This window comes from Agelaius tricolor, unplaced genomic scaffold (genome assembly GCF_023055355.1).
Source record: "Agelaius tricolor isolate 1412-34295 unplaced genomic scaffold, bAgeTri1.0.p SCAF_2, whole genome shotgun sequence".
In the NCBI taxonomy this organism is placed as follows: domain Eukaryota; kingdom Metazoa; phylum Chordata; class Aves; order Passeriformes; family Icteridae; genus Agelaius; species Agelaius tricolor.
In genome coordinates this window covers 26,169,460-26,457,817 of record NW_027269262.1, presented here as the reverse complement: position 1 = coordinate 26,457,817, position 288,358 = coordinate 26,169,460, and the positions used below count along the sequence as shown (strand labels likewise).

The 288,358-nt window shown below is 40.5% G+C and overlaps 3 protein-coding genes across 6 annotated transcripts in view; all 3 read left to right on the top strand.

The window, feature by feature from the left end:
- Positions 1 to 62,241: 62,241 nt before the first annotated feature.
- On the top strand, positions 62,242 to 207,715 carry GRB10 (growth factor receptor bound protein 10). Of its 2 annotated transcripts, XM_071454839.1 has the most exons (18): positions 62,242 to 62,428; positions 62,528 to 62,761; positions 98,418 to 98,515; positions 123,634 to 123,727; positions 151,183 to 151,399; positions 154,188 to 154,329; positions 183,449 to 183,605; positions 189,325 to 189,440; positions 191,457 to 191,531; positions 194,604 to 194,741; positions 195,269 to 195,379; positions 196,607 to 196,705; positions 198,134 to 198,211; positions 198,870 to 198,986; positions 199,861 to 199,927; positions 200,900 to 200,987; positions 203,678 to 203,771; positions 204,599 to 207,715. In XM_071454839.1, the coding sequence occupies exons 3-18, from the start codon at positions 98,465 to 98,467 to the stop codon at positions 204,743 to 204,745; spliced, it is 1,791 nt and encodes a 596-aa protein (XP_071310940.1). In that variant the 5' UTR covers positions 62,242 to 62,428; positions 62,528 to 62,761; positions 98,418 to 98,464; the 3' UTR covers positions 204,746 to 207,715. The 2 variants fall into 2 exon arrangements, with proteins under 2 accessions (XP_071310940.1, XP_071310948.1); XM_071454847.1 differs by lacking the exon at positions 62,528 to 62,761.
- A 15,144-nt stretch (positions 207,716 to 222,859) lies between these two features.
- DDC (dopa decarboxylase) lies at positions 222,860 to 285,988 on the top strand. Of its 3 annotated transcripts, XM_071454820.1 has the most exons (15): positions 222,860 to 223,115; positions 223,598 to 223,672; positions 235,738 to 235,975; positions 242,740 to 242,853; positions 243,521 to 243,640; positions 247,692 to 247,826; positions 251,573 to 251,716; positions 257,985 to 258,051; positions 260,145 to 260,239; positions 262,044 to 262,111; positions 267,280 to 267,356; positions 271,115 to 271,134; positions 271,889 to 271,987; positions 278,515 to 278,616; positions 282,092 to 285,988. In XM_071454820.1, exons 3-15 carry the CDS (start codon positions 235,775 to 235,777, stop codon positions 282,305 to 282,307), a joined length of 1,458 nt encoding a protein of 485 aa, XP_071310921.1. In that variant the 5' UTR covers positions 222,860 to 223,115; positions 223,598 to 223,672; positions 235,738 to 235,774; the 3' UTR covers positions 282,308 to 285,988. The 3 variants fall into 3 exon arrangements, with proteins under 3 accessions (XP_071310921.1, XP_071310929.1, XP_071310912.1); XM_071454828.1 differs by lacking the exon at positions 223,598 to 223,672; XM_071454811.1 differs by lacking the exons at positions 222,860 to 223,115; positions 223,598 to 223,672 and adding an exon at positions 229,643 to 230,069.
- Positions 285,989 to 287,960: 1,972 nt separating this feature from the next.
- FIGNL1 (fidgetin like 1) overlaps positions 287,961 to 288,358 on the top strand; it is a 5,257-nt gene continuing 4,859 nt past the window's right edge. The window contains exon 1 of the mRNA XM_071454791.1: positions 287,961 to 288,007. The gene's annotated coding sequence lies outside the window, so the exon portion shown is untranslated. The remainder of the gene's footprint in view (positions 288,008 to 288,358) is intronic.

The window sequence follows — 288,358 nt, the reverse complement described above, 5'->3', positions numbered from 1 at the left end:
ACTGCAGGGCTGAGCTCTGGCACAGCAAGCTTTGCTCCCGCCATCTCCCAGGCCCCATTTCCAGCTGTGGAGCTGGGGGCAACAGCAGACCTTGGCAGCTGGTATGGAGCTCATGGCATCACTGCTTGGCAAAGAGGTCAGAGATTTTCAGAATCCAGAGTCTCCTCACAGCCAGCATAGCCAGACCATAGTGGTCAACAAACCGCCAACCACGGGGCAGTCATAAACCCAAGCTGAAGATTATTCATGAGAGGAATAGATTGGTTCCCCCTTCAATTATCTTTTTACTGCTGAAAGAAAAAGAAAAAAAAAATCTTTAATTATATGGGGTTTCTTTGCAAGTCCAAGGGTTCAGGATAAACTAGCATGGTTAAGAAAGAAAATGTCCATACAGGAGAAGATGAAGAATTCTGACTATTCGAAACACATTCTCTCCTAATGATTTTCCTCTCTTCTCTAAGATGCTGAAAGAAGATGGGCTGATAGACATGTTCCTGAACAACCCCTTGTACTTGACAGGTACATGTATCTAGAAATTGAAATATATACACTGAGTTATATTGACTGCTTTGTACTAAAATTAATCAGAACCCAGATGGAATGTGGAAGATTTTACACACACACATACACTCACACACATACACACACCAGCAGGTGTCTTACCTCCTGAGCAGGTTAAAAAGGAAGCCTGTAAAGTGATGGATGAAAACATAAGAGTCCTGCCTATGTTTGTTTAAATATGCATCCTCTGCAGTGCTTATCTAAACCCAGAGCTCTTAGAGATGCTGATAAGCATGACAGACCTATTACAGCTTCATTTGAAAATCTCCAGAACAGGCACCCAGCCCCTGTTGACTGAAACTCCGCTGTCCCCAGACCCTGTTGTCCCCAGAGCCCCCAGGCTCATGCAGAAACATTAGTGATGTCTAAAAAACTAAAAAACATGGTGTGTTGCATCTCTGTGTCTCATCACTTCCAGGCATCACTGGTAAGAGCTCACAGCTCCCCTCTCTCCTCTGTAAATGCTACTCAAGCATCAATAATTATTTTGTCTTCAGGTCCTGACTCACTGCCCAACTTCATCCCTGGGTCCTGTGCCCACATTTTAAGCCAAAGACTGAGGTTTTCCTTAGAAACACCTTTCCTAGCTTCCCTTGCTCCTCCTGGCAAGCAACCAGCTCAACTGCTAGGATAACCCTGGCTCCTCCAAAAAACAACCGAATGAGCTTGGCTTCCTTCCTCCCAGAGGGCACAGGCCTTTGCAGCTGCTGAGATGGCTCAGGCTACCCAGGGGCATTTTTCTGATGCACAAGCAAATCTTATGGATGGAAGAAAAAGTCACAAAGAGGGCAGGGAGCCACCTTTCAAAAGGAGCCTGGTGCAGTGTGCCTCCCAGAGTGTGGCGGGGCCTCAGCAAATAAATTCACTGGTGATGGCCTCAAGCCGTTTTTGCACATGCAGTCCTAGACTCAGGATCTGGGCCAGTTTCTGGAGTAATTGTGGTACTATGGGGTCCTTTGACTGAAGGCAGTCAAAGGTGCACAGCAAGAACCTGCTCAGACTTGGTTTCATTTAAACACTGTTCCAGTAGATGGGCATTAGTGAAGGAATGACTGTAAGTGCTCTCCATGTCTTGGGGCCTCCCTTTTCCTACCCCACCACAGGCTATTGAGTTAAAACTCCACCATGACTGGTTTGTCTCACAAATCTGCTCCTCCAAGAGTGTAAATATTGCCCTCAGATCATGAACAAAACTTTGTCAGTGACACGCTTCAATTTTTTCTCCAGCTCTATGGGTGGCTTATGAGCTGTCACTCCCTTTTGCCAGGTCTTGTCTATGTGATTGTCATTAGCTTGTGAACTTCCTAAAGCAAAATTTCCCATGGGGATATAGAGCTGGAAGTGGTCTTTTTGCTCTGCTGCTGCAAGCCACACTTATCCCCTTGACAGATCATCACTTTTCCAGCTCTTGTGTTTGGAGCCTTAATAGCAGCTGAAAGGCAGTTGCAGTCCTTCTGTCCCTTATTTAAGCCTAGTCAACATGTGTTCCTGGGCAGTTTATAGTTCTCCTCCCCCTGGAAAAGTTGGAGAAATACTGTAAAACTTGTGAGTTGAAAAAAGGGGCTAAACATTGATTCAGCCACAGCAAGCTATTAGGTATTGCCCTACCTTTCCTCTGCAAGTTCAAACCACAACCCCATGTCAGCCATCTGCTGACAATGAGGGACCAAAAGGGTTTTTTCTCCTTTCTGCTGAGATATGAGCTTGTTTGCAGCCACAGCAGAATAGCTGGTAGCTATTGTGGCAGAATTGGGCTCTGTAGCCTGCTCAGCCTTACAGGTAAGTACCTGCCTACTTAACAAGCTGTTGTTTTGGGGCAATTTTTAGGATCATCTTGTATTACAATAGCCCAATCTTAAAAGCTTTGATGTCTCTGTGATATAAACTTCTGTTTAAGACAAGTTTGTTTTTCTCTTGTTATTATTCTAAAAGTGCACAAAGAAGTCCTAAAGTGTTTGGGGGTTTTTTTGACCTGTAAGGTAGTTTTCTGATAGCCTTGTTCCTGCCCATCAAGAGAACTAATGAAGTGGATTGTGAGACCTCTACTATTTGCTGAAGAGACAAGGTTGTATGATTTTTGAGAAATTGTCTCTCTCTACTGCTGGGAGTTCAGTGTGTAGAAGCAAAGAGCTGAGAACATTTGGGTTCACCTGGTTCACATTTGGGCATGGTTGCTTTGCTAGTGGTAGTGGTACTCCACAGGCTCTCCGGCTACAAGGAACAGATGGATGGCTTTCTCCAAGTCCTCAGGCTCACATCAAGTATGACAGCAAGAGGCACACCTGAAAGTCTGAGCTGGAAGAAGAAAAAGAGAGAGAGAAAGAACCTGAATTTCTGAGCTAAAGTTTAAAGAAAATACATAAACAGCTTTCCTGTCTTTTATGAGATGAGAGAAGTGGTCAGGCAGGTAGACTGGAGTTTTTGTTATGGTTCTCTTTAAGGCCTTAAAGGAGTTGAATAAAAGGCACCATTTCATATCTTTCTTTTCTAAAAATACTGAATATAATATGTGGTTTTATCTGATTAGAGAAGCAAAATCCTGACAGAAGGGGAAAAGATGTATCATTTTCTGAGGGAATGCTTCCTGCTGGTTTTTGTAGCCCCTGGGCCAGGCTGTAAGCCTTTGGACATGATAAACTCTGTGACCTCCTCATGGGAATGAAAGGTGGTTTGATTTTTTTCCACTTTTTTTTTTTTTTTTTCTTACTGCTCCAAGTAACATGCAGCTTGGCTGGAGACATTAAAGGACATTAAATTACTTGGTTTCCAGAGCTCACTTTCCTTCTTAGAAGGACTGCTTCTCTTTTTTTTTCGGCTTGATAATTTGATGCTGTTGTCTGGAAAAAGGTCAAGCTTGCTGTCATTGTACAGCATTTGTGGGTGTTTTCTTAGATGGGAAAAGGCTGGGTGCTGTCACCCTCCATGCTATGCAGGTCATGTCTTGCCCTGAATATTGCAAAAACATCTCACAATTTCATTAACAGAACTGAGGTGCATTTGTAGGGAAATATTACTCTGTAGGCATTTGCAAGAGTGATTTCTGTATCAAATAGAGATGACACCTTAATTGCTGGTTGAGGACAAATCCTCTCCTTCTACAGTAAAGGAGCTATGGAGCTCAGCTCCTGCTGAGTCAGCGCTCATAGCTCTCCTGTCCTGAGATTGAATACAATGGCCTGAGCTTCTCTTTCTGATATACTCCTCAATTATATGTGTGACACCAGCTAAGCTAAAGTAGGAGCTCCTTCTAGGTGGAGGGAGTGGTGGGGTCCTTTCCTTCCAACACTGAACAAGGAATTGTATCAGGAGAAAAATAACTGTGACATCCCCAAACTCACTGTTTCCCTGCAGCACTGTAGGACCAGAGCCTTCCTGGATTTTCCCTGGGTATCCTTTCCACTGCTTTATAACTCATATTTCCAAGATAGGCCTTTTAACATATATTCAGTGTGGCCCCCATCCAGTGTGGCCATGCTGGTACAGGAATGGACTTCTTGGAACCTGATGGGTTTTATCCACAAGCTCTTGGGTCCCCCCAGCAAATCCCTGGTAGCTCTCTCTCTCACCCAGCTGGTCCATGGGGTGCAGCACTGCCCATTGCTCCATGAAGCAGCTCTGCAAAGAGAGCTCAGCCTCCTGCAATGCCCCAGTGTCCATAGCTGCCTTGCTGGATGCCCTCAAAGGGATATGTTGTTGGAAGCACAGCTAGCTGTGGTTTAGAAAGGTGGGGAGAGAGGCTGTTTCTCAAGACAGATTGAGGAAGAGGCAGAAACCAGAGCCAGGTGCTCCAGTGCCCATCTCCACAGTAGTTTAGATGCACCCCAAGAGACTGCCAGCTGTTTGTTCAAGGGAGCTATAAGATGTCTGAAGGCCATCAGATGCTGCTGACAGAGCCAAACAGTGCAGGGCTGTCAGGATTGCCACGGTTTGCTGTGCCCTTTCCTGCCTGAGCCAGCACCATGGGATGACCTATCAGTCCCATGGCGCTCGGGAGATCACACAGTCCAAACAGGTATTTGCCCAACACAACTCAAATTCTCAGCTTAGGAGATGTGGCCCAGTGAAGGAAGAGCTGCAGAGCTCTGTGTCTTGTCTTGTCCTTCCAAACTGCCCTCAGATGCCACATCACTTCTTACAGTCATGTCACTCTTTGGTCTAGGGAATATTGACTCTTTCTACCACTTCCTTCAGACAGTGTCCCCCACTCTCCCATCCTTCCCATCTCAGCAATCTGTGTCTGCTTTTCTGTAAAACCTGCACCAGTCCTCCCCAGCCAGCCAAACCAACAGGGATGGCTGCCCTATGCAGCAATAAAACCTCCCTGTTTAGAGAAGCATATCAAAACCTCCTGGCTTTTTCCTGGAGTCTCTGGCAGTTAGCTGCATTAAAAGGGGCTTTTGCCATTTTTCCTTCCCTCCATAGTCAAGGAAAAATGCTTCCCCCTGTGTTTCCTCTTGCACTCAGGGGCATGTTCCCTTGCAAGGTCACAGCTCCTGCCACACACACATGCACAGGAACATGCAAACTCGCATCTTGTGCCCCTGCACAGCCACCCTCTGCTCACCGTCCTTCCCTCTCCCTATGAGTTCTGGAGCCCATTGCAGGGGTCTGCCCTTGAGTCCATCCCCATCTCCTGCCTGTGGCTGCCCTGGTGGCTGGGTCGCCTCTCATCTCCCCAGTGTGCCCTGACTCCTACTATCTCACTTTCCCCAGGACTGATGGAACAGGATTTCCAGCAATGTTGGATGAATACTCATATTTCTTGCATGATTCAGTCACATCAGGAAAATACCTGAGCTTCTGAAATGTGATTGAGATGTACACTTCATCTCACCAGCCCATGTAAGTAAAAAGCACATTTGGATTTTTTTCTACCAAATTAATAAGGTTAATTTAAACCCCTGTAAAATATGTACTTTAGATTGCCTGTTTCTTTTCCAGTTTTAGAGTCCTTTCAGTGCAACTGGGAAGACTCAGAACTACTATTTCAAAAATTTGTATCAGCCTTCAAATGATATCACTACATCCAGGCAACAGGCTGAGAACAGAAAAAAAAAAAAAAAAAAAAAAAGAAAACTAACATAATGCAAAACTTGTGATGAGATCCCGAGCTGTCAACATCAAATACTTCAAGATAATTAGAAGACCAGACATGACTTGCCCAAATGGATGTTTGATTTACTGCATGTCCCCACAAATATACACTCATGGGTCATTTAATCCCGGCTTCTGAAGCAAGGTAGAGACAGTAGCAACTGCAGGCAGAGATACTGTTGTGCTGGGGAAGGGGATGGGGTTGGGAACTCCCTCCCTTTGAGGACTTCTGAGAGAGAAACACCCGGGGAGCACAGTGCAAGTCAGGAAATCTTGTTCCATTCTCTTTCGTTGGCACTTTTGGAATCTTTGGTAACCAGATAACCATGTTTTGCAGCTAAAGCAGTTTGGGTGCATCTGGGTGCTGTTGCCTGTGCATTAGGACGAGAAATAGTGATTGCTCTGGAGTTTTGTTACATGGAGCATCTGCCCAGACTTACTCCTCGTGGCAGGACCATAAGGTTTAAAAGCAGCAATGGAAAAAGCCACCACTCCAGAAACACAGAATACAGTGATCTGTGGCAGCCCAGCTCTGCTCTACTGCCCCTTCCTCAAGACCACACAAGAAGGGAGATGCTCTGGGGTAGGTGAGGCATTTCTGCATCAGGAGGAGGTTGGAGATGTGGGCAGGGGCTGGGCAGGCAGTGTGTGAGAGGGCTTGGGGTCAGGCACAGGGGTTAAAGGGAGTAGGAAGAAGGTTTTCCACCTCCTAAGACAGTTAAGTGAGGAATCAAACTTCCATGTGAGATGAGGAAGAGCAGAGTGATTCTGGGATAGGGTAGGACTGGGAAGCTGCTGCTTGTGCCTCAGCCCTGAGTGATCCCCCACTTTCTCCTCTGGGGAAATGCATGGAGAGGGGAGGAAATGGATTGGCAGTTCTGGCACTGGGTCACTGTGACACCAGCCCTCCGGCCCTGACAATTCTGCCTTAGGGGACAGCAGACAGGAGCCCTGGCCCAAGGGGGCTGTGGGACAGTCAGAGGAGGCAGTGGGAGGAGAGAGACTCCAGCAAGGGCCATGGAAGGAGGCAAGCCCCAGCAAAGCGCTGTTTTCAGTCCATACTGTCAGGCAGGATTTGTTCAGGGACAATATATTTCCCCATTGTGACAGCTCTGGCAGACGGTGCGAGCATTGCTGGTCCAAAGCTCTGCTCAGAGGCTCACTTCCTAATTAGGAAGAGAATTTGGGAAGAGTTCCTGAATTTTTGCTGTTGTTTACCAACATCCTGGTGGTCACCTTGCTAGGGCAAAGCAATTCTGCAGCCTGGAGATAGATATTTGGTAAGACCCGACAGAGGACAGCCGATGGAGAAAGTACTCATGGTACAAATGGTCACACAGAGGTTCTGTCTGCACAGAAAGGGATGCACAGCCTTGGAGCTGACAAAGAAAACAAATAAGCAATGATTTTTGAAGGTGTATTTAAAGTAGAATAATGAACCTTATGGAGGAAGTTTTCATAGTCAGAGTGCAGGAACAGGAGAAGATCACGCAAATTAAGAGGCAAATGTAAGTAAAATACAATTTTTTTAAGGAAGGGCCTTTATACACAACCAATAATTAACTTGTGAAACTTACTGCCCCAGCTGTTATTATTGAGGTCAGCAAATAAATAAGATTTAAAGAGGCCCATGAATAATAAAAAACACCAAGCGTTGCACTCAGTAGAATAACAAATTACAAGGGATGTAAATCACCATGCTTTAGATCTTAAATAATAATAAATTTCCCAGTGATTAGAAGGCAACTTTTGCTAGGGGCAGGTTCCTTGGTAATTGCTCATTTTAGCACTTCTTGCCCTTTTTCTTCCCCTGAACGCGTGGTGCTGGCCACTGCCTCAACAAGAGAAATGAGTTTTGATGGCAAGCAGACATTTTCTCTGCCTAGTGTATTATAGTGAAGAATTTCAGCCTCTTCTCTTAAATAAGAATTACTTAAAAGGGAATTTCCCTTATATAAACAGCAAATAGCAGCAGAAAACCTGCAGTATGCCATTGTATTCTGCAGTGCTGGGAAAAGAGATTAAAATAAATAAATTTTAAATTATTTTAGCATTTTTAGCTTTCATAGACTAGTTCTTAGCTTTTATCATAGTTTTATTGTCTTATTTGTTTCGGGCTTTTACCAAGGTCATAAAATTTCAAGATAAACATATTGCTTAGACTATTGTATTTTTGTGGCACCTACTTTTGGCTGGTCTGCCAGACAAACTGATTTATAGATTGGATAAATGCATGTTGCTTCAGTTGACACACCAGAAAACCTAGGTTCGAGCTACTTAGACTCCAGCTCCTTCCTAATAGAGATTAATATATTTCTCTGAGTTAACATTTAATTTCTGGGCTGCCAAAAAGAAAGTAAATTGAAGCAGCTAAGAGACAGTCGTGGAGCTGAGCTGGGTACAAATTGAATCAAGGCTTTCAGAGTGCCTCTCACTGAGGCAATGCTCCCTGGCTTGCTTCCTAGCAGGATGCAGGGCAGTGTTACTGGCACAGGCTCTCTACAAAGACATTTTGTGCTGCTTCCCCATCCTGACGTTTTCCATATGTTTTCTCCTTACTCAGTAATTAAGCAGGGCTCAGGCAGCACCACCTCACTGCCCTTGGGATGAGGAACATGTGCTTGGGTAAGAGGTTTTGTAGCTTAGGTCTGTCTGTACAGACCAGTGATTATTCTGGTACCACTCAGCTCTGCTGGACATCTCTGTGGGCTTTCAACAGGCATAGTCCTTTATAATGATTGGGTTTTTTCCTGTGACAATTCAGGAAAATTGAATTGCCTTCATTTTTGAAGAAAAGGCTATTGCATTACTTTTCTGTTTCCCCTCACCACAGCACCCCTTGAAATGCAACACCTCACCCTTCTGGGTATTCCTAGCCCTTTTCTCATGCTCAGTTTGCCACCACAGCAGGATATGGCTGGCTGAAACCAAGTTTGGTCATCTCCTCTTCTCTGGGCAGTCACATTGTTGGTGGAGTAAAACCAGACTCCTGGATGACACCAAAGCTGCTCCTAACCCATATCTGCCCCTTCTCTCCATGGGAAAGCGTGATCAGTCCTGCCCTAGAGAGAGAGAGACTAATAATACAGTCTCCACTGTTTTGGACCAGCTGCTTCCCTAAAATTAAATGCATTGGAGTGCCTGGCGTTTCTGCTGAGGAAGTGTTTATAAATGTTAGGCAAGGACTTTACACCACCAGTTATCACTTTGCAGGATGTGCTAATAAGGCAATGCTCGATGGAGCACAGACATCACCCATGCTGCACAAGCAAAAGTGGTGGCCACATTCATCTCCTCAGAGGGAAACAAGGGAACAACCTGCTGGGCTTAGATTCAGGGCAAACAAACTAGAAAATATGTATTTGCATGAAAGGCAGCCTGCATCTTAATTCTGTACTGAGGACATGATTTTCAGGTTTTCCATAGGATTTTTCATGACTGCCATATTTTACATACACAAACACACACACACATATTTGCTGTTTGGAAAAATGGGAAAGTCTCCACAATTCTTTAACAATTTTTTGCAGTTCAGGCCAGTGTTGGATGGTGCTCCCCTAGCACAGCCCTGGCCAGGGTGAGCAGCTGGCCCCAGTGGTCTCACTGGGAAGGGACACCAAGGGGAATGGCCACACTCAGCACAGTGACCTCCTGGTGCCACCTTATGAATGGACAGCCTGTGGCCACACAATATTTACCTGTGAACACAAATGTTTAGCAAGAGCCTTTGGTTTGTTTTGCGTCATATTTCTGTCTCAGCACAGGGAACTTATCATCATTTACCTGATTATTTAGTGTCAAATGGTTCTGCTAACTTTATTCAGCTGGGTTCTTCTCAGGGAAGGACGGCTGTTCCCATTCACTGAGTCCTTGATGGAGCAGTTAAGTCAGCATGGTCCAGCCTATTTTCTGGGCCTCCAGACAGAGAGAAAGTAGATGAAAAATCACAGAGCCTTGAGACCAAAGGGACAAGACAATTATTGAGGTTAATGATGTCTTGGATTGAATCGACACAATTTTGGCTGATCTTAGAAGGAATTTATGGTACTCAGAGATGAGACTCTGCCCCCACATAGACAACTGGGCATTCCTCCCACGACTGTATTATCTGGCCTGCTGTGCATTGCACATAAATCTGCTGCTGGTATTCTATGCAAGGAATCCCAGGACCAAAACACACAGGACCAAAAGGGCTTGTGGTGGTCATTTTCCTGTTCTGCTTCTCCTCCTCTGAGGTGCTCAGCTTTTGCTGGCATTGGCAAAGCACTTGGCACCATGGTGCGCACACAGGGCTGTGTGTGTGAGCATGCACGGGCACATGGCAGAAGGAGTGCATAGAGAGGTTCTGTCCCAAATGCTTCCTCTTCCCTCCTCTGCCACTGCATTTCACTGCAGCTCAAGGAAATCTGCTTTTGCACTGTTGGCTGAAAGTTATTAGGAATATTAGCATTGACAGTTACTGTGAAAAGGAGCCCTTCCTCTACTGCTCTGCAAACTAACTTAGGGAATATATAGATACAGAAGACCCTCCACAAATCAAGTAAAGGAGATGATCCAAAACAATACAACTAAGTACTTTTTTTCACCCTGTTTTAAAATCAGTTGTTCTTCATGACAGAGTTCTGTTGGAAAAAAAAAATCGCTTCAGCTACTGATTGCAAACAATTACCCAAAAATGCTCACTTGTTTGTGTAGCTTTCAGACAGAACCTCATTCTTCACTCTGGAGAACAGGTAAAATAGCAAACTGCTCACCATGGCTATAGGCTCATCCTCATTTAAGGCCTGTAATTGATACACTAAATGATGTGATATGTTTCTATTCCCTTGGTGCTGTGATTAGATGAGTGGATCTCTTAAACAGAATAGTGAAATAATGACTAGTGAATAATAGATCTTTGTTTGCATGCTAATACTCTGTGGAATACCAGGTGTGGTAAAAAAAGTGGCTATCCCCCAAACAATTTGCTCAAACAAAACCCTTGTTCTGAATTCAAACGCTGTTTCTGCCATATCCAGTCATCTGTAGCCAGAGGCTTTGCAGAGAAAGTGTTTCAAGGAATGATTTAAATGAAAATGGGCGGCTGCTTGGATCATAAAAGAGGGAAAGAGTTCCAAGAGTTCGAGACTGCAGAAAAAGGGCCAAAATCATAAAATGTAAATTTGTGCGTCAAGGAATTGTTCACTGCTTTTCAGACAAAGGGAACTGCTTTCCCTCCTCTCCCTGAGAAGCTTGTCTCTGGCTCTGGGAGAAGGGGAGGTTCTGAGTTTGATGGGAAAGCGATGGATGGCATAAAGGAGCAGCTCCAAGCCCAGCATGTGGTGCCTTGCCATTGCTGAGCTCCGGCTGAGCCCCAGGCCCCGTGATGCTGACAGGATAGGCTCCAGTGCAAGGCCAAGGGTTTTACTTCTTGAGGAGAAGGGCACAAATCCTGCACCAGCATGGCCTGCAAGGATTTCACTGCTGACCTTATCAGGGAGATCAAGGAAGAGCAGCACGGCTTTCAAGCAGCATTACAGAATATGTACACATGCACAAGCACCGTGCATGCAGGTAGCAGATGTGATGGAATGCCCATGGAATGTGGGTGCGTGTGTGTGCACATGGGTGCATAAAGCATCAGATTGACAATTGAAGTTGGTTTCTAAGAAACAGTTTGTTTCTAACACAGTTTGGGGACGTGATAAGCCTGGCTGCTTGTGAGGCTGAAGAGTTAAAATTGCTGCATACTGTGAAAAGGATTTTTATATTGTTATATTAATCTTAAATTAATTTTAATAGTTTTATTGAATTTACTTAGGTATCCGCTTTGTTTGCTTCATTGGATTACCCATTATGAGGGCTAGATTTCCCTCAAATGTGGCTATATTCATGTTGCTATAGCTACCCCAGTTCTGGCTATTTTTTTCCATAAAGCCAGAGTTCTGAACAGCCTTCCTGTTCTAGCATCTGAAACAGTTCTTCCATAGGTTTTGTATTCATGTGTATCTTGCATTTAAGATCACAGAAGCTTCTGTATCATTCTCCTCTTATGAAACAGTAAGGATCCTTATCTGAAGACAATTAAGCTTCACTTAGGTACAGGAGGGAAAAAAGTCTTTGAAGAACACCTTGGAAGAATTAAGAATTTACAAAAGGCACAGTGAGGAAAGCTTGGAGAAGGAGAGATAAAAGCCCTCCTCTGCAAGAATTAACTATCAGGAAACTAAAGAGGAAAGGCCAAAAAACTATAATGCATCCCAGAGATGGAGAAAACATGTGCAGTTTTCTCACGTGTCCTCTTCTGCTGATGGAGGACATCACTGGAACTTACTTGCTACGAGGGCCAGGGGAGAAATCTGGCCTGAGACTCAATTTCTCCATACAAAGTCCCACAGGAAAGAATACTCTTGAAAGCAAATACCATCCAGGGGCACAGTGTAGTCCACATTCACAAACAACCCTCTGACATTTGTGTTCAGGTGAGACTCAAAGGATGAATGGAGGGACATGCAGGCATGTGGGTGAATTCAGATGTGAGACAGATGTTTTGTTGGGTAGACAGGATAGATGAAATCTTACTGCCTTGGTAACTACTATATATCCTATCTGACAAAAATTACATCTAAGCAATCCTTCTTACATGGCTCCTGAGGTTGCTTCACCTACAAGCAAACCCAATTTATAGCTCAGAGTTTCTTATGCAATGTTCATACCAACAGGCTGACTGAGAAATAGTATAGAGTTGGTGGCACAAATGCAGAGCATGGGGTCAGGGGGTGCACCAGAGTTTCCCTATTTGTGCTTGACAAGCTGTGTAGACATAGCCTAGAATTATCACCATCCTCTACTCCATCGACATCTCTGGTATTTCCTCCAGGCCCTGCAACTGGCAGCACTGGATTCTTATTTTACCTGGCATCTGTTGTTTCCTTCAGACCAAATGGTAGCCAGTGTGTCTCATACACTTTAATATCATATTAGCAAAGTCCCAAAATATGTTTGAACACTGGGAATGTGATTTCCTAAGATTACACATTGTCAACTATTTAAAAGTGCAATTCAAGGTTTTTGAATGGGGTAAACAAAATAGGGGAGAGAAGTTTCTACCCAAGTAGGAGTTTTTAGCTTTCAGTTTGCCTGAAAATCCTTGAAGTTGGTTCAAAAAATAAGGTAGAAATAGTTGGTTCTGTGAGGCATCCGTATGTCCTTGCAGTGACTGATTGCCTCACCTCAACCAGCCCCAAGTGCTTGGACTGAAAAACTGGCATTTAACCTCGATTTCACATTTCATTGGATGCCAAGTCCAAAGGCTTTTATTATCCAACAGTTCATCGAAGCAGAAGGGCGTGACTCCTTGCAGAAATTGAGATTTCAGATTTGATGAGTACCAAGCTACTCCCTTATCACATATTGAATTCCTTTATGATTTCTAACAGCGCAGGATGAACTGTCCAGGATGTACAGTGAAATCTTGCCATTGATCAGCAAATACTGTAAATGTGACCTTATGTTCCTCGACTGAGCTGTAGATGCAGTTCACATTTCTCTGACCCCAGCTGTCGCCTATCTCGCCTCTCCTGAGACCTCTCCCAGCTCCCTAAGGGCACCCTTTCCAAGAAGTAGTCAGGGCCCTTCACTTCTTTCTTGGTGTAGTGAACTAATGTCTCCTTACTCCAATCTGCAGGATATACCCTCACGGCAGCAGAGCACCGTGCCCTTTACATGCTGTGGGAACTCCCTCTGAAATTAAATTCATGCTCTAGGGGTACATAACTCAACTGGTGAACTGAGTCCTGGTTACACTTTGGGCAGAGCTCCTCTGCATGCCAGTTTTTGCAAGTGAGAATTTCCTCTCCTCCCTGTTCCAGGAATCAGGCCCTGAGCCGATTGCTGTCTTTCAATTGCTCCCCTCTAAACTTTGGCAAACAATCCTGTCGCTGGGCTGAGGAGCACAGACTGAGGAGTCACCTTGAGACTGTAAATGTGTTCAAGGGGATGCTGCTTAATTAGGGCACTGTTTTGATCTTTCCTGCACCTTTTTTTAGCCACCACTTATGATCAAATGTTAATCATTTAGATAAGGGTAGTCTGCAACACAGTCTCATGGAGGTTATATGATAGGCAGCTAAGCAATACATATTAAAGCTCAAACTTTGTGCTAAGAAGCTAATGATCGAGTTATCTATGCCAAGGACACCTTGACCTGGTAACCTGAACAGAGACAGCTTCCCTTTTACTGTGGGCAGATGCAGAGGGCTCTGCTCATGTGATGGTGACTAATAATATTAAAGCAGTGTTTTGCTCAGAGATTTCTATTTTTCTTTCACCTCCTGCAGCACAATCTTGGTCATCACCCACCGCTGTATTAGTCAAATGCCTTCTGGGTATCAAGATTCAAAGTATCCAGAATGTACATAAAAAGTCAATGTCCTGACAAAATGTAGCAGAGACTAACCTCTGTAATCTCTTCTATATAGAGGCATCAACGTGTTTGAAAATCAAAGATAAGAAGGAAGTGGTGCCTTTCCAACCACCGATGGCCTTTTGTCATGAGAGCCTTCCCTTCTTTACCTGTGATGATTTCGTGTTCACTGCTTTCCCACTTTCATCCTTCACTGATATATTTTTCTTTGAAACCAGTTGATCTTGCTGTTACCCTCCTTGTTGTTTTTTTTTTTTTTTAATTTTTTCGGGGGTTTTAGGATTGGGTTTTTTTTTTATTTTTCTTGTACACACAGTCTTCTACTCCAGAGAAACCTACCTCTCTTTTATTTTCAGGAGACAATCCTTGACTAAGAAAGGATTAAAAAGCTTGACCTTCCATTTCTCTAGCTCCATGGATTTTAATCTGTTTATACTCATGGTGTCCAGCACCACATATCTGTTATCTGCTGACTTTGCTCATCTGGGTCTTTGCTTTGTAATCTGTATTTTGAGAACTAGCACTTTGCCATTATCAAGAAACTATGCTCAAGCAGGGAAATATGACTTATTTTGAACTTCAACAGAATGAGATATTCATCACTAAACCATGTAGGAGTAAATTTGTTGACCTTAAGTTTTAGAAACAAAGAAAGATATTCTTCATATTTTCTTGAAGTCGCCCATTCTGCAATTCAGTTAACTGCACCAAAATAGCAGAGTAAAAACATTAAATCATACTGGGATATCCTAAACTCCCAGCACATTTGTTTAATCAAAAGTAAATGTTGTATCTACAGAAAATTTTTAACAATGTGTTATGACTACAGCACGTCTCATAATATGTTATTGAACACAATAAAGAAAGTAATATAAAAACATCTGTTTGGAGGAACAATGCTATTTTAATGCAAATATCTGTCTATATTACCAGGCTGCTGCAGATAATAAAAACTATATTAAATATGACTGAATTATCTAACATTTTATCTCCTTATTTTCAGGTTTGGCTTGGGCATCTTTCAGTTTTCAACTACTGACTGCTCAGCATGATATTTAAGTTACCCAAAGATATTTTATATAATTTATTTATATAATTGGTTCCAGCAATATGCTGAGTGTTGTTTGAAGCACAGTGATAAAAACAGCTCTCACTGCAAATTATTTACAGTCTAGAGAGAGAGGCATGGTCCAACTCCCTCACAGTTTAAATGTTCAGGACACAAATGTCCTTTTAAAATGCTAAGGATCACAATAGTTTCCAGAAATTTCTCTCAACAGTAGCAAGCTGACTTGCTCAAAGTGCTCTCGGTTGTGGTTGGCAGTGCTACATGGGGTTACCTACCACTCTGTCTGGAATCTTCAGGCACCCTCAGCCTGTTGCTGATGGGCCCCAGATCTGGACAAAAGGGATTTTGGTTGTGATTTGCCTGGTCTCCAGCGCTCACACATAGGAGTGCTGGAGTTTGCTGGCTCAGGAACAAGACAAGGAACTTTCTCTGCTCCTCACAGCACTGAGGAAAAACCTGTTAAATCATAAAGGGAAGGGATGGTCCTTGCCTTGGAAAAGACATCTTCTGTTAAGCTCTATGAATCATATTAAATGCATTAACATGATGGTTGTTAATTAAACCATCAAATAAAAAGGGGCTGCTTTAGCAATTTACTTGCATCAGGCATTTCCAAAATATATGCTGTCCCACCCAGATTTTTCATGAGCTGCGATCTGAGGACATGGCTCTATTCCCAGCTGTGCAGGGGAGATAGCATTTGTCATGTAGAGAATCAGGGCCAGATGGGGCAGAGCTGATTCCTGCAAGGCAGCTTAGACAGGTTGCAGCACCTCACACTGCGCCATGAGCAAGCCTAACCACGAGAAGAGCTTTGCACCAAGCAAAGCTTCAGGATTGCTGCTGCTTTATTTTTACATGAACCAGGTATCAGCCAGCACTCACCAACTCTCTCTCTCTCCAAACCATGTTTAATTTATTGAATAATTTCATTTATAACAACCACAAAGGTGCTTTAAAGCTTGGAATGTATTATGTCACTAAGAAATGCATGCTCAGAGAGGGTGAACTGTCCTGCCATTACTGTCATTACTATGGTCATTAAGAAGAAGTTGTTAAGAGTTGTAATTGTTCTCCTAATCATTACATCATATCTTGTTTGTGTTAGGGCAAAATGTTTTACAGGCTGGTCACAGTGCCAAAAAGTGACAGAAATTAATCACCTGCTGTCTCATTGTGGTCTGGGGATGCTGACTCAAAGCAAACAAAGCTCCAAATCACCTCTCCATCAACACACTTGGCTGCTGAGCAGTGCAGCTCTGATCCCCCATGTGCTGGTAGGAGAGGTGGGCTTGGCACCCTGGCATAAGCAAAGACATACACATAACAGACACACACAAAAGATAAACACACAATCCCAGCAAATGCCCATTGTCCTCTGCCCACCAGGGACTGGTGTGGTAGCAGAGAGAGGAACCAAAGAGAAGGCTGGTTTTCTTGAGGGCACTGCCCTAGAGCTGCAGATGAGACCATATTGTTTTTAGATGGTAGCTTTCCAGGGGGAGTCAGCATGGGTTTTATCTGGCCAACTGCCTCAAAATGAGTTGCTCTAAATCAGTCCCCTGGAATCCAGGCAATGTAAACCTTTCCTGTCCCCAGCACATGCCAACATTCACAGCTGCTGAGATGTGGGCATAGTCCTACATCCCAAAAATAAATCATGACCATAGCTGATATACCCAGCCCTGCGCCCAAGGCTGCAACTGTCTTAGAGGCCAGCTGTGGAAAATGCAAGGCACTTGGATGCTTAGGAAGTGCTGGCTATAGAAGGGAAGAGAACACAACAAAACCCTTTTCATGACTTATGAGAACCTAGAGAGACAATAGATGAAAAGCTAAGGCAGGGCAAAGTCTGAGGTGGACAGAATGAAGTGGTTTTGGAGGGCAGAAAGCACTGATGCACTGATTTCTCTCCAAGCCATTGCCCCTGTCTTCTCTGGGTGTCTTTGATGGGACTGTGCTGAAGTACACCATCCAGAGGCTCTGACCCATGGGGTCAGATGGACTGAGAATTTTTGTGTGATAATTTCTTAGTCTTTATAAGAGCCAAGAGAAGAATGGGAGAGTGGCAACCTGCTGAAGCCAGGCAAAGTGCCAGATAATGTAAAATGCCCCCTGGAGGGTCCCATCACCTCTAATATGGTGGACTTTGATTGCTGAGTCACTGGATCTTAGGAAAACTTGAGAACAGAAGAATAACAACTTCACATTGACACCACTCAAACTATGAACTGCTTTGTAACTTGATGAATACTTCAACTGCAGGAAAAGAAATCGTGCCCAAAGCTCAGCATTCAGCCTTTCCTGTCCTTTGATCCCAAGAGATGAGATGATTGCCAGACTCCCACTTTATACTGTTAAGGGCTGAGGATGCTCATCACCTTGCAGAGGCAGATCCTGGAGCTATTTATGAGGAACATTTGCATGCAGCGATGATTTTAACCATTAGCTGAAAGAACACTGCAGTCTGCCAAAGTCCCAAATGCATCAGCTAAAAGTGGTATTAGAAGGATATTGTTTGCTGCTACTGACTGTGTTTAAATACTCGCTTCTCCAACAGAAAATAAATCTGGGAAAAAAAAAACCTTATAAAAATATTATATCCTACTAGAATAGGGTAGACACCTTTTGTGAAAGACAAATGGTTTAATTATAAACTGATGCTGCTCAGAATACATTCTTCTATCATTGCTACTGTAGTTTTTGGAGCTGCAGTTTGTGGTTATTCTTTCTAATTTTCATTTTGGGTGGAAGACAGCTCTGTTTTGAGAGGAAACAGGAAAGAAATGAGGCCAGGAAATTTAAGAGAAGACATCACACAGCAACTTCACAGCAACTCTTCCTATCAGTCATGAAATAATTAAGTAATAACTCCACAACATCCAGCATTCACCTTTCAGAGCTGGGAGAGTTACACAGACAAGACCACAGGAAACTCCATCTCTCTATAAAGTAAAGAAAGTGACAGGACAGACTTCAAAATGCTGACACAGACAGTAACTAGCTGCTCATTAAAAAAAGACATGGTCAAAATGTGTTGGATAGAGAACACTGACGAAGTAATTTGTGAGATTATGAACTACCTGAAATCTAAAGGCAGTGTCTGATGATGGGTCCCCTTTCACATGTCCTTTTGACTGCCTTCTCCCAGGCCCATTATCTAACCACATATAGTATGTGGTTGTTTTTTTCCCCCACACCTAGCCTGAATAATGGGCAATCAGTAAAAACTTTCTGAGAAGATAACCCAAAACTTCATTTTCAAATGGCATAAAAACAATTAAGCATAACTGAGGATCCTGAGAGAAGAATTTAATTTCACTGCATATATTTGATCCCATAGTCAGTTTAAAACATGACTTTTAACCGCAGAAATAAAGTTTAAAATGGGGAAGTTTAAGTGGGAATCCACACATCCTAGTATTCTATGTACCAAAGGCCTGTGTCACTTAGAATGTGATGCTCAGATTTACTTATGCATTTGGAAATGAAATTTAGATCAGGAAAAATGAACCTATTCAAAATAAGAGCAGCAGGTGCTCAGACCTGCCTGCCTTCTCCACTGATGCAATCACCTTCAAGGATTCCTCAAAATCATAAGAAAATTACCCTGTGAAGGAAAATTCTGGCAGATCCATTGCCATTTTACTATGCCCTGTAAAGGGACTGTTTGGTGCTCAGCCATGTTGCCTGTCCCAGTGTGACTAAATCAGTCTCCACATTCCTAGTTTGTCTCTTTATTCAGGCCCCATTTTGGATAGAACCAGGTGAACTTGCTGAAGTCTGGCTATTCATTCAGATTTTTGTTAGAATGTTAAGAGTCTTGGACTTGTCACAACCGTCATCATAGCAGGAAGATAGGAACCAACTCAGTGAAAGTAAAGCTGACCAGAAAAAAGGCTGGCATCTTGCACCCCTGGGTTTGCTTGGAGCATGCACAGCTTCTCCAGGCTCCTGCTGACCTGACAAAGAGGGCTTGTAATGACATTCCCCCTCGAGGGACTCATTCACTGAAACATCTTAGCACCTGAGGGAAACAAGTGAGGCTGAGCAGCTCGGTCGGACATGGAGAGAGGAACAAGAGGGTCCCATCACACGAGCACAAGCATGACATACTGTCTGGGCTGAAATGCACTCAGCAGGAGGGAGTGCTCTGAGTCTTATGTTCACATGTGACATGGGATTATATCACCATAAAGTATGATAGCTTTGGTTTTTTATAGGTCTGACAGATATAGATATGAGTACTCAGGACAACAAGGGTCATTGAGTTTCTCTGCATTTGTACGTTGTAGGTATTCAGCTCCAAAATGTCCAAAGATTATTCATTTTCTGTTAGACCATCTGCAAAATCCTAGAACAAATGCAAAAGCCTTTGGGTTAAAACCTAAAATGAAAGCTCATATTCTGCAAGAGGCAGAACAAAGAAGACCCTGATCATGGGGTTGAATTTCTAGCACAGATGCTCATTTTGGCTTCATTTCAGGAGGCTTTGAGTGCACCATGCAATTAAGCAAACTCTTACCCAACATATCCCAGCACTAGAGTTCTACTGACTTGTGTCAGATGCAGATTATGCTCTGACCCTGCAGCGCAGCAGCCTCCTTCACACTGAACAAAAGTGCACACAACTTTTTTTTGTTCTCCTTGCTGTAGTTTCAGGAAAGATAAATTTTGATGTGGGAAAGAGTAAATAACACTATTTCATTCTCACTCTAGATCTGGTAGTCACTTTTTGCTTATTTGCTAAGCAGCTGAAGTCCCATAGGATGGTTTCTGAGACATGGAAGATGGTAGGTGGTCACAGCAAACTGGATTGGCAGGCAGCCTGGGTGATGTTGTTGTCCTTTCCTAAACTAAGACAACACTGGAGAATAGGAGAATACAGTAGACATCATATTTCTCTTAGCAATAATCTCTATCCCATGTAGGGCAAAACTATTCAGTCTTCAGCATGCATAGTTTATCCAGTCAGGAAACATATTATTGCCTCATAAAATGGGGCACCTGTCTCATTTTCCATTAAATATTAACAGCAGCACCATAGAAATGAACTGTAGTAGTGTTATTATAGTAATATTCTGGGTAAATCTTATTAAAGTGTACCATTGATGTCAAGAAACAGAAAGAAAGTAGGAAATGAAATACATGAAAAATTGCAGACTGGTGTGGTTTGGACATCACAGTATCCTTTTTGCACAGGTAACAAGTACTTCTTCATCCTTCAGTGCTGTGCTAGAGAACTGGTAATGCTTATCACTTCTGGAGCATCTTTGTTATCAGTAGATAGCAAAGCCCTTGCTTAGGACTGCAAAGGGCCTTTGCAGAGTGCTTGTAGCAGAGTCTGAAAGCCAGGTACAACCACCTGAAGCCAGTTGCTGAGCTGCAAGAAAAGCACTGAAGAAATAGGGCCGGCACCCTGCCGCTGCTCCCTGGCACCCTCTCTTATCCACTTAGCGGCGCTTGCTATATAAGGGACAGTCTGCCATGTCCACCAGCCACTTACATCCCACACAATCTCCTTAGCTCTGCTGCCTGGCCCCTGACCTTTGTGGGCAGAGCACGCTGAACCAGGGCTCTGAGAACCTCGCTTAAAACAGTCACGTACTTCACTCCTGCCTGCCTCAGCCCAGGCAGGAAGTGGCAGTACAGAAATACCGCACCGAAGGCTGTTCCTGCTGCTTCCCAAGCCTGACCTTCCCGTTCCTGTTCCCTGTGGACAAGTCTCCTGAAACCTCCGCATTCTGCTGGGAGTCTCCAGGCTTTCTCAGGGCTTTCCAGTTCGTCCCGGGTTTAGCTGAGCTGGGAAATCTGCAAGAATAGCTTTTGTCCTGCCCCTGCTGTATTCCTGTTTCCCAGCCTTGCTGAAACAAAAGCGGCACAGGGAACATTTTCGGTGTTGCAGATGAATAAGATTTTCCTGGAACGAATAAAAAGGTCAAATTTGATTCCCATCACAACTCCTGCGCATTTCTAGCTTGTGGGCTCTCTCTGAGACTCGGCCACTTTATGCTCAAAAGCCAGCCACTGCCTTTCACCCAGCTTCAGTCCTTTGTACAGCAATTTATTTAAAACACTCAAGCAAATAAATGGTTTATCCTACTTTTGTGGACCCAAATTGGTAACTAATGCTGTAGATATGAAAGACAAAACCAATGAAGACTCAATTTCGATGTTTCTTTGTGTTTTTCAAAATTCCCAAAAGCAAAGCTTTTCAGATTAAACCATTCTTAATGTGCTCTGTTCCCACCAGTGGCATCCAAATGGTGTGGCCTGAAACACAATAAAGACTGAGCTGAGAAACTGAGATTTAATTGAAATATGTAAGGTCATAAGCCAGAAAATAATTACAAATTAGCCCAATAATTAGCAATAGAATCTTAGCTATACAGTACATTCATACATTCTCTGTGGGTTATTTCCAGAAAGAAAGAAAGAAAGAAAGAAAGAAAGAAAGAAAGAAAGAAAGAAAGAAAGAAAGAAAGAAAGAAAGAAAGAAAAGGTGCTACTTTTAGAAATAATTCAGAAATGTCTATTTTATATAAATTCTATTTGTCATGTGAATCAGTCTGTGATAAATTCAGACTTTTGTCATACTATGCATCTACCATACACACCTTGAGGGGGCAAAGAAAAATTTTGGTGGGTAAGTTCTGAATAGACAAAAGCTGCAGTAGGTTTTCCATACCTTCTAACAATCCCCAAAGGGAAAGAATATGTACCTGTCTAGTCTCTAATCTTTGCCTTGATAGAGTTTATACCTGGGTACAGACCCAGACTAAGCAGTTTGTGGGAATAAAAGGGAAATAGGGACTTCCACTGTTGGAAAAATAAGTTTTGTAGAGATTTGGAGGGGGAAGTTAACAAAACTTGATGTTTGAAGCTGCTGGGGATTGTTTGGCTCAGTTCCAGGACAGACTCTCAAGGATTTTTACAATTAGAGACCTGATAAGCATTGTTTTAGGCTATCCCAGGAGTCAGCTGAATGATGAGAAGATTTACAAATGTATGTGTGAATAAATGATCTCATAGCTGCTTGTAGGGCAACAGCTTTTGTTATTTGAGCTGTTTGTAGCATCACAGTATTTGTCCCCTTGAAATATTTATCTGATCTGAAATTGCAAGAGGTGGTTGGTTTGCTGGCTTTTGTTTCCTTTTTTTTTTTCCTAATTGCTCTTCAACGTTATCCTGTTAAACATTTTCAGCCATCTAGTCCAGGTGTTACAATTATGCAGAATAGCACAGCCTGATAAAAAACCAGAGCAAACAACTTGCAGAATAACTACAAGTAGACATACCACCTACCCAAACCAATCAGAAAATGTTTTCAACAAATGATATTTATGGGCAAAAGTAGGAAAGATTTCATGACTGGTGCATAGTCCAGTGAAAAAACAGGATGTCACAGAAATTTATGCAATGCTGGCTTCAATGATCTTCAATGATACTTTTCTTCTAATATATGTTATTCATACAGTATTTATTGAACTTGGCACTAAAGTAGAACAAGAACCCATCAAGTACATTCTTTACCTTATAGAATTTATATTCTGTCACTGCAAAATAATATGAATGGGTACAGCAGTGTTTTAGATCATAAAGTTCAATTCTGGATTAATGAGGAGCATGTATCAATGTTATTTTATACTTGAATAGACAAATTTTAAAGGACTTTCTTGCCACACAAGACCAGTGTTACATTTAATGCCATGTAGACCTCACACACTTGTCAAAACTGAAATTTGATTTCTGAAAATGCTATTGCTTAGAAAATTATTTATGCATAGTTAAAAAGACAAAACAAGGGGGGCTATGGAGCTGAGTTCTGTGCAACGGCTCTGAGACTGAAAAATGTAAACAAATAAAAAATAGAAGCAATAATACAGTTCAGTTGTGTCTAATGGCAGATAATGTTGGTGATAAGTACTGTAATATGTTCTGCCTTCTTATCTGGAAAGACCACAAATAATGACTAACTACTGATAAAAATAACAATTCCCTTTGCAGACTCTCTTTTTCCCTTCCAACTCTATATGGACTCTGTGAACAAGAGCCCTGTGATGATGATGACTTCTGAGTAACTTATGTGTTGTCTTGGAATAAATTTTTAATTTATGACTGTGTTGATTACCCTGGCTGAAGGGGGAAAAGCTTGAAACTCCCAAACCCCCCACCTCCTCTGCTTTTTCATCCTCCGATGTTTTATTTTCCCAGCAGTCCAGCTGTACTCTCCTCATACTGTGTGTATTGTTGGGATTATCTTCAGCCATGTGAACTATAAACATGGCTCACTGCAGGCCAGCTAACAGAGTGGCAAAGGGCCAAAAAGGAAAATCATCCTCTTCATCTGAGAGGCATCTGGGAAATGGACCCAGAGAGGGTCTTTCCCTGGGTCTGCTGGAAGTTCTCTGACACAACAATGACAAAGAAAAGCCCACAAAATAACAGAGCCGTTGTTTCTAGGTGATGGAATACTCCCAGGTAATCATCATGACAACAAGCATTTTGATTCTGGTTGGATTTTTTTTTTCTTTAAGTTATGAGTGAAAGAAAGCCCATTTTCCACCAGAGGCAGGGATGTTGTCCAACAACACATTTTCAAAGAAGAAAAAGCAGAACTTGAGGCACACATTTTCCAATCATTGTGAATTTGGGGAACACAATTCCTCTGTGTCTCAGGTCCATCACATGTAAACATGGAAAATAAATCTGCACACTGATTTGTAATGTGTTCTTGTAGCTATAATGTTCAGTGTTGAGCTTACTGCTACAGAGAAGCACTTTATTTTACTGAAGTCTACCTGGAATAAGAATAACAACAGCAAAGGTTTGAAATCACTCAACACCCCTAGTGGAAAATTAATTCTCTTTAAAATTATTGTGTAGTAGAGGACAAAGTGGAAATTAAGAACATAGAGAGCTCTCTGTGTCTGTGGTGATACAGATATAACAAGGCATACCAGGGCTAGTCCCTAATTAAAAGAGAATAGTTGTCTGATTAATGGGCAGCACCAGATGGCATCAAAGGAGTTGCCTTTTTTAGCTTTACTTAGCCATTCTTCAAAAATGCTTATTTCAGTCTGTGATGAATTTTTTTTTCCATAGGGAATCACCTATAAATTTATGTTCCCTCCACAAATTCCTCAAGTGCTTGGGAAGCAGCATCCAGAATAAAGCAGCTTATCGACATTATCAGGAGCTGTTGTCCATGCTCATGCCATATTTTCACTTCCTTACATCACATGCACTTTCCATTTTGGTGAAGGAGAAATGAGGACTTCAGCCCTGGCTACTGATGTGCTGTGCAGCCATGCTGGTGCTGGAGTCAGCAGTGTCAGGGCATGTGTGGAAGCCCTGTCTCCAGCAACCCTCAGCACGAATCTAAACTTTAGATTAAAGGTCAAACTTCTGCCTTTTTCTTGACTCAGAAAGCCAATGTCCTCAGGCAGGCAAGCTATTTTTTTGTATTTCATCAGTTGGTGGAAAGCAGCTGTACTGCTTAGCATAATTAACGAGAAGGTCAGACAGTAATGCTTTGTATACAGTAGTGCTATATGCAGCACTAAGGCAAGTAATTACCCATAAAAACAGTTTCTTGTAAAAAGAGTGGGGAAAATCCCCCTCCCCTGGAAAAAAAAAAAATGGGAGCACAGTACTTCCTTTTAGACATCACTAAAAACATTTCCCCTTCAGGTTCTTCAAGGCCAGAAAATCATTTACCAAAATATTCAGGAAGTAATCCACAGCAATACTCATTACTGTTTATTGAAAATTTGCAACTGACCGTTACAAATATACATTAAAAATATCCATGTAAAAGGAAGGCAGTTGCACACCATGCTGTATTTACTACCCCTCCTGGTGTATCCAAAGGTAGTTTTAAAGATATTACAAGAGGAAATTCCCAATAGTTTCCTGTAAGTTCCTTTGCATACAACTTTTGTTCAGGTCTTTGACTACAAAACAATATAGTTCTACAAGTAGGTGGGGAAAAAGCCACTAGTATATGCTCATTCATGATAAAGTACTTCCTTCCCAACCTAGGCTCAAGCAGGAGGCACATTTTCAGAGGTACTGAACAGGCTGACTTATTCTTCAGGAAACAGAGAGTGCTGGAGAAGATGGCAGGGTGAATGGAATCCCTCTTAAGTTAAGATTTTACTGTTTAGAATAGAATAGAACAGACTATTTAGAAGGGATTTACATCACCCATCCAGTCAGGGCTGACCAAGTTAAATCTCTTTGTTAAGAGCGCTATATAAACGATTCTAAAACATTGACAGGCTTTGGACATTAACCACCTCTCTAGGAAGCCTGTTCCAGTGTATGACCACTTTCTCAGCAAAGAAATGTTTCCTGATGTCCAGACTGAATATCCCCTCGCGCAGTTTTGTGCTGTTGTCTAATTTGGGTTTGCTCTTTTTTGATAGAAATGCAGACTGGCTTCTGAAGAACCCAAAGGTGGTAAAAGGCTGAGTATTCATGAGCAGCCATCTGACTCATTCCATTGAAGGGATGATATTCAGGCCCAATTAAAGGCCTCTTGCTCTGCCCTGAGCATCTTCTCTTTTTACAACTTTTTTACAACAGATGATAACACAGAGTGTTTCTCACATGTTCCTTTACCTAAAAAAGCTCTTTCAGTCCTTGCTGTAATCATGACACCTGGAGAGTGTGCTGCCAGACTCTCATGCTGGCCAGTAACCTGCTGGTGCACAGAAGTATTCAACAGAACTGGAGGATTCCATTTCTTACCTCATTTACAAGTATCACTAATTTTTGTGAGGATATCCTCAGTGCAATACAGATCAGTGCAGTTGATCTGAAAAGATCTGTACAAAAATTTTAGACCCTTATGTGAAAAGGCAAATTAACACATGAATTCCTCTGTAATCTTCTATTTTATACATTTTGTTTGAGCTTATTGGATGGTACTGCTTGAACATTTACCATGCTGTCTAAAAGTAAGGAATCGAGTTCTATCTAGTCTGTTGGGGAAGTCACCCATGCTCATCGACCCTAGATGATGCAATTCAGGCAATAATTTTGAATTAGACATCTAACATTTGGATGGCCAAAGCTGGAAAATATATTTGTATGTATATATATATTTCATATTATATATGTATTAACTAATTTGTGTTGTACAAATCTTATACACGCGTTTCAGCATTCACTGAAATCCACATAACAAGCCATTTTCCCTGTAGCATATTACTGCAATATACCTGGCAAAACTTGTAGCATGCATTTAATGGTGTTCCACTTTTTTTTTCCTGACTCTTCTTTTGATCTATAGAAGCTATCTGGTAAGTAGAATTAAAAGAATAAATAAGATAAAGGTAAACTAGTGCTAACTGGCTTTACAAAGGTTTGCAGAGATATTAAGCATGTTTCCCAGGTGGGGCAGGCACCATCTACCACTCCCCAGTGTGGGGAAGGTGGCACTTTGTCTCTCACATCTGTTACACAGACTTCTGCTCTCCATGGCTGGGACATCAGCTCAAATGGAAAGAGCATCTGGGAGTAAACACACCTGTCATGATATATTCTGTGAATACTTTACCTCAGGAACACTTTCACATCATGGTGCTTTTGGCATGTCTTGGGGGCTGTAGAATCAAGCTGGAGCTTGGGTTGTGGGGTATTTTTGCTGCTGGAGCCTGGAATATTATGCAAAATCCTCAGGAGCGTTTTCCAGTGCACTGAAGAGACATGTTAATATTTGAGCCTAAGACACAAAAAGTTAATAATATCCTAATGGCTGGCTCTTGGACTCCCTCCTTGCAGAGACAAATGCTACCCACACATTCCTTTGCCCAGCCATAACTTGGCGATTAGCGTGGTTCCAAGGTCTGCTGAGATAAATCACAGAAAAGCACTGCATGGCTTTATATAGACTAATAACTTGAGGCAAGTTAGGAATGCAAAGAAAGCTGTAGGAAGGGATGCTTCTAATGAAAAGCTCTCTGTCAAAGATAACAGCAAGGAGCATGAGTGACGGATAGCACCAGCAAAATATGCAACATAGGAGAACCAGGGAGGGATCTGAAGCCCAAACAGTCAAAGATATAAAGGCAGTTTATAAATTCTCAGCTGATTCTGCCATCTCTGAGACATGATTAATATGGAGACAATGACAGTATATGGATGTCTCAGGGAGAAATAAAATGGTGCTGGGAAGGGAAGGAGTTGTTTTAATTTCTAAACTGAAAGCCAGTAGTGTCTGTTTCCTTTTTTTAAAATTATCATTACCATAGGGACATTGTGGATTTTAAGTAAATACTCTCCCAGGTATGGTAAAAATTGGTGTTGAATGTGTGCAGCATCCCAACAAAAAAGCACAATTACCATATAGGAGAAAAAAAAAATTGGGGCATTCATTTGTCTCCTGTAGGATATCTGAATTCATGAAAAGGACAGTTAACTGTCCTGAAGTGTAGAATAAAATAGGGTTGTATTTTGGCTTGTCTGCAATAATCCAAGGGTAACAAAAAGAGGGAAATAAAAATGTTCATTTCATACAGACGTTACATGTTTTGCATGCATCCATACTGACTTGAAGTGTTTTCTTTGAGATTTTCCCTTTTCAGAAACAAGGACACATAAAAAATATTGCCTTTAGATTTTTTCTGGTTGCTGCTTCTTTGATTGTAAAGCTGAAATAATGTACCCTCCAAACCCACTAATATTTCTATTGTGACCAGACTTGTCCAGAGTTTTACAATCCTAATTAGTTTCACAGTTGTCTTGTTGTTTTCCTGTACTCCCCCTCTGTCTGCTCATCACCATCTGCTGTTGTCCACGGTGTGATCTTAAAGGAAGTACCATCTCTTTGTTCTGCCTCTATACAGCACTTAATAGAAATAGCTCATTATGGGAATCCAGGGCTGAAATTCCTAAACACCATGGCAATAAATGTAGTGGACAGAAAGAATAATGAGTCTCAGAAACAGTAGAAAAATGCCCATCTCCTGGCTTTTGGGTAGTATCTCCTGCTTTTTGACTCTATCTTTTGTCCCTGTGCCATTTCTGCTCAGCCCATTACAAGAATTGCTGGAAGGAGTTAGATGAGCACACAGAGTTTGGTCACAATGCAGCCGTCATTTGGGAAAAAAAAGGCAGTGATGGATGTGGGAAAGGGAAAAGTGAACATCAGAACAAATCCTCTTTCAAACTCACACAAGTGCAAATAGGGAAATGTCACCTTTGTACTGTACTGTATGGTTCTCAGTGCAGGTACCTCAGTACCTGTGCTTCAGGCTGTCTGCTTGAGGCTTTTGTTCTGTTTTTATCAAGTTAGAAACATTAAAATGAAGACATATTAGGTGCCAGTGTGTCCCAATAGGGAATGGGTGTGGGTGTGGTCAGTGACAGAGTACTAAAATGCAGCATTAGCTCTAGGGATCAGCTCTCCTCAGTGTTCACCAGCTCTCTCCAAAAGCAGTCAGTAACTGGGCATAATACTCAGTGGACATTTCCTGCTTTTTTCACTTTTGTCCCCTATTTCTCACAAATTCTTTTTGTTTGTTGTTTGTACATACTAAGAACATAAGATCTGGTTTGTTCAGTAACTAAAAGAACTGATGACATAGGAACAACAAAACACAAGTATCATTTCATCTGGTAAGTTATGGGTGGCCAGAATTGGGATCTCTGCAAATGAACTGTATTATAAATTCTTGAGGTTTAGGGGTCACGGGGTTGCTTAGATTTGTGATGAAGGATATGGAAAATCTGAAAGAAATTGATATTTTTCACTATTACTTAACAGAAAAGGGTAACATTCCTGAGGCAGGTTAGTTCAAAGGCCTTACTTGGACTGAATGTGAAATGTGATCAAATTGCCTCCAAAAATCTGAGGTTTGTGGCTATTAGAAATACAGCAGTTTGGGAGGCAGTGTATTGAACCTCAATGACTGACTTTTGGCATTTGAACAAGTCAACATAAAATGATGAAACTAAATATTCAGGAGGACTGGTCTTTCAAAATTCTTAAACAGACATTCATTTTCATAACTGTTAATCTTACATTGTGGTCTGTGGTATTCAGTTGCTCATAAAAATCTTTTAAGTAAATTGCATTTTCAAATAAGGCTGAACTGGTTGTTTATGGAGGCTTATTAATACTTAATCAATTGTTACAAAGTTCATCAAGTCAGTATGTTGCTTATTCCCACAGTTAATGCCCAGTTTCAGTATTCTCTCATAAAGTACTTATACCACAAAGAATATTCATTTATAGGACTGTCATGTCAAGCCTGTAGCATTCTTTCAACCCTAAAAAAATTTATAAATGCATCATTACTAAAAAATATACCCTTGCTGGGTATTTATTTTTAATGTTTACCATATCCACTTCCTAAATGAATGTCTAAATCTGTGCTATTGTTTTAAAATTATATGACCAATTACATGAGCTACAGCCCTATTCTAAAGAGGTAGAAATCTCTGCAGCACATGCAATCTGTCTCAGCCTAGGAAATTGCTGGCTGCTGAGCAAATGCTAAGGTCATACTAGTTAGTTATTTAAGGTGACTTTAAAAGACTGAAATGACTACTCAAAAGATGACAGTATTCCCAGGGAAGCCCCTAGCAGGGGTAACACAGCAACCCATTGTGCAGGGCAGCAATTAGGAGTGCCAGTGCTGACTAGAATCCTGGGATTCATTGTTCTTCCTGATTTTCAGGTCATTCCACCCAATGGACAGATGCTGGGTAAGTCATAATAGAGATTACCAGTTTGGGGATGCCACTTCAACAGAGGACCATGGGTTATTGTGGGATTTTCACTTGTCTGGACTCTGCTCGAGGAAATAACTTCTTTTGAGAGGAAAAACTAACTACAATGAACACAAGTATTTGGTGTTGTGTTTGGGGAGATAATTGCCAGTGTGCCTCTGGCACCTTTGGGGAGCCATCTGGGCTCACATTCCTTTCCCTCCTAACACCCTGTGATCACTGGGGTAAAGACCATCATTACCTGCTCTCTGCAGAAATATTCCCAGGATGTACCAGCAGTTGCACCTAAAGCATGTGGTCACTTAAAAAACTTCAGAGCAGCACTAAAAGGCCCAGAAAATGCTTGCAAGCAGTTTGGCAAGCCAGTTTCGGGCACATTCCCGGGAGCTGAACCCTTTTGGTACCCCCTGTCTGTGCTGGCCATTCTCAAAGGTCAGCATGGGGCTCTCGGCAGGGTGTGGAAAAGGAGGAATTGGAAATGAAAGGCCTCCAAGTTCTGCCGTGGAGAGAATGGTTGGTAAAGCTGATCTTTCTCATGAAGTAGGGCCCCAGCACAAGAGAGGTCAGCATACCCTATTGACAAGCTCCTCAGGGAGCTGGTTTTGTTGAGCAGTATCAGCATGTTCAGACCATCTTCCACCACCTGGGATGTTTTGCTCTTCCCCTTCTGTCCTGGACCAGACCGAATTAGGGGCACCTGTGTGTTCTCCTTTCCTTCCTTTTTCTTACTTTTTCAGCCCATTTGAGCTGCCCTAAGGTTTTCCTGGCAGCAGCACAATGACCCGATGGGGTGAGTGCAAGGTGCATTTATGCAGGGGAACACACTGGGGGCTGCCTTAGCTTTAGCCTTGACCCTACATCAGGCTCCTCAGTGGGTAAGGCAGCCTGGAGAGCAGTGTCTGCCCCCACTGCTGAGGGATTACTCCTGTAGATCATGGGAATCAAGCAGGCAGATGGCATGGAGGCAGTGCTCCATGGCAGAGTGACCTGAGTGAAAACCAGGAGTAGCAGCACACGGCTGACCTGAGTGAGTCTCCACTCAGGTGGAGTGTGGGAGAAGGGATGTGAGAGTCCTTAAGGGGATGAACAAGCTGAGGGGCACCGAGAAGGGATATTCCTGAGGCAACACAAAGTCTGCAGCTGAAAGACGGAGGATTTACACTAAAAAAAGGGCACCAAAAATCTGGAAAAGGTCAAAAAGGAGAAACAGGAAAGGCTGGGAAGGCTTTGCCTTATAGTAAATGACATAAGGATGCTGGTCTAATAATTTAAGAGTGAATGTAAGCACTTGTTAGCACAAATTCCTGAAGAACATGGTCAAATCCAAATCACCTGAAGACTTTAAATCAAACTAGCTATGAAAAAATGCAAGACAGCTGAAAAAAGACTTGAAACCACAAAACAACAAAATGATGTCCCATGTCCTGAGTGTGGGGTAATCCAAAGATGTTCATACCGGCATCTCAGAGCCCAGACATGCTCTGCATCTTCATTATGAGCAACATCTCATTCTTAGCTAAACTAGTACCTGCGAGTTGAGCAAATTCCTTACGCTTGTAAGAAAATATCTCAAATTTCAAGCCAAAACTTATTTTTTGTGTCTGTGTTTTGCAAAATTTTTCACGTTCGGTACAATAGGTCGTGAGGAGGCAGGAAAATTTGTGATCGTGATCTTATATGGGTGTATAACTGTGCAGTGGTAAAGTATTTACTTGTAGCAGATGGAATGAATATGGGAGAACATCTAATGTGGTAATTGACGCTGAAACCTAAGGCATTAATTAAATGTGTGTTCTACTTAAGGAGCCGAATAAATGATGAGTGACAATTAAAAATGATGTCTTTATAATTATTCCAATTCCTATTTATGAAAGTGGAATGTGACTGCATATTAAAATATGATTGAAGGTTTGATGACTCGCTATTCTTCGACAGTTAAAACATTTGCAATTATTTCTCCCTCAGATTAGAGCAATGCATAGTGATGTAAAGTAAAACAGCGTAGGCTTGATTCTCCAGTCTCTTAACACAGGTTTTATATTGGCATATGGTGACTCCCTTAAGCAGAGCACTCCTCAGTTAGGGCGATTTGAATGGACAATTAAGCTCAGCATGATAAATACTGCAAATTCAATATGAACATCTGGGGATGCATTTAAGGATCAGTGATTCATTTTTAAAAATAATATTTGGTTAGGTTTGGAAAGTCTGGTGCCACTGTAAGAGTGAAGATTTCTCCTTCTGATGAAGCAGTGGGAAAAAACCCTTTCCTTCACAGGGCACAAGATTAGCCTATTCATAGAAGCCAGGGTCCTTTCCCTCGATCTGCATGTGTCTAACGTATCTCTTTGAAAATGCTTAATTAGTATAGCAGATTCAAACTTTGCCAAAGGGCTGCATACCACTGTCTTTGGATTATGTTAACTAGAAATCATAATTGGTTGCAGTACCAAGAGATGTTCTGAGCACAATTCTCCTACACTTCCACAATGAATCTCTAAGGTTTCAGATAGTGGAAAATTCCCTTCTCTCAACAAGTTTGAAGACTCCTCACAGTCGCAGCCAGAGTTGTTTGGGTTTTTTTCTTGCCTATTATGTAACCTTAATAGCCCCCATTTATATTTATTCTTCAGAAGTTGTATGGCAAATATTTTTATTCAGGAACAGAATTTTGATTTCATATTACACCCAAGAATTACAAGGTAGAGAAGATGAGTCCTTCCTTTATTTGGATTTTGTTTGTATTTATTTTAACTGTGCATATTCTTTTGCCTTTCTTTCACCTTTCTTTCACCCTCTGTAGTTGTTGTGGATATGCTGTGGAACAAGCAGTTCCTATCTTTGAGAAGGCAGTAAGCTCAAGGCTACCTGGCAATGCTGTTGATTATTTTTACTGCAACTCTGAAAAGAAAGAAAACAAAAAGTGCGTATATATGTATATATATCTACAGGTTTATTTATACATACACTCAAGATAAATATTCACTGAAGCTTTAAACCCAATGCCAAGCTGGAGAAGACGGTTTTTGCATTGGAGTCTTTCCTAGAACCCAAGGCAAAGGACTCTACCCTTGTTTGCAGAGCAGCAGCATCCTTATGGGCTCTGTACTTGCTTCTCTCAGGGGTGGAGAGGAGAGTGGCCAAAAGCCTGCTTCATCTGTCTGTTTTCTTCCTCTGGTACTATTATCAAGCCTCTCTTTTCAGCCTCCATGGCTCACTCCTCCTATTTATATTACCTCAGCATTTTTGCATTAAAAATGCTACCATCTTCCAGCTTCAGCCTTTTTGCCACTGCCCCACTCTGATGGGCACCCCTGTCTGCTCCTGAGTGCTGCTGCACAACACTCTCTCTGCCTACCCCAAGTCTTACACCCTGCACAGCTCTCCTTACTCTTTCCAGCTGCAACACAAGCATTCCTACATTTTCATTTTGTGTTTCTGTCTGGAAAACATCTTTTCTCTTTCAGTCCATTGGCAGGTCTCAGACATCTCTCCTTTGTGTTGATTCTCCCAGTCACCTGGTGCATTGTGATATTTTAGCTTCTCTGCTTACCTTGTTCAATTAGCTTTTATTCTCCTCTCAATTGGATTTTAGCCACCCATAATTTGTGAGTATTTAGAATTAGGTATATTTTGTAAGCCATTTGAAAAACAAGGCTATCAAGCTTCCAGATGGCATAAAATACTGGTTTCTGGATTTAGTACTTCTCAAGATAGAACCTGTAAAAATCATGCCTGACTGGAAGGGTGGAAAAAAAGCAAGAGGGCAGTCCAAGTACTGTGCTTCTGGGTTTTGTTTTTCCTCTTTTTGTTTTCCTTCCAAGAGGGCCCTTTACAGGTGACAATCACATGGAAATAGGCAGAGAAGCACAGGGCAGTCAGTTCCAGTGTGCATAAGATGCATCTAAGAGATGGCTAGGATGTGCCCAAAAAACTAACCAGGGGCTCAGAGACTTTCTCCTCTTCATGTTAAACACGATTAAACAAGATGGTGGAAGTGCTGACACTGTAATTAGCCATACTAGTTTTATTCATGTCATAAGAAAAAATTCACCATTATAATCTTATTAAAAATAAACAGCTCTATAATTTAGGAAATTTTTAATACAATGAATGTTAATGCTATGAATTATGCCTAAGTCACAAAATAAGGTGTTTTTTAAATTCAGCTCTCCACAGATCATTTGACCCTTAAAAAAAGCACCTTACTTTTACTAGTGCCACTACATTTTGATCTTTCTTCACTTTAGATTCCTTCTTACATTACAAAGTTACTGCTCATCACCTTATCTCCCCTGCAAAGCTCCCCAGACCTTTAATCTGTTTAGTTCACTTGTCATGGACTTTCTCCTTTTTTAATAGGTGAAATTCAAATAATTCTCACCGGCAGTCATTCTCTCTCTGGGAATATTCGACTCCCATCACAGCTTGCTCCTGATGTGAAGGATTTCCAAGTGCTGCTCCCTAAAATGTCTTTGACCCAAAGCAAAGGCCTTGGTATTGTGCCTGGTCTTCCTTCAGCAGAACACAACTAATGAAACAACCTGTGAAAGAGAAATCTAATCTGGAAGTTCCTGCCTAGGGAGGGGCAAATACTTCTGTCACAGACATCCAGAGGAAGTCAGGGCATGCTAAGAATCACAGAGAGCAGCGCTGCAGGATTTTGGACACTGCAGAGAGTAAATGCCAGAAGGCCATCCCTTGGCTGACCACAATATGACTGTGCATGGAGGAGGGACAGCCACTGACTGGCAATCCCATTGAGCAGATGTCCTACAAGAGAAAGTCTTTTATCGCATCACCTGCTGTGTCAAAACCTCCTCTGACAGCTCAGCACTGAATAACCACAGGAAGAATCTCAATTACATTACTGCCCGTGTTTCCTCCACAGTTATGCCTGCCCAGGAACTGGCATATACCAGACTACATGTCAGTCACTTCCCAAAAGTCCCACATTGTTCATGAGCCATCCACCCCAGATGCACGTGCTGCAGCACAGCTGGCAAAACAAGGCACACACAGAGCGGTCTTTCATTCAGTGATCCTATTTTACAATGTCGACAGAGGAATCTCTCCATGTTCATCTTCCAGTCTGCTGTCAGTATTGTGGTATTTATATTACAGATGCATTTACATAATATTTATGTCTTGGTGCTGCTCTCACTAACCGGCTTTCCCACCCGGCAGTTGGCAGTGAGGCTGGCACCCGGCAATTGCAGATTTAAATGATAGTGTTGTGCTCTTTGAGGCAACAGGTAGGCACAGTTTTGGTGGATGTACAGGCCAGGTAGTAAGGTAGGCATGTGGTGGTTATGCCTGGTTATCTATGCAGGCATACTAGGCTAAGGCAATCTTAAGAAGTTTAAAAATGCAAAATGCCTGGTGGCAAGTAGAGGATCACTAACGTTGAGTAGAGAATTATCCCTTCCAAAAGTTAGACATGCTGACAAATTACTGCTCTAAACTAATAGGAGTGTTGAAGACCTCTCTGCTAACACTATCAGATAAATGCATCTACAATCTCTGCTTCCCACATTTGACACCTCTTAAGGGCTTGCCTACACAATGAAGTTGTTCTTACATTGATTTTAAAAAATGTCATTTGGTTTATTAGTGATTTAGTTTAACATCATTTAAATAAATTCTTTTGAAAAACATGTGTTTATATAAAACATTTGATGCAGAGATTGGATGAGGGAATAAAAGCTCTACAGAAACCAACACCATCCAGGTTCTGACTTGGACAGAAATTGGATTGTTATACAATTTCCAGTCTTGGACTCAGATGAAACTCTCTGCTTTGTTTTGGTTTGGTTTGGTTTTTTTAAATAAATTAAAATGTCTCTAGGCATTTTAAATTAATGTTATTTTTAAAAAATTACTATATATGTGTAAATATATTTACATAGATTTCTATAGAGACATATATATAGACATATTTTACTTCTGTTGACATAGCTAATGCTTTTATTAGAAGTCTTTATCTGCTTAGAGACACTTTCACTGAATAAAATGAAGTGCTATCTGAGACACTCATATAGTCCTAGTATTTCTAGACTGAAGTGCTTTCCTCTGTGAGATACAGAATGTTTAACAACTCCTTATCATCAATATGGTTTAACTGATGTGACATATCCTTTCTCTGTTGTCCATCAACGTTCTAACACCCAAGTTAAATCAGAATTGGCAAAAGTGGGATCTCTCCTGTTCTGTGATGTAGAAAGAATAGCCAGTCATGGTTTGTATAAATTACTTCATAGTCACAGTTATATACAATACAGTTTCCTAATGAGGCCAATTCCCTAGGCAACAGCCCAAATCTGTAAATGTCTTAAGCACAGAAATACAGCCAGCAGGATGTCTAATTCAGTTAAACTCAATGGAGATTGTTTGGTACTCATATTCACCTCACCTCCATGAGCTGTAGTCCTGTTTTAAACTATGTATTGAGAAAGAAAACAGTACTCAAATACTCCTTCCTAAGGGAATTTTTTTCTAAAACCTCCTCATTTGCCCTGGATATTTTACTGCTCATGTTTTGAAAAATTGTTTCTCTCCTGAAATTCAAAACGATCTTCAAGAAAAACAACTAAGAAATTAAACTAAAGAAGCTGTAAGTATATTTAATACAATGGTGGTTTGAGTAACCAAAGAAGTCTGCTTTTGACTATTTTATTTTCCTGAAATAAAAAGAAGTTTCAGTCTTTCAGATCACATGTCATGAGATGAATTACATTTCCTTTGGCATGTCTCTCCATCATTGCACCTCTTCTCTCCCACATCTCTATTCATCTGTGTGAAAATGCTTCCATTACAAATCAGTAGGACATTTTGTCTTGTCAGTCCTTTCAGGCAGCTTCATATGCACTTTTGCATGTGCAGCAACAGATGCATGTACTGCACCTTGATCAAAAGTGAAGCCTAATTGACTTCTTACAAGAAGACCGAATGGCAATGAGATAACTACACATGGGGATGATTCAGCTTACTGTGTGTCTAGGGCACCAGAAAGTTTGGCTATGTCCTGACAATACTCATAACTCTGAAACACACCATTCGTTGGACCTGATAATTGCTGGTGTAGGTCACTACGGCATTATCCTGAAACCTCAGTGAAATGGCCCCAGGATAGAAGGAAAATAGACTTGGAAGCTGTTCCTGTACCTCTACCTCCCAGCCGTGCTGAGTGCTGCTCAGCCTGTCCCTGTCCAGGAACTGGTGCCACAGCAGCTTTGCAAGGGCAATAAAAAGAGCAATCAATTTTTACTCCTCCTGAAGGACAATGCAAAGTATACATGCCTCAATCCCGAGCTTTAAAATAGATAGTGCAAAGGTTTTACTAGGTCATAAAAGTGTGATTCATTGCAACCTGTCTGACATGATAGGACAGAGATCACCTATGTGTTGGTTGCACTTTTGTTCCAGTGAACCCACAGCACCATGTAATATTAACCTGCTAGACCCAAAAACAAAAAGAAGCTTGAGGAAGGCATGGGTACATTGCTCCCTATCTGTCAGAAAACTGCCTAGGGAAATGAGGTCAGCTATCTACCGAGAAACCACGCTTGAACACAAGGGAGCCGAGATTTGTTTCTCTAAATTGCAGAGGGTTTGGCCTTCCTCACAGGGAAAGTGAAGGAAAATTCCTTCTGCATGTCCATCAAGGTAGGGTCAGCAGCTTCACAAAGGACAAGGATACACAAAGCAATGGGACTTGCTATTTGGGCTGAATAATCAAGTTTCTTTTAAGCCTATGCAGTGTTTAGTTATGTACTGGTAAATGAAGAACTAAAGTACTCACCTGTTTGGTTTTGCCTGAACTATCCTTCCACTGCTTCTCATTTAGCTTTGACTATCCTACTGCCAAGACCATGAAGCAGTGGAGACACATTATCTGATACAAATGTATGTTATCAGGAATAAAAAGAAATTACTTTTCTTTAATTATATAGAGGGATTGTTAAGGATTTCTGCTCATAGTATGATCTTGAATCTCAAATTGTGAACATTTGCTTTGCTGCTTAAGTGGATTTGAACTGCCACTTAGTAGGGGAGGAAATTCTCCTAGATCTGAGTGGTGTCTCTGCTGTACTGTCAGTTTGCACATGAACTCCTTTTAGCTAATCATGAGCAAGGGATAAAAATAAATAGCTTTCGAAAGAAAGCCTCTACAAATATGTCTCTTTGGAACCAGAATATCCAGGACCTGCTCTCTCCTATGCAACATGTGAAAAACACCCTGTAATTTGCTCCCCTTTCTAATTCCTATAAAGATAGGAAAGAACAAAATCTGTTCTTGTGCATAAAATTAATAGGGGAAGTTAGGGAGAGTTCTCCAGCAGATACAAATGGAAGAGGCTTTTGAGGGAAAGCCCTTCCACCTTAAAGGCCTCTAGTAGGAAGTTCCTAAAAATTGCAACAGAATCTAGATGACTAACTACCGAGGTTGTTTGAGGACTTAGCCACAACACAAATATATAAAGACTGCAAGGTCTAAGAACTAATCATCATACAAGGAAGAAACAGTTTTTTGTTTTCCCTGTTTAGATTTTATGGGTCATCTGCCACTGAACTGTGAACAAGTCTGGGAAATGTGGGACTCTTCCATGTCTCATATTTAAAGTCACGTGTCCAGCTCTGAATTTGGGTGTAGAATGAAGCCTTTTATTGTGGGGCAATTCATTGATGGCTGGAAGATATTAGAGTTGTTGACATCTGTAAAGTGTTTCAGAAATTACGAGGATATATAGTGATGAGCAACACAGAGGCCACATCAGACCAGAGCTTCATAGTCACCCAGGAGTTGCGTAATTGAGGAAGAACTGTGGATTCTTTCCAGAGGATGTCAAATTAAGTCCATCTGTACTGAAGCAGGACTGAAAAATGTGCATTGTGCTCAAGTACCAATTCAAGCAAAATCTCAGTCAGAATTTCCCTTTTACAGCTCTGTCTGATGTGTAGTTCTGCCTTTACTCTGATAGGCTTCTTTACACTTCCATAGCATACATTTCTCCTTGTTATCTTTAACACGGACAGATTTAAATCCACATATTAAATTCCAATTTCCATCTGCTAATTCTTTTACTGTTGCATATGCATTCCTCCCTCATTTTTCTTTGTTGCCTTTCCTAGGGAGGCGGGAGAGCTAATTAATTAATACTCTTATTATTGGGAGGTAGGAATGTGTAGCTGAAAAGCAGGGGCATTACAAATATTTAGCAGAGGTATTGTAGGGACTGGGTGTCTACTTCATCAGGAGTCTGGGACTTCATAGGTTTTGGGCAAGAATGGTTTAATCCTCGGGTCCTGCTGCTGCATCCAGTGTAGGAATTCCCCATTGGATGTCTGGTCCCTCACAGCTGACCACAGAGTGATTCTCTGTTGTGGGTTTGCAGGAGCCTGTGCTGTTTTGCAGCATAAGGGAATGTTTTTGAATGCCAAGCTGCTGCCCTTCATACTGTATTTTGACTGCATCTCACATCTTTCCTGCCCCATTCACTGAAGTGGTGATTGCAAAGCTGCCATGGTAGCTTTCCTGGTGGCTTGCATCCATGCAAATGAGGTGTAAACTCCCAGAAAACAGGGCTGCCATGCATTAAGCCATGCCTGATGAATGCATTGATGAGCCTGGCAACCAAGACAGGGGCAAGTGGTGAAGGAGACTGACAGAGCTTACAGGGACCAGTATTGGGAAGAAGTCACTTAGGATGTGACTCAGGCTTTGTGCAGCAAATTATGATTTCTGTATTACTATAGCAAATGGTTTCCCTCTCCCACCACGGTTCTTTTATTTTTGTTAGAGGTTTTTCTTTCCCATGGATCCACTTTCTCACATATAAGCTATCAACTAGAAATTAAAATCCCTTTCCTCTTCAAAGAGAAGAGATAGTCTACCCATCCATTTTTTTAGGGAAATGGGGTTGCAATCAGATTTTGCTGTCTTTCTAAATTTTGTTTTCTTTTACACACTGTCATGCAGGACTTGCACAAACAAGGAGAACTGACTAGCTAAAGAGTAAAGACACTAAAACTTAAAATATCAAGAGAGCTGTCAAACGTATTGAGTAAGTGGGGAGGAGTAGAAATTTTCTTCTAATCTCTTTCAGCTATTGTAAACACATCTCACTTGCAGCAGCACATCTTATCAACAGATGTTGGTTGTTCTTGTCTTTAATTGCTGCTGTCACTTTAGCAGCTCTAGCTCCTACAGCTCAGTTGAACAAAAGGACACTTCTCCTCTAACCTCTTTTTGCTCTGCTATCCCGCCCCTCTCTGGGTGTGCATCCAGGGGGGGTGGATGTGGGTGCACTTTCTTTGCAGCTTCACTTTCCTGCTGCCATGCTCACACTGCAGTGTCGGTGTGTGGAGGCTGGTGGTGTAATCCCTCTGTGCTCAGTGTGTACCACTGATTCCAAGGATGAAAACTGTTTTCTCCCATCTGGCCCCAACCCTGGAAAGCTGCAGAAAAACTGTATGGCAGGTGCTACTTAAAGAAAGCTCTTCTCGTGCTCAGACAGGATACCCTTTTTATCCTGCATAAAAAGTGCCGAAGTATTTTTCTCCACATAATCCTCTCAATTCCTGTCTATTTGCTGCTCTTCTCTTCCTACCCCCAGTACTGCCTTTTCTTTCTCCCATGGGACTGGCAGAATCTCAGAGGAAATAAGTAAAGCTTTCCTAATATAGAAGCTCATCTTCTCTGAAAACACTTCTCATTCTGTTAATGGAGTTCTGGAAATGTTTCAGTTCTCTCCCTACACTAATACTTTATTCTTTTCCTCTGATAGCTGTCCAAGCACCAGTGTCATCAGTTTTCCTAACTTTATTAGCTCATTCTGCAAAGGAATGCTCAGGCAGTCTAACAAAATAATAATAAAAAATTGGCTGGAGAGTTTTATAGCTATGTACTCTCTTTAGAAAAATAAATATGCATCTGGAGACATCTTTCTGAGACCATTTCTTTACAGGGGTTTTACACTTCACAAATATTTGTGCTCTACATACAAATATCAATGGAAGATAACACAGGTTGCTTAGTAGATTTACATATGTTCCTTTCCCCTTTCTCTCTTACCCTGATATATGCCTGGCCTAGGGCTTTCTTCCCGAGTCTCTCCACCTATGATATCTGTGCTCAATATTTGCAAATCCACTCGTAAAATTTTATGTAACGAAAGCACGAAGTGCCTGCAAATCCTCTGTGTAGAAGGGAGTGCTTTTTCTGTGCCTCCCTCCCCCACAGTTACACGAGTTCTGGGGAGAAGCAAGGGAAGTGCAGAGCAGCAGACATGGAAACGCTCTCATTCTTCAATGAAAGTAGGGTTTTCCACCAGGGAGAAGCTGCAGCTTAGTACCAGGGGCGGGTGGATTTCCTGCACCCAATGCTGGTCTTACAGGCTGCAGCAGAGAGGGAGGGAAGCTCAGGTACCCTCTTGTCCCCTCAAAACCCCAACTTGAAGATGGGGGTGGGGCAGGGTGAGCAGGGAGCCTTCCATCCTCAAAATAGAAATTGTGGGGAGCAAGGACGTGCTAAGCACGAATGCACATAAGGGTGGGAAGTTGGTGGGAAGTCAGTGGGAGGAGGAAGAGTTCTTCAGAATGGTGGCATCTAAGGAGACTATGGCCAATTATGGCCCATAAGAGGAGAAATGCCTGCAGTTGCCCTGGGAGAGAAATACTTATACAGAGACTATGAAGCAGGCTCAGTAAGCACGTGCTTAAAATGCTCCACCTGCATTTTGGAGACATTCATTAGCACAGGCTGCTTTTCTTGTGCTTGCTTCACTCCAGCTGCCCAGGATGTGCTTTCTTGCCTACCCTTTTCCAGGCTAAGCTTGTGCAGAAATAGGAGCTGACTGAGATAAGCACCACACAAGACATGGACAATTGCTGCCAGGCAGAGCCCTGTCTTAATGGCTTGTCCCAAATGTGGGATAGAAGAGTTGCCTGGGATGGACTTCCATTTCACACAGCCTCTCCCAGGGAAGACTAGTGGGTGCTCCAGTCAGAGTGCCCCAGCTCAGCACAGACAGAATTTCCAGGAAGGTTGCAACCTCTGCTCTGCCTGGTACCCTTTCCATTTTTGACCCATGAGGATGCCAGCAGGGAAGTTCCTTTTCTGTGGTTCACTCAAAACTAAAAGTGAGGGCAAGAAAAAGAAACTGGATACCTGCTTGAGTAACTTGGTTGCATGAAGTGTAGTTTGAGAAGTGAACTGGTCTTGATAAAGGCTGGACATGCTGGCATCAGCATTTGGAGTGCAGATTTGGTCATAACTATGTGCACAGAGACAGGAAAAACCTGAGCCAAAAAAGTGTGTTCTCCAGCAGGAACACAGAATTAAGGTGCTACTTTTATGCTGCATTTTCATTAGTGGTATCTCAAAAATATCACTTTCAGCATGCCTTTTTCACTTCTCCCACAGAAGCATGAAAATTAACATCAGCTAACAAAATTTTCTATTGCTCTGGAGGAAATGTTGTGGAGAGCTGTTAATACATTATTTTTCTCATTTGCTTTTTTTTCTTTTTACTTTATCAAAGTCCAGTCATAATGAGATGCCTGATTATTTTCCTTTGTGTTTTTGTTTTTTAACATTATTTAATTATTTTTCCCCCTCCCAGAGTTCAAGACACACACAGACACACTTCAACAAGCAAAACACAAGACCCTTCATGCAGAGTCATTTCCCACCAAATTTCACATGGGGCATGATATGTCAGCCCAGATAGAATATAGCAGTGAAAGCCACGTGGTGCCAGCACACATCTCCCAGTCACTGGCATCAGGCTTGCCCTCTGGATGGCTGGACCACATCTTCACCAATTGGATTCTGCCATGTGCAAGAAAATAGCTGTGCTGCTCATGGAAGTGAGGTCACATTTGGGAATTGCAATTCATTATTCTCTACCCATCCTTTATTCCAAGGGAAAGGTGTTTGAGCTCACATCTTTTGGTTGCTGCTGTGACATCTGGAATTGTCAGAAAAGGCCTGTTCCCACCACCTTTCACTTCATCTCTTGGTGTCAGCACCACTCCTTCCAAACCAAGTAGGCTAAGGAGATATTGTGACTGCACATGCAGGAGCACACACTTCCACAGTGCATAGGAGGAAAAATCATAGTCAAGTCCTAAGCTTCTGCAGCCCTTTTCCTGCATACCAAAATCCCAGGGCATCACACTTACCTTCATTACCTGATCCACAGCTGCACAGGAGTGACAACTAGGTTTTTTTCCCCTAGACTGAAGTTCTACCACTTACAGGTAGCTTATGCAATCCTGTACATGAGTTAACTCTACCCCAAACAGGAACCTAAACAGGGTGAAGGTCAATTCCTGTGAAAATATACTATCTGCTGCTTGGTCTATCGTTCAAATTACTCAAGGTCAGGTTTTATTTAATCATGCTTTCTTCCACAATTTTTTCCCTCCAATATTAAAATAAAAAAAGCAATTAGATAACGAAGCATATGTAGCTTGTTTTCTTGGATTGTTTCTCAGCTTTTTCCTAAATTGTCACTGCCCCTTTGGACTTCAGCAGTGGGATGGCTGCCAGGTTTCCACAGAGATGCAAACAAATTCTATGCAATAAAATATCATCTCTACATAATTTAAGTCCCAAATGTACATGGTGACAGTTTTATGTTTGAGTAATATGAAAATCCGAGATATTGGATGTGAGTATAATTTAGGATCGAGAGCTGCAAATATTTCTGTGCCCCGGAATCCAGTTAAAATGCACCATTGCACATGCTGTGTTTCGGTGGTGAAGTATTGCTTGCCTCTGATTGCTGCAGGGTAAGAACTTTATTTTCCTAACCCATGATTTAATGCTTTCCACCCCCTGTAAATTGCAACTAACAATGCTCTCTATGTGAGCTCTGGTAGCTGAGGAGACAGGGGGAGATGCCTGCAGCAGGGGAAGGGAAAGAGGGGAGAAAAGAAGGGCAAAAGAGAGGAACATCTGCAATGGGTTAAAAAACATTCACAACTTGCCTTCTTAAAGAACTGAAGGCTGAATATTGGGCCAAAACCCCAATTAGATGGTGGCAGTAGAACTCCTCTGATTTTGAAGGAGCTGAGCCAGTCTGAGCCAGCTGAGAAGCTGATCTGCAGTTTCACATTTAGTGCCCAAAATGGTTGGAGCAGGGAGGTTTGAAACTGTACTCCTCACGTAGCACAGAGGGGCCTGCAGGAATAATGTTTGCTTTGGCATGGAGGTGGGTTAGTGTAGACCCAGCAGGTCCTGCAGTGAAAGGCTCCTTTCTGCTCTGAGTGATGGTGACTTCCATAAAGACAGCAAATTCATCCAGAGATATGCCTTAACCCACATCCTTCTTTAATGTGTAAGTCCTTGCACAGTGCAGACCTCAAGGTGAATCTATGTGGATGCTCTTGCCCTTGTTTTCATCCCTGGATGTCCCCTGTTTCTCTGCATGGCACAGATCTCGTGGTGTTTTCCCTGGATAACTATTCCAGACTCCCTCTAAAGTACAGCAGCAGTCAGTCTGTGTCAGGATCTGATAAACTCTGATGTTTTTGAAATGCCTCCTCTACTAAAAAGGAGCTGCTGCATTTCCTCCATCTTCCCTTTACCATATAGAAAGGCCCTAAGAGGAATTTTTTGCTAAGATTTACCCATTTCTGGCATAAATTCTGAAATTTTCTCTCTTCTTCCTTGCTATCCTTTTCTCTTTTCCTAGGATGCTTGCTCTGGCTCCATCTCGTTAGGAAAATTATCTGCTCACAGTGTGTAAAATTAAGAAGTAGCTGTGAGGAAAAAGTGCAGATAGATAAGAGGCTCCTCTCATGACAGGCAGCCTGGTGCAAAATGTTTCAAGCAGCACAGGAAGGCCGGAATGAGGCTGAGATATAATAAAGCTCACATCCATCCCATGAAGGCCACCTTCTCTCCAAGAGATGAGTAACAAAGCAGAGGACAGGTGGACAGGGAATATTACCTGATTTCTTTTATGATATAGTGATCAGAAGATATCAAAAAAGAACAGCAGGCAACAGGTTTAAAATAGAGATATCACATTATGCAACTTATAATAGGCAGCTCCTCAGCTTAATCACAGCATAAGTGAAGACTTAAAAATTGTATGGGTGCAAAACCTGATTGGCAAATACATTAAATTAAAAGAAGATAACTCTTATGCAGGGAATCCCTGAGGCACAAAACATCAAGAACAGGGAACTACTGAAGGAAATACCATTTTGTGTTTGATCTGCTGCTACACTCTCCCAGGAGCACCTACGTATTGGCCATCCCTCCAGGCAGGGCACCGTGCTGCTGGCCTTGGTCTGACCCAGTGCCACCTCTGGTATGTTCACAGGCCCAGCTAGTCAGGTGCTGGGTGCCACCAGACCTGCAGCACTGCTCTCTTTGAGAACTTAGAAAATAATGTGCTTGGTCAACTTTCTATGAAGACCAAATACTACCAAGAATTCCAGATATTCTGTCCAGGAGTTCTGAAGACATTTTCCTTCCATGTAGAGGAAAATGAATGCCCATGATAGATATTGACTGCACTTACCTATAAAATTCATCTAGTGATGCATATCTAGTTTTTACACCTGCCTGAGTCTATGGTAAGATGGATACCCACCAGTCCCAGAGAGATACACCAGTCATTCTTTCTTTGCATCCTCTGGGCTTCCCAAAGGCTCATCATGTGCTGATATTCCTCACCTGACTGCAGCCATGGAAAAGCATCTATGGTGAGAAAAAGAAGGCATTTTTAAAACCAGAACTGAATCTGTTTTGTGTGGCACAACTCCAGAGACAACCTTTTCCCCTTAGCAATTCAGAACGGTGATAGTGGTGTGGACAAAGAACATATACATGCCACGTGCAGGAATGGATGCCAACCTCTGAATGACTGCACTGTTTACTTTTGATGCCACATTATCTTTCTTCCAACATTGTTGCAACTAACACCAGAAATCCTGACCCAGAGCATGTGTCTGCTCCCTTGTGGGGGCATCTGCAATACCACAAGTTTGTCGCAAGCTGGTAAATGGCAGACATATATCAGCTGGGATTTGGTGGTGTATTATATGTGGCATCTTGAGCAAGATGCTGAGTTCTCAGACAGAAATGCCTTATCACAAAAGAGGTCTTAATTTGGATAAGATGTTACGTCACAGCACACCACACCACAATACTGACAGTTTGCTGCTGAGGCTTCTCAGGATCTTCAGCATGCGAGTAATATTTATGATTTATGAAATGATTTATGATCTATGATTTGAAAGCCAGGTTAGTAACATGTCCATTTTTTGATTGCTGGAAAAACCTCCACAGTTCTGCCAAGTATCTAGGATCTTTTATTTAAGGAATACAGAGAAGATGCCACAGCTTGCCAATCACAGTTTCTTCTAAATTATAGAATCTATATCATGATGTCAAGTTTCCTTGTCAGGAATTATTGGAAACCTCTCACTGCTATCTGTCTAAAATAAACATCTTATGCTCTGAGTGCCCTCGTGTCAGCTAACGAGTGTATTAATATTGAGCATGGGATCTTACTAATTCCCTGCTGATCAAGGACTTATGGCCTGAGCACATTTAGCAGCAGAACAGATCAATCATCACAACAAACTGATTATAAGCATTTCTAGGAATATATAACAGCATATGTAAATTCTAGATTCTGTCACCCTTCCTCACATCAAACCCTACCTTGCCAAACACCTCCTGCCTTCCGGAGCTATTCCAAGAGCAGAGATTCCTCAGTGAAACAGCAGTAGTGTATTTACAAATAGGGGACCAATTATGGGTTTCCTCTATCCCCCAAATTCTCTTGCTTAGCTGCCTGAACTGGATATCTAACACAAAACAGAAGACATGTTAGTCCCAGTTCAAAATCGTGTGATAACTGAACTACGAGAGTTGAGATTTAGGATTTCTGAGGGACCTACTTGATAGATCCTGAAGCAAATGAGGACAAGGAAGGAAAACTGTTTTCTTTCAATGTGATTGATTTTGGTAGGATATTCAGAGATTCTCTTCCCACTACTTGCAAATTCATGCTATTTCATGAGGAAACATCAGAAATTACCATAATTTCTCCTAAAAAAAATGTATGCCTGAATTAATGTGTTTAATTAGTTGGTCTCAGTTCAGTGTTGAAGGCTGTTTAATTTAACATCTCAATTTTACGTATTTGCTCCTCTTATCCTTTTTTTTTCCTATTTATTACCCTTTGTTGCATACCCCTTTCAAGAAGGTGATATCAGGTTCTAGGACTTCACACTCCTTGATGTGGACATCTATACAGCTTTCTAAGCTGGTATGGTGGCCATTGCTCAATCAGATCTGATATTAAACCTTCAGAAATAATCTGACCAGATGGATCTTCCTGCATATTTAATTTCTCCACTATAAATTATGTACCTAGCTGTGACAGTAACTTCTGGGCACTTTGTAACTACAGTTAACCCTCTCAGCTTTAATGTTGTATAGAAAAGAATTGGGGCTTACCTCTGAGAATGAAATACTTAAGAAGAGAGATGAAGATGTTTTAGGGATAAACTCTCAAATATCAGGAAGATGTCCTAGTGTACATTCTGTTATGCAAATTAACTTACCCTATTCTGGGATTTCAGTAATTCTTCTGATTTTGCTGAGTGTGATGTGTGAGACTTCCACTTAAAACTCTTCTGTCACAAATTCAGAATTTTGTTGTTTCTTTTTGTTTTCATTCAAGTTTTGATTGCCTGTAACTATTGGAAAAAGAAGGGCAGTAATGTGCTTTCAGCATGAGGATTCTTAGATTGGGTGGCTAGATGGCTCTAAAGGTGAAAGGCTTTGAATATTTACCTTCTTTTTGAGCAAGATCCATCTGATCTCTTTTAGTTCAGTCAATTACAGATCTAACCTCATTTCCATTTACATTAATAGGAGTCTTATCCACTGCTTCAGTTGTCAGAACCCTCTACTGCAGTAAGAAATACTGTAGCCAAGTTCATATCAGAGTTCCCTTTCCAAGTTGATTTTAAAATCTTTTATTTTTGATAGTGTCTTTTACATCATGATGTGATATACCAAAAAGCTGACTCCCTGCAGGTAACAAAAGTTTCAAGGAGTTTTATTTGGAGGGAGAAATGAGGCATGACTTGAACAGTAGCTGTCAAAGAAAACAGGAATTTAGCATTGGGATGAAGGTAGATTTAATTGGGAGACATGAGAGAAGATGGAGTGAGAAAAGGGAGATGACATCTGTTTATATTGTGAAATAAAAAACATGTTTATGGGCCAACACTGCTGTGAGAGATGGAGAATAATGAAGAAGTCAGCATTATCTTAATCCTTCTGGTCTTTTTTAAATAAATCATCATTTCATACGGCAAGTCTCACTTTCTTCATACCCATTTCCATCATACAGATTTAAGTAACAAATTGTTTGCCTTCTCAAAAAGCAATATGCCAAAACACATGCTAAATCCATGAATAAAACTACAAGAGACCAGTCTTCTGCTTACTTCAATCTATCTATCCTTTATTTTTTAAATTTTAACTTTGCTGTAGTTGCCTGCACGGTATTGGTTTCGGGAAGAGCCTGGAGTTGTGAACATCACAAGATGTCCTAAGCTAAATATTGTTTTCCTCGGATGTGTCTTGGTTCACTCAGAATTGCAGCTGTCTCAAGACAGTATCTTCAAAATGTTGAAAAGACAAGCAAAAAGCATGGATACTAGATTAATATCCTATACCTATCCTACCCTCTGAGCTTTTCTTTCCACCTGAGTTTTCATCCTTTCTCTTGTTCATTTCTTTAATAATGTGTGAAAACCCAAAAATGGGCAGCAGAAAAGTGCCTGTGGTAGTTCTGTGGCACCTGTTCTGTTTGATCTCCTCACCGTCCATCAATCACCACAACCGTTCACACTGCACCACACATCTGTCCTTCTGCCCCTTCTTGTCCCAGTCTACTGTTGCTCACAATGGCAAACTGCCTTTTCCTCCACTGATCATCTCTTCCACCTTTCCAGCTCGTTCTGGCTCCTTCCTTTCTTTCCATTCTCTTTTTAGTTTTGCGGCTTGACAAGGCACATGTTATTTCCCCTAGAAACACAAATTGATGGGTATGGTCTAGCACGTGTTTACGTTGACTTTAGAGATTTTTGGATGTAATCCTCTCCCTCAAAAATATGGACTGTAAAGCAATATGTTATATCTTCCTTGTTGGTTCTAGAGTGTTCCATGTAATACTGCAAACTCAGTCCTCGCCTTGCATACAGCATTCAGAAAGTTGCTGAATGTTGCTTCTGTGCTGTACATTTATTGACTGAAACATTTGAGTTGTTGCTTTTCACACTGGTAATTTTAGAGCACAGATGCCTAGCATGTTTACTCACATACCAGGGCTCACATTTAATGAGCAAAATGTCAAGTATATTGTTATCCACCATAAAAACTGTGAAAAATATCCTTGCCATCTGCAGTGTGCCTTCTGCTTCAGCCTAAAGACTTTTACAAGCAACTACATGAAATTAGCATTAAAGTCAATATTTATAAATGGAACCACCTCTAATGGGCCGGATCTTCTCCCCTCCCACACCCCCTATTCCTCTGGGATCTAATGAGCTGGAGAGGCTGAGTGCAGGAAGGGAGTTGAGTTGTGCCTGGCTCCTGGCTGCAGTCAGGCAGAATAATCTCCCTGCACTGAGGAAGAATGGGGAAGAGAAGAGTGGTACTAAATGGCATTGACAGCATCTGAGGGCCAGATCCTGAGCTGGTGTCAGTTGGTGTAATGTCATTGTCCTCGCTGAAGTGACACAGCCAGCATAAATCAGCAAGTTCGGGTGACTGACACAGCACTGTGTTTGATCTGTGCTACCTGAGGATGGAGTCCGTAGTAACACTCATGGAATAGATGGTGGATAATAGAGCTGAAACTAGGATTTGATAGACTGCCATCAGAAAAGAAAAATGTCTTCCAAGAAAATGTTTGCCAATTTTCCACCAAGTGTGGAAAAAATTGGCCATTTGTTCTTGCTTTTAACGGTGCTGAGGACAATGAAGACTGTCACTGAAGTCTCTAGATTTTACTGCAAGAATAATAAAATGCACAATTACCAGGAATGGATAACAGCTTCTGAGCCTTCTCCAAGCAGCTTATATGAACTTTTAATTTTGTTTTTGCAAAACCTTTAATCCAACCATGATTAGTGTGTTGCAGAACTGAGATCTAAGCACATTTTGAAAACTGTTGCTGTCCACTGCTTTTATCCCAACATCCCTAAGCAGCTGAAATTCCAGCCAGATCTTCATGGGGCAGAGATGATGAACCAAAGTCAGAACATGCTCCCTCAGATGGGTGACCAAGATAACTTTTACCATTTGTTCCAGCTGTTCTGCCAAGTCACCCACATTGGCTCCACCAAACTCACATGAACCACAGCCTAGCACAGACATCATGAAAGCTGGTGACTCCCACTGCTGGAGGCTAATGAAACAGAGAAAGGTAGCATCATCATATAATCCACACCACCTCGCCTTTTTCTTTGTACACATGTTGAACAAGAGGATCAGGATGAAAATTGCTGTGGTGATTAGCAAACACAGCATAAATATTTATCCAGAAAATTACAGATCAAATAAATTTTAAAATTTTTATTTATGGCTGTTTAGATGGAAATATATTCATTAATTGGACTTTAAGAAGAGCACTTACATGTTCCCTTAGAGTATTTCTAATATAGTCATTGCTTGGGCAATTAGGCCACTCACTAAGCCACAAATCTTATCTTTCACACCGGTGAGTCATAAATAAGGACTGAGTCACAAATAGACCAGACAGACAAATGGTGTCAGGAAGGAAATAAGATTGGCTGTGAATATATTTAGGCTGAAAATTAGAAGATGGCTGCAGACTACCTGAGGAATGTAATTCTGATACAGTTTTCTAACTGGGAGGAACTGAGCTAAGAGAAGTACCTTAAATTTCTTTATCATTTAGCTTCACAAGCTCATGAAAGGGATTGTACACCAAGTAGGAGAATTTCTTAAGACTGAATTCGATGGTAGAAATCCTCAAGGATTCAGAGTCTTTGCCTGCCATGACTACCTGCAATTAGTGGCCTGCTTACCCAAGTTGTCCCAGCCAGTCCTGTTGTTATCAGTAGTCCTTAGGACTCATATACAGCAGGGACAGATTGGACAGATACAGCAATGCCAGTGTCGTCATAGAGTCAAGGTTCTGTGCAATGCAGACTCCAGTGTCCACACTGTGAAGCTGTGCTGCTGTGGCTGTTACAAAACCCTCCTGTCAGAGAAACTGAGAACACCTTGACTTCCTAGGATTGCATTCAAGGGCAAGTTTAATTATGGGGTATTCTATGATGGGGTGCACATAGTAAAATGGAGATCAACTAATAGCTCTATTAGCTAATTAAATGTTTTCCAGTGTTAGACCAATGCAATGACTTTCTGTCATGCAACAGAGTTCCTGGGAACTCTTGTAATACAAATAATGGGATTTACCATGTTGGCTTACCTTTACTGGCTTCTGTATTTCTCAAGGAGAAAGGGAGTGTGGGATTTTTGCTCTTCATAGAAGACAATTTACTTATTTCCTTGGTGTAAATAATGCTGAATATGCTGATGCAATGTCTTACACAGGCTGGAAGGATGTCTGTATATGAATGCTATCTGTTAAATAAAAAGAGTCCCATGTCTGTCACAGCATGGATTTAACTGTGCCTTCCAGTTCCACATCAGCTCTGTTCTGTACCAGAAGACTTGTCTTTAAATGAGATCCTTGCTTTGCTGTGACACATTACGACTTAAAAATATTTTTCTTTTAATCAATGGATACACATTCCATAACATATTGCCCACATCAAGTATTTTTACCTTTTGTATCCAGGGTACAGTCCTCTCTTTCTTGTTCGCTTTCCTGCACGCCCTTTGGTCTCTGTCCTATCATATGATACAGGCACTAGTGTTACCCAGAGATATTCATGCTCAGTTAGGCAGCAGGAATTCACATGACATGATGATGAAATTATATAGCAATGTATAATTCTTGTGTGAAACTGGGCACCTGCATCTTGCTATAACGAGGGCCACATTCCCCAGTGCACCCGAATGAAAGGTGCTTTCTGCTGCAGATATAAGGGCTGTCTGACCACAAGATTCAGAACTGGGATTTTACAAAATCACAGAATCAGTTGGGTTGGAAAAGACCTCTGAGATCATCGAGTCCAACCTATGACCTAACATTACCATGTCAACTAGACCATGGCACCAAATGTCTCACCCAGTCTTTCCTTAAATTCCTCCAGAGACAGTGACTCCACCACCTCCCAGGGCAGTTCCTTCCAATGTCTAATCACCCTTCCTATAGAAAAATTCATCCCAGTGTCTAACCTGAACTTTAGGGTCAGTTACTGCTTGCTCTCTGAAAATTTACCATCAGGTAGTGTTTCTCTGTCCTGGAGAAATACTTCTATTTCTTGCTGTTTCTTAACACTTGGTCTGTCCACACATGACAATAGAAAGGTGCCTTACCTCATTGCCTCAATGTATGGGAAGGTTAGAAGACAAAAAAGAAAAAAAGGACCTCCACAGATCTCACTTCAGTTTTCTGGAAATAAAGAAAAATTAAAATATTAGTGTGTTAACAATCAAAAGAAAAATGACTTTTAACTATACAGCATGCTCTGCAGAGTTTAGAGATGAAGAAATCAAGCCTGACTCCAACTTGCACCTTGACCTCACTGGGACCAGAACTGGACCCTAGTTTGTAATGCAGCCTGTTTTCTTGAAAAGGAGCTGGACAGGGTGTCAGCACTGAAATACACACAGAGTAATACATTTATTAAAATCTATAAAGCAAAATATCTTTCTGTGAGGGTAATTCTCTCTTTGCAAAACTAATTTTCTGAACTGCTAGTAGAAAAATGGAATTTCACTCTTCAGAAACTTGTATTTTTTGTCTCCTATGTAGTTTGCCACTGGCTCAGCTTTCTTTTTCTCCTTTTCTAACTTACACTGTGAAGATCATTATAAAGTATTTCTGTTATGAAAGAGTTCGCTTTTGAAAACCCATGAGAAATCACCTTTCTGTAAGCATGAAATAAAGTCCTTAAGAGGAGAAACCCCACTTCAAATCATGCCGAAGTTTCCCATCTTTGGCACATCTAAGTTCTACTGCAAACTGCAAAACATGACATGTATTCCACACATATTTAACATATACCTGAAGATAATGCTTGGCTCCTACATGTCTTCCTAGCTTCACTCCTATAGAGAGTTTAGACCCAGTAAAGATCTGCTGGGGGGGATATGCACTGTAATTTATAGCAAAGTTGTTCGCTGTGTGCCAAATGCTGTTCATGCTTGAGGGTTTTGTTTTTGACCTCACTGCTTATTAGAATAAGGTCTGACAAGTATGCAAGCTTTCTCCTAGTCTCAAATTAACTTATTTATATTGTACTCCAACATTTGGGCTGAAATTCTTCCCATTTCAATATCATGACTGTATTTGTTACTATATCAGTGTAAGAAGTAGGAAATTTTTTCTGCTTATTCCATTTTAAAAATGCCTCTTTCATTACTCAGGTTTGCTCAGGCCTGACTAGGGAAACATCCTGATGCCTATTTATGGAGAGTTTCACCATCTCAGCAGGTTCCCTGGATTCATATATACCTTGTGCTGCAAGGTATAATGCCTAGCAGGTATTCATGTTCAGAAATTCAGTTCCACTTTAAACAAGTGCTTAACCAAGAGGTGCTTTTTGTGGGCAAGTTGTTTCAAGAGTAGCTGGATACTCTCCATGGGCTCACAGGCAGAGCTTACAAAGCACCAAGCAGCCCAAGACTGAGCTGCTCTGGGTCCTGGTCCAGCTACATACTTTCTTGTGGAGCTTGGGAAATTCTCTTTTTTGCCAATGGCTTTGTCTCTGCCTCTAACTGGCATCCCTTAATTTCATGTGCATGATGCCCTTAATTTCATGTGCATGATGTTTGAGTGCCATGTTTGTGGCAGAATGCAAGGAGTTTAGAAATGCTGATTTTCCTTCAGATGGAGAACAGAATCTCTTGGAAAACTGTGGGCATGGGAATGCTGTAAACCTGAATGCATCAGTTTCCCTATGTGCTAAAGCAGAGAAATCCCACTAACTCTGCTACCAGGGCACTATAAAATTATGTTCGTTATTGTTTGTAAAAGGCATCAAGTTTCTTAGATCAATACTGCTACTGAAGTACAAAGTAATAGTACTTCTCAAGGAGGAAGAGGATTGCCTTTTGAGCTGCCATCTGCTCCTGGCCTGACTCCAATTTCTTCCTAGTGAGTAATGTGAAGGCAATTTCATTTTCACAATATGACATATGTAGCGCTAGGTCTTAAAGAGGGAGGAACAATCCACCAGTAGTCTGCCTCCCACTGTAGAAGCAAATTATCTAAATTAGAGCATAGTAATTAGACAGATTCATTGATTTGCTGTAAATATCCTAGCTCTATCATCAGTCCATTGTGGTTCACAGAATGAAGTTTGCTTGGTTGTTTCTTAATATGGCATTTTCTACATTATCTCATCCCTGAGGCATGGCTGAAATAAAAGTCTGTTCAAATGCTTGCCAAACAATATTAGGATAAGAGGATCACCAAATCTTTGGGGGCAGGAGGGAGAACCTACAAAGCAATCAATGTAAGACCAGAAATGTCATCTGTCATCTTAAAACAAGGGCTCTTTGCAACAGAACCCCCACCTTGAGGCAGGCACATGATCACAGAGGAGCCACATTGCTGTTCAAGGGAGCCTCACTGCTGGAGCCTCAGTCCAGCTGAGGCCTTTCTGCCATGCAGCAGCCTGTCTTAATCTTCACAGAGTGGTTAGAGTGTGTTAAAAAGGCTCTTGGTCAAGGAGAAAGAACTGATCTTACCTGGTGGGTGTAACTGTTCTGAAAGTCTTTTCTGCAAAGATATTCTCTGTTCCCTTTCACTAAACATTTTGAGGTCCAATTAGCATATGAGATTAGACAGATGTGCACCTTTACATGACTAAGTTTAGAAAAACAGAATAAATCACAGCTAAATCTTAGGCAATCAGTGACAAGCTTGCATGTCCCAAACTTCCAGCGAGAGGTGGTGAGAGCTCCCTGAGGAGCTCCAGTGGATTTCCTCTCAACTGCTGTAGTAACTACTGCAAGGCTCCCTGAGACTTCTCACTGCCTGTGGATGTAGAATGCTGCTAAAGATAAATGTCTGAGCTACTGTGTTGTAACACAACTTTATTTTTTTATTTCTAAAGCATCAGAAGAAAACATCAGAAGAAAACACTCAAGGGCAGTTTGACCTTCGTAACTTTAATTACATTTTTTAGTAGTGAAATGAAGAATTGTCAAAAATTTACTTCTCAAGAAAGTCACAGATTGCACTAAGAATATATGCAGACTATTAGTATACATCTCACAACCATGGAAAAGAGGTTCTTTGATAAAGAACAGCCATCACAGTTTTGAGAGGAGAGGAATCACAGCATCATCAAGGTTGGAATGACCCCACACAAAATCTTCATTTTGTCAGGATAGCAACTACAGGGCAGTCCTTTCTGTTGAAAGACTGCTCTCTTATCAAAGGATGTACATCACTTTTTGTATATCATATATTTAATCCTCCAAGATTTCTCTATAATAAAGACACACTAAATACTAAATGCCTTCTTCTGACCAGACAGTATGAAGTGCAAGTCCCATCAGTCTCCTTGGATGACTATTTTTCCAAACAGAAGGAAATAATTTAAACCAGAGAATGACTTCTTATTCCTTTAGTGGAGTTGAATAAATAGACAAAACTTGTAGAAAATATAGTTTTAAATCACTGCAGATACAATTTCTATTGTAACACAAGTTCTCAAAGCTCTGTTTAAGCAACTAGCCTACTGCTTGCTATGGATGGAGCAAGGGAATCTTTTCCTGCCAGCCATTTTCTGAGAAAGTTTTGGCTTAATTGGCTAAGAAGAATTAATGAGAGACTATAACTGTATGACAAGGGATTAATTTAGATGACAATGCAGTGTACATTGGTTTTTGTTTGGCAATTTTTTGGGGTAATTCTTGCACCAGGAAAGCAAAATATGACTTCCTTTGCAAATGGCAGTTTAAATACAAAAAGTCAATTTCAGACTTGAATTGAGTATTAGACATCTGCATTTTGTTCATTTAAAGTCACAAGATGAAAATGGTCTCAAAACTTAACATTACCTGCTCTGGAGAATGGGTTTAGAATGACTTGGCTACTATGGAGAGTGGTGGTGCCTACAGCAAGTGGGGAAAACCAATCTGAAACACACCTCAGCTCTGCACCTATACCCTACAAGCCAACAAAAGGCACACTGGCTCTCTGCAAGGCTGAGTTGTACAGAGGTGCATTTTAATCTAGAGGGTGCTGGGGTCTGCATACTGACTGAGGAAAGATCTCTTTTGGGTCCAATACAGCTGGATTGCTGTGACTCTTCTCTCAGCTTAGTAATGCCTACTTCTATGTAATCTGTTTTTTGTTTACACCATTTAAATGTTTCTGTTTTTCAGATGGCAGTAGCCTAATGATCCTGCTTCAGCTGTTGTGAAAATATGCTCTAAGAGCTACAGCCTGCAGGCAAGTTATGGCATTGAAGATTTTCTCTTTGTCTTTATTATTATTTTAATTGCCCCTCCCTCAGGAACCAAGAAAATACTTGAGACAAAATCACAGTCACACTGAGATCTCTAAGAGTTTTGCCACTGACTGCAGTGTGGCTGGTTTCATTCTGAGCCACAATTTTTATTGCCTTCTCTCCTTATCTGTGGCAAAGCTGTAAATGAGCACTACATTTTGAATAAATCCTGATTTCTCATGTCATAAATGAGAATATAAAGTATAGTTGGAACTGAATTTCCTCCTATTGCAGTATGATTTTGAATTTTTCTTCTAGTGTTATTTGGTATCCTAGTTAAAAACTTATTATGCATCAGGAAAGCAGCTGACTTTGATTGGGGAAAGAAACACTTTTAAGGTGTCATTTTGTTTAACACCTTTGATGTCCAAAAGTGCCCATTTTCTTCACCACTTCATTGGAACTGAGAGAATACAGCAATTTATAATTCCTGGTGTTGAATCAGTCTATGTGTTAATTGTGGAGCTAGCGGTGGGAACAGATGTGTTTTTATAGAAGGTGGGCTGAATGTATCTGTCTTTTTAATGTCGTTTCTGTTTAAATGATCAGTATTTCTTAAAATTCCCCTCTCCTCTGTACCACCTTGTGTAACTGCTCTATTTTGTGCAGTCCAGGAAGAGCACATCTCTCTCACTAGAGCTTAGGACTCCATCTCAAATTACAAAATGTCCCTGACTATTCAGCCTTTTGAAAAAGCCGTAAATAGAGATATAACTTACCTAGCAACAAGGAGTAGATCTCCATAATGTGGTCTATGAACACAGTGAGTTTATTCAGTTATGGTCATGCTATAGCTTTTCTTTTTCTGTCACCAGTCTTTAGACATAGACTACTGAAAAAGTCTTTTCTATTAAGAAATAATAGATATTTGATATTAGAAGTCCTCTTGATAGCAACTGGGCAGAAGATAAAGTCTCTAAACTTCTAAAAGTATGTATTTGATGAAGTTCTGGCTGAATCAGTTAAGAACCGGAACTAAGCAAATACTTATTGTAAAACATGCAAAGTTTTGAAAATCTCAGTCTTTTCAGTCCTTTGGAGAAAACTGAAATTCCATTTGTATCCTTTAGCTCAGAAAGCTATATTTAGTGAGTTTTTTTGCAAACTTGTTTAGTTTTTTTTTCTTAGTGCTTTCATTTCCCCTTTCAGCTTACAATCTTCACCATATATTGAGTGATACAGTAAATACAATGGAAAAGAAGGATGTAGACAGAATGGAAGGAGAGTGTTCCCCCTGCTTCCATCTTGATGTTAAAAAGGCTTATTTTTTTCTGGACAGCTTTTAAAAATATTTTAAGCATTTGCTTCATTTATAGTAAAAGCAACAAAAATAATTTTGAGTTGGTTTTGTTTAAAGATTAAGCTTTATTAAAATTCTACTGTGTTAGAAGACTTCCTGCCTATTTAAGGTGAAAACCTTTGTCCATGACAAAAGAAACTTATTATCATTTCAAAGGTTGGTCAGCACTTTTGCCTATATACCTACCAGGCAATAATGACCAAGTTGACCCCTTTTAGATAGCTGGATTCTTTTATCAGTGCATTCTACAAGTTCAAGATCATGCTTAATGCTGACTTTCATATAATGCTTTCATGAAAGTTCCTTTGAGAGGGAAAGCAGTGGTCAGATTCTGATCTCTCCTCTTCAGATCTTCTGCTATTGGATTTTCATTTCCTAAATCAACGTAATAGAAAAGAAAATTATGCCTGTTCTCAGTATATATATGAAATATAATAATGTTTCTAAAGAAAACTTCATATCTACTAGACAGTTTTCATTACTCTATTTAATAAAACATGAAAATGACCTTTTTCTCTGCTGGAACTAACTGAATTGTGAGCTTAGTGTCCTTTGGCTAAGTTCCAAAATGAAAAGTCACCCTGCAGAGTTCAAGTCTTTGTGGAAAGCAAACCAAGTCCACAGTACTTGAACTCCAACAGCCATTTATTATCAGGTATTGAGTCTTAAATGTAGAGCTAAATAGAGAGAGAATGCCTATGTTCTGTTTATATTTTGGACCTGGTTTTGAACACTTAACACATGAGAAACTTGCATTAATGCAAGTTCCTGAAGAGCATAAATGGTAAAAAGACCTTTTCCTGGGCTTTCTGGATATCTTGAGGTAGAGAACAAAGAGAATAAAGTGATATCCTAAGCCAAATTGCACCACAGGCTCTGAGCTTGGAAGCTGCAGGGCAGCAAGGCTGTCTCCAGCTAGGAGGGAACTGCATGCCCCATCCTCTTCTCCCCCAGTGGCCTGGATTCCCTTGAGCACAGCCAGGGAGTCTCATTAGTTCTTCCATCTTCTTCCATCATGGGTCAGAGGAATCTGTCTTCTCTAACCCTAACCCTTAACCACTGTGGAAAGAAGAAGAAAACAGGGAGCTAGGACAAACTTCTCCTGGGTACAAAGTCCTGAGGGCATCAAGGCTTTTGCCAAGGCTGTTTGCTTTTACTTTTTAGACTGTCCTTGAGCAGGAATAATGTTTACATAGTCAGAGCACATTATTGCCAACATTATTTCTTGTGTGCTTTTTCTTGCAGAAAATGATCATCTTTTCTTCTTAGCGAAAATAATCAGCATTTTAGGCTGTTATTTTCATGATACAGCATTGTGTAGGGTGTTGCCAGAGATTCACTATTTAAGAGAAAAGATAAGCATGTCCTTCACTGCTACCGAAAAGATGCATTGCTACTTCTCCACTTAACCATTTTAGTGGTGCTATTTTGGATAAACAATCTTATGACAGTACAGTTTTGTCTTGAACGACACAGCTGTAGTCTAGGAAACTAAACATATCTTTCCTAGTGTTTTTATTTGTCAGATGAGTATTTTCAATATTCATGTGTATCTATTTTTTTAACCCACTACTTACAAGATGAAAAAATAGTATAATATTTTTCATCACAAGATGAAAAATATTATACTAATAAGACTTGAGCAATTGCTTATTTTTGTATTAGAAAGAAATTTAAGTACATACACATGCTTAATAATAATTCAATTGAACATTTTATCATTGTCAAAGGCATCTTTAGAGGAATCCATCAACTCTTCTGATTTCCATACAAGTCAATTTACTGTCTTCAAAATGTAATGTTAATGGCACTCAGTGTACACACTGTAATCCTTTAAAATAATGTACACGGCAAACGGATATGTTCTCATGCATTAATAATTTAAAAGTTAATTTTAGGTACTTAATATGATTAACTGATGGATCAGCAGTCTTATATATGAGAAACAGTGAGCACACTCAAAGGAAGAGCATACTGGAAGGCAGCCAGGTGGCTGCCTGCATGATGCTTCAAAAATACCTGAGTTTTATCCCTCCAGTTTCCCTCAGTGTCAGATGCAGAGCATCACGGTCATTAAGGCGGTCTGGTTTCAAGATGGAGCGTGCACATTGCCTTAGAGGCTGAGGTAGCAGGACTTTTGGGGAAGAAGGGGATGTTTTAGAAGGTGGGAATCCCTGCAATGCAATCCTGCTGGTGGTTGGCTGGCTCTGCAGCACCAGACCAGTTATATAACTTCTCTCCTTTCACTTCTCGCTTTTTGAGGACACGCTGTAACGCAGGGCTGTAAATTGATATTCTAGGGTGGAAATACTACAGATGACAAAGTATAACCATTGCATTGCACAGCTAAGGAATGTGCCAAGGGCAAATAGCATTAAACAGTGTGTGGAAGAGGCATGTGCTGCAGCCCTTGGCCATGCCCACAGCAGCGGGTTCTGCGAAAGCAGCAACAACTGAACACCTATTGCACAAACCCTACTCAAATCATACAGGTACATGCACGGCTGCAAAAAAGATGGAGATTTTCTCTTCACTGGGAGGCACAGGGAGCAGACAAGTGGCAGCAGGTACAAGTTGCACGAGGAGAGGTTTCACCTTGATTTTGATTCACTGAAAAAGAAAATAAAATTTTTACAGCTAGAACAATCACCCACAGGAAAATCATCCCCAGGGGTGGGGGTGGAGTCTCCACAACTGGAGGCTTTCAAGATGCAATTGGACAGGGTGACAATCTCATCCCTTTCCCATAAAAAGTTGCAGCAGGTGATCTTTGGAGTTCCCTTCCAATCTGGGCTGGATCTACGTGTGCAGAAAGTTTCTTACGTAAGCACGTGGGACTGTGATGCCAGCCTACTCTGAGTAGGTGCCTTCTTGCCACTGAGTAATCTCAGGCAGAATGTGATACCACATTCACCTTTTCACTAAATAGTGAAAACCTGGACAAGAAACAGCTTCTCCTTTGGTGAGGCACCAGCACTCTGAGGCTGGACCCACAAAACACAAGATCAAGGTGAATACTGGCTCACAGGAAGGCAGGACAAACCAGCCCGGCAGTGGGAAGAGAGGGCTGAATGGGGCTGGGAAGTGACAGCCTACAGAACAAGGTCCCGATGGACTGGGTCAGTGCAGGACAGGACGGGAAGCAGTGGTGCTGACAGACTGAAGAGCAACGCTCAGCACTGCATCAAGCGGAGATGGACGAGGGGAGCGCGGTACCGAGGAGAGGCCGGAGGCTGGTGGCATGAGCAGGGTGAGCAGCGAGCAGGCAGCAGAGTGACACGTGTGTCCAAGAGGCTGAGGTGACACGCTGAAGGAAACTGGAGAGATTATTTGAGGACTTGAACAGGGAGAGCGAGTGGTGAGAGCAGAGCGAAACAGAGCGAGACCAGAGCATGGCTGGAAACACGGGGACGGGAGGGCGGGCTGATAAGAAAAGCATCACTTTAAATACAGTAAAGAAGAGCCACGGAGGAAGAAAGAGCAAGAGCAAAGAAGATATGTTACATTTCAAAATATATTCAGCTCAGGCGCTCAGCCACAATACTCCCATTAGTATACATGCATCCGTCTAGGAAGAAAAGCCCAGAGATTTCTCCCACTTCTCCTTGGGCTCAATTGCCTTTTATAGGGCTGACCACTTTCTTATGAGAGGTGTTTTTGCGTCTAGTGAAGTAAATATTCCTCTCCTCCCAGAGTGTGACGGCTCTTGCTGGAAGTCAATACATTTAAAACCAGTAGCTCTTAGGGAAGAGTGCAGATTTGCTTCCCTTAAAAGAACTTTTCCACAGTCCGAGTTATTTGCAAGGTACTTGCAAATCGGATGGCTGGGAGCTACCGTGGTGAAACAGCGAAGGTCCCAGCGCACAGAAGTTCGCAGCAGCAGTCTCTAGTAGCGCTAGCGGCAGCCTGAGGATGCCGGGAGGGCAGGGCGCTTTGCAGTACGCAGGAGCTCTGAAGAGCCCACCGTCCTGCCGGCACACGCCGGGAGCCCGCTCCGTGCTGTCTGGAGCGCAGGAAGGAGAGCTGAGATACTTGCCCTGCGCAGTTTTGCGGGGAAAAACGTGAGAACAGGACAGGACCGTCGAGGTTAATGAAAAAGTCCGAACACAAATGTCTCGCGTGTGCAGATGCTCTGCTGGTTTTAAAGCCAAACCAGCCCTTCCCAAGAAAAGCACGCGCCGGTGCTACCTGCGGGTGAGCTTTTGTTAGAGGGCAGGAGACCCGCCACAGCCCCACGATGTGCCGGCCCCAGCGCCGCTCGCCCCGGGACGAGGGAGGGCGGGCAGGGGCGCCGCCACACCGCCCGCGGCCGCCGGGGCTCCCGGCCGCCCCCTGCCCTCGGCGGGGCGCGGGCCGGGGCTGCGGCTGCGTGCGGCGGGGGCGGGAGCAGGGCGGGAGCGGGGCGGGGCCCGCCGGGAGTCAGCTGGGCGCGAGAGGAGAACGCGGCGGCGGTGGGCGCCGTTAGCACCGGAGCCGGCGGCGGCAGCAGCAGCAGCGCGGACAGGCAGGCAGAAGTTTTCTCCGCAGATCCCTCCCGCAGCCCGGGGACGCCTTGCGGAGGCGCGAACGTCCCTGTTCGCGTTGGGTGTGTTTTGCTTTTTTTTTTCCCTTCCCTCTTTTTTTTGTTTTTTTACTTAATTGCCTTTTTTTTTTTAATTGTGTGGTTTTAAATTTTTTTTTTCAGTTTTAATTTTTTCTTTTGTTACTGTTGGTTTTGAGGCGCGTGGCTCCGAGAGCTCGCTCTCCCCCGCCCGCGCCCCACTGCACCGCGCCGCCCGGAGGATCCCCCTCCCCGCCCGCGCTCCCGTCCCCGCCACCGCCGCGCACGACCCTTCCCCCGACCCGCCGCGCCCGCCCCAAACTTGGCGGGTGCGCGGCGCCCGGCGGGGACGGTGCCGGCTGCCTGCCCGCCCTGCAGGTAAGGGGCCGGGGGGCGGCGCGGGGCGCGCAGGGGGGCGGCGGCTGCTGCCCCTGGGCAGCCGCAGCGGGGTGAGGCCGGGCCGGGGTGGGTGAGGGCTCGCCGGCTTCTCGGTAGCGGAGGCCGGTGGGAGGAGGAGGAGGAGAGCAAACTTCCTTTTCCTGGGGCCGCCGGCGAGCCCCCCCCACCCCCTCCCCACAGTGCCCGCGGGGAGCGCCCCCCGCCCGGCGCGGAGCCCCCGGGGTCGGACGGGGTTCGGCCGGCGGCCGCGGGGCTCGGGGGATCGGCCCTTTTCCCCGACTCGGGGCTTCCTTGCCGCGTTTTGTTTGCTCGCCTGCTGCGCGCCTCGCCCCGGCGGTGCCGGGAGCCGGGCTTTCCCGTCGCCCCGCGCTGGAGGAGAGCGAAGACCTGCCCCGCCAACTGCTGGTGGTGCTGCTGCCGCCGAAAGTCCCCGGTATTCCCCCCGCTCCCTTCAGGGTTTGCAGGAGGGCTGGCGGATGGGCAGTTCGCAGCAATGCCACCCCGGGGTGCTGCCACCTTCCTGCTGATGTGCGGCCGTGTGCCCGCCGGAGAGCGGCCCTGCCGAGCCCCGGCCGTGCCCACAGCCAGCCCCTCGCTGGTCCGGGAGACCCTTCCCGGGGGGCGGTGCGGAGCTTCCCCTGCCCCACTCCCCGCCGGGGAGAGGCGGGCACGCATGGCTCTCATTGTATAACCCTGGTGCTGCAAGCCGGGGCTGAAACTGTGGCATCTTTATAAGAACAGTTTGCAGTTAATTGGTTTGGCAGATGAACTCCTGCACAATCCTCTTGCCCGCTTCTGTTGCTCGAGTGCCAGCGCCCCCTCCCATCCCTTTCTCCCTTTTCCCCGCTTTCCTTTGAAGCGTCGCATAACTCTGTATTGCCAGCAGGATGGAAAGTGCTGATTCAGCAGCCAGGAGCCCCACTCCATCTGAAGTGGTGGTCTGCCTGAAATGCTCCCATTTGTTGAAATGGGAACATGTGTTGCTGGTATGTCAAAGCAGCATTGATCAGGTTTTCTAAAACAGACCCAAAGAAGGTGCCTTGCTTTTCTCTCCACCAAGGCAGAATGAGTTTGGGGTTGGGGCAGGATACGAGGGATGTGGGCATCTGCCACCTTCAGTTAGGCTTCGAAGGGGCAGCTGAAATTGTTTTGCCTCTTAAAGGTGCTTATGTGTTTTAATGGAGATGTTGTGGGATGTGTAGCAAGGATGCATTAACACTCCAGCTCCATCTATTCCTGAGTTTTGATGCTAGTAGTTGTACTTACAGCTCTAGAAAGGGTACAGAGAAGGGCAACAAGGCTAATCCTAGGATTAAAAGGAGTGAGTTATGAGGACAGGTTAAAAAAAAACCCACCACAAACACATGGAGATTAGAAAACCTGCTTGGAAAAGGGGAAATATGCTTGAAACTTTAGATGAGAGCTCTGGCTGTGCTTCATGATGCTTTTGGGCTGAGGCAGGGTGCAGGAGCTAAGCAGGATGTTCTTCCCGTGCTGTTAGTCTTCCTCCAGGGCTTAACCTCTCAGAGCAGCATAAGAAGGAGAGCTGTTCCAGAGCTGTATTCCTCTGGCTACCTTTGTACAGGTATACATTAATATCAGAGCTTCTTGGGTTTTCTTTCTCTAACACCGGACTCTTTAAAATTCAGCGCAGTGTAGAGCAAACAGCAGAGCCTGAAGAGCACTGCTTGGTAGCTTTCCTGCAAACAGTAAACCAACAGAGCAGCTGACCCTGACGCTTGCCTCTGGTGCTTGTTATACCATGTTCTGGTCTGATTTATTTTCTTCACTTGGACGTTATTTGTTCTTAAAGTAGGTCTTGTTTGCCCTGGCTACATATTAAAGATCTTGTGGTACTTACATGGTTTTCCTTGGTTTTGTTAATCAAACTATCCCTTCTCTTAGCACTGTGTGAATTGGCTTTTATCCTCACATACAGCCCCACCTGGATTTCAGAAGTGTGTTCCTCTGTTTTTTAATGCATAGTCCAAAAGCTCTGCCTAAGTGCAAAATGGATTTCTGCATCTCAGTTCTGCTGAAGAGTATGGTGTGCACTCTGTAAATAAAACAAGTGTTTGCAGCCCTCTGTCTTGGGAGTGCTTAAATGACTCTAGCAAAAATCGTTGTGAAGGTTTTTTAGAAACCTTTGGTCATGTTCTCATCTGTGCTTGGGATGTAAATGGGCAAAAAGTGTCTGGATCTTTCTGGCAAAGGTATCCTTCCAAGGCAGGGAGTTCCCAGCTGGCAGAGGAGAGGCATAGCTGGGTCATGCACTGCTTCTGCCAGCAGCACCAGAGTGTTGTGCTGAGAATTTGTTTTCTGACAGCCCCAAGCGAGCAGATGTCCCTCTGGACTACCAAGCACCGTCAGCTTCCCTGGGCACAGGTAGCAGTGGCAGCAGGCAAACTGAGGGGCTCTGGGCTGGTGTCACTCTGGGTGGGACCCTACTGTTGCTCCCTTTTGCTGTGCCTCTCTGCATGTGGAGGTTGTGGAGGTGATGGTGCTAAATGAGGCCAGATTTTTAGGTATAACTTCTGCCTAGACCAGCTCAGCTCTGTCTTAGGAAGTGTGTGTATATGTTTGTGTGTGAAATGCACTCAGGTGCTTCTTCAGACCACTGAAATGTGGGGTGGGGAAATAGGTGGAGGGGTGCCTTTTGATGTCCAATGGTATGCATTTTTAGGATGCATTTAAGTATTTGCTCAGTTAAAATTTTCACTGGTTGCAGCAAACATTGTGGTGAAGACCCTTACTATTTTCTGCTGGCCTTTTTATTCTAAATCTCTGAGTGGAGTTTATTAATGGGGTCAGGGGAAAAGCTTCACTTTGTGCTAACATTTCTGTCCAAACTAAGACTAAGGAAGCCTGCTTTTCTTTGGATTTATCTCAGCTATGAGAGTATTGTTGCCAGTTCACAGTGCAGTGTTTCTTAAGCGTGCCCACCTGGCCCAGTGTTTTCATAAACAAGGAAGATAACTCCTGAGACCTCTGCCTCTGTCAGGCTTGCATGCAGCTTGCCAACTGGCTTGGCTACAGTGTGGTTGCATAAGCCTCCTTCTGTAGGAAAGCAGGCTAAGAAGTTAGGATTGTTTTTCTTGGAAACTGGACCTGCTCCTGGCTATGTCCAAAATATACCAGTTGCAACTCTTCACCCAGGGAAATCTAGGAATGGAGATCCTTTACCAAAAAAGTTGAAACCCCACAATCCTTTTTAGGAATTAAAAGGAATGAGGTTTCCAAGGAATCCCTTTATTAGCATTGAGCTTTATTTACAGGTTTGCTATCTTTACACCCTGCTGGTCAGGAGAGCATGTTGCAATCTAAACTTGGATGTGGCAAAATAGTCTTGATTCCTATTACTTTTTCTCCCAGACCAGTGGTTGTTTTGAAACATAATATTATGAAGTAAACAGATGCTACCTCACTGACTTCTCTTTCTTTATACATGTTGAACTGTGCACTTCTGAACTAGTCCTGTGCCAGGTCTTTCCTATTCTCATGCCATCTGTTGAACTGGATAGGAGTTCTCCCTTTAGCTCAATAGGGGTCCTCTGTCACATTGGGAATGTGGAGAGCACTATCCTAGAGAGCCAGATTCCACTATGAGAGCATCATTAAAGAAAACTGATCATCAGTGTGAGGCATCCTGTCTACAGACAGTCTCTTAACATCTTTAGTGATGAAACAACTAGAACAGCTTGACTTTAGAAGATTTGGTTTGATATATTTGACATTCCCTTTTCTTATATGCTTTATTCCCCTGGATACCATCTTGTCAGCAGGTATGTGTGTAGAGAGACAGACACTATGTTTTTCATACAGGTCCATTCATCTGAAAATGGAGGTCATGGTTTCTAGCAGCTTTTGGACTTCAAATGTCCGTAGGAGCACTGAATATCAGTGCCAAGGTATCCTAAAACTTTTTAATAAAGAGATCTTCACATTCACACTAATGTGCCTCCATTGACTGAAAACTTCCTTCTCTCTTTGCCTTCCTAGGATCTTCCATAAGTCATAGATGGATCAGCTTGTACAGAGCATATGGACATGGCTTTTAGGACTGAGGGCATTGAAAGTTCATCCTCTGCTTTAGAGTACTGCCCTTGTGATAGTTCTGTCTTTGCTGGTCTCTGTAAGAGGAAAGACCAGGGAATTCTGTTACTGGTGAGGAGTCACTCACAGAAATGTGAGATTATGAGCACTGGGTGAGTTACTTTCCCTTAGAAGGTGGCAGCAGCTTTATGGATGCTGCTTGGGTTTTTACAGGCAAACAACCTGTAGTGGCACTGACCAGAGACTCAGGTGTGGATTGAACAAAAATATAGTCAGGATGAATAAGGATGGGTTCTTCAAAGCCCAGCACTAATGCTCATTTACAAGTCAAGAGAGCTTTTAATGAAACCTGCTAACTGCATCCCAATTAGTTAACCCATGGGGAATGCAGATTACCCCTCCTGAATGGTTACAGTAAAAGCTGTCATGAAGATCAGTTGTTTTAAAGTGGATGATCTTTTTAGCAGAGTAGGACACCTTCTCCCATATCATGGATAATACAACATGTAACTATTGCTGTAAATTAGTGGGAGGGACCTTCTTCCTGAATCCTTTCAGAAACCTTTGGTAAGTCATTATATCCCTGGGTCTCAAATGATAACTTTGGAGTGAGTAAAATGTTAGAGGAAAATGAGTAGTTCTCTGACATGTGATATGAAGTGAAATTACAGGTTATATCAAGCTTGTAGATTGCCAGACTAGATCTGGAATAATCTAGGCACATGGCATGAAAGTCTACCTCATTGATGCTGGGAGAGGTGAGATGTGTCTCTTGGAATTCTGCAGCTTTCATGACTGCTGTCTTTGAGATTTTGCTGTTTCAGGTGCAATATTTACTAGAATGGTTTGAACTCTTCTTGGAGAAAGGATCAGCAGTGATAAATTCCCCCTTTACCACATGATGATGGAACAGACTCTGTTTATTCTTTCCTAAAGTGAGAACTGGGAGGAGGGTGAGGGGGGTTGAAAGTCTTGATTATATTATGCGGTGTATTTCTGAAAAGAGCTTTGGGACAATGGTTGATAGTCATGGTCCTTGGATGCAGAGGTGATGAGTGCCCTAGACAAGTTTCCTGGGAACATTATGGCTATCTCTGCATTCTCTTCTTGTGGGCAGATGCTGTAGAATATCTGAGAAAGAAACACAGTGCCCTGTTTCTGTTGTATTCTTTTGTTGGACTCCAGGGGAAGACTGCAAGAGCTTTTCCCATTATCTTACCCTCCTGCTGTTGAGCTGTCATCCTTAGGCCGAAAGCAGCAAGTTGAGCAGCTATGTTGATCTTAATGCCCAACAATTGTGTTAATGGTTGCAATATTAACCATTGGACAGTTTTGTTGCTCTAGCTGTAATATTCAATGTATTTCTCAGCAAGTCTGTTTCAGCGTTTTTGGAGGCCAAATCCAAGGACCATGGGGACGTTCCAAAAAAGACTGTTTTGCACAGACAGGGATGAATGGGGTAATTGTAAACACATGTTTGGTTAAACCACTAGCAAACCAACCTCTCATTCTTCCCAGCCTCCATCAATGCCAGCTTCTACTAGCTCATAACAGGACAAAAATAGGAAATGACTTTCCTGGCAGACAAACCATAGAGGAAATACCATACCATCCTGTTGGAATAAACCTATAGCCCAGTGGGAAGGAGCTCTCTTGCTGAGCAGCAGTGGGGATTTCTGCATTTGTTCACACAGTAAACATCAGAGCGTGGTCCATCCACTCCCTTCACGCTCTTGCTACAGAATTTGTGTCAGCAGAGAAATCTGAGAAACTGAGTGTCTGCATCCAAGCTGAGCCTGTGGTTGCTGAAGGCAGCTAAGTAAGGGTGGATAGTACTCCACGAGACCAGTATCATTCTTCCATTATGAATCCCTGGTGAGAAAATCAATAAGCAGGGAGAATGTGTCAGTCTCTAGAGTCTTTTCATGGTGGAGATTAGCACTTGATGAACACTTAGAGACTTCTTTCAGTGCCCAGCATCTAAATTCTCCCTTTTGATGACTTGATCTAGTGGCTGCAGCTCTGTCCAAACTCATGTTGTTGGTTTGAAGCATAGACTAAGCTTTCAGAAGTTACTTTTATACTTTGCTTAACTTTATTTCTAGCTCTTCTTCAGGTATTAATTTAAATTTTGAAACTGTGAGGAAGGGAATCCATTAAATGTCATCCAGATCTCTTTCAAGGCTGATGTTGCTGTTAGTGAACTATCTGTGGTTCTGTGATTCTGATTTAACACTTAAGCATATTTTTGGCGAGGGAGTTGCAAATGGGCTTTGTATCTGTGCATGCTTCATATATTTGTGGATGTCAAAACTAACTGCCAGCAAGGATTTGAATCCTTTACTAGAGAAAAAATTACTAGAAAAATTTTCCCAGATACTGACTTTATTGGAGGATGGTAGGACAAGGTAGTTGTATATTAGAAAGGATTGGAGCAGAAGTTTTCAAGGCTGAAATAAAAATGGGGAGGTGATTTTTTTTCCTCCCTGCTTTCTTCTTTCCTTCTTTTCTGTGATGTTCATGTCTGCCAAACTACTAGGTACGGATTCAGATAGGAGAACATTCTCTCCTTAAATGGGAATTGAGAGAGGGGGTGAGAAGGACTGGGGGAAGGTAAAATCTGTAGGTTGGTCTTGCTTAGTGTACTGTTAAAGCTCTGAGCATCCTTGGAAAGGAATGAGGAGCTTTTATTATATCAAAGCACAAGTGTGGAATTAAACTTCAGGGAGTTGGAAAAGCTGAGAATTCAGAAGGCTTTGGCACAAGACAAAAATATCACAAGCTTTCTTAAAAGGCCTGCTTTCCCTTCTGGCTCAAATGTATTAAAGTCCATTTAGCAGAATGTTAAGGGAGAAATATGTATTGTGAGACCATCGATTATTTCTGACTTAATGTCTTGTGGGGGATCATTCTTCATTCTAATAGCTGCTCGTGCTGACATCACCCGAGATATCAGGGGATTATGTCAGAATTCAGGCCTTGATATTGTGCAGAACAATGGCTCAAGTGCTGGCAGATGTTTTCTTGGTGGGTCAGGTTGCTTTTGTTTATCCTGTCCATCTCTAACTGTGATGTTCCAGTTACTGTACATGGTCACAGCAAGAGATGTAGTAAACAATTTCCAAGAGAAGCTTATCTCTGCAGTGCGATGGTGAGGACAAAGTACTTCTTGCCTCTGCATCTTATGCTAGAGGCAGATTTACCATCATCTAGATGCACAATACATGCATTTTTAATGGTTTATGAAAAAGCTCACTAGCTGTAACATTGGTTTCTTTTGTTTTGTTCTGTTGTTTGTTGTATTATGTTTGTCATTCCAGGAATTCTGAACTGAAGTTAAAAAGTTGAGTCCAAAAGCAGGTGGGTTTGGTGGTGAAGGTTTTTTTTCCCTGTTCTGTTGGTTGGTTTGTTGTTGTTTTTTCTTTTGCTTTTTCCCCCTCCCTGGCTGTTGGGCACCTAGCTTTATTATGAAGGCCCTTGTGGTTTAACCTGTCAGGCAGCTAAGCACCACACACTTGTTCACTCATTTTACCCCCACATCAGTGGGATGAAGAAGAGAATTGGAAAGAAGGCAAAACTCCTGGGTTGAAATAAAGACAGTGTAGGAGAACTGAAAAGGAAGGTAAAATAGCAACAGCAACTGAAGAAGGGTATACAAACAAGTGATGGATGATTATTGTTGTTGCTCACCACCTGCTGATTGATGCCCACCCAGTCTCCCAGCAGCAGGCCACTCCCTCTCCCCAGTTTTTTTGGTCAGTAGGATGCCATGAAGTATGGAATATTCCTTTGGACAGTTGGGGTCAGCTGTCCTGGCTGTATCCCTTCCCAGCCTGTTGTTCACCCCAAGCCTCCTCACTGGTGGGGTGAGAAACTGAATAGCTGTTGACTTGTGTGGGCATACTTAACAATAACTACAACACTGGTGTGTTATCAGTATTATTCTCATCCTAAATCTGAAACACAGCTCTATACCAGCTTCTAGAAAGAAAATAATTCTACCCCAGCTGAAACCAGGACAGCCCTGTGATGGGAAAGAAATTGAAATAGCCCTTTGTGATGCTCTAGAAATGAGTAGACTAGAATGTTACAGTCCATGTGTGATCTTCATGAGCTGATTATTTTGATATACTTTACAGGTAGGCTGTTAGAACATTACAGGTAGTCATCACATTTAGCAGTTGAAAAGTTTTCGAAGAGGCATTGTGTTAATTTTCCAAAAGGCTTCAAGAGAATTGATCAGCAAGACTATGAGATTAGCTGTAGGAATGGAGAGCAAATGCTGTTCGAGTTGCTGACATCTCTAATGTGTACTCAGACTTATTTCACATTTGGCGTGCATTTTTTTGTTCTAGAGCTGATGCTGATAAAGGTCAGGAAAAATCTCTGTGGCGTTCCTTGCTAGCAAAGGTGGATTACACTCTTAACACATGGGAAGTCAGAGGAGCATTGCAAAGGCTGTTGCAGCTGATGCAGTTAAGGTGTGTGGTAACACTTGTAATGCCCGGTTGAGTTGCTGGATAATTTTCTTCCCCAGTGTGCTTTGAAAAGCAGTGTTGGTACAGCCTTCAGTAGGAGAATGGCATTGCAAGGTGTCTTGCTAGTCTAAGCCTTAGGTAATTTTGGTAAATGTGTAATTGATCCTCATTTACTTGGAAATTATTCCACTTTTCTTCCCAGGAGCAGGAGAAGTTCTCACAGGTGTTTGGAAAATGGATGATTTTGAAAAATTCAGTGAAGGAGTCCTGTGCTGTAACAGCCTTTGTTTTGCTTGTATGCATCTCTCAGAACTTCTTGGGTCCTTCATGTCCAACAGTCCAGCTCTTCCTTAGCAAGATTTATTCCCCAGGGGTCTCATTTAAAATTCACATAAGCTAAGGTGACATATCTGTAGGTGATGTGAAGTTGCCTTTCAGGTCAATTTGACAGTGCTTGGTAGAGTTTCAGGAAGATACAACATGTGCAGCTGTCAGAGAGGCAGGTCACTTTTACCTCTTTGAGTATTTAAATACTAATTTTTTTGTGTGTGTGAAAGCTCTACAATTTGAAGAGGTGAAAAAACCTTTCCCTGAGAAGAGAGGCACATTTTCATTTCTCAAAGGACGTGGGCTATGCTAAGAGCTGACTGCTACCGAAAGCTGACAATGTTTTGTTGGAGTGTTTGGGTGTCTTCCTGTGGGCCAGCTTGGTGGCTCACTATGTGTGTGCATGGCTGACTCTCTAACTGGGTAGGAAAGCTATCCTGTGTACTTGTTTTTTCTGGAATTGGTTTTCTTCTGGGTTAAAGGATGGGATCAGTTCTTGGAAGCATGGGGTGGGGCAGCTGAGGTGAGGTGCTCTTCCAGGGAAAGGAAGAGAAATGAGAAAGAGAAGAATAGATCCCATCTATCCCAATAGATCTTTTCAGTGGCAGCAAACTGCTGGGCCAGCTTGCAAGCCATCAACTTATTTTTTTCTTTGTGAATTTCAACAAATCTTATGGAGCTTCACAAACAACCAAGCTAAAGACTAAACCTGGCTTTGTAGAGGGTCTCCAGAGCCTGTCAGTATTTGTAAGGTCTACCTGTGAAAGGGAGTTTTCTGCAATATGTGGGGGTTAACCTTGTGTTTGATCTCTTTGCTGCCCTGGAATGTGGATCAAATAGATGTTGTGTTTATTCATGTCTTTTTAATTTTGCTTCTTTTTCTAATAAAATGGATCTGTGGTGCTGGGTTGTTTTCTTAAAATGAATATGAAACGTGTCAGGGCTAGGTGGCGTTTTTTATTGAGCAACTCAGCCATAACAAAAATGTTACTCTTGCTCTTGTACATTTAAAGAAGATAAAAATAGCACCTTCACAGTTTCAGGAGATTATGTAAGGTGTGTGTAGCTGTATCTTATTATATGATCATCATGAAACAGAGCAACTAAGGAAGTAACTGGTAATAAATCCATCATTCTTCATATTATGAAAAATAGTAAGCATGATAGCTGTTCAAACACCAGAGATTTGGTTGACTTACTCTGAAACGTAGTGGTAAAACATATTTGTTTCAGACCAGTTACCAGCTGAAATGTTTTTTTTTCCTGGAATGTCTCATCTGTTCCCAGTCTCAGAATCCCAGAACTGCCTGTGAGCTGGTTCAGCCGTTCTGCTCTGATCAGGAAGGGTTTCTGTAGCCAAAGTCAAATAAAGGCATTTGAGGTGACTGCTCTGGTATCTGCTGGGAAATGGCCTTGATGGCTGTGGGGCAGATCCTGCCCTTGAACACCTGGGATTCTTGAGGGGCTGCCTTAGAGCTGCAGTTTCTCAGCCATGCTAAAGCTAGTCTGCTTTGGCCTGGAAAAATCTCAACCAAACAACAATTCTGCAGACTGAAAACCAGAATGAGTTCTTCTGTAATTTCAGTTATTATTCTTGGCTGTGGTAAATGGGAAAAGATTTTGGGGGCAAGATGACATGTCATGGATTTTCTTCGTTTTACCAAACAGAGTTTTGGAAGACTTGGAGTTCAGGTTCTTGGGTTCAGGATTGCACAGCAGTGACTGGGGTTTCTCTTCAGAAACATTTCTGAATAGTTTTTTCCATAATTTTAGCACAAAAATGGTTGAGTTTTGACTAGCTCAGTCCTTCTGGCTGAATACCAGTTCCATTGTGTGTTGACTCTTGGATGGATGGAAGAGTTTTCTCAGCCTTTGTTGCAGGGACTTGCCTCCATCTAGAAACAGTTTCTGTCTTTTGCAGGGTCCTTTGGGAGTGACAACATGTGTATTAAATATTCTTCCCATACCCTGTGTTTTACTTTGAGCACTCTTCAGCTGCTGACTGAAGTTCAGGTTTTATAGCAGATGCTACTTATGATGCTTCAGTTGCTTGGCATAGCTGTGTCAGGTTTTGGGGCTCTTGAGGTGAAGGAAGTAATGAATGAGCAGTAATTTCATGGGCACACTAATGCTGTTATGTACAAATAGCAAGTTTCTTCCTCTTTTTGGGATGTCTGGCCAACTTGTATGCTTGCCTTCAGCCATGTCATATCTGTACTGACCTTGGCAGTGGTTCAGAGAAGATTCATAAAGCCAGAGAAGCATTCATGGGACAAGTACTTTTAAAAATTAATTGTTTTATTTATTTTTCTAAAGTGTGTGGGTACTGAAGCTTTCTTCCTGTGTGCAACTGTGGCTCGTCTAAAGTCAATGTTTGACTACAGACCAAGTGGTGTGGTCAGAGTGAATTTTTTGCCTAAGCCTATGTTAGAGCCATAAATTGTTGCATTGTGTGGGTAATGATGCTTTCATCCAGTACTTGGTCTTAGTCACCTCTTCTTGCCAATATCCTCTAATTCTGCAGTTGTGACTCTGTGAAACCAAGCAAGGAAGTGTGTGAGGAGCTCGAGAACTCTTTAAATCCTGACTTAGTGTCTTGAAAACCTGGAGATTTCCAAAGTGGAATATATATGTACACTGGATCTATTACTATATTATGTAGCCCTTTTATGGTGTCTGAGGGAGGTGTATCTCCTCTGCAGTTCAATGCATGCTGCATCCAGCACTTCTTTGGAAGCCCTGGGACCCTAGGATGAAGCCTTTCAGCAATGGAGTGTATGCAGGGCTGATTTGTGCTGAAGTTCTGAATGGGGCTTGGGTGGTGTGGGAGCTTTTTAGGGCTGTGGCTGTGTGTGGATCTGAGAGGCTTGGAGGAGGGAGCTTCAGGTTAAGTCTTCCTAGAGTCTTCTGGGATCCTTTTAAAAGTAGTGCTGTAATGGGGTGACTCAGGATACCTGACACCTTAGCCATGTCAAATGAGGTCCCTAGAAAATCAAGAGACTGAAAGGCTTTATTAAAAGTGATTTTCACCTGAGATGCTGTCTCTGAAATCCATTAGAGTTTAAAATTAACCAAATAGTCTAGGTAGCTTAAATGAATTTTAATGAATTTCTGCCACTTTTATAAGAAGACTCTTATTTACAACCTTGTTGCTTTAAGTGCAGCCTGGATTACAAGTGTTTTATTTTATCAATGGAGATGATTTTGTAGCATGGCAGTAATCTTCCTAAAGGTTTGCCTGGTCAATGAAGAACTAACAGGATTTGTATAAAGCAAAGCAGAGCAATCTAAAGTAGCTGTATCCTAAAGCTGACCTAACCTATAAAGCTTTGAATTTTCATATCCTCTTCCACTGGGATACACCACAAAGTCTCCTGCTCTTTTGCATCCCGTAAGAAAGAATTGAGCCATCCCATTATTAGGGAGGAAAAACTGAATACAGGCAAAAGATCTAAAATTTATCTAAGAGTGTAAATGAAGGCCAACTAAAATGGTTGGATGTTTGTTAATTGCGATACATACTGAAAAAGACATATCAGAAGCTATTTCAGTCTGCTTTTGAGCATTTGATTGAGCAGTTTCTAAGTGACCTCTCTGCTCATATGTGTGTTTTGTAGCACTGGGGAGGAAGAGGGGAAGCTGCTTTAAAGGGGCCATGCTGAGAACCTAGAAGAGAAGGTGCAAAGAAGGGCAATATTGATACAGCTCAACTTTTTCATCCCCATGATCTTTTGGAGTTCTTTCCCCTCCTCGTAGTGCACCCACTTCTCAGCAGTGTGAGATGAGAAGGAATCAAATTGACTTCCATTGCCACATGTGGCTTTCTAGTGTGATGTAGAGAAAAGGCAAAGTAGGCTGCACCCCCACCCTTCTCTGGTGAAGATGATGTGATGGGTGGGGGAATGTCCTAACTCACAGCATGGCTAAATCATGGCTCTGAAAATCATTACTGATATGATTATCTCTTTGGAGTAATGCTAACACTTTTCTTGGAGCTGCTGTGAGGCATCTGTATGAGAAAAGCCTGCAGTTTTTGGTGGATGTTTTGCCTGTGTGATGGTTTTATCACTCTGTGTTTGCTCCCACGTCCCAGCTCATGGAAGTTAAATTCTCTCAGAGATGATGGTTTCTTCAAAGGTGGAGGAAGTGTTATGAAAAAAATGGGGAGAGAAGGAGTATTTATACCACAGTGCATAGTAAACATCCTGCTGGTGATACAGGTAGCTAAGTTGTGTCTAAAACTTGACCTGGCTTTGGTCCTGATATAAACCCCAAGTGTTCCTTTGGAGTGGATGTTTATGTGCCATGTCCTGTGGCCTGGTGGCCATTTGGACAGTCAGGGATTCCAAGGATAACCACATGGTGAGGCACTAAACAAAAATGCTTCTGCTGAATGCAAACAGTGGTGCAGTTGAACTCCATGAAATGGCAATGTGTGCTTACCTTTCTTAACTTCAAGCGTCTACACCTATGGATTTTATTTTTTAAAACCATTTTATTTTTCCTTCTTCTGTTTTCCAGCCCTGTTAGTATTTAGGAGTGATGAGTGCTTTGCCTTTGGGGACTGTCAGCCTCATGGTCCAAGATCCCAGTATCTGCAGTTGTAAATCTGCAAAGTGGAGAGCAGAGAGTCATTCCTGATAGAGAGGGATGGGCACTGCCACTAATCCTGTAAATCCACTGTGGGTCCCTCCCATGCACAGAAACCTGATCTTAACTCCTGCATCTTAACATCTACATCTCCTTCCTTTGCTGTGATATTTACATATAATTCCTACTTCTTTAAACAAGAGGGAGTTGGATCTAGTCAGATTTGAGGAAAGCTGCATGAGATAGCCTTATGAATATTTATCTTTGCATCAGCATCTTACTCAGGGATACTCAAGAAAAGATGACAAATGACTGTCTTTTTGACATGCACAATATAAAGCAAATGCAATTTCAAAGCTTCCCTTAAGCCTCTGTGGCATGCTTAAATATCTTCCAGTTGCACAGTTAAAGGCTGAAATAATTCTTGTACCCTGGATTTGTGAGATTTGTGAAATGCCTATCCCCAGCTACTTCCATTGATGCAAATGGTGGAGGTCAAACTGGTGTGTGGGGAGAGGGGCTGAAGAGAGAAAATTGTCTGAATATGATAGTGATTGCAGTTGTGTCTAATCAGAGTTCATTTCCTGTAGATATTCCCAGAGTTTTGCATAGTGAGAACAAATGCAAATGCAGTTTGGAATACACTGGTGGTAACAGTCCATGAGCTAAAAAAAATTGAAGAGATTAAGGTTTTGTTGGTTACCCCTGCCCCCCCTCCCCCTGCCCAGCTTCCAGAGATGCTTGCTACTGAGTAAGTGTAGTGCCAAGCTTCAGAATGATAGGATTGCACCTTGCAGTACCTTCAGAATGATCGGATTGCACCAGTTAGTTTGTGCTGGTTATCTTCCACCCTCTTCTGCAAGAAGAAATTTCTCTATTCCTTGTATCCTTCAAACACCTGGCAGGCAGTGGAACCATGAGATTTTGATCTACAGCTTGTAGATTGAAGCAAAACATTAAAAAATACACATGGCATTACAGTAAAAGTGGCGTTTCTGCTATTTGTCCTCCAGAATGAGACTGAAGAGCAAAATTCATAGGGCTGAGGGTGTGGCCCATGTGTCTCTCTGTTGTCAGATTCTGGTTTATTTGTGATGTTAGGATATAGCTGGATCCGTGTATCAAGAGAGGCAAGTGTCAGTGTTATGCTTCTTGAAAAGGTATTTTGACACCTGAGATTTTTAGTTGGTTGGGGGTTTTCTTGTTTTTTAGGACTGAGTCCTTTCAGCCCTGAAGGTTAGAATTGATATGCAGCTTGTTGGTATTCTCATTTTGCTTTGAGAAAAGAGAGGAGACAATGATCTGTCAAGCTTATTTTTCTTGTAGCGCAGTGCTAGATCTGGAGAGGAGACTTGCTGCAGGTAAACAAGTCAGTGAAAAGCTGGAGTGTAGCTGTGTTTCTGATGGCAACTTGGTGGCAGTGGTTGGGGGAAACTGCTTATTCCTCACAGTCTTGGGTATTGACTCACTGTTTTTTTTCCCCTTAAGCAGTTTTAACTTGATGCTTCTCTTTTATCTCTTCCCTATGCCCTCACTCCACCCAGTACAGTAATATTTTCCTAAATCTTTGCTTTTTAAACCTTTCTGTTTCTTCTGAAAGTTGTGGGCATGGAGAAGATATTATTCCCCCTTTCTTTGCAGGAAGCTTTCATAGATTTGAAAGATTTCATCATGACCCTTACTTTTGCTTCTTTAGGCTGAGCTCCAGTTAATGCTGTTTTTTCTTTTTTCCTTCCAGATGTCATGTTTTTCTAATTCTGTGATGTTCCTATGGCTTTTGCTTGGATTCTTTCCAGTTGATCTTTTCTGAAATTTGCTGAAGATTGGGTACAGCTTCATGCTGAAAGCTTTATCAGCCACAAGTAGAGCAGAACTGTTGCTTCATGATTCTCACATATGTTCCTCTATACATTCCTCTATGGCATTTGCCGCTTTCTCAACAAAGAATTTTCCAGTTTCTAAAACTTGCTTTGAATTAAGTCTTCCAGCAAGCTGACAGCTTTAAGTTAGCAGCTTCCCCAAGTTTAATAAGTATCATTTTTTCCTTCATTATCTAGATCATTAGTGTTAGAATAGTGTGGGACCAGGGCAGGTATCTGCAGAGGTTATTCAGTATGTCACGCTATTATGTGAGCATTTCAGGTTTTTTTTGACATTCCAAGCAAATATAAGTCAGTGCAGTTGCTCAGTCACTTTCAAATCTGCCATAAGATGACTGTTTGCATTGATAACAGTGAGACAAAGCTTTCTTATCTTTTTGTGAGAATGCAATTTGAAACTTTTGATGTGGTTTTACTAATGTCAGGATTCAGTGTCTATTGCTTCTGTGTTCCTAAAATACATTATTCTGACATAGTAGGATGTTGAGTTGGTTTGACTTCGCTTATACGTGTTTTTGTTGAGTTCAATTTCTTATTTTCTTCTTGGTGCTAGCAGATGGTTTAATGGCAAATGTGCAAATTAATCAACAAGTATCATTCTTAATGTTTTTCTTTCCACTCTTTCCCCCTCCCAGTTCTGTAGGAAATCACTGTTTGCCATTCTCCAGCCTTTGCTACCTTGTCAATCCGCTATGGACTTTCAAGAATAACTGCTAATGATTTGAAGCTTAAAAAAAAAAAAAGTTTGTCCTTTTTTTAATCTCCTTTCTCCTATCATCAGCAGTAGTTTGGGTTTATTTGTTTGGGTTTTTTTTGTTTGTTTGTTTGTGGGGGTTTTTTTGTGTGTGTGTTTTTGGGTGGGTTTTTTTTGTTTGTTGGTTTTTGTTTGGTTTTGTTACCTTGTAGCTTTTCTGAGAAAGTGGTGAGTTGACTGACCATTCCTTTAATCGTTATTTTTTTGCTGTAGAATTACAGAATCAGTTTTTTATGTCTTGTTTCGCTTTCTCTTACTTTGCTATTGCAATAATTGTCTGCAGGCTATTGCTCTTTTAGGGGAGTACAACTTTTGCTTAACCTCTTTACCTAGCAAGACAGACAGACAAACTGTTGCTTGCTTTTTGTCATGTATGGGCAACAGCAAAGCTTAAATATCTTGTGTCTAAATATCTGAAGATGAGAGAGAATGAGCACTCAGTGGCAGAAGGCTCTCTTCAAACACAGAGCAAGTTCTTTCATCCAGAATCAATATACTGAAATGGTTAAAGGGCAAATGCCAGAAGGCTGAATTTTTGCCTCAGCTCTTTTGTCAGTCTTGAGTTTGAGAACATTTAGCTGATGCCCCTGATCAGCTCAGCCGTAACTCAGAAGCCATGAAAGGTTTACATATATTGCTTCTGCTACTGTCTGAGGTTAGAATTATTGAAAATGGAAAGTACTGATATATACTGATGAACCCAAAATGCCTAGATAATGATATGATAAACTAAAGGCTTAGTCTTGTGTCACCACCAGATCTAGAAGTGTGTTGGATAAGGGGATGTTGACAGAGTGGAGAGAGTGAACAATGCTGATGCTGTTCACAAAATAAAACCCTTCTGAAAAGGAACGTACAGTTTCAAGAACAGATGGTCTAGTGGTAATAGAGACTAACAAATTTTTGTTGGCTGGCAGCCGTCTTTCAGGTTAGGATTTTGTCTTTAAAGCTCTTTCATAGAGTTGACTTCCTTGCTGCAAAGTACTTGGTAAAAGGACAGAGTAAATTCCTCCCGGGACCTTGTTCTTCCTGATTGAACAAAAACGAGTTTACAGTGGAAGCACAAGGTGAGGGGCAGTCAGCTCACAGTGACAGGTAAGGCTTTGTTGGAGCAGCCTATGGATGTATTGGATTTTATTCTGCTCCCTGCACTCCAGAATTAGCATGCTGCAGGACGGTTGTCACCCCTGTGATGGAAGGTGGGAAGACTGACTTGGAAATATGCACAAGTCTTGCTTTGATCATCTCATTTCTTCTGCAGAAGAAGCATATTGTTTGTGAGACAGAGCTTACATAATCCTCCTTCTGTGGTGTGTGTAAACATATTTAACACAGGCCTTTTGTTTCTTGACTAGTTTAAATTTAATCCATAGTTTATGTGCAGTGTGGAAGGGGACAGAAGAGGGGTGAGTTAGAGTGCATTTTAGATTTATCCTCTCCTTAAGTGCCCCAGAACTTGTGTGGATGCAAACCAAGCAAAATGGAGATAAAATAATCCCATTCTTATCTTCTATCTGTGCCCTAAAGACAAAGTGACTGTCTCTAACTAATGAGTGGTATTGCAACCCTCAGTCTTTCCTTGCCGGGTTGGTTCTCTTGTTGCACAGTAGCTGGGAGAGAGGCTTTAAATGCAGAATTAGCATATAAGCCTGTGCCATTTTTGGCTGGCTGTTAATGTTTAAAGTCTTTAAAGTCACCCACCAAAGACAAGGCAGAAGAACAAACGTTGGCCTGGGTATGTGGCATGTGTGTTCTTGTTTAACATTGGAATTTCTGGTATGGCCAGGGATGCGTGCCAGCTTTGGCAGCACAGGGCACAGTTCAGATACTTAAGTACTGTACTAAAAATAACAGGACTATTTTAGACTGGGACCCAATTAGGGAGAGAATGACTTGTTGCTCTGCAATAAGTAATCTGAAGTAGCAGGCAGGCTGCAATGAGCACGTAAACTTGGCTGTTTTGCTTGCAGAGCTGCCAGTTTTGACACTGCTTCCTCACTGTTTTTGTTAGATGCTTTTCCAGAGGTTAAATAAAAAAAAAGCAAACTAAAAAAACCTCAAAATGCTCCTCTTCTGAATGAAGGCAGGCTTTATGTGCTTTAGTTCACATTTTGATATTGCAGTGTTTAATAGCATGACAGCTCCTAATCCTCCAGTGCTGGCTTGGGAAATTCCTAGAAGGCAGGGAGCGGGAGGTGAGGAGCAATGCTCTCCCTGACACACTGAGTAAGCTTCTCTCTGCCACACAGAAGGGCAGCAAGTGTGAATTTGGGCAGTCAAGGAGCAGAGGTGCTGTTTGAAAACAAGTGCTTTTCCCTTGGTTTGCCTCCTGGGCATGGAGGAGAAGGGGAGTATGGTTCCTGAAACTTGCTGCTGCTGTTGTGCTTTTCTGTGTCAAGAAGTACAGTGAAAATAACTTGCACGTTTAACCTCCTGAAACAAAGCATTACTTTACACTTCACTGGTTTCTCTCTGATGGTTTTATTTTTGGTGATGCTGCTGGCTGCCACCTTCTATTAGGTTGCTTGGATTTCAGTGAAGCAAGTTAGAGGAATCTGCATTTCTCAGTGCACAGTGTGTATGGGGTGCTGGGGAAGGGACAAGCATTCTCCAGCATCCAAATCCTCTGGTCCTGGAGTGCTTTCAAGTGATTGGCTGCATCTGATCACAATTTTCTGCCACTGATCAGAGTAGGGTTGTGTATGAGGGAGTGCTTTATGGAGCCTAACGCAAATACTGCGTTGGATAAACTTGAGCTGATGCTTGAGATGAAAGCAAAATGCACCTAAAATTTCTATTTTTGTAGACATCGTTCTTACATGCTATTTTGAGAGCATGAAAAAGCCAGAATCTTTGTGGTGTTGTGACTCTCATGCTGTTTTGAAAGTAGCTCTACATTTTTTTTCAAAATAAAAAGCTGATAAGAGGTGTTCAAGGCTTTGTTCAGCTGTGGTCTCATAGCAGCTTTCAGTATGGTGTTAGCCTTCAGTTGTGATTTTGGGAAGACTTAATCATGTTTCCTTAATCATGCAGGAATCATATTCTTTAAAACCTTAGATTTCAATCTGCTCTTGTCTGGCCTGAAATGCAAAGGAGGGGTCTTTGTAGATGCCAATTATGAAAACTGCAGCTTTTGTACTCACTGGTAAAATGTATTGCATCATGGACATGGTAAACTCCCAGGGAAACAGTGGGATGGGCACTTTGGCTGAGTAGATCATGTTGTGTGTTGTGGAGAGCCAGCATTTCAGTGTGTACTTGTCAACTTGTGGGCTACATGTATTCTTCCTTCTGCCTGCTGCTGCAGCCTGCCGGACTTGCTGTTAAAAGTAAATGTTACATGGAGGATGCCTAGCAACTGTAGTTTTTAGGTCTGTGCCTAATTGTTAAAGGTGCAAATCTGTAAGATTGGTGCGGTGTTTCTGGAGGATGCGGTGTGGCATGGTGATGTGGCTGTGCCTCCAGCTCTTCATCACCATCCCCATTAGGTTAATGTCTAGCACCCACAATTCTCAGCCAGGAAGATTAACTTAAAAAGAAAAAATGTTGATTTGAATTGCAGTTGCTTAGGTGGAAAGCCTGCAAGGAGTTTTTCTCTGCTTTTAGACCCTTCTGCTTCCTGGTGAGCTGTGCTGCAGTTATCTGGAGTGTGCACATCTATTGCTATCAATGCCATCCCTTATGAGCTTTCCCCAGCACTTGCCTAAATTACTGTTATTATTTTAACACATTCAAAAATCCAGTCACCCCATGGGAAAGGTTTTCATGTTTCCTATAGATTTCAGATTGTCTGAATTTTTCTTTTGAGAGGGAATGCTTATTCTCTGGGCCCTTTTTCCATGTCCTCTATAACTGACTTGATGTCTGCCTTCTTTTCTTTCAGCTGTCTCTTTTCTGTGCCAAATGATCCAGGACTGTTCTCTTCTGCTTTAGGAATTCCTCTTCTCTGTACTCTTTCTAATTCTGTTTTACCCTTTCAATGTCATAACAGCCCACAGTTTTCAATGAGTGGGTGTGCCCTGGGTTTAATGACTTGTCATGATTCTGCTTTGCTTGTGGCAGTTCGTTGATTCTTAATTTCCTTGTGAGGTATTTTCTGCTTTTTTTTCCTCCCCTCCTTCTTTCCTCTAAGATGATACTTCAAACAAGACTTCAGACTCCTGACACTTAATTCAGTGGTACACACAGGCAGGGTTATTCTTCTAGCACATTGGCTTGAGTTTGTGGAAATTAAATCAGAGTTGCCCTTTTTGGCTACCCATTTGCCTGTGATTATGAGATCCTTCTGCTGTGCTTTGCATGAAGCTCCATCTCTGACTGAACACATTATACTGCTGTGGCAAACTTTGTGTCACCTCTCTGGTTGTACATTTCTGAGAGCTTAAGGATATGAAGAAAAGAATGGCCACTGTGGTAATTCTGAAGACTTCTTGTATGAAAAAAAGTCTCTGTGTTTTCCTACCTTTAACTGTTGTTGTTTGGCTGGGTGTTAAGGGGGGAACCACTCCTGCAAGCTACAGCAGCTCAGGTCCTTCTAAGAGTCCCTAGGATAATGCCCACTTGTGTCTCGTTCATGCAGGGTCATAAACTTTGGGTGGATTTGTGTCATAACTTCTGCAGAAGCTGTAGTAACATTTGCTTATGCCATCTTATTAATAATGTCTGTGTTATCTAGTTCTAGCTAGTTCTTTCAGAAAATAAGTTTCTTCCTGATTTTTAAGTTCACTGGATTTACCTTGAAATAATTTCTAAAAGCATATAACTTGGCATCTTTCTTGCTATGTCCAGATCCCTTTAGGGTATATACAGCAATTAACAGCTTGGTAGTTTGATGTTTTCCTTTTAGAAATCTTTACAGAATGATTTCCGTTGTGCAATTTATAACAATCTTTTAATGCTGCTCTTAAGATGTAATGTGTGAGCAGTTATTTGGTATACATGGTGCCTGGTTGGCTTATCTATTTTGACTTTTTTTTAATGAACAAATGCAACATCCCTTAAGGAACTAAAACCAAAGCAGTACTTATCTTTTCCTTCTGTCAAGAATCCTTGAAGTTTTGCAATCCTTGAATCCTTGCAGTTGAGTTTTGATGTGAGAGGCGGGGGAAAGACTTGATTTCCTGTATTTTGCAGCAGAGCTGGTAGCTGATGCCATTCTGATCTGGTCTTTGGTTTAAGTCTTGTGCCCCGAGTTCACTCTGGGCATTTGCTTGAAGGCACCATAAACAGGAAATTGATCTTCACTATCCTGACTTCTAGGGCTCCTGCCTTAGATTATAGGGCATGCCTGCATCAGTACATCCAGGGTTTAATTTCTGAACTTGTGTCCCTCCTCTGCGTTGCTTGGTCTCAAATTACTGGGACACCAAGTTAACATCTTTGAGTACACTTGGCAGAACAAAGTCAGAGGAATGTCCTTCTTGGTTAGAAAACCTAAATCATCAAGTTCTGCAGCAAAAAGATGGATATAAAATTTCCATACCTGAGTAAGAAGTCAGGCAGACTTCCCACTAGCAAAGGAAAAGACTTGGGAAGCTCTCGTGTATCTTTTGCAATGTTTCTAGCACATAATTAAATGCTACTTTCTTGTCCAGTCTGAGAACTTGTTTATGAAACCTAATACTGCCCTGTGAAACTCGACACTTTGCTGCTTAATACTACAGCTTTAGTGATACTCAGTGAGGTGGACAGGGTGCCTTGTATATTGGCTGTTTGAGGCGTCGTGAAGGCTGAATTCAGCACTTCCTTTGCTGGCACTTGGAGGCTTCACCCATTCCTGGGGAGGGGCAAGAAATTTCGATCTCAAGGGTCAGCCCTGTAGCAGATGCATCCTTAAAAAAAACAAATAAAACAGCTGAGTCACTTGTTCATTCTTTTTCTTCCATGCTGCTGGCCAATCCCAATACCCTTGTCTTTCACGCAGGAGGGAGAAGGCAGACAATACTGTCTTTTATTATTCATACCCTGCAGCTCACTATCTTCTTCACAAAATACGGGTGACGTCTGTCTGTCTCCACTTCATGGGAAAGATTAACAACAATTAAGGTTGTGAAAACCTTTGAATAACTGCAACATCTGTTCTTATACTAGAATAAATAAAACAAAGCTGAAACTCTAATTGCCAACAGAGCACTTGCTCATATCTGTTTTGTAATTGTGGGCTTGTGAAATTCGTATTGTTAACTGGTCCCTTGCTGGCCAGCATCACTGGTCAACAGTCAGTGCAAGCTTCCACGCTTTTCCCCAGAGCCACATGCTGGAAGTGAGGGTGTTGGATGAGAAGTGTTGTAAAGTGGGGGACTCTGGCAGCGGGGCTCAGGTAGTTCCTGAGATGGCTGTGGGATGTTGTCAGCCCCTTACCTTGGACATAGCAGTTCATCCTCTGAGCTTTCCAGTCCATTTCAATGTCAAATAAAGCCATTTTTCCTGCTCTTGACTCTGACTGTTTTTACTCTTACTTTGAGACAGAACAGGGTTGTTGATGGGAAGTTTACTTTTTCTCAGTTGACTGTTGTTTTCTCCATAAGCTCAAATTTGATGGCAAGAGGGCACCTGAGTGGTCTGAGATGGACATTTTTAGAAGCAGTTATTTCCAGTGCTGCCTCAATGCCTGACTTGTAACAGGAAAAGAAAAAAAAGAACAAATTAAAGAGAATGTCTTGAACTTCATTTAAGACCATCACGTAAGGCAATTTTGGTATAAAAGAATGTTCCTTGAATGGAACATTGAATGTCTGATGGATCGAGTAGAACATTCCAATTAGAAGGTGCCTATAGTGATCATTCAGTCCAACTGTCTGACCACTTCAGGACTGACCAAAGGTCAAAGCATGTTGTTAAGGGCATTGTCCAAGTTCCTCTTAAATACTGTCAGGCTTGGGACATTGACCATTCCTCTAGGAAGCCAGTTCCAGTGCTTGACTACCCTCTTGGTAAAGGAAGTGTTTGTGTGTATCTAGTCTGAACCTCCCCTGACTCAGCTGTGAGCCATTCCCACACATCCTGTCACTGGATATCAGGGAGAAGCTTTCCGGTAATGAATGACACACTTGCTTAATTTTGTCTGACTATACGGGGTGATTTCTTAACTTGTCTGCAGTGCAAATGGTCAGCAGTGTTGTACTTTCCATCCAGAGAATGAAAACTTCACTGCTGCTCAAGTGCCAGGAGCTGAAGCCTAGTCCTTCTTGGCACATGTGGCCTCCACAGAAGGAGTTGTTTGTGTTCTGACTTGGCACAAAAGCAGAGTCATTCTGTGCTTTCCAGTTGTCTTTTTTGGTGTGTTTTACAGTGGATCTCATTAGGCATTTAAACCTTAAAAGGTTTAACCTGCCTGAGACAGATCGTGTTTAAGACTTAGGGATCCATCATCAAAGTCTGGTAGAAAATCAGCCATGTCTTTCTGTCCCATAGGCCATGGGAGCGACTCAGGTGCTTGTTTTCTCGTGTGCTCAATATTTGTCCCTCCCCATGCATTGGTAGTGATTTTCTATAATCCTGCATTTCTTGAGCTGCAAAGTGTTTTCTAATCAAGTGCCACTACTTGCTGTCATGGAAAAAATTATATATGTGTAATTCCTGCTTCTTGCTTGTCCCACTGAGTCTGACTGGAGTGCTGCGTTAGGCAATGTGTTGTTGCATTTCTGCAGGAGCAGAGTATGAGGGTATGCCTGCAGCTTAAGAGACAAGACTAGGAAGTTCTGCAACTCAGAACTTCTCTGGGAACAGTGGCTATCATCACCTGCCACAGAGAGAAGAGCACTTCTGTATGGAGTAGCCTTCTTAAACCTGACTCCTGAGAGGCATCCAGTTGGAGAGAAACATTTTGGGTTTGTATAATGAGGAGGTTGTCATTTAGTTTAATGGGAGTGTCCTCATGAAAATTGTGCTGCTCATTTTAGGCTGTTGACTTATACAAGTTCCTGGACTGGAAAAGATGCATAGGCAAAGATGTTGCAGGAAACAAATGTGATCATTTCCAAGACATAGTGCAATTTATCTAAGACCAGTGATGCAATAAAGAGGAGAGAATGTCGGGCATTGGTAGCAAATTCTGTGGTACTGCTGTCAGTTTGAAGGAGATGGGGAGTATTACAAGCTAGTGATTGCTGAGATCTGTATGCATCAGAGCATTAGGTAAAGGGAATATTCTCCCTCTTCCAGTGACAGAAAGTAGCATGAAAGCCTGTGGGAGGTATTTGTGTAAAACAGGCAGTTGTGTGAAGCCATCTCTTCATGCAGAGCTGGTTTTTAATAAAATAGTTGCTAATTAGCAAGGCTGAAATGAAAATCGAGACTTTTCTGATGGATCTGTCAAATTGATTGTATTAATGATGAGTGAATGCTTTTATAGATCAAAATACAAAGTAGCAAAAAAAATTTGGAATTGTTATTTTATCAATTAACAGCAGCAATTAGAAATTCAAATTTGTGATATTCACAGAAGCTTTTGCAAGAGAGCTCATCTGCTCCTTTGATAAACATTTTGTTTTATTATACTGCAGTGTATTTTGGGAGAGGGAGAACTTTTTGGAAGAGCGAAGTGTGAACAAAATCTCTGCATCAAACAGTGAAAGAAACTCAGGGAAGGGAACTGAGATTTTTTTTATTTTTCATGAGGTCGACTGAGTTCTGCCATGCCATCTTGCATTCTGTGCTGCTGCTAAAGGACCTCTTCATCTAGAGTTCATTGAGTTCACAGGCACATGTAAGTGTATGTGTGTAATATGCGTGTATAATATATGTATTATACACACAGACACACTGAGTGAAATTAAACCCCAAACGATGATGGGAGAAACTGAAGCTTTGTCAGGATTTACTTCTGCAGTACAGAGACCAAAAGTCTGGGGATATAGTGCATGGCTTGTCTGGCATAATTGTCAGTCTTGTCCAGAGGTGCTGAGAATTTGAAGTTTCAGGGCTGTACATTGGGGAGGGATTCCTTTGGCTGTTTTTTTTTGTCTCCAGATCATGGATGGCTATGTCTGGACCAGTTTTTAAAATTCATGTTTTTGTTACTGGAAAGAACCGGGTGCTCCAGTGGTGTGCTTCATTGAATTGTGGGGATTGTAAGTGGCTTCTTGACCTCATCTCATGCAAGCCCCAGCTTTCTCCGAGATCCAGACAGCTGCTGTGGAATGAGATGGACTGCACATAAGGAGAGCCTGTTTCTCCTCCCTGACTGATGTGGCAGTGCAGGCGTGTACATTTCTCCTGTATGCATACCACCACCACCACCTAGGGTACATGACTGCCTTCATATCCTGTAGTAGTGTTGTGGTCAGCTCCATGTGCAGCCTGGATGTCGATTTACTTCTGTGGGCAAAGTACTACAGGCCTGTGAAATGATGTTGTGTGTGGGGGACACTTACTTGCTGTCTTCTCCCTGCTTTCCAAAACTGCTGCCAGTACCAGTTGGATAACCTTGGAAGTGGGAGAATGCAGTTGGGACCAATGTGTGGGTTCCAGGCTTGGAGTACAGGTGTTTTGTGGGTTGCAGTATGTTGGCATAGAGGGAAGGCACTTTGGCTACATCTGGAGCCTACACCCTTGGAGAACAAATGTTCCTCTCTGGCAGCTCTGGAGTCTGAAGGTTAACTAGGGATGTTCCTTGTTTAATGCATATCTAGTAAACCTTTAGTGCTGGGGATATTCAACATTTCATACCTCTGTTAAACAGCCTCATAAGGCCTGAAACAAGGCCTGATTTCCTCTATGGCACCCTGAAAGTACAGTAGGGAAAAAGCTGTTAATGTAGGTGGCTTGGTGAAATATTCTAGTCAAGTTATTTGGCCTGCTACTCAGCCTTCGATATGTAATCTCTCAGTACTGCCAAAATGCCATTCTAATTAAGCTGACATAGTCTATGAAGCCTGGGTGGTATTACTTCAGTTTTCTTCCCTGTCTTTCCAACATTGCATTTTGAAAGGGTTGGTGGAAGCTGTGACACTTGCAACCTCACCACAGTCTTCATTAAGCTGGGATTTTGGTCACCTCCTGACCTTCAGAATCAAAGGAAGAATATCTTCTTTCTTCCTCTCTGCAGGTACAAGTTAATAGCAGTAAATAAATGTTCAGTAATGCACATGAAACATGTGACCAGCTGGCCAGATTTCAGCTTTTTGTTGAACATTAGCTCTTGTACAAAATATTAACCTATTCTGTAGGTTTATTTTCTGTTTTGTTTACACTTACTTGAAAAAGCTATGCCCTGTTTGTCCCAGGGTGGTATTATATTTGCAAGTAGGTCAGCATACTCGCTTTTGAGATGTCAGCTTGAAATTGTTTTTCAAGGGCTAAAAAATGTAAGAGGGTAAGAAAGACTTTTGCATTGCAGATATCCTTTATTTATTTATTTATAGAAATTCTTAGCCTGTATTCAAGAATAGAGCACCAGTAACATTTTAGTTGTGTTCTGAAAGTCGGCACTGATTGCCTGCTGCTAACCGTAAGCCACCCGTGGATTTGAAGCTTGTGTGTTGCATAATGCCAGCAAATGCATTTGAGATTACAAAATGGTCTCTTTGCTCTAAGAAGAGATTGCTGTGATTTGTTAGTGAGGCAGTGTTAAAGTACACATGGGGTACGTGTGACATCAGTATCTTAAAACTACAAGCAGTTTTTTTGCAGTTGAGCGAGCTCTGGCACTGCTGGTGCTTCATTGCATAGGAGTGAATGAGTGCAGTCTCCAAATTGGGTACAGTTTTTTATGTTCCAGTCAGTCAAGGTGTACGTATTCCTTTAATTTCTGCATCTTATCTCCTGCACTTCTTGCACTTCTTTACTATAGCCCTCTTGAATAGACAGGATTTTTTGTTCATCTCAAGAGCAGCACAGTATCTGTTGGAGTTGCCTCCTTGCACTCTTTGCAACTAGAAGCAGAGTTGGTTGTTGCTTGGGGTTGATGTAGTCCAGAGCTCTCCTGGCTCTGTTGCATTATCACTTACAAGCCCTTCTGTGGTAACCCTTACCCTGCTATACATGAGAGGTAAAAGGGGTTTGCTTGTTTATTTTTGCTACTTGCTGCTGTTACTTACTATGGTGTCCTTGTCAGAATTGTTTCAACAGCTGAATTCTTTGGAATAAATAATGTTTGGGAGTCGTTACCACAAAACTACTTGGAGGGTGAATTAGCATACAGTTGATGCTGGGGAATGTGTCTCTGCTCACAGAATGTGATTTTTTTTTTCAGAGGCTAAGCAGAAAGTCTTTCTTTTGAGTGCTCTCACTGTATAAATGAGGTGTACTGAGAGTAACCTTCTCACTTAAGTGCGCTTTTTATGGTATCTCAAAAAGATACCATCTTAGTGAGTAGCTGGCAGTTTGAATTGAAATGTCTAAACTTGCCTTCTAGCCTCAACCATCTGTATGCGATGGGACTATGTAAATAAACCAGTGCTTATTCATGAACATAAATCACAGATAACTGTAAAAGCCTCTTTCATTTGGTTTTCTTAAAAAACACAAAGCTTGATGTCTATAGAAAAGCTTCTGATAATCCTAGTTAATAACTCTTCCCAAAAAAAATCTTGAATGAAGAGAGCAATGGGTGATACATGTACAATTACTGTGTTAACTATCAGCATTAAAACCTGTAAATTGTCAACGTAGAAACCCTAATGTCTGATGTCATTGGTCCCCAATAATGAAGTTTTAAATCCAGGAAAAGTATTTTAACCTGCCTGAAAATTCTGGGGAGCAGGAGAGACCCTAAGGAGGGTTGTGAATGGTATTGATAGATATCTGCCTGTGGCTTTCTGTGCACAAGTGTGAGTGTTGGTTTTGAAGTCAGCCTGATGGTCAGCCCACTGTAGCTGGCATGGTCTTAACAAAAACCTGGCAAGTTGTTTGAGAAGCTTCTGTGCCCTCTGCATAAAGATCCAAGGAAAGCAAAATAGGCTGTGGATAATTATGGTGATTGATGAATGCATAATTTGGATGAAACAGGCTTAAAATGCTTGAAAAACTGATCAGTAGATCATGTGATAGGAGATTCTTTTATTGTTTCTCTTTTTTTTATATCTTTGTCCTTTGCATCAGCCAGGAGGGGAAAAAAGGTTTCTGCATGCTTTGGAAGATTCTCCTCCAAAGTGAAGGAATGTTGTAGAGAAATAAGGGAGCAGAAGCTGGGAGCAGGACATCCTTACTGCAGATTGCTACTCTATGAATTGAAAAGTCTCTCTATCAAACCTTTGTAAATATATTTCAACTATTATTATGCACTCCTCAGCTGTTAGTTTTACAGCCTCCTAGCTTCTGTCTGGAGGCTGTAAAAGTAACAGCTGAGGAGTGCATGCTACTATCTTGTCACCTTAGTAAAGGCAAGTTGAGTCTGGTAGATCTGTCCAATGGATGTTTATGGACAGGCATGTAGATTAAGATAGGGTTTCAAACAGAATCTGTAATGATCTGACTTTCTTAAAAAAAAAAACAACCAAAAAAAAACCCAAAAAAGCAACACTGTGCATAGGCTGATGAACTTTAATTGTTTAGAAAAATGTCTTGTGTGTAGTTTAGTCTCTGGGCTGGGAGGTCTAGAGCCCTTGGCTTCCAAATCCCACCACAGAGCAGAGGGAAGGACCATTCACACCAGTTGCCTATTGTAAGCATAAAAGCTCAGTAGTGTGTTATGCAAAAAGCAATGTTTTGGTAAGTATGCAACAAAGGCAGACTTTAGTTGAGCTGCTACCAGAAGGTGAAAGTTAAGTGCCTTTGAGAAGAACTTTGTATTTTATTTGGAGATCTGTCCGAATGTTTAACTTCTGTGAGATGCCTGGAAAGCATTAATTCTCACGGATGTGCAGTAGGAAAGGTTTGCCAGCTCTTAATAGCAGTAAACAAAGAAGATGAAAGTTCACAGGTTGCCTTGGCCAATGTAATAGTTAGCTGCCACTGGAGAGGGGGTGATGCTGTTCCCTTCCCCTCTTGCTCGAGGTCTCCTGCGTGCACATTGTGCCAACTGAACTGCCTGTCAGATCTAAGTTTATTGCATTTGCTTCCTTAGCAGAGCACTAACCCAGCAAAACAAATGCGTTAATTAACACAAGCTGAACTCATTAAGGACCATACATGACACAAAAGGGGGAGAAGGAGGGAGTGCCATGAAGCTGCTGGGAGGAAGTGGAGGAATAAAGCAGAGCAGGGGCTGATGAAGAGAGTGGGATGTCTGTCCTGTTTTTGGCAGTAACAAGCTATTAAATCATCTTGACTGTTGTATAACTTCACTCTAAGTCTTCAGGTTGGATAATAAAAGCTTAAAATAACATAAGGAAATAATTATTTAGACTGCTTCCCAAAATTATAAAATTTTGGATTCTGTTTTACGAGAAATGTGACTAGATTGGAGTGGGCAGGCGAGGCAAGACAGTGACAACACAGAGAGAATGGAGGCAGCATTTTTTTTATTCTCTGGAGGCAAAGGATGTAGTGAGAAACCATATGTGCAGAATTGGAGGCCACTAGTCATGGCATTGTCAGATGAAGTTCACCTTGGGCTGCCTCAGTCGTGTACCTCTCATGTCCCAGTCATGCATCCTTGCACCTTCCCTACCTCTGCATATGGCTTGCTGGTGGGGTTGTCTGCTGAATGCTACATGGGTTTTTATTTCAGTTTCTGTCTAATTAGCATTTCATTTAGACTTTGGTACAAGTCTCTGTTTAGTTGCCAAAGTTCCTGCTTCAAAGCTATGGGTTTGAAGCTATTTTGAAGCTATTAGGAGACAGAAGAGGATTTTCAGTGATCAAGGAAGACAGTGAAACTGCAGAGTTTTGTCAATATTTCCAAAGTTCATTATAGGTTTGGGATTTGTTGTTTGGTTTTTTGATTTTGTTTGGTTTGTTGGGTTTGTGGGGTTTTTTTCTGGTTATTTTTCTTGGTTGCTTTTTTTTTCTTGGTTGGTTTTTTTGGTGGTGTTGTCCAATGTTGTTGGGCTAAATACTGTTTTTTTTCTCAGGACCTTATCTTTGCTGTCAGTGAAGGTGTTCTATCAGGAGATGAACATGAATTCACAGTCTTGAGCCCTTTCAAAATTTTAGGCAGATTCAGGAAACCAAAAACTGCTGAACTGCATATATGTTATTTAATTTTATTTGGCAAGGCTCGAAGTGGGATGGCATCAGCTCTTCTGTGCTTCTTCTGAAGTATGTATCTGTTTTGGCTTTCAAAAGCCTGAATTGCCGTTGCCAAGATTCTTCACTTTCTGGCAAAAGTACAATGGCAAATGGCTTCCTTTACAAGGTGTAATATTTAGACTAACAGCTTTGCAATTAAGAATGGCAAAAGAGAATTATATTCCCTTTTTTTATAAGACCAGATTTTTTAGTATGGTTTCGTGGGAGTGTTTGGACGTAACTGAAGTGCTTTTGATTGATGATTTATATTTTGAACAGTGCTTTTCATTTTAGTGCGCAACACTTGCCTGAAATTTCAGCTAGAACAATGCTTTGTTTTCAAAGATGTGCAAAGTATTGCTCTAGTTAGGCAGTTGCTCCATATCATAGACTTGCAAATGCCTTTTGGGTATATAGTGTAACAAAATGGGTGTGAAGATACCAGTTCCTACAAGGAAAATGGGGAGAAATTGGGAAAGCTGCAGGTATTCTTAAATATTACCTGCTGCTAATCTCAGTAGGCCATCAGGGTGTTGACGACCATGTCATTGCAGCTTGTGGTTGGAGAGTGATTCCATTCTGGAGTGTTTGGGGACGTGTTTTAGAGGAAAAAAAAAACTTGTTTGAAGGGAAACTAGCCAGGTATTGTTTTTCAGCATGGGCAGACTGGAGACTTTGGGTGTGAGGAGGAACATAAATCAGCTGGGGAGAGTAGCAAGTGTGTGTTTGGACTGAGTAAGTGAGAAACTTGACCACTTGAGAAAGTCGTCAGTAAAATGTTTGAGGGGATGAATTCAGTCCTGCTGGCCAAGTGATCCCTTAAGAAGGGTGAGGAGTATTCTCAGTGTTGTAAATTGACACAGTCTCCACCTGAAGCTATCACTAAAAGAGGGGAAGATGCTGAAGCCATGGTGAAATCTGATGGCAAACTTGTGTACTGCCAAGGGCGTTTTAGTCTCCTTGGTCCAGCCAGCTCAGGAATCTGATGGCACTTTCTTTTCAGCCCACATAGTCATTCAGACTTCATTTTTGTGAGAAATTGTCTGGATCTTGCATGAAAAAGCACATCTGGATCTTGGAGTATCAGTGCAGCTGGGGACATTGCTAGCTGTCAGGTCTTTCAACTAGGGAAAATTCGCTGGCATGCCTCATGCTGCTTGTATCCAATTTTATTTCCATTGTAACTATGGCAATAGGAGTAGACTGGTAAGAAAGTGTCAGGGTATGGGTACTCATGCCTGTGTTGCAGAGGGTTGCTCGGTGTATCCATAGAACTGCCTCGCCTCATCTTGTAAACCTGTTTGTTTTGGTGATGCAGATAAACACCTGGACATGTGTGTCTATACATATATATATCTATGTGTATGTATATATATATATATATAATGTATATATGTACAGACATGTCTGAAATAAAAAACAGAATGCTTTCCTAGATGGTATGAAGTAGTGGGCAGCCTACAGCCAGGAGAACAGCCAGATAAAGTCTTGGAGATTGCTGCTTGTGTAGACCAAGAAGAGAGGATCTTTTTCTCCCTGGGTCTTTAAGGTGTTACATGCAGTCCAGTAGTCTTAATTCAGACAGTTCTGAAGGTAAGTTAAAGAAGAATATTTTTAAGACCTTTTTCTGGTTTCTTAGGAAGATCCAGGTTTGGTCTGCAAAACGTCATTCAGTATTGTGGGGAGTAATGAATAGTGATACTTAATGGCTGAGAGAATGAAAGATATACATTAAACAGAGGGAAAGATTTTTAACTTGTATGTAAAACCTGAGATCTTAGATAAAGGACTTCAGGTCAAAATTAAGGCTATGCTGAAGCTTTTTCCCCTTCCCTCTTTCACAATAGTTCAGCTATGGAAAGCAGAACGTTATAGAAGAAGAATGATGAAATACTTAAGAGGGTATAACATAGAACAAATTTGTTAAGTTACCTTTTATAAAAGAGCATAAATCCAGTTTTCAAGAGCTCTGGAGCTTGTCTTGCAACTCTGCCAGGTTAAAATCCTTTTCTTTTTTTTTTCCTCCTCCTCCTCCTGTTCCTAACTAATCTGCAAGCAATTGCGTTTTAAAAATTATTTTTCTCTTGAATTTAAAGACTTTGACAGATGGCACATGTAGAACCTGGAAAACTTCCTGAATTGGCAAAGTGACCATACCCCTGCCATTTTCCTACCACAGTATCCGTAGGTGCGTAGGCTGTGTCTGCTTCCAGAGTGCTGGGCGAGATACCATTTCCTCTGCTGGGAATGTGCAGATAACAAGTGATAAATCAGAAAAACATACCTGGTGATGGGCTTAATTTGCAGTTAAGAGACAAGTTAATCTGCTGGTTAGCTGAGTAATTTGATTGTGACATAAACAACCCATTCAGAGCAGTGACAATCTCCAGGGTGCATACCTGCAGTGTTTTCCATGCAGGATTAATATCAATCTTTTAGGTCGTGTGAGTTTGTTTAACACTTTTGAGAGGCTGAGATATCAAAGCTTTGCCTCACAATAGTCTGTTCTTTATTCTGGAGAATGTTATACCAAAAATTAGTCTCGTGACCTTTGAAATGTGGTTTATCTTGATTGTCCTTCTTTCAGGGCCTCTGTCCAAGGCAGAGCTCTGAAGCCAATAAAAGCACATGAAATCTCCTGGTTCTGAATGTGCACAGGCTGCATCGCTCAATGCTGCATGACAGTTGTTCTCACCACTGAATGTCCTGAGTTTTCTAACAGTGATTGACTACATAGCTTGTTTCCTATTTACAATCCTTTGGAATTTCCCTCCCTCATCTAAGGCATTTTAGGAAAAGGGCAGTAACTTGCCACTTGAATACCTCTTTGTGATTTGTGCTGTGTAAATTGTATGGAAAGAACATGTATGTCTGTGTGCAGCTACAGTCTCTGATGAGAAGTGACATGCTAAATACCATGTATAAAGACAACAGCACAGGAAAAATTGATTTGTTTCTCTTTTTAAGGTCATAAACACATGAATTGGTGTAGAGTTCTGTCCCTATGAAATTTATTACTTGTTGATGTGGTATAAAGGACTTAGGTCTTAAAGGTGAGCAAAGGGTTTTTTGTATTCCTGGGGTAGGACTAGGTTGATAAACTGTTTTTAGACAGATCAAAAGAGATGAGATCTTAAATCAGTGTTAATGTGTGACTGACCAGGAATGATACCATCTAGAGATTATTGCTTTCCTCTGTTTCTGCAGTGTTAACAAATGAATCCTCAAGAATGTATCAGCAAAGCAAATGGTTCTTGATGAATTATGCAGTCTTGACTCCAACTATTGTTTGAGGTAATTTATGATCTTCCACTGGTGTAATGGAGCTGTGGCATAAACTGCAGCACGCCCTAGAGTAGACAAATTGGTCTGGTATTGTTTTGGAGCATATTTAATCTGTCTTGCTGTAAGTGAATTGGAGCCTTTTGCTGAAATGTCAAAGGACCAGTATTTTGATATTCAGTCCTAAATAACCTACCATTAAATTTGCAGATGTTGTGCCTTTTCCTGATGTCTAAATACTGAAGTGATAATAAACATAAAACTGTTGAAGTGCAGAGCTCAATTCTTTTCCCTTCCCCCTTTATGTTAACTTTCTTTAGTCTTGGTGGGTTTAGAGGCTAGTAATACAGATTTCTTTATTGATGCATTTTACCAACTTCATAACAGCTATTTCAGTGGTTTGCCTAATTTCTCTGTAGATGTGCTTATGAGAAAGAAAAAACAATAGTACTCCCCCAAGTGAAAAGGCTTTTAAGAGCTTTTGTTAAATCTGTGCTTAATTCTCCCAGAACAAACTGGGTGATTAAAGTGAAATCTTCAGATCAATCTTTAAAACTGACTGCAAACTTTTAGGTGTGGAGAAGTAGTTAGAAGGCTGTAGACCACTCTTTATATGTTCAAAGACAAGCAATAGTGCAAGTTTAGTAACGTGTCTACAGAGTTAGATGCTTGATGTGGCCTCCCCCTGACTTTGAGTCCTGTAAGATTTTGGGTTTAATTTTTTTTTTCCACAGTATTTACTTACCTAGAATAAATAACCGGATTTGTGCATATTTGGTTAAATGAATTTTCAGACTTGCTATTGCCAAAACCAGTTTCCTCCTGGGGTACTTGGCTGTATGAATTGATCACTGCAGAAACCCAGTAACTACTTCCTGGAAAGAAATTCCCAGGAGTTTGCCTGCCTTACTGATAGAGGAGGAGGCTACCATACCTCAGCCAAACTCATCCTGGACCTAAGTGAAATAAAGCTTCCTTGATGAGTGCACGGTTTGTGGGCCTTAGGCAGGAAGTCATCCAGGAACAGTTTGTCCAAGATGTTTTTTTACCCTTGTCCCTCACTTAGCTGTCCCATAAATTTTGCTGACAGCTTTGGTTTGGTGACAGGTCGTGCTTACCAGAGAGCAGTGAGTAGACTGTTTAAAACTTGGGCTTTTGTTTTGAGCACATACTTGATAATTAACAACATACCAGACAGGAGCTTGCTTTCATGGTAGAAGTAAAAGTTGTGACTGTGCTTTGCAGCCTGCTTTCTCTTCCCCAGTAATACCTTTTTCATCTACTTGGAGGTGGCATCACTTGTCTTACACTACAGGGGTGTGTCCACCCCTGCAGGTAGGAAGAAATGCTGGAGCAGGAAATAGTGCTTTATTTATTTACTTATTTATTTAGATTTATTTTTGTTTCCTTTTTATGAGGTAGTTATAATAACTGTCTTGACATTGTCTTACCCTCTTATTTTTAGTTCTTCAGCCATATGTACCTCTAAATGTTTGCAGATTTCTTTTCAAGCTCTACTTGATCACAAAGTGGTGCTTTAAAGGATACACAACTCACCTTGCAAAGCTGCTGCTAATAATCACTCAGAAGAACAAGTGCAAGACCTGAATGAATTTGTATGTGACAGTCTGTTTGATATATTGTGTGAGAATAAAACCACGGGGGAAAAGGCAGGCAGGAAAGGGTAAAGGTTAGGAGCTGTGTAGCCAGGCTTTGAAGGCTGATGCTGCATAATGATCTTGGTGATCTTATGGGTTTTTTCAACTTAAATGATTCTGTGATAAGTGACTGTCATCTTAATTAACTCAGAGATTTCAGTTTTCTTTCCACAATTGAAAACATAGCCTCAGGTGGTGAGAGCCAGTTTTCAAATGACTGGGGTTTTGCTGTGAAGGGAGGCCTTCATTTTTGCCTAAACAGTGGAAATAAAGCAGGAGCCACACAGCCTGAGAAGTTATGTTGGGTTTTTAAATGAAATATCAAATTGAATGTGTTTGCTAGGCTACAGGCAGCAAATGTGCACATTTTCTACTTCAAGTTGATGCAAATCCTCATCACCTCATCTTGATCTTCTTGGTCTCCCTCCTCCAACTGTTTTCAATAATAAGTTGATGAAATGTCTTCAGTATGGTTTCTGACAGTTTGTTTGTACTCTGCAGGTCCTGGGAAGCAGTAGATGTAATTTGAAGAAAATTTGAAGGAACAAATGGCTTTAGCTGGCTGCCCAGACTCCTTTTTACATCTTCCTTATCGGATAGTAAGTTGTGAAATTGCATGTTCGTGTCGGCTTGTAGCATCATATTGCTCTGTGCTGGTGATTGATTGTGCATTCAAACTTTTCATCAAACTGCTAATAGCTGTCTGGCAATTCTCTGGGTTTTGCTAACATTTTGGAAACAGAGCCTCTGTTACCATCCTGTGTTCAAGTTCTGCTGCTGAAAAGACTGTCATTAATATATACGGATTTCGTATTTGTCTTCAAAATAGCCATTTCCTAATTGGGAGAGGGCACTTGTTTCCAAAGAAAAGGTGGCAAGCTACAATCCCAATGAAATGCCTTGCATCAAAATGTATCAGCTTGCAGAATGCTATATTTGTAGGAACAAAGGCAGAGATTTTTATACTTGGTTAGATCCTATGTTTTTGAGTCATTGTGCTGTATCTAAGCAGCCAATATGGCATATTACAAAGAGTATATTTTAAAAACCCTCAGCTATATTCAAAGGTACTTGACAAAAATGCATGTAAAACTTCCCTTTTTTCCCCTGGGCAGTTTCAGTTGGCATAATGCTTGCTGTGTATTTTTTATGAAACTGTAAATTGCTAGTTTGGATGTGATCTTTTCTTTGCACTTTTTATCTTCTGTTTTCATATGATTACTGCCCTGACGATTCAGTTACGATTTTGGACCCTGCAGATACAGAAATAATTAAACAGTGTCATGTGACATTAAAACCTTTTCCTTTTGTCCCAAGAGAAACATTGCTAGTAGTGATTACTACAGTCAAGCTACACATTGGGAAGAAAAGGAAAAAAACAGATAAAAACAACAACATTTCCAAAAAATCTCTTTAAGATTAGTATTCATGCATGTTGTGTAATATGTCAACTTACAATTTTTTTCTCCAACAGGAAACCTCTAATTAGTTAAAAGTCTAATGTTAGTACATGCTGAGTTGTCAGCTGAATGTACCTGAATGCTTTTCCCGATAGCAGGAAAAACTTAACAGTTCTTTTATAGCTTCTTTTGCAGCTATAAAAATAGACTGGACTTTGAGAAATTGGATGTCCTGAAAATCTGTTACTCTACTTGGATCTATGAGTTTAAAAGAATATGTGAATAGATGTGCCTGGACTTCATAATTTTGATGCACTGTGAAATTATGCTTCCACTTCATTTAAAGCATCATCTGAGTCATGATGTGAAGCTGAGGGAAAGGAGAGCTATGTAAGAGAAACTTGACATTCTAGGCAGTCATTTTTGAGCTGCAAATTCTTCAACTGAGTGTCAATCTCTCTTGTGAAAACAGTGTCTTTAGTGGTTCATAGGAAGTAAAAATGTGAATTTTCATTGGTACTCCCCTTTCTCTGACAAGCCCTGTAGATAATCTGCTTTAGTCTGGGGCTGTCAGCAGACTGGAAGTGTCAGAGCAACATGGAGTGACTTAAGATGGTGGGAAAGTGACTCAGTTATTTTTGGTCAAAGCTTACTGTGTATTAACTACCCTAAGTGCTTATAACCAGTTTGAAGACTAGCTCTGGAAGCCCATTCACAACTACTGTGCCTTCTGTCAGAACTGAAGTTTGCATTAAAAAAATCCTGAACATCTGTTTTTCCACCCCTACTAAATCTGACTTAGGAGCTTTCATCAACTTGTCTTTCAAATTTGGCTGCAGTGAAAGCATTTTGTTGGTAAAGGGCTGAAAGAAGGTTAAACTAAATATGCTCAAGATTAGAGTGTAAAGAAGTATTCTATTTTTTCAGCACATTTTCTTACTTAATGTGAATGAGAAACTATGAAGGACAGCTCCAGAGATCCCAAGGTTGGGACCTTAATGCTGTAAATTCAGTATTAGAATAAATTGACAAATTGGAGGTTGGGATTATATTCAAGGCAAGAAAAATGAGAACCTGGGGAAGTAAGTATGCCCTACAGAATATCCTTTAGAATGTCTTGCTGCCAATCCACCTTTTCTTCTTTTTTAAAATATTTTTGGAGAGATGGGCAAAGTATAGATCTCTGGCTTTCTTACTGGGCTCTTTGTTTGCAAGGCTTGCTGCTTTCAGAACCTCTCAGGTCTTGTTTAAGAGCTTTTTTTTTCTTCTTTTTCTTTTAACTTTCTCAGGAGTTTGCACATAAACCAGTCACACTGAGTGCATTCTCCTAGAAACAATCTCCAGCTCTGTTTAAAAAAAAAAAAAAATCAATACTATCTTTCAGTGGCTTTCAAGAGTCCTTTCCAGATTCTTGAACTCTTCAATAAAAATCCAGCAGTGAGAATTGGCAGTATTTGTCTTCTATTCCTGGAAATTCAGAACATAGTCCCAGAATTTCTCAGAAAAAATGGGATGATTTACTGTGTTTCCGTTCTTTTGCAATCTGTAGTCACAACAGTATTTATGTGCAGTGACTTGAACTCTTGGGGAATATTTAGTTCCTTAACCCTTTGCTTTAATTGTACAAGTCTCAGTGACATAAATAACAAAAAAAACCCAGGTTTTTTTTTTTTTCTCAGTTTATGAAGATAAAATTTTGGGCATACAGGAATGTTCTGTTTTTCTTCCACCTTCTGCCTTCTGTTTGTTTTCTCATGACCAAGATGCAGGTATGACTTCAGTAATAATTAATGTAGTTTGGTTTTACTGAGCTGAATTCTTATTTGAGAAAGAACTTGTAACTTGGTATAAAATGGACTACAAGCACTTAGCCACAAAGTAGGGAGAAAATGGGAATTGCTTTCTCTTGTGTGTACAGAGCTGTGGATTTCAGGATTGCTAATAATCCTCTTGATCAGATAAGAGTGCAAAATAGTGCACATCATACTTGAAAAGCTTTGTGCACTTCAAGAGTAGGAATTAAATACATAAGAGAATTAATCAGAGACTAGCTACTGTAATGAAAGCCTCTTTCAGTGATGTCAGATTTGTGGATGGGGAGATGATTTGCTGCCAATACTAGAACTACAATAGCAACATTGCTCTGCCTTTCTCTGGAGGAGCAGTTAGGCAGAGGTCCTCCAGGTTTTAGTATGGCAGCTTTGATCCTTGTTTTCAATAAAATGATACAGCAAGTTATAAGACACCTTTGGAGGTCATCTGATCAAAGTCCATGGCATATTGTTTTTCTGGAGTGCTTCATCTTACTGAGTGTGGTTTTTTGGGTAACTTGCTTTTTTTATTTTCGGGGATGGCTTGCTTAGATTGGGCAGTTAGAGAAGAGAGGGTTTGTCTTTTAGTGAAAGGGGAGGAAAAAAACCCCTTTTGATTTGAACAAATCTCTAATTTAATTAGAGAATTACCTTGATGGATGCAATAATCCTCACCCTTTTGACATCCAGATGCCTTCTATATGACTCAGTCATCTCTGCCACTTTGGTATTGAACAGTCTGTAATTTGGTGTTAATTTAGGTATACATGCTGCAGTCCATGTTTGTGTGCATAAAATCTTTTGTATTGTTAAAAAACTTGCATGAAAAACATTTGTTTGCAGAATTTGTATCCAAGTGGGCTTGGAGAGGGCTGTTGAAACCTATGTTTTGGCCCTTATTGTCTGCCTGACACTGTTAGACTATCTTGACAATTGTGGATCGATTCTTTGGAGATGTCGCTTGCCATTTGTGGTAAGAAAGGCACCAGGCCAAAACGGTTCTGGTCATTCCTCTCCTCAGCTGGGCAGGGAGAAGAAAACATAATCAAAGGCTTATGGGATGAGGTAAAGGCAGGGAGAAATCACTCACTGGGTACCATCACAGGCAAAACAGATTGTCTGGGGGAAATTAGTTTAATGTATTACCAATCACATCAGAGTAAAGTAATGAGAAATAGAGATAAATTTTAAAAACACATTTCCCCTACCCTGTCCTTCTTCCCAGTTCTACTTCACTCCCAATTTGCTCTCTCCTCCCCTCCAGTGATGCAGTGGGATGGGGAATGGGGTTTACAGTCAGTTCATTACACATTGTCTCTGACAATCTTTCCTCCTCAGGGGGAGGACTACTCATACTCTTCCCCTTGCTCCAGTATGGGGCCCTTCCTAGGGAGAGAGATTTCCATGAACTTCTCCACTGTGGATCCTTCCCACATGAGCATAAGTCCCTTCCATGGGGCGCAGTCCTTCCAGAACAGGCTGCTGTGCCTTGCGGGGTCACAGGGCATAACCTGCTCTAGTGTGAGCTTTTCTCTCTCTCCATGGGTGCACAGGTGAGCAGCAGCCTGCTCCAGTGTGGGCTTCCCACAGTGTCACAGCCTCATTTGAGCATCTACATGCTCCAGCACAGAGCCCTGGATGGGCTGTAGGTGCATCTCTGGCTCCCCTGTGGGACTCCATGGGCTGCAGGGACCCAGCTGCTTCACCATGGTCTGCACCATGGGCTGCAGGGAAACCTCAGCTCCAGTTCCTGGAGCACTTCCTCCCCCTCCTTCTTCACTGACCCTGGTTTCTGCAGAGCTGTTTCTCTCCATATTCCACTCTTCTCTTCATCTGTAACTTGTCATGGTTTAGGAATGGTACTCCTTGATTTAGTTCTCCCACTGAGGCTCTCCAAATCACACTGTTGCTGGGCTGCTCCCCCAGCCCTACCACTGGGGGTGGCCAGAGAGGAGAATTGGAGGCACAGAAGGCAAAGATGACAGGTTAAGATGAGAACAGTTTACTGGGAACAGCCATGACATAAGAAAAGGAACAGTAACAGCAACAATATTGACAACAAAAGTGTTTATTAGAGTGATTTCACATGCAGGACGCTCAGGGAACCTGACCCAGTGCCAGGCTTGCTCATCAGGAAGGAACCCCTTCTCAGAATGCCCCTTTTCTGACCCCAGGGAATGAGGTGAGGTGGTGTAGAATAACCTCTCTGTCTTAGCAATGCCACCTCCCAGCAACTCCAAACATTAACCCTGTCTTGGTCAGAACCAGGACACAATTGAGCAGATGGTTTTTTTTTTTGTTTTTTTTTCTTCACAGAAGCTAACCTGGTCCTTCCCCCCACTCCCAAAGCCTTCTCTTGCAAACCCAATACATGATTTTCAAGATTCAAAACATACGGTGGCTTAATTTACTCTTATTAGGCTTAAACATACAAGGATTCTGCTTCCATAAAATTTAAAATTAATCCTGGAGTTTGGTTTTTTCACCCTAAGAGGGCAATATGGAAGGACCAGAGTGCACAAGCAGGCTTTCAAAGTCCTTGGGCATAGCTGAGTGAAAAAACACCAGATGCATTATTACATTGCATCATTCTTCTACATATTGCATAAAGAAAAGCTGAAATGTTGCTACTGCCAATGCAGAAAGTCATCAGATTTGTGAAATATGGTGTCAGTCAACAGATCTTTTATTGACGATACTCTTGTTTTAACAGTTTACATGGATGTGGTGTAGAGGGTTGACGGACTGGAGCAGACAAAGTACAAAGCAGCGCGAACATTAGTGAATGTTTTTACAAGACATGTTGCCTCCAATATGAAGTTATGAAATCTGTCTCCCTGAGTGCAGACTGCAAATGTTTTTACAGATAGAGTTGATGCTGCTTGTTAGTTTTCATTGAAGACCAACTGAAGCTAGATTTCTAGCTTTTATTTTTCTTGGAAAGAAGTCTGTTTAAAAAATTGTCCTGAAACCAGTTGTTTTCACTAACATCGAAATAGTAGTGTGGTGCTTACCACACTCCACTTAAAGAGGAGTGGAAGTGTACTTGCCACTATTATGGTGTATCATCAGAATACTTTATTATGAAACAAAATAACATCAAAGAAATTTGTATCTTGCACTAAGCTTCTATACAATTGATTGCAGTTTCCCTTCTGACAAGAAATAGTAATCAATCTTTTTTTTTTGTTTTTTGATGTATTAGGTATTAGTTTACCTTTCTACATTTCCAGTCACAAGTATGTACCTTACTGTTTGCACTTCTGCTTTTGTATTCTAATTTACAGAAGTTGGTTGGCAAAACATGAAGTCTTTTTTGAAGGTGAATGCAAGCAAGAAATTTCAAGTGGCTCAGTCCACATTGTCCAGTTATATGAATTTTTTCAACCCATCAAGAGAAAAGACTCAGAACATTCTAGTGGTCAATCATACCATTTGCTGCTTGCATTACTACTACCATTGGTCAGGATAGACCAATTTGCAACACAGATGTTGCAAATCAAGCGAGGAAATAAAGTAAAGAAGTTTAATTTTGCATCTTCCTGTTAATGATTTCATGCTTAAACACTAGATTGACCCTGTCGTTAAATGCAAGCAGTCTCTTGATTTAGCTCTGGTTTTCATTCATGTTTAAACCTACGATTTGTTACTTTTATACTTGAGAGAAAGTTGAGGGGGGATCTTAGGAATGTATATAAATACCTGAAATGTTGTAAAGAGAATGGAGCCAGGCTTCTTTTCCTGACCAGAGCCAGTGGACACGATCGGAAGCACAGGAGGTTCCCCCTTGATAATGGACATTGTTCTTTCACTGTGAGAGTGACTGAGCACTGGCAGAGGTGGTGAAATCTCCACTCTTGGAGATTGTCCAAAGCCACCCAGGCATGATCTCAGGCAGCCAGCTGTAGGTGGCCCTGCCTGAGATTGGACCAGGTGACACCCAGAGGTCTCTTCCAACCCCAGTCAATTGGTGACAGCATGAAAATCAAAAGCAGTGGGTCTCTTTAGGTTCTGACTTCTATGCAGCTTTTGAGAGGATACTTCAAGACTGAAAACATATCCATACCCACATTGATAAGAACAGACTATTTTCTGCTATTGTCTCACAAAACTTCATGAGAACATTCTGAAGCAATAGTAACAATCAGTTTAGCAGACTATAGCACCAAACAAAATCCTGCATATTTTTTCATGAGTTGGATCTTTTCCAAATGAGTAAATATTTAACAAGCTGTTTACCAACTGGTTATTTTGGAGAAGTACCAGTATGAGTTTTTTCATGTTAATAACAACTCTGATTTAACAGAAGAGAATTGATGTACCAGTCCTAAGACAGCTTCACACTTCAAATGCCTGCATAAATATAAAAAGATAGAAACCTGAAATACAAAGGAATGGAAAAGGAATGGAAGCTTTTTTTTTTTTTTTAAGTGCATTGAATATAACCAACTGGAATTACTTTACTGATAGTTGAGAGGATCTGCTTTTAATGAACCTTCTTCACACAGATGTTCTGTGTTCTAAATATGAGTAAACAGTAACCAGTGGAGAAGGTTATTTTGTTTTTTAAGCGGAAGATAATATTGCTATGTACTTGGAGCTGTCACTTTTCAAGAAAGCACTGTGGCTCGGATAGTTCTTAGTGTTGTTGTCCATGCCAGTTGGCTCAAAGAGATCTCCTCTATCCTTGGAAAAGACCAGTGATATAATGTTGCCTTATATTTAAGTATTTCCAAGAAATATATCTAGATACAGAACTTGCATAAAGTTGTGCCCAGGACATTTTCTTGTGTTACATAGTTTAAAGAGAATCTGTTTGTTTAAAGAAAGGACAATATTTCATAAGCACTTACTTATTTAATTTTTTAAGTTAAAAAGAAGGGAGGAAAAAACTTCTCCAAACTACCACCCCAAATCCTGTGATTCTGAATGAAGCTGTTTCTGTGAACAAATCTGAGAAGAGAATTTTCCTGTTTCTAGAGAGAAACTGTGGGTACAGTTTCCAGACTTTTTTGTTCATGTGATGCCTCATGGCAGAGACATCCTTGTTTCTATACTTGCAGACTTTCTACTCCAAACTGAAGCTGCTGATTCAAAGAAGAAAGGAGGGCCTGAACTCACTGTGGCCTTGGTGTGGTGAAGGTGCCATTTACTTTGTAAAGCTAGGAATAAATATATCAGGTCAAGCTAGTACTAGCTATGACTGAAAACAGTCTTTACCTGCTCTTTTTGCAACCCCTAAGAACTTTCTTTTCCATTCCTAATATAACGTAATCTGGAGTGGTCTTTTTAAAAAGTTATTCGTAGGTTCCCACAAAACCCTGCCACTTTTTGAGGGCTTTAATTTCTAGTGTTGTAGGTATGTTCCCTTTGTGGAGAGGTGGGATGGAAAGTGCTGCACAGAGCAAGGACTTGTACGGCTGACTTTGTTTTTTCAGGATGGAATTTTACCAAATTGATCAGCTTTCAGGAATCCTTCATGAACAAGGGGCCAGATTATTGGTATTAATGGCCTTTTATGCTAGATAGTATTGATATTTTAATCCGAGGCATTAAGATACAGCGTTTTTATTTCTGGTTTTGAAAGAACAGTGAGCAATCAAAGGTAGAACACAAATGCCCAGCAAAGCTCTCAGGCTTTACTGCTATTTTAAAATAGCTTTGGCCTGTGTGCTGGTACGACCAGTGTGCATATTTGAAATTCTAGCCTCTACAATCAAAAGACAAGCCCTCGGAAACAGCCAGTGGTTTTGGAGCATGCTGGTCCTTTGTGAGCTGAATGTTAAACAATGACTTAAGACTCTACTACACACTGGCTGTAGCTCTTGATGTCTTACATGTTGGCTCCATTTTTTGACATAATTTTGGCAAGTGGGGGAGCCTGGCAATCCTTCATGCTAGAGGCCCTAGCTCTAATAAGGCGCTTCAGTTATTAGCACAAGTAAATAGTTGTCCATTTGTGCTTCATTAATGCATATTAGTCATACAGTAAATACTGTCATGCTGGCAAGTTCCCCAGAAGAGTGAATACTTCTGTACAGTTCAGGAGGGGGTTTCTGACAAAGTGGTGCTGGCACCTTTCTTGAAGAAGTTCTTGAAGCTAGTAGGAGAGTGGCAGGCCATTATTTCAGCTCACATGAGATTTGTAGGATTGATACTTCAGTGGAGGCAAAGAGGTATTTTTGATCAATTTTATGCTGTTGCAGTAGGTTCTTCTCAGGTGTTCAGTTGACTTTTCTACAGCCTTCAGCTATATTGGGGCAGGTTGCTTTCGGCTGTGGGGAGTACAGATGAAGTGCCTCCTCTTCTGATGAAAATAGATGTTCCAGAAATCCCATATGATTGTCCAGTATTGTAAAATTTTAACTATGTATTTGAAGAAACCTAGTATGTTTCTTCAAATACAGCTAGATGAAATCAGAAGGCAGCACAATGACCCATGATCTGTGTAAGTGTTCTGGTTTCTTGAGAGATAAGACCCTTAGTACAAATGCTATAAAATTGCAAATGAATATGACTTGTTCTTTGGAACAACCAGTGTAGGTCCTTTGAGTTCCAGGCAGTGACTTCTGGAAGGACTTGCTCCATACTCCTGCCAACTTGTCAAGGCTGACCAGCTTCTGGTGCTTCATATTGTCATCCTCACCTGTTTTGAAGAGGAGTGTGTTCTCTGCCTCTGCACTCACCAGGATCATCCTCTGATTAGTTACTTACTCTTTTGAAGATAACGGAGAGTAGCCTTGCTAGCGTAGTGTTGGTTAGCATCCTTAGCATCTTCTAATGAGTCCTATCTGCTCCTAGTTAGCTTGTCTGATCCTTAACTTTCCTTTGCTCTCAGTAATGGTTCAGTCCTCCAGATGCTGGCACTGTGCTCAAAGAACTGGGAGACATGAGGGGGAACTAAGAAAAACTGAGGGAGAAAAATCATTGCTCTTTTGTGTCCTTAGCTGCTGGATCCTGTGCACAACTGAGAGCTAACTAAACCAGTAGCAGCCATCCTTTTGTCGTTACTTGCCTATATAACAATTCCTTGTTTTTTTCTTGGCATCCTTTGCTTGCTCCAGCTTTTCTGCATGTGCACAATCTCCATGTTCTTTCTGTGTAACCTCTTCCTCTTTAATGCTCTTTGTGTTTCAGCATTTTAGCTGAGGCAGGAGATGCCTGTCCATTCAGCTGGCTTTCTGCCATTCCCCTGTGACTTTCTGCATGCCACAGTGCACCTTTCTTGGGGTTTGAGTAGGCTGTCCTGCCAGATCAGATTGTTGCCCTGGGTACCTTGGTTCTTCAGAGAAGTCTGCCATGGGAACCTTGCACCCAGATCCTTGAACAGGCCAAAAAATCTGTTTTCTCATAGTCCAAGACTGTTGATTCTGCTGGTAGTCTTGCTCTCTTTGCTTACTCATTACTGTCATCTCTGCATCATCTCCGCTGCCATCAACCTCTTCCTCCCCAAATGGCTCTTCTTTGTCTATCAGTTGGCTTTGCCAGCTTGTTGGTCAAGCAGGAAAATGCTTCCCCAGCTGGCTCACTGATCACTTGTGAAGTTGTCTTCAACTCACTCCAGAAATCTTTGTATAGTCCAGTGCTGGCTGCAGCTGTAACGGCACTGTTTGCTTATGAGTGGGTCAGAAATGTGATTTAGCCAATTTGTGTCAAGTTTCTCCCCATCCCATGCACCTGGCTGCAAAGAGGGACTTCTTTGAGCAAGACAGGTATTCTGAACATTAATCTTCTTAAAGATGGTGAGTGCTTCTTTTGGGAAGAAGTATTGAAGTGGAAAATGAGGGACTTGGCAGTGTGACAGAAGCAAAGGAGAACCTAGAGGTGCTGGCCAATTGTCCAGGTGTTTCCTGTCCCAGCACTGTCCCTTGTGGCTTCCCAGCCAGGCTGTTGGCTCTCATTCTCCTGTCATGGTGTTCTCCTGGCTTCCCTGATGTTTACTCTCTCTCATAAGGCTTACATCCAAGCGGACTGTCTGCCATGCTGCCTTCTCCAAGGACCCACTGCCAGCCATATCTCCCCAGGACTGCCCTTGGGGTGCTGTAGGGAAGCTCCCCCTTGCTGAGTGGCTTGTGAGGGTCCACCCTCAGATGTGACTGATGCTGCCGTCCTTTGGTCATGACTGCCTCTGGCTCCGAGTTACTTGGTGGGGAGGCACTAGGGGAGTTCTGGCCAGATGTTCCCCTTTCCTCTCCACTGTGGGTTCATTGCAGAAGTGATGCCATCTGCATGCCTGGAGGGCTTGGAGGCAGTGCAGGTCAGGGAGCAAGGGCTGACAAAAGCCTTCCAATGCATGAACTGTTTTATTGATTGTAAAGGGTTCGTGCCTAGCCTGGCAAGCCTAACATCTCCCTTTCCTGCCTCTGGGTTTTCTACCTCTTCCATCTCTGGCAAAGACCTGACCTCCCAGGTTTTCCTTGAGGTTTCCTTCCTCCAGGTTATGTTCAGGCTGATGGAGAGGAATGGGTGGGGGAGCTTGGGAGAAGATGTTCTAGCTCTCCTGGAAGGAGATCATGGGCTCTTTCAGGAAGACATCTTGGCAATGATGATGTCAGGAGACTGTTTATGGGTAGTCCACTTCCATGGGCTGTCTTTCCTCATCACCCTCTGTGGGACTCTGGGTCTCCTGCCACCTGGTTGGGTGAAGCCCTTTTATCCTGCACGGTCTTTCTGTGCTTGTACCCTGTTCGTCCTCTGCATATCCTGCTTCTTCCAGAGCTCTTTCTTGGGCTCATTCTTTGTGGCCGCACCAACATGACCTCTCGTCATGACCTCTTGGGAAGATTTCTGCAGAAGGTAACTCCAGGACCATATGTAACATACATGTTACATACATACATAAATAGTCAATTTATGAAAGCAACTTGTTTACTCACTCACACATGCCCTCTCAAGTTATTTTTTTTTTTCCTTTTTGAATTCAGGACAGAACTAAGAGTTTGTCAACCCGAATATAAATGCCAATATTTGAGGTAGTCACCTTAAGTGTTCTGTAGCTGCAAGTATTTGTAGAACCTGTTTCATAAGGTAAAAAGACTTCAGAGGGCTTGTTTCTCTACTTCTGACTATATAGAAGTATATAAGGCAGTGGGTTGCAAAATTGATGGAAAATACTTCCTGTGTATTTGCTGGGGAGATTTCTGCATGACATACATTATTTTTTGCCATGATGTGAGCAGAAGGGTTCACTGAAGTTTGCTGAAGATATTCTGAAAAAGGCATCTCTTGCAATCTTGTTTTTTCTGGAGTCCTTTATGTCCTTGGAATTATGACAAGCTGCTGGCTGTTGAACATGAACTGTCTGTATGGTTAAGTCACAAACCATAACCGCTATGCTGGATGAGAGCAAGTTGGAAAAATAGTTTTTTGACAGTGTATCTTTTGAGTATGACTTGCCCTGAAGATTAAAATAAACCCAAACCCACAAGACCAGAAACTTCTCATCCGTAGCATCTTCTGAAACAGGGATATTGACACAATAATGTGTATTATTATGTAAGATTACATACATGCTGTCAGTATTGTGGTGTGATAATGAGCTTCTAGGTAACCTGTCACAGTTAATTTTCCTGGTTTAGCTAAATAAATAGTCTTCTGTTTATCTGTGTCCAGAAGGTGGCCCATTCCTCTCACCCACAGTTTGATTCTGAAGCCTAGTTCAATGTTTTTGCTCATCTCTTCCTTATCCTGTGATTCTTTTTTTTTTTTTTTTTAAATCTCTGATTTGACTTTAATCTCAGCAGGAATGTTTTCCACTGCCTTTTATGTCATAGACCTGCATTTTTGGGTTAGAAAGAATAGCTCAAAACTAGAGGAAGCAGTACAATAAATACTGGTTGTACTGTAAAAGGTACCACCCTGAATTAATCACCATTCAGCTCAAGTGTGGTGGCTGCTCATGTTCAAGCTGCCAGCCCCTTGAACTGCAAGGTAAACAAGTTACTTCCCCTCCCTAGTCTTCAGCAGTGGTTTCACAGAAGAGAAAGAAAAGCCACTTCAATACTAATTGAACAGCAGCTCATCCGATTGCATCCCATCTTGGAGCAAACAGTAGAAATCCATTTGCAGAGATGTTCTTGTGGTTGGTAGGAGTAGTGTTTCGGTGTTGCTGAAGCCAGCATGATCAAACATTGCATATGTGGATTTATTACAACTGTGGGATTTCTTGAACTTTTCTTCTGGCTGACCAGGTTTGCAATCTCTGTTCAAATCTCCTTGTCTGGAGACCCTTTACCTGGGCAGGTCTTGTTTTGAGGTGGTTTGCTCGTTCTGTTTCATGTGCTGCCTTGGCAATGTTTGGCACAGCAGACCTTCCTCCAGTAGCATACTGGTAGTTACAAAACCCTTTTGATCTGTTGGGGCTTTAATGTAGCCTCAGAGACTTTGTGTAAAATTAAAGCAGCTGCTGCTAACTGTGTAGGAGTGCCTCAGTGTATGTTCTGATGTACTGTGGATAACTTCCTTGGATGTGTCCAGTAGGTGTTAAAAGAAGTGGTGAGGAGCTGTATAAAAATAAGTGGTCACTTGACACACTTACACTGTGAACAACTTTAAAACAGAACAAAACAAAAAGAAAGCCTTCCAAGTATGAAGAGATGATTGACGTGCTTGCTTTTAGTGTGCCAGCTTCTGCAAAAACTGAAGATTTATACTTTGTATTGTGTTTTCTGGGACAGCGTGCAATTTTACATGTAATTTGTTACTATTTAAATGCAAATTGCTGATCTTTTGTAAATTTTCTTCCTTCAGAGAATGTTAAGTCAATAAAGATTTTCTGATAAAGCCATCTTCTTAATGCAGGATAACTGGTAGAGCTACTTGCAATTAACTCCCTTTCCTCAAGGAAAGGAAAACATGGCAGCCACTACCTTGAGATGGATAGATAGAAGTATATATTTTTATCGATACTGGAACAAGTGTAACAATGATGCATATTTCATATAGTACCTAGATTTTTGAAAGTTAGACAGAGATAGTTAAACTAGGCAGAGCATTGAGAGTTCTCAGGCTAAAAAGTACCTTTGAGGTGCTTGGATTTTACCATAGTCAAACCTAAATATTTGTTTTTCGAAGGACAATGAAGATGAGGAAAATCAGAATCCTTTAGGTTGGAAAAGACCTCTAAGATCATCGAGTCCAACCTTTGACAGATAACCACCCTGTAAGCTAGACTACGGACTAAGCTCCATGTCCAGTCATGAACACCTCCAGGGATGGTGACTCCATCCCTTCTTGGGCAGTTTGTCCCAGTCTTTAAGAGCCCTTTTCATGAAGAATTCCTCTCACTGTCCAACCTCAACCTTCTCTGGTTCAGCTTGAGGCTGTGTCCTCCCATCCCGTCGCTGGTTGCCTGAGAGAAAATGCTGACACCCACCTGGCTACAGCCACCTCTCAGGCAGTTGTAGAGAGCAATAAGGTCCCCCCAAACCTCCTTTTTGCAGGCTAAACACCCCCAGCTCCCTCAGCCACTTGTTGTAGGACTCATTCTCTAGACCCTTCACCAGTGCCGTTGCCCTTCTCTGGACTTGCTCCAGCACCTCTCTGTATTTCTTGTAGTAAGGAGCCCAGAACTGGACACAGAGACTCAAAGTGTGGCTGAGTACAGGGTCATGATCACTGCCCTGGGACTGCTGGCCTATTTTTGATACAAGCCAGGATCGCATCAGCCTTGGCCACCTGGGCACGTGTTGGCTCATGTTTGGCTGCTGTTGACCAGCTCCCCCAGGTTCTTTTTCACTGGGCAGCTTTCCAGCCACTCTTCCCCAGCCTTGAGAGTTGTGTAGGGTTATTGTGACCCAAGTTCAGGAGCTGGCACTTAGACTTGTTTAACCTCATATAATTGTCCCTTTGATCCAGATCCCTCTGGAGACCCTTCCTGCCCTTCAGCAGATCAGCTCTCCCACCCAGCTTAGTGTTGCCCATAAACTTACTGAGGGTACACTTGATACACTCATCCAGATCATCAGTAATAAAGATACTGAAGAGAACTGGGCCCTGTATTAAGCCCTGTAAGTTTCTTTCATTTTGAGAAATTGAAGTAAGACAGTGATGCACTGGAGTAGTCAGGATGGTTCCTGTTGTTAGTCTTATCTTAATTTTTGTTTTCATTCCAGCTGTTATGAATTGACAATTTCTATGTTGGTATTTATGTAATGCAGGCTGCAGCATAATTTCTATTAGAAATTTTGTCCAGCCATTGTGTGCTAACACTTGGGGGTGGCAACTTAGTGAAGTCTGATACAGCATCGCTGTGAGGATTTTTTTTTTTTTCAGGAATACTGTTTTGAACATCACAGTGAAAAGTGCAGTTATGTGTGTGACTTTCTTAGAGCTGCACAGGTTAAATGAGATTCATACATGATTAAGGAAAGAAATTCAGACATTCAGGCATGTTGTTCTGTTGGTAATGATGAGGGTTTTTTGGTTTGTTTTTTTCCCTATTCTGAAGGCTTGCAAAGTAACCCATTACTGCTAAATATGCAGTACAAAACAACTATTTTAAGTACCCATATCTTGCAGACTGCTTCTTAGACTCCAGTGGTTTTTTTGCATAAACTACATTACTGATTTGCTCTGACTGTATCCCTGATATTTGGCATGGGGAGAACACAGCAGTCTGTTCCAGTACAAGATCTGATGCTAGGTTAATAATCATGAATAATTACTGTGCCTTAGACTGGTAGACTGTGATTTATGTGGGGTTTAAGTAGGGTATAGAGGAGTCAACTGAAGTGTATAAACATTTGCCCCATATCTGAGATTCTGAAATATCTTTTGTTTGTTTTTGGTAAGCCTTGCTGTTTTAGAGATGTGTAAAGAGTTAATTCTGTATTGAATTGAGAGCAAGTCACCGGAACTACAAATGCCCTTGTCTGAAGTGAGCAGTGAGTTCTGGGGCAGATGGCTCCATGTAACAGGAGAATGGATCTTTTTCTGAGCAGAAAGGTGTGTGGTCCAAGTAATTAGGATCATAGGTTTGATCTGATGGGACAGGCACTTCTAGACCTGTTAATTATGTATCAAGCACCAAGGATCACTGTTGGGAAGGAGGGGAGGGGTACCAAGCACACCCTAAATTTCAGCAATTGAAAAATTGACTAGAAAGTAGAGTGATGAGGTCCATGTTGCTAATAGTTGAAGCAAGGAAGGATAGCAAAGTAGTCTTGTATGAATTTGTTCAACATGACACTTGAAATTGGTCAGATTATCAGTTTGAAGACCTGAAGAGCAATTTCATTAGAAGGTGAGAGTTTGTTCACTGACATCCAGTAAATTTTAATGGTACATGTGGGCACAGTGGCTTCTTCCCCACAGGAGGTTTATAATTTTATCACTTCTGTCAAGGGCTGGAGAACCATGTTTACTTGTTGGCCCATTCAGATTCTCAGTTTGAACCTGAACCATCACAAAGACAAAAGGAGGATAGCACTATTGCTAAGTTAGAAAGCAGACCCACATTCAGATGGTATAAATGCCCTTGTGTTTCATACTACTTGCATTCCTTTGTTGAGTTTCATCTGTCTTGATGTCTAGGGCTTCCTAGCTATAAGTTTGCATACTCTTTAATGTAGTTTAGGTTGTCTTGCTGTGGTTGCCACTTCCCAAAGCATAGAGATTTGAATATAAATTCCTGAAGAGAATGCGCTTGTATAGAAACAGTGGTTCTTTCAACCCAGGTGGTGTCTTCCCTTCTCTGCTCCCTCCCCTGGTCTGAGAACACAAATGTGTTGCTGCAGTGCCAGATCCAGAGTCCACCAGCTCATTCTTTCAAGCACTGAGCTTTCCAAGGTTAATTCAGGGCATCATTAGCCTGTGCTAGGACAGACTGTCCAAGGCATTTTGCGGAACGTCTCTTGCCCGTGTGGTAGAAGGATGCTGTCAAAACCTGACTCCCAAAGCCAGTGTTCTTGGAAGCAGCTGGCCAGCAGTGCTGCTATAACCAAAGCTGTAGTAGATTTGATGCCAAGTAGAACAGATGAGCTACCTTGTATTTCACAGGTCTGAGCATGGGGAGGCCAGTGTGTTGGAAAGGATCAAATATCCCGTACTTTCTTTCTGTGTCACAGCTTCCCCCAAAATAATAGATGAGATTTTTTTTTGTTTGTTTTTTGTTTGTGTGGGGTTTTTTGTTGTTTTTTTTTGGTTGGTTGGTTGGTTGGTTGGTTGGTTGGTTTTTTTGGGGTTTTTTTGGGGGGTTTTTTGGGTTTTTTTTTTAATACAAACTTAAAGGACTTAAAGGAAATAATTTTGAAGATGTTTTTTCAGATTGGACAGGTGTGTTAGCAAGTGTGTGATGCTGAAATTTTCCATTGCACCAGAGTACAAATATTCATTCCCATTATATTTTTTTTGTCCTTCTGATGAAGAAGGAATATAGTCTGACAGTGCACTTAAGAAGCTTGGACAAAATATGGAAAGTGACCCTGTAAGGATTCTTGAAGAGGCTAAAGGTTTTATGAGCAGCAACACATTATTGTGGGTTACATTACTCCTTAGATTGTGTGAGCACCATCCAGTATAGCAGTTAACACGTATGAACTTGTGCTTTTGGCTCAATTTAAGTACTGTAGTCTGTAATGTGTCAGTTCTTTGATACAAGATCTAACTGAAAAGCCTCTTAAAAAAAAAAAGAGGAATATGACATACTGCTTTAGGTTATACTTTCTCATGGTAAGAAAACTCAGTTTTTAAATTGAATTTCTATTGATAAGAATATTCTCACAAATACCAGATTTTTCAGGGACTTCAGTGTTTGAGTCAGTATTGACCAAAGGATGTAGCTTTGAACATGCAGCAAAGGATGTAGCTTTGAACATGTATCTTTTTCAGTGGCAGTCCCTTTCCAGTGAGAGTGACTTGCTTTGGAGGTAAGGCTAATTTACAATTAAGTACAAGCTAGAGATACATTATCAGGTTCTGTAGGCACCAGCAAAAGAAACAAAATTTCCATGTAAGCATGCGACTTTCCTACTGCGAAGAATTTCCTAATACAAACTTCATTTATTCAGTGGTGTTTTGTTAGAAATGAAAAAAGGCCTAGTTTGTTTAAAAAAAAAAAGAAGTTAAAGGATACTTTATCAGTCAGTTAATACTTCATTTTTCTAAGTACTTCATAAGTGAAGACACCTTTAAGGAATGATTGCTTTCATTGAGAATTTTGTGCAATTGTTTCTTTTCTGTATTTCAAGACTGTATTTTAGCTGTAAACTATGTAAACTGTCTCTAACAGCCACAGTGGTTTTAGTCTCATTAAAAATAGAACAAAGCTTTTAGCATTTCTAAGCCTGTCAGTTGGATTCCCTCATTGCTAGCTGATTAAAAGACAGCAACCATGATGCATTGAATTTTCTTCTACCATAATAAATGTCATTCTGGTCCAAGAAGTGCACACTATGGAGTATACTATCCATTTTCTCTGTGCAGAATATGGGGAGACAGGTCAATTTTTGCAGAAGTGTTGGTTCCTACTAAGAGAGGACTGCATCTAGTGAGAGAGCTCTTGCCAAATGTTGGGTTCAGGAGTGTTGAAAGCCCTGTTAATGCCAGTTTTGCAAAGATCAGCCTAGAGAAGCTGAATCTCTAGTGTTAGCCTGTATGCATGCTGTAAAAGTGCATTGCTGGAGCTGTCAGCTAACACTCACTATGCTCACTCCTGCATTGCTGGAGAAAAGCCTTTCAGGAGTAAACAGCTGCTACCAGATACTGTTGGAGGTTGCTAGCTGTGGTCCAGCTCTTGGTAGACTACATTAATTAATTAATTAATTAATTATTTAATTAATTTCCTGGATGCCAAAGAGACACTGGGAGTTGGGGCAGGGGGTGACAGAAAGAAGCTGGGTGGTGTTGCTTTTTGGCTTGCCCTGATAGCAATTGCAGTGCAGGTAGTGATAAGTCACAAACTAGACTCCTAAAAATAAATCTGAAGCACCTTCAGAAAAATAAGTTTCTGGCTCAGCTATAGCAGTGGTTTCTATAACTGTGTTGGGCTATAGCTTTTAGGAAGAAACACTTCAGTGGCTCAAGGCATGCACACTATGGGGTTTCAGTGTTGACAACAGGGTCCAAACCACAGGTTTTTTTAGACTTGAAGGTTTTCTGATCAGTGAGTTACTAAAGCCCGGGGGGGGGGGGGGGGGTCAGGAGATAAGTTCCTCCAAGGTCAGACTGACAAGCCTTTCTGCCTTCCCCTGTATCATGGGACGTAATATAATTCCTGTGATTCATTTAACAAATTCTCTGCCACTGCAGAGACATGGACCACGGACGCAGGTCTGTCTTTTCTGTCAGCCTCATTTTCCTTCTCCCTTCGCTAATTCCTGCTCTGTTGTAGCTGTCTATGTGTTGTGTGGTGGGCTGGTAATTCTGCTGGGGGCTGTAGGAATGTGTGGATCACAACAGGTCTGTGTGCCCTGCCAGGTTATCGTGTGTTTTCAGTGATTTGTGGCACAGAGGATTGGAGGTGCTGTGGTGTGTTGAGAGGAATGTGCTGCTGCCTTTGCTGCTCCTTTAATCCTGAACTGACTTGTTTGTTCTTGGTCTCCAGGGTTATTGCTCCCAGTCTTGACAGCCAGTACTGTAAAATCAGGATTCCTGCAGTTAGTGGCTTTGCTACTTCAGGAGAGAAAGCCCAACTTTTGACAAAGCTAAGTGGCTTTATTTTAAGCCCTTGTTTGTACAAGCTCTCTTAGCAATGGGAATGCTAAAATTCTAGGTTCACAGTTACTCTGTTGACTTACTGAGCCTTTCACTTGGCTCTTACCTAGTCAAATGACTATAGTTAAGAGGCAGGAAACCAGGTTACAGGTCTTTAATTATGTAATATGTGGGTTGTCTGAGAACGCACTTTAAAGTTTTTTGCCTAGTGTGCAAAGCCTGTGTTTTTTTTATTTGTATGACATGTTAAACACACTGGCAGAAGACAGTAAAATATACACATGCTGTTTGAGTAAACTTGAAATTGTTTGCAAAGCACTGACTTTGGACAAACCCAAGAACCTTGCACTTCCCTCAGGACTCTTAATTGGAACACATTTCCTCAAACTCTGGGGTGTCAGCTTGCTGAAAACACATTGTACCAAACAGCTGGCTGGTAGGGGACTGTGCTACTGTGTTTTTAAGAAAGGAACGTCATATGAATTACTAATAAACTTTTGGAGTTTGGATTAGAATTTGAACATTGGTCTGGATATTTCAGTTGGATTTATTCTTGTAATATCCTGTGTGTTTGCCTTCACAGGGCTAAGAGTAAAATTGAGTGTGCAGGAACTCTGGAAGGCTGTGGATACCAGTAAGCTATAGGAAAGTTTACTAGATGAATAGCTGGCTACTCGGCACTTAGCATAATTGAGTCTATTATCCTCTTTGTACATTTGATGCTTGAAGTGAACCAAAGCTGCAAATTCATGGTCTAAAGAATCAGCATAGCTTAAAAAGCGGTACAGGAAGTTACTTTACATAAATGCAAACAGTCTTTTGTTTGGAAAGCAAGACTCTTATGAAGCATCCTCAGAAGAAATGCTGTCTAATCTGTTCATTGCCTAAGGAAACTCCAGGGGCATGTTAAGAATGACAGTACTGAGTCAGATAAAGAAATGTTTGTCTATCTGTGTCTTTCTTCTAAGAGCAACAAGTTGTAGATACAAAGAGAGGGTGTAATTTCTCAAAGTATCCCCTTTCTGCTCCTGAAGCCTGGAGCTGTGTCCACTTTTTTACAGCCCTTGGTGTTCACCGCTTCAGTGAATTTTTGTAGTTACTTTTTTGTCTGGGAACCACTTACACTTGAGCACTCTGCAATAGCTTCCTCAGTCTCTGCTAACATAAGGTACTTAATTTTGCTTTACACAAGTTGCCTGAACAGAGTAAAGCTTGGTGGTTCAAATAATGACTTTGCTAATTTTCTCTTTACGCTCAGCTAATTTTAAGACCCTTACCTTGGTGTGATGAAGGAGCACCACCAGGTTGGCAGGGAGCTCCTGTTTGGCAGGAGTGCCCTCTCTGCAAACTGAGGCATATCTGCCTTGATAGTCTCCTAAATTGCAGTGAGACCCGTCAGCACGTCTGACTTTACTTTCTGTTGTGCTGGACGGTGTACAAACATCAGAAGTATGTCATGATCTTGATCTGTTGCTGTGGGACTGCTGGCATGAGTACGCGTGACTCTTGCTCAATTGAACCTTTTGTTCAGGGGCATGGCAGTGTGGGTTTGCAGGCAGCTACAATAAATCCAAAACCAGGGACTGTCGTCTTGGTGGTCTGGACATCCTCAGTCTGGCCATGCTCCCAGGAGCTTCCGAGAAGCTGTGCTGCCACTTGTAGCCTTTCTTCATCTTGTAAACTTGCAGAGACTGCTGAAATTAGAAGAAGCTGAACCCTTCAGGGGATTTCCAGACTTCTCCAGAAAGCTGCTCTGTCTCCTCTTATGCTAGACCCCTTTCTTCACGAAGAATGAGGGAGAAGGGAAGTATAAATGATACTTCATTATTTGTACATTCAAATCTGCCTCCTCTCTTCTCTAAGAACTATTTACGTGTAAGATTACCTTGAATGACTGACTGGATAACCTTTGCTGAAAAAACTAGGACGAGAGAAGCAGCAGTAGAGTGGTAGCAACACACTGGTCTGTCTAATAATGCTGTCTCATACTGATAAATACTCTCCTGAGCTAAACTGCAGGTGGGAACAGTGGCACTCGGAGCTAAAGAGGTGATTAAAGAGCACGTGTGCAGACAGCAGAGCTGCTGTAGTATATGTCTGGCTGATTCTCTGATTAAAAGATGAGATTTAATGTTTTCTTAGATAACTGAAATGCTTATCGTGCTAGCACAAACAGCAGCAAACATTGTATGTCATAGTTAAGGAGTGCAACTTGAAAGGCTTGGTTATAGATTGAAAAATAAATCTAGATTGTCCTGGTTACTGATACGTAGAGATAACAGTGTCTATGAGTGGACTTTGGCTCTGAAGGCGATGCAAGCACGTCACATTTTGTGTCATGCAACATAGGTTTGCAAGAGGACACTGTAATCTGACCTGTAATGATGGTGTGTTTGGCTTTATCAAATGCTAATGTTTTAAAGGACCCTGCTTCAGGTCCTTCTAGCACTCTTGCTAGTGACTAGATTAAAATTGTCCTTGGTTGCAGAGGCCGACTGACAGAGAAAACAGCACATGCAAAAAGTCAGTGAGGGCTAATGCCCAGCTAGCTTCTAAAAATACTACAATAGCTGGCTGCTACAGTAAGTTAAGTAACATGCTTTAATTTCATATTGAGAGCATTTATTGGAAGAGGAGGGAGAGCTGGGGATTAAACCATGAAGCAGACAAATGACTTGTTTGGAGGCCGCTTTCAGCTGCAGCAGGGGGATGGTGACGGACCAAAGCAGGTGCCCACCTTGCTGGGGGCCACGGCCTCAGCCCTGAGCTGGGGCCCGACAACAAGGCTGCTGGCACAGAGTAATTATATAACTTTATTTCCTGCCCCCCTCCCCTTTCTTCTTTTACCCTTGTTCCAGCATGTGCTCTCCACTGCAGCTGGCCGGGTGCCAGCGTTTGTCTGTGCACAACGGACACAAACAGATTCCGGAGGGTCATGTGAAACTACCCCTGGCTCTTTAAACCTCACCGCCCTTACCTTTCCCCCCTGCTGCCCGCATTGCTCCAACAGGTGTGGCTTTGTTTATGCACGGCCTGTCGCTCTGCTTTAGCACCTGGGTTCTGCTGGCCCGCAGTGTCCGCAGGAAACCTTTGCCCTCCCTGTTCTGCTCAAGCTGCCAGAGAACTCTCTGGATCTTGTGGGCAGGCATTTGCACCGGGCGAAACAGACAGGGGCATTAGCTTTACAAGGGCAGCACCAGCAGTCATTAGTCTCTGCAACCTCTGCTTCTGAAAACTTTGATCTACCTTTTCATGGCTTTGGCTTTACTTTGTGAGTAAGGCCTGTGGTTCTCAGCATCTTCTGGTACAAGATGTAAGGTGATTCCAGAGAGGGTGTATCCTCTTCCTATAAATTTTTGGCAATTGCTAGTTAAAAAAAAAAGAAAATTATGGTTTAATTGAAGAGTTATGTCCCTGGAGCCAGGTGAAACCTTGAAATAAGGTCTCAGTTAAGTGTAGGAATGTGTGGATCACAACAGGTCTGTGTGCCCTGTGTTACTGCTGTGGGAAACCCAAATGTAAAATCATGCCTCTCGGCCCCATTTCACCTTTATTACTACCTAGTATTTCGTGAATCTTGCCTTCCAGAAGGGACTTTTATACGTTGGGGCAACTGAAAACACATTTAGGTATGTGACAAATAGCTTACAGCTGGTTTTCTTGTTCCAACTTTTATTTCTTTTGGGGTGCCCTGGTGCTCTTCCAAGTCAAGAGGCAATCTGTCACTGCATCTGACATTGTGCCTTCTTCCTGGGAAGTGTAACTAATGCTGCTGAACTGCATCTGTGAGGTTTTAGCTACCCTATAAAAATTTGTCATGTTGTATTTCATGGAGGGAAATGCACAGAGAAAAGCTCTGGGTTGGGGAGGGATGTTCTGCTGAGTTATCCATGCCTGGGATGCTTACCTCTTAGCCTTTGTACTGAGAGCAGTCAACTTCAGCATTAAGTTTTGACTGAAACTTTTCTAGATAAGCATCTCCTCTCCACTGTTGCCCTTGGCACCTTGGAAAAATTACAACTGAACTTTCTGAGGAGCAGGTTCATAATTTTGTATGTCATTTCTGCAGTTGCCTTCTTATGCTGCAAGTCCCAAATTTCCTGCCTCAGATTTAAAATGGACATGATGTGGGTCAAGTCAGTGATGGCTGTGTGGCATTCCAAAGAAAATGAGATAAATCCAGTGAGAATGACTAGTGCTCCAAAAGTACTATTAATGTTACAATGTGATACCCCGTGGTTGCAAGGGATTTGATGAAAACAGGAGCTTGTGAGTTGCTTGTTCTCAGTAAGTGTTCAGTTAGCTCCAGTGAAAGAGCTAACAAATACCACTGTGTTTCAAGGAAGTAAGAACAAAGACAGTTGTGCTGATAGAAGGTCTGATGTGGTTTGGGTGGGTTTTTTTTGATTCCTGAGAAGCAATAACAAAAACTCACGAGGTAAGTGAGATGTGGCACATGAAACAACAGCCAGTGTTGTGAAAATCAGTGTGAAGAATGAAAAGTGCTATAAGGGGAGATAGCCATTATGGAGGCAGACGTTTGAGTGGTCCCAGTTGTATCTGGCATAGATAGATGGATGCCATTTGTATCTTATCATACAGTGTTTACTCATAAAAACCTTCCTTAGTCATACTACTGTTGTCAGTTTCTGTCTTATAAATGCCTGTGAGCTCCTGAACTGATCCCTGATGGTGATGACACTTGAGAGCAGTGTTTGAGTACTTGAATCAAAGTTCAAGCATTTGCTGAGACAGTCCCTCTGATGAAGAGATAATTTATTTCATATACTGTATAACTATATAGAGTTCTAGTCCCCAAACACTACATCCATTATGATTTTGAGCTTTAGCTGGTACTTTGTCAGTGCTGGACTGAGGGCTCCTGGTTGTGCACAGTTGAATCACTGCTCACTGTGTGCTTGTTTCTGCTCTGCCTTAATTACAATGTCATTTGCCATGAAGGTGGTTCCTCTGTTTTGACATAAAAGCAGGTCATGCCATTGTGTATTTAGCCCACACTTGGGGCACAGTGGGATCATGTGTATAGTCACGTATATCACAGCAGCAGCTTATGCTTGATGATACATCAGTGCAGACAACTTTGCTCACTTTTCCATACCCACCCTTAAGTGGTGTATGCAAAGGTATGCCAGTTTTGTAAAACCACACACCTTCTTTAAATCTCATTCTTCTAAAATGTGATTTACCTTGCTTTTCCTATTTTCTTGTTCATATTTAAATTTTCCTGATGTTTCCTAGTTGTCTTCTTTGGCAAGATCTGTAAGAAACTGTGGTATTTTAGACTTAGCCAAGTTCAGTTTGTGTTAAAACTTCATGAAACTTGATCTTGTGAGAATTCCAGTATGAAAAAACAACAGGTTGGCATCCAGAGCCATGGATGTTTATCTAAACTGAACTTCTGATTTCTCTTGAGGTTTAGTAGTTCACTACTGAATCTGTTTCAGTCCAGTTAATTAGTTACAAAGCCCTAAGCCACAGACTTGGAATTAAAGAAAACAAAGCTCCAAGCCTTTGCATAATTTGGTGCAAGAAGAAACTTTTGGTAAACTGGGAAGTGCATTTACATCACTGTTTCTCCGTTTGAAATGCAAACTGGTGTACAGATGAGCCAACAGCACAGTCATTGATTCTGGATCCATGCCACACGTATTAAAGTGACAGCCTAGTGTCCCCCTGTGATCTGTTCCCCCACCTTCTCTGACATTGGTTTCTCCTTTCAGAGCCATGGCAGGGATTTTTGTTTTGTATTGGTGGTTTGACTCCATGTAATGTAGCTTGCAGGGAGTACAGAATGCCTGTTTTTGATGAGATATTGTGCTCTTCTGTTTTTAGGACAATGTAGATCAGACTTCAGCTCATGGTCGGCGGGATCTGGTGGAACCGGGTTTCCAAGAACCATCTAACCGCATCTCCCTGAACCACCAAGGTAAGGAATAGTGCCTGGAAATCCAGGCTTTTCAGGCAAGTGCAGGCATTGTTTTGCCTCCATGGCTGCTTCTCCTCACTGGGTGGAAAAGAAAATGTTCTGGATGGTTGGAGAAGGAGAGCTGAAGAAATCGGTTTTTGTTACAACTGTCCTTTGAGCTGTGAGTGAAAGTGATGAAGGACTTGTATGCGTCTCAAACCTTGTAGCCCAAGATAGATTACTATCCTGGGGGATAGGGATATTCTCCATTCTCACATTTTTTGAGCGGGGAGAAGGAACATGCTGACATTAAATTCAACATTTGTAATGTTAAGGTTGCATTTAAAAAAAATCTTTGCCATAAGACAGGCTCTGCCTCAATGTTTGCAGTAGGAGAAGGAAAAAAACCCAACAGTTTATTTGCTTTCCATGGCAGAAGTCAGCTCATTTGTGAAAAGATAGCCCTGAACTAGATGTTGTAATGCAGGTGTAATAGTTTAGCTTCTGTAATTCAACAGGACCATTCATAAAAAGCTAAAACAAATCTTAAAACTCTGTCTTCACTGATTTCTGTCTGTTCAGAGACCTAAAAGACAACAGTTACTATTATTACAGAGACTGTACAGCTCAGCTTTATTGTTTTAGGTTTGAAATAATTGATAATAGTATTCTTTTAAGCAGTGAACCCTCTTACCCTCAGGCTTCCCGATGGTTTAATTTGAAACCAAGTCCTTGAAGGTCGTCTTCAAATGTTGTTTCATCAGAGCAACAATAGTAATGCAGACAGAACAAGACTATTGACACAAAAAAAGATTATAAGCATATTACTTAAAATATTTGCCAAACATGACATGCTTAACTTTTCCTTTAAAAATTCAGCTTTTTTTAATTTGTCAAGGGCAGCAAGACTCAAATTTCATGACTTGTAGATTATCAAGACAATTAAAGTTGCACAAACAAGTCCCAGAGTGTAATGAGGATTGTATTTTAACTTGTTCCCCTTTCCATGCTCCAGGTGTTCTGTGTTTTCTAAAGCTTTGTTTTCAATCAAAAAGAGAAGGCAACAGGTTGCAATGTAATCCCGTCTAAAACTTACAGTAGCAGAGGCAGTGTGTAGTGGCATGTTTACTTGCACAGAACACATTTTAGAAGATCAATTTTTCATGTGTTTTAGAATTAATAATGTTTGTTATATTATTTTCACCTATGTCAAGATGTCCAAATTGTGGAACAGATCTATACATGTGTCTTCTGAAGCTATTTGTGAATATCCCCCTTAGCTAAGGGATTTCTGGGTGGGGGGGAGCACATCCTGTGTGGTCTGGGTTCATGTGTTACAGTGCATGTGTTTGCAGGTCTGCTTTTGAAGTCTGAACATTTATAGAAGAAATAGGTAATACTCTGTTTGGATGGCAGAACGCCAGCTTTGCAGCCTGACATTTTCCCACTTCCTTTTCAGATCCTTCTTTTCCTCTCTCAGTATTGTTGTACTGAAAAAGGATCCTGACAGTGTCACCTGACATGTGGCTCAGCCACTTTGAGACAAATGTTCAACATAATTTAGGAAACAGCTGTCTTTAAAAAAATTGATTTGCATATGGGGTAGAGGCAGTTCAATGCCTGTTGGTCAAGCAAGATCCACTTAATATTTTTCCCTAGTACTTTTTGAAGTAAAGATTTCTTACACATCCACAATTTGTTTGGGATTTTTTTTTTATATCAGCTGACTGACAGCAAACAAATCCACTGTTTCTAAATATCTTTCTACTTTTTTTGCTGCAGTAAGTACATGGTACAGTATCAGTCTTGATGCTGTCATGTCAGTGGTCTGGATTAAGAACTGAAACCTGTATGCTCAATGGTGGCCTTTAATGCTGAGCTGGGCTGTAGGAGTTCTGCCTTTTTGCAGTGTTGGTGGGGGAAGCAAGGTCCCTGCTGCTTTGGTACCCTCTTGGAAATGGAAGTGGCCCTAAGTGTGATATTGTGTCATGTCTTGAGTGTTTGCTCTGCCCAAGTAGGAGCATCTACACTCTTTTCATAGTATATGAAATAAATATTCTTGTCCGAGAACTTGAATGTACAAGTATTTTTAGAGCTCGCATATATTCTGGAATTCCAGATTAATGAATAGAACATAGAAAAATACAACATGAAGAACTTCAGCTCAGGGAGTTCTGACATGGTCTGAACTAGCTCCCAATACAGTCATATTAGTCACACAGTAAATAGGAAGATTAGATTATTAACATGAAATGGATTTTTACGTTCTGTGGCCACTATTTGCTTTGGTTTTTGTTATTCTTAAACTGAACTTTGTTATGCATTACTTTCTATTAAAGCCTGGCTGGCACTCACACTGGTTTAAAGCTTAAAAGAGTAAACCTGTATCCAGAAGCAACTTGCAGAACCACTGCAAATTAATGAAATTAATGTTTGGTGGTATGCCTTGATTATGTTGATGATAAAGATGTTTGGAACAGACTATAGCAATTTTTTGCTTCCAGTTAGAGGCAACATTACTTGCTGACTTAAGCACATGCTTATTAGGAGACCTGAAGCTCTCTGTGATTGGCATGAGCAGAAATTGGGAAAGGCTTAGAACTGGCTAAAATAATTCCTGTTTAGGTGTTCTCTGCCTTTTTCTCTTTAGTGTATTGTGTGTTAAACACTGCAGCTGAACTTTGAGCAGCCGTAGTTGTTACGTTGTTTTATGTGTGCACTTGCAGTTCACACCTGACCACGTTGCTCAGTGAGCGCAGCAGATTTGCCAGTTTCTGTTGAACATTAACTTGTGGTCCTTTGCTTTTCTCTGGGAGAGCTTTTGGTACAAGCACCTGCAGTTCTGAACCAATACTGCTTTCCAGAGCCTATAAAAATGGTGATTAGCTTCTTCCCAGGCATCTGAATCCCTTTAACACAAACTGGAAAAAGAGCATTCAAGTGGAGACTGAGATAGCCCTGCCAACTGTCCCCGTGTGAATAAGCCCTTTCTTGTGAAGGGTATTTCAAGTACGTGTTTCCTGCTGAATCACTGTTTTTACACAAGCAGATGCTTTATAACTCTTCAGCTTCTTCTTTCAAAAGAATGTCTTGTAAAGATTGGGGAGCAGAAGATAGTTCTGTAAAGTGAGGAGTCTTTAGAATAGGAAGGTTTAATGTGAAACTAATGTGCAAAATTGAGTGCAGATGGAATAGTATTTTTCCCTATAAATAGTTTAATAACTGCTTTTGTGTAGGCATGCTAATAAACTTTCTTACTTTAACAAATAAGTATTTTATAGCTAAGCCATTATTTAGTTTATCACTTTTCAATGATTCTGCTAATTGGGCAAGTTTTGTTAAGGTACTAAATCCAAAGAGTGTGAGCTATGATGTCTTTCCTATATTCCCCATAGGATACCCCATAAATCAAATATAATAGAAAAGAACAAGCTGTCTTGCTGAACAATACTAGTATCCACTAATGTAAAGGAACAGATATGCTTCATAAACCTATTAAAAGCTACAGCCAGCCAGGATTTGGAATTTAATAACCAGCAAGTCTTAAGTATTTCTGGAACAGTCCTTCCAGAAGCTGTAGTAAAGCCTCTAGGCTTGAAGAAGAAAAATGTGTCTAAACTATGTGGCTTTTTTGGAGAGGAAAAGGTAGGAGGTGAAGAAACAAGCAAAACAATTATTTACCATCTTCAAAAACACCAAGAGGAAGCGAGAGCATGCTTACGAGGCAATGTCAGGTATTGTTATTTTCAAAACTTTTTCCTTCTCACTTTGCAAAAGATTCAGCAGTCACAAATGCTTAAAATTTTACAATGATAAGTTTTCTGCAGTGTGTAGCCTACAGTACTTGTACTCTGTCCAGTAGTGAGAGGCAGAGCTGGGGCCCCACAGTAGTGATTTTACTTCCAGTCCTTCCATTCACACAGGGATGCCATTTGGAGGCCTTCCATAGAGGTGATAGGCTCCTGCATTTGTTCTTCTTTGTCCCTTCCCAAATGGTGCTTCTGGTTCTCCTCTCTCCCTCAAGGACCCTGGCAGTGCAGCCCCTGTTCCCCTCGGCTGCTCTGTGCTGCTGCTGTGTGATGCCACCAAATTTAACCTTGAATGTGTCTCAGTAGCAGGGCAAAGCTATCATGTAGATTTCCCTGTGCTACTGTGGAAGAGCTTTGCTATATGAATTGTGATGGCAAAATGCCCTATGCTACAGAAAAGTCTAAGCCCAACAGCATCTGTTGACTCTTGGACTTCAGGGGTTTTAACCTGGTCACCATGCCACTGCTGTTTCTCTTCTTGCTCCATACTTCTGGTGTTTTCTTTGTTGATGCATATTTTGGAGCTCATTTTTTCTGTTTGTTTTTCTAGCAGGCAGCAAATACTGCCAACTTCAGTCCCAGATGTGAAGTTTATGGGCAATGCTTTTTATTGGTACTTGACATGTATTTTTTGAGATTGCCTAGCCACTTCTTATTCAGAATTTTAAAGCCAGGCATAAATAAGGTACATTCTGTCACCTTGCCTTTTAGTAGAAGTATTAGACATGCAATGCTAGCACTTTCTGTGTGTATGTACTCATGGGATGATTGTCAGTTTCCATACAAATGTGTTTTGCCATGGGTCTGTGATGAAAGATTTATCTTCCTTTTATTAGTGCATTCACACAAAGTCTTCCTTTCCCAAGGTGCTCTCAGCTCTTGCTGGACTTGGTGCTTTTTATCACTGCAGTTTGCAGACAGAGCTGAACTGAACCTTATGGTACCTCTGGCTCCACAGCCAGGTGGCTCCAGCAGCAGAAGGGAAATGGTGACAAGGTTGTTTTAGCCAATAGCTGTCCTTTCTTAAAAGCCTTTGGTCTCTCTTGGTTGGTGTTGGTAGGAAGTCTTGCCAGTAGTGAGACAATGAATATGCTTTGGTTGTGGATTGGGTGAGCATTAGATTTCCTGCCTCTATGTAAAGACCAATGGCTCCCACTGAAACTGGAGGGATCCAGGGCATCTGCCAAAATTTGCATCATACTGCAGTCGACTCTTGAGGTGGATGCTGCCCTCTACCTTGCTGGCTAGTCATTAATACATTAATTTTTAGAGTGACACTAAATGTCAGCATGGTGGAAACTTCCCTTCAAGCACACTGGAACAGTCCTGTGCCCAAAAACCATAAGCCTGTGTAAATACAGGCAGATGTTCGAATGAGCATGGATGTAGGTGAAGTATTACAATGCCTAAGATTCAGCCCAGAGAAATAATACTGTGTAGCACTTTTTTTCTCCACCACTGTTGTTATTACTTACTTTTAATATATTTTCTTCTGTATTTGCCTCAGGATAAACATGGGAGGTTGAGGTGATGTTGTTATTCATTCTTGTAGCTAAGGAGGAGTGTGTTTAGTAACAGTCGGTGCTGCTTCTGAAATGCTTCAGTTGTGGGATCTGACTGGGATGAGTTGGTTATCTGGTGTGTCAGAACTAACCCATGTTTTTGCAGAATCCAGCTGGTACTGAATTGAAAGTGTAGAATGAAAAACAAACATTGTTTGTTTCTGGAGACAATGCTGCCAGACATTCATGAATTCTGATGCTTTGTATAAATGTTGTTGTCATTGTCCAGCCTTAGGAAAAAACCACCATTAGTGCCAAAATGATTTACACTGACTAATCTTACAGGGAGAGCGGAGGCCCTGCTTCCTGCCTAGCTCATTACAGTACCTTTGTCTTCTCTTGGAGAATGCTTCCATTTATATTTGGTGATGAATCTTGTTAGCATGGCTACTAGGAGGGCACCCATAATAGCTGTGTAGAAGTTTAACTTCCCTCATTAGATTAGTTTCTAAACCTTTGGGCTGACAGAACTCTGGAAAAAAAAATTATGAAAAGAGAAGACAGTAGATTGGTGTTTAGTACAGATTGTTTCAGAGGTCTGCAGCGAGTTGCAGGAGACACGTGAACTGAACTGATTGAGTTTAACTGGAAGACTCTGTGCATAATGTAATAAAGATTGAGTGAAAACAGTGAAATGAAACAGACCAAAAGATATTTAAACTGTAGCATATTCAAAGAAAATAAATCATAGGTAACTGATGGATTTTGTTTCATTTTTATTGTAATTTTAAATTTTTTTTTATTTTTTTATGTATCAACTTTTTAGTATCAGCTTGCAAATCATCAGTTTTTGACATACTTAAAATTATTTATGTTCCTCTAAAGCCACATGATATGAATAAAAAACATTGTAATATCTCATAGTTAACAAGCATGGTATTTTAAGCCTGTTTATAATCTCAGGATTCAGTGTGTCAATCTGTTGAATTTCTCTGACAAGACAGGATTCAGCTAATTCAATGCAGGGAAGGAGCCCACTGTCTTGTTTGTATAGGGTTTGCCTTGGGGCCTTTGTTCATTGGAAGTTTTACAAGGTGAGATGTAGAAAAACTTAAGAATTTTAAGTAAGGCTAAACCAAGAAGTACTACAATATTAAAAATTAATTTAAGCCTTTTTGTTTTTCCTGGCCTATGGAAGAATGGTAAAGTTATTACCAAATTTCCAATGACCTTCTTTCTGTGCTGGAGGAAGATGGTTGTTGGGGCAGAGCAGTTGCATTGGAAGAGCAAGTGGAGCTGGACTGGGAAGCTAGGTTCCTTGCTCAAGATAGACCATTAGATGCACCATACTCATCCCTCAGGGACTGAAGCTGTATGGGTGGATGACATCTGAAATAGTGCTTTGGGATTTTTTTTTTTTTATACTGCAGATAGATGTTCCTCCAGCTTCTCTTTCAAGATTTGTATCTGCTGTTACCATGGCACAGAAGGGAGTAAATTCACAAAGCATTAATTCAGAGTAATTAGAGGCTCCTCTCTTGTTATTGTTAAATTCTTGTCTAAGGCTTTAGGAGGGGAGGTGTAAATTGAGCATCTGGATGATGAACTTCTCTTGCTTCTTTGCAGATCTGCCTCAGAAAGAGGGCATTTACTTCCGTCACCCCTTATGTGTTACCTCCTTGAAAACAGGGTAGCTTAGTACTAGCATAAGTGTACAGCAGTGACTCTTTAAGAAACTCACCACAAATCAAATAGAGAGAGTAACTGCAAAATCAATTGTAAAATCAAATATCCTTTTTAATTTGCTTTTGTCTTTAATATTAAAATATATGCATTCCCTGCTTCCATGGAAGAAGGGCAAATCAACTGTTCTTTTTGCATCCTTTGGCTGGGTAATGCAAGAGGCAGCATGGGATGTCCTCTCTCTCTCTGCTGGTGGGTGTGCACTCGGGGGCATCTGGTGGAAACTTCCTCCCTGTTCTGCAGCTATTGTGAAAACACAGCTCAGGGGAGCAGCACAATTTGGGGGTGTTCTGGTTCAGGGCAAATTTGGGAGAGAACCTCTGAAGGGGTTCCTCTAAAAAGCAGATTCAATCGGCCCCTACCCCAACTGCTTTGGGAAAAATCCTTAGAGAAAAAGTGGGAAAAACCTGTTTATTTCACAGGCAAAGCATTCACCAGCACAAAAACAAAACAACAAAAAAAATTGAACAATACTGGACAATAAAACCCCTTGCTGCTCCAAAAGAGATGACAAACTCTGAAAGCCCCCTTGGTGGGCTGCAGCTTGGCTCACTCAGTCTCTTGTCAGTCCCTCCAGCACTGGAAATGCCATGGCCCAGGCCCGGCCTGGTGGGCCACAGATGTGAGTTCCTGGTGCTCTTCTGGGTGTTCAGTCCAGAGCAGGTTTAAACAGGTCCAAAGAAAAGAAAGAAACCACAGTCCAGGGAACTTCTTTGCCTCAGCTAGCTGAAACTAACTAAAAAAAAAGCAAAGGAGAGCTCTGTTCCTCTGTCTATCCATCCATAGACAGCACAGTCCAGGAGCAGGAATGTGGAGGAGTGAGTGCAGTGTCTGAAAACTCCGCAGTTTTTCTCTCCCCGCTTCGCTCTTGGAACCAGTCTGAAAGTGCAAAACTTTTATCCAGCATAACCTGAACAGACAATTGGGCATACAAGGATCATACACCAACTTAGGAGAGGGGATTCTCCTTGAGGGGCTGGGGTGGGTGCCAGGGGTGGGTACCTAAACCCGCTGCTCTGTTGGGAGTGTCTGCAGGAGGCCGATGTTCACATCATGGATTTGCTCACATTTGGCAGCTCTCCCAGCCATGTGCCAGCTCCGTGAGGTGATGCCACCGGCGGCACAGACACTTTCTGTGCCACTGCCACCACTGCAGAGGTGTTGGCTCACCCAGCCCCTCGCTGAGCAGGCAGCTGTGGGCAGGCAGCCGGCTGCCACAGCCACAGCCTGGCTGGTGACTCCCTGGGTGACTCTCACCCTTGAACAGGCTGAGAGAGGGCTCCTGGAGGGGAGCAGCTGCAAGCCCTTCATGGGGATGATGTTGTTCCAGGCATTCCCTTTCTCGGGCTTGAGCTCACGGGTCTGATGCATCTGTTTGAAATGGTGTGCCTGGGGAAATTCAGATATCTGACGGAAACCAGTGGCTCAGTATCTACCTCATGATGAGGTGTTTCTCCCAGGTATCAGAGCTGAGCTCATTTCTTGTGTTTATCTCATGTCTTCCATGAGGGAGTAAAAGTCTGTTATCCTATGGGTGGTGCACTCCTCTGTAAGTGTATTTTCTTAGCAAATGGCACCATTCTATTGCTAAAGCAGTTAAATGTGATAGATTTCACTATTTTTAAAATAATTTTATGTAGTTATTTATACTGTCCAACAGGCATTGGGCACTTCTGGTCTTGATCTTCCTCTGGGAGGAAGAGCCTACTGGGCAGCATTTTTCTTCCATTTGAGTTAGTGGTCCAAAATTGAGCTTAGTGATCTGAAATATCCTCTTCTAATTTAATCAATGAAAGGTAACAGTAAAATCATGGGATGAGCTCTTATGTTCTCTGGCATAACTGTATTGCCTTTATGTTTTCTTTTGTAATCTGACTAAATTTCTACTGTCAACATGTTAGAACAAAAGGATGGAAATTAGTAGTATCAACACAGACTCGTTTGATAGCTTCTGGATGACATTTTTAACATGGCTGAGTTGAATTCTTGCCTGTGCTACTACACCCTCTTTCTTCACGTTCTTAGATTTTGCATATTCCCTGTTAGGGGGAATGTTTTAAGTGTATTTAGCTTGATGTAAGAAGCTTTTGAACCTTTTAGTGAAGGTGTTATAGCCAAATGTCAAAACATGGCTGTGGGCACTTAAAATAGTCCAGTACTAATGAGCTAAGAAAGTTGATTTATTATGTAGCCTGGCTTTTTATCATGCTATAACAATGACAGTTGTTCAGTGAAAACAGTGTCTCTGCAACATCAGAATATTAACTTTGAATTCTGACACCTTATCCAAAATCAAATTCTAAGTTCAAAAGGCAGTTTGATATATAAAGGGGAAGAATATATTTAGAGATAGAAACAATCCATATTCACTGCAGCTATACTGTTATATATTTTGAAAATAATCTTTTAAGGAGTATCTCTAATTTTTGAGATAAAAGTACAATGTCACTATGCAAGGTCAGCTTTAATGGAAAGAGAACTGACTTTCAGTATCTGATTACATGGAAAGCTCTAGGGCTTTAATCTGGTTTCATGACTCTGTGTTCAAATCTGAAATAAATCTATTCTGCTTATTCAGACTTTTAAGAGTATCATCTGTCAGAAACCGATTGCCATTTATCTGCAGCACATGGAATTTGAAATCACTGTGACTCTTGAGGGAAGACTATTTTATTTTATGAATCCCTCTGCTTTGGTAAAAGCAGACAGATTTCTCGAGAGAACAGTGTTAACTGTGCCTCTGTGCTTTCTGAAGATGATGGGGGAGAATGGACCCCATTTTCTATGAAACTGACTTCTAAGAGTGTGGTAGCAGTGGTGTGATCAAGTAGGAGCAGATGTAGTGTCAGAAACTACTCGCTGAATTGATATTGATTAGACTTCATCTTTGCAAGATACTTTTTAACAGCCTTACTTCACATGAACACATAACAATTTTGGAATCAGATTTTTTTTTTCTAAATGAAATCCATTTAACCAGATGAAGTTCTGATTTTCCCCTATCCCTGTTAAAAGCACACTGAACTGATTTTTGTTCTGTCTCTAACCACCCATGCACCTTTGATTTTCCTTGTGATGCAGGTGATTTTTAATAGCTGACACAGTGCAGCCCTTTTGTCTGCAAACAATTCTGAGAGATGTATATCTGAGTTTTCGATTTTTGGTTTCCTCTGACCTTCAAAGTTATATTTTCGGTCTCTGTCAAAGTACTGAGAGGGTGGAGAACAGGCAGTACAGCTCTTAGTTTCCTTCCATTGTTTGTCCTAACCTTTGGTTTCTGTCTCTTCTTTCCTGTGCCTCAGGTGAAGAAAAGTATAAGTTAATTTACTTTTTTATGAGCTTCATCTTTAAAGCAGAGCTTTTATCATCTTAAAAAATTTATACAGAAATTCACTTGCTTCTCTTTAAAAAATATAAAAATGATTAAATAAAAAAACAACCAAGAAATATCTATCTCTGTAACATTTCTAGGGGTGAGAAATAGAAGGAGGGTGAGGTAAGACTTGTTTGCAATAATGGAATTGGGCATATTTCTGATACTGCAGTTCTCCTGCAAGCTCCTGGTGCTCCTAAAGGCTTCTGGTGCTTTAGGATTCCTTCATTCAGCTACTTTGTGCTCCTCCTTTTTACTTGTTAGTTGGTATTAATTAGAGGAAGAATTACAAATGCTAAACAAAAGTTGTGCTTGTGCTTAAAGATTAAATGGATTTTAAAAGTTGGCTGACAGTACTATAGCAAATTTAGGTTAAGCAGTCTGAACAAGAATAGAATTTGTGTTTTTAGTATCCTGTTCTGCACATTAAAACAATTTTCTGGAGCTCAAGTAATAAAAAAATGGGATTGTCACATAAAGACATAACACATTGTACAGCTGAGAGGAAAATGCCCTGTTCAAGTTATAGCTTAAACATGATCTTCCTTAGAAATGTCTTTCCTAATCTGTATATAAAATAAATGTTGGTTCTGCCAGATGACTGGGAAGTCGAGGACTGCAGATTTTAAGGTTTTTCTAGCATAGGAACGTATCTCTTCTAGTTGAGGCAAACAAATTGCACTGGAATGCACTCATGGGCTATATCAGCAAGCATACCTTAACTCAGTTATGTCAAAAAGAACATATACTGTGGTGCATCAAAAAAAAAAAAAAAAAGGTGTAACTAAAAATACTTGGCTAATAAATTTTTGTGGTTTTGGGTGAATGTGAAAAGTAGGCTTTCTTAGTGGCAGAGTTATGTTTATTTAAGTATCAACATGATTTTCTATGTTTAAAAAATTCTTTAAGATTCGTGAATGAAGTCAGACTTCAGATACCAAGAAGACTGTAAAATGGTACAGGCTTTGATTACAGGAACTTTCTGGTTCTTTCTGTAAGCTCTGCATCTCTGCAGAGTATCCTGCCTGTATTTAAAGCCAGTCCTTGCTGAAAGAATGTGATTGACTGTGGGCTGGCTGGCAGGGTCCTTGTTGGGGGCATGGTTATTTCTCACTCCTTTTGGAAGTTACATGGACTAAGAAATGTCCACAGCCTGTGCTGTGGGGTTGCCTGGACTCTTAGGCACAGGTGGGAACGAGGGGTTGCAAACTGTAGCAGGTGATGATGGCAGCAGCAGACCTGGCTCCCATGTGCTGGTAGCTAACCATCAGTGACTCAGGCATCCATAAGCTGCTCACAATAACTGGACTGCAGAAATCATGGCAGGATGATGACAAGTGTGTGTGCTTCTTTACATGAGCATGCAGAAGCAGCCATGGGCTCTCCACCCCACAGCCCACAACCCCTTCTGTGGAGAAGCTGGGAAATACTCATTGGGGTTGGCCACTGTGCCTGTGTGGAGCGGGGCAAAGAGTTAGAAGCACTCATTCAGTGAACCAGCTTCTACATGGATTTGAACAAATAACTGTAGATGTCTGCCTACATTTTCCCCATCAGTAAAATGAGGATATTGCTATTGCAGAACTTCTGTCAAATAATGAGACCTGCTTAGTAGTGTGCATGGTCTTTTTGAAGACGAAGTCTCACTTCAGCGTTGTTCATGGTATTGAGAGCCAGTTCTGGAGAGATGAAGACTGAAATGAGAACATATGTGAGATTGTGTCCTAATGTGTTGGGTAAACCATAGGGTATTACTTTGATATGATGGGTAGCCTTTCTATAAATTGACTTGTTTGTGTGCAGCCTGTGACATGGAAGTGATGAGAGATGATGCAGCTTCTAAATACCATAAATGTGCTTTGATTGATGGTGCATAATTCTTGACTCACAGGAGGGAGGAGGTCAGTGAATTAAGCTGAAGGGTACTTGAAGCTTTGGGCATGTGGAGATTGAAATTAAAGTTGGGAGCAGTGACCAGACTTGCCAGATGACATTGGAACATTTACTACAAAAAAAGAAAAAAAAGAAAAAAAAGGCATTAAATGTGGGATAAAGAGATAAGTTAAAAACACTTGAGGCATAAGTGAAAAGCCATGGAGTTTCTTTAAGATGGTTTTAGTATGTAGCTGAAATGAAACTATTGAAAGAGATCTAATTTGTTTTCATTATTGTAGGAGACAAGATGTCTACTAATACAGTATTTATGTTTGTGGTAATATCTTTCTACCATTGTGTATCTCTATAAACTTTCTGTTTAAGAAAACGACTAAACAAAGCAAAACAAAAAATTGTCTCAACCTTTCCTCCCTATGGCAATAGTGCAGAGATTTTTGGGCCAGGATACATGTCTCCTGCTGTGTTATGCTGGTGAAATACAAAACAGAGAGATCCCTTTCTGAAGAGCAAGTTTAGAGATGAATCTTTCAGACTGTTGGCTCCAAGGCAAACTGAGACAATCAGAGAAATTTGCTGAAGGCATGGCTGGGGTGAATGCCTCCTTTCTTACAGCAAGGGTGTTTGAGCAAGAAGACTTGGTATCTCTGTGCTGATGACTTTTCCCTGAAAAGAGATGTTCTCATACCATTTGCATTCCCCAGGGTCTGGTGTCTCCCAGGGGTTTGGAGGTACAGCTGCGCTGGCACTCTTCCTAATGTACTTGTAATAGCAAAAAACCACTTTCTCTGAAGGAAGTTTATTCTGGTTTGACAAGTGAAATGAAATGCAGCAATAAAAGCATTCTTAGACACTTATACTGGGCTAGAAATACAGATATTTTAACAGGAAAAGTAGTAGAAATGTGGAGTCATTTCTGTTGAACTGGTCGTTCACAATCTTTCCTTGTATTTGAGGCAAATGTGCAGACCTAAACAAATGCATTTTATTGGAAGCATATGGAAGACAGTCTTCTAGTGCATCCTCAGATTCAAGGGGCCAACAGTCAGACTCACTAATGAGGGCAGAATTGGGAGATGTTGTTGACAGAGTGGACACTAGAGAGGTTAATAGGGTAGAAAAAAACACAAGTAGCTCTCAATGAAATGGTACCCTACTGTGGTGAAAGAGGAAGACAGTAAGAATCTGAAATCCATTTGAGTCAAGTATAAAAGAACATGTTGCTCTTCAGCAAGATAACTCAAAATTAGTTCATGGCAATTTGAAAGGAAGCCCATATGGAGTGTCTCCTTTGGAGAACTGTTGAAGATGGAGGAAACTTTGAAGTGGTTTCCAGTGCTTTACATGGTGCAGAAGCTCTTGGTGCAGGTCTTTCCTGTTTTGAGACCATATCTTGGTGTTTTATTCATTTTATGGTTAGAGTTAAGTGTGTTTAGGTGCTTAAACACGTCAGAAAAGAGAAATAACCTTCATTTATTTTTCACTACTCAAGATTAAAAATACTTTTAGGTAACTATACATTCTGATGCTGCAGCTGTCTTGGCTTGTGCTTTAGGTTGTAAATTTGTCAAATAAGGAAGCAAAGTCTGTGTTTGTTTGTTTGTTTGCTTTTGTAGTCAGATGGTCTTCAAGTCCATCTAAGAAAAGATTGAAGAACATCAGTGAAAATATGTTTTTGAATTTGAAAATGCTTTTGAATTTTTTAAAGGGGAGTAAAATAGCAAAAGATAATATTGTAGTCTTGCATTATTTATTATGCCTGTAGCTTTGACAAAAATCTTGTGATGTTAAGGCTGTCCCAAAATGAACTAGAACAGTACATTTCTGTAACTCTGATTTCTTACTTTGTCTATAAAGCAGATATAGCAAGCTTGAGACTTGTTTTAAGCTCACGTAATAAGAGGAGGGGATAAAACCCCTCAAATTTCATAGCTTAATCAAATAAGCAAATCCTGTAGAAAAAAACCCAACTCTGTTGTAATTTGATGTCAGTTCTGCACCAAAATCTTTTACCACAGTGCACCATTGTAACAATGAGCTTCAGTCATCACTGTCTTTCAGCTTACCTGACTGTGATAAGCAGCACAGTATTTATTTCTGCCTTTATGTAAACATTATGCTGCAACTGGTTCATGACAGCACTTCAGCAAGCTGTGTCATGTGAGGATACTTGAGAAATGCATCAAAGGAGCTGACATTCTTGCATTGAGGTTGAAAAAGGTTGCAGCACTTCTCTTAAAGCCAAGAAGCTTCAAGGGGAAGATCAATCTGAATTTGTTATGTTTTCTAAGTCTCTTTGTTCCTATTAAAAAGGACAAGATTCTGTCAAGCTAGTTGCATTTTCAGCTAAAAAAAACCCAGAATTAAATGGGGCAAACCAGCTAAACAAAAAAAAAAACCCTTTCAAAATATAGCATGAGATGTAGCTAAATTTGGAGTTCTTAACAGCAAGCAGCTGCTTAAGTAATTAAAGTATATAAGGTGCTACTGACCAAAGCAATTAGTATGTAATTTCATTAATGGCGTTAGGATTGCAGTAACAATATTTAAGTCTTTCTGTCCAAATCAAGATTGCAGGCAATTTGTGCCATGTCCAAGATGAGGCTGGGAGCAGTGTGATGTTAGGGTGTGTTACAGCACCACTGTCTGAGTGGATCTGTAACTGCGCAGGAGTGGCTGTGCCTTGGTAACCCTTCTGATTAACATACCTTGCTTGAGAATTTGCATGTGCATGCACTTCTACATTTTTACAAGCTAGGATGGCAGTAAGTTTATGTTTCAAACAAGGCTTCGTGGGGGCTGCTAATTTTTTTGTTTATCTTTGTAATTAATTTGTGAGCTTGCTGGTGTTCAAGGGCAAAAGGGAGTTACTGTTTTTGTGTATGTTTTTGTGGTTTGTCCTTAAGTGGTTGAAAAATCTTGGAGAGCTCAGGCATAGTAGAGTGTTCCAAGTCCCTCTGAAATCTGAAGTACTGCAGATGATAGGTTTTTAAGTTGCAAGGTTGGCAACTCAAAGACAATTAGGTGATGAGCCCAGTGACTACAGCTTCTAGGTTCCAGAATAACCATAAATATTCTTCAGAAAGATGACAATGAGTTTTAGAGCCTAGGCAGAAAAAATGCACATCAGAGGGAGAATGTGGAATACACTAAAGTCGAAATAAAGGTCATCTCTAAGGCTAGGGTAGCATCACTGATGAGTCACTCGGTCAGAGAACTGAGGCTGGGAAGGCTTGCCGCTGGGACACCCGTGGGTATTATTCCTATGGTGGCTAACCTGGAGGTGCTGACTTCGTTAAAAAGCCACTGAGAGAAGTCCTTCAGAGCCTTCAGGCTCTACAGCAACACTTCTGGCCTACCTTGAGCTCTGTCCTGTTGACTCATTGCCTCTTTCTAGGTCTGAGCCTTTCTAGGTCTGTAAATATGTGGGCGTGCTTTTGGCGGAGCAAACCAGTCTTCTCTGCTTTTCTGTGCTGTATTTCAGATGCGAAACAGGGCGAGGTGAGCAGGTTGTCTCACCTCTTGAGAACACTGACCCTGTGTCCACAGGTTTTTGGGGCATCTCTCCTAAGAGGGGTGGTGGAGTGAGTTAAAGCTGTGCAGTGCAGGACATTGGCTCCCTGCAAGCTCGTTTGAGTGTGCTGGTGACATCTTTGTCACGTGGGGTAAGAGAAGTGGAGACAACCTCATAAGAAGTGATGGTCTGTTAACAGAGTACCCTTAAGGGAAAATATCTTGTGTTCTGTTTCCAGCCTTGTTCTGTGGACGTGCAAGGAGGTGAGTCTAGGCAGGGGATTGGGCTCCATGAACGCCGACTAGATGGAGAAGAGCAGCAGGCTGATTTCCCAAAATCACAGGGTATGCCCTGTGTACCTGACCTGGGAATGCGCACAGCTTGGGAAATCAGGCATGTGGATCTCAGAAGGAAAATGGGCATAATGGAAAAGTTTGTTGTGACTCAGGCAGAGCTGTGATGAGTCTTCTGCATAGCACACCTGCAGATTTCCCCTCTGAGTGAGCCTGATCTTGACTGATTTTCACCAGTGCAGCTTACTGAGGGATATAAATCTTGAACAACCAGGCTTTGTCTAGCTGAAAAGAAAAGAAACTTGATTTGGTAAGTTCAGAAGAAACATTAGCACATGGTTTTCTTAGGCCTAAATAAAGTCAGGCTGATGTTACTGATTTTCAATGTAGTTTTGAATGGTAAATGTAGATTACTTGTTCTTTTGTATTGTTGCTGGTCTCGGCGTAGTTGTTGGTGGCATAATCCTTGATTGGGGTTGGGGGTTTTTTTGGTTGCTATCTTATGTTAAAAAAACCAAAACAGGTTGACTAATGGGAGTTCTTGGAATCAGTGTAGTCACAGCAGAGAGAGGCATCACAGAGCTTTTATAAATGCCTGTTTTCCTCCTGAGCGGAGTGGGGTACAGACACCTTCAGCAGTGGCTCCACACCGCCATTTGGGATGAGACTGCAGCAATATGCTTTGCCATCTGGGGATCCGTGCGTGCGGCAGGACTGGAGCGTTCCCTTCTCATGCACTGGAGGTTCACGCTTCGTTACAGCAGTAATTCCTCTCAAATCGTCCACCCTTTGCTGACAAGGCCAAGGGAGGAGATCTCCGTATTCTGCACCCCAAAGTACTGTCTGATTTTACAGAAGCAGCTGCTCGGCTTGCTTGAAAGAAGAGCCTAAAATAGACAGCTGATTTGGGGACAGCATATCTGTGTGCATATGAAATTAAATGCATGCCCCAAAACACTGCTCCTTTAGTAGGGCAAAGAAATGAAGGAAAAGCTTATATCAAGGTTCTGCCTATGCAATAAGAGGACATCTGGATGGCACCTGCCTTTGTCTCTGACACGAAGCTAAGGTAGCTAGGCTTGCTTGTCATTATTTGTTGGGTACTGGGTTTAAAAGTCAAGTCAGAGGCAATTTCTAATGTTCTGCAAGTAAGTTTCTACAAGTCCCCAACAGCCTCTTCAAGGAGGCTTTTTTAATGCAGTGTTGCAATTCCAAACAACTCTCCCCCAGTTTAGTCTCTTGTAGATATTTTACCAAAATAACAACTGCAGTTAATACTGAACTATTAAAGCAACTGATAAAAAGAAACCAAAATTACCCTGACGTTTAAGCATTTTACTTTTTTCACATGACTTTGGTTCTGTTAAGTTTGACCAGAAGTACCTTAAATATGAAATATTCCAAGTTGTCTGCTTTGTATGTCCATCGGTCCTAGCTAGGTAACTATTATATGCTGAAAACGCAATATTTAATTAACTTGGAAGAATAGCTGATTCATTAATTGCTGTGTGCAACTTTTGGAACTTATATTATGTCCTCAAACATGCTTTGTAAGCCAGCAACAAACCTGTTTGAAGCAAAATTCAAAACTCACGGTTCAACCTTGGGAGTAAAGGTTAGCTCGGGTATCAGGTGATGAGGGACACGCCTAAATAATAATAATAATAATAACAATAATAACAATAATAACAATAATAACAACAACAATAATAATAACAACAATAATAACAATAACAATAACAATAATAATAATAATAATATTGCTGCTTCAGCACCAGCTCTGCAGACCCATCACTTCCTGAAGAGAAATGCTAATGGACTTTCTGGGCTAATCCAGCCACTTTTTACTTGAAAGCTTTGTTGAAGTTGTTGTGGAGTGGATTTGAAATGAAACCCACTATGCAAGAAGGCTGGAGTTTGCTGGCTGCCAGGCAGGGACTTCCCCAAGCAGTCAGGCGATGCTCTCTTGGAGCAGCCACTGGTGCTGGTGCTGGAGCAGGCAGGGCGTTGCAGCTTTGGCTGGAGCTCCAGCAGCACGTTAGGAGGTTATGCACGATGTTTCCCGGAGCAGGGATAAAGCCTGGGCTTTCTTGGCAGGATGGGAGGGACTAATCCGTGCAGTGGTATTTATATTGATTTGTAAGGATTGTTCAGCTGGGATTACTCAGCTGGGTATTATGGTGTTTAATCAGGGAGGGAGAGCACAGGTTCCTGAAAGGAAAGCAATAGATGCTTTGACTGTCTTTAACTTTGCCTTTAATAGCTTTAGATTTGCAAGACACGTGTAGCTCTTCTCATCTATGTGAATTTTAAACTTCCTTTTGAACTGTGACTTCTGTAGTAGTGTTATTTGTCTATATTTGATTAGCATTCTCACATTTTTTCTTCTTTTTTTTGGACACAAGCAATAAGAATAAAATATCCAAGTAAAACTTTAGAGAAGCACTATGAGTAGAAATCTGTATATGGAAAATGGTAGAATAAATTGGGAAAAATAATAATTTTTTTATGTAAACATAAGAAAAATATTTAATTATTAGGTATGTCAAAGCTTTTTATTCCATTTCTGATGTAGGACTGGGTAATCTCAATAAAAATGCAACTAAACCTAACCTTTTCTGTGTCAAATTGCAGCTCTCACTGATACAAGATATCTTTTTAAAGCCATTCTCTCATAAATGTGACTGTCTGATATAATATGCAGTCAAGCATTTACCCTGTGGTCATCTGACAGTATTTCAATTCCCCTCTTCATTGCCACCCAGTGTTGTGCTTTTTCAGCTCTGACTAGCAAGTTCCTTAATGGCTCAGTAGGTTAACATGGGTTTGCCAGTTGTCTGAAAAGTTCCAGTGGATTTTCTGTTTGTTCTGTATGGGCTGCACAGGCCAGGAGCCCTTCTGCTGCTCAGGTGTTCCACACATACTTTCTTTTGAAGGGTAAGTGGCAGTCTTTGTATGATCATAATTTTGGGATATATTGGCAGGGCTTGCTTTCTCCGTTTTGCTGTTGAGTTAATGCACCAAGAGTGTGGCACCCAGTTAACCTCACCCAGAAGGTAAGACTTGAATGGAGAATCCCTGGGGTCACTTGACCTGTCTGTGTCTCATGTTCACTCTTTCTTTTCTTTTTTGTCCTGAGTTAAGGGTGGGCCACAACAAGGCTATAGGTTCATGACTGCCTCTCACAAAGTTATGACTTAAGCTTCAGCTTTCCTTCTTTTCCTGTCTCCTTTTGGGCCAGGAAAATCCATCTGTGCACTCTGATGTATTGCATCCTTCACCAATGTAACCACTCTGTCCTTGAGGGTTTTTTTGAGGATTAGTCTACTCTGACCCCAGGTTTGGCAATTGAAAGAATATCCCATTCTGCCTTCTGTGGTGCTGCTTCTATCTGGGTAACTGAGGCTGGTTTGGGTTTTCCTTGTCTTGATAAATCCAAACAAAAAAATGCTTTCTTTGTAAAGGTCTATCAATCTTTTTCTTAAATCAATGAATTAAAAGCAGGTGACACAAGAAAAAGGTACAGGAAAACCACTGAACCTCATGTTCATGGAAAAAAACCCACAGATGTTACCAGTTACTTGAAAATCAATCTTTTCACTGGATTTTGTAATCTGCTCAAGAATTATGGTTTCCCAGAGGTCTGCTTAATCTGGTGTTCTGCTCAACTGATGTGCTTAGTCAATAGTTACTATGCAGCAGTGGTTTTGCAGGCCATGGCCTGCAAAGAGGGTTTGGAAAGGCTGATTGCTGTTATCAGTGAGTGATAGCTGGACCAGGGTGTGCTCCCCCAGCAGGAGATGGGCAGTCCCAGTGTGCAGTGACACAGGATCAGCTGGTGTCCTGTTAGGCTTTGGGTTCAAACTTTGACCTGATGCTTTTTTAGGAAGGAAGGTATGCTTTCTTCTGGTGGGGTTTTTTGTTGTTGTTTTTGTTTGCTTGTTTGTTTGTTTGTTTGTTTGGCTTTTTTTCCCCCAAGGCTGCAAATTTCCTTTGAGAAAATGGGTACCAGGAATTTTGTTTTCTAAATGGTCTGTGTGAGTCTGGAAAAGGGACTGGCTGTGACTTTACATATTTTAATCTTATCTCTTATTGTTGGAACATGTGTGGTCAGAATTCTAGATGGTTTAGATGATTTCCTTAAATTTCAAGCCCCTCATACTGATGCCATTAGTGCTTCAACACTTGTGTGTGCAGTAGTCTAGCAAGAGTTCAGCAGTGGTGGTGGTGATACCAACCCACAACAATTGTCTGTCAAGGCAACCAATATCCATCCACTCCGCAAAATGACCAACCTGACTCTGCAGTCCTTGGGTTAGAAACGAGACCATGTACAGTGGGAAGTGCTTCTGAATGTTATCTGTGAATAATTGCAGCACCATCCAAGGGCAAAACCAGTAAAATCTCCATCAGAGGCATGATTTGCTGTAGTTTATCCCCATAATTAGCAAATAAACCCTCCTTGTCCATCTTCCCTTCCCCCAAATACCTAGCTTTCATCATCTTCAATTTTGGGATGCCAAACTTCGGGTGTGAACTGGACAAAAACTGAATTTTGCAGTTTTTAGCCTTCCATCTTCTTCTATCAGAATTCCTAAAACTCATTTTACCCACTAATCCAAGTGCACAACTTCATTCCTTCCTGCTGCAGGGCACCTATAGCCAGTTGTTCCTGTTACTCATTGAAGCTTCGGTTTTTTTATGAGTACCTTTCATATGTAGCTTATTCCTATAGTTGTTACCTAGCAACATTAATTTTGTTCAATTTAATTTGTCTTCTATTTCAAGAAATCTATCAGGTGTGTTTTGAGAACATATCTGGAGTCCAACCATGAACCTTTAGAAAAGAGTTGTGAAATAATAAAGAGAGTTCTCTCCAGCACCTGTAATAAAAGTATGTATACTTGGTGTTAGCCATCACAGCCATACTGGCAGAAATGGGAATAGATGTGTGTGGTGTTTAAAAGTCACCTGGAGAATACTGGAGCAGTTACAAGTTCACTGTTGATTTCTCTGTGTGGCTCTCTGGTTTCAGTGTGCTCAAAGAGCACAGATGCCTATCTCAATTTCATGCTCTTTTACCAACCAGCATCTCTGTTTCTTGCCCTTCTCTCCAAGGCATGGTCATGGTCCATTTAGCATTTTGCAAGCTGCACGTGCACTGATTTGACATTTTGTAGGCCCGCAACTGTAGTTACAGTACAAAATAGAGGATTTCACTTAAGCTGAAGAATGTTAAAATGCAGTAAAGGAAAGGAGTGCAGAGGCCCATACAGAGACTTACAAGGCATATAAAGTTTTGGGGTTCAGGCTTGTAATTTTTAATTCAGGCTGTGGCTACTCTGGGGTGAGTGATGCCTCTAGGACACAAAGTTGTGTCTTCTTTCACTTTAAATGAACAAAAAACCCTGTAAGCTTCTAATGTTCAATTGAGGCAGTCTTGATATTTTTGTAATTCTGTCTGACAGCCTTCTCTGATCTGGAGAACAGTGTGAAAGCATAGGGTTTGCAAATATTTTTTTATATTGTCTTTTTGTTTCTTGTGCTAAACTTCCCATCCATATGGAGCTTTCAAGAAACCAGGAGGGGAGAGATTGCATAGAATTGGAGCCTGATACTGGGAACAGAGGGTGTCATTCAGCTGTAGCATCACTGTAGAGGGCACTGTGGGATTTTTAAAAATTTGTAAGAGATCTGCTTATTATCATCCACCTTCTGTTGCATGCGTCTCTCAGAGGTGTACAAGCTGCCAAGTACTAAATACATGCATCCATAGGGGGCTGTGGATACCAATTGTTTGAAAATTACAGATCAACTGGTGCCTGTGGCATTAGTGAAAGCTGAAACCAGAGTATGGAGGGATATGAGACATTTGTGTAAACATTGTGAGTGTAGTAACATGGTCAGAGGGAGAAAGTAATAGAGGAGTAGGTGTGTTACCTAGAATGGACTTCTCTTTGCATCATAACAACTGTGTGTTGTCAGTAATAGTACACTTTCAAAAAATTGTAGTGATGGAGATTTCTGGAAAGTCTTTCTAAAATGGCATTTGGACACAGTACTGGAGGGACATGCTGCAGTGTTCTTGTGCAAGGGGTGCCCTTAATATGCGGGGTAGTCTTAGAAAAGGGTTTGTATACACATCTCCCTGTGGTAATCCTTATCTGCATTTTTGATCCTAAAACATGAGATTTACACAGTGCCAAAACCCTTGCAAAACTTAATTGCATCACCAGTATGAATCAGAAGAACTTACATGTGGTTTCAGAGGATTTGAAACAGGATCTTGAGATAGATACCAAGTACTTTATATGTCTCTTTTTTTTTTTTCCCTTTTCAAGCTCTGATACAATTCTTCTGTTTATTTTACTATAAATGTATTTTCCCTGTATCACCTGTGATTTACATTGTGTTTCACTGCATCATCAATGCAGGGTGGTAGGCTGTATGCAACTGTGTGTTCCTTTTCTTTCACTGTTTCCTTCTGTCTCCTTGAGGGTTAATTCATATGCGCTGGAGGGGCTGCTCACAACTTGAGCATGCTCTACTCAGCTAACTTCAGTGAAATATTACATTAGGTATATCATAGCTTTTTTGTTTTGTCAAGATGGCTCTTGAATGTGCTGCTCTGAAACTCATTTTGCTGGTGTTAGGTTGTCAGATAGGAATAGGTGATCAATCAACAGCTGCCTATCTGTATCAAACACTTGTTTATAGATGTGCTGTTAGGTTTCCTATAGTATCAGACTTAATTCCATGGTGACAGAAAAGTGCTATAGTCTTTTTATAAATCTCCTGAATTCCTAGTAGCTCTTGCATCATTTATCTCTGGGAACTGATAGAAGGGATAATGCTGGATGATTAAATTCAAAAATGAACAAACAAGAAGGAAATTATTTATTTTTTTAAATAAAATGTTTTTACAAGCCTCTTAAATCACAACTAATTTAGGTCCTGTGATGTTTTTCAAAGTGTTCCCTATGATCTGTGGACCATATGTGAAAGGGACGGGTGTTTGCTGAACATTCATTTAGATACATTAAATGCATCCTAGTCTGTAGTCCAACATGTTTATCTCTTTTTCAGTAAATAGAATTTCTGTGATGCAGTGAGCCCTCTGACAGCCATGAAAATACCTGCTTTCTTCAGGAAGCTGGCACAGCTGAAGATGAGCAGGATCATTTCAGCTTTGTGTCGCTTCAGAATAAGTGGGATCCTGCTTAGTCTTGTTAGCTGAGCTTAACATGTCAAGGCCAACAACTACCAAAATAAGTAAATAAATGAGGATCTAGGGGATAGAGAAGGGCTAGAAGCAGAAAGGCAAGTGGGACATGGTTAAGTACAGATTAAAGTTTGCTCAGGCTTAATTTAGGGTTTATCATCCCTCCTGTATTATGCTCGAAAACATTAAAAATGTATTCAAGGTGCTTTTTTTTTAAATAGAGCATGACAGCTAACCTACCTAGCTAGCTTAACTAGCTTAGCAGAGCTTTTGTAACAAAGTTTTCCTCCTTCCTTGAATGGAACTTTTAAATCTTTTCTTGTAATTGAAATAATGATTTACTTTACCAAAAATATTACTTGCAACATCCAGGAGCTGGTTTCTGAACAAAGCCAAAGTTTAACAAATTGTGGGCAAAGAAACAAAAGGAAGTTCAGACAGCTGCCAGTGTGTGCACTTTGGTTCTAGTTTGGGAAAGAACATTGTTCACAGAAGAGTCTACAAAACTGCCAGTACCCTGTCCACCACCAGAAGTGTGTCAGACCTAGGTTATGCAAGTGTTCTCATTTAAAAATGACAGTCAAAAGCAAGGGGCTGTTTGCATGTTTGTGCATGGAGGTGATAAGTAGCTTCTGTGCTGCTCACCTGAAATGGAAGAATAGACTTTGAATATCCACTTTCCTACTCCTTGATTTTATGGCAGAATTCAATACAGATTAGGGAAAATAGCATTTTTGTATCCCTGGAAGTGCATGTATGCAAGATATTTGGGGAGCTGAAAGCTCCTCAGCTACCTGTAACTCTGCCTGCTAGATTCTTCCAGGTCAGTCACAAAATCTGTATGTGCATACTTAGAGGACCAGCATGGTGCTGTGCTGGATCAAAGTCCAATAATTTGCAAATTTTGCTGTTAACTAGCAAGCCTTCTCAAAGTCAGTTTTGTCAATGTTTTGGTTTTTTTTTTTTTTTTTTTCTTCATAGGGTTGTAGGGTTGTCTTGATAGAGGCAGGATCTCACTGGTTGGTAGAGAGAGATCCTTTGAAGGATTGCACTGTATATGAAATACCCTTCTGAACAGTATGCCTGCATATGGTTGAAACAGTTAGAAATCCTGTGGAGGACTTATTTGATTTTTGTTAAGTTAAACTCTGTGGAGAGCCATCACAGTAACATACTGGATTACTTGGCAGGCTGAGACATCTGCTGGCACTTCTGAGGTGTAGGCTGCAGCAGTGAGGTTTCCTATTGCATCATGCTGAAATCTCTCCAAAACATAATGGTATTTAGTAGTAAATGCCATTGTATAGAGATGAAACTGTATGAAATTCAAGATTGCAGGCTTTGTCTTCAACAAGCTTAAGGATCTTAAGGATCTTTTGCTCCTGCAGAAGTTTTATAGCAAGACTGAGGGCTATTATTAACAGTGCTGCACCCACAGAGAAAAGGAGCTGACAGAGAAGTGAAACCAGATTCTGGACTTCAGTGCAGCGTATTATTAGGAGAACTCTATATGCGCCTTGTCAGTGTCTGTCCTGTTAGAAATTGAATTTAGGTGCGTAATTGATATACTTAAATGCCTGCTAATGGTAATTCAATGCTTTAAACTATGTACTTGTTTTGCTTAGTGTTTTGCATGGAATACCTCATTTTATGCATATTAGGCTACATAGGACAGCTTTGCAACTGTTTGCTTATTCAGGGGTAGCTTGAGATGACTCTTAATCATTCCTCCCATGTTACAATCACCTGAAAACTTAATGATCTTGCACGCTAATAGCTTTCTCTAAATTGTTAATAAATTAGCACCCTCGGGGACCAAGCCATATGGACTTCCACTGAATGAATATATGCCTCGACTTTATTCCCTTTCTGCTTTTCACCATGCTAAACAATTGCTGTTAGTTGCTGTCATTTACTCCCTGACTCTGTGGTCAGGGTCTGTCTTTTATGTCTCCTGCATCCAACCCCTAAGCTTTTACTTGACTGCCATCTGACACCCTACAGCTCGGTACTTTAGATGAATGATAAAATTTAAAAGCCTTGTAATTCGGCCTCTCCCTCTTTATATTCCTACTTCTGTGGTTCCCTTGTGATTGCTCAAGAAGTGTTTTTGATATGTCCTCTCCAAATAGGATAAGAATCTGGAGGATAGAATGAAATTTAAATTACAGCTCTGTCTCAAGATCACTAAAAATAGCCGGAAAATTATTGTAGACTTTGTCCAAGAAAAGCAAAGCTTAGATTGGTGAAAATGCATCAGCTAGCTGACATACAGAGAAGATGGTGTAACCTAGTGAAGGTGAGTCTTAGTAGGAGTGTAGTAGTTGTTAAATACAAAAATTGAGGGAAATTACCATAAAGAATTGAAAGGAAGAAACCTGTTTGTGGGGTGATGTGGCGGGTTTTTCCCTTTCAGTTTTTTTTGGGTTTGTTTGGGTTTTTTTTTTTTTTTTTTGATGTGTAAACCTTGAAATCTTCTTGAGTACATTCTAAGTGGCTGTTACTTTATAGTAAAAAGCCTACTGATTTGCAGTGAGAAACGTGGTGTTTCAGGTCACTAAATAGAGCTCAGGTGTAGGGGCATGACCAGAAACCTGTTTAATTCTGAGCAGGTCTTTTGTTCACCCAGCACTGAGAATGGAAGTCATCAGCATCCCAATACAGTTGCCATGTAAATGCCATGTTCAGCTCTCATTATGGTTATTACGGCATGTTGTTGGAGGACATAAATTGAGTGATGCTGTTTTAGATTATGTCCTCAAGAAATGTGATGTTTTTACAAAATCATTTATGGTATCTAAAAGAAAATAGTGCAGCTGGTTGCAAGCCACTTCTGATGGTTCATTTCCCGAGAAAACATGGCAAAAGAATGGTTATTAGAAAACACAGTGTGTTTAAGGTGCAAAGCAGCGTGTGTTTGCCAGCTCCATTGCTTGTCTCTACTTTCCATCCCTCTCATGAAGAGTTTTGTGAGACAGAAAGTTTGCAGGCAGCAATGGTATATTTTGCCAGGCCAGTTGATACAGCTGGAAAATAAGGGCACATTTTTGGCTGCACAAAGCTCTGTTGGGTCAGGAGTAGCTGTTCAGGCAGTGGCTGTGCTGTAACCAGAAGCAGATATCGATGTGTGTGTTCGTCAGCCTGCTGAACTCCTGATAGAGAGTGATGTAACTTGTGGCCAGGGAGTAATTACAGTGCTCTGCAAGAGGAGTTCAGAGAGTGGTTAGTGCAAAGGGCTTGCAGAGTTCTCTTGTCTTGCAGAGCAATTATGATCGTTAAGGAGGAATGATTCAGCACAAGTTACTTATTTACAGTGAGGTAAGGTGGCGTATATAGAAAGGTTGGTGGCCTTTTTAGGGACTGATGTTCCTCCAGCCAGCCACACCACATCCTTGGTTGATTTACTTTACTTTAAGGTAGAAGTCTATCTATCACACTGCAAGAGTAAGGATAGATAGATAGATAGATAGATAGATAGATAGATAGATAGATCTATCGATCAATCTTTTTATATGAAAGTTGCTGGACTGCCCTTCAAAACACCATGTCACAAAAATACGGTAGGATTTTTAACAATATGTAATAATCACTTCTATAATGATGTCTTCCAGGACTGCGGCACTGTCTTAATTTTTTTTCCTTCTAAATTATTCAATCTTTCAAAGTATTTATTACAGTGTTGGACAATCTAAACTTGATACTTTGCCAAGCCAAACTGAGGTATTTGTAAGTGATATGCTTTGGAAATATATGGCAATTTATCAGTAAGTAAAGTGGTGCTTCACATTAGCATTGTCATTATTAAAAATCCCACTAAATTCTTGTGTGATACACACACACACACATATACATATAGAGAGAGAGAGAGAGAGTAAATACTGTAATATTTATTCTGTGTCCATAGCTTTTCTCCATGGAAGACAAAACAAATCTCCATTGCTGGCTCTTACTTGTTGTGGTTTTCCACTGTAAGAGAAATACCTTATTTCTTCAATAATAATTTGCACTGTAAAAATGTAGTTAAATAATTATGTCGCAATTTTACTGAAACTTAGTCTTTGCTCTTGCCACATTTCCTTTGCCTGGGACTTCCAGATGTGTTACACTGCCTTTGTTTTGTCTTTCAGATGACGATGTGGACCTGGAAGCTTTGGTAAACGACATGAATTCCTCGTTTGAAAGTTTATACTCCACGTGCAGCATGCAGTCGGAAACCGCTCCGCTCCTGCAGAACGGCCAGCTGAGCCGCAGCCAGCTGCCATCCTCGGGGCCCAGCGCCCTGCAGCCCACGTCCCCCAGGCAGAAGGTGCAGCGCTCCCAGCCAGTGCGCATCATGGCAGTCAGGTAGGGACTAGGCACTCGCTTCCTGTTCCATAAGTTGCCATGAACTGGCTTCAAAAGAGCTATATTTTAAAAGAGGAGATCCTCTTGGGTAAGGAACTTAGTATTAGACTGGACTTCTGCATAGAAAAGTGTACTAAGTAGGTGAAGGACATACTATTTCCACGTATTATCACCCTTCTTTTAGTCAAGGTTTGATGTTTCGGCAGTAGCTGATTTGTAGAAGTGTGTCATTGGTACCAGTTGGCAGAAGCTATATCCGTATTTGGATTTTTTTCCAGACTGTTAAAACTGGTGCTCTCAAGTCTGGTGTCCACTGACAGCCTATAGGTTTTATTAAACATAAGAGATCATGTAGACAGATGAGGGTATGCTTGACTACTTTTGATGCACAGCAAATGCCTCTCTCTTTGTGGAGGTTTCCTGAATGGCTTAAGACCAACAAACAAACAAACAAAAAAAAGAACAAAAAAAAAAAAAAAAAAAAGAATGTCTTAGTTAGGTATCTGTTCTTCCCAGAGCACTTTCAGCTCACTCACTTCAGTGCACTGTGTAAGTCATTACCAATAAAGAGTATTAAAGTTGTCCCCTGTTGTAAAGCTGAGGACTGGAATTCAGGCTTCAAGTGGAAAACTCTTGATGGTGATGGGAGAGTATATAGGTGATGTACAGGTTCTTAAAATCTTTTTAGGCAGCAGGAGGAAGGGAACTCCTGTCAGCATGAGTAGGTAAACTAATTTCTTTCCTGCTAGTTAGCAGTTTGTTCTTTGAAGGAAGTGAAAAGTAATAATATAATAAAAGAAAAATACCATGTGTAGAAGGGGTGGCTTCTAACTCTTAACACTGATGTATTGCTTATAGGAATGGTATATATAAGACAGGCAACTTTTCTCTTTGAATGGATATGCAGTGCAGCTAGGTCAGCTAATCATGCCATCAGTTCTACGGGTATTTCACAGTTAACCTTGAATGGGGCTGTACTGGAAAATGTACTCTCTGGAATCCTATAGCTGTTGATACTTTGTAAATATCTCAGTCAAAACACTTAAATTATTTTTGGTGTTTAAAAACTTAGCAACTCTTATTTTGAGAGCACTATGGCCTTTTGAAATCTGTACTTCATGCACACTAGAACATACTGTATTTATCATCATCAAAGAAGGTAATGGTGAAGCTTCTGTTCAGGGTTATCTGGACCCATCTTGTTTGCCACCAGAACAGAGTGATTTGACTGTGGTCTCCTAGGAGCACAGGTTTATGTGTGTATCAGTTATGAAGTAAATGATCCACTGGCAGCAGTACAGCCACAGCAGAGCACAGCACAGAGAACTCCCAGCTTCAGGAAACCACAACTTTCTAATTGTATTGGGTCTGTGGTTCCACTTCTTACAGTGGAGGTCAGTCCAAAACTTGCAGTACAGCCCCCTGTTGCACAGATATGACATGTCTACTGGTTTGAAGAAATCTTGCACTGTCCTTTTACCCTGTACTGTAGAGAACTGCACACATGGGGAGCACAAAAAAATATATGAAGCAGGTCAAATAGTTGTTGGCATAGTTTGTACTTGCAGTTGGAACCTGCATTTATTGCAATCCCCCAGATCTGTAAGATTCGTTCATGGAATACCAAGGCAACTAAATTGCAGGACAAAGTTACTTGTGGAGCAGATTTCACAGTAGTTAAATTTTGCCATCCCCCAGGTACAATGAGAGTACCCAGAGTGGGACATGCTGCCGTGGGCAAACTCAGCAGTACTCTCCCAGGCAGCTCTGTTGAGAAGGCTTTGCTTGGTGAAGGCATGCAGAAAAATGAGAGCAAACTGAGTTTTTAATGATTTGCCTTTCAAATCCAGTAGTTAGTTGGTTTGGAAACTTTCATGATTGCCACTAGATGGTGCCTTCTGCTTAGGCATTGAAGGGCAGCATGCTGCAGTCAGCTAATGCATCTTCAGTGGTGATACCCTGGCAGCAGGGAAACCAAAAGCCATTTGCGTAGTCACGAATAGGTCTTACAGCTTTTCTGGTTTAAGTTTAGTTTTAGGTTCTTTTAGTTTTTCCTTTTAGGTTTTAGTTTTTCTTTTGTTGGTGTGGGCACTGCAAGTGTACAATAAACTGGAACCTGAAACTGTTACATGCAGACTCATGAGGTATACTTTGGGGGATGCAAACTTGTCTGAACAGTAACTGTTGGATGGGAATAAGGTGGGAGGGTACAATTCCAGCTAATTGGGTATTGCTAAAGCCATGTCTTTGCCTTTGCATTTCTCAGGAAATGCCAAGTTGCTTGGAGATAGAATCTGGTATTATAATGAGGTGACACTATTGGTTTAAGTCACAGCTTAGAGAACTCTACAGTAGGGTACATGTTTGTTTTCAAATCTACTTGGAATTTGGCTCTGAGTGACTGCCATTGTTTTCTCCTCTTTCACATTGCTTTGGAAGAGCTTTACTGACTTTCTGGCACACACAGCTTAAGCTTGTAATCTAGTGCTTACAACAGTGACTACAGATAGATATTTTTGTTTATTTTATTTGCACAGTTACCTCAGTTACTCACCCAAGTAATCAAATTATGAGCAACAAAACAAGCATGGATGCCCGACTGGTCATTTTTTACATGCAATTACCTACTTTGCACTAGGAGTTGCTGTAACTGTACAGTAGTTACCTAGAAAAAGAATGGGTTTGATTCCTTGTTTTTAGGGTCATTATCACAAACCCTGGGGCAGGAGAGCCAGGTCTAGTGGGGCCAGTTTGCTCCTCTTAATGTGTAGTGCTTCTGTGTTTACAGGCGTCTTCAAGAAGAGGAACAGCAATTCCGAACATCATCTTTGCCGGCCATCCCAAACCCCTTCCCAGAACTTTGTAGCCCTGCAAGCTCTCCAGTGCTGGCCCCTGGATCTTTACCTCAGAGTCAACCTGCTAGTAAGCATGTGAGTATGGGATGAAACTTTGGGTCATCCATTCGTGTGCAAACCAGCAGTGGACTACTTCATTTTGAAGGCAGAAAGAAAGCTTCCAGATAAGTAAAAACACTTGTGCACTTTGTCTGTGAGTAGGGCAGCACTGGCCGAGAGAGTATCTTCAAAAAGGCTTCAGACATTTTTTAGGTTTGTAAGAAAGATGTGTAAAAATTAAGTAAGCCTCTTTCAGATAAATGCATGTTGTGAATGGAGCAGTAATGCTTATTATCCTTCAGATTTTGTTATTCAGTCTAAAGATATACTAATTCTGAAGTCAAGTGAATTATCTTAGAGTTGGATGAGGATCTGTGCCTTTTATACTGCATATTCTAGGTGTCACAAAAACACTGAAAAGCTGAATTCTCTAAAGACATGGTGGGGGCTTTATTTGCTGTTTTTCATGAAGCTACTCAAAAAGCAAAGGTGTTCTTAGAGCTTGTAGCTAGGCAGGGCTCATTGTAATAGGATTTAAGGGGAAGGTTGTCCCCTGGAAAGCTGGTGGAGTAACTTTCTGGGTTCTTGGCAGTTAAGATAGCCCAGACTGAGTTCTCATGTGGTCCAGAGCAGTAACCTCGGTGACAAAGAAGTTTTTCTTCTCTGTCCTACTCCACTCTGTAAGAAACAATCATCTTGTTTTGTATCATTCCTCAAGCACACTTGAAGACTAAACCTTTATTTTGTAAACTGTGCTGACCTGCATGGGAATTAAAAAACAGGTTACTCTGACTACTGGCTTACAACAATTCTGTTCTTGAGTACCCAAAAATATGGAGAAGTTCTGTGTCACTGCTCAATTAGTTTGTAATTAGCTCCTACATGCTCTCTAAGAGATAAAGGGCTTGGGTACAGCTACAAGCAGAGGACCCAGATGTGTGCCCTTGTGTGTTCTGTGTTGTGTTACAGTGCCATAAACAGCTGCCTGAGAGACACCTGAGTGCACCTCCACTGGTTTTACTCTATTTCTTACCCATACAAGACAGACAAGTAATCAAATCATGCCCTGGGAAAAAATTGAGCCATCCCATTGGGAATTTAACACAAGGCCCTGTCAGAGACCCAGGTACTGGCTAAGCTGTTGTGCTAAGGCAGTGTTGATGTGACTCTGGGGAGATAAAACCAGGGGCAATTCTGCCTCCTGGCACTTGGCAGCAGGACAGCAGCAGAGCTGTCTTTCTGAAATAAACTTTAGTTACTGATGAACCCGTGTTTGCCTCTCCAAATATCCTCCTGGTTCAGGGTTTCTTTGCCTTTTAGCTCTATGTTTTACTAAAATTACCCAAGCCACCCTAAACTTGGCTCTGTGAAACCTTAAGGAACCCTAAATGATCTGTGAGTCAGTTTTTGATCGAATTTAGAAACTAGTGGTTTAACAGCAGATAAATATAAAAATAACCAGTCTTTTAATGTATGTGAGAAGATGGCTATAAAGGCAGAATAGAAGATCTTTTCTTTTCACAAGTTTTACCTTTTAATTTTTTTAAAATTATTCTACCTTACTTTAAAATCAAAATTTTTGACAAATGTTTTGAAAGCCTAAAATGAAATCATTTATATTGTGTAGATATGCTTGCTGCTGAATTTTTTAATCAAAGACAATCCATTATAGTGGTAAAACCCTTTAAGGTACAAGCTGAGGAGGTAAAGCGTGTTGAGCAATAATGGTTTCTTTTGTAGATGTAAATACACTGATCATTTCAGCATATCAACTCATTGCAGGCAGTTGAGAAACACTGGCTCTGGATGAGGGAAGAATAGCAAAGTGTTCTTGTCCTCTCTATCAAAGTATTTTGCTCTCTTTAATGAAGGGTTAGAGAAATAAAACTGGAAAAAACCCTTCTATTTTAAAGTATGAATGGTAAAAGAGAGTGGGTTTAGTTTCTTCATGAAGGAAGAAAACTACCTCGATTTTAAACATGGAATATCATTGAATAACAAAATAATCTCTCTCTTCAGCCTCCTCGTAATTTGTTTAACTCAGTTTTAGTTTCCTTCACGGGAGTCTGCTAAACATCATGAGTAAAAAAAAAATTAGTAACTTAAGAAATGTTATACATCTTTCCAACTTCAACACATTAAAAAATATAGACTTTGGCAATTTGAATAAATTATTTTAGGACGTGGTCTGGCTGAGATAAATGTCTGTCAATACGATACAAAGTACTGATTAATAAAACGAGTGATGAGCTTAGTTAAAGGAGTGCAATAGCAAGTTTTAGTACCTGGCAGTTAGGGAAAATAAGTTGTGCTTTAAGGAAAATACAAATACAATGTTAAATGCTAACCGAGGTATAACATCAAGACGCCTAATTCAGGTTCTCTGCTTGCAAATTATGGACACAGATTGAAATTGGAGATGGGAATGAGCCGTTCTGTTTACATGGGATGTATGAAGTGCTAGTGAATTCCTTTGGTGCTACTTGAGCATTTACAGGTAAATAAGCCAATAGCAGTTCCAGCCAGCAGTGCTGCAACTCTGATCACACAGGGCATCACGGCACACTTGTGGTGTGGAGGAAGTGTTGCCTTTGGTCAGCTCATATTTGAGGGGGTCTCAGGTTAATGTAGCCTTTGGGGATTTCAGAAAGAAGTGAGTATTTTGTTTGCTGACCATGTGAAACAGTAGAGAGATCACTGGGAAGCTGGAGGGTCTGATGACTTCATAAGAAAGGAAATGTTAGGATTGTTCCTCCTGGAATACCTCACTGTTATTTAATAATTGTAAAATACAACTCTGCAATGATAAAATCTAGTTGGGGTTATGCAAGAGGAATTTAAAGATCCAGTCTTGTTAAACCTAGAAGAGTCTCATGTCATATTACCAAGCCTTAGGCATAAAGAAAATGCCAGCTCTATTCAAGTTTTACTAAAAGTTATACTTTTTCACAGTATATTGTTCCCTATAGGAAAAGGATGCATGTGTGAATGAAAGAGTGAGTAAAGAAGCTTTTAAGTAATAAAGCTTGAATTACATTTTTGGCTGAAAAAATGGATATTGTCTTTTCTCATATTTTATTCTGTAAATTTTATTCTGTAGCTGGAGCCTGACATACAAGTTCCTTACTGATTCTGAGTCTCTTCCTTATTTTTTTCATGTAGTTGCCACTGCTTTTTTTAACAAGCAGTTCACAGCGTTGCTTTATGCACTGCTCTGCATTTGTTTCCTACTCTTGGCTCAGCAGAGAAAGATAAAAACAGTAAAGGAGTGAAAAATAACTGTAATAAACCTTTCTTACTTTTTTGTGCTAGGTTCTTTTTTCTGTCTTCTCATGGTGACAAAGCATTTTCTTTATGGTACTCAAAAGAGTGCAATAATTCCATTTTTTTGAGAATATTTTTACGAGATCTGTTGGGTAATGGTACTGATTTCACCACATCAGGAAGCAGTATGCCACCTCTAACTCTGCTGCCAGTCAGGCACTGAATACTGCTTTTAAAGCTGATGGCTGCAGCAGTGTACTGCAGCTGCCCCCAGAAGACAGACAACAGTGGGGAATAACAGGTCTTCAGTAGCAGCACAAAACTAAACACACCTGTAGGCAAATGGGATAGTCATTTAATGGGAGAAGCAATCTGGGAGGTAAAACTGGAGTGTTAGGCTTATTGAAATCATTTCAGATTTGGTTTTTAGAGAGTGCTTTTTTTAGTTCTAGATAATCTTCTTTGCTTTAGAAAAAGAACTTAATCTTGTGGATAATTTTTTTCTGAGCACACAAAGGTTGAAAAACTGGCACATAATTTAGAAGTAAAAGACTTAGAAGAGAAATAGCAGTGAACTTTCAGGTTACATTTCAAAGGCTATCCTGCACTGAACATCATCCACAATGGCAACATGTGCTAATAGGGTTGTGTGACCTAAAAAACCTGGTGATAGACATTCAGAAATTATTTGCATTAAAGAGATACATGCCTCTTTGGAGTTCAGCAGTATGATCCTTTATTTCAGGTCTGTAGGTGGAAAAAGCCCACTTTGAGCTTAGTTTTACAGTGAAAAATGTTAAAAGTTGGATTGTTGATAGTGAACAGCACATGGGTCTGTAAAAAATGGCGCAGCTGAAGTTTTAGTGATGTAGCCAGCTGGTGAGCACCTGCATGAGAAGTACCAACCGGTTGTGCTGTTGGGTCAGTAGCTACTTCAGTTTCTGGTGTGGTGAGTGAGACAGTGCAGATGTCTTGTGCTTGGAGAAACCACGATCCCTCAAGTGGTAGCTGACAAAGAGCTCATAAGTCCCTGAGTTGGGAGCAGCGTTGTCTGTGAGCTTGGACAGGAGGCTGGCAGGAGAGGAGCTCCCTGATCAGTGCATGCCCAAACATTCTCCTCTTCATCTGTGCCTCATTTTGTCCTCTAAGTATCACCCATCTGCCCATCACCACAGAGCCCAAAACTCCAGCAGACCTCTGAGAGCACTCCCACTTTACATGCATGGGAAGGGCAAGAAAAGGCAGGAGCAGGAAGGACATGCTCTGGGTGACACTAGGGGCATTGCAAGACCACTTGATATTTTTCTCTCCCTTTTCCCCACATCTTTGTATGTAAGGCTCATGCACACCTGCAAACACAAGATCACCCCATGTCTGAAGTGGGGGAAGTGACTGCAGGCCAGGAGAAGGGACAGCTGAAAATTTTTAAACCATTGTTTGCTTAACAGGATAAATATGTTTGTCTAAGAAAAATGGAAACCAGAAAATTGCACCAAACCAAGACCAAACATTTGTCCAAAAGATTGCTAAAAACATCAGATAGCTACCTTACTGCTAATTGAAGTCCATCTTTGTGTTGCTGGTATAAATGAAGAGCTAGTTGGTAACTTAGGTTATAATTTCTGGTTGTGTACAAATATTTTGGAAAAAGCATGCAATAATTACATGTAGGTCACTGCAATGCCACAGGATATTAGGCTTAAGTATCTTGTGTGAGTCAATGAAGCTTTCAACTGTAAAAATAGGGCAAATTTCTCACATCCCCCCTCTATACAGCCCAGGCAAACTTCCAAAAAGCAGTTTGATGTACCCAAATTATTTACTCTTTTCTAGCAAATTAAATTCACAAATGGGTATGAATTAATGTCATTCCTTTTTCCAGATTTAGTTACTCTTCAAGGGAGCTTGTGTAAACAGACTTCTTAGTTTTTATTGTTCTAATTACATGTTATGATGCACATTTTTTCATTTTTCTTCCCATAAAACTTTTATATTGGCTCTTTTGAAGATGTGGATGTTGATTTTCTAAAGAGAAGCTGTATAAAAATATGAACTCGTGTATAATGCAGGCATTATGAACTAAGTTGGATTTTGTGTGTGTCACAGCAAATTTTGTACTTGATCCTTCAGTGGAACAATCTTTTGCAACAAGACATTCTGAAAATAAATACTGACATCTTAGTGTGTCAACAGGGCATTACTTTCTCTAAACAGGCCAAATCTATAGCTGGATATAATCTGGTCATTTCCTTAGGTCTAAGTCTAGACATTCCCTTTGGCCCAGCTTTAAAACATGGGTTTTCAGGAGTATCTGCCATGACACATAATGTTGTTTCTCTCAAATCTTTCTTTGAAACAAGTCTCTTACACTAAGTAAATAAATCATACATAAATTGCTCTGCAGCATATTTGACTCAGATGGTTTTTTAAAGGTAGTTGCAATTGTATTTGGGAAAAAAGTAGGGAAAGAGCAGGCCTCAGGGCTGCTGCAGGGCTGTGATCTAACTTCATGAAAGCAGCCTTTGGGTGCCCTGCTCTTGTTTGGAGAAATAGCACCTTCCCAAAGTTTTAACAGAGTTAAATTTGATTGGCAGGGAAGGAAAGATGTTGCATTACTTGTCATCTTATCTCCTCTCTCATGGAAACATGTTGTCCTGAAATCAGGGTGGAGGTGAGTTCACAGCATGATCAGTTTCATCATGCTGAAAGTCGCATTTCCTCATTACTGAGGAAGAGAATGATGAATATCTGAGGTCTAACAAGCTTTCTGGACTAAGCTAAAGACCAGCAGCCCTTGTTGCTGTTGGTGCTGGTCTCCAGGTGGGTCTGCAGGCTCTCCAGCTGGAGCCCTGCATGTGGGCTGCTGAGGACTGGGATCAGCACAGAGGCAAAGCTGCTGTTTCTGCTTCCTCATGCCTCTTACAGCAAGAAGCTTTGTGTTAGAAAGAAATTAGTCTCTTTGTTCTTGCTTTTTGGAAAGTGCCAGGACAGTAGTTACAGTCCCAACATGAATTACTGGAAATATGAAGGGCATCTCATGCTCAAACCCAAGACTATGTTATTTGTTGGGATTTTTTTGTTTCAAATGACACAAACCTGGCCCAGCTCCCAGGAGCGTTTTGGCTCCCTACCTGGAAGTGATGCTCTGGCCGTGGGGGTGTGCTGGGAGGAGGGCTGTGTGCTCAGGACCAGTGGAGAATGCACTGTCCATCCAATGAATGGAACCAACCTGGCCCAAGCCTGCCTTGCTCCATGTGTCCTGGTACCCCAGTGGGTCTCCAGCCACTCAGTAATACTTGCAGTTGTTTAAAAAAGCTGTTGCACAGTAATAAACTGAGCAGTCTGTGGTATTTGCACCAGTAACTGCATTAGTGTGTCCATACTACATTTTTCTGTGGGCATCTTAGTTATGTGTGCACTTGCGCATTTTGTTGCACATTCCCCTTGCTGTATTTTATTAACAGTAGAGTAAGAGTATAACTTTGCTGTTCTATGTTTTGATCAGGAATTGACAGAACTGAGGAGCTATCAGGCTGAGAAGGCAGTGAAAAATGGGAAAGCATAATATGGGAGGAGTTCTAACTTTCTCTGGGCCTAGTGAGGCAGGCAGGAATGGGTTTTGGTGTAAACGTAAGTGAAGTAGGGAATTAAAAAACCCCAGAACTAGATTGAGTGACTGTAATTATACCATAAATGAACGGTTGAGACGAATCAGAGATGTTGTAACTTTGTGCTGATAGCCTTTAAGGAGTCATTCAGCAAGGCAGGAACAGCTACACTGAGTCTGTGTGACATCTGTGCTGTCTGGACTCGAGGTGTGAGTTCAGGTCAACTTTAGACATTTTGGATAGAAGCCTTTTTGGACCTCTGCTACCCAGAGGGCAGGTGAAAGAAAGCAGCAGCTCATCATTGAGAGCCTCTGCTGTGTGTATCCTCTGTGACCTCGTGGCACCAGTTTGTTGCCAGCAGCTAGTAGGTGATCTGACCACGAGGTCCTTCCCAAGGTGAGCTGTGGCAGCTCTTGCAGAGCTGTGCTGGCACCTGCAGCTGAGCTGCTGGTGATTCCTGGTGGATGCTGTGGACGTATGGAGTGCAGGACTGGGAAGACACCCAAGTTTTTGCTTGCTTGCTGGCATCTACTTCTAGGGATGGCAGGCAAAGCCAGTGTTTAGTTTGTTCCTTTCCAAGCCATCAGCACAGTTGTTGCTTAAGTGTGAGGAGGGATTCTGTTCATTCAGAGCAGGCAAAAGGCTTCTTTGGACTTGTTTTAATTTCCTGGACAATGACCTGTGCCCACGATTAAAGTGGAAATTTATTTGAAATGTCCATCTTCACTTAGGTGGTGTTTGTGTGTGGATGTGTGGGGAAGAAGGAACTTGGAGTTAGTTCATTGTTTTGGTAATAGGATGTTCTTGCATTGTGCCAGAGCTTGCAGATCTAGTTTTGTTCCATTTCCTAAACAGGGGGAAATGTCAGTTGGAATTTAATAGCAAGTTAATTAAATCATTGTGGGATGAGTTTCAATTCTCTGTGCTTTTGATTTATAGTCTCCTACTGCTATAAAATTCTTATTATATTATTCTTCTTCCTAATAGGAGTGCAGAATTACTGTACTAAAAAATGATTTTGTTTAATTAATGTAAGTACCTTCAATCTTTGCTTCAGCCTGGCTGTAATCTGAACATCGTTTACTAAATTTACATAAAAGTGAGTTTAATCTGGACTTGCTATAGGACAAGCCATCATTGGTCCATAGAAGCTACATCTCATGCTTTTCCACTGGCATTAGGATTGCTTGTTCTCTCCAGTGGTAAACCCTGCTGCTGCTGGGGTTACTGGAGTTGGTTTCTCCTACATTTCTCGCTACATTTCAGGAAGCAACAGAATTGGAAATACCACTGTTGTGCTTCATGCCTGCACTATTTGGGTTTTTCTGGTGCTGCTGAGGGAGAAATGAATAGCACTCCGAAACAAAACGGATTGACAATGAGCTGGAAGTTTGGATCCAAGATCCCATTCCAAGAGCATGGGATGTTTCTGGGGAATGTGAATAAAGTAGCTTTGTCACAGCAGGCTTGCTTCCAGTGAGATTTCATTAACAGTGAAGAAAACACGGTTCTCTAAGTTTTTATGGGAAAAGGGGATGAAAGTGGGAGAGACCTTTAAAAGCTGCTTCTGTGTTTTACCAAACAGGTGCCACTTTATAGCACCCAGGTCTTTTCAGCTACCCCTTTCATCTGCCTACATTTCTTGTCTGGCCAGAGTGAGGAACTGCTCTGTTTTTGGGGTTATTTAGAGATGGGCAATGAGGATACTGCTTCACCCTGCACACACACAAACTTTACAGTGTGCATTGTCCATCCAGACATTTCATAGGAATGTTATCTCTGTGTCTGCTGGAGAGGAAGCAGCTCCTGAGTGCTGGGACTGATGCCTGTGCCCAACAGTCACCAGGGAAGGTTGGCTGCCTCACCATGAGCTGACCTGGCTTGTGTTCCTCCTCTCCTTTTTTATGTTCACCTTTAAAAAATTTCTTTCCTTAGCATCCTTGCCAGAATAGGTAATGAGAATAGGAAAAAGATGTTCATAAGGAACAAACACTGCTTAAAAAAAACTGTTGGAAAAAAAAGGAGGTACAAAACATTAATGAGAGCATTCTGAGCTAAATAACAGTGTCTGTGTAGTAAAACGCCTGGATTTAATTTTACAGACAAGTCACCCTCAGGCTTCTGTGAGTCATTTGTGAACATGTCCCTGCCTGCAAACTTTAAGAGCAGCTAATTACTTTGAAGTAACTTGCTTGTCACATTGTTGCTGGTTACACTTATTTTCCCTATTGCGTACTAAAATCTACCAAAAGCAAGATGACTGCAGTGTTTCTGGAGTTTATAAATAGCTTTACAAATGTTTTCAGCAATTTTCGTTCACCAAGTTCTCAGTTCTGCTGAACAAGCTATAGATGAGATCTTTGATAAGCATCAGGTATCAGGTACATACTTTTAGCATTGAAAAATACCTGTTGTGCTTCAGTTTATGAATGCTTTTTACTGAGTTGTCACAAATTCCAGAGCAGTGTTATGTTTAAATGTTTGGAGTATGTATATACACACACACACACACATATCTCTATGATTGTGTATAGGAGAAAATGAAAAGATTGCTTGCAGTACTGTCACCTTATAATGGGTTTATGGGACAGCTTGAAAAGAAATAGGCATTAAATATATAAAGATCACCCTCCACTTCATAAGGCAAAGAAAAGAAAGCTGATGTTGCAGGAATAACAACATCTAGTCATGCAGGTAAAACCTTTTATTTTATATTCTCTATGTGGTTTTCTGTGTTATATGCTGGTTTGTTCTATGTATTTTTTTCCATGGCTGACCTTTGAACCTTTTTCTTTAACAAACTAGCTTGTTAAAGCTTTGTAAAGCTCATCCAAGTGAGGCTGAGCCTTGCCTCTTGTTACAGCCTTGTCAAATGAGCATGCTCTAAAAGGCAGACTCAAATAATGTTTTGCTGAAAAATGCTCCTGCTGCACTTGAAGCTAATGTCATTCCATTTCTAACATTTAAAAGGTCCTAAATATATTTGAGAACCTCTTTTGTTTTTTTCATGAGCAGTGGTGGGACTGGGTTTTACTCCTGAATGTGGATCCAGTCAATGTTTTATGTTTTATAAAGTTTTGGTTTATGCTTTTTGATTTTCTTTGAGCATACTTACCCACCCTGATTTGCATCCTAGTCTGTTGGAGGTTTTGGTTGTTTTTTGGCATTGGGTTGTTGTTGGTTTTCTTTTTTTGCCTGCACAGGTGGGAAAGGTAATCTAAATCCTGAGTCTTTCATCTTCTGCAGAGAGAGGCTGTCAGTTCAAGGGAAGTGAAGTGCTTGTCAGCTGGGGGGGGGGCATGAGAGCACCACATTCAGTCCCAGGGATAAAGATTATCAATTTCTAACCATTTGTACAATGTAACATATTTTTTAGTATTTTCTAGGATATTAATAAGAAGTGGAAAATCAGGAGGCTGCCAGCTATATTTGTGCAAATGTACCTTCAGTGTAATTTCCCTTGGCTTCCAGTGAACATTCAGTTCTGCATTACACTGCATGCAAGTTACAAATGAGCATTTGCTTACAGCCTAATTGAGCATAGCTTAGAGCAGTACTTAATTGCAACACTTCAAGTAATACAGAGGAACTTCAAGCCAATCTGGCTAACAAGAAATTAACTTTGTGCTCTGCCCAGGTTGCTCCAGCTGCTGTGTCTGTAAGGTTTCATTGTGTCTTGCCCTCTCTGTCCATGGAATAGCACTTGGGCAATCTTCAGAGGTCACAGAGAAACCTTTTAGGATTTCAGTTAAAGCAAGAAATCCTGCAAGAAGTAAGGCAGGGCATGATGGAGTCTTTCAGTGAGTAGAGAAATTGCCTGTGCAGCAGATGCTGGCTCCAGCAGTTCATCTATTGATGTCTGAATGGCACTGAGGTGAAAGACTGCTATGATGGTGTATAATCATTAAAATGAAAGAGATGAATGAACTTCATAGGAAGCTTTTTATATGTTACTTTTATCCCTTAAATAAATAAATAGCCTAGTAGCTCTGAAGATGGTAAAATAAATTTTACAACACTGTAAACATGCTCACATCAGTTTCTCTGCTTTGCCTCTTTCCCAAGCTTTCTCCAATGTGCAGCTGTAAAAGCTGTGATATTTAACTTGTCTATCAAATGCTCAAGGATGATGTGCTTGCAAAGGGCTTGTCTTATCCCTATACCAGAGGCCTGGAAGTGCTAATAGCCCTGCATTCAAATACTAGCCATTAAGAAAGGGCTAGTAAAATTCCAGCAAAAGTAATATGAAAAAACGTGTACAGTGTCAGACATGATTCATAATGACTGCATTCTTTGAGTTTGCAGCAGTCTCTGCTTTCTGCATAATTGAGTTAATCTCTGCTACAGCTATGTCTTTTCTGAACATATTAGTTGCAACTTAGTGGCAATATCTAGGTATGAGGACTGATGAATTGTGGTGAAATTAGTTGATTATCTTAATTTTTTTATTTTAAAATACATTAATGTAGAGAAAGAGAAAGTAATTCTTTTTCCTCTTAAATTATGTCACAATATTTATATAAAATTTCAAACCAGTAAGATCTCACTGAGTTCAAGAAATACATTGAAAATACTTGAAGAGGAGGTATTTAAAGTCTGACTGGATAGTTGCTCAGATTGCTTGGCTTAGACTTGCAGTCAGTGCAGAACTCTGACCCTGATATAGAAGGACTTCTTCCATGATTTTTTGTTCAAACCTGGTTGTGTTGGTGCAAACCTTTGCAAGGCCAATTTTTCTACAATGACCTAATAGGTCTTTCGAATGGTTGTTGAAGAGTATTTCTTTATGCTGGGCAATTCTGCTTTTGCACTACAACCATAATGAAGTGTTTTTGAAGGACATATTTGACTTTGCATAACACGATTGCAACTTAGGTTTGTATGCTGTAGCTGAATTACCAGTATCTGGAAATAAATACCTATTTTGATTATTGATTGCATATTGAATTCTAAAATGTGTGTATTAATGTAAGACAAACTTGGAGGTCTTTACCTACAACAGACAAGTAGTAGGAATGGCCATGGTTCTCATATTATTTGCTTGCAGTGGCATTTGTTATGCTGCTGGAAAGTAGCATGTAGACTAATGAACATATCCAGCATAGCTGTTTTGCCTACCTACAGAGAACCCTTTTTTGAATCTCAGCTTGGAAGAAGTGGAGAGAAAAAACTTTAACTTCAAAGGATAGTATTGGGATTTCTTGGTGAAGAAAATCTTCATGTTTTTATGTCCAGCTTCCTATCATGAGTGATCAAATCAGCAGTTGGCTCAAGCTCAGTGCATAAGTCTCATAAAAGAGCTCTGTTAGAGATTTGGGTTTAATCATGCTTAGGTTGTCAGATCCCTCCTGTCAGATGCAGTCATGGTAGTCCCAGCCTCTTACTCTCCTTACAGTCTGTTCACAGACCTCTTCAGGTAAAAGCTTGCTTCTTGTCAAAAACAACAGCAAGTGCTGTTTTGGGAAGGTGTTTTTGCATTCCGTATTTTGCTTGATGAGCCTTATGGTCTGACCGAGGGAGCTTGGTGTGTACTCTGTTCCTCCTCACTTCTTAACATGGGTTGCTTGTCTCCAGTTAATAGTGACACAGGGAAGTATCTTTCAAATGCTTTCATGCTCTCTTAGGGTAGCAAAGCTATAAAAGATGATGGGTTGCACAAATGTCTCTTCCTCTTTCTGTTGACCACCTGAATGCCTAGTGAAGACACGAGCCACCTTTGGCTGAGGTGGCTCATGACAGCTGAAATGACTGCCACCACCTCTGTGTAGTTCAGGAGGAATGCAACCCAGGTAGTGATCTGTGATCGTGAGGATCCTTTCCTTACCCTAAGTTACTGAGCTGTTTTGTTAGGACTGAATTGGACCTTGTTTCTAAGTGAGAAAGTTTTGTTGACCATGTTCCTGAATGGCCAATGTCCTCAGTTATTCCTGGAAGAAACAGCAGAATTTGTTTATCTGGAGAAATGCTGGCAGCTTCAGAGCTGAATTTTTCTGTCATTTGTTAAGGGCCTGTGCAAAATGATGAGTTTCATATCACAGTCTTGTTGTGCAAATTCAAGTCAGTACTCTTCCACATCTGTTCAGAAGTTTCACTTCCATGTGCTGAGTTCAGACATTTGAGGTACCCTTTTCAATAGAGGAGAATAGATAAGATTTAGGGACGGAATACAGACTTTCATGGACAGATAGTTTTAGCCATTGGTACTTGATACACAATAGCGATGCCAATTTTTGAGAAAAAAAGAAAATTTAGTAACAAATGGGAATCTGGGCTGGGGAAGTATTTGTTCTTCAAGAGCCAGTAAGCCCCTGTGAGAGGGGAGCAATAGCAGGAGTTTCTAAGGGAGAGGGTTGAGGAACTAGACTGCCATTTCAGAAAGTAATTTACCTTTGATTTGCTTTCTGATTTTGTACTACGGAAAACTACCCTTAGCTCTTGTTTTGTGTAGAAAACCAAATGCAAGAAACTCAAGTTGGTTTGTGAAAAGGAAGGAGGTTTAATTTCCCCAATTAACTGATTATCCTCCTTATGGACAATCAAAGTCATTAAGATCTCTTTCGGATGATTTAGCTAACTAAACATGCTGAATTTGTCATCTCAAGGTACTTTCCATGTTGAACCCCAGAATGAGGCTACCTGGTAATTTATCTAATCCAGTCTGTACATGTGGAAAATAATGGTGTCTGCAGAGAAGATTAAGATGTTTGGCTTAACGAGGCACTGTCTGTGGAAGGGAGGTGTGTTACATCACACTTGAAGAGAATGAACCTTTTCACTTCTTCTTTAAACAGGGCTTTCATGGTGTAGCTGAAGGAAATTAATGCACTAGCTATTTTTTTATGCTTTAAAAAGTACAATTCATAAGGTGCACAGGTTGGCAAAGCCTTGGTTGATGTGAGCCAAGCAAACTTGGGTTCACTGAAAGAAGAATCTACAGAACTCTGGAAACAAATCCACAAACCCACTTATTTATTATGAGTTACACTTTAGGTCCGATCAGTGTCAGTTATGTTGAAGAGTGTATGAGCAACAGCTGAACCAAAAATAGTTTCAGAGTATTTTTTGTTATTACTCTGCAGGTAGCAAAAAATTTCTGCTTTTGCCGTGTATAATCTTGTGCAGGAAGATGGGGGAGTTGTGGAAGAAGCAAGTGTTGTGACACTTTTCTATGCTGTACAAAAGGCAAGATAGATGTTCCTACAGTAAGAAGCCTTATGCTCTGCCACCACCCAAAGCCACCAACCTTCTGAAGCTTGAAAAGGCAGTAAAGTTTTTCTTATTTGTAGAATAGTCTCTCTATGAATGAATTGAAAGTGGTAAGTAGTGAGATTTGCTGAAGTCAGCAGATTTGGTTTGACACAGTTAGAAATGAAGTATTAATTGTTAATACTATTATTGCCATTTATTAATACAATACTTTTTAAAGGACACTTCAAAATAAATTAGTTTTCTTGTGTACAACTATGTATTTAACCTATGAAATTCTACATGGCAATTGAATGGAAGAATTAGATATTGAAATTTGAAGTGTATAGAATGATATTTAAGTGTATGTTACTCATTTACATAAATACAAGACTGCCATAAGCATAGAGATAAGGGAAGCAGATCTTAGTATTCAGATTTGTATCAAACCCAAGCTGCTGTTTGGGGAAGGAAGGGAAGGGGAAAACACTGTTTATGTTGAAATATATTTGATTCAAGTTTTGTCTAGAAGAGACTATTAAATTTTTATGTTGCCCAGGACCATAAGATCCTGAGATGTTCACATATCCTCCCTTATATATTGATCTAAATTGTACTTTTCCCTTTTGAGGCTAGCTTTCTTAAACTTATGTCACTGGGTCTGTGAGCCAAGTGCACAGTATTTTAAAAAATGTTTTATTTTGACAGGGAATGGAATTATGCACTCATGGAAATAGAAACTTCAGAATAAGAAAGATGTCCAAAGGGTTATCTACCTTCTTCCAGTCAATCTGGGGGGAAAAAATGAGCTTGGGAAAAGGCATTTTCCTTTAATAAACCTGACACCAGTGCCTTTATATTCTCTTTCATTTTCTCAGTGGTTCAGTTCAAGAAGGTTTCAATGACCCAGATTTTTTCTCAGCATAATCCTAAAGAAGATCCATGATATAAATACAGAGCCATCAAAATCCTTTGAGAAAAAAAATTATCATTTGTGCCAGGGCAGAGATAAAGTTACCGGTATCTTTGCATGGTGGATTTCTTTAACCCCTTGACAATAATTTAGGGAGGGAAGAAAGGAGCAGAAGGAAGTGTGCTTGTAGGTAATGACATTTATGTGTTATCTATAGCACATAAAAATACAGAGTCAGCTCCCTTGTCATTGCCTTTTGGAGTCTTGGAAATGGTTAGTTTCTCTATGATCAGCTACAGTAGAAAGACCACTGTAAAAGATTTCCCACTTAATATCATGCAGAATTGGTTTCTAGAGGGTGTCTGTTCTCTTAAAAGATTCACCCAATGTTTGCTCTTTTCCTCTTGTGATTTTTTTCGTACCCTTTTGCTTGCACTAAACAAAGAAACTAGGCATGTGGGCTATTTGAATATAATTGTCTTTTTAATACAAGTAATTATTTTAAATGTTTAATGGGATCCTCATGAAAATTGTTGCATAAACTTTTCAATTAGAGAGAAGGCTCTTCGATTGCATTTGTGTAAGATATTTAATTGGGTGGACAGCACAGAATGAATATGTTTGGAAATTATCTCAGATTACCTGCTTGTAGGGGGATGCCTATAGGGAGGAGAAAGCTTTGCTTCCAATTAACTTCAAAGATAAGATAGCTTAATTGGAAGCTGACTGTGCCTTGACAGCTTCAGAGCAGCAGTGACTTCCATGTAAAATAATCTGAAGCAGATGCTGAATGAAGAAGTAGCATTTTCTTTCATGCAGCCTTTGGCATCAGATCTCTGGCATTATGTTATCTAGTTCTATATGAGGAAGCATTTTTTTATCGTGACATTGATTTCAGCACAGAACTTCATATTTGTACCTATGCTGTGAAGTTCATCAGCCTTTGACAAACAGACCATAACACCAACTTAAAGGGAACTTCAACCACTTTGGCTTGGCTGGGGAAAATAGAGATGAAGAATCCTGCAAAAAGACCCATTTAGGGCTCCTGATCTGTGATCAAACTAGATCTTCTTTATGCTTTTAGTTAATGTCATGGTTATGTAACTTTTCTCTATCTGTATAAGAGCTTGGAGGCTAGAGAATTGGGCTGCAGGAAAGTTCATGAAGTTTAACAAGGGCAAGTGTAAAGTCCTGCACCTTTGGAGGAGCAACCCCAGGCGCCAGTACATGCTGGGAGTCACCCAGCTGGAAAACAGCTTGGCAGAAAGAGACCTGGGGGTCCTGGTGGACTCCAAGTTGAATGTGAACCAGCAATATGCCCTTGCTGCCAAGTGGGCTGATGATATCCTGGGCTGCCGTAGGCAAAGCATCGCCAGTGGGTTAAGGGAGGTTTATTCAGCACTAATGAGGCCACATGTGGAGTACTGAGTCCAGCTCTGGGCTCCCCAGCACAAGAGAGACACGGACATACTGGAGAACATCCAACAAAGGCCTGGAGAGATGATATGGGGACTGGAGCATCTGTGCTGTGAGGAAAGGCAGAGAGAGCTGGGACTGTTCAGCGTGGAAAAGAGAAAGCTCAGGAGCATCTTATGAATGTGCATAATTACCTTGAAGGAGGCTGCAAAGAGGACAGACCCAGGCTCTTTCCAGTTGTCCCCAGGGTTAGGACCAGAGGTAACGGGCACAAGTGGAAACACAGGATGTTCCCTCTGAAGGTGAGGCAGCGCTTTTGAGTGTTTGAGGGTGACTGACTGCTCTCAGCCACAGCCCAGAGAGGTTGTGACTCTCTGTCCTTGGAGATACTCCAAGGCACCTGGACACTGTCCCAGAGAAAGGGCTCTAGGTGACCCTGCTTGGGTTACAGGGAGGATCAGATAACCTCCAGAGATCCCTTCCATCCCTCATCCCTATGTGAGCCTGTGATGTTCCTAAACTTTAATAATGAAAAAAAAAACCTCAACCCAAAAAACGGAGGTGTGTCAATCTTGAAACGTATCATCTCTGTCTCATGTCTTTATTATTAAAGTTTGGAGTTACGAGGGTAAAGCTCCCTGTTAATTAATTTATAGCTACTGAGTTTCTAAGAGCAATATTTTTGCTTGCCTGGCATGTGCTAGCATTACCAACATAATCCGCTTGAATATCTTGTAAGAATTCTATTAAAATTTACTTTAGTGGAGGGATTTCTGTGTTAAATGTTTGGATGTTATTTTATTATGAATAGAACTGAAATGGAACAATGGCAATCAAAGTACATCTAAATATGTGTTCTATGTCATATATCAGTAAAAATAGAGGAGCCAGTCATCTGATTTATAAATGATGAGAACCTGGACCAGAGCACTTAGAAGATAATCTGTTCTCTTGGGAAATCCTCAGCCTTAGAGGCACAAAAAAATAACGTCACTCAAATGCTTATTCAACTAGTCACAAGGGATAGAATGAAAGATTACCAGTTGGCAAAAAAGATGATGGAAAACATTTAAGGGCTGTGAAAAGAGGTTTATATGATTCAGTGCAGCTTTGCACTGAAATCTGTTTGATAAGCAGCAGTGGAATACTGATAATGATGTACCAGCAAAGGAGAAAGATGCGTGTAGTATGATGGGAAGGATGGGGTGGGGAGGGTGTATTGATGTCAGGGTGAGAGGAGCTGCTCTGGAGTAGGTGTTGGTACAAAGCAGCACTCACATCTCTGCACTGTGACCTGCAGCAGGAGATGCAGAGAGCTGACATGTTAATCTTCAGGAACAAGCTGAAGAGAGGAGCTGTAAGAGAGGAAGGATGGAGCAGTTTGTGATACTTCAAATCAGGCTGCTGAGAACTGGGGAGAACATGAGAGGGGAGAGGCTATTACTGTTCATCCACTCTGTGGCCACAGGTCCTTTAAAGCAGCTTGTGTGTGTGCCTGCTGAATGTCTTACTTATTGTCGCTTTAGCAAAGTAACCTTCTTTTTAAAAGTTGGCATAAATGCTGCAGACTTCAATCCATATAATACAGTCTATAATGAGCTAACTACTTCACTTTTGAGCCACTGCTGCTCCAGGAATTAATGCCTGGAAACCCCAGTACATGTAGATGATAGGGGAGAGCTGGAGGACATTGTTGTGAGCAGGATTGTATAGAGGACCATTTAGTTGCCTTTGTTTCTCAGCTTTTGGTAAAAACTGGTTGATTCCTTTCAGTTCATAATAGGCTGAATACCAAGCTGTTTCTATAATGTCATGGATTGCTTGTTCGGCATCTTTTTAATTAGTGACATTTTATTTAGTCCAAATTAAATATGCCAGATGTAGCTGATTTAGTGGCTAACAATGATGAGTGAGGGGAGGGAGAGCTAACATATAGCCGTCTGTTCTCAGGGAAGTTTTTTTTTTTCCTTTTAATTTTATTTTTTTTTTTATTTCTAGTTCCACAGGAGAAGTTGGAGTGGTAACCATGGCAGCAGGGAATTTGTCCCTGTAAGCTAAGCAAAGGGTTGGGTTGTGTGGGGCTTTTTTGTGTTTGTTTTTTTGTTTGTGGTGCCCTTACTCGTAGGAAGGGGTGTGCAAAGTGGTCTCAAGCAAGCCCTGGAGAGGGAACTTGGAAATAGATAAGTTAGAGATGCTTGCTGTGGACTTAAACTCGAGAGTTGATCTTCCTGTAGTGTGCACGGGTGGATGGGTGCAGCAGTGAAGCAGAGCAGCGAGAAATATAAAAAATTTCTTGGTACCTTGGATCTCTACATGAAGTATTTTGGGCTGGGGTAATGCTAATTACCCCACTCCAAAATTACTGTATGCTAATAAAGCTCTTGTATTATTGCTTTTGGATTTAGGCCAATATTTTTCTCACTTTTTTCCACTGAAAATTAATAATTCTTAGCAGATTGGAAGAGAGTGAGATTTGCATGGGACTAGCTGCATTCAACAGCCTAATTGTGGCATCAAAACCCTAGATCTTAACATCAGCCCTGGAAACTTTTGCTATATCACACCATTATTTTCCTCTGATACTTAAATTTATGAAAAATTAAGCAGCAGAGCAGCTTAATGGAACAGTTTTCTTCCTGTTAAAGAAATCACTGAAAATGAGAATTGCACATGCCTTGGGGAGAGGATAACATAAGCTCTCTTCTTCCATTGACATAACTTTTCCTGGGTAAAGATCTGCAGGGGGTTAATTCTGGCCACACAATCGATGCTTACACAGTTGCACAGAAATCCCCTCCCCACCCAATGAGAGCAGCTCTGATAAAAGCATTTATTATGTGCATGTGACAAACTGACCCATAAAACATCCTGAACATTGCAGGCAGCAACAATTAGCTGATACTCACTGCTTGGAATCGCCGGCTTCCAGAGCCGGTAGCTTGGGAGACGGGAAGTGAAGCAATATTGCTGAATACTGTACGCCCCAGAGGCAGCTGATGGCATGGCTGGGCATTAGGGATGCTCTGCCATGCTGCTGGAGTTAAGCCTGTCACCCTCTCCTTACAAAGCACCCTGCTGCTGCTGCTGCTGCCAGAGCAGAGTGAACTCAGCCCACTCGCAAAAACCGATTGTGCATTGTGCCCGATGCTGTCGGAGTGCGGGAAATTCGTATTTCCAAGAGTGCTTGAGCTTTTGGGATTTTCAGGACGCGGAAGCCATTGTGCTGTAAATTTCAGATGTAAATTTCAGTATTTATTCTTTAAATGGTCATCATTTCCTTGAGTGCCTGTATGTTATGGTCAGTTTTCATGAGGAGTCTTTCTTTATGTTTTGCTTTGTTTTTTCCCAGTCGCTTCCATTATCTTTTTCGCTGTCCTAATTTGTTCTCATCTTCATATTTTCACACTTAGGTTGGTTGTAGTCCTTGTATTTTGTCTCCATGTGACATATCATACTTGATTCTTCTCATATCAGGCTTTGCATGTTGAATTCATAGAGGTTTTTCTTTAAAAGTTTCTTTTGTTTTGCTTTCCAGCTTCTCCCTTTCTCCTGGCATCTTTGATGTAACTTCCTGTTCTAGGATGTCATTGCTTCATCAGGATGTGTGTCCCCCTGTGTGTGTGTGAGGAATAAAGGAACTCTTGTAAAGATAGATAATTGATTTTTTTTTCTTTTTTTTTTTTATCTACTGTACCACTGTAGCTGTTTCTGAAAACTCTTTATGCTGCTGAAGTCAATGCTAGCACGTCTAGGAGTTGGGGCTTCAGCTAAGAACTTGTTTTCATTAATTTTTAAAATTCATTTTAGCCCTAGGGTTGCAGACGAAACCTTAGGAGCTGTGCTCTTGCAAGCACTGGGGAACAGATTCACAAGTCCTTAAATCCTTGGCTTTTTCACTCCTTGTGATTACTTTTTTGGGAGGATGGAGGAAGACACAGGAGTGGGAAGAGGGTCTATCTTTGTCTTACCCTGTATTGCATTCTAAGTTTAATTTCTGTTCAGCCCTACATCTTAATGGTAGCTTAGATTCCTCTGCTACCAGACCAGGTAAATTGAATTGCATTTGTTCAAGACAAATTTCATAACTATTCATTCCTAAAATAACGTGTTTGTTTTGTTGTGTCTGGACATTCCAAATACAGTTTATTTGGCATATTGTTCCCCTATTGTTGGGCTCCTGGTTTTGTTCTATTTCTGTTACTACATCAACCGCAATCTAAATCCCAAGGTCCCATTTTATCACATAAGAGACAGTCACCACCCCAGAGGTTTTCCCATGCATTAAAAATGCATACATTTTCAAATTCCAGTCCTCACTCTCCAAAGACATCTTTGAAAGCAGTCTCTGGTCCCTTTCCTAGTAATACCTGGCTGGACCTGTAAATGCAAATAGAGTGCTGGAGCCAGGCCTAGGTGTGTGTTCAGTCCTTAAAGGTGTTCCTGTTGTCTGCTCTGCAACCTCTCTGCTCCTCTCTCCTGAGAAAAACATGCAAGGGAAGGGGGGTTTGTGGCCTACCCACACAGAAGTTCTGCTTGGATAATCGTAAATCCAAGTGAGAAGCCAACTGCACATTGCAGAGCCCTGTGCTGGAAGGGGTTTTTGGCTCATAGGGTGGCCTGGGCCCTAGATGACAAGGACCTCAGCTGCTGTTGTCACAGTGTCCCACTGGGAAAGAAGGAGCCATCCAAAACTTGGGGACCTGTACCACTTTCCTAAATCCAATGGGAAGCTGTTCCCTGGAGCCTTGTTGCACCCTCTGCCAAGCTTCAAATTAATGTGGTTCTTGTGGTTGGAAGCCTGTGCAGCAAGGAAGATGTGGTAATAATTCCTTTTCTACAGAGTAATTTATAATGGCAAAGTAATTTAAAATACTCAGTAACTAGCTTGGTTACTTAAGGATTTAATCAAGAAATTATTATGGTTTTTCTTTATATTGCCCTTTCTAGGGTTGTTAGTGATTTAAATTGTGTTTGCAAGAAGTTTTGTACTAAACCTTGCTCTTGGAGCAAATTCAGACAATAAATAATGCATTCTGTAAGCACAGCTGAGGAGAATTGCAAGCTATCTAGGGATAAATTGCACAATAAAATATATGAAAGATAAAGGTTAATGCCAGCAAAATAATTTAATGCCTTTCATTACATAATCAAAAGAGTGTAACAGCGCCTGTAACTGTCTTTTTTAATGTATGTAAAGGATCTTGAAACCAGAAAGGATTTTTGCATAAAAAGCAATTGCTGTTAGGAGGAGCTGTGTGGAGAGAAGGGAGAACATTTACAGACTTACAGTCAAAACTAACAGAAAATGCTGGAACAGTCTGGACCCCCAGATCCAGGACTGAGTGAGCTGGCTGTTGCTGCACTCCCTTCCTGCTAGTGTGGACTATCAAAGCCTATACAAACTGCTTCCCAAGCCTTCTCTCTTCCAGCATTCTGCAAATACCCTGAAGCTTCAGCAAAATTCATAAAAGGCCTATTGTTACTCTTAGAAGGATTGAAAAAGTCTTTCTCCTTTCTTTTACCTAAAAATGAGAGGCAAATGAGGAATTGAGTGGGAAGATGTGAAAATGTCAAACAGGTCAAATGATCTATCTGAACATCTGAACATTAAACCTAAGTGGGAAAGAGTTGAAACAGCTTTTGGGAATACTGTCACAAAATTGATGTGTTGTCTGTATGTAGGTATGTATCACTTAAAACTGCATTCCCCTATTTATTTTTAAAATATGGAAATTACAGGGTAGCAGCTTACAGTTTCCAAACCTTCAGCCTCTAAGTATGTGCATACATGTTGAGATAAATCTTTTGTTCATGCAGGCAGTGGTTATGTCTTGAAAATGTGCTCTGCACAGTTGTATATAAATAGCTGAGATTTTTGAAGATGCTTCAGTGCAGTTGCTATACAATGCTAAACCTATAAGGAGAGCAATACTTTTAGATTTAAGAAACGCTCTAAGTTTTGAGAAGATAAAACCAGATAATTCAATGCCTATAGAAAAAATATTCATTTTCACATGCAGTTTTGAATTAGAGGAGGAAAAGCTATGGCTTGTTATTACAATATTTCTATTTTAAACTTTAGTAGTACCCCACATGTGCTCATTTTATATTCCCCACATGTGCTCATTGTATGTTCCTTTAAATGTGCTTTGTGTACATGCAACATAACACGCTTTGTTTATTTCTTAAAGCTCAAATGTCAACAATTGCCATGTGTAATTTTGCTAGTTTTGACTGGGGTAGAGTCAATTTTCTTCATAGTAGCTGGTATGGGGCCATGTTTTGGATTTATGATGAAAGCTGTGTTGATAATTCCAGAGATGTTTTAGTCACTGCTCAGAAGTGCTTACAGAGCCAAGGTCTTTTCTGGTCCTGACTCCAACTAACCCAGGGGAAATCCTGCACCATTTGGAATCATGTTTGACCTATGAAGCTGGGGAGAGAAGAAGGATGGGAACAAGGCAGGGGACGTTTGAAGTGATGATTTTTAATCTTCCCAAATCACCATTACTCGTGATTGGCTTTCCTGGTGATGGCTCAACACCTGCCTGCCCATGAAAAGTGGGGAATGAATTTCATGTTTCACTTTGCTCATGTGCATGACTTTTGCTTTCCTGATTAAACTGTCTTTGTCTCAGCCCATCAGTTTTCTAACTTTATTCCCTCCAGTTCTCTCCCCCACCCCACTGGGGGCAGTAAGTGAGCAGCTGTGTGGGGCTGAGCTGCTGGCTGTGGTTAAACCGTGATGTAAATAGTGCAATAGAGATGTTTGCTTGATTAATCACCACAGTGGCCTGAATTCAGCCAACGTAGCTTACAGCATCCATCTTTAGTCCAGAATCAGGAGCCTTTGTCATGTGCTTTAGAGGGTAAGTTGCTCCATCTCTCTCCCTTACTTTCACAAGGAATGTAACTCTCCAAAATTACTGGGTGCATGTGTGACTGGGTGTCCATACATGATGGCTTCAGATGAGCTAACCTTCCCAATACCAATGCTGACTGGCACCCAGCACTAATCCTGCCCTGCCCATCTCTGTGATTCCCAAAACCTCTCTTGCTGGTACAACCCTCATGGAGTTTATGACTTCAGTATTGGTTTTGATGAGCACTGAACATAAGATTATATGATTCTCTTTCAGGTCAGGTTGTTTCTCTGACCCTTGGAAATGGGTTTAAAATTCAGTAGCCCAGTGAAAGGGGACAGAATGAGCCTTTTGAAATACAGCCAACTAAAGCAGCGCTTTGTGGGATTTTGTTTTGAGGTTGCTGTTCTGAATATCGAAGTCATAGACTAAGATCTTGATCGTACAGCAGTTGTTCTCATTTGTTGTTCATAGGCTTTTAAATGTGTACCTAAATATAGTGTATGCCAGAGGAGAGAGTTAATGTTGCTATGAGAACCTTAACCTCAGCATTTCCAAGGGGTTTATGTGTATATGTAGGGAGGAAAAAAGCAATGATCAAATACCTCACATGATTTTTTCTTTTAGAAGGAAGTACTATCTGATGCCTTGTGGATAAGTGATCTTGTCCACGTTGTATTGCTGTTACCACTGCTGTTTGTCTGAAGGGCTATTTTCCTGCATAAGCAGTGCAACAGAGAAGGCAAAAAGAGCCATAGGGTTGACCTATATATTTATTTCATTGCAGCAGCTGAATTTTCCATGTCTTATAAAGCTGCCTTAATGCTGCTGGGCAAGTAAAGGGGGACTGGCTGGTGCTCCAGCAGGTAGATGTGGTTGACTGAGTTGCTTGCCTGTCAGGTGTGCACAGAGCATGCTTAGAGGCCTTTCATTTTCAAAGGTTTGTAACTTTAGGAAGCAAAACCTTCCTTTATTTGTTGCTTTTTCAACCAGGAAAATAGCAGTTCAAGGGTAGCCTGCAGGCTGAGCTTGAGTCTTCAGCGGCTTTCTGTTGACTGATCCTAATTGAAAGCTTCCTCATTCCTCCTGTGACTCTGACTCTGCTCTTGTGAGCTGATAAGCTTTGATTATAAAAAGCTTTTAGAAAAAAGATCTCATCAAAACAGGGTTCCAGTGAAAATAGCAAGTACCTGCCTGGTACATAGGTGCCTTCTGCAGTAAATAGCGCTTCTGGTTGCACAAGGTGCATGCATAGATTTCAGTTCCATTTTCCTTCTATGTACGTCACTGATTGTCTGAACAGTCTTGATGAGTGAAATTGGGGGATGGAAGTCAAAACTTGCTGGACTGATTTTCTGTTTGTGCAGCTCTCAGTAATGACTTTTCAGTGTACTTTAATAGTTTTCTGTGAAGTCTCTGATCTACTTCTCTTATAAAGAACTCGTGTACTGAAACCTTTGATCTATTAGATTTCAGTCAGAGGACCTTCTGATGACTGGTGCTTCCTTCTTATGTTTGGAGTCATAGCCCAGGATAACATGGGTTAGTCTACATTGATATAAATTACGCTGTTTAATTTCAGATTGTAGAATGCAAATGTAAATCTGTTTGCCACTGAAGATTTTTAGCATAACATCATGTAAAAGAGTGAATTTCTGTAATCACTGTGTATAGTTAAAGGTTTTGTTTTGAAGAAAAATGAAAAAAATAGCATAAGAAATGGAGAAAAAATGATGTGGCCATCCACATGACTGTTTGGGTTTTCTAGTTTTTGTTGTTGGTTTTTTTTTTTTCCCTTCACATTCCTAAAGTATTTGCATTACTTGATACACATGAAATACTGAGTGAGGTTGAGGAACAGAGGCTGGAAGATGAAGCAGCCATGAAGATACTCAAGATATGCGACCCATTATATGAAACCTCTGAAGTGATGAATATTAATGTTCTTTTAAATTTTTAATTTTTAAAGTCTTTTTTGTCTTTAGAAAAAAGAAAAGAAAAGCTTGGGGGAAGACTTCTTCCCAGAACAATGGTGCAGTCTGTTATCTGCTCCTTTGCGCTGTAAAGCACTGAATGTTCAGCCAATATAGCGCTCTGGTTGGCTTAGCATTCTTAACCTTAATTTTGAATAGAAGGTGCCTTGTGCTGCTGACGTAATTAGGGCCTTTTGTAAATCACTGTTGCAGGCAGTCTGCTGTTGCATTTCACTGCATTTCTCAGAGGGATGCAGTGCAAAAGTGTCAGACTAACTTTTTGAACCTCTCATCAGGCTAAGTGTTTTCATTATTGGAGTATTTTATTCGAGTGAATCTTGCTTAGTTTTCCTTTGTAGATAATAAGCCCTAAATCAGTTTTGGAAATGAAACAGTGTTTCTGCTGGATGAAGTTTGAATAGGGAGCCCTTAAAGTGGGAGGTGCTTCCTTAGGAAAAAAGAAAGAGAGAAAAAGGAAAAGTGAGAGAGTTGGATTTGACCAATTGACTTCAAATTCAGTTTTCTCAGTGATACAGAAATACTGTTATCTGCGTCTTTTGTCACAGAAACTGTCAGAAAGTTGGAGGTGAAGTTTGGTCATCAAGCTGGTTTCGTATTTGTGGTTATACTTCGTAACTCTGCAGTGTTGTGTGGGGGCATAAAATCCCCTCACCTTCCATGTAAGCTTCTTATGGGCTGCTGCACTCCTGCCTCTGCAGAGGCACAGGGTTTCATCTCACTTCTGCCTCTCTCCCGTCCCCTGGGGCAGGGTTCAGCTCAGGCCATTACATCCCCTCCTGATGCAGTGTTTTATATCTGTGATGTCAGTGGTGATACATGGCCTTGCACTGTCCTTGATGGTAAACACAGCACTATTAATAAATAGTCAGTGAGGTTAACTTGATCATTGCTGCGTTCATGCTGCCCACCCATTGCACTCCACTCCCTGCAGTGCCTTAAGAGCCCTGTTACCACCCCAAGGGCTGTCTGGTCCCAGGAATGAACATATCCATGTTTGTAACCCAATTCCATAGTGGCTGTGGTGTGGGGATAGTGGGTGCTGCCTCCAGGGCCTGGCTCTCCGGAGGAGGGAACATGGCATCACAGCAGTAGTACACCGAACTGCAGTGTTGGGTATCCAGTAGTTTGAAATGCTGGGGTACTTCAGGGGGGGCTGGCATCAGCATCAGCATGAGCTTGGACTCTGGGCAAGGAGGGGGAGGGTGCGACACATACCCCTGACCCCTTTACTTCGTACTGAGAGAGCACAGCATGAATGAGCATAAAAGACAGCTGCAGCTTTCTTCCAGTGGCCACACAGCATTAAGGCTTTCCATGCTTGGGAGCAGAGAAAAGTGTGGTGGTTATCTTACAGCTCTCTCTTTTCCACCTGCACGGGCTGGAGAGGCACCCTCAGCAAAACAGCTTTGCCTCTCTTCTGGGACTTGGCACTGACAGTGATCAGGTGCTGTCTGTATCACTGCCTTGTTCCCTGCCGGAAAGGAAAAGAGGCGGGGTTTGCCCTCCAGGTGTTGCGAAAGTGGCGATTGCTGTGGCGTATTCGTGGTTCGGGCTCCCCTGTGAAAGCTGAGGCAGAGAGCAGAGGGCTGTGCTTCTCGTGACTAATGAATGAATGATGTCACCAGGTTGGTTCCCGAAGCAGGAAATCCATCCAAAATAGTTTAGTTTCAATACAGAAAGTACAGTTACGTGCAGAGTAAGCTGAAAGTAGAAAGGAATTCTTTCGCCACCAACTTTTCGGTCCGATGGCTATACTATAAAAGTAGAAGAAGAAAAAAAATCAAGCGGGTGTTAGTCCCTGCCGTTCCCCACTAGAACAATCAGAATAGCTACTTTCTGTCTTGTTGCGTGCTGGCTTTTCGGTGTGCCTGCCCATCCTGGGAGGAACATGAGAGCTGCGCTACCGACTCGCACACTGCGGTGCGATGCCTGCGGGTGTCTCGGGCATCGATCCACCCGTGTCCCCCCGTCCCGCGGGCGCGCTGCCGAGTGGCGGAGCGGGCCGGGACCGCTGCGGGTGCGGTGCGGGGCTCTGCTGCGACACGGCGCCAGCCACACAACAGAGACTTGCCCGCAGGACAGAAAACGGGGACACCCCCACGCCCAACGAATTCTTGCGTGTATGAGGATGCCTCTGGCTTGGCGAAGCGTTGGCAGGAGTGCAGCCGTAACATTGCACAGCACGCATGCCTTCCCCAGAGCAACCGGGATTCCCCCTCCTCTCCTTTCCAGAGCCCACTTCTGAAAGAGCTGGCTCATCCCTGCTGTCAGATGAAGCCGTTTCCTGAACGCGCGGGTTTGAGTCACTTGGGCTGGATGAGGCTTTAACTCCTCCCTCACCGGGCTCGAATTTGTGCGTAGCCGGGGCAGCGGGGGGTGGGGGCGGCGCCGGCCGTGCTCGCTCGCCCCCGGCGCGGTGGCACCGCCGGGGCCCGGAGCGGAGCCGGGCCGGGCCGGGAGCGGCGGCGGAGAAGTTCAAGTGCCCAAGTTGCAGGCGATGACATTAGCGCGGGCAGGCCGGGCTGCGGGCGGGACCGGCACCGGCGCCGGGGCAGCAGCGGCACACGCGTGCCGGGCTCCCCACGCCCCGCCCCGCCGCCGCCCCAGGGGTCTCAAGCGCCCCAGGGTCGTCATAAAAAAAAAAACACATTTCCTTTGTAATTCCTTTTTTTTTTTTTCCTTTGGGGGGGGGGAGGTGGGGGAGGCGGGAATAATTTGGAAGTCTGATAGTGTGTGGGAAATGATTACATCAGTCGGAGGGAGGGCTAGGATTGGTCTGCACAGTGTGGTTTGATTCACTACCGCAAAGATTGCGTGTAACCCTTTGAGTGGAGCTCTGGCGGAGTTGTTTCCCTCCCCAGAAACAGTCCCCATAGCAGGGGCTACGTGACAGGTAGGGTACGGCCGCCCCTGACGCCGCCGGCACCCCAGGCGCCCAGCCGCAGGCTGCGGAGGGTCGGCGGAGGCAGAGAACTAACTCTCAAGAGGCAATCCCCATTTAAAATGCCATCTTGTTCTTCTGACTGCTGCCTTTTACGTGCCGTTGAGGTAAGATTTTCCATATCGAATTACCCTCCAGGTTTTTGTTAGACTCTCCTTCTCTCGCTAGGATGCGGAGCGTTTTAAACACGGAGTTGATTTAAATCTGGGACCTGAATATTTGCCCGGAGAAATAATTTTGTGGGAAGTGTCTCTCGCTTGAGCAGAACAATGCAAAGAGGAAAGCATCTGTATAATTCAGGAGGTGGGGGAGAAGGTTCTTGATTTGTTCTCTCATCCTCATTGATATTTAGGATGCGCACCGTATGCACATTTGGTTTCAAACTACTTTCAGGCTAGGATCAAAAGAGAAGTCAGGGCAGGGAGAGAAATGTGTGGACTGTGCTAGGTAATTGATTTGCCGGCAAACTGCGAGTGGGACTTCCCCACACGAAACAATCAAAAGTTAGTGGGGAACAAGAGAGCCATTTTTATTCTTTGGGGTCTTGGCCTGCTCCTCTGTGAATGTTCAGAGGCCTCTGATGGGATCGCAATGAAAATTGTGTGTGTTTGACTGGATGTGATTTCTCTCGCCCACTGTTGCCAAAGTACTCTCTCGACATTGTTTCACGTTTGCTTACCTTACACAGCTTTATACAGAACCTGCTCTCTCACTTTTCCTGTGTACGTGGTCATATTAACCCTGCTGAATCTTTGTTTAGTGCAGGGAGGTGTTGGGGAGGGGGGTGGGGAAATAGGTCTAGGGGGCATCGAGAGAAAGTGTTATAAAGTGAATCATCCATTTCATTTGTCCTGGCTGCCAAGGTGCTTGGAACCTTCACACCGAGAGGATGATGCTTTTCTACAGTAGCTGTGTGGTTTGCCTATGTTCAGAGCTGTTGATCTGTAAGTGTACCCTTTATGTTGCAGGATGTAAAAGTCTTTAGTGAAGATGGAACAAGCAAAGTGGTCGAGATTCTAGCAGACATGACAGCCAGGGACCTCTGTCAGCTGCTCGTTTACAAAAGTCATTGTGTGGATGATAACAGCTGGACTCTAGTGGAGCATCACCCTCACCTAGGATTAGGTAGGGAATGGTCAAAGGGGTGGCATGGTTACCTGGGAACATAAAACATGTGTAATTCATATAAATGTGCTTCCAGACGGAACGTTTTCTTTTCCACTGCTTTTATTTGTACAATTAGCTGAAATCACATACGTGCTTTCTGTGTATTACAATTTGATGTGTTAAGCATTTAAACCATTTTAAGTCCTTCCCTTATTTCCCATCCTCTAGTTTTTTAATTATTAAAAAAAGGGAGAATTGTCTAATCTTCACGCTAGCGCTCTGTTGCTACCTTGCTGTGTCTGAAGCTATTGCAAATAAACAGCTTAGGCAAATTAAGCTTGATCCTTAGAGTACGGTCCTATGAAACAGCTCAGCTCATCACCAGCTGGGAGACCTGGGTGAACAGACTCAGCCTTACATACCTACAGTAATGCTCATGAAAGCTAGACATGCTGAGGTGGGGGAGGGGGTTGGCTAAACTTGACTTCAGGCAGGGAAAAAATGGTGGCACCACCCGCAAATCCATGGGCAATTTCTGGACCAGCGGTGGTATCTGCTCTCCAGGCAGCAGCTCCTCCACCTGATTGAAATTAAGGTGTCATGGTTACAGTTTCAAGAAGGCAGCAAGAGGAAGAACCGTGGGGAATTAAATAACGCCATGAATTGGTTTAATTGCAGTACCTGAAAGGATCTTATGTTATTCAGTCTTGCTTTTCCTGTTATTTTGTGGCACTGATTAGTTACAGGGTTCTGCTGTGCAGCTCGCAACAGCGTATCGCCCAGATAACACTATCTGTAATTCTCCATGGCATACAATAATGCTTTAAAAAGTATAGCATTTGGAGTATTAGTCGATACACTTCATGGGGAATGTTTTTTCTAGAAAACAGAGGAAGGCAAATCATAAGCTGCGATCGCCAGCACTGGAATTGTGAATGCTATCTGTAGCTAACAGAGGGGGTTTTATGTCTAAAAATGTAATTCAGAACCCTTACGAATAAAAAAAGGAAATGATTTGCTGGAAATGTGATACCCAAAACCAATACTGTTAAACACTAATAAATTCACTGCTCTGCGGACTAACACTTTAAAAAAACCCCAAACATGTAAGATATCCTGATTAGCTAATGGTTTTATTATTTCTCCTAATGTAGAAATATATGAAAAAATTAACATGAAACACTCTCTGGTCTGTGTGATATACTTTCAATTCTGAGGACATAGGATGAGGTGAAGAATTAAGGTATAAATTACAGAATCTTTATCTCCGTAGCTTAATACGCCACATGCGCTTCCAAAAACCTTTACAAATATTCAGTTTTATCAATGCTCATTAAACTACCAGGCTCTCTTTTTCTATATTCTCTTTCCCATCATTGCTGATTACCAAGGTATTGTGTAAACAGAAGCCTTCTCCTTTGTAACCAACATCCTTCTCCTGCCAGATTCATTCAATGATGCCACAATTCAGTGTTTGTGACATCACAATAGCTTCCATGGTGACTAATTGTGCTGTCAAACTCTGGTGTGTGACATCTCTGAATGAATCGGGCAGGAGGCTGATTAGGAAATCAAAAGCTTCTGTTTACACACAAATAACTTGGTAATTAACAATGATGGGAAAAGAGCAAGATACTTATCGGGCTGCATTTATATACATGGGGACCTGCCTGCCTTGGACCTCTGTCTCACACTGAAGCACAAAGCGGGCCCCTAGAGAAGTGGGGTGTGCGGGCTGGGGCTTCAGCAGCCACCAAACTTGGTTCCACAGGGGCAGCCCCAGGGCTTTCCCCTGTAGGCCACAAAGTAGATCTGTGTGAGAAGTAATGCAGCTTTTGGGGGTGTAAAGCCAACAGACAAAAAATATCTAAAGAATTTTAAAAAATGTAATTATACAGATTTCACAAATTTGAAAGGATGAGGGCAGAAAAGGGAATAAATTAGTTCATTTAACAGGAGACAACATTATCCAGTTTATTGAATTTGGGGTCTTAAGTATACATACTCAATAAACTTTAAATACCAACTTCCATGCTTCCACCAGTTTTGGATGCAGTTTGAATTTTTTATTATTTGGCTGCTTATTCCTAGCTCTTCTGTAGCTTGCATGCTTTCCTGTATTTTGGAGACTGTCAGATCAAGGTAGTAGTGCGACTGCAACCTGGATGAAGTTATCAGGCATCTGATGGTCCATATTTCTTCCTCTAGATAAAAGATTGCTAGTATAAATATGAAACAATGGTGAATAAATACATAGTGTGAAGAGAAATATGGTTAAAGAGCAGTCAGAATTGTGTGTTTCTAGAAGACATTATTTCTTATGCAATACATCTTTGCTGACTTAATGCTCTAGGTGGTAGTCTTGAAGCCCACCAAAAGAGAGGAATTCCTTCATTTAGTTCATTATGTTTTTTTCCTCCCTGTATTTTGCCTAATAGTACTCTCCAAAAGAGCTTGGTTTGCAGAACCAATTCATTGTTTTACTATTGGACAGACTGAGGATAAGATGAAATTTTTGAAGCCAGCTGCATATTTATCATTGCTTTGGTCTTTGAGGTCCCACTTTGTAAGGAGCCTGCACCTCACTGTTCACTTCACATACATAGCCAAGTATGTTCCAAATAAAATGTGTGCTTACACGTGACTTTAAACAGCTATTTGACTGCACAAAATATTTGTGTTCTCACTGGAAGCAGTGGTGTGACAATTTGCCATCAGACTTTCTTGATTTGACATTTGAAAGTGGTTCCTGCTGCACCATACCACTAATATCTAAAGCACATTGTAGTCAATGTTTAAGCAGTCTATGAAATTTGAATTGGTCCCATTATTTAATTTGCTACTATAAGTATACCTAACTATATTTATAAATACCACATTTATAAAATGTGGTATTCTCCCTATGTTCTATTCTATACTTAACTATCATCAATTTAGGACGAGGACAGAGATCTATGTATTGGACATTAACAAAAATAATAGTGGTGAAGACATTCATGTGATTATATGTGCCTGGACACTGAAAGAATTCTTCCCTACCTACACACTTCATTTTTTGAGTTCCAGAATTGACTATACACCATACTAAATACAATTCGAGCAGGAGAGAATGTAGAGGACTGAAATATGTGAGGGTTAGAAGAAAACATTGCTGCAATTTTGTACCTAGATGTTTTTGTCAACGTGTATTGATTTCCCATAATATGAGTGAATTAAAAGTGGAACAGTTTGCTTAAATGCAAAATCAGGGCGGGCTCTTTGATACAGGGGTCCACCTGTCATTTGTAGTGATTCTCTGATTGGGAATTTTGGGCTATGCCTGTGAGTTGTTCATGATGGAATCCAGCTCCTTTTCCCACCTTGTGTCACTGCTGCAGTTCAGTAGAAGTTCTGATAATAATGCAGATTAACTTGGGTGGGGTGGGGGAAAAGTCTGTTCCAGGAAGCATGTAGAGGAGACTGAGTGGAGCCTATCAGATAAACTGGAAGCACACATTTCTGGTCACTTCAACAGCAATGCCACTTGAAGACAGACTGACCTATTGAGCTGAACTTAACAGGCTGACATCTGTGCTTCTAGTTTTGTAGCAGGAAGCTAAAAGCAGGGCTGAGGCTGAGTTGCTCAAGTGTCAAGTTCATCCCATTTGTACCGAGTGCAAATTACCAAGCACTTTCCAAGTGTATGTATTACTATTAAGTAATAGCAAACTAACCAAGACTAGTTTCTTTTTTTTACTTGCACATGCTATGAAATGCTGCACCTTTTCTCCAAGATGGCTTTGACCATCAAAATGAAAATATAAACATTAAATCAGCGGGAGTATCACCACAGAATCTCAGAAGGGTTTTGATGGAGTAACAGAATACATCTAGGTCAGTTGTCTAAAGCATCTAAGAAACAGGCACTAAGTATATTTACACAAACTAAACATTGAAATATAAAACCAATTGACAAATGTTTATCTGTACTTCATTTCCTCAGAACAGAATAAAGAGTTTTTCCCTGACAAGCAATTTTTAATGTGTTAGGAAAGCAAAGACCACATCTTTGGGTGGCGGCAGAACTAGACTGTAACAAAACATGTGATCTTTCGGAATTCATACTGTGATAAAGCTTCATACCAATGTAATTAAATGTTTTTTGGAGGAAGCATAATTTAAAAAATAGGCCCCTCACCCTCATAGCCCACAGTCTTCATTACAATGTGGAGGAGATTTGACTTCACCAGTTGCTTAAAAACCATGATAGTAGCACCAGATTAGCAATACCTGAAACTTTACCTCCAAAGCCCCTAGAAATGTGTAGGTTTAGGTGATGAATGCTGAGGTGGTGCCAAATGTCTTTTATTAACATCCTCCCTGTAGCAGTACTGTTGTGCACATTGGTCAAAGAACTGTCCCTTCAAAGTGGTGTTATACCTGATGCACTAAGAAACAGCTCTTTGTTTGAGAGCAGCCCACTACGGAGGTTTTTCAATGTCAACCCCTTTGAAAACACAATTTAGAGCAAGGCTGGACATCACAAGTGCACAGTAAATGCTGAAGTCGTCAATGAGCTGGTGATGACAGACAGCCTAAGTGAAAGAGAAAAAGATCATGGGATCATTCAGTCATAGGTCAAATTTTCAATCAAAGAACACCACATAATCTGCTGAGTTCAGCAATTCAAGTAATATTCCAGAGCTTGCTCTTTCTGAGATGCCAATGACTGCTTGCTTTCTATCCCGAAATCACCCCAAGAGAACTTGGATGGCACTCTGGCATTTCTTACTGTAGGAATACAAGCATTGCAGGAACACAAAGTGGATAAGGGACTCTCCAAACTTCTTTGGTCAGCAAGTCACAGGCATTTTGTTTAAAGTTTTGCAAAAGTTATGTTTTGTTTGACCTAATTTTTAAATTTTGTATTACATAAGGCATGCAAGTACTGACTAGTTAAAACTTTTGAAAAATACCTAAATATTTTCTGAGAAAGTTCTGAAGACTTGTCAAGATAATGAGTTCATTAAGTAGTGCACACTTAGCCAGTTGCCTTCTTTCGAGTTACTGCTTTCAGTGAATTGGGTTTGTTAAGCTATCTGTTCATGCTTTGATGTGCCATTCTTTTGACCAGAGAAGTGGTGGTTATGGGCAGTTACCTTGTAACCAAATCTAGAGCAGAAAATTGCCCTGTCATGTGTACAAAACATTTGTCTCTGTCAGTATTCCTGTAAAGTAGATCCTGTGACCTCTTTCATAATAAACCCCATTGTCTAGCATCTACAATAAAGGCCTGAAGTTCACCTTGAAATGGACTGGTTTTATAGAGTGTGATCAAATACAACACTGTATTTCTGTGATAGTTCAAGACCTAACAGTGGCCTTTCTGTAACTTTTTTCCCCCTTAAACCTGTTCACCTTGCCAGTTCCACAGCACACAACCAGTGCCAAAAGAAGAGGTTTGTCTGTATTATTGTAGCTACTGCACACACAAAAAATCTATTCCTTTCTCAAAAGTCTGTGCTTATGAAACCCTGATATAGGAATTCCTTGAAGAACACTGTCATATAATGTTAAACTTTGTAACACATTGCAAAGTAAAGTATTGCCTCATGGCAGTATGGTTTGAAAGTTAGAACGTGTTTTGCTAATTTCTTAAAAGGTAATGGAATTACACTGGGTTGTTTTAACTTCTGTTCTTAGCTGGTCTCACTCCTGCTGGTTGGCTGTGTGTTAACATGGTGTTCTTTTTCCACAGAGAGGTGCCTGGAAGATCATGAGCTCATAGTCCAAGTTGAATCCACCATGGGAAGCGAAAGTAAATTTTTGTTCAGGAAGAATTACGCAAAATATGAATTTTTCAAAAATCCCATGGTGAGTCTCATTATTTAGTTGTTTACACCACAGAGGGGTGGAATGCAATAACATTGCTGGGCACTCCTATGTCTTAAACATTTTTTATAAAAAAAACAGGCAACCAACTAAGAGAATTCTTTCCAAAGACATTTTAACCAATGTTTAAATTCCTTGTACTTTCCTCCTAGCCTAAAAACCTCAAATGTTTTCAAAATGTTGTTTCAAAATGTCTGTAGTTACATTGGAGAGTGACCAAGACAGGGGAATTTTCATTAGTTCAAGAAAAACAATCAGAAGCGCAATTTACTCATTATCACCAAAGTTCCTTGATTCAAAGCAAATTGATCACATAATAAGCAGTATCCAAACCTTTTCATTTCTGACTGTAATAGTTAATAAAACAGCAAACCCATCTGGGTGACCCCTAAAGCACTTACTCCATACAAGGAATTTCCAGTTTATCGTTACATGTACCGAACATTGTTTCACCTATGGCTGTGCTTTACTGGTGTGCCCTGCCACATTTACTGATCACCGTAGCTTGTCCTCTCTATATCCCTGGTATACCCATGCTTGAAAACTCCTGCATGCCATACCTATTCCTGGATTTCTAAGATCCTTTGAATGTTGTAATTTTGAGCTGGTTACTGTGTAACTGCTCATCTGAGGAAGACTTTTTCACATTTTATCCAAACAATTATGTTGGAGCAGACTGTTGTCATGAACCAATGTCAGCTGGTGCAACCCCATTGAGACAGCTGAGGAAGGGTAATCCAGAGGTGATTAGGTAAGAACAGATTTTGGGTCAGTCAGGCATCTGTGGTGTGAGAAGGAAAAAAGATACACAAGGTCATATTTAAACTCATTGCTGAAGTAACTGCGGGTGATAAGTTCATTCCTTTGCTCATAGATGCAAGTGCACAGTTGCTGCATCTTCACACGTGTGCTTGCATGTACATTTGTCATCTGCTGGTGCTTGTTTCAGAGTCTGTGCCTTGACTTACTCTGTGAAACGTTTCTGTACATGGAGTGTTCCTAGTTTTTCACTTCTGTTGATCTCACCATCTGATAAGCCATGAACATCTGAGCGTTGTACAGAAGTTTTGGTATCATAGGAGCTAGAGCATTAGTTTCATGTGGTATATTTTAATTAATAACAGAGCATGGGAGTAAAACCCAGAATGCTTGGCATTCAGTCCCAGGCTCCTGCAATCACAGAATAAATCATTCTTGTGGTGCAAGAATGCGAAGGCTCCCTGTCCGTTGCATTAGCTGTTGCCATATGGCACTATTTCTACTCAAGAGAATCTGGTAAATGTTAGCTTTCATAACTTATTGTGCAACTTACCTGGCAGAAGGGTGATCCCTCCTCAGCCCTTCTCTTTATGCCCTAAAGACTAAAATTTATATTGCCGGAAGAGTGACAAATGTTCTAAACTGGAAATGTTTTTGTTGTGATTCATCTTGTTATAATCAGTCATTGTTTTATTTCAGGCATTTCTGGATGTCTCCATGCTTCAAATAATGTTTAAAAACTTCAAGAAAGATTTCCTGTCATTGCTGTGTATAGTAAATTCAGTGTACCAAATTATACAGGAATTTTAAAACATAGCAGATTAAAGGGGAACTGGAGGAATAAATCTGAAGTCAAGTCATTGGTGCAATAAGCAAGGAGTCACTGCATACTCAGCTTGCAGGACCATTCATCCTTATCTTGCCAAGAAAGTAGAGGCTGTTAGAGATCCCCAAAAGTCCTCGCTGGAAGAGGATGTGAGAGGAAAATGCACTTAGGAAATGCTGCATATCAGATATTTTAAAAACTCACAGTCTGTCTGCATGGGCATCTGGTGAGCAGAAGGAGGGGAAGAACTGCACTTGAAAAGCCCTAGTATTACTTTCTGTGTCAGGGGATCTCCAAATTGATTTAATAGTGATAGTTCCAAAAAATTAATGACTGGAAGAAAATGTCACTAGTTCTCTGTAAGTGTTTAAATATAATGTGACAATTTCCAATTGTCTTCTTTTTGTGTCTAGAATTTCTTTCCCGAACAAATGGTTGCCTGGTGCCAGCAAACAAATGGCAGTATCCCACAGTCACAACTTTTGCAGGTACTGTAAATTATCTGTATGGACAAAGAAGGTGGAGGGGAAGGGGTTGAGAGGCAGTCAGGAAGGAAGAGAATTCAAAGGTGTGGAAAATAGTCAGAGAAAGACCAGTATAGTGAAATAGCATATGGGGCTAATGTTGAAAATACCTGACAAAGATCTTGAGCAGTGGCATTGAGGTGTAAATTGTAAACACAAAGTATTCATAACTATGGTCATACATATTTGTTCCATTAATACTCAGCTTACTCTGTGGGTATCTGGTTTAGCCACCTGTTGTTACTCGCAAATAGCCTTGGCAGGAATACTTCTAGAAAAACAAATATACCTTTTATAAAAGGCAGAACAGAAGTTCTCTTCTGTACTCCACATCATAGCACAGGAGAAAGTGTAAAAATGCAAGTGGATATTAGAAGATGAGTTTGAGATTATGATTATTTTGCTTTTGCTTTTTGTGTCCCATGTTTGTGCCTGGCAAGAATTAACAATAAGGACCAACTTCCCCATGGTTCAGCCAACTAGCTGCTCTTTTGTATAGAAAAATAATGCCCTAAGAAGTAAGTGCAAGTAGGAATTTGTACATAGTATTTGCAGAGTAGTCCCATTTAAAGCTCCCCAGGTTAAATTGCAGGGGTGTGTTCCTTATGCATGTGTGTTGGTAGAGTTGTGGAATCTGTGTGCTGGTGGTGGCATGTGCGCTCCACTTGTGCTGAAGTTCTGGTGTCACTCTACAGTTTCTTGTTTGCTCATAAAGGAATTGGAGTGGTGCATAGTTGGTTGGCCTTCAAGGATGGTGCTGGAGAGTGGGCTACCCCTCTGACCAGTAACTGATTCACTTAAATCTCTCAATTTTTAGCACTCCAATCTAAGCCCCATAGTCTATAAATCCTTTTCACTTCACTTGTTTTCTCAACCTCTGGACATTCAACTCCAGAGCAAAATTAAAACACAATTTATTAAAGAAGTACTGTACTAAGAACATATGACCATGATGCCTGGAGGACAGTATCATGAATAACAGGCAAATTATAAAGCAGAAGCACAAATATATGAAGAATATAAGCATACGAGTAACTGATTTTAGCTTGATTTCTGTCATTTTGCAAATATACACTGACTCTCTGTTAAGACAAGTTTCCGCTGACTTTTGATCCAGTACATTCATTCTGTCCCATAACATGCCAAAGTCCATTAAAATCTGGTTCCACATTCACTGAGAAGAATTTAAAATATAGCATCCTCTTACATCTGGGAAACAATCAAACAAAAAAAAAACAAGCCAATTTCTGGAATTATAAATGAAAGTCATGTGCAGTGAGGTTGTAATCAGGAACCAAAACTGGCATGGACTGGCATTGCCATGGACTGGTAGGAAGAGAGGTCTTCACACCTTGGACCCTTCTTCCTGTAATTAAAATGGAGAATTGAATTTACTAGTTAATACAAGCAGCAGGACTCCCAAAAAGAGCAAGATGTCCTTGAAGATGGAAAAGTTTTGAGAGTAACTCAAGTGGTAGCAAAAGGAAAACCTTAGAGCCTCGTGAGGTATGAGTTTGCTTCTGGGAAGGCACAGGAAGGTACAGTCCTGAAGAAGCAAAAGTCTTGGAGGTTAACAACTCCAGAGGGTGGGGGAAAGAGGGTGAGCATATTCCCTCTAGTTAATTGTTTACCCATAAAAAACTATTTTTGTTAAAATTTTTATATTAAGTACTTCTTTTGAGAAACACACAACCATTTTTCAGAATTTCAATGGCAGTTATAATTTATTCAAGGTAAACCTCCTGCAGCCTAGTAGTCATTAAGCATGTTGCATCTGAGGCCCCCTTAGACACTGACCCATTTCGCTGGTTTAAATTATAAGCATGACATGAAGAATATTAAATATCACCTCATTATATCATATACTTCATTAAGAGCTAGTATTTTTAGTCATGACAATAGCATTAAAATCAGTGGGATCTGTTTTCCCTAGTCTTGACCTGGCTATAACATGCAAAAAAGCTTGCCATCTTAGTTTACTTTTGTTTTAACTGACTGGACAAAAAGAATCTGTTCTCCTTTTGGTCTTTCCCTTTCACAGCTGACCAGTGTATTCATAGTACAAACAGCAAGAAAATTGATTGTTCTTTCCCATTCTGTTAGATGAGATGAGGAGGAGCACTGGAAAAAAAATTAGGATTTAATGGAAGTAAGAATTCTGACACAGGACGCTGGTTTTGGTTTTGTTTCCTATGGGCAATGTCCATACCAAAACACAACTTCGAAGAATTGCTGAGATATCTAGGCTAACCAGGTTTATGCATTTTTCTTCATACTTATTGAATTTATTAATTTGGTATTTAACCTAATGATCGAGCCCTCTGTCATTTAAAAACCTGGCCTGTTGTAATAAGGGAGCAATCCATCAGTTCTCCTACCATAATTAATTCTTCCTTCCTGTGATATATCACAAATCAAATTATTTTGTATATGGTTCCTCTACTTATGTCAAGAAGTTAAATGCTTTTCAGTCCTGAGGTCTGGTATAATTGCTCGCACTTATTTGACTGCTCTACATTTCATTTTCAGTTAAATACTCTGTTGTCTGTTATACCTCTTGTCTTGGGACAGCTTGAAATCCCTAAATAGGCTCTTCCTTTCAAAAAGTTGAGGATAAAGATGGAGATTTTGGCCAATGTTTCCAAGCTAGGCAATTTGCCAAAATTGCTGAGACAAGGTGCAGTTTAAGAATTATTTTAAGAATTAATAAGCTTACTTTCTCTCCCTTCAGGCCAGGTGCAAGATGAATGGGAATACAGAGAAACAGTAGCTTTTTTGAGATTTAAGTCTTGATGCAGGGAATAGGAAGGTGTCAGTTGCAGGAGGAGATGGCCAACTAGACACAATGGAGGAGCAGGAATATACATTTTGGTTGTAAATCAGATTAAACATCTAGGTCAGTTTAAGCCTAGTGGGAAACTGCACCTCAAGTCAACAAAGTGATTTGCCATTTCATTGTTTGTTCTGCAAATACAGTGACAATTTTACAATTCATCCATAGGATACAATGTTCATGTACATTTTCCTCTCCAACAGAACTTTTTAAACTCCAGTAGCTGCCCTGAAATTCAAGGTTTCTTGCATGTGAAAGAGCTGGGTAGGAAATCATGGAAGAAACTGTTTATGTGTTTGAGGAGATCAGGACTTTATTGTTCTACAAAAGGAACTTCAAAGGTAAGATTAAAAAAGAAGTTGCACAGTACTAGCATGTGAAAACATTTTCTGCTTTTACAGTGGGTATTTTTTGCTGTTTTTTAAAAATCTCCACACAGTGTTCCCATTTTTTGTTCCACAGAAAAAGATGAGTAAGGCATGATCAAATGACAGTTGAGCCCTGGGCTCTCAATGCATAAACACAGCCACAGAGTTTCATTATAAAATAAAACCAAACCAGCCAGGCAACATCATTGTGGCCACTAAAGTTGTGTTAACCTTCAGATTTCTCTGGACCAATGTAATAGGCCAGGCCATTTTTAATGTGGGGGGTTTGCATAAGTATTTTGTGAGCTTCCTGTACCAAGCACTTTCTGCTGGTAGGCTGGTATTTAAGGGGTGTGTGCCATGGCCACTTGAGGCTGCCTGGGAGAGGAGCAGTGTTCATGCACTGCCCTCTGTTGGAGGCTGAGCTTGAGAGACTACAGAGCTTGCACATCTTCCAAAACCTTTCACTTAACCTGTGCTAAATCATGTTACTTCCCCAGGAACCAAGACATTTGCAATTGTTGGCTGACCTAGAAGACAGCAATATCTTCTCGTTGATAGCAGGCAAGAAGTTGTACAATGCCCCTGCAGAGTATGGATTTTGTATAAAGGTAAATCTTCTCCCTGAGTTCTTCCAAAGTTCCAGACGGTGTTGGTAGCTCAGAGTCACCCCAACCCCCAGCTAAATGGGATTTGTATGTAAAACTCTGCAAGCCTTTTCTGTCATAAGGACTTGATCTTTAACATCTTTCGTTTGGCAGGCATGTCCTGTGAATCTTGTCATCATTTTTTGTGACACTTTTAGCACTTTATCTGGTGCTCCTTTGGTTTGGGAAATTTTTGTGCAAGAGCAGCTCAGAGCTGAAGTGTGGTGTGCTTGTGCGATGGCCTTGGTTCACCTCACAGATAAAAGCTTTTTCCAAGTTCACTAATCAAACAGAAAAGTTTCTTTGGACAGTAAGCACCAAAACCATATAGCAGCAAAGGATCAAGCTCTGATAGGGTGCAATTTTTATCATTATTGTGGGCCAGAAGTTTGCCTTTATTTAAAGAGGAAGAGTGTCTTGGAAACATGAATGTAGGAATAACCATTTGCCTTTGAAGATTTTTAAAACTGTTGTGCTGAAAGATTCATTTGGAAGGTATTTCAAAGGTTTGAAAGATGTAATTTTCTGAGAAGAAAATAAGGCTGGGAGCTGGTTTTATGACAGTAGTGAAGTAGTCTCCTTCCTAGCAGCCATTCCAGAGCTAGACAGCAAGAGTTTGTATCAAAGAGACTGGATGCAGGACACATCCTGAACTGATGGAAGCAAACTTTCAGTTACCCTCAGTTTTGGAAACTTTCGTCCTTCATTTCAAAATGGAGGTGTATAAAACTTCTCACAGATTTGAAAACAAAACAACAACAACAGCAACAAAAAATCCCAAAAAAAACCAGGAAAAAACCCTCCAACTACCAAACCCAATTAAACTAAGTGCGTGCCTGGGTCTGATTCTATCATGGCCTGAATACCTTGTTCCTATAAACTGCTAGGACTGCAGGTTATTTCAAACCATAGAATCATAGAAAACCCTGAGTTGGAGGCGACCTACAAGGATCAATGACCCCAGCTTCTGAAAGTCAGGAGGCACCAACATTTGATCTTGCTGGACCCAGCTGAAAAAGTGATTTCCTTCAGAGCATGCTCAGCCTCTCCTGAGCTTTAAATTCAGTGTGGTGGGAGCTTTTTCTGGCTAGTTCTTTGGACTAATACTGTACCTGCCTCTACCCTGCTTACAGTGATTCTAATTGTTGGTTTTCTCATGAATGTATCTGACTTCCCTCTAATGCTTTAAAGCCAAACAGAGTGAGAAATGAAACTAAGGAACTGCGGTTGTTGTGTGCTGAAGACGAGCAAAGCAGGACGTGCTGGATGACTGCCTTTCGACTCCTCAAGGTACCTAATCACTCCTACTTTTGCAAAACTGCACCTACAGTAAAGTGGCATTTGTTATTTTGTTAATGAGAAGTTACCTATATGTTCTTTAATATCATCTGCTCCAAAACAATATGAATAAGAGCAAAAAGCCAAGCAGACCTGTCCCACCTAAGAATTTAAGCATGGGACTAAGATCTATTCCTTCACATATTAATCAAATATAGTTTTAGTTTGGGATCCAAATTTGAGATATGAGAATGAATTAAAAAACCTGCTTAACAAGATATTTTCAAGTTACCATAAAGCTAAAGAAACTGTTTTCATAATGGTAAGTGGTTCTCTTTACCAGAACAGCATTTCTTTAGCATTTTTTTCCATTTTTTCCATTTTCTATTAGAAGAGGTAACAAAAATAAGTAACCATATATCTGGGTAAAAGTTACTCATATCTGAGAGCACACAATGAAACTTCTTGATAATATGATAGGAGGCTTCACTGCTTTTTGAAACAAAATCAGGATGGAGGGAACTGAGGAGAAAGCTGACTATTTGGTGTCCTTTGAAGGAGAGAACTTCCTGATTTTCATAGGAAAATGTGCATAAATTCTGGTTTGGTTCTAAGTCTTTTTCTGAATGTGCTGCTTTGAAAACTGCTGTGTTTTTCTCTCTACCTTACTATGTCCCGTGTACTGAAAAAAAATGACTTTGTTTTTAAGACACAGAAAAAATGATTAAAGGTGTATAGTCAGCGAAAATTAAGGCTTTGCCCCAAGGCTGTGTCCATAATGCTTGTTTTTATTCAGCATCTCATTTAGCTTTCCATAGTCCTCTATTACCCTGTTTGGAAATTGTATAAACTGTTCCAGTTAGAACATTCAGTAAGCAATGTTGCTCTCCTTCAGCACTGTGCCTTTAGGGAAGGCACTGAGTAGCTGTTTACCTATCCTAGCTACAAGTGTTGCTAAAATTCATCATGTTCAACCAAGGGCATGACTGGAATTCAATCACCTTATTTTTTTTAAGATGGGAAAAGTACAAAGTGATAGTGAAATTTTTTGAAAGAGCTAGTGAATTAGAAAGGTTCTTATTTTTTATCATTATGAAAACTGAGTTTGAATGTCTTGTGCAGAATTTCTTTAAGTTCTAGAGGGTAAAAAGAAGGGAATTAATATGTGTGTTCTGATCTCAACTGAAAGCTTGTGTTCTACAAAGAAAACATGATCATAGTTGAGAGTTGCAAAAATAACCCATGTATATCACTCAAGCTTGTATTTTTTTAAATAAAACTTTCTGTGCATATTTACTCTTTGCCACCTGCCAATCACTATTACTCAATACAATGTCTTTGGGGCCTTGGTCCAGTGTAAAAGTGATATTAAGAAATCACTACAGTTTTTTTCCTAGGGCATATATTTGAATAATACTGTCCTTGTGTTTCTGTTGGCAGTATGGAATGCTACTGTATCAGAATTACAGAATTCCCCAGCAGCGAAAAGCCATGCTTCCACACTTTTCCACTCCAGTAGTAAGTGATGAACTTTACCTCACTGATGTATGATGTTGGAAAAGATACATTTGCTTTTGCATTTTAAAAGTGGAAAATTTTACACTAAGAAATGTAAATTCAGCATTGTGTAGCAAATCAACGTAAAGTTCATGTTCTGCATGAGTACAGTTTTTGTGGTTGGCTCTCCATTATATTAGGCTTACATGATCCACATGATTGAAAAATCTTGGCTACGTCACGCTCTTTGAGATGTACGGCACAGAGAGACATCTGGCTGTCTCTGCAGAAGCCAGCTTAGGTCTGGCAAAACTAACACGTAGATTTCCTAAAATATGTTGGGCCAAGAGCTGACTGTTAACTACCTAAAAGGGAAGATCCTATATTTGGATCCCAACTGGCCCTGAAAATGACTGGAATATAGTAATAGGGCAAGTGGGCAACTTGAGCAAACAGATTTTATTCTGAGCCTTTGAATCGTCTCACTCCCCTACAGTCAAAAAACCATCTATTTTTGTGTCTGTGAATCTTTTGAAAGGAGAAAAAAGTGAGATGTATTTTCTGTGCTGTTGAAGGAGGACTTTGGACAGTCTTCTGAAACCAAAACAGTTTGAAGTGAAACTCTCAAGCTGGTTTTCCCTTTCCCTGTTTTTTGAAATAAGTGAAAATTCCTTTTCAGAGAAGTGTATCTGAAAACTCACTAGTAGCAATGGATTTTTCGGGGCAAATAGGAAGAGTTATTGAAAATCCTGCTGAAGCACAGAGTGCTGCCTTGGAAGAAGGACATGCTTGGAGGGTAGCTATCTTCTCTTCTTTTCTATTTTTGCAATCAGTAAGTGTCTGTTGAGAGCCAAAACACAGAGTGTGCTATGATGTTAGTGCAGTGCTGGTCACAGTATAGCTTAGCTCCGACCTGCAGCAATCACACTGCAAGCATGCAGATCTGAAAGTCAATATCCATCTTTAGCAAAACTGTCACATTCACAACAACCTTCTACCACTGCTTCTCTGTCCCCCTAGTGTCCAGAGGAAAGTTGAGGGGGAAAGCAGACCCACCAGAACTTTACTGCCAGTTTGCAAAACCAGTCTCTGAGGAGGAATATGTCAAATTAAATGCTTCCCCACATGGAAGAGGCTGGGGCTCTGACTAATGGCTTGCTCCCAGTAAGTTTAATTGCAGAATATACAAGAGGCAGGACCTCTTGCAATGAAAACTGATGTAACTTGTTTATAGTGTCTTGTGGACAGACAGCTGCAGTACAAGTTTTCCCACATGCTCGTCTTTTAGGGTAAAGGAGTCATTACTGAAGCATTAGCTGATGCTTTATGTACGGGAGGGAAATACTGCTTGATTTACTGAGTGCCTGGTGTTTTGCCTGAGCAGAAACATATCAGTCTTTTCTTTTTTTCTGTCTTTTTTTTCCTTTTTTTTTTTTTTTTTTTAAGATACTGAGCTTTCATCATTAACATCTGGCTCGTGTTTTAAGCCAACTGAAATGAGCTGCTGCTTGTAGATTAGCCCCCTTCAAAGTTGCATTTCTTTTTCTCATCCTTGCATTAAATCTGCCCAGCCCCCAGTTTCCTGTAAATTTAATCTATATTGCATGTGCACTAATTCTCTTCTTCCAAGACATTAGTGTGGATTTAACGGTAATTCATTTTCTCTATAGAAACGTAGCACAAGAATGAACATCTTGGGTAGCCAAAGTCCACTCCATCCTTCCACACTGAGTACAGGTAAATTCTGATGGTTTGTAACCATAGTATCAGAGGTCTCTGTGGGTAAAGAACAGGTACATTTCATATAGACATAGAGTGTAGCCATGTAGTAGAATGCCTTGATGTCAAATACAATCCTTATCAGTAGCTCCTGTGTCATTAACATGCCTACCCATACAGACACCACAGAAGGAACTTGTTTCCCTTGATGGCCCACTCAAGCTTTACTTTAGGACTAGTCTTTTGAAACTCTTATTTTGTAGACACTCCATAAGTATTTCCATTTAAAAGAATCCAGCAGTTGATTTGCTGTTTTGGACAAGGAAAGTCAGTGAGTGATCTTTTACTCTTTAAAGAGTAGAAATGAGAGTTTTCAAAACAGAATTTGTTCCATAATAATTGAAAAATGTAAAATATGCAAGTCCTCAACATTTCTTTGAAACTGTAAATTTATTAAAACAACAGGAAATTTCATATTAATATCCCAGCCTTCTTGGAGGAAACACAGATATTTTCTATTGCTATTCTGTTAACAGAATTTTAAAATACCATTTGAAGAACAAAACAATAAAGATAAACATATTGGGGGCTAACTTGACTCTTGAAAGCACCATCTAAAGTGCATTTCTCTATCTGATACTTAGAGGGACTTGTTTCTAACTCATTAGCTTATACATTGAGTCTTAAGGAATATTAATCCCAGTACATTCAAGCTATGAGAAGGCAGTATTATAAGAGACTTCTCTTTTTTACCTAATTGTATATCTGAAAATTGGAAAATACATGGAGATATGATGCCTCTCTACTTGGTATATTAAGTAGATGCATTTTTTTATATTGATTCTCTTTTATATAGGTTGATGGAAGATACTTTATATTCTGTAAGAGATCTATACCCACTTTTAAAATGTTTAAATAATTAGTATGTGGTAAAATGGTTGAATGTGTAATTGTTTTTAACCATCCTCTCCTTTTTCCTCTCACCTCCAGTTATTCATAGGACACAGCACTGGTTTCACGGAAGAATCTCTAGAGAAGAATCTCACAGGATTATTAAGCAACAAGGGCTTGTAGATGGGTAGGTATTCTTGTTGCTCAGTATTTATGATCTGACAGTAAACTTTACAGATGAGAGCACAACTTTTGCTGTAATAATCTACAGGTTTATGAGCATTTCTGAGTAACCTGATTGTTGAGTAGTCCCGTTATAACCTGCCTGGATTCCAAAAAGTCAGAGTGTGTGCTTGTAGGAGTAGATCCTAACTTTTAATTTGAAAAGTAAAATCTTATAATACACTTAATTGTCTTTCTTTTTTTCCAGGAGATAGTCAAGTTTTAGATGATGTTAGAATTTGAATACGGTTAATTCTTGTAATATGCATTGAGGAGATATTTTTCAGGCAAAGCTGTACCTAACCATTTGCCAACAAATTTATAATCAGCCATCCGTGCTCTTCTGCATGAATCAGAGGAGCTAATGGTGCTTGCTCACTATTTCTATTCTAGAGCAAAGAAATTAAAGTACCTGTTCCAGCACTCTCTTAAATGTCTGTGGTTGTTATTTAAGTATCTTCTGAGCATCTGTTTTCCTTATTTATATGGAGTTATGGTTATTGAAGGGAAGTTGCTTGAGCTGCATTCAGCATTGTTGATTTGTAGGATGGGAAAGGCATGGCTGCCTTTGGTTCACTGTCTTCATTCCTCTCAGGGTTAAGGTAGAAACATTCATGTTGGCTTCACAGGAGACAGTGAAGTTCAAACTTTTCTTCAGCATTTTCTGATTCAGAAGCAACACTAATCTTTCTGAAGACTAAAATACATTAGGGAAGTAGAAATTGGTAGTGCATATATATACATATATATATATATATATAAAATTCATCAAGCAGCGTTGGCTTATTTTTGGGGAGTTTTTTCCAGTCTAGGGCTAGACAGGGGCTTTTAGCTAAGTAGGTTCAACAGAAAAGAGAAGCTGAGAAAGCAAAGGAGCACTGCTGACTTTTTGTGTTTCTGGTTTTCTCACAATACAATCTTGGGCTCATTTTGTCTTGTTGCCTTAGGAATCTGGTGGCCCATCCTTCTTGAGGAATTCATAAATGTGTTCATGTGTTTGATGCTGTGTTAAATTTGTGCCTAATCAGCTTACTTACTGTGGAATGTAAAAATTGGTTAGTTTAGCCATAGTAAGGTCCACCAGCAGTGACAAAAGAACCAGATTACCTATGTGCTCTGAGATACAAGGATCATGATTTTCAGGGGAGAAAACTCTTGCCTATGTTTTCCTGCTCTGTGTGTTCTTGAACAAAAGAAGGTAGAAAGTTAACAGTCTCCTGATGGTTCATGGAAGAGGCTCAACACTGTATACAAGCAACTGATGCTACTATGTTGGATGTCTCTGGAAGTTCTTGCTGAGGATGCATCTCTCTTGGTAGCCACTGTTTGTGTGGAACCTGGTTGCTTGCCAGAGGTTGAGTAAACAGTTGCAGCATCAGTTGTGCAGACCTTTGCTTTGTGCCACCAGTTTACCATGCATGATGTGAAACAGCTAGATGAAATATAATTGAGATACCTGCATGAACTGCAGCAACCACAGGGCAGGCTCTTTCTCCCTCACAGGGATGCTAATTTATAAAGGCTTTTGTCCCTTTTCCACACATTTGGTCTTCCTAGGATTACAATGGAATGTTCAAATACCATGCATGGTTTCTGAGAGTGGCAAGACATGCCTGTCCCTGACTACTGAAGTCACTCTGGTTATGATGGTGCATTTTTCTGGTACTGACATTTCTCAATCAGTTCTGAGGAGCTGGAGTAAAATCTTTTGGGTTCTTAAGACTACAAGCAGTTCTTTCAACTGCACCTTGGAAAAGTGTGTTCCTTGCTTAGTGGTCAGCAATTAAGAGGCCTGCTCCAGTCCTGTGCTCAGCCATCTCTAAAATCCACTTGTGCTTTGTGCTATAAGCCTTCTGCAAAGGTATATTCTTCTTTCCTGTGGCATGGAGAGGATCTGCTTCCTTAGTTCATAAATATCAAGGGGAGGAAACACAGGGGTTTTTATTTAGCTTTTTTTCTCCTCTTCCCATTATGGATGTTAAATAAAGTCCATTTAGGGTAGGACTTCAGTTTTGTGGATTAACTTAAAAGTGACAGCTACATGGTGTATGATGTTGGTAGCTGTACACCTTATGTACATTTTTTTCCACATGCTGAGGGGAAAATACTGTGACTGTTCTAGAGGAAAAATCAGTGTGTGTTTTCCCCATCTTGATAATTTGGAAGTTACTTAACTGGTAAATAATTTTAAGAAAGTATTGTGCTATTTCTGTGCAATTGCAGCCATTTAACCAACGCATAATTTTGTTGACACTGGATTTCTGCAAACTGATGCAAGATATTGTAGTGGGAACAGATTCCCATATATTACTTTCTCATCTACAGTAATTCAGGTTTTCTCTAGAATTAAATGATAACATTTTCTTCATAAGAGTACAAATCATTAATAGAAAGCTGAGTTAGAGGGAATCTTAAAAAAAGCCTCATAGGTACCTTCTTAGGGGAAGAAGTACCATCATGTATCTTGCACTTCTTGTTTCTTCATCTGTCAATATTGCATAGCCATGGTAGAAAGTAAATTGCCAGTTACAAAATCACCTCTTAATGCAACTAAAGAAGAATTCGGCAGTGGCACAGTATTACTTAGTGGTTCTGATTATTTAAGAACAAACAGATGGGGATATTCAATTTGTTCTTAAAAATGTTCTCTCCTAGATTATTTCTTCTCCGGGACAGCCAAAGCAATCCAAAGGCATTTGTACTTACGTTATGCCATCATCAAAAAATAAAGCATTTTCAAATCTTGCCGGTAAGTAGATTATTTTTGATACTGATAAAAAACCCCAAAATTTTAAACCATTAAGCTTTTGCCAACATCTCAGGAGATCTCTTATTAATTACTGATGTAATTAACAAGGATGTTTCCATTAGCAAATCCATGAACAGATATTCTTTAGAATATTCTTTAATCAGTCAAATGTCTGCTTAAAATTATTGGTTAGCATTTCTGGAAAACTGTTGTAAGTCACTGCATTACACAAGTCTATGTAATGCACAGAACTTGTTCTCTGTGACTGTCAGAGACAACAGCAGTTGTTGTCTCCCTTCTCACTTAAGCAAACAGAATAACTTCAGGAACTTTAAAAAGTTTTATTCTGGAGGTTATCCAATCATGTTGAGCTTCAAATAACATTACACAGAGATGTTGGAAAACAATTTGATTTTTATCTTGATCCAAAAAAGCATGAAAAATTTAGGATTATGTAGAACTTTTTATTGTTCCAAACCCTCCTCTGTTGTTTAGCTGGCCAATTTTACAAAAAGCTAACAAATCCTTTTGGGGTATTTTTGTTTTATCTAATGAATGCCAGTGACATCTGTACAACTTTCAATTACTGTGCCCACAAGTTTTCACTTTCATAAACAAAATGTTACAAGTTGGGTTAAGGTATGTTTTTTCTAGCCCTGTGCATGGTTTCATACAGAACTGCAGGCACTGGGTTGTTTATGCAACCAGGCGCCAACCGAGTGCCCATCATTTATTTATGTCACACACTGGTGGTACTCTCTAAGTTTTTCCACTTGTGTATCTCTTCATGTGCAGCCTAACTTGAAAAGGATGTTTTGTTTTCCTAGTGTGAAGATGATGGCCAGATATTTTTCAGTCTGGATGATGGGAACACCAAATTCAGTGATCTAATCCAGCTTGTTGAATTCTATCAACTAAACAAAGGAGTCTTGCCCTGCAAACTCAAACACCACTGCATCCGAGTGGCCTTATGACCTCAAATCTGACTCTCGCTGAAGACTGGATTTGATAGAAGAGTAATTGTAAGAGAAGGTTGACACTGGGGAATTGGCAGATTTGTAAGTTGGTTAAAAAAATAAATATTATGCACCTTGGGACTCTGAAAGGGATGGATTCGACAGGTGCCAACAGACCAAGATTGCTGGTTTGTCTAACACCTAAGAGTGATTGCTGCTGAGTGTCCCAGCATCCCAAAAATGGGGGGAGGGTCTGTAAAACAATGAGTAAATTTGAAACAAAACTGGAAACTATCTTGGCTGGGCCACTTAACAGGAACAAGTGTGAAGAGAAATATTTGAAAAGAACTCTTGCCCTGGAATAATCTTGACAATTAAGACTAGTGTGTTTACTTTTTGTATTGATCACTTTTTTTGCACTCCTACTTTGTTTCGGATATTGTATGCAGCCTATATTAGGAGCTGATGTGGCTTTTAAAATTCATGCAGGAGTTGGGTATTAATCTGCACCCTAAAATGTATGGAATGCTTCAGCCTAAAAGGATCTAGAAGAAAATCAAGAAGTGTGTGTGTGCGCGCGCGTATGTCTCAGTACTTCTCTGGAGACCTGAGGTTCAATGATCTGCCGGTGTCTTTGAAGAAGCAATGAGGATACAATTCTAAAAGAACATACCACCAATATACGTACTCTTAAAACTGTTGACTTGTAGCATTATGGCTGTAGTATGTTGATGGCATATTAGTGGCATCCAGTCATGCAGAGACTGTATTAGATTCTATGCACAAATTTTTATTATTGGAGTGGTGGTTTGTTTTTTACAGCCTTTTGACTGTTTTCCTGAGGAAACTTACTGTTACTAAATAGAGTAGGACTGAATGACTACACTTGTATTTGAACCACCATTTTTTGTGAGAAGATTCTTCTGCAGGTAGTCTTAGTATGACAAAATAAAAAAAAAAATTAAAACCAGTGTTTTTAGCTTTATAGCTCCTTGAATTTTCAGACTGTTTCAAAGAGCTCTTTCAATATAGTAAAGCTACAGTGACAATGCTCTCCTGGGGATAGGGCATAAGAAGAACTGAACCCTTCTGCTTCTTGTAGGGTCATGAAAGTTTACATGGTGAGAAGGAACATGCTGGGAATAGAAACAGATTTGATTGTGAAGTAACTGCTGGCAATATCATCCATTGAGGTAACTGGTGATCCCTGTGTCATGTGTGCTACTGCACACCAGTACCTGTGGCAGACAAGCATGTATCTTGCTCTGGTGGTGGTTTATCATCAGAACTACTTTATTGTTAATGTTTAAATGAATTCTTTAATGTTTACTCAATAACTCTTTCTGATGATAAATCAGTATTAAAGTCAGACAAGTCCCACCTTGATCCTGCAGTTGCAACCAACCATTCCTTCAGCAACTGTCTGAACTGAAATAACTTCCCAGTGCTTGGTGCCATTAGCCACAGTGAGAATTATTCCACCCTGGGAACTTGCAGAGTGTAGTGCAGAACGGAGCATTTGTAAAATGGTAAATTATCTACACAGGCTAGTTAATCCTTAATATTTGCCACTGGGTTTGAAATCCTAGCCATCTGAAAGGGTAAAGAAGGAAAACCAATCCTACACTTTTAGGTCTTCATGTAGTGTTAAGAATAGCTTAAGACAAACCATAACCTGCCTGAGTCGTCCATATCAGCTTAAACTATGTCAATGGTATAGAAACACTGTATTTTAGTTTACAGAACACATTTAGTATTTTTTTCCATTTAATGTCTAGATACTAAAAATGAAGAAACTTGATTTTGTTTTTAGTAGAAGCCGTTTTTGTTTTGTTTTGTTTTGTTTTGCTTTTTTTAATTGTACATAGTGAAATGAGTGTTCCTGCTTTCTAGACAATGTATTTTAAAACCTTGAAATTAAGCTAACTTAAGTCTGACTTCACTTTGCATGCTTCTATTTGGCCCCTATTAGGAGAAAAAAGATACTTGTATTGACTACATTACCAGTTTAATAAGACCATTTATGCTGTAGTTTTAAGTTTTTCTGTTTACATAGCTTAGTGACAACCATGCATTTTTCCCAGTAGGCAGATAGTATTTGCAGTGTTTCATATTTATAAAAAAAAAAAACTTTGCATCTTATTTAAATTGAGAATAAAAGTTTGACTATGAACCATGATTTTTGTATGTAGATGGTTGACTTAGTATTTTGTACTCTTCCCAGCTAAAGTGAGCTGTTTTGAGAAAGTGACCACCTTCAAAGTGGCAACAATCTTACTTAAGCAGATCACTGCTTTGTCTTCTTTCTGCTGGAAAACAGTCAATGCCACCTTAGTTTTCCAACAGATTCAGCTGGCTGCCAGCTCAGAATACCAAGGACTGAAGGACATTTGACTCTTATTTTTGTATTTAAATGACATGAATGTAAAGGGGATGCTCAGGGTTGTTTTGGAGCCTGTTGAATTTTTATCTTTTTGCCTGTGATTTTATTTTCTAAATAAATACTTCATGTAGCAATCTTGAATATGTTGAGAAGGAAAATGCCAAACCATTTTGGTAATGAGGTTACTAGTTAAGTTATGTTACGATAGGTGTTAAAGTACAAAAAACTTTTTATTTGTTAATTAATCTTGAAGAAACACGTGCCTCAGTTTAGATGTTTTGTCTTATCTTTTCTGCACTAAATACCTGACAGTTTGACCAATCAATGCACCTTTCCAGTGGCAAGACTTGCTTATCGTAAATTATATTGTCACAATGCAAGATTTAGTGACTGTAAAATGGAATAAAGTTTAAAGTTTCAGGGAATGCAAAAGGTATTAACTTAAGAGACAAAACCTTTATTCAATATGCTTTGCTTCATACTGTAAATAGCTTTTTGGCTTGTGAACCTAATTGTAATCTTTCAGGTATTTTTGTACAAATAAGGGACTGATATTCTGTTTCTTGTAATTAGAAATAAACGTTAATACAATGCTATTCATTTTATATTGGAATGAATGTCGTCCTTTGGATATATCAGTACACTGTGTATCTCTTGCCTTAATGCAGCTAAATTGAGTAGGTCATGTTAAACAGCTTTTAAGAAGTGTGAAGAGGAAAACACAATCCCCAAGATACCTTTATTCTGGCTGTTGTCTTTAAGCTTCCTATTAGGATAGACTGCATTTTATTTAGCAAACAACTTGTTCACTCCTTTTGTTTGAGAAAAAATACTGGGATTATTTTGCTATGATATTTACAGTATTCATTTGGGAAGGCTGCTAGAATCATATCAGAAGAACACACTATGACCAACTTTCAGGTCATAAAGTTATAACTCATTGAAAATGCACACTCTGCATAAAACACTTTATTGGCCTGATAGCTGTTGGATCAGAAAACGTTTCAATAGTACTTCCAGAAAGCAATTATTTATCCCTGTAGTCCTTGTATTTCAGTGGTCTATCAGAATTTGGGTGGAAAAGCACCATCTGCACAAAACACATCTTTACTTAAAAGTTCCAGGGGGGTGGAGGGTTTGGTGGTTCTTCTGGCAGGTAGAAAAACAGAAGGTTGAGAATATTTCACTTTTATATTTTTGGACACAATCCTTTCCTGTTTCCTCTTTGTTAATTCATAGAAGCCATCAAATGCATTCTACTCTGACTTCTGCATGCTATGTCTCCATGTGATGTCTCCATATTGCACTACAGCAGGAGTTAATTCATATGTTAGCATGATGAAATTCATTCATCAGCACACAGAGGCAGAGTACTTCCTTTTGATTTTGATATTCCTCAAGTTTTTTTCTATCTGGACATGCATGTTACAGTGCTTAGAATTCTCTATCCTACATGCAGTAACTTACTTTTTTCACTAAGTTTAAGGGGACTGCAGATGCCTATTTCCTGCTTGGCTAGAGGAGGCCATACTAATATTGAAACTGACTCCCACTATGATCATTAAAAGTCACAGACATTAATTCTACACAAACCTGTTTAAAAAAAAACTCCGAACAAATGAACAATAAAAATCAAAACCAAAACCCCACCTTGCTTTACTGTATATATTGCATTTGGAACAGACAAGAAGATGGCATTAAAAAAGGCAACACAGTAAAAAGATTTCAGCCTGCCCCGTGGCAAGGTAGTGCTGCCAGCATGTTTGTCCAAACTGCCCACCTCTGTGGCAGATACAAAAAGATACTAGTGAAATCTGGCCCTTGGCATTAGCAGTGGGTACTTGGGCTATCAGAACATCACCAGTACAAAATTAGTCTGGGCCAGAAGTGGGTCTGTGGTACAGATGTAATTACTTGCCTGATAGGTTTGTACTTCCTTTCATTAGTTGGAGAACAACAGACATGATCACTCATCTGATCCCACATTAAGCATTCTAGCATGAAGTTCACCAGGCAAAACAGCTTAAATGCATTTGGGCCTGTAAATAAATTCCTATCAGACTCATGTTTTACAGCATGCAACTGCAGGACTTTCATCCTGATACAAAGAACCCTTAAATTAGGATTCCTTTAACACTTCAGTCTGTACCTCCAAAACCAGATGAGAAAAACATCACCAGATGAGCCACTTCCCTTCAAGTTGAACTTTTGGTCTTAGTTATTGCTAATTTAGTAATGCATTAATCTGGTTTGTCAGTGTCCAGTCTGTAGACTGCTTTGTGTCTCAGACATTGTTTTTCTGACATCTTGGAAACTTCAGTAACAATGTCAGCAGATGGAAAGAAAAGATACCTTCCTCTGTAATATCCATGCTGCCTTCATTTGGGTTGCTTCTGCATCCTAAATCTTAAGTCTTCCTTCCTTAACTTGAAGCACAATTTAATTAGTATTTGAAAATCCAACATAACCACAACTATGTCCAAGGCCTATATGATTTTCATTAGATACTGTGATTAGGCACATCTGAGACTTGAAAATGAATTTGTTTGTGTAACGCACATTGCAAACCCTTAGCCCAAAGACAATTCTGCTCTAATTGCTCATCATTTTGCACAGATACCAGCAGATGTTTTAGCAAGAAACACAGGTTCATACAGGACACTGTGTGATTAACAGGGTCCTACAACACTTGCTAGTTGCCCAGGTTTGTTATGTTTTTCTATACTCAGGTGTTTTTCATCCCTTGCCTGCAAGATCCTGGTGCCACAACTTGGCAATAGGAACATGCAATTACAAACAGCTGCTGGCTCTGAGCAAAAATACAGCCTGGCTTTATGAGCCCTGAAGTTCAGCTTGGCTGTGCTCATAGTTACAACTCCTCAGAGCTCAGAAGAGAGACAGGGAAGGAAGTGGAAGGGAGAAAAGAATTACTCTTGGGTAGTATTGTCCAAGGGCTGGTTTGGGTGTGACTAGGAAGAACACAGTGTTGTGATGCCCTGAGTGCTGCACACCACTCCCTAAGAGTCAGTTTCCCCTCTTCTTCCCCAAACTTGTGAAGACACTTCTACATAGAAACTCCCATCGTATCTGCCCTTTGAAACACATTCTCCAGAGGCATTAGGACTGGCATCTTCCATTACCAAGGAGAGAAACAGCTGTGGAATTGGTGTTCTCTACAACCTGCCCGTTCTCCAAAACAGCCTGTCCAACTGCCATTAGAAGAAAGAAAGGTGAGAGTTTGGTACTATGGTACTGCTAAAAATGATGATGATTAAAGCAAATGGCTAAGCACAGTCCTGAAAGTGTACAATATCATTGCTCCACAAAAAAGCCTTAGGCACATCCCATCTTTAAATAATTTAATTATTTATACCTTTTCATTATTTGATTTCTTTCATAATACTTTGCTGCTGAATTTGTGCATGATAAAAATGTGCTCTGTGTCACTCTTACCAACTCCTAGTTTTCAAAAGGTTGCTGGAGCACTCTCAGAATCAAAAACAAATACAGAAACAAGCCAAGCTGTGAGGATTAGAGCTTCCTGAAAAGTAACTCCACAACACATCTAGTTATTTAAGAATGTAAATTGGTAATTATAGAATTGGTGTATAGAACACTTATTTGGGGTTTTTTTCACTAGATAGTAAGGTTTGGGAAAACAGCTAGCTGAACAAGGGTGAAAGTCATTGAAGGCTCACAAAGTTTGCCTCAAAATACTTAAAATCAATTGCTGGAACAAGCATTTGACCTGCTCTAGAAAACAGAGTGCTTCAGAGAAGTGCATGTACCTGGGAAGGGATTGCATCCTCTCTCCCTAAAAGTGTAAGAGAGCAGGAACTCCAATGACAGCAGAAAAGGAGACTTAGGATGCAGTACAAATGGAAGACCAAACAAGAAGGTCAGAAGAACAATCAAATATATAATAAAACAGTTCAATGAGCTATTATAATAGATTTATAGATAAACATAGGCAGCTGAGCAGAAACAAAACAATTACGGTATTTTTGGATACACAAGTGATCTGAAGTATGCAGAGGACCAGTTCAGGAAAAACAGAAATATTTCTTCATAAACTGCTCATGTAATCCCTTGTATTGTCCACCACAAAATGTAGCACGTGGCAAAAGTTCACATGGCTTCACAAAGGGCTTCTATCACATCATGACAGAGAAAACTCAGCTGATGCATAATAACTACAAAAATCTTTTTCTCTGGAAGTCCATCGGTCATATGTCACCAAGTGCCAGGAGCAATCTGCAGGAGAAGAATCATTAATTGACAGCACATATACAAGTACATCTTCCCTGCATGTCTACAACTAAGACAGAGATAGAGAGGTAGGTAGACATACTTTTTATCTGATCCAGTTATATGCCCACATGAGGGCTGGCTCATACAGAAGGTAGCAACTCAAGGTAGCACTTAAGACCTGAGGAACAACCAAGAAAACCTGCTCTACAGTCACCTGGAGGCTGCCTTTAGGGAAACAGCCCTGTAAGTATTGAATTTTCTTCCTACCACCCCACCCCAGGAAGTGATGCCTGCAACAGCTTTCCTGTCCTTGTGTACCTTCCCCTGCTCCAGCCTGCCACTGGCAGGGTTTGCTGCAGGTGTCCGGGCTCCCACAGCAGAGCTGAGTCCATCAGGGCTCTGAAGTTGTTCAAGAGTAGTGTCTGGCTTCATTCAGCCTCAAAGCTGGGTCATAATTGACAGGAACTGAGCTTTTGAGGTGACTGAGCATTAAACAGAGAATAAGTGCTACTCCCTTTCAAGTCAGAAATTACTATACTAAAAGTTGCATATAAATCGGTATCTTTGGGCATTTTTATTCAGCAGTGCACAGGGATGTGTTGTAAAGGGTTCTCCTGGGGTACAACACAGGTTTTCCTTACACCATTGACATCTGGGGAACAGAAAGGGGCATGCACCTGCTCAAGCCAGGTGATTTTTCTTACTGAAAGCTATGGTGGAGCTGGAGGGAGAGTGCTGTGCTGGGGTAGGCAGGCCAGGAGTGGGGGGCACATTGGGAGCTGCTGAGGCTCTCCCAAGCCACTCACTGTTGCTCAGGCAGAGAGAGAATGGAAAGAGTAAATCACAGAATTTTTAGGGTTGGAAGAGATCTCTGGGGATCATCCAGTCCGACACCCATGCTATGGCACAGTCACCTAGACCAGGCTACACACAAACATGTCCAGCTGGGTTTTGATTGTCTCAACACAGAGACTCCATGACCTCTCTGGACAGCCTTTTCCATCCTCAACGTAAAGAAGTTCTTCTTTATGTTGAGGTGGAACTTGTGTTTTAGTTTATGGCCATTGCTCCTCATCCTGACTCCAGGCACCACTGAAAAGTCTGGCACCATTGCCTTGATACCCACCTTTGAAGCATTTCTGTGCATTGATGAGATCAAATGCTGGTGCCAGCCCGGTTCCATCCCGCCCTGGAGGATCCTGCTGTCTCTCAGCAGCAGGTGTCAGAGGTGCCTGGGCTCTATCCTGCACCAGTGAGGGGCTCACCCGGGCCGGCCCCGGGCAGCTGCTGCCCTGCAAGGGGCCCGGAGGGGCTGCGGACCGCCTCTGACAAACAGGAGCTAGGCACAATGGAACCCCATTTTGCTGATTTCTACTCTCCGATTCTGACCAGTCTAAATCCTGGAGACAGACCCATCAGCGCGGGCAGCTGAAGCAGAGCCCGGGCTGTGCGGCCCCGGAGCTGGAGCAGGCCGGGCCGGCGAGGCCGCAGGGCCGCGGGCACAGCGGGCTCCCGTCTCTGCCCCGGGCCGGCAGAGGGCGCGCAGCCCGGGCCTGCCCTACGCGAGGGTTCTCCCCTGTTAGGGGTTCCTTTGTTTTATGAAAGCAGCCCGGGCCTCGTCTCCTGTGAAACCGCTGTAAAACAGCTCCAAGCCCGGCCAGGGTGTCTCCGGCGGTGCGGCTGCTGCAAATGGCACCGGTGGCGCCCGGCTGGCATCGGCGCCCGCCCCGTCCCTGCCAAGAGCAGCGTGTCCCGGTTTGGGCATGTGAAAAACGCCAATCACTTGTTTTCAAAATTTTAAAAGTTTAATAGTAATAAAATGGTTATAAAAATAGTAATACAATTAGAGTAATAATAATTTGGACAATTTGAATTAGGACAATATGAGGCAATGGAAACAAAGAGTTACGGACGTCCAGGTACCTTTTACTGGGCAGCACGAGCCCGAAAAAGGACACCCGTTTACAAAGGATTAACACTTAAAAACAATAGCCAGTTGCATATTCATACACTTCATACATGATGCATAAATTCCATTCAAATACAGGATTCTGTCTGGTCATCGTCAACTTCTTCCTCTGAATCCTAACAGCGCCTTCGAGGCAGGAAGAAGTTTGTTTCTTCTGATAAGAGGACAATAAATTCTTTTTCTCTGAAAGATTTAGGTGTCCTGTGGCTGCTATCTCGTTGCAAGTCCTTTCTTTAAAAAAAGTATCCTACATAGCATAGTTTCTATTTTAACAATTTTTATAACATAAAACTATATTTAACACACTACTTAAGAAAATCAACACATCATTACTTTCTAACACAACACATATAATATTCATTTTAATATTTGCAAAAAGCCAATCATAAAATACGCATTTTTCACAGGGACATGAGGGTTTGGCCCTCCCGGCAGGGCCCCTGAGGCACCAGCAGCCACTGCCCCAGAAGTTCTGGCTTTGGGTTTCCCGAATTGTCCCACTGCCTTGCTCGTGTGACTCGCCAGACGTGTCCGTGGCGTGGACACATCCTCCTCGGTGGAACCCCAGCCGAGGCAAGATGTGCTGGAGCTGCTGCTTGCTGCGTCCCATGTCTCATTGGATTTTTCACCCAAGGCTCTGTGAATAAGTGAGAAATCCCACGTCCCTCCTATTGCAATGGCTGCAAATTGTGGCTGGATGAGCCCACAGGTTTTCTGGTTTCCCTGTGCTGAGAAAGCTGACACAGGGGCATTTCTGGTTAATGGTTAACACGGGAGTGCAGGGTGAAGCCACGATAGTTGCTGGAAAAGCCATAGAAATTTATTGAGATTAAAATTCCTTAGCCACTTCTGGTGACCTCTTCTTCACAGGGCGACTTTGAACTACAGGGAGCTAACTGTGGGGAACTAAAAACAATACCTGTTTCCAAGATACCTGGAAAAGGAGTGAAATCCCCAAAAAGGTAAGGATAAATGCGGTAATTTCTGAAAGTGAAGCTACCTCTGGGCTTTCACCAAATAATCTGATCCAACAAACCCACGTAATTTGTAAGGTATTAAACTAGTCAGTGTTTAGAAGCGCAGAATATTGTGCTAAATGTAAATATTTTAATTGATATGTGCTTAAGCTAATTTTGGTGAAAGAGTCAGGAGTTCATGAAGTATTTTGAAATCAAAGCTTTGCAATTCTCAACATTTTTAAGAGAACCTCTTCTTAACTGCTGCTAAAAGTTGAGTTGACGGCATTGCTGCTTAAGGGAAGCAGACTGGAGGGATGGCAGTACTAGATGGTGGTGTACTGGGCAGTCTTGGAGCTGGATACCAGCTGACAAGGAAATTTTATTAATCTTTTCAAATTTTGTCAAAAAGATTTCTTGCTTGTTTGAAAATTTTGTGCTCCTAGTCCTTGAGCTTGGTTTTGTTTGTAAACCTGTCACATGAGATGTATTGTCCTGTAGAGATCCTCTTTATGGCTCAGGGACTGAAGTGATCTTCATATGTTGACATTCCAATTTTATCTGGGGCTAAATGTGAAACAGCAAAAATTATTATAGAATTGCTGGGATTCAAAGAGTAAGAAGATGCTGAAATTTGGAAAGGTGAAATAAAGTGACAATCACTATTTACATTACAGAAATTTACTGCTTATGCCAATGGTAAAGAAGAGGGGAAAAAAAGTTACTATAATGGAAAGTCAGTGAAAACCAGAAAACCAGATTTGCAGTGTACCTGTGACACATGCTGAAAGGTTTCCTTGGGTGAGTGATGCCTCAAGGAAGAGCATCCTGGAATTTTGATGTTCAAAATGTGCATCCCCCACCATCCACACAAAGTGAGAAAACTGGAATTTCTTGCTAAAATTGCTAAAGGTTGTTTAAAGTCGTAAGAGAGTTTCTTTGGCCAATTGATACACATCAGTGGGAAATTTCTGTGTATGTTTCTTACTCTGTTCTTTCCATTATGCTGTGTCCAGTTCTGGGCCCCTCAGTTTAGGAAGGATGTTGAGGTGCTCGAATGTGTCCAGAGGAGGGCAACAAGGCTGGTGAAGGGCCTGGAATACAAGCCCTTTGAAGAATGGCTGAAGGAGCTGAGGTGGTTTAGCCTGGAAGAAAGGAGCCTCAGGGGAGACCTTATCACTCCCTACAACTTCCTGGAAAGGAGTTTGGAACCAGGTGGGGTTTGGTCTCTTCTCATAGGCAACAGCTGACAGAACAAGAGGCCACAGTCTTAAGCTGTGCTTGGGGAAGTTTAGGTTAGACTTCAGGGAAAAATTCTTCACTGAAAGAGTGATTGGGCACTGGAATCATCTGCCCAGTGAGGTGGTGGAGTCACCATCCCTTGATGTGTTAAAAAAAAAGACTGGATGTGGCACTTAGTGCCATGGTTTAGTTGATGAGGAGGTGTTAGGTCATAGGTTGGACTCTATGATCTCAAAGGTCTTTTCCAACTTGGTTCACTCTGATCCTATGAAGAACTGCTCACCTTATTCTTCTGAGTCACAAAAAATGTATATTTTTTCAATCACAGATAATATATTGTGTAATCAGAAAAATACATGGCCAACAGTATTTCATTATTTCTTCATGAAAGAAACAAGTTCAACCTATATAGCACACACAATTTACTTCCAGCATATCCCAATCCAAATCCTGTTACTCACCTCAACTCTCTGTTGCCTCTGCATGTCCACAATCCTCCAATGTTCCTCTAATGAGTGTCTCCCCATTAAGCCAGCTCATGCTGATTGTATTTTTTTCTCCTAGCAGTGATATTTTTCCTGTAGAAAATTGTGAAATGAAACACCTATTTTGTTGTACATTTTTCACCTCTCTTGCGTCTGTGTGGATTGTATGGCTATCTATTCAAATCCAAATGAATAAACGAGGGAAAAAATACTATGGCAAACAGTCATTTCTTGGAAAATACATTGGGATTTTAGTTTTAGGCTCTTTGTCAGAGAGCTGGCAAGAGCATTGTATGCTTAAAAGTTGCTCTTACAGTTTACTATTAAATAATACTGTATCATTCCCCCCTTTTCCCCACTCTCCTCTTGTTTCAGAAGGAACATTTGATTTTAAAATTCGGGTCAAGTTTGCTAAGCTTTGTGAAGGTGTAAATAGAAATTAGTTTTATCTTTCCTGGTTGTATGTTTTCAGAGGAATTGGGTGGTTTACATGGAGTCAAATGTAGTTTAATGTATTATTCTTATGTTACATCAGACATATTACTTTATTCCTGAATTTGTTTTTTACAGCTTCAGAGGCAGACAGAGAGATTCTGTCCCTTAAAAGTTGATGACTGATGCGAGGATTAATGGCAGCACATGATTTTTTTTTTCATTTTTTCTCCCTCAGTAAAGTGCAGTGCTGTGAGTCTCAGTGTAGGAACATGGGATGACTTGAAGGCAAAGATGTGACTCCAATACTGTGTCATCCATCAAAAAAGCCTCTGTAGAGGATGTATCTCCCCATCTGTTAGGTACAGCCTATCTTTGCAAGGCTGGATATAAGGCAGAGAGGTTAGGAAGGTTTTGTTTTGGACAGAGATAAAGTGGAAAGGTTTCAGTCACTGAAAGGAGCATAAGGAGGGAGGACATGGGACTCATTTGATCTTAACACTGGAGGCAATTGAAGCCATAGTAACAGCAACTGTGCATTCCAGTAGAAGCTGGAATATGTATAACCCTAAGTCAGGGTTATTATTAGCATTTCAGAGTTTCAAGCCAGTCGTGCCAAACTCGGGTTTGTGACATTCCTTATGCTTCAGATTTTTAATTTTTTTTTTTTATATATATATATACCAAGTACCATCTACTGTCTGATTGCTAGGGCAACGTCAAGCACTGGTGTCAGCAATACTGGCATATAATTTGGAGTTCACTTTACAAAAAGGAAGGGAATAATTGCTTCCTGCTCGGTAGACAGGATATAAGTAACAGACTAAAATTGGTGCAAAAAGAGGTCCTAGGAAAAAAATGCACTGAAGTGTATTGTTTAGGAAGGCTATAAATTCAGCATCAGAGTAATGCTGCTGCTAAGCCACTTATAACAGCTCCCTGTGTTTTGGCCTCACTTGCACTCAGTTATGCTATTGACAAACTGTTCCATTTAAATGAATAAACCTCACAGTTTTTAGATTTTCTTTTTTCTGACACATGACAGTGCAGGTACAGTTAATGTGACATAACAAGAGGGAAGCATCATTACTGTGACTAGTCATGCAAAAAAGCGAGATGGGAAATTACAGATATACTACATATGGTGCCTTCTGCTTTTAAAAACAATCTGAGCTCTGAGAAGTAGAAAGGATCCAGCTAATCGTAGAACCAGCTCTATGAATTTCAAGGCAAATATACATTTCCAGGCACATGGGACAAGCTGAAGACTGCTGAAGTGTCTGTCAGAATGGCTGGCAGGCACCTTTTCATCTTGGACAATACCGTAAAGGAAATGGCCTTTCAGTGTGGCAGATATTGTCCCTTTCTGTGCTGCTTCTTTAAAGGGAGGGAGAGAGAATGAATGCAAAGGATTTCAGAGGAGGTGTCATTTCATTAACAGCATCCTGTGGGTGTATTATCTTGCAGAGACCTTTTTCTTTGTCTCTTGGTCTGATTAGCACATGTCTGTGTGCAGTTTTAAAATGCTTGGACAGTTTTCCCTTAAGAAATACATGTGCCTTCCAGCAGTTTTAAATTGCTCTTGATATGTTTGATATCCTTATACATCTGCAGACCCTTCAGAATCTTGCTGAGTTCTTGACTGTAATTCTTCCTGTGGTAATTATATTTTCAACAGTTTTAACCACACATGATATCAAAAAGTGTTTCCTTCTGTCTGTTTTTAATATGCTGTCTTTAATTTCCCAGAATTGTCCCTCTTGGGCTTTTAGAATTTGAAAATCAGAAAGAAGTTCTTTGTCTTCTCCCTGTACTCTTTCGTTCTCTTATCCTTTCCTTGGTTTCTCTCATGTTGCTCTGTTTTTCAAAGCTAACCAGGCCCACTCATTTGAATCTTCCCCAGAGGACAGCACAAGTGTCTTTGAAGAGAAATCTTCTCTTATGCTCCAGGAGGGCACTGAAATATTTTTGAAAGTGAAAATCTGAGAGAATATTGAATGTTTGAGAAACGTTCCAACAATTGATCAAAAGTCACTAGAATATTTTTCCTCTATTTCTCCAACTTGTTCTTAGTGGATCCAAACTTCTTGCTGTTCTTGATCATGCTACTTATTAAACAGAGGTTTTCATCCAACAGTGCCACCAACATTGGTTAGACTAAGCCTGACCCTTAAGACTTCTTAACCCTCTCTGTATCCTGCATTACCTCAGATTATTTGTACTGAACTTCCTGCAACTCTGTACTGACTATTCAAGATGTGACATTCCTAGCTCCTCTCCCCAGTTCCTATGGCTGCATCTTTAATAGGAAAAAAGGAGAGGGGGCAGGGGGATAATGGGATGGTGGAATGGTACCCTTTCACTGCAAGTTTTTGTATCTCACAAATGTAAAGGCCCCCAGGTATTGTGGCTTTCATATACTTTAGGCAGCTGAAGTAGAGGACTCTCTGACCTCCAGCCGTGGTTAAGCTGGGACACAGAAGGAATGGACCAGAAAGAATACTTGCTGTAGTGGTGGGTAGTGAGAGCTCTGAGATGGGAGATGATGGGTAAGCCTGTATTATAATAAAAGACAAATATCTAAGAGAATCTGTGGAAGAGAAAGAGCAATATTGTGTATATCTCTCTTATGAAGACAGGCTGAAGGAGCTGGGCCTGTTCAGTCTTCAGAGGAGACAATTGAGAGGGCACCTCATTAATGTCTATAAATATCTGAAAGGAGGGTGTCAAGAGGATGGATCCAGGTCCTTCTCAATGGCACCCAGCAATAGGACGAGAGGTAAGGAGCAGAAAAAGACGCACAGGAAGTTCCACCTGAATATGAAAAAGCACTTTCTTGTGCAGGGGACTGAGCACTGGAACAGGTTGCCCAGAGGAGTTGTGCAGTCTCCCTCACTGGAGATACTCACAAACCACCTGACACAATGCTGTGCTATTTGTTCTGCTGTGACCCTGCTTGAGCAGGGAGGTTGGGCCAGATGACCACTATGGTCCCTTCAACCTGACCCATTCTGTGAGTCTGTGGTCTGTTGCCCAAGATTTTTGACACATACTGAAGATGTTCCATAAGATGATCATATTTTCTGCCTAATTATAAAAGACCAGCTAATTTTATGGATTTCGCTTTGCAAATGGAAAGACCCAGGGAACAAAAGAATTGATTTTTGAAAAGAAAGAAATGATGGCTAGAGAGTATATTTTTGAAGCATTTCTAATGCAAAGTAGAAACTAGGAAGGTGTTAGTCTTCATATTAAATAGTAAAACTTTAATGATTAAAAGCAACTTAGTGATGATCTTAATCTATCAGGAAAATTCCTTCATATCAATAAGTTTCCAAAATAATGTGTAAATAAAATTTAATATCACAATGTAGAATCAGAGGAAATACTTGATTGTGAGAACATGAAAACCTCTACATGACTACTTAGCACTATTATTATTAAGGACCAATGATAAACTGGCATACGAAGTCGTACTTTGTAACAAGTGTAGATACAGAACTATAATTTCTCAGAAATAGAAGTCCTGAGACCAAATACATTTTTTGGTATTCATTCACCTTAGTTAACCAATTCAGCTGATTCATTCAAACTAACCTATTAAGCAATAGAAAGCATTTGTCAAGCTTTGTAAACAATAACAGCATAAGCCTTGAGGAATGTCCACACTCAAACAAAAAGCATTTTGCACCCCAGCTAAAGCACCACTACAGGCATCGCCAGGCAGCCACCAGCCTGCAGCAGGGCCCTGGCCTCAGCCAGCAGGAAAAACCAGCAACCTCTGACTGGATGCACACCTTACACATACTGCTGTAATTTTCCTTTTTAAATGTTTTTTTGGCATTTTAATTTTCTTTCTTATTGCATATTTTTCTGTTTCTTCACTGTTCTTTTCTTTCCAAAGAAATTTATATTTAATGTTGGCATCTTTCCCTAGAATACTCTTTTTTATCATCAGCTATAATTTATTTAATTATTTAAGCATGGGTTCCTTGTTTGTTGAGGCTAATTACAGCAGCCTTTACTCAGGTGGCTGTAGAGGTATATGCTTAAATTATATAAGCTTCTCTTACAAGATCTTTTCAGACCCTCAGAAGTCCTTCATTTGCTGGTTGCTTACATGACAGGTGCCTCACATGCTCTCTCTCCTGTTTTCTGTTGCCTTGCACATGGCAGGATTTTTTTCTTGGCACTGCTCACAGAGACAAAAACTTGTCTCCTGGTTTGCCAGCCCTGCCAGCTCTTAAGTGGGCCCATATTGTGCCATTCTCCTTGGGTACCTGGGGACCAGGTACAGAGGTGTTGATTCCTGAGCAAGTATTGCAGGACCACATTCTGAGGCCTGCCAGGATAGGGGCCTGTTGTTGTGCTAGGCTGCTGAAAATGACATTTCTTATAATGAAAATTTTATATTCAAAAGGTAAAACCCAGAGCCTTGTAAATGTGTTTTGTGCTAATGAAAGATAAGGCACAAAAAATAGAATGCATTATTAGGATTGTATGTAAGTGTGAGGATTCTCTGTAGCCGCATCAGCAGCTCAGCTAGTTATAAGGCTGATCTCAAGAATATCTGCCCATGGCACACAACTGTTGTGTGAATTCATGCCCTGGGTTGTTCTTACGCCTACCTCTGCCTCCTCCTTTTCAAGGTTATTGATACACATTTCTATTGTACATCCTAATGAGTATGTTCCTGCCTTTGGGTGATTTCCATTCTTGCTAGAGCCAAAAATCTGAGATGCAAACATATATTTTGTCTAATTTTCCTTTCTCTAAAAAAAAATATTTTTTTTTACCATTGCAGTAATTTGTTACCATGTTGACTGCCGTTCTGTTCAGCCCAGTAATTACTTAATTGCATACTAGTCCTTAAATGACTTTAAGATTGAGTGGTGAACTACTCATTTGCTACTGCTGTGGCTTTCTCACGTTTCTTTTCAAGGTTAAAAAGAAAATAAGACAAAAAATTACAGTCTTCTTTGCTACAGTTTTTGCTTTATTTTGAAGGTTCCTTTGGACAGTGTCTTTCTAACTTTTCAAGAGCAGATTTCTTATACTTTTGAATATATATGTCTTAAAAATATATTTCACCCTTTTGGAGCAACAATTTTTTATGTAATACCTCTTTATGAATACTCATTTTAAAAGCACATAAATTTGGTCAAAATTTCATAGCTGGCAGAAGGAATGAAGTATTAAAGGTGGTATAGGGAAGCAAATGTTATTATTATTACAAAATAAGAAATGTTATTACAGATCAATAAGTACTGTATGTTAGTGCCTTTTTCTTACCTGTTCTTATTTATTCTGCTCTTGATAGTGGCTGTTAAAAAAACACCTTTTGGTTGCCATTTACCTAGAAAATCATCCCTAATTTGAATATTTCATTGATTTTGAAACTTAAAATGATCTTGATATTATGCAGGTTCTTTGGTGGACCTGTAGACTTGTTGATGCTGTTTTACTGGGAACAGCATACTGACACATTTTTAATTTATCTTGCTTGTTTTAAGGGTCAAGTTCCATCACAAGAACAAGGCTATGGAGGCTATTTGCTGCAAATTGCATTCAAGTATTTATTTTTAGTGTATGCATGTTTGGTACACAAATTACAAAGGAAGTTGTGCGAGGAAAGGTGTTTGCTATTCTGAAGTTTTGAATGTTATTACATCATGTTGTTACAACAGAATTACAATACAAAGATCATCACATCTAGTACAGCTGACCTTGCTGCCAGGTTTTGATTTGTCATCTTTTTCTGGTTTCTACTGCCCAGCACAACTCCATGTTAGAAGTGAATCCAGTACTTGTTTTCAGGAGAGGATTAGGGTTTTTTTTTGAAAAAAATGCAGTTCCTACAGACAACTCATAGTTACTTTCGCAACAGAAGCCTCTGATAAGTAGTGGAAATGTTTTGAAATTGCTAAGATGATGAATCAAAACTTATTGCATCCAAAGCAGGCTAAAACATTATTTTGCTCAAGAAAAGCACCTGTTAAAGGAAACTGGAAGGAAAACAGAGCAAACATAGACACAGAAGCACCATTCATTTATTTGGAAGAGAGCAGGAAGGTTATCTTTTCAACCAAACAGGAAATGTTATGAACATGAATGTCTTATTCAATAGATGTTTAACAGGACAAACATAAAGAGAAATATGAAATAGGCAATGCTAGATGATGGAGTGTAATTGAGCTGTGAGTACAAGAAGTTGTGTCCTCTGCTGTAATTTGGACATCATTCCCTTCTTCACTGCACAGTGCCTCTACACTCCCATTTCAATCTCAGGCACAATATTCAGCCTATTTTTCACTATGAAAAAATTGATTTTTGATGCTTGGTGAGGATGTGAAGAGCTTGACTATAAGAAAACCCACAGCTCCACCTATCTCTATTTCAAATTCAACAGGCAGAATAGCAAATGTTCTGAGTCTTAACACAGGTTCTGGATCCCTTATTCCCCAATCTTCTTCCACATGCAAGTTGAGGATGCTTCTGGTCATCTGGTCATCACAGTTTTACAGCTTGTCTTTCTGGATAGCAGCAGTAGCCAGCAGAGCTGAAAGCTGCAGAGCTGAAGAGAACTGTATTGTCTTGGGCATCCAGAAATACTGCCAGGCTTTTTGTGACAGCTTACTATTCTAGCATTGGTAGAAACCAGCTCTTCTTTGTAAGTATCCATTGAATATAGTGTAACACTGTTTCTCATGGGATTTTATTTTTCAGTGAAAGGGAAGTAAGGAGATCATGTAATTAATCCTTTGTTTAACATAGCTTTGAGTTATTTCTTCTAGCAGTGTTGCAGGATTGGAATGTGGTTGATATGTGTTGTACTCACAGCTGAAGAATCTTGAGTTAGGCTTTTTTTTATATATATGTATATAGTAAATTAATTTCCACAATTATTCTTCTTGAAGACTACAGTCACATAAAATGTAGACCTGGGTTGTATGAGTTTGTTATTGTGTAAGATAAAGTAAATAAATGATAATTTTGATGAAAGATTAGTGTGATTTTACATGCTGAGCATGCATATTAAGAAAGAAAATTAGCAACTAGTGTAAAATTTTAACTGCTTTTAAATAATTCACAAGCCAGAGAATGTAAATACATAGCTGTTTTCTTACTTTTTGCTTGAATGGGCAACAGCAGTAAGTTGAGACTGGTGTGTTGTTGAAAGAGAGAAACTGAAAATATGCCCTAGAATTCAGCAGGAGCTATGGGCAGGTAAGTTATCTTGCTTCATTATATTTTGCAATGTATATGTAACATAAAATGTGGCAGTGATTCTCCTTCCCTAAGCATAATTTCACACCATTCTGTGTTCTCTGAGCACTGAAAAACAGTGAAAATTACACTTCTTAATCACTTCCTACTGACAAAAGTTAGCCTGGTGTTAGAGTGGAAGAGGTGTCTCTTAAGACTACGCAGAACAAGATCACTTAATAAGAGAGTGCTTTTCTAAGAGTTACCAGGAAGGAAGAAAACAGAAATCTCAAAATTTCCAAAACTTTCCTAGCCTGTGTTTCAGAGAATTCTGCAGAATATCAGACTGCTGTGAAAACTGTTTGCTTCTAGACTGGCTCCATCTGACGTCAGCACAGAGAGGTTCAAAATTTGTGCCTCTGATCAGAGACAAACACTGCCAGAGTTTTGACAGAGGGTGCTGCCACTTTAAACCTGGCCTAGATTTAGGCTGTTTGGATTCCAAATCCAGCTAGAGCCAAATATGGTAGCACAGAAAAATAAGCTGGAAGAGAACAACCCTTTCTAACAAAATATTTTATGGAAAATTCCTCTCAGAACTTACCCAGCATTTCACAGCATATGGCAAAGACTTGCATCTGTACTTGAAAGCAGGAGCTTGAACTAAGGCCTCTGCGTACAAATGCAATGAATACATTGACTGTCCTTCTTATTTAACTGCCTGTCTCTGCCAGTAAATCCTGGCTAAATGAGAGCCTGTCTCTCCTAATGATAATGTGGAAGCTGTGATTATCTGAGGTGTGGAAGTGAACAAGATCATAAGGAGAACAGATGGCAAGCAGTTCTGAGTGGGGAGATGGCTGGCTGCACTGTGGTGAAGCTACCTGCAGCAGCTTAAGCTGTTATCTTTCCTGGCTCACTGTTTTCCCTCCTAGCTGGAGATGATTGCATTTCTTGTGGAGTTGGCAGGATGGAGCATGTGAACACTTGGTGGCTCTGTCACCTAATGTCGCAGGGACAGGCAGATTCTTTTAGGGATCCTTGGTAGAATGAGAATTTGCCACAGGATTTTAGGTACAATTAGACCTTTATTACTACAATTAAATACTTAATTTTCAGGATAGTTTATTGTTATCTACAATTTTTAGGATTTAGTGTAGTGTATTGCACAGTTTTTATGACTTATGCTTTCAGCTAAGCAAAATTTCTAGTGGTGGTTGTAGCTTTCTTACTATCTAGAGTCTTTAATAACTACACTTTTAGTCACTTGGACCCTCTACAGATCATTTCAAATTCTTGGTAATTGGTGCATGATACAATAATCGTAATGTGGACTCAGACTTTACCCAGGAGAACATGATTCACTCCATCTTCAGAGGAAGAAGACAGCAGTGGCTGTGTCCCAGACCAGTGGGGGATCTCAGGTTTTGCTGTCCAGCATCATGCCTTGCAGCTGTTTCATTTTATAGGCAGTATCTCATGAAGTGTTACATTTCTGTATTCCAGACCTGGTGTCACCACATCCTGGTAGCAATCTTGTGGGGCAAATAGTTTTTTCACAATGCTGACTGGGGGATCTGGCTGTTCTGTAATGGGGGTCATCACACCTTGGTGACAACTACAGTGTTGAAAAGGGGAAAAGAGGAGGTGATATGTGACCAGCATGCTTACATGTTATGACTGTTTGTCTAAGGAAATGGTGCTGGTTATGGAACCATATTAGCAGGAGTCAGGAGCAGGGGCACGTGGCTCAATGGAAAGACTCATCTTAGTGCTAGTGCATCTTCCTGCACTCAAGCAGGGGGGCTGTGTACATATATCACTCCCAGCCCTGAGGTAAAGAGAACAACCCAGAGCAGAAGGCAGCAAATATTACCTTACTCATTGCTTCAGCTGTGAATGTGTGTCCATGACCAGGGAGACCCTGTGCATGTGGAAGATCTGGTTACCATTCTGTTTTTCCGGTGCTCTCATTTTGGGATATGTGTGTAGTGGGTTGACCCTGGCTGGATGCCAGCACCCACAAAAGCCTTTCTGTCTCTTCTTTCCACAGCTGGACAGGGGAAGGAAAATGTAACCAAGGGTTCCTGGATTCAGATAAGGATGGGGGAGAGCATTCATCGAATGTCGTGATGAGCAAAACAGGCTCGAATTTGGGATTTTAATTGAATTTATTACTAACAAAATAAAATCAGGATAATGAGAAGTAAAATAAGTCTTTAAAACACCTTTGCCCCAGCCCTTCCCAAACTCTACCTCCTCCTTCCCCAGCAGTGATGGGAGACAAGGAATGGGGGTTTATAGTCAGTTCATCACAGGTTGTTTCTCCCACTGCTCAGATAGAGGAGTCCTCCCCTGCTCCAGCATGGGGTCCCTCTGACAGGAGACAGTCCTCCATGAACTTCTCCAATGAGCTCTACTAAACATAAAGTTTCCTGAAGCTTTGCATTGGTCTTTTCTGGAAAGATGCATGTGTTTGCACAGACTGAAGAGGAGCCAAAGACACCTTTGTAGAAAAGCTGACAGGGATGTACAGCAAGAAACACTGGTCTGATCCCTTGCCATAGCACTTACTGTAGTCTCAGACAGCTGGGCACCAACATGCTCTTGGTGAAGAGACTAGTGATGTTCTGATCCTTTCAAGAATGACTCAAGTCTTACAGTGGTGGCAAATGCTCTTCCAAGCTTATTGCGAGTGCATGGCCCTTGTGACAAAGTGTTAATCACAGTCAGTGATTATAATAAATTAAAAATACCTTCTCAACCAAGCACTGCGTGTTCTTCAATATTTTTGTAAACAAATCACTTGCTCAAGAACAAGCGCTGCATTTTTTTCCCTCATGCCATCTTTGTTCCTCATGCCTCATCTGGGTCTGTCTTTTCATCCACACAGGGGTTATTCCATTCATAAACTAACTGTGTTAACTTGCTTTTCTAACATGAGGGCTTCACAGCACATTTAAGGCCTCATAGCAGTTCATCTGTCAGCCACAGCTTCTGTGAAGCTGACAATAGTCAATGCTTGAGAACATTCTTTCTGTGAGAAATACATGGCTGGACGAGTGCCCTGGCAGTGCCTACGCCCCTAGGTAAGCACATCTCAGCTCACAGCAGAAGCTATTCCTATCTTGGTATTGGAAGAGTCTGCCTACTGTGATTGCAGCCTGCTCTCACTGTCTCTGTGACTCTTCACAGCCTGTCAGTTTTTCTGTTGACACTTTTTCAGTTCATCACAACCTCTCTTTTCTGTAGGCTTGCTTCCATAAGAGTAATATGCTCAGGCTGCTTTGAACCAGCAAATGGTACATTAACTCCTCTGAAACTGTGTATGTGAGTCTGTGTCCATGTTCACTTTGTTAGCAGTTCCTTTTTTCTTCCTTTGGTTTACCTTCACGTGTTCACACAACCAGCAATAGATACTGAACAGGGAAAACAAGTCACACATAAAATATTTATGAAAAAAGAGGATAGTTACTTTCCCAGTTTGTCAGCTCTGCCTCAGATTCATCTCCTGGCTAATCTGTTGCAAAGTCTACTTATGTTCTGCAGGAGACTTAGGTTTTATCCTCATACGCTGAGAGTAATCCATCTATTTGTGTCGGAAGGCTTTATTTAATTCTTACTTTCTTCCAAAGGAAAGACACCCTTTTGTTTTAATTAGAAAATTGTTAGTTGCACATTTATTTTATCTAAAATACTCTCTTCTTTCTTGTCTCATCTTTGTGCTTATGCAGATTTGGACCTTGTTTATGGAACATAAAAGGATTTTTCATTCCATTCTAACTTTTCTTTTACCTTCTCATAGATAATTTCCGGTAACTAGTATTTTTACATTAATGGAAGAATATGCTGGGGGTAAAAAAGACAAAGATGGGGTTCTACTACTGTTCTCTTTTTGAAGGAGCAGCTGCAAGGAAAACTGGAAAAAAGGCCTGCAGTCTCCAAATAGCATCCTTAAACTACAGACATAGAGTAAACCAAATACACAAACCAGTGGGTTGTTTTACACATAGGCAACAGTGTCTGTTCCCTTGATGTCAAATGTGGAAAACAGACACAAACATTGAGCTAGATCCCTAATAATTTGCTTCAAATTATTTTCTCAGTGTCTAAGATATTAAGCATATCTGAGTCAATTTAAAGCCCTTCATGTTATAGCACAGAACAGGTTTTTTCAAATAATGTTAGGCTCAGTGAACTACAGCCCAAACACATAATAAAATTTAGTACCTAGACCCACACCATGAGGCTAGCATGAGAAGAGTGTCAGGCTATTCAGGTGAGGGAAAAACAAAGTTGGGAGTAGAGCCATCTAATCATAACAGGACTAAAAGCCAGAGGAAACTGCCTTTTTATTTCTAACCTGCACTGTACAGTTGTGGAAGAGGTGAAAGCTGTTAGAAAGTGGGTGCAAACTATTTAATCCCCTCTGCTTTGATCTATGTCTTTGCATAAGGACTGACAGTGGGACTGCAGTGACTGATATCACGTTGTCTGCTTCATTTTCTGGTGCTGTGCTGGAGCCTCCTGTTCAAACACAGCCTCTCCCCCACCTCGTTTGCAAACCAAAGGCTTCAGTAGTGGTAATAAATTGATGCTATTACTGCACGGACACAGCATCATTTATGTCTGACTTAGCCAGAACTTGTGATAGAAAGCTTAGTGATCTTCCTTTTGTCCACCACAGAAAGATTCTGTTAAACAAAGATTTGTTTATTGCCAACAGTTGATGGTGAGAACTATAAAACTAGTACAAGCCAGAAGAATTTCTAAATTATAGAAGAGACATGGAACATGATTTTTAGAAGGGCATTTAATTCCCCTTTTCCAGCTTGCCTGTTGTGCCTTCACACTTCTTTTCCTTTTTCTTCCTGAGAAATAACAAAAAGAAATATTTTAATGGAAAATGCAACCATTGCCTCTTCACAGCAAGCTTTACAGGTACAGCAGAGAAATAAAAACACATCAGGTGACTTTGAGGCTGCATTTCAACACTGATTAAACCAGCATTTTAATATTCCAATCTTAATTGTAATTTCCATGTTTAATTTCCTTTGAAAGTTATTTACCTTTTGCAAGCCATTTGGATCAAACATTGAAGTGAAATTTCAGTTATCTTTAAGTTTACTAAGGACAATTTCAATTTTTGCGTCTCTTTTTGCCCTCGCAACAAATTTTGAATTTTCAGCCTTTTCAGTCAAATTCAGGAAGAAAGAAATATATAGGAAAAGTCTCCAAAACACCTGTTTTCCTGTGGGGTCCCAATGTATCGAGTTTGTAACTCTGTGAACTCAGGAGTTGATTTGAGGTGGAAAACATCTCAGGGGCTGTGGCAACTGACTCTGGGATTTGTTGATGCTTTTCAATATTGAAGAACTAATGACTACAGCAGCCGACCGAGGCATTGGAAACGCAAGTCAGATCATAGAATAACATCTGGCACAACAAGTGCAATGACACCAGAAAGCTCACCTGGGGAGTTTAGGTGCTGGTTTCATTTTGAAAAGGCTCTTCCAGAATTGTAGCAGAGTTGTTGTTGCTCTTGTAACATTAGAAGAGCCATGACAGTTTTAAAAAGCTGTGACTTTTTCATCCCTCGCAAAAAGGTTGGCTGTGATAATACTGCAATGGGCTGGAGACTGGTGCTAGAGCAATGACCATCCCAAATCTGCTACACTGCCTGGCTGTAAGCTGTTTAGGGCTATGAAATGCTGATAGTATTTTTTTTAGATAAACTTGACTGAAATAAAAATGACAGGACGTCACCTGGATTCATCTAGGAAACAGAACTCCACATAAAACTTTTAGAATAGGAAAACAAATCTAAAACACTTTTAGAATTGCTTTTAAGTGTACATGTGATCAAAGAGAGAAACTGGGAAAAGTTGGATAAAGCTTATCTGGGGATGTTTATTCCACAGCTATATACCTGAGCTTGCAGTTACCTGAGTGGTACTTTGACCATATCTGTGTTTCTTTCCTGGCAATAATATTTCACAGAAGCAAATCAAAGCATTTGCTGTTACTGCAGCAGCCTCAGCAGAAATGTCCCAGAGTGTGCAGCACAGACAGGGAGCATGTGATCTGACACTCTCTGCTAAGGAACTTGTGAATGGAGCCCCTGGAAGAAAACACAGGGCACTGCAGAGTTAACCTGGCAAGGGCCGTTTCTCGGTGGGATCCCGCTGCTTTTCAGGGAGCTTCCTTTGCGAGCTGTGTTTTGGAGGAGCTGTGGGAGGGGGAGATGCTGCTGCTGCACGTTCAGTGCAAAGCCCGTGCCTGTGATAGGCTGAAGAGACATGGATACTCTGCCTATATATGCTGGCAACTGCATCCTCTCTGCTTTGTAGCTGGCACTGAGGAGCGAAGAAGGGCAGTGAGAAGGGCAGGGGAGAAGCAAAAACCTTGCCAACTTGCTGTAAGTTGCATTCTTTGTCCTTAAGTCTTTATGGTTATTAAATTCAAGTAGGTACATTTGGATTAATGCAACAATTGGTTATGGAGAGTGGGATCGCAGTTAATAAACAGCCAGCCAGCTTGGTGTTATTTTAGGGATGATAATAGCAATAATAGCATTTATTTTTGATCTAAGTTTGCACAATGTAGTATGCACCTATTGTGCTGTGTTTGCTTTTTTTTACATCTGATGTCTGTCATCTGTAACTGTTTATATGCATTTATGTAGAATCCCATGTATACAAAAGTTTGTACCTTGTCTTTCCAAGTACAGCAGCGCTTGCAATAACCAAGCAGAACTTGAGAAATTCTCTGCCTAATATACTGAATAATAAAATTTCAAGATAAATTAAATGCATGACTTTTTTAGAGTGATGTTTTCCTCAGAAATAACCCTTTCCCATCACTGTAGTAAGACCTCAGTGGGGAACATTATGAGGTTGCAGACACTGTGCCAGTGACAGTAAATGAATACAGCCAGCAGCTTCTGGAAGATGTAATTCTTTAAATAAAATGTAGGGGCTATAACATATACTCCTAATTCTTGACTAGTGCAAAGGTAGAAGTACAGTGTAGATCCAGTTCCTTTTTACTCGTGCTGAAGTAAAATTCATCCTTTGGCTCTTTTTCTGGCAGTATCCTATTGCCAGCAGGGGAAGTTCAGCTTAACAGTGGCAACAGCTGCAGAAACCTTCAGCTGGATTCAGTAGCAGGAAGTTCTTGTGGCTTCGGTGGTGTCACTGAAACACCATCAGCCCTTAAACTACATTTTGGTCTGCAACAATCAGTTGGCAGAATAGAAAATGCACTTGTCTCATATATTGGAAAGAGACACAATTATAGATGTATTTGCTCAAAAAAAGTAAAGTTTTAGGTGCTATAAATGTGTCTATGCATTCTTCCCATCTGCATTCATAAACAGGAGCTGCTAAAATATTTTATTTTGTTAGCTGTTGTTTATTTTAGTTTGATCAACTGGAGAAGAGGGAGATATAAAATTATAATACATCAAATATACCTCTCTCCTCATTTGTTCTTCTTTTCCTCTTTTCCCTTTTTTTTTTCTGCTTTTTCATCTTTTTTCTCTTTTTCTTTCTCATAATTAATTTCCTGGTATAATTTAGATATATTTCACATTCATATTTAGTAAATATGAAAAAACTCATCCAGATTCTAAAATCATAGACAATGCCTTTTAACAGAAATAACGAATAAGCTGAATGTTACCAACAAAATATTATACCTATAAATATCTTTAATAATTACTTGTGTGTAAGCTACTCATTTGTATGGTTCCGTTTCAGATAAAGTAGAAAACTGCTGGCAAATGAACATATGCAATCTGAAGACCAGCAACAATTTTCAGTAACTTCAGTAAAATAAAATGTGTCTGTATTCTAATTTCAGTGCTCTGAGGTAGGAGTAGTTTTTAAAAAAGCAACAAAGGATATGTCAACTTTAGATTGTGTAGTGTACTTGTCCTCTGACAAATTACAGCAAATTCAAAGACCAAGGAGTTTATATATGAATAAATAAAAAAAGATACACTGATCTAATTTAAGGTTTAACATGTATTTTCTTGGTTTTACCTGCAGTTTAGAGCAGAACTCAATCTTCTCCAGTAAAGTAGGATTTGATCAGAAGTATGCAGTGGTGACAGTAGCCATTGATTCTTGCTGGGAACAAAAGTGCTTAGGCAGAATATATGCTTGGTAAAATTGTGTTTTATCAATCAGAGTGAGGCTGTCAATGAGTTTCATACGGACTGCTCACGGTGTGGCAGAGGTTGATAGTTAGGCAGGGCGCCTCCTGAGAAGCTGTGCTCTCCTCACTTGGGGTTCAGCTCGCAGATACTGAATATGCTGAAACTCATCCTGGGAGGTGTGGCATCTCTGAAAGTGTGGAGACTTTCTCACTCTTTAGGGGCCTTCAAGAAGATATACCACTATTAAATACTTTAGAAAGAGGCTTAGTTTATCTGAATTTTCCATTTAGTTTTGGAAACTTGGCTTGCATTATTTTGCAGTTTAAGTTCCTTCAAGTTAAGTGGATATTTAAACTGCATGCAGACTGTAAGACTCATCCCTTCAGGAAGTACAGATTCTCTCAAACAGCATTTTCATTTTATACCATAAGGCCTGACTTCTCTGAAGTATTTTGCTTCTTAGAAAATCTCTATATTTTAAAAATATACTGGCATAGAGGGAAGGTCTCTCCCTATGCATTGTGTTGTTGCATTGTACGTGAGCTTTATGTGCGTGCAAGCAGTAGAGATATTCTGTACTGGTAGAGAAATGAAGTAATTTGCATTTTGATAGTATTCACTAGTGAGCATTACAGTTGTCGGCTGGGTATGGCTTCCATAGTAAGTAGTACTTTCAAGCAGTGAAGTGAAATCTATAGCAAACAGTTCAGGAAGAGAATAAAAATAGGGATGAAAGGGTAAGTGGGTCTTGTCACTCACAGAGGAGCAGATATAACAGAGGAAGTGAAAAGGATGACCACTGTGTTCCTGCAAGGAGTATGCCTTCACAGCTCCCCCATGAGACACATATATTACTGTAGGTAGGGGATTTTAGGAAGGAAGATGCATGAATAGAAAAAAGCAGATTTTTAATTTCTCGGTATGCCTTGGAGGAAAGAAGGGTTAAATACTTTGCTTCAGATTGAAGCAGTTTGATGTACTTCACTGCACTGTAAGAGTATTAGAGATTAAGTAAATATCAGCTCATATCAATTTATAACAGTGCAACCTCTGTAGCACATTTGGGATGAAAGGCTCAACCTTCAAATCTTAACATTTAAGCTTCCAGGTTCAGTTACTTCCATGCAAAACAGTGGGTTTCCCCTGTAATTTAATTCTTTACCTGAATTTTGCTATTGCAACGGTGATTAATGACAGAAGCAGTGCAGCCAAAACAATGCTAGGATGAGTCAATGAACCTCCCATTCTTGGGAAGAAGTAAAGTTACACAATAACAAACAAGATCTTCATGATTAGACAAAATGTGCATTTTGTCAAATTGAGTTCCATAGCAATAGACTAAAACCACTGAATGTGTATCTGATATTTAGATATAATATTTTATTTGCTTATCCTGATATCCAAAAATAACTTTGTCCAAACTTCTAATAATAAAAATAACAATATCAGCATACTGTGTAGCAACAAGATGATGTAAATGTCACAACCTATAAAACATACCATGTCTGTTCTGGTAATTTGATAAAGTAAATTCTTTTTTTTTCAATAACGTAAATTCTTTTTTTCTGTGTGTTTGTGAACTGTGTTGAGTTTACACACAATATGATTTAATTTTTGCCATCTGATTTGTATTTTAGGAAAAGACCATGTGATCCACAGAAGTTTTTATGTTAAGGGGTCCCTTTTATTTGATTACTACCAAGTAAAGCTAGGGAGTAGTGTAGTGATGCTCTTACACAGTGATGCTCTTAACTGTCTTGATGCTGTACTTGGGGCTCACTGGAACCGCAGATGTGGAATGAGATACTCAGATACTGATATGATCCGTGTGTAAAGGTCTGTAGGAATAGCTGTAGCACACTGGTGAGCAACAGCAGTGCTGGGAACACCAGTCCTCATATGCTGAGTCACTTCAGTCTCAGGCATCTCCCACTAATTTGTCAGTTGTTTGTTAAATTCTTTTTTTCATAGCTTTCTTCTCTGAAACCAGAGGAAAAACTAACAGATCACCTCATTCAAGTTCTTTAGGGCGTGCTATAGCAATGAACCCATGAATGAAGTAGCATAAAATAAATAATAATAGCATGACTTAAGAGTTAAGTTAGAGATGCGTTGAAAAAGAAGTTCAACAGTACATTATTTAGATTTCTTCTGGCAAAAAATATCTAAACCAAAGAACAGAGCCTTGGTGTGTAATTAGATTGCTGCCACAGAAATGCATATTGTTTGCTGCAGTTCATGCTGATTTCTTTAGAGAATTTATTACAATTTTGAACGATGAACAAAGATGTGTTGAATGAAAATGCACGTAAGATTTAGGGGGTATGGAAGAAATTGAATCATCCTTTTTTAAAGGAGTATTAAAGGATTTTAAAGGAGTAGAAACAAAGCTGCTAGCTTAAGCACAGGTTTTCAAAAGCGAGTTGACAGGCAAAGCTGCCCACTGCACATTCTAGGACTGTAATGACCACTGGTAATGTATTTCCAGCAACTTAGTAGCAAGATGTGAGGTCCTAATACCCCTTTATGAAAGGTAGAGACAGCGCCAAATAAACACTTACATGATGATTAAAGAGAATACTAAAACTCTGGTGAAATAGCAACAGGAGCAACCATCTCTGGGCATTTAAAAGTCCCTACTGTGCAGATCCTTGCTCTCCCAAGTGTTTTGTGACCTGCAGTAGCACCCTGCCTTCTTAAATAAAAGCAACAGCTGCTCCACACAAATTCCAGATCCTCTGTTTGTAGCAGCAGGGACGTGTCTAAGACAGTGCTTGGTAATGTCTTTCTCTTGTGATGTTACAGTACTAATTCAAATGTAATAAAGCCCAGGAGGTTGTCTTTTCTCAAAATTATGTCCTAAGTTAGAAATCATTATCACAAATACTTGGTATCTGAAAAATTGTCTCCTACTTATCTAATGTTCACATTGTGCTTAATATAATTATTTCCTTACAAAGAAAAGATCTACAGGTGTGTGAGCTAAGAACAATAGTTCTTGAGACCAGCAGTGAAAATTCTTTTTTCTCTTGCCAATCTTCTGACTGGATTCCAAGGAACAGTACCCCTCAATGTGAGTATATAAAGACTCTGGGACACTTTTTTGGTACTCAGTGAATAAAAAGTTTCAGCCATATATTCACTGAGTACTCAAGATGCACAGATAGACAGAGTAATAAAATTGTGAGTGCCAGGGTGGCAGGAGCAGTCACTATATTAATGTTATATCATGAATTTATGTTTGCAGAGCACTTTGCAGGCAAGCTCCAGCTCATCTCAGCTGAGCCATGTATCACCTTGGGTGTGCTCACACCATCTGCCTATCTCAAATAACTCCTGGAGCTGCAGCCCAACATCTTAGAAATATGGACAGCCCCAGACAGAGCTTCCTCACATTCTTCTGCAAAACAAAGTACAGATCAACTTGAAGTGAATTCTTTTTGAAATCTCACTAAGAAACGAAGTTTTGTAGATGACAAAGCATGTGCATTTCCAGTGAAAGAGTAGAGAAGCTAGAGCTTGAGACTAGACAGGAGTTGAGAAGCAGACAAAATGACAGGGCAGCACAGTGGATCACTGTGATAACAGTGATTATTATGGCTTGTTATTACAAATTATAATAGAGACATACAGCTGGCTATTTTCTTACACTTATTCTCCATAAGGCAGGAGGGAGCTGATTATGTGCCACTTAACATTGCCACATACTTGTGCCACCCAGCAGCTGTAGGAAATAAATCTGTAATTTTTGAATCTTCATCAATGTGCTTCTACTGTTCTTCTGTGCTAAACTTATTGTCTGTGTGTATTAATCTAATCTACTCATATCATGACCATCTGAGTCTTCCTATAAATCCTATGAATGACAGGTTTAAAACTAGTAAAATTCTCTTTCAAAAATGATTCTTTTTCTCTTTCTTTTCAGGTGTTTTTCTGAGAATAAGCCCTAAACTCCGTTACCCATGGATGCTGCAGAATTCCGCAAGAGAGGGAAGGAGATGGTGGACTATGTGGCGGATTACCTGGAGAAGATAGAGAAACGACAGGTGTTCCCAGATGTGGAACCAGGGTACCTACGGCCCCTTGTTGCAGACTGTGCCCCCCAGGATCCTGAGAGCTTTGAGGATGTCTTTAGGGACATTGAGAAGATCATTATGCCAGGGGTAAGAGAAATGGAACTGTAGTGCAATGTTCAATACTGCGTTTAGGTTTTCAAACATCTTAAAGAAAGTGGGGGTTTACCAACATAAATACCCACACTGATTAACTTTTAGAAGGCAGGAGTCAGCTTTACATGTTGAATATGATCTAACAAATGTTTTTCATTTTTCCTAGAAATAAGCAAATCATTCCTTTACTTCATGCATGGTTTACTTTTGAAAATAATTTCCTTTCCTCCCTTGAACTGGTTAAGGCAAAACTTCATAACTTTCAGTTTCATGTGATATTTTTACTACTTTCATAGCACAGTAAATATTTACAAAATAGTATTTTTATTAGTCTGCTGTGCCTAAAGTGTTTCTTCAAGCTGATCTTTAAATGTTAAAATTCTCTTAGGAGACTTCTTTTATTAGAGTTGACTAGGAAGGATTCTTCCCAATACTTGTTCTGTTGACTTACTCTCCTAAATGTCAACTACTTCTCGTAGCTTCTAAGGCAGACGACCACTGCCTAAATATTAGTCCTTGAATAGATCAGTATTGGACAGACAATGCAGAACTGTTGGCAAAGCATCTGGCATTTGTTCAGGCTTGAAATTTTCTTGTTTTTTCACTCATGGTGCACCTTTTTTATTTTGAATATGTACTTGTCTCCTTAGGCCTCTAAGTAGCTTGAAGAGAGCTGAATTGTTAGTAAAAGTTAATGAGGAATCTCTCCTTTGGATCTCCTCAATAAACACTTTGGGTTTCTTCTCTAGATGCAGCTATGTGATATGATTGTGATGGGACTGGACACCACAATCAAAATTACTTTAGTCAGTGTACTATGATGCTGCCAATTCCTTTTCATTGACCAATATAAATATTTGATATTCAGTATGATTTTATCTTGTTTTCCTTGGAGCCAGCCTTCTGTACTTTAACAGTCAAAAGCTCCACTGAAGTCAATTGAAACCTTTGCACTCTTTTCAAAGATTTGAGGATGAAGTCTTAAATCCAAGGGAATTAAATCAATGCAGATTAGATAAGAGAATTATGTCCAACATATGCAAATACTTTTATTGCTGCTCATAGATATAGTTGCCTTTTCTTTTTCATTGGAGGAAAATAGTAATGTCTGTGAAGTAGAAAACAGTTTAAACACCTGAGAACTTTCAATAAAATAATAATGCATTAAAAAACAAGAGATGAATCACTTGAGAATAGAAAGTGAGACATTGAATTCCAATTATGTCATCAACATGTCATGTTCTCTCTTAACTAAATTGACTTCTCTTGATATTTACGTGCCCTGCAAACAAATTTACTTTTACAAAGTGATACATTCTGAAGAAAAATTGTTCTATCCTAATTTTTTCCACTGGTTGAAATGTTAGTGACACAAAGAGCACAATATAAATCCCAGTTCTTATAGTAATTCTACCCATGTTGCTTATACTTAATTCCAGAGACTCATATGGGTACAGAACCACGAGGTCCTGTGTAGTAAGGATTGGATGGTATCTCAGGATCATTTAGTCCATCCCCTCTGCTCAAAGCTGAGTCAGCTAGAGCAGGTTGTTCAGGACTATGTCCTGCTGGTCACTGAATATCTCCAAGGATGAACTCTGCTGTCCTGTTCCAAAGTTGGATCATCCTCACAGTAAAAAAGGGTTTTTTTATGTTTAAGTGGAATTTTCTCTATTTCAGTTTGTGTACATTTCTTATTGTTTTGTCACTGGGTACTTCTGAGAAGAATTAGGCTTCATCTTCTTTACACCTTCCTGTGAGATGTTTATACACATGAACAAGGTACCCCCTGATCTTCCTGCAGGCTGAATAACCCCAGCTCTTTCAGACACTTGTCACATGACAGATACAGCAATTAATCATCTCCATGGTCTTTCCCTGGAATCACTCCAGCATGTCTTTGTTCCTTGTACTGGAAAACCCAGAACTGGATGCAGCATTCCAGGTGTGGCCTTTCCAGTGCTGCATAGAAGGGAAAGATCAACTCTTTTGACCTTCTGGCAGCAGTTTTGTTACCTTGGCCCAGAATGCTCTTGGGTCACAGTGCTTGCTGCTGGCTCATGTTCAGCTTGGCCACCAGGTCCATTCCTTCCAAGCTGCTTGCCAGCCAATTGATCCTTGCTCTCTATGGGGCAGGGGGTTATTTCTCACCAGGTACAGGCTTTTGCATTTCTTTAGTCAACTTCATGGGATTCCTGTCGGCCCATTCTGCAGGCAGTTAAGGTCCCTTTGAATTGCAGCATGACCACACAGTGTATCAAACACTCCTCCCAGTTTTATGTCATCTGCAACCTTGCTGAGGGTGCACTCTATCCCATATCAAGGTATTTAATGAAGTACTGGCCTTTCCCCTTCATTCTTCATGTGTCCTATCCTTGAACACTTCAGGGATGGAGCACTCACAACCTGCCTGGGCAGTTGTTTCAGTGCCTCACCACCCTCACAGTAAAGAACTTTTTTTTCAAATGTGTAATCTAAACCTACTCTCAGTTTAAAGTCATTCCCTCATGTCCTATCACTACATGCCCTTGCAAAATGTCTCTCTCCATCTTTCTTGTAGGCTCCCTTTAGGTACTGGAAGGCCACAGATAGATCACCCCAAAGCCTTCTCTTTTCCAGGCTGAGCAATCCCAGTTCTTTCAGCCTGTTCTCACAGGAGAGGTGCTCCATTCCTCTGATCATCTTGACATCCCTCCTCTGGACTCGTTCCAATAGGTCAATGTCCTCCCTTGTACTGGGGATCCTAGAGCTGGACACAGCAGTCCAGGTGGGGTCTCACCAGAATGGAGGAGAGGGTCAGAATCCCCTCCTTTCCCCTGCTGCCCACACTGGTTTGAATGCAGCCCAGGGCACTGCCTTCACCACTTCTTTCCTGTTGGTAAATGTGCAGTCCCACACCCTGTCCCACATTTTCGTCAGTTCCTCCACAGTTTCCTGTGTTAGGTAATTATCAATGCACTCCAGAATCCTCCTGACTGTGTCCTGCTGTGTTGTCTGTCCAGCAGATATGAGAACTATGACCTGTGAATATGAAGTTTCTTCCAGCTGTCTGAATGCTGCACTCATGTGCTTATTCTGACATGGTGGTCTGTAGCAGATGCACACACCCAAATATTGCCCATTTTGATATCTTCACCAGTCCTGACTCACAAGTTCTTGACTGGCTCATTGTCCATTCTTAGGCAGAGGCCAGTGCATTCCTGCTGTTCTTTTCCATAAAGGACCATCCTCTGCCTTGCCTTCCTGGTCTGACCTTCCTGAAGGGCCTGTCCTCATCTGCTGCAGCACTTCAGTCATGCAAGCAATCCCACAGCATATCTGTGATCCCAGTGAAATCACAGCCCTGTACCTGCACTCAGCCTTCTCTTTCCTTCTGTTTGTTCCCCATGTGTTGTGCACAGCTTATAGGTGCTTCAGAGAGGCACCCATTTGTCTTGATTCCCCAGAAAAGATGTGAGAATGCCTCTGTCTTGCCCCTGCCCTAATGCTGCCCTCTCAGCACTTCCTAATTTATGTAGATACACTGGGGATCAGTCTGCTTTAGCCTTAGCTTCTTTCTGAGTTCTCTCATGTCCACGTTATCCTTCCCCCTTTGCTTGCCAGCTTGGTCCATCTTCCTCCCTTGATTGTGGGTTTCCTCTCCTTCCATCATCATTCCTAGTTTACAGCTCTCCTTACCAGGTTATCCAGCCAGTCTGCAAAGATTTTTTTGCCTTAATTGTTCAGGTTATATTTTCCCTAATTGTTCAGGTTATATTTTCCCTTTTCCCTTAATCTTCTTCCTGTGTTTTTCCTGACAAGAATAACATTTAAGAGTACATCTAGTGTTTTTCATCTATAGCATTTACCCACTGTTTGACCAGGGAATGTCTTATATCTGTTTTATAAATGAAGAACTTCAGAAAGGGCTTTTTCAGAAAGAATAAGTAATACGACATATCATAAACCCTTGTTTTGTCTGTAAGCTGTTGGTGGCCCATAAGTGATTCTTGTTTCATTCATGTTGACATCTTTACTGTGTTAGTTGTGTTCAGATATTTGCTACTTATTGTATGACTAAAAATGTGAAAATGGTGTTCCTTCAGAATGGCAGGGATCAATTAATTGTGTGAAGTGATAATAATGCAGTATCTATTGCTGTCTTCACCCTGTAGGAGAAAAGAATTTGTGAGTAGTGAAATTTCTTTATGGGGACTTACTGTGAAGTGTAAGGTAGACCTTAAAAAGGGCAGTCCACCCAATGATAATGACAATAATGGCACTAGGTTCCTGATTTTAACACAGAGACAGACGGAATAACTGCAGAACTCTGATCTCCACAGCAGGCAGACAGTAGGAGAGGATCTGCATGTAAAAATATCAGTCACCTTTCACTCTCGGATTTGCTTTGCTGTCCTTCTTTTTTAGAGCCAAAAATGATCAAGTTGTAACTGCAAATAGTGGTACTCGAGATGCTAATTTTCCTCACATTGGATCCATTAATCTATGAACTTTCAGCTGAAGTTAGTCAGCTGTCTAACTACCACCTATCCTTAGTGTGTGGTAAAGGAAGACTATTTCTTAGACCGAGCAAGCCAGAGAAAGACATCTTTAGAAGAAATCTTGGAAATAGGATGTCTCTGAGAAGCACTAGAGTGGTAATTAAGAGTGGACCCAAGACATTTGTATATCATTATTTATCAGCAGAGGGCAAAAAAACAGGCATCAATTATGTCAGGCTCTTTGCACTATCTGACTAAGTATATCTGTTCCAACATGATGAAAAAAAAGAATTTTACAGCTGCTTCAAGGGACGGGGGAAGGGGAGGCAGGAGGAAGAAGCGCAGCTGCACTTGCCCCAGGGCTTTTAGCTTTTTCTCTTTGTGTGAGTGGTGCAACTGGAATCTGCTGTGTTTCATCAAGCAAATGGCTCCCAGCAAACAGTCAGTTTAACTTGATTAACCTAAGATGAATGTCACAAGTCTTACAGATCACAGAGGATTAGAGCTGGGGAAATGAACAGTGGCAGCCCTGGCTCATTATGGACATCAGTGAAAGTCTGTGCATGTGGATCCTGTCGGGGACCACTGCTTCTTGAATATTTTATTGTTTTCCTGTGGAAAAGCCACATCCCATCCAGGATTTTTTTTTCTGATTTATGAAGGAAATCAGGTCCCTAATTTGCCGCAAGATCTCTAAAACTTTGTTACAGCAAAGAAGGATATCCTGACCAAATATGAGATACAGCTGAAGAGGTTCACAGTGGCTTGTCTTTGGATAACTGATTTGACAGGTTTCAACCTAGTGACCATTAAAAATGAAATCTTGAACATAGCAGGTACAGGGCTAGTTTAGACAGTAGAAAATTGTAATGGATAGGAGATGTTTTCATGTGAAAGAGATAGGCACATTTGAAATTGGTACACTGCAGCAGGGAAAGTGATACCTGATTCATTCTGTCAAGAGTTAAGGCAGTTTCCCCTTAGCATGGACCACATCTCCTAAAGAAGAGCTGGTTGTTGGCATGAGGAAGGTTAGAAAATGAAAGAAACAGATTATTATTATATAGAAACAAATTTGCAGCATGCAGAACAGTGTGGTACAGCAATCCCTGAGTTAGCTCTAGAACCAGAAACCTTATCACAGACTGGGAGAAAGGAGTGTAAAAGCTAAAATTCCTCAGAGAATGAATGCAGAACGAAACAGCACAGAAACACTGAACTCAGGCAAGAGAGAATGTATAGTTGTGCTATCCTCCAGCTGTAACAGAAGAACTCCAATATTAAAAAGGAAACAAAATGATGTAAGAAAAAGCTAGCCTTCAATAACTCAGCAGCCTCTAGACTTCCAGCCATTGAAAAAAAATCTTACATAGATCTGCTGAATTCTTACTTACAGCTGTGGAAGCAACTTTTTTCAAAAACTTGCCTTTTACCTTCAATGTAAAAGCTGGTTTTGCCAAACATATCACATGTCACATTGTTTCCACTGAATACTGCTGTGTGGCTATGTATTTCCTGCTTTCAAATTGTATTAGATTGGAGTTGTGGAGCACTATCAAGTATCTCACAGATCCTTAAAATTGCTTGGATGTTACATAAGAGAATTCTAAACATTGCTTTGGCAAGACAATTGACTATCATTTATGCAGTTACCATGTTGTTCTCTCATATTAGTTCATACAAAGTGGAATTGTATGGAAATCACAACTTTTTAAAGGGAGATTGAAGTTTAATTTTCTACAGTAGGTATTGTATACTGGGATGGATTGTTTCATTTTGTGGTGAAGAGCTGTTTGGTCAGATTCATTGCCTGAGAATTAACAAACATCATGAGAGTGTGGACAGGAGAGTTCTGTGGACTTCTGCTGCACTGAAGACACTCTTCCTATGTCTGTTGCATGACAGAGATGGAAAACCAAAATACCAGAGAGTCCCTGATGGTAGAGACTCAAGAGCAGTGAGCCTGAGCTTGCACAGAGGCTCAGGCTGCCATGACCCACACAGTTCTTGTCTTCTAGGAAGAAAAATGGAGAACTCTGATTTCGGAGCTGTTGGGGGGCTTGGGGCGAGAACTTACTTATTTTTATTTTGAGTAAAAGATGGATAAAATATCAGGAAAAAAACAACGTAATCTTTTCTAAAAAAATGGGATCCTCTGTTACAGCCAGCTAGTCAAGAGCTGTTGGCTTATCACAACCTCTAGCCTTTTTTGATTTTGTGACAATTTTTTTCTGCTTCCTGTTTTAGTTAAAAATAATTATTTTCCACATAATACAGGTGACTCACTGGCACAGTCCGTACTTTTTTGCCTACTTCCCTGCAGCCTCTTCCTTCCCAGCTCTTCTTGCAGATATGTTGTGTGGTGGAATAGGATGCGTGGGCTTCTCTTGGGTGAGTTTACTCTGATGTGTGGTATTGGTGCTTCACCTTGCCAGAATTTTAAGTATTTCAGTAACATTCTACAATGAAATTATTGATTATTAGCAGTGAAGTCACAGGAGTATTTTTGTAGGTAAATTTCCTTGATTAATTAAGGATTTTCACATAACCTGAATGATTCCAGGAATAAAAGGCTGTTTCCTCATACAAGTTTTGGTCTTGAAAAATCACCAACATTTAGAATTAATGATGGCAATGCAAACATACTGATAATCCAGTAATAAGTATGACTGCAGTTTAGCAGCCATTGTTGTTATTTCTCGTTTCATCTGGATGAATGGAAAATTTTATTAAAACCCCCACATTCATATGAGGTATACTCTTCTCAAAAGAGGCTGATATTTGATGTTAAAAATAAACATGCAAGATGCAAATCCTAGCTTTGACATTTGATAGTCATGGTTCTATGTAAGGCCTATTTTGACATTTTTTACTAAGTGTTAGAAACTATATGCACAAAATGGTCTTCAGGTCCCTAACTTGGCCGGTGGCATCAGTCATCTAGTCTCTATAGCAAAAAAAAAAGAGAGAAAGAGAGAGAATTATTCTTGCTGAGGTAGATCTGATTTCTCTTCATGGTCTAGCGAGATTATTCCCTCTGCTCTATTTTTCAACACAGGCTGCAAGTCCAGCTTGCACAGAGCTGGAGACTGTCATGCTGGATTGGCTAGGGAAGATGGTTAATTTGCCTGAGGAGTTTTTAGCTGGGAAGGATGGCCAAGGTGGAGGAGTCATTCAGGTAAGAGGGGAAATGAAACAAAGAATACAGATTGAGTTCTTGAAATCATGATATTGTAAAATCTTTATACTAGGACACTAATGAAGGAAATATATTTTTTTTTTCTGCCACATGGGTTCCTTTCAAATTTCAGAAGGATTGATGGTCTGTGAGAATGTCTATAGGTGGGCAGTATCATTCAGGAAAGTAATGCTGATGTTTTTAGAGCAGCTGATTTCTGAAACACTTCTCAGTGAAGAATTGTTAGTAGTTCAATTTAAAATTTAGGCTTAAAATTCAAATCAGAATTGTGTAGGATGGAGACTTTAATTTGTTACTCAGTGAACTGAGTTCATACATATCAACAATATGCAGCAATGTTTCATAGCTGAGGTTAGAAGTCTACCTTTTCTATGTGCAATTGTTTATTTCAGTCAGTTTCCAAAGAACATTGGAGATAAACTTTGATAAATAGAAATAGCAGAATGTAGTAAAGAGTATATCAATTTTTGCCAAAGAGATTTAAATTTCTTTAAGTTTTTCTTATATAGCAAAAGGAAATATCAGAATATTATAATAAAGTGAAGAGCTGTATAAAATGTGAACCTAAGCACTTCTATCAATAGATACTACAATTTTGAGACTACAGTGCATATCCAAACTAGAAAAAAGCCCCCAAAATTTGACATTGACTGCTGAATTAAACTTACAATGTCTGAGCAGATAACCTGAACAATAATGAATATATTATCAATGGGCAATCTTGATCCTAGATGGACTTGCACCTACACCAGTGTATTTCCAGTATAGTTCTTTACTTATCTGCTTGCTCTGTTAGTGGCTTTATCATTACAATTGCTAGGGAGGGCTTTATGTTCAAGAAATCAAGCTTCCCTCATGCATGTAGCAGCATCTATTTTGTACCAGTTAAAGCAAGCAATTATGCCTGATTGTTATCAGCAGGAAATATTGCCCCTCCAGGCTGATAGTGCTGGATTGTCCATAATTTTCATCAGAAACTGGTCATTTTCAGAATCGAAAGTGGGCTCTGTGTTCCAGCTTATGATGCAGTCATTTGGGCTGCAGATCTTCTTGTCTTGCTCTTGAAACAATAATGATCCAAGCAAAAGAGCATGAGGCAAAGACAATGTGTGTGAAAGTGCCAGTCATTCTGTGCCTAAATGCCAAGTAATTATTGTGCTATTGGGTAAAACTGAGCCTGTGAAAATTGCCTCTTAATTACATTTGAAAGTCTATGTCAATATGAAGCACTTTGTTGTTCTGTGCAAGATGACACTTCAAAATGGCAAAAGATGAAAGAAAATTTCAGTTCAGAGCTCTGGTGGACATGAACATCAGCTCTTGCTGATATTTCCTCCGCCTCTTGAGCCTGCTTGCCATGGCAACCTTTGTTTGCCTGTGGTAAAAGCAAAGGTATCATCATCCTTCACTTAATGCAGAATGCAGCATTGAAGAGGAGAAAAAACAGCTTTCAAAAATAAGTGAGAAAGCAACTTTCTTCCTGAAGTTTGTAACCTGCTGTTCATTCTAGATAAATTACTGGAAAGTGTATACCTGCTTTGAATTTTAAAGAGGTTTCTTGCTCTGCAAAGAAAAAGTATTTTAGGGGTGAGACAAAATTATCTTTGGCCTGGCAAAGAACACTGCTGATTTATCTTGCTTGTCAGTTAGCCAAGTAGTTCAAGAACCAAGGCGTTGTTTTTTTTTTTCCCCCTCAAAATATTTAGCACAAGACTTTGGTGCCAAGTGTATGGAAGAGCATTGCAAACCAAGCTCTGCAAGCAGTGTAAAAAGCTTCAGTGTAAAAAAGGTGACTCAGTATAAAAAAAGTGATTTATGGAAACTGAGGCAAGGGGGGAAAGCCTGTGTCTCTCCTGAGATGTCCAAAAGTATTTCCAGGTTGCTGGATTCAAGTACCTTTAAGCTATGTCCCAGCAAAATTCAGGAGGCAAAATTCAGCTGGGCAAGTAGGTCCTTTTCTTTTCATCCTTGTTTCTGTAAAAGGAAATTCATACAAGAACTGTTGTATATATTGACTACTCACCAGCATAGATGGAGAGCCAGGATATCTTGGTGCACTCCATAGGAAGCAGAGGCTATTCTTCAGCCTAAGTCATTTGCCCACCCAGCCAGGCAATCACCAGAATAGTGGGAGCCTAAATTTCCAGCTCTCAAATAAATGCCTTAACCTTTGTAATTTCTTACAGCCATTTTATTTTATGTATTAATGACCGTTTTTGTAATATGTGTATTCCATTCATATCCTGGAAATGCACTAATAGTGTAAATGATTATTTTATTTCAGCTATTTTGACCTTTTAGACAGAAAAAGTAGGAAGATTTCTCCATGTTCTGATATTGTAATGAGAGCTCTGTCTGGCCACTGACCATACACAGAATAACATTATTTAAGGAAACTGACAAATTATGTTTTCTGCAATTAATAGACCAAAGTTCCTTTCCCCCTTGCCTCCACATGGAAGTTCTACCTTACTTGACCAAAAGGAGTAATTGTATCCTGATTCCATACTGTATCTGTAATAATTCCCTCAGTTACCATAATACTGTATGCAGCAGCAGAAGCAGGAAGTATTAAAAAATGCACAAAAAATGCAAACTAGTGCACAAAACTCTCCAGCTTGTGTTTATGCCTTGGGGTCTACATTCCTTGAATCTCATACTACCAAAAAGGCAGATAAAATATATTCATCATTGGCAATACATTCAATGAATGCTCTGGGACTGTCCTTTTCCTGGATTACTCAGTTGAATTTCAGCTGGATTGCATTCATGCACTGTTGAGATGTTGACATGAGTAGAAGGGAGCTTGGTCTCATATGAATAACTCAGCCAACTTCAGAGTAGGAGAAAGTCTGAACTCACTGGGATCATTCTCACATATGAAATCTGTCAGATCAGGCACATCTTCAGGGAAATAAAATTGCTTTCCAAACATTTAAACATTTGTTGTAATTAGTAAGTATATTCAAGTCTTCAACAGAGGTAGGAGAGAATTTTGGTACAGGACAAGAAAGATCACTCCAAAATTAGTTTGTTGGCACTGGGGTTATTTCTGAGACATAGATACTAAAACAAGTGACTCTATTCAGAGCACTGTTATGATTCACATGATATTGTATCAACTTTGAAAGTACCTAAAAACTTCATCTTGCTTAGAGTCTCCCCAGTACATTGAAATTTATGACTATGTATTTACAAACTGCTACTAATAGTTTAAAAGAGTAGTTTAGGGCATGTTTCAGATGCATTTTCTAGAAGAAAACTGTAAAAAGAATTTCTGGGAAGCTGTATTCTGTGAAATTTACTAAATAAATTAATAAATTGATACAAAAAATATTTTTGTTATCACAGAGTATCCAAGACGCATTTTAAACTGATGTTTTGTGAGTCAAAGTGCAATTTAGAAATAGTGTGTCACTGTTCCTTTCATCTTTCTTGGTGATGAAGAAAACATACATAACTAATACTTTGAAGTGCAATTAGCTATATTGAATCATAGCAGTTTTGTTTTTTCGGTGTTTTTTTTCTCTTTTAGTCACAATAATTTACTTGCCCAAGGTAATTCTAATATGAAAGAAGGTGTAATAGTTAGGCATGTGTCTTGATAGGAGTGAGAGTTGGCATTCAGGTTGTGATGGAACTTAGATGTGCAGAAATCTGGAGTAAGAGAAATCAGCAGTTACTCTGACTTTGTTATGAATTAAGAGCAGACTGTGCCTGGTTTGAGAGCCTTTTCACATACATTTAAGTCTTAGTGAGTCCAGCTTTGTAGCACTTGGTTGCAAGGCTGTTGCCTAAACTGAACAAGCATAGAGATTTAAGAGAAAAGGCAGAGGCATTGGGAAGGAGGAGACCAAGATCAAACAGAGATTCCTCCCTTGCTGTCAGACATATTTTTAAAAAACATAAGATTGCACAGTTTCTCATCTGCATTTTCTGTTAACTACTTCACAGATTAACACAGAATGAATGTCGCTTTTCTCCTTCTGCAATGTTTTCATTTTGAATCTTCCCTCAATTTATCCCACAGGGAAGTGCAAGCGAGGCCACCCTGATTGCACTGCTTGCTGCAAGGACAAAGATTATCAGACAGGTGCAGTCAGAGAAGCCTGAGCTGACAAAAACAGAGATCATGGGCAGGCTGGTGGCTTATGCTTCTGATCAGGTGAGTACCTCTCATGAACTTGGAAACACAGTGTCTGTACTCAACAATTTCAGCAATCTGAATAGGCAGGTGAATTTAGCATAAACTCTTTGGATTGGTGACTATTTGATTTTGGTTGTTTAAATCTTACTGTACATCCTAAGTGTGTTCCATGGGGGTCTGTATTGGGATCAGTGTTGTTTAACATCTTCATAAATGACATAGACAAAGAGATGGAGTGCACCCTCAGCAAATGTGGAGATGACACCGAGCTGAATGGTGCAGTTGACACACCTGAGGATGGGATGCCATCCAGATGGACCTGGACAAACTTGAAAATTGCTCCATGGGAATCTCATGAGGTTTAACAAGACCAAGTTCAAGGTGCAGCACCTGGACCAGGGCAGCCCCCAGTACCAACACGGGCTGGGGGATGAGCAGATGGAGAGCAGCCCTGTGAGAAGGACTTGGGAGTGCTGGTGGATGAGAGGCTGGACATGAGCTGGCAAAGTGTGTTTGCAGTTCAGAAAGCCAAACATGTCCTGGGCTGCATCCAAAGCAGCGTGGCCAGCAGAGCCAGGGAGGGGATTCTGCCCCTCTGCTCTGCTCTGGTGAGACCCCACTGCAGTGCTGCATCAGCTCTGGGGCCACAGCACAGGGGGACATGGACCTGTTGGAGCAATTACAGAGGATGGACATCAAGATGATCAGAGGAATGAAGCACCTCTTCTATGGGAAAAGGCTGAGAGAATTAGGATTGCTCAGCCTGGGGAAGGGAAGGCTTTGGGGTGACATAATTAAGACTTAAAGCCTGTATGAAGGACATGGGGGGACTTGTTACAAGAGCATGTACAGAACAAGGGGAAATGATTTTAAACTGTAAGTAGGGTATTATATTAAAGAAATTCTTTACTGTGGGAGTGGTGAGGCACTGGAACAGGTTGTCCATAGAAGTTGTGGATGTCCTACCTCTGGAGGTGTTCAAGGCCAGTATGTATGGGGTTCTGTGCAACCTGGTCTAGTAGAAAATGTCCCTGCCTGTGACAGTGGGACTTGCACCAGTTGATCTGTAAGGTTCCTTCCAATCCAGGCCATTCTATGATTCTGTGGTAAGTGAACTGGAATGTCATATGTGCTTTCACAATATAAAGGATAAATATCCAGATGTCAGTGTTAAACATCTTTATAAGAGCTTGTTTGAAGTAAATAAGGATAATTAAATAAGATATTAATTTCAGTCATGTTTAGTAAGTCTAGGATACCTTTTGTTACATCCAGTCTTCTATATCTATCTGTGCATACAGTATTTTCCTCCTACAAGCACATGTGCAAGCAAACATCCTCTCCCTATATTCATGCATGGGTACAGGTGCATGTATGCAGAAAAACCTAATGCATGAATAAAATCAAATCAGTCACAGTACTTGAAGAAGCGAAAACATTTTTTTTTTCTTTTAAAAAAGAAAACCTTTAAGATATCCATCTGCCAATCCAACTAAGAAATCTTGTAAGGAAACAGAAAACATAATCCTTGATTTCTGACTGTGAGTGGTATTTAGCAGACTGAGTTACACTAAATTCTCAGCAGGCCATGACTATGAGAGGCTTTTAATGTTAATGAAAACAAATTCTGCTCATGTGAGTTCTGCTGCTGACACTGTAATCCTACTGAAGGGCCATGCACTGTTGTTTCTCTTAATATGTGTGACATTTTCTTACCTACATGTCAATGAGACAGAAAAAACTCCTCTCTTAGTACTTACTGTTTATATTAAAGTAATATAGGATGTGCAGAGTAAAATGGCCAGGTTTCAGCCTTGCTTTGATTTACTACTAAGTGTATGTTAGAGAGCACTGTAGAAGTTGTTAACACCACACTTGCTCTTTGCTGGTGGGAAGAGGGATTACACTTGCATGGTAAGAAGATTGAAGACAAGAAAATATGAGAAAAGATAACTGCTTTCAAGAGGCACAAAGGATATTTATCCTTTCTTTTTGTTAGTTTGGGACCCTAAGGTCAGTATTGTACAGACCACCAGTCCCAGAGCTCTGACCAACCCAGTGATGCACAAAACCTTTTACTTGTTTTGACTTTTTTGTCCCATACAAGAGGCTGACCTGAAATGAGGACTGACAGGCCTTCCTGTCTACTGAAGGTCAGAGGATCTTATGTTTACAGAAGGATTTGCCTTAAGATACTGCTGACCTTTCCAAGCAGATCGTTGCCAAGCTCACCATTCCTTCTGCGTTAAGAACAAACCTGTGTGACTCATAGGCAATAATTCACAAAAGAAAGTTAAAGCCATTCTGTGAAAGGGAAAACCATTTACTGATGGAGCCCAACAATACCAGAATGCATCTGGAAAAGAATCTTGCTACAGTTTTTGAGTCTTGATGAAGCTATTTAGGGGTTCTGACTGGCTAACAACCTCAGTGCATTATTGTATTATTGTAGTTTGCTTATTTGCAATTCTAGTATAAATAAGTTCTAAAATACGTTTTTCATTGTACACTTGAATGAAGTATGATATTGCTATGCCACACGCCTCATTTTCCCCTTAAAAAGTTATACTTCAAGTTTAGGCTTCCTCATTTTCTCAAGCTGCTGCCTAATTGGTTACCAAGCACATTAAAAAGGGGCACTACTGAGATACAAATTGATGGTACATCTGACTTTAAAACATGTCATTCCAGAAATATGTTTAGCTGAAAGGCAAAAATTTTGTCTAGTCTAGTTCAACAAAATTCTGGATTGCTATTTTTGTGATTATATGCTAAATTGAAATAGAATTAATAAGCAGTCTTAGGCACTGGCAAGAATCAACAAGGAAGTTGTGAATGAGAATAGTCATGATATAAAAAGGTGAGGCATTTTCCTCTTTCAAATTAATGATGATTAATGAAATTATAGAGGGTAAAATAGCTTTTCTGTTTGTTTGTTTTAATCACACTTTAAAGGAGATTATTTTGTGGCTAATGTACCTCTCGTTGTCCATGGAGTTTTTATTCCTGTTATTATTCTATTGTACTTCACAAATTTATGAGAATTTCTTAGTGATAACTTCGTTTTTATTAACAGAGATGTGATTTATTTTCTAAAACAATATTATTTCAGGGGAATTAAATTGAAGTGTTGTAAATAATGAAGAGTTGTAAACACATATTGGGAATGATCCTTACTTCCCTAAAAAAGTGACTGAATGATTGAACCACAATGTAGTTAGTATGTAATCAGAAAAAAATGGTTGTGTAAGACAATATCTGTCTGTACCATACTGTGACATGTATAATTTTAGAGTTCAGAAAAGCTATACACCATAAAAAATATGCTAGCAAGCACCTGAATCATTGTCAGACAAGAGGATTATCTGCACATCTTTTGATAGATCTAGAGCCGAATCCTGAAGCTCTACATCCATCCTACCATGTAAATTAAAGCTCTCACTAAGGTTAATGGAACTCTTGTCTAATGGGATCATAGCAATGGTCTCAAGGGTATGTCAGGGTTGCTATTAGTTTATTTTGTGTATGTGTGTATTTATGTATATGTATATATATATATATATATATATATATATATATATATGTCTGTCCATCTACCTATAGGAAAGGAGGAGAAGTATGTATCTATTACATATGATCAACAGTTCTAGGATCTCAAGTATGCTTTACTTGAAAGGACTTACTTTTTTAGTTTGTAAATTCAAATGAACTTCTTACATTCCAGTAAAAGGTATTGGTCTTAAAACTTGCCCGTTTCCTTGTAGGCTCATTCCTCTGTGGAAAGGGCTGCATTAATTGGTGCTGTGAAGATTAAAAATGTTCCTTCAGATGACACATTTAGTGTTTGTGGTTCAGCCTTGAAGAAAGTTCTGGATGAAGACAAAGCTGCTGGTCTTATACCTTTCTTTGTGAGTACTGGGTTTTAACAAATCAGTGGATTTAATGCTTCTGATAAGATGCTTTTGACATGAATAGATGGTCTCATCCCTAACAGAGGCACTGGTAGGCAGCTGGACTAGAATACTAGGAGAGGTTCCACGAGTGTTTTTCACATACCTTTTTGTGCAGGAGGAGAAAATTTGAGCAGCTGATTGCACTTCTCAGCAAAATGATATTTGGGGTCAATTTCAATTTTGTAGTTACATGTAGCCCTGCAGTGTTATAATGTCCTAATTCCTGAATTCTGAACTGTTTACCTTTATTTTTCAGGTTCCAACTTACTTACAAATAAAACAAGTGTAAAAGCAATAAATTAAATGATGCTATCTCAAGCTCAAGTGTCTTCAAGAAACAATAGTTTCCTCTTGATAGTACTTTAGCAAAAAAATGAACCTCCATAATATACCCCAAAATATCATCAAGATCAGATGCAGTCAGGTGCTTGTGAGTATGTAAATAATCTCTAAGAAGTGAGCTATAGAGAATGCAGCTGTGGAAACTTTAGATGTCACCATTTCTTGTTACCTGTCCACTTTTTTTTTTCTCCAGAAATTCCTGCTTTCACAGCAGGACAGCAAAGGCAAATATAGTTATGTATCAGTATCTTAAGCTCATAATCCCCCAAGTTTTGACATAGAGCATTGTTAGACTAGCTAAAATACTAAAGTTTGGTTCTACCATAAGTACCTGATCAAAAAGAAAAATTGCTTATTCATCAGATCTGCTCCTCCTGCCAGTTCAGAATACTATGTTATTACTTCAAGTTAAAACAAGATTTTGCCATTTGTTTTTTTCCTATGAAGTAAGTAACTTCTGTTGTGGTTTTGTACACCACCAAAAAAAATCTTTGCTTATTTCCAAGCATTATGCTCTACTAAACTTGATAAGGACCACAGGCTATATAGATTTATTAAGGGGTATAACATGCTGCAGAGAATATGTTTTTACTGGCCTCCACTGAAGAAAAAATCCTCACACAGCTAATTTAGAAACTGAGAACTTCAGAAATGGGATTTTTTTAAGAGATTCAAAAATAAGTCACTTTTTTCACAAAAAAGTCATGTCCAACAATGGTTGTTTCTTTTCTTTCATGTTGTAACATTTTGAAAAGGGATAATGTGACTTAAATTTGTATGAACTGTTTTCAGAAGAATTAGAAGATTAAGCTTGCTTATACTCATGGATTAGTGCCAAATGGGACAAAGAAGCTTATATTTCACCAGGCTCTTTTGAAAATATAATCTTTTTACTCTTCTTGTTATTAGCCTTTAGAGAATGTTTTTATGTAATATGAGGATGACTAGAATGAGAAGTGGTTTTCATATGTGCAGAGCACTGCTAATTTCTAGGGTGCCTAGAACTAGCGAGTCCTTAGGATGACCAAGCACATCCTGTCAATTGCTTTATAATATAACTGAGAAAAAAGCATTTCTAGGGATTCCAAAAAGAACTTTTTCTGTGGGACACACCTATTGAGGTGAAGAACAAGCCACAAGACCTGTTTTATTTCTCTGTGTTATGATCCCAGCTCATAATACCTTACACAGTATCCTGTTTCTATATCTTACTGTTAATTTTAAATAATTACAAGTACAGCAGGATATCACATCTTCATGAAGTAACTATAAATGTCTTTTTTCCTCGGCTTTCATCCATTAGCAAAAAAAAAATGCAACTTGCCCCTCATAAATATTCAGGCTTTATTAATTTTTCTATGCATACAAGAGAAAAAAAAATCTAATTTATTATTCAGTGACACATTTACAAAGGGTGATTTAACTGCTGTTTTTCTTCCTCTGTTTGTTTAGCTGTGCAGCTTTCAAAGACAGCAGAGGCTCTGCCTGAGTTAATACAGCCTGTATTGAGTCCTCCACTTATTTGTATACATAAAATACGTCAGCTTTAGCTTAGACTAGATCTCATTATCAGTATGGCTGGCCTCTTAACTCAAAAGGTGTGTTAATTCTCTGTCATGCTGAGCAGCAGCCCATGCACTGTATTAGTGCTCCCTTTTTTGGCTTGCAGATTTCAAAAGCCTTTCCATTTCTTTTGTTCTTGAGTAATTTGGTGCTGTTGTATTTTGTTCTGGCGACAAAGATATGCACATTGCCAAGGAAACACCTTAGCCACTTGATTCCTTGTCTCCCTGTATTCACTGATCCTTCACTAAGGGGAGTGATTCAACATCAAAGCAACAAGTTTGATGGAAGAAATTCTGCCTGAAGAGACTTATGACAGCAGAGACATCATTCCTAATGAAGATGTCTTGTTTGCATCCAAGCTGCTACAGTCTCTCTTAGAAGCATGAAAAGGTTTTGTAAGGGATTAAAAAGAAAACACAAGTAAATTGCAATGCCTTATAGGCAGGTTCCTCCTCTTAATGAATAAATGAAGAATCATTATACTGAACTTGATAGCAGTGCTTTCCCTGTAAAGGTGAGTGTAGAATCAGGGTCAGGTTTGCTTGATGTGAAACAGGTTCTGTCATTACAGCAATCTGTTAACAAAAGGTTTGCTTTTCACATACATAGGATTTGGCAGTCAGCCTTTTTGGGGGAGAGGCATTGTCTTTATAAGGAACCTTTGCATTCCTACCCACCATCAATGTCCTGTAGGACTAGTAATGTGTATATAATTTTGTTCAGTGAAAGCTTTTGCCGCTAGGGTACCCTGATCTCTACTTTTGTTTTCTTTCTTTTATTTCTGAGTTCAGACTTGTGTTAATTCGTCTCTTTCAAAATACTTTTGCAGAAACTGAAACAGAGATATTTTCATATAGTAAAGCAAGCAGACTCTGCAAAACAGAGCACTTAACCATGTCAGGTGTTGAGGCACTAAAGTAGCCACAGTTTACTGAGGAGCCATTTCCCAGCACAGATGATGTGCAGCCCTTCATCTGGCCCCGAGTGAAGGGGGAGCTTTAAAACACATTCTTAAATTACATCCATTTCATTAACTGTAAACACACACTGGTGGTTAAACCTGTGTGTAAATGCCTCTCTCACTTGGGCCCTGTGCTCCCAGCTTGACACAGGCCTCTGTGTTGGCAGAATGCTGGCTGGGATGCTCAAAAATGAAGGCCACTAAGTTATGCACTCCTAAATTCAGATAGAGTGCCCACTGCTTAGGTGCCTAGCTCACCTAAACGTGTGTAGGTGGCCTGTGAGCTTTGTGCTGTCTTTCATAAGTCAGCACTGACAGATTGCAGCTGGCATATACAATGTACAATATACTTCAATGACCTCAACAAATATAGAGCTGCTACAACACAATTGTCTGCTGCCCAGCATGAAATGTCTCTGATTTTAGATGAAATGACTCTTCTGAACGTGATCCACAGGATATTAAGAAGCAGGTTTTTTGTATCCAGACTCACTCAGGAAACAATAAATCAGAATCAGACTGACAGAAGAGCCATCTTTTCAGTAGAACAGTTAGATCCTGACCACAGATTTCCATTTGGAAGAAACATTCTTCAGACACATACAGATGTCTAGGGTGATGTTTCTTAACCCACAGTTTGTGAATGATTGCTGTTCTGTAAAATAGTGAATGGTGGTTTAGAGAACTGTTGCAGTTTTCTTCAGGCCACAGACATTCTCATGAGTGCAAGCTGGCAAGAACTGAATTGGAGAAAATAAAAACAATATGCGAACATTGAAAGTTCTGCCTCATTTTAGTTATTTGTAAATGAAAAGCTTGGTGGTGGAACCATGCAAAATGTGTCCACATCTTTTCAATAGCTGTATGAGGTCTTCCAGTTGAAAAGGTTGAGAGTAATTGCTCTCAGGAATTACAAAGGTGCATGTGTGTTTCCTGACATAGCTCTCCATTTCAGGAAAGTAATACATGAGATGACTGAGTTAAGCATTTTAGCTGCTTTGTATTCACAACCGAGGGCTGAGTCAAATTTGAAGTGCACAACCTGAAAAGGAAAAGGCCTGCAGGCTATACTGAGCCATCAGTCCCATTTCTGTGATGCAGTCTGTCCCCTGCCCTTTGCACAAATGTGATTTTTCTGGTGTTATACAGGCTACAAATTGAGTTAGATTCATTCTGTAGTACTGAGTCGGGGTAATGAGAGTCCTGACAAGGGCAGATGCTGTCAGCCTAAGTGGTTTCTGAGAATTAAAGAAAGTAGCTTTGAGGCTTAGACACCTGCAGAGAGGAAAATAAAATTATTTTAGAAATTGAGGTATACTTTACAGAATAAACCATTATTTAAACAACTAAGCATATGTTTGAACTCATATAATCTCTCACTGAAAAAAACATACTTCTTATCCTGATTGGGAGAATACTTTAACTGGAGTACAAAACTAATAACAATAATGTATAACTTTTTGTTATGAAATTTCCATCATTATTTTAACTGCTGGACTAACCAAGGCAATTTCACTCTGATCTTGTCAGAAAATTCATACCATATTACCATAAAATATATGTGTAAAAGCAGAGTTAAGTCTATAGTGCACTCTTTTTATTTATTTCCTAATATATGCATATTCCTTATGCATATTAAAAAACTGGCATTTTCATTATGGTATCCTCCATTGTGATAAATATATTTTCACTCCATACATATGTGCCTTCTTAGGAAAAATTGAGACCAAAATTTTTCCTGCTATTTAAAAAAATAGCCTGCAATCTTTTCAAAGCAGCCTCTCTAAGTGGGTGATTAGTCTTCCAGAGAACTCTTAAATGTGCCTCAAGGCACTTCAGTTTTCTGTTCTTCTGTGTCTCAGGAATAGGGCCCAGTATAGATAAAGATGAGATTATCTTGAAGGAAAAATATATTAGCTTATGATTTTACTAAGTATCTACCTACAATTACTTCTCATTTTCAGAACTGTATTTGTTCCAAACTCCGGTTCTTAGCAGCTTAGTATAGAAAAAATACTGAATTGTGCCTTTTTTATTTTAATAATTTCTTCTTTCAAGTTTTTCTGGGACAGAATGTTCATATCTTGAAAAGTCCACTGGATGGACAAGTATCATTTAGGTTTTCCTTTCTCTTCTTATTGGTCTCATCAGGAATTTGCTAAGGGACACATACACACAGAAAAATGTGTCTAGTTCCAGATATATAGGGAAAAACAGTAGGAACAAAATATGTTGCTTGACAGTGTACTTGGCACAGAAGGTAACCAGAAATACTAAAATAAAAAAAGCAAAATTCTGGGTTTGGCATTTTTATAATCATGTCCTAGCTGTACTGTAGTTTATGTGTGACCTTGGATAAATTATCTAACTATTTTTTATTTCAATACTCTGACTATAACACAGCATACTTTATTTGCCTATTTAAACTGTAAAGTGTCTTTTATTATGTAAAAAATCTAGTAAATTACAAAAACCATACTCAGCCTTTTAGTGCTTTCAGAAATAAGACAGGGTGTTTAAAACATAAGTGTAGCAATGAAAAATAATGTCGGTTTATATGGCCTTGGTAGCTGGGGGTTTTTGATTAAAATTCTACCTGCATATTCCAAATAAATTACAATAGTTCATTTTCACCTAGTTATATTCTCTTCCTACTGTGAAACTTTAGCATTTATGTTGCCTCTGCTTTTGGCCCACTGGTCACACAGAAGGATACATTAAATGAGACATGAACAGAACAAAGGAAGAACTGTTCCAGTGTTTTTGGATGAATCTGGGAGAAGAAGTTTCTCTGTGAAAAAGTCTTGCAAGCCAAGTAGAGAACATATGCTGCTAGTGAACAGGTTCCAGGTTGCAGATCTCTTGAGCATAAACTGGTTACAAATCTCTGTTGCAGTGGCTCTGATCAAGACAGCAACATTTGTCAATCTATTCTGTCAATAATAATTCCAGCACCTTTAAATTGCCCAAGTTTAGAACTTGCTTATGTACCATGAACTGCAAATCATTTTGATGGGATTTGCATATGTTAAGGTAGTATTGAGGCATACAATAAGCATGTGGAACTTACAGAAAATACATAAAATATAGCATCAGCACAGCACTGTGCCTATATTACAGTACTTATCACTCAGTTTTTTATAAACATTTTATTTTATGCATCTGCTTCAATGGACTGTTATGGGAGCTTTGAAAAAAACCAACCCACAGTCTTAAAAGTTCTACTAAGGGACTACAATTTTTTTTGTTCTATAATGTCTTGTATTTTTGTTTATTGCTGCCTTTGCAGACTGTTTTTCTCCTTTGGTAATTTTCTATGCTGTAACACTTTTTTTTTTTTTTTTGGCTCTGCAGTTCTGTGCAACACTTGGAACCACCTCTTGCTGCTCCTTTGACAAACTGTTAGAACTGGGTCCTATTTGTAAGTCTTTGCTGCTTCTTTCTAAAATTTCAGATACCAGTTTAAGCCATGCTGAGTCATTTCCAGGACATCATGCTGTGTCAGTGTCCAAATACAATAAAGCTACTTATAGATGAGACCTTCAGTTACAGTTTTATTTCTAATATTAGGTCAAGCAGCAAATGTGCATTCTCAAGCTGTTAAATGGTTAGAGGACATTGCCTTAAGGGTTTCTTTTCTGGGGGTGGGACATATTTTGGAATACTTAAGAATTACTGTAAGGGCCTCAGTTTGTAACATACTTCTTCAAGCCCTTCTGCCCTGCAAGGGCATCTAGAATGCTGAATATCAGGGAAAAGCTGAACTCTTAATTCTGCTCTGCACCAAGTGTTTTGTTTCTGCCTGGTTCTAATAACTATAAAAGGTAGGGAAATATGCACCAAAAATCCCCATCTATTCTTAATCCTTGCTCTCCCCTTCCCAATTTCCTTCATCTTCCAAGAAAATAGGACAAATGCCAGTGTGTTTAATACAGTGATGGAGTCATGGACTCTTCATAAGTGTTTCTTTCTGTGCTACGGTTTGTTGTGTCAAGCTTTGATCTGCAGCAGGGCTTGGTCAAATCCCATGTTTGCTGGCTGATGAACTTGTTACCAAAGCACACCATATCTCTTCAAACGAGAACAGGAAATCCATAGCTGTAAGCCACTGGAAGCAACTTCATAGAAACACAGCTTGATTTGAGGTCCTCTTAATTTATTCAGGGGCTTGTGTGGTGGTCATTTGCTCTGTGAGGTTTGCTGCCTTTCACCACAAGACCCAGTGACTCGGTTTCTCACAGTCCTCCTTTTTAAACAGGTTTCTAGGAGTTTCTTAGCAGCTACAGATTATTTTGCTGTTTGTGTTATTCCTAAAGACCTACTAAAATAGTGACACCAATATATTTAGGTGTAGCAATAATCACGTGTTTCACTTCAGTGATTCCCTGCTTGTGTAGCAGAGCCAAAAGGATGGCATACCAGTGAAGTCAGAAATCTCATGCTAGCTTTTCTGCTTAATCTTATCCTTAGCACACATGAGCAGCAGTCCTGCTGCTGTGATATGAAGGCAGTGTCTCAAACCAAGTATATTTAAAATTGATAATCAGTTAAAATTTCAACATGCTTTAAAACAATCCTAGTTGTGGATGTTGTGAATAATATTTTATTGGCTTTGCCAGAAATTCATGCAAAAAGAAAATTTAGTTCACAATAAAGCAAATTTCAGCATGAACTTGGTGCCAGACTGCAGATCTCAGTGGATGTACCTCTGTATGTGGAAGTAACCATCAGAATTATTGCATGACCAGTGTAATGTGGGCTTCAGCCATCAACTGATAGACCATAATTGTTACTGAATGCATTAAAACAGTGTTCTCTCGTAGAGTGTGATTACTTAATTACAGAGTATATGTGAGCTGCTCATATGCCAAAATATTTCTGCAGAAACCATTCAGTGACTAATCAAAAGTAGCACTTTCTCAGCATTTCAGTGCTTGCTTTTGCCTAAGTGTCTCCATCCTTGAAATAAGTAGTTTGCTGCACAAGTTCAAAAGCATGTGCATGCACATTTATCAATATGTACAAAATACTGTTTAGAAATGTGTTTGTGAATCATGAGTTAGAAGTAGGGAGCACAGGTAATATTCTATCTGCTCCTGCTAAAGCAGTTTTATTAGCATAGAAATGATAGCTAAATCTCTATATACATTTTTTGAAAGTGTATTTTATAATGGTTCTTAAATTAAAACCACAAAACAATTTATGTTGGTTAATTTTAGTAAGATAAACCTAGAGATGATGATCCTTATGGGTCCTTTCCAATATGGGATATTCTATGATTCTATGCTTCTGTAACTTTTTTCCAGTAGAATTGGGAAGGAAAAATAATACGTTATATATAGAATTTATATATTAATGAAAACCCAGATGGTGGAAACATTTAATCTCTTAATTTAATTTTAAATTGGGAAAATAATACCGTCAAAGAGAAATCTCTCAGGCACTTGGTTTCATGCAAAATAATTGGACTTTTTAATCAGCTGTTTAATTTATTTCCTTCAATTATTTTTTTAGGTAATAAGGAAAATATCTGGATGCATATTGATGCAGCCTATGCGGGAAGTGCTTTCATCTGCCCTGAATTCAGGCATCTTTTAAATGGAGTGGAGGTGAATGAGTATTTGTTCTCTAGCAGCCTGCTGAAACCTTGCTCTTTTATAGGATTTGTATGTTTTTGATGCAGCCAAGATTAATGGCTCTTCCAGAATCTCTGAGTAAGCTGCACCTCAGTTTGTACTACAAATCCCTGTACATTCGATTGCATTACTTAAATTTGTCAATTTTTAATGCTTCATACGGGGACTATGCGAGTACCCCTCTATAAGAAGTTTGTCATTCAGAATAACAAGTAGTACTGAATCAACAAATAAAAAAGAGGAACTTTTCCCCAAATATCGCTAAATACATATTTGCAGCATCCTACATTACACAAAAATGAGGGGAAAAAAAATTTGACAAATTAATGAGCTCATTATGTCTGGTTTTCTTCTTACATCCTGAAATTCATATACTATAGAGCCAGTAGCTCTATCTCAAACAGACAAGGTTTAATAACCAAGAGACCTGAATGAAATATTCCCCTAACAGCACTGCTGTTCCTTTTCCGCTGCCTTGCTGAGCTGCTTGGCATTCAGTTGCTTAGATAAGAGTACTTCAATTTCCTGCTGCTCCCCTCAGTCAGATAAGTCCTTGTCTTCCACGCCAGTGGAGAAAATATTACTGTTTGGTAAAGCCAGAAGTTTAAACACAGCACTGATAGGCAGCAAGTAATGAAGAAGAGGAGGGAAAACCCCCTCACAAATAAAGCATTTCTTTTTGTCTCTTTTTTATCAGCAAATGAAGCTTGTTGTAATTTCCTGTGGGGGAATATTTTTTAAATTATTGTTATTGGTTCCTGAAGGAAATGAAACAGCATCCCTTGTCTGGGCCAGCATTTGTCATAAGATAAATATTTGACAACCATGAATAGGTTTCTTACTTTACAAAGTACAGGGTGATAGCTAGCTAGATGGATAGATAGATGGACAGAGGGACAGGCAGATCATCTTCTCTTATTAGAGCATTTGTTAATTGTTTACAGGTGACAGGGAAGGTTATGAGAAGCAAATGAGAACAGAAAACTGCAATATGGAAAAGTCAGACCTTGGTGCTGCCAGGTCCCTATCCCCAGGTTTTTAAGGCTGGTGCCTTCTGCCTTTCTTAAAACAGAAAACATGGATGAAACCTTTCCAAAATCTTTACCTGCCTGGGTTTCTTCTGATGCTCCACCTGAACATGTCAAGTAAACTAGGCCTGGCACATGGTGTATAAATAATTATTTATTGCAAGTGCTTACTTTTTGGTGGTTTTTCTTTTGATTTAGATGAAACAAAAATTTCTACTGAAAGAAAAGACCCTGTCAAAATGAAAAAAAAATTTCCTAGTCAGTTGTAATTTTTTGAAGGAATATGATGTGCAGATTCTGAATTACATATATAATTTCTTACTATATATGAATTTTGTATGTATTAATTTCATATCCTTGGAAGTAGAAAGCATAGGGATTTGTTATTGGAAAATGTGATATGAATGCCAGTGAATGTTTCTGAGTATGCAGATTTATCTATATAATTAATTAAGATCACAATAAGATACACACTTTTCCATAACATTTGTAGCAAGAAAGTATAATTGTAAAAAAATGCTCAAAATGTTGATAATACCACTAGCCTAACTCTATACCCAATGTGAACTCCACTCCCAAAATAAATGAAGATTTAACTCCAACAGTTACTAAATAAGGTGACATCAATATGAACATTATAAAGACCTGATTCAGGAATTGATTTATAATTATACAAACAATTTGACAAAGTCATATCATTATCACATGATTTCTCTTTTGTAATTCTGTTTTTATTTATCCATTCTCAGTTTGCAGATTCGTTTAACTTTAATCCTCACAAATGGCTCCTAGTGAATTTTGACTGCTCTGCAATGTGGTAAGTATTTCAGTAAAGGGAAACATTACAAGAAACAAAAATGAGGTTTTATTAGTCTTTCTTTCTAGGAGTAGACATTTCTTTATATTTTTCAACTGAAATGAGAAGAACTGCATAGCTTTAAATCTTATAAATTATTTACAGATTTCAGACTATCACTTAATCCAAATTTCAAAAACACAAAGTTCTGAAAGAGACCTGAGCTCTGTATTGTGTTCCAAAAAGAGAGAGGAAGTCCCCAAAAATTCTGAAGATTTATACTTGCTCCATTTTGGGACTGTTTAAAACATGAATAAAAAACCTCTTTTTAAGCATATCAGTGCAATGAACATCATGCTAAACAGGTTGCTTTTTTCTTTCTTCCTTTTCTTTTCCATAACATTTCTTTTGGTTTGATTCTTTTAAAAGCCGTTCTAAAAATGTTGAAGATTTGGCTGATGAAAAGCAGCTGATTTCAAAAAGGCCTATTTATGCAATTTTGTACTGACTTTCAATTTTCCCAGATGACAGCCCAGACATTTTGAGATTAAATGATGCTGAAATAGAAACCCATAGACATACTTTCAAACAAAGCAAAGTATCATGGCAGTAATAATAGCATGGGCTTGTTAAAAAGATTCCACAGATGATCCGATTTTGTCCCGAACAAAATGATTACCAGTGTCACAATTAATGATACTTGTTAGCAAAACAGCTATTCAACAAATGCAGACTATTTATCAAAATAAATGAAAACATTAATTTCAGTTGTAAAAGAACAAAATTTGCAAAAGAGAAAAAAAGAAGACTCCAAACATCACGCAGAAATAGGTCACCTTATTTAAAAGAGGAATTAATGTAAGACAGTGATCACTCAGTTGCTTTTGGTTAACCTTCATCTCTTTTAATTTCCCTGGCAAAGTTGACTTTTCAGGTAATATATTATGGTTTTTACTTTAATATTTCAGCTGATGTAGGCATTTTGAATCTTCCTACACATTGTGGTTTTTTTTTCCTTACGGTAGATGGCTTACATTTTGACCCTAATTCATCAGTTGTGGCAGCACCCCATAACGTGCTGTGTCTCCGTATGTAAGGAAGTGGGAAGATGATGCAACAAACTCCTTTCCTAGTTCCTCCCATCTTTTTCTCATCACTCAAAGACATTGCTAAAAACACAGCCACTTGCAAATTAGACAATACACTGTCATTTTTTTTAATGTTTGTAGAACAATGAGGAACCACAGTCTAGTCCCTAACAATTCAGTTTCTCATTAATTCTGCTTTCCCTGAAAATGCTGTGGAACTATGTTAAAGGCATTTTATCTGGCTTCCCAGTAAAACAAGTTATATACAATCACACTGTGAGTTCCCATCTCAGGTGACTTTAGGTTATTCCTAGTAAAGCTTCGACTTTAGACTTAGGAAAATATTTTTTCTGCATTTTGTTTCTTGTTGGGTTTTTTTGTTTTTATTTTTAGATAAGAAATTGCATAAAGTGCTTGTTTTCATAGGTAGGAAGATTCCAGTAGAAGGACTCTGAAGAGACCTTGCAACATCTCCTTACTCAAAGTAAAAGTTTCACGACTATAGCCACTCAGGCTTCAAGTCAGCTAGGCATTTTTGTATAGGGGTTATTCACTTAACACAGAATAAATATACACTTAAGCTCTTTGGCTTGAAGCCAAGTCCCTTGTCCAGCTAATTCTAAGACCCACGTCCAAAATTCACTTGTCTTACCAACTGTAAAATTCCCTGAGGAGGTGAAAAGTAATAATAAAGGATGAAGGATGGTAAGAAAAAGTAACTGTGAAGAATACGTTCTCTTAGGATCCATGAAAAGTATTAAGTAAGATACTGTGGTAGTATGGAAAGAGGAGTTCAGTAAACACTGAACACCATTTCAGAACCAAAGTAATCTGAGCATCCATTGATGAGTAGACTTCAAAATAACTCAGACTCCTCAGCACTTTCCCCAATAAACATTGCATTTCTTTTCTCTGCTAGCTGATTAAAATAATCTACCCATTAGATCTGTGATGTAATTAGGTAACTTCTCAGTGCAATATGTGGCACTGATGTAGTTTCAGATTTGGAGACAATTTAATTATAAACATTTTGTAAAATATTCTCAGACTTCCTGATATACAGAAAAGAACAGTCTATTTCCTATAAAAAGGAATTTAATAAAGCCAGACCAAGAAGGGTATATTTTCTATACTCAAATATCAGAGTCCTTTAGAGACTTTCTTTTGAACCTACAGTCAGTTTTGCCTGACTTGTTTAAATGATGCTCTGGAATATTATAAAATAGGACTAAGTGTCTTCATTTAGGGAGAGTGAAAATAATAATCTTGCAAAGTCTTGGTATTTTTGACTTTTATTACCGTTTTCAGGGTTCAAGTGTTAACTTTTGATTGGGAAGTTTCTGTAACTGGAAGAAAGTGCTTACAGGAAATACTTATCTGTAGATCATAGAACACAGAATAGTTTGGGTTGAAATCTACTTCCAATCCCACTGTCATGGGCAGGGACATCTTCCACTGGCCCAAGTTGCTCAAAGCTCCATCCAGCCTGGTCTTGAAGAGTGCTTGAAGTGAAATTGTATTTCACTTGCCAACTCCAGCTGAACAAACTTGAACAATCTACTTGAACACAAACTGAAATTTTCCTGCTGGTTCATATGCACAAAATAGAGTGAGACAGTTAAAAGCTGCAGATGTGCAATTCAAGTAAGTCATTTCTCACAGATTTTCACTACTTATTTCACCAGGAGTTTTGTTGTGCATTTTGTATTATGAATACTTAATATGTGAATCTGTGCTACTTAGGCTAGGTCTTGGTCTATTAGCATAACCTCCAGCCTTAAAAAATTCGAGTTTACCAGCATAATTTGTGAAATACATATTCACAGGATCACAGATTCGTTAGGGTTGGAAGGGACTTCTGGAGATCATCTAGCCCTATGATTTTCCTCTGGAGAGGTAGTCAAGGAACATCTTTCAGGCTGGTGGATGCATGCCTCAGAGCCCCTTTAACAGAGAGCCACCCACTACAGTCACTGAACTTTTCTTTTTATAGTAACCACCACATGGCTCCTGATGTAGGCTCTCCTTGTTTGCCTTGCTCACAGACATCTTTAGACCTCCAAAGAATCATACCTGATTTTGCTCTGGATGTTGGAGGGTGGAGGCTGGTTGGAGCCCTGCTTTTTTTTGATCACCAGGGTCCAAGGTGTCTCAAGCTCAGTGCATCCCCTGGAGGTGGATGGTTCTGGAGCCACATATTTTTTGAGTCCCTCCACTACCACACAGCCTGTTATCTGTGTCTTGTAATGCAGCCATTTGACAACAGGTCATCCACCTGTGCACACCTTGTGCACGTACCAGCCTTTTCTCCAGAAGTATCTGGGTATCCATTGCAAGCTACCACCTGTACTGACATCTCCTTCCTTACCAGTTCCATCTGAGTGGCAGCATCAGACTTCTTAGGGGCTGCCTCACTCAACACACTGGGTTTGGCTCCAGGGTGGGGGGCCACCATTATGGCAGAGACCTTAAGCACTGAGCACTCTGGTCTGGACCTCCTTAGGACTTGCCTGAGGTGTGGACTGGCTTGCAGAATGCAGCAGCACCCTTCCTGCATTCCCTGCCTACAGAAACTTCCATGTCATTTTTGTGAGTTCTAAGTAAGATGTTGCCACAGAATAGTTACCCTTCCCATTGTTTAATACAGCATCTTACAGGAGAAGAAATAAAGCGCTCACAAAACATCTTAAGACATTGCTTGTAATTTGGATTAGCTGCATGGAGAATGAGCTACTGGAACACATATATATACACCAAAGTAATCAAATGCTTCAAATAAACTACATTAGAACAACTTAAAATCTGTTAAAAATATTTATCCTAATTAAACCTGTTTTAAATTATTGTTTTCTTCCTTTTGTCCACAGGACAGTTTTAGCAATAATTAGGTTGTTGATTGTTTTTATTTTATCTGAAAATCTGTTGCTATTTTTCATATGCATAAGTTTATTTATTTTCAGCTATGTACTTCCCATGAGGGCAAATACTTACCTGTTGGCCTTGGTACTTCCCTTACCATTAGAGAGATGAAGGCTTTTTGTTTGTTTGAATAAGATGTTTTATTACCCCAGTCTAGATGTGACTGAGACTGGGAGAATGTACTGGCCTGTGCATTTATACATACACACTAAAATATTGGTAATTGGATTTTTACTTAGAAATTTACAATTCTACATTAAACCATTAAAACATAGAAAAAAAGGTTTGGACTTTTGTCTTTTAGAGTATCCCTGCTTTGATATAATTTTTGCTTACTTTGTAATATATTTATAGGCATAATATAATGATGTAGCAGTCTTTCCCTTTTTGAATTATTGTTTCTTCTTCTGCCTCTATAAACCCCAACATTTGTGAAGGTGAGTCAGTCTTACTCAGCATGAACCATGAACCAGAAAACTCTTTTTATTAATCACTGACAAAACACAGTTTATTCTTTCTAATAGGGACACACTGGCTTTTGAACCTCAGTCCAGTCACACCACCCCTTAGCTGGCAATAGTAAGTTACACTTCTCAGTGTAACACTGTGCTGTAGAATGTCTGTCAGGAATTGTGTAGAGGATCCAGCTAATGGCAGGGTGGTGCAAGAGGGGAGCCAGAGTCAGAACTGGGGGCTTGTCCCTTCCAGTGGCTGCTCTTGCTGCTTCCACAGCAGCATGGAGAGACAGTGGCCAGCACCCCCAAAGCCTCAGCGCGGCTCTGTGCGATGTTCAGGAAGCAACAGCTCTTCCCACGCAGCTTTGTACTGCAGTAATTTCAAGACAACTTCTGTTGACTGCAAACATTAACATTGCCTCAGTTAGTCTCACATTCTGGTGTGAGTGTCTATCACCATAAAAAGATCCTCTATGTCTGTTTCTTGTCTGTTTTTAAATATGCAGTCGTGCAGTCATGCTGCCCGTTCCTGCTGAGCCTTACACTTAACTGCTTGTAAGTACAGTACTGATATGGCTGTGAAAAAGCACTGAAAATGGCACAGGCTGTGCTCAGGAAATATGCCAGTTTAAACACATTCAATTTGACTTCACTTCTTGTGGAAATTTAATCCCTTAAGTCTTTATTCTTAAATTTCTCAATTTGATTTCTTTCTTTTTTTATACAGGGTGAAAAAAAGATCAGATTTAATAGGTGCCTTTAAATTAGAACCTCTTTACCTGCAGCATCACCATCAGGAGTCTGGTAATTTTATAATTAAATGAGATTATTATTATTGTTTGCACTCTGATATTTAATGGGAATAAAAAAGGACTTAAGATGAAAACGGCAATTCCTAAACTACCCAAGTTGTTTAGGAGGCCGTTTCCATTTTCTGATCACTCTAGGGAGCTAAGCTCATTAAAGTGCAAATACTTGTCTAGTGAGATTTTAGTTAGTTAAAAGCAGTACAAGGAAAGTAATTTCATAAAGCATTATGCATTACTACTTTTGTATTGGGATTTCCCCAGTTGCAGACTTACCACTGATTGATTGCAGGAGTGTTGAGAAAATTCTCATTATCTTTTGGCTGTCAGATAAATGTATTATTGGGTGTTGTGTAACAAGTCCCCTAACCTGTCTTCCCCAACACATCTTTCCCCAGAATGATTTCAGGATCTGATTTAGTTTTAGAGTTTCTAAGGCCTGTGACTTTTTTTCTTAGTTATTCATGCAAGCTCTGATTCAAATTTTTCAGAAACACATGTGAAGAAAAAAACACTCCCAGAAACTACAAAGAAGGGGTGAACTGTGTTTGCTGTCTGTGCTCTGCTTTTGAGTGATAGCTTTCTGGGATATTATGCTGTAGCCCTCATGCTCTTACACTGGCTGTAGGCAAAGGCAGTAAGTGCAGACTATCTGTTTGGTACAAAATGCTCATGAAAGCTCTTTGCAAAATGCTCACAAAGAACTTAAAAATCTCAGGCTTTGTACAAAGCTCCTTAATGGATTAGTGATGGTCCTTGCACATACCTAGCAACTGCAGAGTGGTATTTCCCCTCCTGAAGCCCATTTTTACACATCTGGTTATTAACTGAATAATTATGAAGAAGGTCACTGCAGTGGAGAGTCAACATATGGTAGAAGTTCCCTCATAACTTTCTGAAGAGTGTGAATCATCTGTAGAAGGTCTTACCATATACTCAACCTCATAGTTTTCCTGGAAGTGCTGGTGCTGATCTGTGTTCAGAAGTATATCCTGCTATGGCTATGAACGCATTGATATTTAAATTAATACCATCCAGAATTCCACTATTCACTAAAAGATCCTAGGAAAAATGGATTCATGTGCCTTAATCCTGAACTGACATAAACCTTGCATTTTATTCCTTTCCTCCATTTCCAAGGAATGCAAACATAGAACAGTGCAATAAACAGGAACAAGCAGTAATTCTGGTGCTGATGTTCACCCTCTAAAGGCTCAAATTATTAAGAAAAAAATATATACTTTTTTTTTGCCTTTTCTAATGGAATATACAAGTTACAGCAAATACACTTAAGGCATTAGCTTTTACTTAACATACACATTAAAAATATTTATCTTCAGGTGAAAAAATTCCAGCCTAAACTAAAATGAAAATATGCTCTTGGGACAACTGATAGTGCTGATACAAGAACTTTTGGTCTTACCTGGGTTAAATAACACCTGAAGAAAACCAAACCTTTCTTAAAAACAGGTAGTTTCAGTAAGGCCACCTAGTCGACCTAAAAACTTTGTCACCCCCTTGGAGAAAGAGTATTTTAGCCTTCATCTTGCCTTCAGAAGTGGGATAGCATATTATATGATCTAACATACTGATTTCAAGGAGATAAACTGATTACTAGCAGTCTAGGGATGCCATGTTTTTTTCTATGCTCCAATCCCACGTGATATCAATTTTCTAAGGAGTTGGACAACACTTTCAAATGCAAATGCCTCTGGTTAAACTTCCAACCCACACTAACTCCTTCAATAAACATGGTCAAATTTGCTACATGAAGGTGCTGCAGTCCTCATTGACCCCTGTGTGATTTATGGGATGTCAGCACTCCTGAAAATACAACTTGCATACAAATACAAATTGAGGGTCTTGAGTTCTCAGTATTCTCAGGTCTGAGAATTCCTATCCTGGTTTACTAAGTAAATGAAGTGGTATTTCTGAATTCACTTATCTCTCACTCAAGAATTTAAATGAGCGGAAAAATATCTCTGTCCATGAGCAATTACTCTTATTAACCATATGGCAATTATATGTGTCCCCAAGGGGAGAGTCTTTATTTTGTCATTAATTATAATTTTATGTGATTTGCATCACCACACCAGAAAGATTATACTAGCTTGCCTGGCAACCCAGGATATAGGTCAAATCCTCATGGCAGTGCTAGAAGAGTGCAGCTTTATACTCTATTGTGAACACCACATACGCTCCCACAATGCAATTCGTCCTGGTTAAATACAGATGTAAGACTAAGGCTTGTAATCAAGGAATCAAGCACTAATCATTGATTACATTCTGCTTCACAGCTTGTGAAAGGCGTTGTTGTGGATCATTAGACATAGCCCCTTACAGGAGCGTAGGATTATTTATCTGTCACCAGTTGCTTTACTCTCTTTGCTACCAGTCTTGCAGCTATCAAACAGAAATGGCTGCTACAATGCAGATGAATGTGAATGTTGTCAATTTTCCTCGTTACCAAGCAGAGACAACCACATTCATTTCCAGAAGACCAGAAACAGGTTGATGATTGTTGGTTTTTTTGTGGATTTGAGGTATTTTACCACCTGGAAACCAACATAGTGACAGGTTAAAGAACCTAATGTCCTTCTGTTACAGGGAAAGAAGGACCATGTTTTTTCCTGTGTTTTGGCTGCAAATGAGAGAACATTGGCAAGAGAGCTTGTAACACAGAAAAAAGTTGTTTGGTTTTTTCCCCTAGAAAATATAAAGGCTGAAAATTATGTAAATGGCATATACTGGTCAAATTCAGAAGCTACAGTTCAACCTTCCAGTTAACATTTTAACAATTCCAGGGACATTTAGCATTTTCCCAAGGAATCCAAGTACATACTCTCCTATGAAGCTTATACTCCAATGCAGAGAAATAAAGCAGAATAAGTTAAGCAGATGCTTTCTAGAGAAGTGCTTTAAACATTACACCAGTTTAATGTCTCTTACTGGCTTAAAGCAAGTAACTGACTGTATTCAGGTTTACTTTACTGTGAAATCAGTTGAATTCCTTGATTCAAAGAAAAGGCAGGTGAATCCTGACACTGTGTGCTTACATAAAAGGACAGCTGATAATGCCCTCTGCTTGCCTTCCTGGACTACTTTGTGGCTTAGTCCATCTGTGTAAGGGACTTTCATTCCATCAAAAGAAAAAACCATAAAAAATTGCAGAATACTATTCTCCAAGCAGGAACATGTCAAATTCTGAGTCAATTTTTCAAATCACTTACTAGATATCCTGAAGAATTGGGAACAAATATATGCATGAGTAGAAAAGGTGGATTATTTTAAAGACTGTTACCAGTTCACTAGGGTAAAGGCAAAGCCATTTCACAGCAGAGAATGAGTTATGAGGTGAGTCTGGGGATTCTGCAAACTGTTTAACCAAAATTAATAATAGTTATTTTATCTACTGCTTGTTTTCCCTGCAGGAAGAAAAGAAACATAATATTTGATCTGTCATCTCCACAGTATCTGCAGTATACAGAAAGGAAAATAGTGTTTCTTCTGTAAACTGTTTGTTAGTGGCATATTTTGACTAGCTAAAGAACAAAGGTTATTGCAAGCACCTTCATTTAAGATGCCGCCAAGTACCCAGCTAGATATTTAGTGCTCCTGTTGACACTGATGATGCAGAGGTTTGCAGCAGATGTAAAGCATAGCTAAAATACAGCTTTTTCAATAACATTAGAATGACTGAAGTCCTTGGCTGTTGTGATGATGATGCAATGTGAACATTTTTTCTTTAATTTCCAGGTCTTGTAACAGACTATCGGGTAAGTACACATCAATGTAATAATTAATACTATTACTTGTATGTTCTTTTATTGTCCAGACTTTATTTTCCATTACTACCATAAAATTCCAAACTTTATGTTTCTTTACCAGAAGGATGCAGCTCACTAAATTTTTTAACAAACAGAAATTTGGGTGTTTTTTTTCTTTTTGAAAAAAAAAATGTTTAAAGGCAGAAATTGTCTTGCATGTGCAATACCTTTAGATTTAGGCAGTACAAAGAAATTTTCTAAAGTTGTGGGTTTGATGGTTTTTTGTTTTTCTTTTTGACATAGCGAATAACACTATTTTAAAAAAATTAAAAGCATCTCTATTTTAATCTTTTACCATGGAAACACTGTTGTTTTGAAATGGAAAATGTGCCTGTCTTTGTAGATGCTAGCCCCACAACTTTAAACAAGCCAATGTACATGAGTTTCTCAGATACTTGTTTTTCTAAAGCATTTGAGGAGAATTCAGGATGCACAAAGAAAATTTGATTTGCCTCATGACCCTTCTGTTCTGACTCCAACCTCCTTTGCCAATTTTAATTTGAAAATTTTGAGTATTAAATGGCATTAATAAACAGGGATTAATAAAGCAGGAATAGATATTTCTTCTATTATTTGATCCACCTCCAGCACCTGCCCATAGGATGTGGCAATGTGGGTCACTTCAAAACCATGGCAGAGCATACTTTGTGCTGTGTCACTGCAGTGGTGGCCTCTGACACGGGCTCTTCTCTCTGGGTTGCAGCACTGGCAAATCCCCCTGGGCAGGAGGTTCCGCTCCCTGAAGCTCTGGTTCGTGCTGAGGATGTACGGGGTCAAGGGGCTGCAGGAGCACATCCGCAAGGTGACTGGGAATTTCCTTCTTTGGTTCTATGGTGGGATGGCAAGGGAAAGTGAGCTGGCTGCCTGGCTGCTCTCCATGATTTCTGTACACATCAGAAAGCACAGGAAACAGTTTGGGGCAGCTAGTTCAACAAGGGTGCTGCTCATTTGCCCCATGTAAGGTCACCATTTTGTATCATGGCCGGAGCAAAGGTGCCATTCATTTTGTGCTCATCTTTAGGAAAGAAACATCTCAGAATTTGGATCTTCTACAGTATGGTACCACAGTTCCCTCTCAAATTAAGCCAGAGCACATAGATGGTTTTACACATGGATATTTTATTACTTCTTTATTTTATTAATATGCATGCATTGATAGGATTTTTTATTTTGATTAAGGAATACAGTGACTTATTTGGCATGTCTACCTCTGCTGTTGCTTTTTTTCCTGTCTAAAATATATTTTGTTAAAAAAAGAATGTGTACAATTTACAGTCTGTTGATACTGTTAGAAGTACTAAGTTTATTCTTGATGAAAAAAGGAGGGTTTTTTAATCACTAAAAAACACATGTGGTGCCCATCTAAATTATATATATACTTCCTCTGTAGCAGTAAAGTCAAATTCAAGCATACCTTTCCATCTTTATGGAGTTCAGGGAAACCTCTAGTGAGGGGAGATCCATGACTTGGCTCTAAATATTTACAAAAATATCCATTAGCTAAGGGCCTAGCCTAGCATACCAAATTCCTTGCAGACATACATTCCTTTCAGTTTTGGTACTAAACAGAAGAATTCCTAAGAAAAGCTTTGGAAGACTCATATCAGTTGCATGGCCTTTTGTCAGGCTGGTTTCCACAGGTCAGTATTTACAGTCAAAAAATTCCCTTTTTCCCTGTTTCCCACATATCTTCCTGCCTGTCCTGCCAAAAGCTGCTTGTCTTCATAGAATCATAGCTGAGGACCAAGCATTGATATTTTCTGTGACAATTCAGTTCAGGAAGGGTAAGCAAATGAATCTTTTCTTAAAGATATTGACTCCAAAGTAAAACCCTTGTATGTTTCCTCATTTGTAAGGGTGGTTCAGACAGCTAAGATTTCCAAGGGCTTCTTGAAATGAGTGTGTTTGGTTTATATTTCTAAGGACTAAATTTTTCTTCGTTACAGATATAAAAATAACTTATGAAAAGACAAGAGGGATAATTAGGTGAAGAATTTTTCTCACTGTATACATCTTGAAATTGGAACCATAAAATTAATTTCTCCTCTTACCTCCTTACCCACTCCTAATGAATGCTGGTTCAGTGGGTTCCAAAGCATCTTAAAATAAACCTAATTTGTATCTCCAGCAAGCCTCTGTTGAACTTAAATTTCAAAAAATAACTGCATTTCATTTGTTCCATAGCAGAATTTAAGGTATCTCTTGTGAGTTTTCAGATATTTTGATAAAATCGTATCACTAGCTGGAAAATAAAAATTAAAAATGTGTTTCTTATCTTGTATTTTTTCCCATCTTCTCAGAAATTATCACGAGCTCCAGGTAGATTGTGATGACTTTTCTTTTGGTAGAGTAGTAATGAAGTACCTAAACCAGCCTGACATTGGTTTAAATTTTCAAACCTATAGACAAGTTTCCAAATGAAAAAATAATTTGGAATTTAGCTTCACTTGTTAGCTGAATTTTAACATTGCTCATCCCCATGCCTGGCCTTGAGAAGCTGTTTTCTTTTAAACATGTTGTAGCATCTTGCAAATAACAGTTTTTATATTCCCACTGCCAGCCAAGGCAGTTGCAGGCAGTTCCTGCTCCTGGGCTGGTACTGTCTCCTGTGTACTTGGGACTTGTAGCTGGGTTTTAAGGGAAGCTCTATACATGCCAGAATTATTTCTGAAGCTGCATCTGATGATTTGGAGATGCATTTGAGTGGGTGATAGAGTGGACATAGGTGGAACGAGAAGAGACCTAGGGACAGTGACAAAGGCAGGTATTGCAACCTCCCAGTGGAGAACTCCAGAGGGCTGGAGCTGGGGAAGCAGGAAGAACTGCTCTCTCTGTCTCTTGTGTTATTGAGGAGTTGCCCCAAGGAAAGGGTAACAGAGTCGGGCAGAAGAGTGGGTGTTTGAAGCTGCTCCTTGGGCTGGAATCTGGGAAAGGAGGTGCCTAGGTTTGCTCCTAAGTCATGGAAAACTCTAGGAAGATCTGTGCAGTGTTTATAGGTTTCTAGTCAGGCTTCTTCTGTGCAGCCTGTTGTTACTTACAAAGGGATTTGAGATTTTCAAGAGCAATGAGCCTCTGACATGATATAGAGGGAAAAAGCACTGTAGATCCTTCAGAACCCACCCTATTTGTTGTGTGGGAGCAAGTTTCTGTGTGGGAGACCAAAGACGTCTGTAACCATCTCTTCAAAAACCTTTTTTTCTTGATGTAAACTGTCACAAAAATTATTTTTACCCTCCTTTTATTAGTATATTTTAAGGAATATATGTTTGCTGTGTTTGCAGCTTTAAGGTCTACATCAAAATGACCAGATAACCACTGCAACTTGGCACTTGCTTGAGGAGGGCATTTAGGAAGTAAAATATTCCCAGGAGATGAGAATGTGTGACTTGGATTAAGATTCAGTAACTTTTTTTTTTTGCCAAACATTCCAGTTATGCACTCTTTTCACACACAGCATGTCATATTAATCTATTGCAAAGTATAGGTTTTAAAGCAGTGGTAAAGGGGAGGATAGTCATCTTTGAAGGATGTGGGGAGAGACAAATACAAATTTTGGAGTTAAGTCCTAAAGCCACAGAGTAGATGTAAAAAGAGGGCAAACTCAACAACAACAGTCTTCTGGACTGATGCCAACCACTCAGAGTCTGTATAAATGTGAAATCCAAACTGCTCATTTGCAAATGGCTCATTTGCAAACTGCTTGACCATCTCTTTATTATTCCTTTGTTCCTTGTTCCTCTCAAGGGAATCCTCCTTAGGACCAGAAGTAATCAGTGTACTGAGGATAATGAATGCCATTAAAAATTAACAGTAGAGTCCAAGAAACTGGAACTGTAAAGAACAGCAATACTAGAGATTGAACTGCAGAGTGGCACAGTCCAAGTGGCTGTTAAGAAGACTCTTGTGACAGCATTTCCTTTCAGTGTAGTGGGATGCAGGCTAAGGCAAGCAAAGAAGTGAAATTAATAAAAGAAAAAGTATGAAGTGATCAAGACTAGGGCAGTATGTTTATCTGCATATACACAGTAGTGTACTCTGATGCTTCAGAGACGCTCCCTGCAATCAAAAGCTATTTTAGCTTTTGAAGGCGTTGCTCAAAAATTATAATTCAGTTTGAACACTTCAATGCAGAAGCGTTTAAATTTATGTTCATAATTATAGTTATTTACTCACAGACATACATAGGAAAATACAGTTTTAAATAGGGACCACATCTTAGTGCCTCGCAAGTTTACTGCTCCTATTACTGATTATGTAAGACATTTCCCTTAATCCAGAATAACCAAATTAATTAGATCCCTTGTTTCCTTTCTCACTCTTCTGGAGAAGAACAAAGGTTACGTACCTGAGATAATAGTGACACATAAGAAGCCTCTTTATTTCAAGCTAAATTGCACTGCAAAGACTGGGGTTGTTATTCTGTTCCTACATACCAAGATACTTCAGGACACCAACACAGTCCGTGTGATTCCACTCTGAGAACGCACCTGATGGAGGGATTGCTCAAATGGTAATTTTAGAAACAGTATATGAGTTGGTTTGCTTATGTCCACACTTCTGTTAAATCAAATAATAGCTCTAATAATATAATTTTGAAAAGTTAAATAATATTTGAATGCCAACTTCAAGTTAATGGTGCTAGGGACACAGCTTGACACAGATGTCAAAATCAAAAGCACTTGGAAGATTAAGACATCCATAGGTCAGGCTTGGTATGTACACATTCAGCAGAAAACTGAGAACAGCCTGTCAGTCTTTTACTTCTCCTTCTTTCCTATTCTGAGTTTCAGGGCTGGCAGTTTTATTTTCACAGTGTACCTGCCTGTTTTGAAAAGCTGAAGCACTAAAGCCACACGTGTCCTCCTGTGAATTATTGCCGTGCTCACATCCAGAGCGTGGGTACAGCTTTTGGACTTAGAGAGGCACGTGTGACACCTGAATGCCCTGCAGTTTCACAGAACTTGAACTTCCAGGCTTAATAATATTTAACTTCCAGGCTTAATAATATTTAACTTTACTGCTGCAGCAATCTCTGTAAGAGCAATTCAGGATAACAGCTTACAGTTCAAAGGTGCAGGGCCTTGGGTAACTGTATTTATGCAAAGCTATACACGTGAAACTCCAGTTAAATCTCCTCTTTCTCTTATTCCAATTCAGTAAAATCTAAAACGCTTGGTGCCCCCCAGTGTCTTTACCAATTATTGCTGTTTGTTAAGACTTGCTGTGAATTTAAGTATTTGCATCCAGACATGAATGCAAAATAGCTCCAGAATTTTGGTTTGTGACTTACTTAAAAATTTTCTATTTTCCCTTGCTTTTATTTCTTTCAAATTCCTGAAAAATCATTTAGTTCAAGAAGTGGACATAAGTACCTACTATAAAATGCACAGCTTGGGTCTGGAGTTTTCTAGCACAAACTTCTCACAGTAAGCCAGATCTTAAATGTTTGCTTTATTCAATTTTTATCTGGATAAATTTTGATGAAATTCAGCTGGTGATTACATTCAGCTGGACAGTTGTAAAATTCTTATCTCATTGAACATGATTTGTTTTATGGCTTTGTTTTCCAAGACATGCTACATGCAGTGCAGAATTTTGTGGAGCTGTGTAAAAGACATGTTTGGTTAAAGCTATAGAACATGAGGATAGGAGGAGACAGTAAAAGACCATTACAACTCCTGTGCCTATTCCACATACGTTTTTCATGCACTTATTATGCATACAAGTATCTGCATGTATGCTGATAGTTCTGGTTGGATTTCACAGCAGTAAATTCATGCTCTGTGTATTAGCAGAACATTCAAATGCCTTGGAAGGGATTGAGGATTTATTGGTTTCATTCCTGACTCAAAGAGCTTTCAGGCTAATTTTAGAGGGAGATGATAAATGGGTGTAACAAACAGCAGAGCAGAAGTGGTAACAACTGGATGGTTACATAGGGTACCAGTAAGCCCAATATGAAGGTTTTGAAGAAATATTTTGATTCAATTTAAACTATGCTTTTCTATGTCAAGAAATTAAAAAACACCAGAAAGCTATGATTAAGATTGCAAAATGTGTTGGCTTTTTTCTTTTTTTTCCCCTTTTCTGTAGTTTCTGTTTTGCCTCGTCCTTTTGAAAGAAGTTACTGTGAGATGATACATTCCACATTTAACCTTGACCCAAAGTAATATGTTTCATTTTTGTTTAATAGCCGTCCTTGAAGTTACAAAAAGTCAAAGTGCAAAAGCATGGGCTTAGTTGTTTATTTTTGTAAAATTATTTGCAATCCTAAATATATAAAAGCTAAAAAATCTTTAAACATGACTTTTAGGTGTTTCAGATAATTTTTGGTATAGACTGGCTATTGCATGAAGACAAACTATAATTAAAATGGCAGGTTTCTGTTGTTGCCTTACCTTTTTTGGTTGATAGTTTGGTTGTATTTTTTGGCTTTTTCTAGAATAGTGAACACTAAGCTAATGATATAGCCAGTAGGAGGGGGACTGGATAGGGTACTGCAGATATCTGATGAGGATATGTGTTGGTTTTTTGAAAGTGCTTTTAAATTATTTTTCTCTTTGAAAGAAAGCAAAGAAAAACATTGTATGAGTATGCAAGTATCACTGACTAATGATAAGACTTCCCAGCTGGTTTTTAGTATGTCTGTTGGTTTTTTCCTATTTATTTGAATTTTGGTTTCATCTGCTTCAAAATAATTGCTCTAGCTTGGTGCCCAGTGTCATCCTTTTTTCCCTCAGTAACTTCTCAACAGGTTTGCTGAGATTTGCTGTTCATTTTCTTCATTATATTGCCATCAACTTTTTTTCAACTGAACCTGAGCACCCAGGTCAGAATAGTGAGCAAGTTCTCCCTTTCTTCACAGATTTCTCGTATTAAGTGGGCTATTCTAAAAAGTGTATCTTTCCAGCTCAATTTTCACTGAAATTGTGACAATTTTCCTCCTGTTTATCTGTGCACTTCCCCCTTTCCCTCTAATGACTTCTGGATTCTTTAGCCATTCCCACCCTAAACTAACAGTGGTATAAAACCTAAAGGAGAATTATTAAAATTATTTACTCTTAATGTGGTATCATATCAAATTGTGCTGAAGTGTCTCAAGAAGTAGACCAGCACTGCCTAAGACAGACTGAGATCCTAATACAGCAATGGCTCCATATGGTCTCTGGGAGTCATAAACGGGATGAAGTTAACACAAACAGATGGCAATATGTGAATATTATCACACAGTAGCAGAAGGAACAGAGCAGAGGAATGGAAAATACTTCAGCACACCTTTTCTCTTGGTGAATCAAATGTATTCAGTGTAGATACTCTTTCTCTTCTCAGCACATTAGGCTGTCGCATCAGTTTGAACACTTAGTCCTTCAGGATGAAAGGTTTGAGATCTGTGCCGAGGTTGTTTTGGGACTGGTCTGCTTCCGGCTGAAGGTAAGGCAGCGAAAATCTCCTATTTTTTCTCTGGTGGTTTATGGCAACACCAGAACCTGCAGCTGAATATAGTCTTTGTAGTTCATTATTTTTTAAGGAAAGTAAAGCGAGTTTGTTTAGAACAAAGCAGATGGAAGAAAAAAGCTTTAGACAATTTTGTTAAAATTGAATCAAAAGCTTAAGAGAAATTAAAGCATATTAAGGTATGGAAACATACAGTCAAGGCAAACAAATGTTTAAACTAGTCATATAAAATGACTTACATTCTATGTGTGAGGAGCTTTGATAAAGATGACTGTTTTAGTATATTTCCCTAGACTGCTGAATATGGTGAGTGTGTATTACTTGTTTCTTGTCAAGTTAATTTCTTATGTGTATATATTTAATATTCAGTTTTATTTTAAAAATACTAAGATAAAAATCAGAGCACTAAACACTTTTCTTTAAAGACTGTTTTTTCATCTATAAAATTTGATGGTAAAACTGAGAAAATTGAAGTAAGATGTGTTTAGAACAGGTTGCATAGGAGGCCAGCTTTCCTGGTCTGCTTTTTATTGCTGAACATGATCCTTTTGCCCTGTTTGGCCTTTTATTCCCCAAAATCTCTCAAAGTGCCAAGTTCATTGATGTGGAGACCTTGCCCAACAGAAATTAGAAAATTCATTCTGTACTTAGAAAATGAAAGCTGCAGTAGTTGGGAGAGCTCATTTGTTTCAATCAGCCATTACAAGGGGATCAGTGTCTCAGTTTAGGTAAAGAAGTCATTTTCTAGAAGAGCTTGCAGCTAAAGCCTCTGCAGAGGACTGGATTGTAACACTGGATCTGACCACCAAGCAACAATAACAACAACAGCACTAGTGTTTTCTAGTTAACATGATACCTAAATGAGCTTTTCGCTTTTGTGAAGGCTTCCAACCACATCTTTTCTCCTTCTGGGTAGTTTATTTTTAACAAATTCTTTTCTCAGTCATTCAGTTGCCCCAGTTACCTGAGTTTGATGCAAAAGGCTGAAGAAGCTAACAAGTAAATAATAAAGTAATGGTGAGTTCATCTGGAACAGGAAAATGGTTTTGTTTGAAGTTAAAATGTTTAAATCAAAATTTAAAAAGACCCTGTTTTTAAGGGATCAAACATATTACAGATGTAGTTTTTTCAGTCAATGGAAACATGAATATAATCTCTTTCCTAACAATAACATTTAAAAGATGTTGCGGGATAGATTCTGTGGCTTTTATTGCTCAATAACAAAATGTTGGTTGCAGTCTGCTCTCTCACATGGAACAAGCAAACACTAGTTTTGCAGATCCAGACACAGCTGTTAGTCAGTGCTCTACATTTACTTTGAAGGAACAGTTCTGGTGAAATAGAGCATAGCAACACAGGAATTGTCACTTTTGATCAGACCAGTAGCTCATCTACATCTGTTCTCCTGTCCTTCATGATTCAGAGGAAGAAATTGCATCTAAAGGGAAAGAGAATTTTACAATAGGAGGTAAATATTGGACCTTTAGTAAAGAAACCTTTGGACAAGTTGTAGAATAAAGGCCTCATTCCACTGAAAACCAGTGTTAAAAGAGCAATGTTGATCCAAAAAATGAAAAAAAAAAAGCCTAGCAAGCTTTCAAATTAGGAGGTTTCTATAGCTATTTTAACAGCTTTATTTGCTGTTTATATCACTCCTTCAAAAATCTTTCTGTCATTTTTATAATTCATAAAATCATATAATTCATACAATTCATACATCTTAGAAGCAGGATATTTGTAACTTTTATGTAGTTGCAGTAGGATTAAGGGTCAGGGGACTTGAACTATATAATACCGCACATCTGTAAAAGTATGATTTTTTTTTTCTTACTTACCTTTGTTCTGGAGAAGCCCTTTTAAATTTTTTTGCTTAGCTGTAACTTTTAATTTTTTGCCTTTCACACTGTTGAGCAAATGGACTAATTACCTATGACTTTCATATTATAATTATTTCATCAAATATGTCATGCCAAAGGGTTAGTTTTAGGCCTCCTTGTCATGACTGCAGATGAATACAAGTCAAGCTAGTAATTTCTCCAAGGGGGTGAGAATGCTGTCTTCTTGAAGCTCACAGACTCAATCAAAGCTGCCTTCTCAAAGCTCTGGGAGAGGATTAGTCACTACCAACTTCAATTTGAAATGACACCTGAGTGTCACAGCAGCCCTAAGGTGGAGCTGTGAGAGTAGAACAGAAGAAAGATAAATTAATCTTTATCCCTCCTCCTGCCAACTTAACATCATGTAACTGCTTGTATTGCCTGAAAGTCAGCGCTGTGCATTTGATATTAAAAGCGAGGACTGTCATTTTAATAATGCATTGCTTTTGATAAGAAAGCAGAACATCATTTTCAGCAGTGACTGACCTGTAATAGCTGGGGACTTACAAAACACCAAAGGTGGTCCATTTTCTTAGTTAGGAGCATTTCAGTCACATAAATATCTCCTAGAAGAGTAAGGCTAAGCCATGAATTTTAGGACTTCACACCAAATTCATGATAACTTGTGCTAAGACAGAACAAAGTTTTGACATGGGTTCAACTCTTAATTCTTAATATGATCTAAAAATGTGAGAATGATACATTTATCCTTGCTGCCAGTAGGAAACTGTCTGCCTTATGCTTTGGCTTTATATGGAAAAGGCTAACAGGAAAGTCACAATTGGATTTCAGAGGTGTTTTCTCGTCAGGATGTTTTCAAGAAGACCAATGCTGCCACAGTAACACAACTGCTGCTGAACAGAGGGATTTGTCCATTTGCAACTCTTTTTCCACAGACTGTGTTCAGTAAGGGGGCACTGCAGTAAAAATGCAGATGCTCCCAGAATCTCTCGCAATTGTGTGTTGCCACCAGTGTAACAGATGGAGTAAAGGTTGCACAGTACTTAAGATACTTCCTCTGAGGGCTTCTGTGGTGGGTAACTCCTATAGAATTGAGGCAAATACTTTTTTAGGGTTTCCACTGATTATATGAAACCTCCTTACACCAGGGATATATTACCTTAAAAAATTTTTAATTAAGGGTAAGATTTCATATTTAAAAGAATCTCTCACAGCAGCCATGCTTAAGTGAGAAAAGTTAGTAAGCTCACTGCAAAACTTCCTGCCATGTTTGTTTGATTAGATCCAAGAAGAGTGTAATAACACAGATACAATAATGAATGTTTTTAACATAGCTCACGACCTCAGGTCATAAAAACGCAGTCAGCTATCACAAATGCCCCAGTGTGAGTACTGCTTCTAAACTGAAAGTAATCCCTAAATCTCTTTGTGGCCCAAAACTTCTCTCTTACATCATCATCTTTTTGTGATCCTTTGATGGCAAAGCACTGAGAGATGAGAAGGTGTCTGCTTGTTACTGGTGCTACTTGAGCTTGGCTGCTTGGTGGGATTTACATTTTCCAGAATTGTTTCTGAAATTCATTGCCATATTCATTGAATTACAATTATTTCAGGGCTCAAATGAACTAAATGAGGCACTTCTAAAAAGCATAAATGATGCCAAGAAGATCCATCTGGTCCCATGCCACCTGCGAGAGAAGTTTGTGCTACGTTTTGCTATTTGTTCCCGCACAGTGGAATCCACCCACATCAAGTTTGCCTGGCAGCACATCTCACAGCTGGCAACTGATCTTCTGAAAACATGGGAGCAAAACCACCACCAGCAGTAACAGCAGTGAAGTATAAGTGGAGATGAGGTAATTAACTGGCTTTCTCTGTGTTGCCAAGTTTTATTTTAGGTGCAGGTGGGAAAGTCAAACTATGAAGGAAGAAAGTACAAAACCTGTTGTTATATAGCCCAGCTGCAGTATCAAAATCCTTGCCAGCAAGTTGAGTCGTAACCATACCCATTCCTTCTCTGTACTGTAGTTTCATCTTGCCTGTTTCCAGGATGCACATAGCCAAGGAGAACTGAGCTGTCATTTGTTACCAGTTTGTAGTCAAGAGCATTTGTTCAACCAAGTAATGGAAATGGAAGGGTTGCTGCTCCCTCCATTGTTCCCATTCACCTCTAGCACACCCCCCCTTTCTTCAAAGAGCACTTATAACCAATTAATTTAACATTACTATGACTGCAAGAAGAACCCAAGTTGGGGAAGTTTAGTTCAGGTTCTAAATATGGTGGTATCTGAATAGGCATGCACAAATGTTGCCAGGATTTGGGGCTCTATCATGTCATGATACACTTGCTGCAGAGATTTTGTAAATGAACAAAGGACAAAGGACCTTCAAGACTTCCTTCACTGCATAGCCAGACTTAGGAGAATGAGCATTAACTGATTACTAATCATCCTTCTGGCAGGTTTTCTATTTTCCCCTAAATAGAAAGGGGTTTGCTTTTAAAATTGCAGTTTTGTCAAATTCCAGCAAATAGGTTATGCTGGCTATTGGTTTCCAGACTGATCATTCATAATGAGGTCCCTGACAAGCTCCTCCTAAAGAGTTTTGCCAAAAGCTATGTGCTACCTGGTATTCTGTATTTTTAATCAAGGTATTATCAGCAGTGATTACTTGAAAATAGTCTCTAAGATACGTTCTGCAAAACTGAGTTGTGATTTGTTTTTATGGCTACCATTTTGATTACTTCATGGTGTAATAAATCTTTGACAAAATGTGCTAAGAAATGTGACGTCAAAAATATCACTCTTAGTTTCTCAAATTAGCTAGCAATCAAGAAAGCAAATGACAATAAATATGGGAAGTAAGAGAACAAACCCCTCAAATCAGCTTTGGTGCCCCCATCAGTGGTTTTCTTACATTAAGAGTGATGAATGGAAAATGAAAATACTGGAAAACCTCTTTCTGAGAAAGTCAAATCACATATATTTGACACAAACCATTGATACATCAAATGCAGGCACAGTAAAGACCTAAAATGAAAGTTAGAGGTGAAAGTCAGAACAATATCAAATCACAAAGTACTTTTGCCATTTTAAAAACATAAATTCCAGACAGTTATTGCTGTGTAAATAAGAACAACATAAGTAGCTGCTCCAAGAAAAATAATATGTAGGATTCATTTCTACATTTGCATTTCAATCTGCCTTTTAATGCTCACATTAACTTCTACAGCCTCTTGAGCAATGTGCACAACTATTCAGCTTTCCTCCTCCATCCCTTTAAAGCATACTTGCTACAGTTGGGAAGTTGCAAGTAGACCAGGGAAAATGGATCAGGACAGTTAATTGGGCACATGGTCTGCTCCTACCTGTCTTGCCTAATCTCTCACTTCTGGGGTGCAAACTGGGAAGGATAGCTATTTCCATAAGGAATTGATTTCCCAGATAACAGATGGAGAAAGGGATAACCAATGAATTTGATAAAACCCAGTAACACTTGAGCAGGTGACTGACACAAGACACTACTGTCAGCTACAGTGTCAGAAATTTTGATAGCATCATTCTCTTCAGCAGAACCAGCATGAAATTCAGCTTTTCTGGGTAGCACAATGCAGTGGATTGGTAGACTGAAGAGAGTGGAAAATGCTGGCAGTTATTCTCTTTCTCTGCTACTATTTTTTTTTAAACAACCTTATTCAGATCTCATGACCTGGAAAACAATGTTCATCCCTAACATGTATTTTCCACACTGATACAATTTTACAACTTTTACATTATGAAAATTCTAGAATCTTGAAGCCAAAGAATTACATGTTCTCAGCGAGACAGACCAGGATTTTATATGTGAAATATATAACCAGAACTGTCCAGGTAAAAAAAAAAATCAGATTTGGATCAAAGCTATCACAGAGTAAATCCAGGATAATTCCACTGAAATGAAATGGAGTTGTTCTGGGCTTAGATGACTATAATTGAAATTAAAAATCTGACTAATAAGTATTGGAAAAGAAAGGCCTAACGTAAGGCACTCCTAAACTGAACATAAGAAGATTCTGCTGGAAATCTGCTCCATGGAAACCAGAGCAGAGATGAATGATGCCTGTGTGAGCCTCAAACTGCTGTGAAACTGGGATGCAGGGAGGATGCACACCCAAACCTAGGAGAGGTAAAATGTGCCCAACAGCCCAGAATTAGACACAGATCCCCTTAGAAATTTGTGGGAAAATACTGCCAAAACTGACGTTCAATTCAACATTTTTCAGTGTCTAGATATCAGTTTTAGAAGTGGCTCTTTTCCAGATACAGAAACTCCTGTTGGTAAAGAATTTAAGATAAAGGCTAATTTAAACTATAGATGGAGTAAAAGTTAATTTTTGGGGTTTTTTTAAGAAGTGACATTAGTAAATCTGTCTGATAAACAGCAGTGATGAGACTCACGGAATTACATTTCCCCCTCTCTAGCCCAGTACCGAAACCTGAAGGCCAGGTTCTGGTTTTCCTGAAATTCTAGAATGATCCAAATATGTAAGCAGTGAAGGCCTTCATAGTATTCAGTCTCTCATACCTTCTTTTCTCCAAGTGGTAATTCCTTCTTAGACTATTAACATTAGGTCATCTGAAAAGAAAATATGGGCTGTGTAATCAACTTGAGAAGAAGCATTGAAGGAACATTTTAAAAAAGATCATAACTGCTGTTTCTGTTCTGTAGCTTTGCAATGTGTCTGTAAGTGAGAAACACTGTATTTATGAATAGTTAACATTAGCCTGGATTTATTGTGCCTTGTGTGCAAAAGCTAATATATCCTGTGCCTGTGATGAATACTGTTTGATATTAAAAGTAATTAGAAAATCCCAGAATTGTACTTTAGTAGAATATCCACATCTCCAGGGAGACTGCAGCTTTTAGAGAAGGAGGGAAAAACCTGATTTTTACTTTCAGGAACCTCAATTTATTTTTTTTAAACTAGCAGAGTACAGTACTTACATTCTTAATGACAGATTATATTTTATTACTGATGGTGAAATAATGAAAATGTATGTATTTATGAAAGTATTGGTAATATATTATACTCTGAACTGCATTATAAGTATTAAATTTTTAATTTTTTCTTGCATTTACATACAAGATTCTGCTCATGGCTGTTTTGTTGTTGAAGTACTACTCACCACCATATGTGATGAGTAGTAATCACATTGAAGTTGCCTTACAACAGCAGTCTGAACCTTGAGATGTAAAAATTTGAATTGCTCAAAGAGAGAAGCAAATGAGAAATAAAACTAAGGATCCTGAAGACCAGGGTGGTTGGTGAGGGCAGGTTAAATAACCATCAATGGATAATATCTGTATAGCATATGTAGAGTTTGTATGTTCTAAGTGGAAAATAATCAGAAGTCTAACGCTCTAATTATGATTTGTGAGCTGTTGACTCCCTTTAAAATCTGTACTCAAAACCTCCTGAACACACATATAGGTTTTAATTGGCAATATAAATAAACCAAAACAAAACTACAGCTATTGTCTCTTTGTACCTAACTAAGCTTTTCTCGTCTCATTCATGCCAGAAGCGCTGTAAGAGGCCCAACTTCCCCACTCTAATCAAGTCAGTGCCCTGATTTTCACCACCAAGGACTTTTTTTCAATGTGTCCTTCAAATTACTTTGCAAATGGGAGTTGGGAAATTTTCCTGCAGGAAGTTTCCTCCTCAGCAACAGGAGTTTGAAAAATACCTGGCCATATCCAGAAGGGCCAGTGCCGACCCTTCTGCCAAGTTCTGCACAGGGCTGCAGCTGGATCTGCCACTGGAGCCACCTGCCCAGCTTCAGCTTTGGTTTGTAGTTCCAGTGACGTCCAGTAGGACAGGGGAGGGGCCCATGACATCAGTCCTGCCTGGCTGCAGTCCCCAAGGCTGCTGTGCTCCCTGCCTCTGTGCAATCCCAGGGAAATCAGGCATGCCTTGGGAGAAACTTGATGGCAGCAGCGTCACACGCTATTTAAATGTTAGCCCAGCTGGGTCTGAGATGATAGCTTGCACACCAGCACAGACACTTTAATGTGCTGTCTGCACTGATGGCATAACAAGCCTGATGTATAACAAAAACCTGACAGTAACTGCAGGAAAGGTTCCTCACGGGAAATAAAATGTTCACCCACACAGAAGCGTCTCTGTTAATACCAGAGGTGTAACTGCAGCTTAGAGTGCTCATTTACATCTAGATTGATGTGCTAATTTGAACGTGGGTTGGTGTGAGCCACATGGGGACTCCACCACCGCATTCAGTTCACGGGATACTTCCACGTGGACCACCATCTTTTGCCCTTCATAAGAGAGCGTCATTCATCTTGTCCTTGTCAGAGCTGTTCTCCCAAAAAGGGCTGTGCAGCACCTGTTGTGAATTTCAGGAGTGTTAGAAAGTGTCCCCTTCTGACACTGCTGTGGTGGCCCCGCAACTGGTGCCACAAGGGTGGAGATAAAATAGGTGACGGTGGAGGTCAAGTGCTCCTGTGCCTAAGGGCCAGGTACCCATCACTGGCCGCGAAGTCACCACCAGGGTTAGGGCTCTGTGCTTGGGCCACATTCATGGAACCCCCCTCCTCTGGAGCCCGTCCTGCACAGAGAGCTGCTGCCAGGGACAGAGCCCGGGACGCCGCTGGCCTGGCAGCCTGTGAGCCGAGCAAAGGGCGTCCAGAGGGTCTTCGACTGCCAGGAGAGGAACAAACAGCGGGCAACTGGGGAATGCTGATGGGGTGCCCTGCTGTTTTGGGCAGCCAAAGTCGAGTTTGACACAGGAAGCCACAGCAATTCTGCTCCTTCAATCACCGAACTGAAGGGAAAGACCTCGTCTGCCCCACAGCAATTGCACATCTCCCCGTTCCCATTTTCTACTGCTACTGAAAATGGCCTGGACAGGCAATAAACGTGACAGAACCTTCTGCAGCCTCTCCCTTCTTGGCGTTCTGACCTTCCGCTGAGGAACCAAGCCCTGACCAGAAAGGATTTTCAGAAGGGTGTGAGCAGGGCTGGCAAGGCGCGGGAGCCGAAACACCGGCACCGGGGAAGCGGCCGGGGCCGTCGGCAGGGGCTTCGGCTGGAGACACGGGAGGGAACCGGGGAGGAACACGCGGAGGGGATGGAAGGGATCCAGGAGGGAACATGTGAAGGGGATGGGAGGGATCCGGGAGGGAACACGCGAAGGGTCCCGCCGGCCCCCTCAGAGCAGGCGTGCGCCCCGCCACGCGCAGCGCTGGGCGCGGGGCCAGCCCCGCTTCCCAAGGCACGGACCCCACGCCCATTGGTCGGCGCGCGCCTGAGGCGCAGCCAATACGAAGCGCCCGCTCCGCCGCGCGCCGACCCTCCCAGCGCTGGGGGTGACGTCAGCGCGGAAAACCCGCCCTTCTCCCACTCGGCCCGGCCTTCCGACCTCTGATTGGCTGCGTTTCCCGGCGCGCTGTTACCCGATTGGCGGGTGGGGCGGGGCGGGGCCGGGTGCGGAGCGAGCGCGCGCGGTTGGCGGCGGCGGCGGCGGCGGCCGGTGGGTGCGGGGAACGGGAGCGGCAGGGTCGGGACTCAGGGGGGACACGGGAAGGGAACAGAGGGGAGGGAGCTCCGGGACCCTCTCGCGGCTGTGGCCTCCGCTGTCCGTGCCGTGAGGGGGCACCCCTGCTGCCCCGCCGGCCAGGCTCCTGAGCTGAGGGGCCGTGGCCGCCGGCTGGGTAGGGGCGGCGAGGGCTCAGCCATGGCTAGGCAGCTTCCCGGCTGGATTCCCGGCCTGAGGGCACTGAAGGGCGGGGGATGTGCTCGCGTACCTGGCCGTGTTTCCCCGGGCCCCGTGCTGGGCGTGCTCCTGTGTGGCGGCAGCGGCAGCAGCTCCCGCCTCTCCGCG

What these genes read in the sequence shown, in the direction of transcription:
- DDC (XM_071454828.1), top strand. Translation starts at nt 235,775, where the DNA reads ATGGATGCTGCAGAATTCCGCAAGAGAGGGAAGGAGATGGTGGACTAT. An exon ending in CTGGTCTTATACCTTTCTTT is followed by an intron (nt 251,717 to 257,984) that starts GTGAGTACTGGG and finishes TTGGCTCTGCAG; the next exon opens with TTCTGTGCAACACTTGGAAC. An exon ending in GCATCACCATCAGGAGTCTG is followed by an intron (nt 267,357 to 271,114) that starts GTAATTTTATAA and finishes TTTAATTTCCAG; the next exon opens with GTCTTGTAACAGACTATCGG.
- GRB10 (XM_071454847.1), top strand. Translation starts at nt 98,465, where the DNA reads ATGGCTTTAGCTGGCTGCCCAGACTCCTTTTTACATCTTCCTTATCGG. An exon ending in CACAGTCACAACTTTTGCAG is followed by an intron (nt 191,532 to 194,603) that starts GTACTGTAAATT and finishes CCTCTCCAACAG; the next exon opens with AACTTTTTAAACTCCAGTAG. An exon ending in AAGAAGGACATGCTTGGAGG is followed by an intron (nt 198,987 to 199,860) that starts GTAGCTATCTTC and finishes TTTTCTCTATAG; the next exon opens with AAACGTAGCACAAGAATGAA.